The 263,658-nt window shown below is 43.2% G+C and overlaps 7 protein-coding genes, 4 long non-coding RNA genes and 2 pseudogenes across 28 annotated transcripts; 7 read left to right on the forward strand and 6 right to left on the reverse strand.

Moving 5' to 3' along the window:
• Positions 1-352: 352 nt before the first annotated feature.
• On the forward strand, positions 353-6,474 carry SLC61A1 (solute carrier family 61 member 1). Of its 4 annotated transcripts, none has more exons than XM_020778087.3 (2): positions 353-791; positions 4,609-6,474. In XM_020778087.3, exon 2 carries the CDS (start codon positions 4,658-4,660, stop codon positions 6,014-6,016), a length of 1,359 nt encoding a protein of 452 aa, XP_020633746.2. In that variant the 5' UTR covers positions 353-791; positions 4,609-4,657; the 3' UTR covers positions 6,017-6,474. The 4 variants fall into 4 exon arrangements, with proteins under 4 accessions (XP_020633746.2, XP_020633776.2, XP_072847255.2 ...); XM_020778117.3 differs by having other exon boundaries at positions 353-547; XM_072991154.2 differs by having other exon boundaries at positions 353-529.
• Positions 6,475-7,512: 1,038 nt separating this feature from the next.
• LOC110071752 (pseudouridine-5'-phosphatase pseudogene) lies at positions 7,513-9,755 on the reverse strand (annotated as a pseudogene). Its single transcript, XR_013541268.1, has one exon. The product of XR_013541268.1 is annotated as a pseudouridine-5'-phosphatase pseudogene (transcript).
• A 4,022-nt stretch (positions 9,756-13,777) lies between these two features.
• LOC144586440 (pseudouridine-5'-phosphatase pseudogene) lies at positions 13,778-19,689 on the reverse strand (annotated as a pseudogene). The gene has a single exon (XR_013541269.1). The product of XR_013541269.1 is annotated as a pseudouridine-5'-phosphatase pseudogene (transcript).
• Positions 19,690-20,490: 801 nt separating this feature from the next.
• Positions 20,491-69,818, forward strand: ESPL1 (extra spindle pole bodies like 1, separase). Its single transcript, XM_020778144.3, has 31 exons — positions 20,491-20,588; positions 22,284-22,372; positions 23,378-24,493; positions 25,066-25,170; positions 26,237-26,357; positions 27,182-27,318; positions 30,053-30,246; positions 32,716-32,958; positions 36,285-36,429; positions 38,224-38,380; positions 41,132-41,271; positions 43,824-43,958; positions 45,483-45,602; positions 47,895-48,066; positions 48,550-48,681; positions 49,161-49,317; positions 49,554-49,663; positions 51,615-52,774; positions 54,599-55,037; positions 56,659-56,817; positions 58,164-58,386; positions 59,971-60,158; positions 61,630-61,757; positions 61,849-61,971; positions 62,491-62,646; positions 63,728-63,901; positions 64,340-64,444; positions 65,432-65,547; positions 65,814-65,897; positions 67,879-68,037; positions 69,280-69,818. The coding sequence occupies exons 2-31, from the start codon at positions 22,292-22,294 to the stop codon at positions 69,479-69,481; spliced, it is 6,681 nt and encodes a 2,226-aa protein (XP_020633803.3). The 5' UTR covers positions 20,491-20,588; positions 22,284-22,291; the 3' UTR covers positions 69,482-69,818.
• Positions 33,698-42,208, reverse strand: LOC144586441 (uncharacterized). The gene is made up of 3 exons (XR_013541270.1): positions 41,659-42,208; positions 37,592-37,696; positions 33,698-33,937 (listed from the first exon to the last, which is right to left on the reverse strand). It is a non-coding gene; the product is annotated as an uncharacterized LOC144586441 (long non-coding RNA).
• A 3,980-nt stretch (positions 69,819-73,798) lies between the features above and the next one.
• On the forward strand, positions 73,799-82,626 carry PFDN5 (prefoldin subunit 5). The gene is made up of 6 exons (XM_020778175.3): positions 73,799-74,040; positions 77,123-77,225; positions 78,718-78,749; positions 80,560-80,634; positions 82,008-82,113; positions 82,216-82,626. The coding sequence occupies exons 1-6, from the start codon at positions 73,969-73,971 to the stop codon at positions 82,293-82,295; spliced, it is 468 nt and encodes a 155-aa protein (XP_020633834.1). The 5' UTR covers positions 73,799-73,968; the 3' UTR covers positions 82,296-82,626.
• Positions 82,627-83,530: 904 nt separating this feature from the next.
• Positions 83,531-91,592, reverse strand: LOC110070465 (uncharacterized). 5 transcript variants are annotated; one of them, XM_020778161.3, is made up of 3 exons: positions 91,458-91,592; positions 87,722-87,832; positions 83,531-85,488 (listed from the first exon to the last, which is right to left on the reverse strand). In XM_020778161.3, the coding sequence occupies exons 2-3, from the start codon at positions 87,795-87,797 to the stop codon at positions 84,656-84,658; spliced, it is 909 nt and encodes a 302-aa protein (XP_020633820.2). In that variant the 5' UTR covers positions 87,798-87,832; positions 91,458-91,592; the 3' UTR covers positions 83,531-84,655. The 5 variants fall into 5 exon arrangements, with proteins under 5 accessions (XP_020633820.2, XP_020633825.2, XP_020633815.2 ...); XM_020778166.3 differs by having other exon boundaries at positions 87,726-87,832; positions 91,418-91,571; XM_020778156.3 differs by having other exon boundaries at positions 91,418-91,571.
• A 2,348-nt stretch (positions 91,593-93,940) lies between these two features.
• Positions 93,941-96,424, reverse strand: LOC140704684 (uncharacterized). The gene is made up of 2 exons (XR_012084042.2): positions 96,202-96,424; positions 93,941-95,284 (listed from the first exon to the last, which is right to left on the reverse strand). It is a non-coding gene; the product is annotated as an uncharacterized LOC140704684 (long non-coding RNA).
• A 173-nt stretch (positions 96,425-96,597) lies between these two features.
• Positions 96,598-111,433, forward strand: ASB8 (ankyrin repeat and SOCS box containing 8). 3 transcript variants are annotated; one of them, XM_020778203.3, is made up of 4 exons: positions 96,598-96,729; positions 102,988-103,164; positions 106,225-106,329; positions 108,912-111,433. In XM_020778203.3, the coding sequence occupies exons 2-4, from the start codon at positions 103,033-103,035 to the stop codon at positions 109,539-109,541; spliced, it is 867 nt and encodes a 288-aa protein (XP_020633862.2). In that variant the 5' UTR covers positions 96,598-96,729; positions 102,988-103,032; the 3' UTR covers positions 109,542-111,433. The 3 variants fall into 3 exon arrangements, with proteins under 3 accessions (XP_020633862.2, XP_020633869.2, XP_078240809.1); XM_020778210.3 differs by having other exon boundaries at positions 102,988-103,149; XM_078384683.1 differs by lacking the exon at positions 96,598-96,729 and adding an exon at positions 99,167-99,187.
• Positions 106,558-107,908, forward strand: LOC144586442 (uncharacterized). The gene is made up of 2 exons (XR_013541274.1): positions 106,558-107,361; positions 107,421-107,908. It is a non-coding gene; the product is annotated as an uncharacterized LOC144586442 (long non-coding RNA).
• Positions 111,434-115,420: 3,987 nt separating the features above from the next.
• PFKM (phosphofructokinase, muscle) lies at positions 115,421-187,757 on the reverse strand. Of its 3 annotated transcripts, none has more exons than XM_072991155.2 (23): positions 187,635-187,757; positions 157,455-157,556; positions 146,364-146,437; positions 145,714-145,791; positions 140,180-140,369; positions 139,039-139,204; positions 138,448-138,492; positions 135,486-135,594; positions 134,076-134,171; positions 133,155-133,247; positions 130,290-130,415; positions 128,508-128,572; positions 127,197-127,260; positions 126,506-126,652; positions 125,238-125,308; positions 124,489-124,576; positions 123,633-123,785; positions 122,923-123,087; positions 121,509-121,570; positions 120,206-120,317; positions 118,836-118,935; positions 116,791-116,896; positions 115,421-115,649 (listed from the first exon to the last, which is right to left on the reverse strand). In XM_072991155.2, exons 1-23 carry the CDS (start codon positions 187,636-187,638, stop codon positions 115,502-115,504), a joined length of 2,364 nt encoding a protein of 787 aa, XP_072847256.1. In that variant the 5' UTR covers positions 187,639-187,757; the 3' UTR covers positions 115,421-115,501. The 3 variants fall into 3 exon arrangements, with proteins under 3 accessions (XP_072847256.1, XP_072847258.2, XP_072847257.1); XM_072991157.2 differs by having other exon boundaries at positions 187,534-187,645; XM_072991156.2 differs by lacking the exon at positions 187,635-187,757 and adding an exon at positions 184,974-185,239.
• LOC140704685 (uncharacterized) lies at positions 176,413-178,106 on the forward strand. Of its 2 annotated transcripts, XR_012084043.2 has the most exons (3): positions 176,413-177,175; positions 177,285-177,344; positions 177,556-178,106. It is a non-coding gene; the product is annotated as an uncharacterized LOC140704685 (long non-coding RNA). The 2 variants fall into 2 exon arrangements; XR_013541273.1 differs by lacking the exon at positions 176,413-177,175 and having other exon boundaries at positions 177,216-177,344.
• A 24-nt stretch (positions 187,758-187,781) lies between the features above and the next one.
• SENP1 (SUMO specific peptidase 1) lies at positions 187,782-230,030 on the forward strand. Of its 4 annotated transcripts, none has more exons than XM_078384679.1 (19): positions 187,782-188,014; positions 190,441-190,526; positions 194,649-194,700; positions 197,619-197,749; positions 198,820-198,904; positions 200,589-200,748; positions 205,353-205,524; positions 206,293-206,396; positions 206,480-206,724; positions 207,141-207,195; positions 208,138-208,176; positions 209,441-209,525; positions 209,921-210,061; positions 210,261-210,392; positions 213,756-213,959; positions 214,959-215,038; positions 224,054-224,138; positions 225,016-225,111; positions 227,457-230,030. In XM_078384679.1, exons 3-19 carry the CDS (start codon positions 194,697-194,699, stop codon positions 227,517-227,519), a joined length of 1,881 nt encoding a protein of 626 aa, XP_078240805.1. In that variant the 5' UTR covers positions 187,782-188,014; positions 190,441-190,526; positions 194,649-194,696; the 3' UTR covers positions 227,520-230,030. The 4 variants fall into 4 exon arrangements, 3 of the variants coding, with proteins under 3 accessions (XP_078240805.1, XP_072847261.2, XP_078240806.1); XR_013541272.1 differs by lacking the exon at positions 194,649-194,700 and adding an exon at positions 221,387-221,454 and having other exon boundaries at positions 187,804-188,014; XM_072991160.2 differs by lacking the exon at positions 194,649-194,700 and having other exon boundaries at positions 187,804-188,014.
• The last annotated feature ends 33,628 nt before the right edge of the window (positions 230,031-263,658 follow it).

Consider the following 263,658-nt stretch of genomic DNA (forward strand, 5'->3'; position numbering starts at 1 on the left):
CAGCGGGGCTCCTGGACAAGGTGTACACCGTCTCAGGGCACCCCTGACTGGCAAACCAGTTCAAAGAACTGTGTGCCTAGGAAACGATGGAAAGGGTCGCCTTTCGTTGGAATTGACCGGAGGGCACGTTATTATTATTATTATTATTATTATTATTATTATTATTATTATTATTATTATTATTATTATTATTATTATTATTATAAGGTACATATTCAATGAGCATGATTCATGTCCCACAATGGACAGCAGACCACCTCCCCGCGTGCGGAGGGCGGGCCAGGAGAGAGACCGTCGACGGAAGTGAGGAGCGCGCGAAGGTCACGTGAGAAGCTCAAGCATGACGCTCACGTCAGCGGCACCATGGCGGTTTCTCGCTCGCCGCTGAATTCCTGCAGGCGGAAGCGGAAGCCAGGTGGCGGCGACGGCGGTAACAGCAGCAGCAACAGTCGCGAGGATGCGGGTGGCGAACGTGAGGCGTGAGCGGCCGCGGAGAAGACCCGTTGGGTGTTTCGGCAGAGCCAGGCAGGTCGGTCGATCCTAGGAGGTAGAGAGCGATGCGCTTGAAGGGTTCGGTGGTGCTGGCAGTTCTCGGGGAAGCTGAGGACGAGAGCCGTGGGAGTAGCTGACACCTCAGTGAAGCCGGTAGGGACTCCCACTCCCAAGAAGGCGCGTGTTGCTTTCTCAAAGCCTGAGCAGGGAAGAGGAGGCACCCGCGTTTGTGGAAGAGGGCAACGTGGCTGTCACCTGGGCAGCCTTTACACGAAAACACGCCTCTACGGTGTGGACAGGTGTGTTTGAGAGAGGGGGGCAGGCAAACAGACGGACAATGGGCTTCTGTGTACCTCAAAAAAAGTGCATCAGAGGATCATTCAGGGTGGATTTTAAAAAGTCAGTCCTTTTTAAAAACTCAAATGGATTTAAATCAAAGTCACTTTTTAAAATTTAAATCGCCAAGGAATCCTATTTTTAAATTTTAAATCGTGATTTAAATCAAATTTACCCTGGGATCATTCCCTCCCCTCACCCAACAACAAAGCTGTTCTGTTACAGTACTGCCTTTGTTTGGGGAATAATGTCTCATGGAGATATCAACACTGGTGTTCGAATTGTCTGCTTTGCATAACTTATGAAGAGTGTGTTTTGGTGAGCAAATAAATGTTTCCTTTTAGATTTTTTTTTCAAACAGCCGAGGAATAAGGTATTTAGTCACTTGAAAATCCATTTGACAGTGATACCTTTGTTGGGTGAACTAGAAAGACACAAAATTATCTTTTAAGTTTTTAAAGAAACCTCTTTGATATACATAATGTTAAAAAGTAGTCTGATGCTGATTAAAGATTTAATGTAGAAGAAGTTGCAGACATAAAAGCAGCACTGATCAGGTGTTAGAATTGGATTTATTATTATTATTGTATCATGCACATATCCAGAGCATTTTTATAGCCTTCTTTTTCTGAGAAAGTTGCCAAGGTGCCTTACAAGTGTCATTCATAAAGCAATTTCTCATCTCAAATTTATGGTCTAGAAGATATGACTTGGAGGAAAAAATTATGGAGCTGGAGAAGGAAAAAAAATTACAAGCCAGCCGCCGGTTTTATTTTACAAACCTGAGGTATTAGATTTCAGCTCTATGTTCATTGGTTTTGCTGGAAATAAGAAAGTCCAAGAAAAAAATAGCATTTGAATCTCCATTTTGATAATTTTATTTAAAATTATAATTCTGTGTTGTAACAGTTTCAGTTAGTCTGACTTCTGAACTATCCCTAAATTTCACTATAGAAGCCCCAAGTGCCCCTTCAGCCTTTATTTAGATCTCAACAATGATGTTTAACCATTTGGATAAAAACTCCTTTACCTTTTTAACACTGTTATGCCCTTTGTGGTTGGCTCTCATAAATTTGCCAAACTGAAGCCGAAATATCATCTATCCAAAGACACCAAATTTGTCTGAGTTGACATTTTACTAATTATCCTGTATTGTAGTGATACTGACTGATGATGGTTCATAAAACTGATAAAAATCCAGTGTAACTTTAAAGCTTGCATATGACAGATCTTGAACCTGCCTGAAATCTTGTTGCACAGTTACACTGGCAGTGTAACTTTTGGAAGTGGATTGCCACAAATTAAGAAATCTCAGTAGATGTTTATCTGTTGCTTACTGAGTTACAGAAGTTTCTTGCCTTGTGGCAATTTACGTGCAAAAGTTATACCGTTTGTGTAACTGCAACAGGATTATACTTCAAAAAATGTTTGAGGCAGAAAAGTGGGACTGTGCAGGGAAATAACATTTAGAATCCTTTGCTAAAGTCTTGCATACCTATTCTGGTATTCCTTATTAATATTTTAATAAGGAAATAATATTTCAATAATGAAATTACGATGAGGTATTCTTTAGCAGAGTCTCACTCAGGTTCATATGAAAACTGAATAATTAGGCGGTGAAGAGGGTTGTTTATGAGCTGTAATGTGAGATTGCTGCAATCATACAGCTCCGATGTGGAACCTTTTCTTAATGGCTTCTCCCTCCCAGCTGTAGCGTTACTAGAAAAATTCTAATGATAGACTCTGAACGGTCATTAGGAGATATTCGTGCAGTCCAGTGAAATGCTGCTTTGATACCTCCCAAACTGGTGGTGAAATAGACCTAGCTAGTTCTGCTGGTCGATCTTGTTTTTCGTACTATGAGGAACATTTAAATCTAGTTTTCTCCAGAACATCAGGATTACACAGTCTCTTTCTCAACACTTGGCTGGTGCAGAAGGGGTCTCTCTGAGCACTATGCACTAGCCTTGCCCTTTTTTTCTGCCTCCTTTATACCAAATTTCCTATCCTTTGGGCTTAATTGTCACTGTAATAACCTTAGGTACAGAGTAGTTTAGCTTTACCACAAAGTTGAAAAGACACCTGCACATTGCATTCTTCAGAGAAGGCAACTTTGGTGGGCACGGAGGCCAATTTTGACTCTTCCTTTGGACCTGCTATGGACCTCTCATATGTTTTGTGTGAGACTGGAAGTAACTAGAAAGTCCCAACATGGAATCAGCACCCTTCCCTAAAGCAAGATCCTGTGCTTTTCTTTTATTGGAGAATCAACACCCTTGGCTTCTAGGAATGTGATTCTTCTTGTTCTGTGTGAAGCTTCTCCCTACTGCAATATGCCTGGCTACAAAACAGGAGTGGGGACTGTATAAAGTATTATCCGCTTCTCTTACAGGGAGATAATTTCATAGCAGTATTGGAGGAACCTACCAAAATACAGTGGTGCCCCACATAGCAATGATAATCCATTCCGAAAAAATCATCGCTATACGAATTTGTCGCTATGCGGAACAAAAAAACCCATAGGAACGCATTAAAACACGTTTAACGTGTTCCTATGGGCTTAAAAACTCACCTTATGCGAAAATCCTTCATAGGGGCGGCCATTTTCGGTGCCTCTAAAGTGAGGCAACACAGTGGGTGGCCATTTAGGAACCGCAGATCAGCTGTGCTAAAATGGGGCCTTTGGGATGATCACGGGGGAGCGCTTCCCCGGGATCATCCCAAAGGCCCTACCGATCAGCTGTGCTTCGGTGCTCTCTCGCTCTCTCCCCTTGCACCTCCAGCCTCGGCAGGAGCACTGCGCCGCCACCCTGGCCGAGAAAGACCTTCTGCGCCTGCAGAAGGTCTTAGGCGCAGAAGGTCTTTCTCGGCCAGGATGGTGGCACGGTGCCTCAGTCTCCCTGCCGAGGCTGGAGCTGCGAGGGGAGAGAGCGAGAGAGCACTGAAGCACAGCTGATCGACGAGGGGTTGCGATGACGGCTTCCCCGCGATCTTCGCAAAACCCCACCAGTCAGCTGTGCTTCAGCGCTCGCTCTCTCTCCACCCCTCACAACACAGCTGATCGGCGGGGCCTTTGGGATGATCAGGGGGAAGCGCTTCCCCGCGATCATCGCAAAGCGAATTTTTCCCATAGGGGCCACCGCAAAGCGATCGCTCTTGCGATGGCAAAAAGTCCATCGCAAAGCGATTTCATTGTAAAATGGAGCGATCGCTATGCGAGGCACCACTGTAATGTAACCTAGCCTCTGAAATCCATAGAAGCTAGCTAGCTAGTAGTAGTAGGTGTGCATGCATACATGAGTCATTTGTGATTTCATTGCCAAATAAAGACAGAGGGTCATCTAATCTAGCATTATGTTTCTAAAAGCAACAAGCCCATTGCCTCTGGAAAGTTCATAAGCAGAGTTGCCCTCCAGGTATAGAACCATAGGAAATAGCCTTATTCCAAGTTCAGAGCATTGGACTATCCAACCTAGTATTACCAGCATTGGCTGGCAGCAGCTCTTAAAGGTTTCAGACAGAATCCTTTTCCACCTCTACCGTAAAACACCAGGCGTTGAACCTGGAACCTTCTGTATGTAAACTGTGTTCCCTATCAGTAAGCTGTGGACCATGTTGTATGTAATCAGCAGCTTACCAACATTTAGAGCCATACATTGCCTATTGCTGCTTTGGATAGCAGGTACACATTATAGATAACTATGATCTGCTCTTCTCCAGATTCAATCAAAATGCATTATGTTGTAACCCCTTCTCCATGTCTCACATGTTCTGTTTCAGATATGCTGGGAGTAGCTCTTGGGAGACGTGCATGATGATTTGAAGCACCATGCTGATCGCTGCCTACATCGCTTTCGCTTTCCTGTTGGTAACATGCATCAGCCTGGAGTTCTCTGCCTGCCGCTCCAAGTTCACTGGCAGGTCTTGCTCCAACCCAGTCTTCTTGCAGTTCCAACTAAACTATTACCAGGTCTACTTTTTGGCTCTTGCAGCTGACTGGTTGCAAGGACCTTATCTTTACAAACTGTATCAGCACTACCATTTCTTGGAGGCCCAAATTGCCATCATCTATGTCTGTGGCTTTGCTTCTAGTGTGCTGTTTGGGCTGGTCTCCACTTCTTTGGTGGACCGCCTGGGCCGAAAGAAATCTTGCATCCTCTTTTCGTTGACGTACTCCGTCTGCTGCCTCACAAAGCTCTCCTGGGATTATTTTGTGCTTATTGTTGGAAGGATATTAGGGGGGCTCTCCACTGCCTTGCTGTTTTCTGCTTTTGAGGCCTGGTATGTGCATGAACATGTGGAGCGCCATGACTTCCCAGCTGAGTGGATTCCTGTTACTTTTTCCAAGGCAGCCATTTGGAACAGCATCATTGCTATCGGAGCTGGAGTGGTAGCCAACATCTTTGCTGAATGGCTGGGCTTGGGACCCGTGGCCCCGTTCATGGTCTCCATTCCCCTTCTTATGCTGGCTGGTGTCTTGGCAATGAAGAACTGGGATGAGAATTATGGCAAGAAAAGGGCACTGTCTAGGAATTGCATGGATGGCTTGAAGTGCCTTCTCTCTGACCGCCGGGTCCTGCTTCTGGGTACCATCCAGGCCTTGTTTGAAAGTGTCATCTACATTTTCATCTTCCTCTGGACTCCTGTCCTGGATCCCCACAATCCGCCCTTGGGCATTGTCTTCTCTAGTTTCATGGCAGCCAGCATGGTGGGTTCATCGCTGTATCGCATTGCAACCTCCAAGAAGTATCACCTCCAGCCCATGCACATCCTTTCCCTCTCAGTCCTGATGGTCTTCTTCTCTCTCTTCATGCTGACTTTCTCTACCAATCCTGGACAGGAGAACCCTTCAGAATCCTTCTTGGCCTTCCTGCTCATTGAGCTGTCCTGTGGGCTGTACTTCCCTTCGATGGGTTTCCTCCGGCAGAAGGTGATCCCTGAGAAAGACCAGGCAGGCGTGATGCACTGGTTCCGTGTCCCGCTCAACCTGTTGGCTTGCCTTGGCTTACTCATCCTCCATGATAGTGACTACAAGACGGGAACCAGGAATATGTTCACGATCTGCTCCGTTATGATGGTGATGGCCCTCCTGGCAGTTGTCAGCCTTTTCACTGTGGTCCGTAACAATGCAGAGCTCAGGTTGCCCAGCCCTGCGGGTCAGACAGAGGGCCCTTCACCAGAGCTCTGACCTTTGAGTTCTTTACAGCCATTTGTTGGGCATAATGCTTTGGAACAAGCTGGTTGTCATAGCACATCATAATGTTGGCACTGTATATAGGCAAGGACTCTGCAGAGTCCTGTATGTGACTCTGTTGCACATGGGACCTTTCCAGCAAAGATGGCTCAGATCAGACAGCTTGACTGAATTTGTGGCAAGCATAGCTTTCTTTTCAGCACCTTGAAGTTCTTGAGTTTCATGGCATCTTGACTTCTGCAAGCAAAATGTGCGGGGCTGCTTTCTGTCACTCTATCCTGGATAGATGGTGGCAGGTAATGGGTCAGCAAGGATGTGAACCTCTTTTTAGAACATGAGCAGTGAAGTTGATTGACAGGCCTCTTATCAGGACTGAATGTAATCAGTGTCAACCAAATTCTTTGTTGTCAATCCTCCTGTTCTTTTAAAATAAAAACCGATATATATGTAAAGCTTATCTCCTTGCATCAGTACTAATTCTGGAGATTTAACTGCTGCAATATTTTGATGGCCAGATGCACACATCAAATTCCTATGTTTTTGAAATAACAGGTGTGAGGTTTGTTGCTATGTGCCTCAAGGTTTTTTCTTTTCTATTATTCCACGCATATTTTGTTTTTTTAACATCATGATGATAACAATTTTCCTTCTTGTCTCTTGTTTTCAGATTCCCCCCTTTTTTTCCAGGCAGGTAACCTATAGCCTTCTCAGTGTTGTTAGACTACAACTCTCATCAGCTCTGAACAGCACAACCGGGGGGCCAGGGGGGGCAGAAGGATTAAGGAAATTGCAGTCCAATAATGTTTTGGAGAGCCAATGTCCACCCCAGTTTACAGGGAACAATTTAACAATTTACAGGGAATCTCTGGTTAGTAGTGAATTTATAAACTAGTATGACATGCCTTACTGCTTCATTTGGGTCTATATTAGAGATGGGCACGAATTGCCGGTTTATTTACCCGCTGGACAGGTGTTTGTCAGTTCCCAGCCTGCCTCCTGCAGTGGGTGGCAACTCACAGGCAGCACCTGGAGAAGGTACGGCAGGTAAGCCAGGGTGCTGCCTCTTGAGTGGATGCCTGCTGGAGGAGGCAGGGCTGGGAACCACTGAATACTTGTTCAACTGGTAGACAAACTGACAAACCAATGAACCGGCAATTTATGCCCATCTCTAATCTATATGATTGCCTGTCTGTTTGCAACAATGGCATTTGTGACAGAACAAGGATGAACAACTACGGCGCAAATTTTGTCACCTCACCAAAAGTTGATAAGCCATATCTCCCCACAGCTGCTGCATCACTGGGATTGCCCTCCCCCAGTTCTCTAGTGATTTGCTGCCAAACCTGATCCAGTTAAGCAGCACTGTATAAGCTTGAGGAGAGGGCCATTCTGCTAATAGTGGTATAAGAAACATTAATGGGACAGGATCTGTTCAGTTCCTTTGTCGAGCCACAGAGAACTCACTGCTGTTGTGGAGATGATCAAACAAGTTCCGCCTACCCTAGGTGTCTCCCCCCACCCCCGGGAAGTATGTTCCCACATTCCCAACCCAGTCACATATTGAGAAGTGAAACTGGTCAGGACTGCATCTTTACCATAGTGTGTTGCTTTCTACTTTTGGCTGCCTTCGTAGCGTGCCTACCCAGTTAGCATTGCTGTCTGATGGAGAAAGTTGTGCAAGCAGTAATACTTGATAGACCTGAAAAATAAGCCTACATGAGTGCCAGTGGTATTCCTTTTGGAAGGTTCTTTACACCCACACACCTCTGCTCCATGTTAGAAATAGTGCTGGCCTTGCCTTAATGCACAATGATATAATAGTCCACATGTTAGGGCATGATGGTATTGTGTGGAAGGTACCTAAGCAGGTGGATAAAAATCAATGAGTTTTTTAAAATTAAATTGATTTCAATCACAATTTAAATTGTTTAAAAATCAATTTTTTAATTTAAATAATCAAAAGCTGTAATTTTAAAAAAATTCAAATTGATTTAAATCAAATCCACCCTGTCTTAAGTGCTTGTGGCATCACCGCCTTGCTGGCATGCTCCAATCGCTTCAAACAAACACCAAGGTCCTCCATATACAGTACAGTTGTACCTAACTTCTAATGTGGGTCTAATCAACATCCTGGTGTGAGGGCCACTCCTGCTGTTAGGCAGAGTAAGGCAATTGCCTCAGGCGGCAGATGCTAGGAACTCATTGAATGGAAAGGGCTGTTTGTCATGAGATCAGCTCTGCACTACCTAAGCAAGCCTTCAGTGGGGTAAAGGATGCTGCCCCGTTACCAGTACTGTATTTGAAAAAAAAAAGTGCTTTAAGCTTTCAGTTGTGTTCTGTTACACACTTGCATGCAAGTAAGACATTAGCCATTTGTTACTTTTTCCTTCTGTTGTTCAGTTGCAGACTGGAGCAAACACTGGTGTTAGGGTCAAGCAGGATGTTAAACTACACCAAGATTCATAGTGTATATTCTAAACTAATAATTTTGATACTTGATCTCTTGCACAGAGATTCCTTGTGCTTTTTTAAAGTTAAAAGTAAAACCAGAGTTGGTCTGCTTATCAACTCAAATATTTTAATAAAGTTTAAATAGATATGTACAACTTCCATTGCTAGCAAGCGACACATCTGAGAGTTCCAGCTTGGGAAAGATTTTTCTAAGCACCAGTCAAGCACAACAGTCAGAGAGCTCTGCCTTCATTTAAACACAGGTCTATAACTCTTCTTCTTTATAACAGAAAACTGTTTCATGCTAACAGGATTCAGCGTAAACATCAGTGGATGGAATATAGATTTCTTCCTCCAGAAAACCAGTAGCAGGACAGCACGTGACTCTGAAAAAAACTTTGTGACATTTGCTGAAAACATTCCTCTGAATGCAGGACCTAATACTCATGCATGCTAAGTTGAAAAAATGTATACTGCTGCTTTCATATTGTTGTAACAGACTTGTATTATACACTGCCTGCAGTAAGAGTCAAAGTGCCTATGCACCTGCCCAGACCCTGTACCCCACATGTTCTCAGTTAAATTTTGGTAAACCAAACATTTCTGGCTTGAAATCATTCATGGACGGGATCACAAGGGTTGCTTCTTGCGTAAACTTTTTCTTCAGGGCTTCGTCAGGAACCATCACCACTTGCATCCCAGCTGCTAGTGCCGCTTTGACCCCATTGGGTGCATCTTCAAACACAAGGCATTTGGCTGGTGATGCTGGAGGCTCAAATCTCTTGGCACCGATTAAGAAAATATCAGGTTGTGGCTTTCCAGGTTTCACTTCAGGGTCATTGCCCAGCACAATATGATGAAATAAACCAAAGAAGGGTTTGAGGTGGCCTACTTTCAATTTCTAAGAGTCCCAAGCAGAGCTGGTGGCAATTGCTATGGGTATCTTGTGCTGATGTAAATGGTTGATGAGTTTTTCTACTCCTGGCATCAGGAAAGCTGTTGGAAATATTTCCTTTCTTCTTCAAAATTTCAAGCAGGATTTCTTCAGTGGTTAGGGGGAGGTTAAAGGTTTTTTGAATGATACTGAGGGCATCGACTTCTCTTTTGCCCATAATAATAGTTTTCCCTTCCTAAGTGAATTTCTTCCCAAAGCAGCCACAGAGATCTTGAAACAGAAGGTTATACTGCATAGCTTTTCAGTATTCAGAAGGGTGCCATCTATGTCAAAAAGGACATGAGTAACAACAGGCTGTGGTAGCTTTTCACTGGAAGGAGTGGCCATTGTGCTGCACCTACACTTAAACCACAATGAACAACCGTAAAACTCTAGAGCAACTATGCGGAGTTGGTGGGTTAACCAGCTAGTTGGCAGTGAATGCCCACTGCCATTGCCCTGACAGCTTCTTTGATTCCATATCACTCTGTAAATGCCATTCAGAGTTCCATTTAACTTAAAGATGTCCCTAGCCATTTCCTTTGGTACCTCAAAAGGGAGAATCCAAGTTAATCTGCTCAGGCAAAATAACAACTCAGATGTCGGTTGAAAGCAGAGCCTAAAAAGCTTCTTTTAAAAAATAATTCTTGTTTCAAATTACAGTGTTCTAAAGGTAACTCATTTTTACACTTCGCAAGGTTTAAAAAGCAAATTGTTGCCCTGCTCCATGCTTTCCTCTCAAAATTACAGTACTGTACTCCAAAAATGCCTGGAAATGCCCTTTTAAATCCTACATTATTTTTGATAAGAAGTGTTCTTTTCTTTCCTTCCAATCTGTGGTTGGTGATACCCTAAAGGGGGTGAATGGATTATGCTTCCATAAATCTGTTGGTATATTAAGAATGATTTGTTACAGTATGAAGCCATTCTTAATGTCAATCTTTTGCAGACAAAACAGCAACAAAAGATATTGGAAACATCCAGTGGAACCCAATATGAAGGAGGGATGCAGTGTCAAGATATAGAAACATGGCTTTTACTTCCAAACAAGAATCCAGTGCAATTATTTTGTGATCTCTTTCAAGGACAATAACTGAATAATGCCTATAAAGATCTAGGATAATCTGTTTTTAAAGTTCACTAAGGTGTGGGTGGTAAAAATAATTTATTGCCTGAAACAGTTTCAGGATTAATCTAGGAAATAAAAATGATTTTTCTGCATCCCAGAGTTTTAGCTTCACCCAGTTATTAGTGACTTGGTTCTCTCCAACACACAAAGAGCCTAGCCCCTTTTCGTCATTACCTTCATCATGCTGAGAGTGACCTGTTTGTGAAAGAGAGGTTGATGTCCATATGCAGGAAGCCCACATGAACAATAACCCTGACCCACTGAATAAGGGTAGAGTATCTGTCTGTATCGGGATGTGGGTGGCACTGCGGGTTAAACTGCAAAGCCTCTGGGCTGCAAGGTCGAAAGATCAGTTTGAATCCACGCGATGCAGTGAGCTCCCGTCGCTTGTCACAGCTCCTGCCAACCTAGCAGTTTGAAAGCATGTAAAAAATGTGAGTAGATAAATAGGTACCACCACGGTGGGAAGGTAATGGCATTCCGTGTCTAGTCGCGCTGGCCACATGACCACAGAAGATTTACAGCACAGACCAAAACGGTGGCTCTATGGCTTGGAGACGGGGATGAGTTGGACACGACTGCACAATTGCCAAGGGGAACCTTTACCTATTTGACTGTATATCTGAGTGGTGTGAAGAGTCAATATGGCAAAAGACTGTCCAGCTTGATCCTCTATGATGTTTATGTATGGTGCACATTCTTATTCAGAATATAGGTCCCAGTGGCTTCAGGCTAGGGTAGCCATTGATGGATCCCAAAAAGGAGGACATGGAGGACAAGGAACACAGAAAAAGGAGGAATTCATTGGCAAAAAGGAGGGCATATTGCTTTAAATAGATATGCTAATTTAAGTTGCGTTATGCCAATATAGTCATCCTGTTTGACATCCAACGGTCTAACTACACTGGCTTTTAATTCCTCAAAAGTGAGCTACTAGCTTGTTTCTTTTCCATCTTTAAAGGAAGCACATGAAAACACAAGACATTGGGGGAAAGAAACTTGCAACTTTGAGAGCAATTACTTTTATTTATTTATTTTATTTATACCCCGCCCATCTGGTCTTACGACCACTCTAGGCGGCTTCCAGATACATAAGTAAAAACATACAAATATACATTAAAAATTGTAACATCCACTAATAAATTAATAGATTGTTCAAGATGGCAAAAGAAAAGAAGGAAAGAAGAGGTAATCGAGGATTAACTGGAGGGAAGGCCTGTACAAACATCCATGTTTTCAGTTGATTTCTGAAGATACCCAGCGAAGGGGCCGCACGAATCACCGGAGGGAGATTGTTCCAGAGGCAAGGAGCCACCGCCGAGAAGGCCCGGTTTCTGGTCTTTTCCTTCTGGGCTTCTCTCGGCGTCAGGCTCCTCAGCCTCACCTCCTGACTCGCGCAGGTGATACGGGTAGACCTTGGTGGGAGTAGGCGTTCCGCCAAATATCGAGGTCCTAAACCATTTAAGGCTTTATAAGTAAGCATTAATATTTTGAAGTCAATGCGGAACCGAATTAGCTTATTGGGCCGCCTGGTAAGGCCATGGCGAGCTCACCTGGTTTAGAAAAAGAGCGGAGCTACTAGTACTGCAGTACTCAATGTCAGTGCTGCCACTGTCAATCCAGCCCTAAAGAGGAAGGCACCCACTCCCTGAAGCTGATAGTGCCTTCATACTTCTTCCTACCCACTGTTGCTGGCAACAAATAAGAGAAAGATAGTATAAGCAGTTGTATATATATATTTATTTAATTAAATTATTTAATGTCTGGCTCTTGAATATATATATATTTTCAATATCTAGACATTAAATAATTTAATGTCTGGTTCTTGGAACCAAGATATTATAGGAAGGAGGCCTGGTGAAATAGCCTGAAGTATCTTGATTTTTCTGGATGTTTCCCATTGTGGCTTTGCTCTGAGAGGAGCTCTTGAAGCCAGGCGTTAGAAATAGCCCTCTGCTGTACTGGGTCACTGCTTCTTTCTTTTCTAGCAGTAGCATGCAGATGAGGGTACAAGCAAGGGTATTCCTTTCTCTGATGGGTGGGTTCGGTCGAGTACTGGCTAGACAAACGACAAGGGCACTAGCTGATTGCACTGTCTCACATGTACACCAGAGCTGTATGTTCTTCCTCCCTGTCCCTTTGTGCTATATGATCTGAAATGTGCAGCACCCAGATCAAATGCAGAAATCAGGTTAAAAAAAAGAGAGGCATCTACCTACATGAATGTTAATAAGAAGAAATATAAAGAAGAGGTGTCTGTGTCTGTATGCTGGCTTCCTGGTTTCAAACCAACCATCCCACCCACCCCCAATTAGCAGAAGAACCCTGTATATGGGATGAAGCCCCACAGATCTCCATAAGAAGTGTTCCCAGATAAATCAGTAGGGCTTACTCCCACATAAATCTAGGTGATCCATTGCCTCCTCTATGTGTGGACTACATGGCTGTGGTTTGGCTATGTTCTCCTGCAGTGTAGACAGGCTCTCCTTCCCTCATGTATGTCTTTCTCTTTCTTTTTAACTGCCATACTTGCTTGGAACCCAATAAAGCTTACCGAGCATACTCCTGAGTCAATATGAAGAACTCAGGCTAAATAAGCACAATTATGAGGAAACAAGAAGGATTCTAAGGAAACAAGCTGTGACATTCAGCCCTTTTCCTTGTCAAAGCTTGCCTTTCACTGTGCATCCGAAACAACAACCATGATATGCACCCTAAGAGAATCAACTAATAATCATGTGGCACCTCGAAGGCTATCAGAATTAGCAAGACTTCCTATGCACCTAAAGGAACTCATTGCTTGTGAATACTGTTTTTGAAAGACTTATATCTCCACAGGAATGTCCCCGAGACATTTTGCTGCATGAAGAACAATGGGTGGGATCCGTAGTACCCACATGCAGCCAATATATTTTGAGAATTAGGCATAAACCGCCCCCACCGCCCCCAAGAATCTTCCTCCCATTTGTCAGGACCAATGAAACAATCATAAAGTAAATAACGAATAAGTGATGTTGCTTTCTGACATAGTGAAACAGCTGCTGAGGAGACTGCTGAATAGTGGGTCTGCATATTTTCCTATGCCTATGAGGAAAGGAACCCTTTAAGCTGTTCAAAAGCTCTCAGTCTAAGTTTCAGCATTTCTGTAAACAACATGACATGAAACTGATCGGCAGTCCCTGCTAGAACTGACTCAACAAATCACTGGCAGTTAGCAGATTGCCATTAATTTATTATTTCCTTTTTGGATTTAGGTAGCCTAACTCACCCACCGATACAAACACATAGGTACACCAAAATTTAAAAGGAGAACTTTTAATTGGTAGCAACCTGGCAGTGCTGGTGACATTATTCCTGTTTTGCTGGTACAGCTCCACAAGAGGACACTGGCCAATGGGATTTTTAAAAAAGAGTTGACTCATTACTTAATAATTGATTCAATAGTTCTACTCCAAAATCATATTTAGGCCTGTATGACAACCTAATGACACAGTGTCTGCAGTAAGAAGTTTCAACTGAAGATGAATGTATATGGAAACAGCAAACAAATACATGGTCACTGTGATTCTAGGTACATTTTTATATACTGTACTGTATTCATAAATGTCCAGTATTGTGATGCAGTAGGGAGGGCACAGTGTGCTCCTCAATCCTCCTCACATAAGACATTTTAACTCACTGTAGGATCCTTGTTCAGCAGACACCCATCTTCATTTAGCTTCTGCATTTGAATATGATTACAATAAGAGTTGTAGATCGTTTGAATAGCCTCCCCCCCAAAAAAAAAACCAAAACCCCACAACCTCTGCTCTTTCATACAAGAAGGAACTATTCTCAATTGAATTTTGGTAAACCAAACATTTCTGGCTTGAAATCATTCATGGATGGGAGCACAAGAGTTGCTTCTTGAGTAAACTCTTTCTTCAGGGCTTCGTCAGGAACCATCACCACTTGCATCCCAGCTGCTAGTCCCGCTTTGACCCCGTTGGGTGCATCTTCGAACACAAGGCATTTGGCTGGTGATGCTGGAGGCTCAAATCTCTTAGCAGCAATTAAGAAAATATCGGGTTGTGGCTTTCCATGTTTCACTTCAGGGTCATCGCCCAGCACAATATGATGAAATAAACCAAAGAAGGGTTTGAGACGGACAGTTTTCCATTCGTACGGCTCTCGAAGGGAGCTGGAAGCAACTGCTATTGGTATCTTATGCTGATGTAGATGGCGGACAAGTTTCTCTACCCCTGGCATCAGGGAGGCTGTTGGAAACAATTCTTTTTTCTTCAGCAAAATTTCACCAAAAATTTCCTCAGTGCTAAGAGGCAGGTTGAGTCTCTTCCGAAGGATATCCAGTCCCTCGTCTTCAATTCTTCCCATGATTGCAATTTTATCTTCCCAAGTGAATTTCTTCCCATAGCGGCCACAGAGATCTTCCAGCACGTAGGTGTAAAGAGTTTCAGTATTCAGAAGCGTGCCATCCATATCAAAGATGACATGGGTGACAGGTAGCAGAGCCTTGCCACTGGAGGGGGTGGCCATTGCGATGGGCCCACAACAGCAAAAACTTTTGGTAAGGCTGGTTCAGCCTAGAATGTACTGTTGTTGCCTTGAGAACCTCTGTGCCTTCATCTCTGTAAACGTCACAGAGGATTCTGTTCCACTTAAAGGTGCCATCAAGCATAATTCTGGGTGGTTGTCATTGCTGCAAAAGACTCAATGTGTTTTGCTATGACATGAGCAAGAAACTGCCTTAAGTTTGCTGCACAAAATCTGCTTCTTGTTTCTCTCCTACTGAGTATCACCCTATTTCCCTTAACTTTGGCTTCTTAAGTTTGCTCCAAACCATGTTGTGCTGCATCCAAATCAATTTCTGAGATCCCTTGGCTATTAAGAACTTTTCCATCCTGCACTGCTGTTTCCATTTATTTAACCTTGAATAATCAAGGGGAAAAATCTATTAGTGCTATTTATTTCTCATTTTGTTGTTTAGTCGTTTAGTCGTGTCCAACTATTCGTGACCGCATGGACCAGAGCACGCCAGGCCCTCCTGTCTTCCACTGCCTCCCGGAGTTGTGTCAAATTCATGTTGGTAGCTTCGCAGACACTGTCCTGCCATCTCATCCTCTGTCGTCCCCTTCTCCTCTTTCCTTCACACTTTCCCAACATCAGGGTCTTTTCCAGGGAGTCTTCTCTTCTCATGAGATGGCCAAAGTATTGGAGCCTCAACTTCAAGATCTGTCCTTCCAGTGAGCACTCAGGGTTGATTTCCTTCAGAATGGATAGGTTTGTTCTCCTTGCAGTCCAGGGGACTCTCAAGAGTCTCCTCCAGCACCACAATACAAAAGCATCAATTCTTTGGTGGTCAGCCCTCTTTATGGTCCAGCTCTCACTTCCATACATCACGACAGGAAAAACCGTAGCTTTGACTATGCGGACTTTTGTTGGCAAGGTGATGTCTCCGCTTTTGAAGATGCTGTTGAGGTTTGTCATCGCTTTCCTCCCAAGAAGCAGGTGTCTTTTAATTTCGTGGCTGCTATCACCATCTGCAGTGATCATGGAGCCCAAGAAAGTAAAATATGTTACTGCCTCCATATCTTCCCCTTCTATTTGCCAGGAGGTGATGGGACCAGTGGCCATGATCTTAGTTTTTTTGATGTTGAGCTTCAGACCGTTTTTGCACTCTCCTCTTTCACCCTCATTACAAAGTTCCTTAATTCCTCCTCACTTTCTGCCATCAGAGTGGTATCATCTACGTATCAGAGGTTGTTGATATTTCTTATGGCAATCTTAATTCTGGCTTGGGATTCCTCCAGTCCGGCCTTTCGCATGCTGTATTCTGCATATAAGTTAAAAAACCCGGAGCACAATATACAGCCTTGTTGTACTCCTTTCCCAATTTTGAATCAATCAGTTGTTCCATATCCAGTTCTAACTGTGGCTTCCTGTCCCACGTATAGGTTTCTCAGGAGATAGATAAGGTGGTCAGGCACTCCTATTTCTTTAAGGACTTGCCATAGTTTGCTGTGGTCCACACAGTCAAAGGCTTTTCCATAGTCAATGAAGCAGAAGTAGATGTTTTTCTGGAACTCTCTGGCTTTCTCCATAATTCAGCGCATGTTAGCAATTTGGCCTCTACTTCCTCTGCCCCTTCGGAATCCAGCTGGTATTTCTGGGAGTTCTCGGTCCACATACTGCTGAAGCCTACCTTGGAGGATTTTGAGCATAACCTTGCTAGCATGTGAAATGAGTGCAATTGTACGGTAATTGGAGCATTCTTTGGCACTGCCCTTCTTTGGGATTGGGATGTAGACTGATCTTTTCCAGTCCTCTGGCCACTGTTGAGTTTTCCAAACTTGCTGGCATATTGAGTGTAGCACCTTAACAGCGTCATCTTTTAATGATTTTAAATGGTTCAACTGGAATGCCATCACCTCCACTGGCCTTGTTCTTAGTCAAGCTTTCTAAGGCCCACTTGACTTCACTCTCCAGGATGTCTGGCTCAAGATCAGCAACCACATTATCTGGGTTGTCTGGGACATCCAGATCTTTCTGCTATAATTCCTGTATGTACTGTATTCTTGCTACCTCTTCTTGTTGTCTTCTGCTTCTGTGAGGTCCCTCCCATTTTTGTCCTTTATCATGTCCATCTTTGCCCAAAATGTTCCTCTAATATGTCCAATTTTCCTGAACAGATCTCTGGTTTTTTCTTTTCTATTATTTTCCTCTATTTCTTTGCATTGTTCCTTTAAGAAGGCCTTCTTGTCTCTCCTTGCTATTCTTTGGAAGTCTGCATTCAATTTTCTGTAACTTTTCCTATCTCCCTTGAATTTTGTTTCCCTTCCCTTCTCTGCTATTTGTAAGGCCTCGTTGAACAGCCACTTTGCTTTCTTGCATTTCCTTTTCTTTGGGATGGTTTTTGTTGCTGCCTCCTGTACAATGTCACAAGACTCCATCCATAGTTAGTTCTTCAGGCATTCTGTCCACCAAATCGAGTTCCTTAAATCTGTTCTTCACTTCCACTGTGTATTCATAAGGGATTTGATTTAGTTATACCTGACTCCCGCCAACCTAGTGGTTCAAAAGCATGCAAATGCAAGTAGATAAATAGGGACCACTTCGGTGGGAAGGTAACAGCGTTCCGTGTCTAAGTCGCACTGGCCATGTGACCATGGAAGTTTTCTTTGGACAAAACGTTGGCTCTATGGCTTGGAAACGGGGATGAGCACCGCCCCCTAGAGTCGAACACGACTGGACAAAAATTGTCAAGGGGAACCTTTACCTTTATACCTGACTAGCCTAGTGGTTTTTCCTACTCTCTTCAGTTTAAGCTTGAATTTTGCTATGAGAAGCTGATGATCAGAGCCACAATCAGCTCCAGGTCTTGTTTTTGCTGACTGTATAGAGCTTCTCCATCTTTGGCTGCAGAGAATATAATCAATCTGATTTCGGTATTGCCCATTTGGTGATTTCCATGTGTAGAGTCGCCTCTTGTGTTGTTGGAAAAGAGTGTTTGTGATGACCAGGTTACTGTAATTCTCTTGGCAAAACTCTATTAGGCTTTGTCCTGCTTCATTTTGAATTCCAAGGCCAAACTTCCCTGTTGTTCCTTTTATCTCTTGGCTCCCTACTTTAGCATTCCAGTCCCCTAGAATGAGAAGAACATCTTTCTTTGGTGTCAGTTCTAGAAGGTGTTGTAAGTCTTCATAAAATTGGTCAATTTCAGTCTCCTCAGCATTGGTGGTTGGTGTATAAAGTTAAAGTATTTTAGCTTTCTGTATTTTATGTGTTTTATGATGTATATCTGTTAATTTGCCTTACTACTTCATCATTGGTAACCCTCTTTATCCAATACATTTTAGCTTCCTGTAATAAATGCATGTCAAATACCTCTGGGGTTTTTTTGTACAGGAGCCTATGTTAAAGTCGATGATGTCATGCCACATAGTAGAACCAAGAACAGACTGCACCATATGATGTGCCAGTTACCAAAGCCAAATTTAACTTTTTGTTAACTCCAAGGTGTTTACACTTGTTGACACACTCCATGATTTCATTTTGGATTTTCAGCTGCAGTTCTTGGACTGCTTATTTTTTATTAATTACCAATGAACTGGGTCTTTGTAACTTTCATTCTGAGACCTTTTCAGACCCTACTCATTTATTTTATCCAATAATCTCTGCAACTATATGAACTGTGAACAATACTGTACAGTATGTGGTAAAATAACATTTTAAAAAACTGAAGGTGGCATTTGAAAAGTTGAACCAGTAATGTCCCCTCGCCAAATATATATTTCTATTAAACATGGTTGCAGCAGGATCTTTTTCTGTTATGGGTGTTTTTGAGAGCTGATTAGGCAACAAAGCAAAGGGGATTGATTTCCTTGTGAACAAACCAGTCCTGCATAATACATGGTATTTCATTCAGATTGCTGGCCCAGGGAGTCCTTGCTTGTCAGTACTGTCTTACACATGTCCATTCAGAAACATGTCCCACTGAATTTAGTAAGACTCATTCCTATGCATAAAAAAATGCATATATTATATTTCACAACTTACACACTGTGAATCACTCTTTGAATGAACCTGGATTTCACTATTAAAGAAGAACAAAAAATGTTTTTCCTCCTTAGAAGTGTGTGGTGAGATAGCTAAAGTATACACATTCTCTTTATTAACCGGGGACGTGGTGGTGCTGTGGGTTAAACGGCAGAAGCCTCTGTGCTGCAGGGTCAGAAGACCAGCAGTCGTAAGATGGAATCCAGGAGACGGAGTGAGCTCCCGTCGCTTTGTCCCAGTTCCTGCCAACCTAGCAGTTCGAAAGCATGTAAATGCGAGTAGATAAATAGGTATCACATTGGTGGGAAGGTAACAGCGTTCCGTGTCTACTTGTGCTGGCCACGTGACCACGGATACTGGCTTCGGACAAACACTGGCTCTACAGCTTGGAGACGGAGATGAGCACCGAGCCCTAGAGTCGGACACGACTGGATTAAATGTCAAAAGGAACCAAGTGGTGTAGTGGGTAAAATGACAGACTAGGACTTAGGAGGCCTGGGTTTGAGTCCATGAAGGTAAAAACACTGCTAAAATATCTCGCTTAACCTTGAAAGCCCTGTTTCAACATGATAGCAGATAACATCCCTGACTTTTACACCAGACAGAGCACAGAGTTCTGACTCCTATCCTCTGAAGATGCCGGCCACAGAGACTGGTGAAGCGTTAGGAAGAAAAACCTTAAGAACACGGCCAAACAGCCCGGAAAACCCACAACAGCCATTTTACAGCAGACATGGAGAATATTTGGTCCTCCAGACACTTGGAACTTGTAAATTTCATCAGCTAACCACACACAAACGATAGTGAGGGTTTGCAGTAGTTTTCGCCCAGAAGATGTAGGAAAGGAAAGGTCCTCCTCGTGGCCTTTGCTTCAGAGGAAGGATGAGTAAATTGTGACCTCCTCCAGGTATTTGTTGGACTGCAGCTCCCGGCTATGGGGCATAAACTGATGGGCATTGTAATCCAACTGATGGGCATTGTAATCCAATTCTTATTCGTCCACCTGCATTTTACAGCAGCAACCCTTAAAAGGGAAGCAAAAGAAGAAGTTAAAAACAAAATACTATAATCGATATTTTTTTAAAGTGCGGGGGGAAAAAGATACTGTACACATGGATCCAATCTGACGCATCTTTATCTCTTAGCGCACCGATCTATAATTTCTAGGTCAATTTGAAAAAAAAAACCCACAACCACCCAAAAACCACACACCTAGTTTTAAAACTCCGCCAGAAAAGAAAACCCTACACACTACGCCACGCTCCAACCCGCCCTTTCCCTTTTTAAAGGGGCTGGTAATTGACGACCTTGCTCTCTGAAAGTTCCCGGCAAGCCGTAGGGAGGGGAGGAAAGGGGCGGGGTTAACTCTGCCGCTGCGCTGATTGGCCAGGAGCTTCGATTTGAACAGGGCGCGGGGCCGGTTTCACCCCCGTGGCTTTGCTTCGTCTAGTTGCGGTGGAGCCGGTTGTGGGCAGGAGAAGATCCGGTACCGGCGGGTGGGTGATGCATGTGCAGAGTTCCCGGGCATTTTATGTATTTGTGGAAGCGACGAGAGGGGAGTTTGGTTGGTGTGGAGCACGTGTCTGGAGAGGGTGGGCCCGTTTTGGGGAGCAGGGTGGCTAGTTATGCAATTAAAGCTGTGTTTACACGGCAAATCGAAGCGTCTCTTGGACCGGTTTACGGCTATTATTCCGCATCCATTCAGGAGCACTTTAGGGTCGTAATTCTGTGCCGTGACGGAAGTTATTATTTTGCTGCTTTCATAGATACCAAGGCCCCAGCTCGGTGCTGGACGGTCACAGTCCTGAGCAATTAAGCCGGTTTTAAATTCCGTTTTAAGGTTTAACTTTTGCGGACCCCGAGTGGGCAGGTGGGTTGGCTTGCGAGGGGGGGCAGTTGGTGTCGTTTAAAACAGTAGTCCCCAACCTTGGGCCTCCAGATGTTCTTGGACTACAACTCCCAGAAGCCTTCACCACCACTTTTGCTGGCCAGGATTTCTGGGAGCTAAAGTCCAAGAACATCTGGAGGCCCAAGGTTGGGGACTACTGGTTTAAAAGACAGAGCGACAATCGGGAGATTGTGACCTTTCTGAGGTTGTTGGATTGGAAAGCCCATCAGGTGTGGCTCAGGATAACCTGTGGTAGGGGATGATGGGAATTGTAGTATAGTATCCAAGGCACTGTATGTTTCCAGCCCTCGTTTAACGCCTGTTAAGCTATTGTGTAGTTCTACGTCTGAAGAATAGGGTCTGCCTTGAGGAAAAGACATCCTGAGCCGGCATTAACTCTTTGCAGATCAATTTTGTGTGAATGTTAGCTGCAGTTGCAGTAAGATGCGTACAGTATTTAGGAACTGTTTGCATAACAGTATCTATATAGGTACACAGGCACTGCCCCAAGAGGCATGCAACAGAAAACAAAACACTACAAAGATGATAAAGGGGAGATAAATGAGTTGTGTATTACCACCTCCCCCCATGTTTGTGTCTGGAGTAAGGCAGTTCTGATTAACTTTGTGACTTCTGTATCTTCAGCAAGTGGAACAAAATGTCTTGAATTGTATTCTTGGCAGGTGAATGCAGGGTGACCCTAGGACTAGGAAGACTGGCATGTGAAAGATATGGGATGAGTGTATTTATGGACTTTCAGCTTTCAGAGGTTCTCTCAGGAGACAATTGAGTGATGTATAATTAAGTGTGTCTGAGCCTTGTAGTTGCATGAAACAGAAAAATCTTATTTTAGATTTGCATGATTAAAAATGCACCTCGCTGTGAGCTAATGCTGGCAGATAGCAAAGTTGTACCTGTATGTGGTGAAAACTATAGAATAGATGGAAATCTGTCTTGCTTCTTTGTTTGATATAAATTGGCACGGCTGGGCTATTTTGCTTCATGGCTTCGCAGCTGATGTCAGCCAGTCTTTGCCACTGGTGTGCTTGAGCCCATTGTTTGGTTGTAAATAAATCTTTTTGTGGTAGGACTGTAGGAGAGACGTGACTCAAAGGGAGGGAAATGATTTTGAACCTGCAAATAGATAGGAATGGGAGAGACAGGTGTATGCTAGGAACAGGCTAGGAGAGAAATGAGTACCTGTCTATTTAATAAAATTGCATATGTTTAACTGAACATATAAGATACATTGGTAACAAATAATAATAATTATGTGATACTACATATATTCTTCCCTTCATAGGATGCACGATGAAGCTCCTTAAAGGTCTAGATTTTGTGGCACAGACCAGCACTCCTGAAGAAACTCTGGCTTTGCTGTCAGAGCTGAAGGTAAGGCTGCAAAATGGATACTTAGGCATTAACTGGCTTAGGTGGTTTTTAAAAGCCACTCAATTCTAAAATCGCAGAATGGTAGCAATTCACAGTATCTCTGAACCTGGCGGTTTTATCTTGTGGGCTGAACACTGCTAAAAATCAGGGCTGACCTAAAACATGTTGCTTTCTAATGCAATCTGCTGCCTTAGGAAACTCAGAACAAGTCACCTGGCATGTGTTGTTTCATCCTTGAGTAGAGAGGAACACCCCAGAGGCTACTGTCTTTGCTTCCTGGACGCTGTTGTGCAAGGTTACTGCTCTACTCTGCCTAATGTCAGGTCCAGTCTTAGAAAAAAATAAATGCTAGAAATAATCCTGAAGGCCAAAGCGGTGACCTATCACCATGCAAGGTATCATTGGCCTATAAACTCCCATCAGTGGCTATGCTGGCGGGGAACGATAGAAACTGATGTCCAACAGGAGTGGGAGGGAGACTCAGATTCACCACAACTGCAGGATTTTCTGCATTATTGAATTGTTGATGCAGGGTTTAGTGGATGACTGCCACGGGTGTTTAGCAGTCTGTCTGTGGGGTGATTGCACAAGGAGAAGAAAGTCAATGTATTCACGAAGGCTTTCACAGCCGGGATCTAATGGTTGTTATGGGTTTTTTAGGCTCTTTGGCCGTGCTCTGAAGGTTGTTCTTCCTAACGTTTCGCCAGTCTCTGTGGCCGGCCACAGAGACTGGCGAAACATTAGGAAGACCAACCTTCAGAACGTGGCTAAAGAGCCAGAAAAGCCCAAAACAACCAGAAGAAAATCAATTTCTGCATTGCCCCAGTAGGAGTCTGGACTTGGTATTTGGTATTGGAGGTTCTGTTTTTAGATCCTCTTCTTGTGCACAACCTCGCTCAACTCTTTACAGCTTTTGAAACTAAGAAATGTAAATTCTGCCCCACCCTTCTATCTTTTTTTTTAAAAGACTGTAAGCTGACACTCAAGGACTTCTCTTAATTTCAGGAATATCTCATCTGTGGGACACAAAATGCTGATAGTGCAAGCCAAGCCTCCAAACGGAGCACAGTATGTGATCGAATCCTGCGAGCTTGCATCCAGAGATTTGGGGCAGGTTTGGATTGCCCTGTTCACTGCAGAAACCTCCAGGCCTTAGCTGAGATGGCTTATCATGGCTACGTTGCTGCAAGGTCGCAGTATGTTCCCCTCTACTTGGAGAGATTGCTTTACCATGTGCTGAGGGGTGTCGCTGCTTGGGGCCCATCCGATGGCTGCCTCAAATTTGCCACTCTCCTGTATGCTGAATTATCAAAGTATCAGCCGCCTCAGGTTCCAGCTGATGACTACATATCTATTGTCAAAAGTACCTTTAGCTTGCTGTGGAAGAGTGCGGATGTTGTGGCCAAGACGGACAAGACTCCTGCAGAGTTCAGGGCTATGCTGTCCACCTATTTGCGAGCAGTCCGTTTTTTGGTCCTTCTGGAGCACAACACCTTTGTTCCCTTTTCCCAGGAGCCTCCGTTCTTTACCTCCACGGTTGCTCGGCATGCTTCGGCCACCGCTGTTCTGTTTGAGGGCCAGCGAAGCCCACTGAGCAAGGAAGAGGCCTGTTTCCTCAGCGACCAGTTCTCCCACCATCTTGTTGCAGCCCTGCTGGAAAGAACAGATGAGGAAGAGGCTCTGGCCTTCCAGGATTGCCTTTGTGTCTTTGAGCTCACCCTCATTAGGTCCCGTTACCTTTGCAAAAGTGGCTGCTTCAGAGAGAGCAAGGAAATACTGCAGCAATGCAGTGGCTACTTGAGAAAATCCAGTGACCTGAAGCATTGCTTTAGTAGCCCCTTAGAGGTTCTCTCAGCTGGAGTTGGAATGAACCAGGTATTGATGCTCAGCGAGGGTTTGGTAGACCTTTTCTTTATCAAGGCCGCTGAGGCTTTAAAGACTTCGTCAGATGCGGAAGAGCCCTTGCTTAGACTGCTGGCTGAAAGCTGCCAATTGCTTATAACCCCCTTGTATGGACATGTGAGAAAAAGTCAATGGAGGCCCTTCAATTCGCAAGAGACTCTGGGGATCTGTGTCTTTATGGAAAATTACTTCAGGTTGCTCAAAAAACTTACAGGCATGGTAAGTACAACCTATAGCCCTGCACTGATGCAGTGAGGGCCGAAGCACATGGTTGCTACTGAAAAACTCATAGATGAATGGGTGGATGGATTGAAAATAGTTTTACCCCAACCTCCTCCAAGGTGGCTTACTACATTAAATGATAATATTTAAAGCTAGAAACAGTAAGTATAGAAATATTTTAAAAGATTAGGAGGTGGGGGGGTGGGAGTTAGGTGTGCCTTGTTACTTGGCTATCATGAGGCCCGGAAAGTTCCTTTCAGAAGTGGATTCTGTTGCATTTGGTGTGTGTAGCGTAGTCAGTTTTTCACCATTTAAGCATTCTGCGCTACCTACGAAGTGTGCCTGTTTTTTCACATGTCTTCTCTGCGGCATTTCACACTGAAGGCGAGGTTATAGCTTTGTAAATATGGCAAAGCATGATAAATTTCTACCAACATTAGGGCATCCCTTGTGCATCTGTTCTAAACGCAACGCCTCTTTGATCAGGGCTCTCAGCCAGTTGAAGACGGGATAACCATACACAGGCACAGTGTGAGACCAAGTTTCTCTGTCTCGCTTTTCCTTCACAGGTTTCATCAGACAATGTGAAACAGAAACAAGCTCTGAAGAAACTGATGTATAATTATTTCCAATTGTTCACAACAATAGTATACGATTCTCTTCAGACTCTACAGGTATGGGGAACAGATGGGTGAAATCTGATCCACAGAATCTTGGACAGGCAAAAGGAACCCTGTTTATGTATTTAAGATTAAGTTGTCAGAATAAGTTTTTATAAAATTTCATGTCCTTTAAATGTCAGTGTAGCAGAGGCTCTTTGCTGCCTCAGTAGGGGAGCATCTGCTTTTCATTCATAAAATAAAATGATAATCATTTCTTGTCAAATTGTCTTAATAACTTGTGCTTGGAGAGGGGCTAAACTGCTGCCAGTGGGTTGAGTTGCTTCTCCCTTTAGAGTAGGTTCTGGGCTGAAGGGACTGTCCCTTGACAGGGCATGGAATTATTTTGATCTCTTGACTGGAAGGCTTAAGGAATCTGCCTCTAGATCTTGTTGAATTACAGCCCTCATCAGCCATGGCCAGAATGGCCAATAGGGAGAGGGATTTGGGGTATTGTCGTCCAGCATTTGTAGGGTCAGCTCTCCAACCCTGGCCTACTGCCACCTCTGAACCAGTCTTCCCCTCAGGATAGGTCACACAACCTGGAGGAATTGTAACTCCAATCAGCCCCTGCAGGTGTGGCTACTCGGGGACATGAGAATCGGAGTCCAGAATATCTGGAAGGACTCATCTTGGTAAAAACTGCCTTTGGAAAGGTACCCATATCTACTCATGCAAAGTCTTCTCTTGGTAGAAAACAGATGTGGCTCTGCTATTTTTCGGTACACACCCTTTACTATCAGCAAAATGAATGAGAGCAAGGATGATGATTAGGACTTACAATTGGATGTCCAAAGAATGGGCATTCAGTTCCTTCATGCATGACATTTCTGCATATAATATCTATTAGTGAAAACAGCCACGTGCTCTGCTGTCCAAAATGTTGTATGAGCATTTATTCCTGGCAATCTTTAACAAAGCATCTTTAACAAAACAGAGGTAAAAAGGATATAATGGCTCAAGCCTTGCGTTCTAAATGAATGTTTGACTGAAAGAGAATCTATGAAGGAACTAAAATACAAACGTGTAAAGTTGTGTCACCCCCGTTTCTGTTCTTAAAAACTATGGTTGTTCCTCGCAGAGACCCGAGTGTCCTGGGTTGCCACAGCTGTTGGTGTCTCTTCAAACAACCGTTATCTTGATGCTGGATATGCTAGAAGATCTTAATGAGAAGGAGGAGGCTGAACACCTGGATCTCTCAGGTTGGTATCAAAGACTGACGAGAAGCAGCAGGTGAGCTGGTGGTGCAGTGCCCTGTTAGCTGGAGTCCATTTTCCTTCCTAATGAGGGAGAAGTAAAGAAGGTCTATCATTATGAGATCATAATCTCAGTTGGAGGGATTATAAGAACATGAGAAGACTTGCACTAGATGAGATGAAAGAACGATCTTGCTTCACCTTAGCGTGCGGCTAAATAGTGAAGAATACAGGAAAGGAAGCATTTTCTTCACACATTGGCCAACCAGATATCTCCGAGAAGTGCAAAAGCAGAAGAGGAACATAGTGGCTCCTTCTCCAGCAATTGGCATATCACATCTGGTACTATAAATGGTGCATAGTCCTTGTGACTTTTAGCCACTGACAGCCTTATCTTCCTTGAACTTGTTTCATCTACTTTTAAAGCTGACCAAGGTGGTGAACCTCGCTACATCCTGTAGTATTGAATTGACTGTGTACTGTGTGATGAAGGACTTCTTTTTTCTATGCTGAGTATCCCATTATTTAGCATCATAGATTAGTTTAGGATTTTAATATTATGAGAGAGGGACATAGCATGGTGATGAGCAAAAGCTGCTGACCTTTCCCTCTTCTGAAAATTTCTCTGGCTTACATTTGAATCCACAATATCTGGATGATAAACAATTACAGCTTATTTGAACTTGTCCTTCGAAGCACAATGGGCAGGTCTCATGCAAAGGAACTTCCTCTTGGAAGCTTACTGGAGCCAAAGAGATGAACTTGTAGACAACGTGGTAGACCTCTGACAAGAACTGACAGTATAAAATCTGTTTGTTTTCTCCCAACAGCCTACTGTGTGTCCCGGCTAGCGTATAGCTTCTACTCTCATAAGATGTATACGGAATCTAACTCCATAGCAGAGCTCTTCTGCAGATGGTTGGCCAAAGAAGAGCTTTCCAAATGTCCAGGCGTACTTACGGAAAAGGTAACTGATTATTTTCTTCCTGGCATCATAAGCTGGCACAAAGGATGTTCGGGAGACTCTCAAAATATGCAGTTAGGAAGATGCTTCTGCTACTTGAGCTTGGAAGAGACTCTTATTTTCTATGACGAAAATGAATAGGCAAGAAGTAGAGCAACCATTAAACTCGGGCTTTAGACCGGCCAGCCAATTTAATGACAGATCCCATAGTATCATGATCCCTTAGTTGTGGATATGCTGGCTGGGGCTGATGGAAGTTGCAGTCCAACAGTATTTAGAGGAACACATGCTCCTCACCTGCGATTTGCAGTAAATTCAGTGGGTACTGTATTACTTTTTTGAGTAAACAGAGGATCAGCTGGTGTTCCCAAGTCCTCCTTGCCTCCTCACTAAGGATCCTAGGGATCTAAACCCAGGCCTAAGCCCAGTGTTCAACCCATTGCAACAAGATTTATTTACAAGATTTTTTTTAGAGACGCCATTACTAGTGGTCTCTGAGTGGCGTACAACCATATTAAAACATTTAAACCATTAAAAGTAGGTAATATTAAAATACAGTGGTGCCTTGCTTAGTGATGTTAATCTGTATAGCAAAAATCGCTGCTAAGCGATAACATCGCTAAGCGATTTTAAAAAGTGATTTTTAATGCGTTCCTATGGGCTTAAAAACTAACCTTATGCGAAAATCCTCCATTGCGGCGGCCATTTTCGGTGCCTCTAAAGCGAGGCAAAACAGTGGGCGGCCATTTTTTCCTGGCGGTCATTTTGGAACTGCCAATCAGCTGGCCGAAAATGGGGGCTTTGCGATGATCGCGGGAAAGCGATCATCGCAAAGCAAATTTTCCCCATAGGAAACATCGCAAAGTGATCGCTTTTGCGATCGCAAAAACAGCATCGCTAAGCGATTTCGCCATAAAACGGAGCGATCGCTAAGCAAGGCACCACTGTAATATCCTATATTAAAAACACTTAGTAAACATTAATATTAATAAATCCTGTTGCTCATATGGCCAGCTAAAGAATATTAATTAATTAAAATGCTGCCTAAACAGAAAGGTCTTTGCCTGGCGCCGAAAAGCCAAAAATGTCGGAGCCAGGTGGATCTCTATAGGGAGGGCATTCCAAAGTTGGGGGGCAACAGCCGAGAAGAGCCTATTTCAACATGCCATCCCCCTCACTTCTTTCAGGGATGGCACCTTCAGGAGGGCCTCCTGGCCTGATCTTAGAGGACGGGCAGGCTTGTATGGAAGAAGGCGGTCCTTTAGGTAACTAGGTTCTAAGCTGTTTGGGGCTTTATATGTCAAAGTTAGTTGGAGGCCTGTGTTCTAATCTCCGCACTATCAGGGAGCAGGCCGGGTAGGTGGGGCTCATCAGCCTTGGAAGGCAGCTCAACTAGGAGAAGGAAAACTCCGATTTCAAACCTCCACTGCCTTGTGGCTATATCCACTGATGGAAAAGGAAAACTGAAACTCATCCAATAAATTATGACATAGGTCCGGAGCACTGGACACAACCATAGGCTCTGCATCAACAGTGGAGTCCAATTGGAACAATTTTTCCCTCAAAGTGTGTAACAAATTCGTTACAGCATGCCACTGAGCAGTCCAAGACTTCCACCAAACCATTAGGCCGAAGAAGGTCCTGGACCACTTGAAATAGCTCTGCTGGATGACGCTCTGAGGAAGCGATACGACTGGAGAAATACTGGCGTTTCACCAGCCATAATGCCACAGAGTAGGCCCGATAACGGGCTCTAAGCTGTGTTCGGTCATAGTCGCAGTGATATTTCCTCCATCTGCACTCCAGCCATCTCCCCATAACCAGAAGCTCCTTTCCTGTGACAGTCACTTCTTGACCTCTGTGACGTTTGCCCCTCGTGGCCCCTGTTTGTCTCCCCAAGCACAGAGCTCACAAAAGCAAACCAGAACCTCTTGACACGCTGCCACCAGTTGATCTCCTTATCTACGTACTTTACTTAGAAAAGATGAAGGTCCATTCGGTACTGACTTTTTAATAGAACAGGTTTATTGATTACAGATGGTTTCTAGGATAATTCATAAGCATCTTCTTTCAGTTTCACCAAGCATCAGTATTAATCTTCTATATTAAATATCACAGGTTACCAATCACTCCTCAGACCAATCACTCCTCAGATCCCAAAACTATCTCCTTCTCGCTGATTCCAAACCCTGACTCAGACTCCCCGACTGACTCCTCTCAGGCTCCGCCTTTTAACATCTCTCTCGGCTCCACCTTTCAACCACATTAGCATAGAACATGAATAATACATGACTTATTACTTAACAAAGGGTGAAGGCTACAACTTCATTCTTCTGGACCAAGTCATACTATAGTCTTCCTTCTCTGATCCTAATGCTGCCTTGTGCCACTACGCGCTGGCTTGAACCCCTGCTCTGGTCTCTGTTGGTCTACTGTCCTGCTACTGATGAATTTTAAAGGCCTTTTGTCAGAGGAGAAAACCTGTTTGTTAGGGTAGGTCAGCCAATTGTACCGGAGTTTTACTTCACTTCAAATAATCCCCTGAAGCTCCTTGAATGGAAGAGTGTGTTAATCCTCCTCTGGAGCCACCAGGGGTTCAGCCAGAAGATGTTATTGAGCTAGCTGGTCTAGCAGGTTGTTACCTAAAAGGTGTGGTCCGTAAATCAGAATAGTTTGACAGCTTTGAGGTAGCTTATGAGAGACTGCTACTGTTGTGCTTTTCTTTTTGTCTTCACAGTTACAGAATTGTTTTAAGCTGCAAGTGGAAAACTACAGGAAGTTAAGCTTGTTAGAGGAAGCTTTGCAGGCGGTTGTTTTCTGGCTGGCCTCTTGTCATGGCAAGATCACAGAACTGATGGCAGAGCCAATATACTATTGGGTGAAAGTCAAGATGGATGCCAGCAAAAATGGGGCACAAGATCTGAGGCTGAAGTAAGGAGAAGATGGGTGTATAACTTTAAAACTGGGGGTTGATGTTGGCCAATTAAAACTTGAAAGCCAGTGATTTGGGGGTGAGGATGCAATAGCCCCTAGATTGCTTTTGAACTTTAGCTCTATGTCTGTGAGGAAATGGTTTTTCTTCCCACCTTGACTTCCACTGTGAAAACAGTGCTCACAGTGTCTTGCATCACTTTAAAACAAAAGCACATGATGTCACATTGAAACGACCACAGCAGATAAAAAGACCTAAAATCAAAATGAAGTCCATCTCCTAGTACAGTACTTGTAGCAAAGCTCTTCTGCCAAAGAACAAAGATATTCCAATTAAATTCTCCCTTTGGCCTTCCAATAGAAAAGGAACTGCAGTATTCCTTCACTACAAGGTAATATCCTCGTAGGGAGGGAAACGAAGTAAAGTACTGCTTGCCCTTTAAAGCGTTCCACCTTGAGCAGCAGTCCACTTCCTGTGACTTTCCATCGGTGATCAGTCATGTTTTGTGTTTATGTCACTCCTGTCACTGAAGTTCGGCAGAACAAAAGGAAGTTTTTCCTCCTCTATTGCGTGTTTGCAAGAGAATGTTCAGTTTAACGTTTTTATTCTCCCTGGGGTTTCAAACTGAATTATTCCTTCATTTAATGGAATTCACCAGACATTTCCATACTGCTCACAAAAAAAACCCTCCCAGTGTGAAATGGCCTGCTAACGCCACGATCAATCTTTCCTCTCATGCTCCCAAGCACTACTTCATATGATAGCTCAGCATAAATAGGCCTGACAGGGTGTCTCAAAAGGGGTTTATAATAGTCAGGATCGTGTAGGGTCCTTTTCAGAACCCTGGGTTTTTTTGCACATTTTGGTCTGAATTTTAGATCGAGGTGAGTAGACATAATCCCACACAGAAAGTTGCTTTATACTGACTCAGCTCCTTGATTCTTATAGCCCAGTGTTTTCAGACTAGCAGCAGTGATTCTCTTGGGGTTTCAGAGAATCACTGTTGCTGATTTTTCCCCTAGCTCGAGCCTACTTACCTTTTGAAATCCGACATTATTAGTGTAATGAAATTGGTGGGTCAGGGTAGTATAGCAGGACCACAGTATCTGCAGAGGATGGGCGTCAAGCCCTCCTGGGGATACTGGAAAACATGGATGTATCAAATGCTATACATTGCAGGGTCTCTGGCTCCCTCTAGTGACCAATTCTGTTAAATACACCTTAAAATACATATAAAAAGGTCTTTCTGCGGGTTTTTTAATTTAGTATTTTTAGCTAGTGGATAAGTGGGTCACTGGATATTGGTGTTGCAGAAGGGAAGGTGGTCATACTGTATTGCATTTCTTACTGCAGGCAGGGCTTCCTGCTGCACATGTATGATACTCCTGGAGACAACAGAGCGATGGTTTCAAGCAGTTATCCCCTTAGCTGTCTCCCTTAAACAGTGGAAGCTTTGGTGGACAAACTCCCAACACTGCTTGCGCATCCAGAAAATGCTATAGGAAATAGAAAAGGACTCTGGTTTGTGTGCACATGCTCTAGATGTCTTCCAAAGCACACCTGTTGGGTGTAGGGGATTCAGAACTGCACACATAGTGTTTCGAAAGGGATGTTTTGGGTATTGGGGAAGAAGATACAGCACATGGTTGTTATGCAGGTAAAGGGACCTGAGGGTTTTCCATGCAACAAAGGCTTATGTTTAGTCATTAAGTTTAAGAATGGAGCAATTAGGGGAAGAAGAATTTGGAAAAAAAATATGAATGGTGTAGGAAGAAGACACTTTATTCATTCTAGAATGTAGGAGTAGTGATTTTTTAAAAAATCTTTGTAGTCTACCTTTTGTCTGCACAACGTAGAAGTCATGTCAGAAATGCATTGTTGCAGGAAAGGATGACCGATCCTAATTTAAACAGAATGGGGTAAATTTATACCCGGTTGCAGAGCCAGAGTTTGGGACTTCAGTTCCTTACTGTGCCTGCCAAGAGAAGAGCCGATCTGTGTGGCCTTGGGCAAGCTGCACTGTACCAGAAGGAAGAAATGCTCTACTTTTGTGTATTTTCTATGTAGGAAGGATGGCTATATGTATATTGAAATTGATCAATTATTACATTTAATAGTTGCTACTCAGGGAATCTCCATGTGAAGAGGTTGTGTACCTCTGACAACTAAATGCTAGAGCAAAGGAGGGAGGATGGGCAAGCTCTCCATACTTATGGTTTCCAGAGGTTTCTGGCAAGCGACTTTGGAACCAGAATTCTGTTAATCTTTTGTTCTTTATAATAGTGCCTTCTCTTTCCATAGTACAGGCAGGACTATGTAAATGATGTTGTGCTTGGCTGCTTCGCCACAATAAGAGACTTCTCTTAATTTGAGTCTCACCCATTTCTTAAGAAAGCCATCCTTGCCCATCCCTGGATGCCAGTTCAGTTCTGATCCTTGCTCCTGACCAGCTCGTGTCTTCGTCATAGGACTTTGAAGGAAGGCCTAGAAGGCCATAGCATAGATGCTGAGATCCTCATGAAGGTGCTCTTGGAAGAACTGAAGGCCTATAAGACTGTCCGGGGAGACACTGGCCAAGAACGCTTCAATGTGATTTGTGACCTGCTTGATCTCTGTCCGGAAGGCAGCGCTTGGTTCCATCAGCGAGCTGTGATCCTAGTGGAACTGGCCCAAGTGCTGTGTTATCATGACTACAGTGAGCATACAGAATGGTGAGTGGCCAATCTGGTTTGGCACTTCGGTTGTGATTGGTACGTGTCGTTCTAGTTGATGTGCACTACAGAAGTAGTGGCGGCTGATCTCACCGAGTTCCTCCACAGCTAAAATTTGTATGATCTGAGATCTATTGTCACGATTTCATTCGTTCATTCATTTAAAATACTTTTACATTCCCCCCCCCCTTTCTCCTAAGAAAGGACCCAGGGTGGCTTACGTCATTATAACGCAACATTAAAGTTAAAATATTAAAGGGAATTGTTCAAGTCCTAAATGTATTAATACTAAGAATATTAGGTAAAGCATTACGAAAACAGATTTTGAAGCAACAAAACGCAAGCTATCTTGTTTTAAAACCTCTCCTAGACAGTCTGTCACATAGAGAAAGCCTACCTGAAGAGAAAGGTGTTCGTTTGCTTGTGGAAGGGGCTAGCCTTATTTATTTTAACAAATTCTGTATTGATTTCAACTTATCCTTAATTCTAAAGTAAAAAAAGACTAAGAGGCACAGGATACACTGTGATTGCCATATACAGCGCTCACATGTTTTCTTTATTCTCAAACCTGCTTCTTGAGCATGACCCCTATACCACTGGCATTTGCATTCTGCTTTAGACTTTTTCGGGAGCTTTGAAAGTTTGCTTCTTTGGATTATAGCTCCGTGAATTCTTCAGCCAACATGGCTACCTGCTTGAAGGATTTGTGGAAATATAGTCCAAAAAAAGTACCTTTTCCTGTATGTTGGGTTTTATGAGACTACAGGGCAAGTTACAAATTGCAAGTTACAAATCGCATAGGTGTTGATTCCGGGTTCATCCTGGTTGGCAGAACTTGTAAAATTAATTGCTTGAAGGATCAAGTGGTTCTCTAACAATGGCGTGATCCTAGTCATGGCACTGAAGCCCTTCAAAGATTTATGGGTTATCCCAGCTGTCCTGCCTTTGTGCACAAGCTGAAATAGCTTGAGAAATTACTCTGTTAATTAAAAAAAAACAAAACACAAAACTATACATCAAACAATACTTAATATCAGGAACGTAAATGACAAATGCCATCATTACTCAAACGTACAGTGTAAACCACCACCTATACATTTTGTTGTTGTTAAGTTGTGTCCGACTCTTCGTGACCCCATGAACCAGAGCAAATCAGGCCCTCCTGTCTTCCACTGCCTCCCAGAGTTGGATCAAATTCATGTTGGTCGCTTCAGTGACACTGTCCATCCATCTCGTCCTCTGTTGTCCCCTTCTCCTCTTGCCTTCACACTTTCCAGGAAGTCTTCTCATAACCCAAAAATCAAACAACAACCCCCCCCAAGGCCATGCTGCAAAATCCACCCAGAACAGTTTTTTAAAAGTAGAATATTTAAAAAATAGGGGCTCATAACATTTAAAAAAAGTTACGAGGCTCCATCCATAGTTCTTCAGGCACTCTGTCCACCAAATCTAGTTCCTTAAATCTGTTCACTTTCACTGTGTATTCATAAGGGATTTGGTTTAAATTATACCTGACTAGCCCAGTGGTTTTTCCTGCTTTCTTCAGTTTAAGCTTGAGTTTTGCTATAAGAAGCTGATGATCAGAGCCACAGTCAGCTCCAGGTCTTGTTTTTGCTGACTGTATAGAGCTTCTCCATCTTTGGCTGCAGAGAACATACTCAATCTGGTTTCGGTATTGCCCATCTGGTGACGTCCATGTGTAGAGTCGCCTCTTGTGTTGTTGGAAAAGAGTGCTTGTGATGACCAGCTTGTTCTCTTGACAAAACTCTATTAGTCTTTGCCCTGCTCCGTTTTGAACTCCAAGGCCAAACTTCCCTGTTGTTCCTTTTATCTCTTGACTCCCTACTTTGGCATTCCAGTCCCCTAGAATGAGAAGAACATCTTTCTTTGGTGCCAGTTCTAGAAGGTGTTGTAAGTCTTCATAGAATTGGTCAATTTCATCCTCTTCAGCATCGGTGGTTGGTGCATAAACTTGGATTATTGTGATATTGAAAGGTCTGCCTTGGATTCGTATTGAAATCATTCTGTCATTTTTTAGCTTGTATCCCATTACAGCTTTTCCCACTCTTTTGTTGACTATGAAGGCTCTCCATTTCTTCTATTGGATTCTTGCCCACAAAAGTAGATATAATTGTCTAAATTGAATTTACCGATTGCCATCCATTTTAGTTCACTGACGCCCAGGATGTCAATGTTTATTCTTGCCATCTTCTGTTTGACCACCTCCAGCTTCCCAAGGTTCATAGATCTTACATTCCAGGTTCCTATGCAGTATTTTTCTTTACAGCATTGGACTTTCCTTTCACTTCCAGGCGCATCCGTAGTTGAACGTCCTTTTGGCTTTGGCCCATATCCACTTCATTAGCTCTGGAGCTACTTGTCCTCTGCTCTTCCTCAGTAGCATGTTGGAGGCCTTCTGATCCGAGAGGCTCATCTTCCAGTGTTATATTTTTCAGACTTTTGTTTCTGTTCATGGAGTTTTCTTGGCAAAGATACTGGAGTGGCTTGCCAATTTCTGCTCCATGTGGATCGGTTTTAGTCAGAACTCTCCACTATGACCTGTCCGTTTTGCCTTTCCCTGCACGGCATAGCCCATAGCTTCTCTGAATTACTTAAGCCCCTTCACCACAACAAGGCAGCAATCCATGAAGGGGTCTATACATTTAATCTTAATTTATATTGCGTGCCCTGTCTCTTCCCAAAAATATAATGATTCTTTTGTTGGGATTGTGTTTGGTGAGTACGTGTTCTTAAAAAAGCATTCCAAATCTCATTTTTTCAATAATCCTTTTCTAACTTTCAATTCACAATTTAATTTATCATTAATAGTTAGATTCCACCATTCTTATTATAGCATTCTTCCAAACTCAACTGATTGTTATTTTTACAGTTCCTTGTAAATATCAGTCTTGCTGCTGTTAACATATAATAGTAGTCAGTCCCATTTTTCCTCTGTCTAGTTGACTGTTTCCAAATACATTTAATGCAGCTATCATTAGATATCTTTATGTATCTGTCCCTATCATTTCTTTAATCTCATTGAAAACAATTGTCCGTTCCTTCTGTCTATCTTCACATGCCTACCCCATATGATAATATGTTCCCCTTTCTTTCTTGTGTCTCCAACTGTATAGATGGTGCCTCTTAGCAGGCCATGCTTCCTGGAGTATTCCACGAGTTGTAGTCCAATTTTTTTCCAGGCTTTGGTTCCCGGCCAAGCTGCTTTTTCAAAATCCTTTGCAAAAGAAAAGCCTCAGTATGTCTAGAAGAATGCAGGTGATCTGTGCAAGATTCTGTGAGCTAAACCTGGCTGTTTTCTTCTGTAGTTCTGCTCTGGACTCGGTGCGTGAAGCCCTGCGGCTGTTGGATGCTGTCCCAAAGACTCCCCAGAATGAAGCAGAGCTCCAAGACGACAAGGCCCAAGCTTTACTCTGGCTTTATATCTGCACAATTGAGGCCAAAATGTGTGAGGTACGTGGTAGGAAGCAGAGCACCACAGAACTTTGCTGGTTTCTGTATGCGATGGCCTTGAGAGACACCGAGTTCTGTCACTTTAAAACTTTGCACGATTCTGTTTCCTGCAGCCGACTTGACTGTTTCCTGCTGGTGATTTGTATCTTGAGAGCTTTCCTCATTTACTAGATAATTTACTGAGCTACCTCTCTGGCTTTTGACAAGTCACAAGGCATTGTGTACGTGTTCTCCTGTATCTCTTTATGCAGCCCATAAATATTAGAAAAGTTCTCCATCCTTTAAAATCTGAGATGATTTTTAAATAAAGCTAAGTGCTATATGCATGTTTTGCATTGTTATTGCTCTTGCTGTATTGCAGTATATAGTCTTATGTGAAGTGTGTGTGAACAAGAACGTAAAATGTTCACAACATTCTGATAGAAGCTATAGAATTAGGCCAGGAATGATGATGAAATGTTTTGTCTGTGTTGTAAGATGTTTGTATTAAAAGGACACAAAATGTGATTACCGTATTTGCCGGCCTACAAGGCGACCGGCTGTATAAGACGACCCCCCCCAACAGGAAGAGCCTGGGCGGGGGGAGGCAGCAGCAGCAGGAGGAGGGGAAACGGGGGAGTGGTGGGCGAGTGAGCGCGCTGACTCAGCAGCAGGAGGGCGAAGAAGAGGGCAAGAGGCTGAGGGGGGGCGGCAGGAGGAGGAGGAGGAGTAAGAAGAGGGAAACAGGGTGGCGGGCGGGCGAGCGAGCACGCCGCGGGCTCTGGCCAAGGGCGAGGAAGAGGGCAAGAGGCTGGGGGGGCATCAGGAGGAGGAGGAGGAGGAAGAAGAGGGGCAACGGGGGGGGTGGGCGGGCGAGCGAGCACGCCGCTGGCTCCGCGAGCATGGTGGCGGGCTCTGGCCAAGGAAGAGGGCAAAAGGCTGAGGGAGGGGTGGCAGGAGGAGGAGGAAAAGGGAAACGGGCAGCGGGCGAGCGAGCCCAAATGAAGTGCACCTGGTGTACAAGACAACAACCCCCACTTGGAGACATGTTTTTGGGCCCAAAAAGTCATCTTGTACGCCGGCAAATACGGTAAACAGAAAAGCAGACATTTTCTGGTCAGTTTCATAATTTAATGATGGAGGCTACTCCCCCCCCCCCAAGCTGGGTAGTCAGTTTACTGACCTTGGATGGCTGAGTGAACCTCAAGTCAGCTACCTGGGATTGAACCCAGGTCATGAGAAGAGTCTTGGTGCAGTCAGTACTGGAGTTTTAACCATTACTGCTAACCTGAAAGATATTAGTGCATCAAGGCATAGCATTTCATGTTCAATACTGAGATGTACAGCAAAGCAAAGCTGCTATTAGCTTATGCAGCCAAAGAGCATCTCGTGTTTACAAGGCTTTCTTTGCTTGAAAGAAAACAAATCATTTTACCTTCTGCAATTTGGGATCTATCCTGTTCATTTAGGGCTGGTGCTGGCACCTGGCATGCTGAGCCATTTTGGCTAGGGTCGCCAGAACAAACACTCTGCTCCCAGGCTTGCCTTTGCTTGGAAGATTACACCAGACGTCGTGGTAGCTAAAGCATTAAAAGCCACGGCTGCCACTGCTCAGGCCCAAGAGAGACAATTGCATTGGGCTGGATTCAGTGAAGCTTTTTGTGATTTGAGGATCTAGTGCTTCACAAGGGATAAAGAGCTTGTACCAGCCTATCCTAAACAACCAGACTGCCCTCTTGCTTACCTAATGAGTGCCTTATATTGGTTTTACAGAAGCTTTGCTTCTTCTTCTTCTTTTTTTAAAAAAAACAACAGAGCATCAAGCAAGAACAGAGGACCAGAAATGCTCAGGGACAAAAAGATGCAAGAGATCTTGAAAGCTTTGAGACCAATGATCTTGGATATGAAAACAAGACCCACGATGACAAGTTCCTGTACCTTGACATTGCCTTTAACCTCTCTGCAGATTCTGGTAAGGGACTCTGTTGCTGGATGAAAAGCAACTGCATTGCTAGTCTAATAATCCAATTATACTTAGCATAATTTGTGTTTTGTCGAAAAATGCAAATTAAGAAAGGGAACTAATAGATACCAGGACTGATGGTGACCTTTTAAGTTTCCCCACCCCTCAGTTCAGGTGTCATTCTCCATGCGTACGGACATATATGCTTGGAGAGGCCAAAATAGAGAATCGTAGAGAATTGTGCTTGGAAACTTTCAGCTGGGAATCGTCAGACAGAAAACTTATACAGCTCAAACTTGCCCTTGGCACTGCCTACAGAGGCCTGCAGATGTTTAATTTGGCTTCTTTCCTGCCCCAAGTGCTCTAGGATAGCTCCCAGTTTCAAAATGTGATGAAGATTTAAGATGTCGTGCAACAATACAGTCACTCACAATAAAAATGGTAGCTGAAAATAAGTGTCTAGAAAGACATAAAATGGCTTAGTGTGGGAAAGAAGGTAGATTGTCTGATGCTGAGACTCCCTCGAAGGAGGCACCAGGTGAGCCTTCCTACATAGAGCATTCTGCAGGTGGCGTACCATAATGGAGAAAGTCTCTTCCATTACCTCCTGCTATCTTTGGAAGGCAGGAGAATACTGGATAGCTCAGTGGATTAAGGCATCTGGCTGCTGAGCCAGAAGCTGGGAGTTCGATTCCCCACTGTGCCTCTTTGACAGGGGCTGGACTTGACGACCCGCAAGGTTCCTTCCAGCTCTGCCGTTCTAAGATTCTAATGCCACTGACTAAGTCAACGTTCTGGCAGGTTGAATATCAACTTGCCTACATGTTGAAATTCAACATGTAGGCAAGCTGAAGAGTTACCTAAGAAAGGAGGAGCCTTCAGTCTTCCTGTTGGTTTCCCAAAACATTTATCACCAGTTTTACTCACCATAGCCAATAGCAAGGAGTGGCAGGGGTTGTAGTCTAAAAATATCCATAGAGGCAAAAGTTCCTCATGCGTGTGATTTGGATCCAAGACTAGATTAAGCTTTGAATGAGACTTCAAAACGCCCAGAAGCCAAATTGTTAAGAGCAGCTGTACCTTTGGGGCACTTAAAGCTGATTTATTATTAGGCCTGCCTATTTAATGAATATATTTTACAGACAAGTAGTCTCTAAAAGGCACTCCAGGGCTAACTCTCATGTAGCACAAGTGTGCACAAATGTGTTCAATACCGTATTTTTTGCTCCATAAGACGCACTCCGCCCCCCCAAAATGTGTGTGGGGGGAAGTCTGTGCGTCTTATGGAGCGAAGGCAGCAATTTTGTCCCCGCTGGCCCCGTGTGGGGGAGCGTCACAAGGGTGAGCCTTCCAGGACCCTTGCGACACTCCCCCCACCCCCACACGGGGCCAGCGCTGGCGAAATCGCCAGCTTCTGGGAGTCTTGAGGCTTGGGGAGCTTCAGAAGACTCTCAGAAGCTGGCGATTTCGCCCCTCTGACCCCTGGGGGGGCAGGGTGAGTCTCTAAAGGGTCCTGGAATACACCCTAGGACCCTTTGGAGGTTCACCCTACCCCCCCCGCTGGGCCAGAGGGGGGGAAATCGCCAGCTTCTGGGACTCTTCTGAAGCTTCCCAAGCCTCAAGAGTCACTGAAGGTGGCGATTTCACCCCCTCTGACCCCCGGGGGGCAGGGTGAGTCTCTAAATGGTCCTAGGGTGTGTTCCAGGACCCTTTAGAGACTCACCCTGCCCCCCCAGGGGCCAGAGGGGGCAACACCACCTTCTGGGACTCTTTTGAGGCTTGGGAAGCTTCAGAAAAGTCCAGAAGGTGGCAATTTCGCCCCCTCTGACCCCGGGGGGCAGGGTGAGCCTCCAAAGGGTCCTAGGGTGTGTTCAATAAAATGGACCTCTCCATAAGGCTCACCAATTTTTAGGAGAAGAAAACAGATTATTTTTTCCTGTTTTCTTCACCTAAAAATTTGGTGCGTCTTATGGAGAGGTGCGTCTTATGGAGCGAAAAATACGGTAGTTCTCTAGGGATGAAGGGCTGATCCTGCTTGTTCTTACTGCTGGTGACTTTATATAACCATGTGGAACAGTACTGTTGTTCTGCTTGGAAATAGTCACTGGTTTTGCCCACATGTGTAAATGTATACAGTACACAGGCTTTTCTCCTGCAATCATGAATTGGCTTCTGGGGAGCAAATGTGAAATAAGGCATCTAGGTTGTATTTAAAATATTAAATAGGCACAAAGCCTAGCTTGGTTTGGAGAAGGGTCTGGGATCAGGTTGCCCTTTAAAGCCTAAGGCATTACAGTATTCTTGCAAACAGCAAATAAGGTAGTAAATATGTTCTGGATTGTAGCATTTGGATGGCTGAAGGAAAAAAAAAACCCTGCTTTTCATAAAAGCATCTGCAATCAAAAGTGGTATGGCTGGGGTACAGGTTTAATAAGAACCAGCTGTAGCCGAGCAGGGGTTACGTTGGTGCTTGTAGTCTTTGCTTATGCTGGTTGGTTTCTAAGAAATTGGAAATAACTGCAGCCCTCTTTGGCCCTTCACAGGAAGGACCTGTGAAAACAGGGCTGCTTTTTTTAAAAAACCCAAACTACCTAGTAGCTCCTAGTGACAGGCTTGACCTTAGAAGGTGTGTGTGTGAGAGAGACGAAAGCTGTATTTATTCCAACCTGCAGAAAGAACTGAATTTTGGCTGAGTTTGTGCGTAAGAGGAGGTGATCATGCCTGCTGTCTGTCTTGTCTAACACCGTGCCTCTCTTGCAGCGCAGTCCAAGTGTTTGGATGATGCCCTTAGCTTGTGGAAGGATCTCCTGTCCAAGGGTAGGATCCCAGCTGTGCGTAGCATTGAACAGACAACAGCATCTCTGCACATCATGGCTGCTTTGTACAGGATGATGGGAAAGGTAACATGCACTGGGCACTCTGCCTGGATATTCAAATCTGGATAACTTGTTTTGAATCCTCCACCTTCTCTTCTCCATTTTACGCCTCTCTTTTCCTTAAGGGATTGGTTGTTGTCACCATGAAAAGCTGAGTTTTAGCACTTGCCTAGATAGGGCTTTGCTGTAGGGGGTGCTTGTTGTGAAAATCCTAGTTTGGAGTAGGCAGCTTTAGTTGGCTTAGGAACAAAGCCAGAGGGGTTACAGCAGCCTCATAAATCATTGAAAACTGGGAAGAGGGGTGTCATAATCCAAAGTGTCTGGAGCCTACAAACCCCAGTGCAAGAAACACTGCTTTTTGTGGCCTCCAGGAGCAGGAAAACATCTTAACTTCAAAAAAAAGTTACTTACCTGTAACTCTGGTTCTTTGAGTGGTCCTCTGTGAATGCACACTAATGGGTTAAGCTGCACATGCGCAGAGGCCTCAGAATATTCTGGAGTCAAAAAGATTGCTAGGACTGCCCCCCGAGCCCACGTGGTCTGCCCGTCGCAACTGTTACTTCAATGCCATTTTTTCTGCTGATGTACAGGTCTCTGTTTCCTGGAGCTCCTTTATATTCACCTGGAAATCGCAAACGAAAATTTTTTTATCGTTCAGATCACCTTCTAATCATTTGTGTATACAGTAGGCCCTCGACTTACGAACGTAATCTGTTCTGGGAGGATGTTCGTACCTCAGAAAGTTTGTAAGTCGACCTACCATTTCCCATTGAAATGCATGGGAACGGAATTAATCCGTTCCAGCATTTCAAAAAAATAAAAATAAAAAGAGCAAGTCCCACGTTGGGACTGCAAAACACACACACACACAAACCACAGAAACACAGTGCTCCCAATCCAAACCCACCCTCCAAAACCCACACAGAAAAGTTTTTTTAAAAAAGGACTTACCAGTCCGAAGCGGCCCGGCACTCCGCTGGCTCTGCTGCCTTTGGAGCTTTCAAAGGGCTTCCTCCGATGTTGGGGAAGCCTTTGAAACCTCTGAAGGCACCGATCACGGTGGCAAGAACCCCCGGGGAGGGACGTACGTACGTGTGTGTGTGTGTGTGTGTGTGTGTGTGTGTGTGTGTGTGTGTGTGTGTGTATATATATATATATATATATATATTTGAGAGCCGAAGAAGTCATGTGCCATCTGTATTTTGAAAAACGTCCTTTAAAACCTGCGATCAAGTCTTATTTTGAATAATTCTTTCCACTTGTAAACCACCCAGGGTAGTGTTTGCACTAAAGGGGCAGTAGCTAAAATGAAATCAACCAATCACTCATGTCAAGCCTGTTTGTTGCCTAACAGTTCTCACCCAGTTCCCACAATACCCCACTACGTAGCTTCATTTCCTATACTGGCTTGCTTTGCACTGTTTCTACATTGGCTTACAAATTTCTTTTTGTCACAAAGAACGTAAAGCGGCCGATGACCTTCTGGTGATGAGTGAATCAGGTATAGCAGTGTAACTGGCTGCATTTAATGACCTAGTTATAAAAATGTGATTAGGTCATTAAATGCATAGGTTTTTGTTCCATGTTAACTGTAAAGGGAAGGGGGCAAGAAAGAGTCTACATCCATTTTTAAAGAGCTTGACTGCTCCTGGAGGTCGTGGAATGTTAGCATTGCTTTTGGAGAGGGAATGAGCAAGGAGTAGGCATGGGCAGAAACCGCCAGTTCAGCCTTCGGCCCAACAGGTCTTCATTGGTTCCCGACGTGTTTCTGAGCCCTGCCTCCTCTGGTGGGCGCCCACTTAGAGGCAGCGCTTGGAAGAGGCGGGGCAGAGAAGCTGGGATGCTGCCCCTGAGTGGGTGCCCTCTGGAGGAGGCGGGGCTCAGAACCATATTGTAACTGTGGAACACCCATTGGGCTGATGGCCGAACCATCAGTTTGTGCCCATCTCTAGTAGCCCTTGGTGATGTTTCTATACTTAGGGAGTATATTCCGGGGGTGATCCAAGTACAGCTTTTTCATTCCTTGCAAGCCCCTGATTTTTGAAAGAATGTTGTTTCTATTAAAGCTCCCTTACTTTCTCTGGGTGTGTGTGTGTTGGTAAACAGTATTCTCACAGGGTTAACTGCCTCACTCTCAGCTGCCTTAAGTCCAGGAGGAGATTTTTTTGCAAAACCAGGAGCAACTGTTTTAGGTGCAAGGAGTGTATTTTTTTTTCTCCCAAACAAAACACTTCTTGGACCTAAGACAGTTCAAGCAGAGAGTTTTCCCTTCCTTCCCTAAAGGCTACAGAGATGTTGAGTAAAAATGTCTTCTAAAAATACAGGAGCATTGGGTATATAGCAGCAGGTGTGCCCCCTCAAGGTCCAGGACAGGTATGGGCACTGTTTCTGGAAGTTGCCAACCCCCGATATATATTCTGTACCTAGTAAGGTCCTCCTAATGGGTAATAGCACCTTTATTGCAAAACCTGAGTTTTATCTCAGTGGGTCTGGATTGTCAGAACACCCTTCAGGTTGCCCCTGTCTTCTTGCTTCCATGATGTACTTGGATAACTTCTATCCTTTGTGTCCTGCAGCCACTGCAAGCCATGGAGAGCTATTTCCTCATCACAAATCTTTCTGGAGCCCTCAAAGACTCAGTTGGGAAGACCAATGCCTTGTGCCAAATTGTCAAGTTACTTCTCCAGCTGGAATGTCCTAGTTATGCAGAGGTGCGTCCGTAATAGTAAAAGTATCTCAACAGGCCACTTTTTATATACCCCACTGTGACTTTCTTTATATATCGTAGTTATAGTTAGGCCGTGAGTTCCTCTCGTCCAGCACAGCTGAACTGACAGCAGGTGTCAGAGGAGCACACACCCCTCCCATTTTTTCTGGCTCTAAAACCTGAAAACCTTTAACAGGTGTTGTATGAGATGAAATCTAAGGCATTATTCGGGCAAATGTGGGCTCTGTCACTGAACGGTGGCCTTTTTCATGTCTAGAGTGGTGGTTGCCAACCTTGGGTAACCCAAATGTTCTCAGATTGCTACTCCCACAAGTCTTCAGCAACCACTGTGCTGACTGGGAGTGACAGTCCAAAGACACCTGTCCAAGGCCCTTCATAGAGGAGGGAAGCTTTGGAGGGATTTTCTCAGCATGGAGGCCTTGCACGCACACTCTTCCATTTCATCTGACAGATCTGAATGTACTAACAGCCATGCAGGTAAGTGAAACAAACCAGAAACCATCCCCCTAATCGTGAACCTGGTTTGTTCTTCCTTAAGTAAGCTGGGATTTGTAAGCCACTGATATATATAAAGGACTCATTGTCATAAAAACAATAGAATGACCATGGAAATGAATGGCAAGTAGGTAGCAGAAGGAATAGTGGTGCCTCGCACAGCGAGGTTAATCCGTTCCGGATTAACCCTCGTTGTGTGAAAACATTGCTGTACGGATCAAAAAATCCATTGGAACACATTAAACTTAGTTTAATGCGTTCCAATAGCAGCTTTACTCACCGTACAGCGATGTTTCTCCGATGGCTGGCAGCCATTTTCGTGCCCTCCCCTCGCTTAATGAGGGTGCAAAAACGCTGCGCGCGGCCATTTTGGGGCTTCCGGTGGCCATTTTGAAGCCGTCGAACAGCTGATTGGCAGGTCGCAAAGCGAAGGGCGGTAAGCGAACCGCTTGCCGACCTTCACTCTGCGATTTTGAGCCATAGGGGCCGTCGGTGTGCGATCGCATTTGCGATTGCTAGAACGGCCCCGTTGTGCAGATTCGTCGTTCTACGGTGCACTCGTTGTGCGAGGCACCACTGTATAAGATTACTTAAATTAGGGACAAACTATTGAAAGGCTAGATAAAACAGCCAGGGCTTCATCTGGGGACCCAGGTGGCAGGAGACGGCCCTCAAGATAATACAACCTGAAGTTGTTTTAGCATCTCCTGGGACAAAACTAGCACTTGGACTCGGACATGGAAAGAGCGGAGAAAGTAAGGCAAATACCACAGCACCCCCATATGGTCCGTGAAGAATCTGAAGATAATAGGGTGAGCAAATCCATGCTCAGAGCTCTGTAACTTGATTTTTGACACCTTCGCCATCCTGCTCTACCATCTCTCACTTGCTGAGGTCAGTCGATGGGAAACAGAATGGAGGCCGGCTGAGCAGGCTGGTTCATCTCCGATAGGTCACCGATTGATTCAGGTAATTTCTTTGTCCTTTTCCCCTCCCTGCCTTTCTCTTTCAGGCCACCTTAAAGGAGGCTGAATCCTGCCTGCAAGACGTGGACAGAAATCACGACTCCTGCCTGGTGACGAATCTAACGCTGGCGGTGCTCCGTAGCAAGCTGTGTTTAGCAAACAACAAGGTATTGTGTGTAGCGTGCCTTCTTTTGCTTACGGCTGACCACTAGGGCTAGGCAGTCCAAAGGCTGCATAGGGTAGCCTCGCTCAACCCGATGCCTTCCAGGCGTTTTGAACTAGAGCGTGCATGATTGCTGCACCCCTCTCATAGTCTCTCACCGTTGGCTGTGACAGAGAGGGCTGATGGGGAGCTGCATCCTCACAGCACCTGGAGGGCTGCGGATTCCCCCTTTGTGTCATGAGGCAGCTTTCAATAAATGTTCAAAGCAAGACTGTGGATAAATATTTTTAAGAAGAACAGGTAAAACCATATGCGTGGGCCAATGTGCTTGCCTGTCTCTTTATTTGCTTTGTAGGCTTACCTGCTTAGGTGCTTTTCCCTAGGAGAAAGGTTAGGATGCAAAAGCAGAGTTGGGGATAAATTAGATCTTTGGCAAGTTACTTTTTTTGTGCTGCAACTCTCAGAATCCCTCACCTGCACGGTGAGTGGGTAAGCGGGCTTGAAAATCCTTGGGAGTTATAGGACTCTGGATAATTTTTTCCAAATTTCTCAGGCCTCCTTTAAGGTGGCCTGAAAGAGAAAGGCAGGGAGGGGAAGAGAAAAGGACAAAAAGCTTGTTTGAGGAACACCCGCAACCACTCTGACAGCAACAGTTTCTGCTTTGTCCTTTCTCCGTTTATTAATAAATCTCTCTGAGCTTGGGAATAATCATCCATTTTATCCACCAAGAGTTACCATGTTAGCTCGCTTTGCAATGTGGAGAATAGACTTCTGGAAAGTCAGGGAAATGGAAATTGGTCTGAAGCCAGGGAAAGTCAGGGAATTGGTGATTAGAATACAGTGGTGCCTCGCTTAACGATTTTAATTGGTTCCAAAAAAATCGTCGCTATGGGAAAACATCGCTAAGCGAAACGCGGTTTCCCATTGAAATGAATTGAAAACCGGATAATCCGTTCCAATAGGAATGAATTGCCGTCCTTAAGCAAAAATTGCCATTGGAAACATCGCTAAGCGAAACGCGGTTCCCCAATTGAAATGCACTGAAACCTATTCAATGCATCTCAATGGGGGAAACAAAATTAAAACAAATTTTAAAAGAGTCAGAACAAAGTCAAATTAGTTTAACAAAGGGTTTATTAAGTGCACTTATAATTTCAAGCATTCTAAACATTTTAAAACATTTTTAAACATTTTAAAAACAGCCAACATGAGGCTGTCAAAACCATCGTTAAGCAAAACAGGGGGACCCAAACTGTCATCGCTATGCGAAGCATGGTCCCAAACATCGCTATGCGAAAATCGCCCATAGGGAACATTGTTAAACGGAGCGCAAGATCACTCCGAAAAAGTCATTGCTAAGCGAATTCGTCGTTAAATGAAGCGCTCGTTAAGCGAGGCACCAAGCATGGATTTTTGACCTGCTGCTGCAAGAGCATGACCTGTTCTTGTGATAACTGGAATAGAGAAGTAGCAGAATACAAATAAAACTTGATGATGCCCTTTTCCAGCTCCTCCTTTTTCTCAGCTCCACCCCCAGCAACCAGCCCCATGTGTTTGCTGAGCTCTGTCCCTGCATGATTTCCAAGGTCTGCCTGTAGCATTTGCAAAGCAAGACTAGTGTAAACGTTTAGCAAGCTAACAAACTTTAAAATCTAATTGTTTTTGGGTCATGCTTGTGTATGGAATGGACGTCTTGTCTCTTGCTAAACCCAGCACAGAGTTGCAAATGAGCTTTGCCGCTGTTGGATTTCACAGTCAACTAGCCCTTTCTACTCTGCACCATGCAAAGTAAATTTTTCTAACTTTATTATTACAGCAATTTCAAAACTAGGTTTCATAATGTGGCTTCAGAGGAACCATTTTAGATAGAATGTTTATATAATTTTTAGTGTACCTTTAAAACAATAACAAAAATGTTATGTCATTTGTTAGCATTCAGAGTTTACTTGAATTGAAGTTTGTGTCTTGGTGTAATTTTTGGTGCAGTTGCAAAACAGATGTTGTTGCAGTTAATGCTGAAAGAAGCTGATATGAAATATTTTACTTTGACAAATATTTTTGCAGTTGAGATTGGAGTAGTTGTAGAGTGGAACATTTCATTAAGACCTGCATTAATGCAACACAATGTATTCATTTTTAAACCTGTGGTTATATTTGAATGGTGGTCAGGGAAATTAACAAATGGTGGTCAGGGAAAGTCAAGGAAACGAAAAATAAAATTTCAGTGTCAACCCTGCAGAGGTTTTGGCCACTAATTCTTCCCCTGCTTCCCCCACTTTCTTCCTCCCATGGGCAGATGGAAGAAGGTCTCCTCCTCCTTGTAGAAACGCTACAAAACCCAGCTTTGCAGAAGTCCTCCAAGGTCTGGTATCTGCTGCGAGCCAGCTCTCTTCAATTAACAGCTACATATCTTGGCCTACCTCCTTCTGTGCTCCCATTGGTACTCAGGCAAAAACTCTATGCTCAAGGTGAGTGCAGAAGGCTTCTGTCCATCTCCTTAACAGTCAATGCACGTGGGTAGTTTTAGAACATCTAGTTTTATAGACGTATGAGAGATGAAGGGAAGATTCAAAACTGTTTTTTGAATTCTTTCATGCATTTTGCTAGGGCAGTCCAGTTCAGATACACCGTGGGATATAATGTCTTTAAGATATCTCATTTCTGTTAATATTCGAGCAGCTTACCTGACAAGTTGGTTTTCATCCAAAAAAAAATTGCAACTATAGGAAAACACTGGTTGTTATCTAGGGTGCACTCAAATGGCTAGGCCTTGAACAGCTTGGCCAGTCCTTTTTTGGAGGTATTCATCTGCCCTTTACCACTTCCTCTAAATATCTGCAACTCACAGAGTTCCATTTGGATGGTATTTTGGGGGGAAAGAGAACCCCAGAGCTTTGAAGATTGAAAAATACTTTGCTAACGTAGAGTATGTTTGCTCTCCTTCCATGCAGGATGGAAAACTCCGGAAATGGCTCTGAGTGATGCTCACAGACTCTACCGCAGCATCCTTTTGAACTTCTCACTGATCAGTAGTAGTGACATGTCCACAAAAGATGTTCCAGAACATCAGTTTGTAGATCATGGTAAAAATGACTTTCCTCTGAAGCACGCAGATTTCTGAAGTCTGCCAAAATTCTTATGCTGTCTAATATCCTGCATTCTTGAAACCTTCCCTGAAGGGAACTGGTACACACTTGTAATTTTACCTCCTTTTATTCAAGAACCTGGAAGTAATGAAGTAAAAATAAAATTGTTACTCATTGCCTTAAAAAAAATCCAAGTAACGAAGTTGTTACTTTCCAACATTTTGACAAAACCCCAAAGTGAGTTTATGTTTTCATAGGAAGCAGCGTTTGCTCATTATTGCAACCTTCTTCAACTTGGCATCTTTTAGCTTTCATAAATGAGAAATCATCACGTGCAGGTGCTGATTGTTCTTAATGTAGGAGGAACTTATCTTTTTGATCTTAGGCTGGCTGGCTATGGGTGAATGCTTAGGCAACTCTATACATCTGTAACTGTTTATGATTCCCTCAATTTATATATAAATGTTCTTTCTCAGGTGACAACATTGTGCAGAAGTGGCAAGTGCTGGCTGACATGTTTGTATGTTCTGAGAGCTTTGTCACCCTCCTTGGCAAGATGGAGATTGTAAGCGAAGCAAAAGCCTTCTGCTTGGAAGCACTTAAAATCTCCATGAAGCTGCAGTCAATTCGATGGTAAGCCTCTTTCTTCCTCCAGTTCCCTCACCATCTCTTTGTCAGAATCTTGTATGAAACCGTCTTGTCCAGTCAGAACTGTTGTGGGGATATTACATATTTGGAATCTAAGTTAACTGTTGTTGGCTCTGCCTCTTCTCAGAAATGTGGGCCCAGAGATTCTGGTTCCAGGCCAATGAAGGCTGCCATCTTGTTGCTGAGGATAGCATGTGGCTTATTTGCTCTTTCCCTCTCAGGTGTGCTCGCTTTCTAGTTTTGAAGAGCGGACTGGAACTGCAGCGCAGTGACCTCGAGCTTTGTCGTTCAGACCTTGAGCAGGTCCTGTTTCTTCTTGAATCAAGCACAGGTGAATCCATGTGATGAATCAATCTGTAATTTATAGTGGCTTGGGCCATAGGTTCGCATAGCAAAAAGTCTGGAGCGGCTGAAGCTCTGCTCTTCACCCGAACTTCTAAGACACCAGTTCTTCCAGATGTTCTGGAATGGCAGAGGCAATGGAGGGTTTGAGGGAAAGGGTTGGTGGAATGGTTACCTTGTGGGAAAGAGGAGCTGGGCAAAACAATTTCAACCCCAAAGACAATAACTGTATCCTTAAAAATACACCATTATGAAGAACCTCCTCAATGTGAGGGCCACATTCCCTCATTGAGTGGGGCCAGACTAAGAAGCGGGCAGAGAGCTGCACATATTTGTGCACTGCAAGAGTATTTGAGGGCAGGGAGTATCGTCCCATTAGATTCAGCGGGATGCTTTCTGCACAGATTTAATTGCCCAGGTGGAGGTGGGAAAAGGTGACTTTTCTCTGGATGACAGGCAAATTGGGGGCATTTGCTCTTTCTTCCCCCAACTGGTATTATGGAAATCACAACAGACTGCCTGGGAGGTAACAACTCCCATGTGGCTTGCTTGGGAACGAGGAGAGAAGTCAGCGTGTTTGGGCAGGAGAAGCTGTAGGCTAAATGGGGAAGCCCTACAGCAGAGGTCCCCAACCCCTGGTCTGTGGCTCGGTGCCGGTCCGTGGCCTGAGCCGGACTGGGCCGTGGAGACAGACCTCCTGTCCCATTCCTCACACGCACTCACCCCACACAGCCCATTTGTGCCTCCACGCGTGCTCCAGCACACCCATGCAAGTGCCGCACCACCGTTTGTGCATGCCCATGAGCGCCCCCGCACAAGCGAGCACTGCTGCTTGCACATGTGCACGAGTGCGCACATGCCCCTGCACATGCACTGTGATGACCTTTGTGCACGAGCGCAGGGGGTGCCCTGCCTTCCCAAGCGGGGCCGCAAGGTTAAAAAGGTTGGGGACCACTGCCCTACAGTCTGGATCCAACCTCTAGGGCACCTGTTGCCTGCGCCAGAATGCCCAGGATATCAGATTCATTTTGAGAGGCTAAATGAGGTACATGTCCAGGGTCTAAAAATATTAAAAGAAAATTTCTAAAAATATATATATTTCTAAAGGTAAAGTTACCAGAACTGGCCACCAGAAGGAGTCGGAGACCATGCTATGCATAGTGTTTGCTATTAAAATAACATTCGCTGTAGTCTGCATTTTTCAGCATCCATGGGAGAGGCTTGGAGCTGATCCCCCGTGGATACAGGGGTCCTACTGTAGTCTTCACAGGACAAGGGAAGCCAGCAAACCAGACACTTGAGACTACAGGCCAGTTTTTCACAACCAGTTGTCATCTAGATACGTTTAACTGCAGTTCTCAACAATCTCTGCCAGGATGACCCAAAATCAGGGATGATGGGAATAGTAGTTAGAAACTTCTAGATGGTTTCAGTACTGTATGGGGAATGTTGGAGGATGCTCTTTCTGTACTCTGAGACTAGCTCAGAGATTTATCCTGAAAAGGATGCATGTCGGACTTTAGACTTCATGTTGGGGGCCATCTATCTGAGCCACGTGGTGGTTTGGATCGGTCGTTCTCTGTAAAAATTATTTATTTATTTATTTGATTTTTACCCCGCCCCTCTAGACCATGTCTACTCGGGGCGGCTTACAAAATAAAACAGAACAGTATAAAAATATATAAAATCATAAAATTACAATTACAATTTCAATTTAAAACAAAGGAGAAAGGAGAAAAAAGGAGAAAGACTTAATTGACTAGAGGGAAGGCCTGCTTGAATAACTAAGTTTTTAACTGGCTTTTAAAAACACCCAGCGAGGGTGCCAGCCCCTTTAGTTTTTGTGTGGAGATTGGCTGTAGTATTTGGGGAGAACTTGCAATGTTTTGTTCTGCTGGTAGGGAGGGAACGATAAATTAAGCCATCTCTTCTGTCTCCAGTGTTTGAAACAAAGGAAGAAAAAAGCAAGGCGAAGATCAAGCCAAAGAAAGGCCGATCCACGGGCAGGAAGAATCCCGAAAGCCACTCTGTGGAGCCTTCAGAGGAAGAGGCGCCTTTCTTGAGAGAAGTCCCGCTTGAGTTCATTGACACAGTCTCCGTGCAGAAGGAGAACCCTTTGACCACCTCGCCAGTGCTGAAGCCAAAGTTGAAGAAAACCCTCAGTATCCTGAGCCACCCGGAAACATGTCCTTGTTCTCTCTGCTCTGACGTGGTTCTCTCCGCCGTCTGCCTGTGCTGGCTGGTGACCTCTGCGGAAAGGGAACTGGCCTTTGGGAACAAGGCCGAAGGGTTGGGCCTCCTTGAGACCGGCCTGCAACGGTGTACGAGAGTGGCTCTGCGCGTCTCCAACATGGTGGCAGGCATTTCTCAAGGCAAAAGCAAGAGAAGTGGGGCCCGGCATCAGCCCGCCGTTGGGTTTCTTGACCCTCTGGTAGCCCGTATTTATGTGACTTTGGCAAAACAAAGCCTGAGCGTCAATAGGTTGGAAAAGAAGCTCTGGAAGCTCCTGGAGAGCGGCTTAAGCTTCACGTCCTCCAAGGGGTCTCGGCTGCCCGGACTGGAATATCAACGAGCCCAGATGCTGCTTGCCAAAGCTGTAGCCGCCATCTCTGTCTTAGCTTCCCGTCACGATGGCCACGCAGAAAGAATATTTTCCCCTGCCTGGTCCTGGAAGTCTCCTTTGTTTCTCCAGGGAGAGGAAGAAACTAAGTCAGCAGCCACCACAACTGAGGCAACTTTAGATGGATTTCTTCCTCAGGCTCCAAAACGCAGAACGCGGAGGCTGCCGGGAGAGGCCCCTAAAGCAAAGCCGAAGAGAACGCAAGGAACCAAACCCCTGCCGGTCCTCCGACCCCACGACGCGTTTGCCCTGGCTGACTCCGACTCGGAGGCTCCTCCGATCATCCTTCGCCCCCCTGTGGAACACTGTACCCCAGCCCAGAAATCCTTACCATCCTACAAGATGAGCGGCTCTTCAGCGGCCAAGCAGAGCCGTGCCCGCCGGGCTCCGTTTGTAGTTTTTGAGGACGCTTCTCCCAAGCCGAACAAGGAGCTTCCGAAGGCCCCCAAAGTGACGAGGAGAATGAAGTCTCGCATCAAGGTAGTTCGGGGGGGGGCAGTAACATGGGGGAGGGACCCTTGCCGAGAGGTCTTGCTCCATCTGTCAAACGACTTGATTCGGTTTCCGTTGAAATCTAGATCTTGCCAATGTGTAGAAACGATAGTTCAAAGGAAATCGAATCCTGTTCCTTGGTTGTACGTGTGATAAGGGACCCTTTGGCCCACCAGATGTTTTTGGGCTACAATCCCAACAACCCTTAAGGCACTAGTCATGTTGACGGGAACTGATGGGAGTTGTAGTTTAAGAATATATAAAGGGCCATAGCCCTGCCTCTGGTCTCAAAGCGTGTATGTCTCAGTATGTTTTCAGTCCGGACTAAAAGGAGAATATAACTGAGGACTGAGAATCATCCACGCTGAGGCCTGCATGCCGCCTCAAGGCCCTTTTTAAAATGGTAGTAGATCCATTTATTACAGTTAAAGACTGGGGGGGGGAGGGGGCCCCTTAAAAGGTGAACAGTCCCTCTTAGAATCTTCATACCACTGGTGGGGGGGGGGGAGCTCAACACACTTGAAATGAAATCGACCCCACCCACTCCCCCACCCTTTAAAAGCTTTGAACAGTATTTGGCTGTTTCTGGCTTGTTTGTTTGTTTGTTTGCCTTGGGGCGAGTCTTTGTAGGGCTTGCGGTGGGCCACTGACCCCTGGAGCCCCAGGGCTTTCCCCGCTTCTGATAGACCTTAACTCTTAGTCAAGTTACTTCCGATTAAGCCTCTCTGACACTCCAGGTGTTGCTGGACCCCCACAACTCTCCTTGCATGGTCCTTCACAGAGGAGTTGCTGGCCCCCAGTCCCTTGCTTAGTTTAGTTGCATGTTTCCTTTGAGGGCTTCTCCACAGAATGTTTCCGCTGCAAAAAAATGTCCAGTTTGGGGCTCAGTATCCCATTCCAGAGATCAATTGACAAAGGGCAGGTTAAAATACATGAAGAAATTAGGAGAGACTTTGATTTGCTGGTTCAGCTAATCTAGGATGAGCGTAGCTGATCACAGCCAAAGGATGACCTAATCCAGTTTCCTGGCTCCCATAGAGGCCAACCTGAGCCCAGAAGCAGGACACAAAGTCCTCTCTTACTGCTATTTCCAAGTTAATGCTGTTCAGAGTCATACTGCTTTTGAACATGGAGGTAGGATACACCTATCACATCCCATGAGGTATTGGTTCCCCTCTATTCAGCACTGGTTGGGCCTAATCTAGAGTACTGTGTCCACTTCTGGACACCACACTTTAAGAAGGATGCCAATAAACTGGGGCAAGTCCAGAGGAGGGCAACAAGGATGATCAGGGGATTGGAAACCAAACCTATGAGGAAAGACTGAAATTACTGGGCATGTTTAGGCTTAAGAAAAGAAGACAGGGGAGATACGATGGCACTCTTGAAATACTTGAAAAGCTGTCATACCGAGGAGGGGCAGGATCTGTTCTCTATCATCCCAGAATGCAGGACACATACTAAGAGGCTAAAGTTACAGGAAACCAGATTTTAGTTGTTTAGCAGGAGAAACTTCCTGACTGTTAGAGCAGGTCAACAATGGAACCACTTACCTCGAGAGGCAGTAAGCGTTCCAAGGCTGTCAGATCTGCTTTGATTTGGATTCTAGCATTGAGCAGGGGGTTGGAATTGATGGCCTTACCGGCCCCTTCCAACTCTATGATTCTATGATTTTATGGATAGTCTTGTCCTCTAGGAATTTCTCCAGAATCAATTTTTAAAGTTGTTGAATTTTGTTGCCATTAATCCATTTAGTGGCACAGATTTTCTTTGGTGATCTGAAGGGAAAGCAAACCTGTTTGTCTTCTCCAGGCCCTCTTCAGTAATGACAGTGACAGTGAAGACCCTCCAGAGGCCAAACCAGTGCCACAGCTCCCTGCTGCCAAGGAGCCCACGATCATCCCTCGCAGGACGGGGCAGAGGATGGCATCTGGCCAAAAGCTATCTAAGGGAAGCCTTGCTAAAGTGGAAGGATGTGGTGGTAGCTCCTCAGAGGACTGCTCTCAGGTAGGGAAGGCAAAGCCCCGTCCTGGAAGGCCCTGCACCAGGAGAGCTGGTCGACGAGGAAGGAAACCAGAAGGAATCCAAGAAGGGCCTTATGAGGAGACAATGGGCAAAGTTCAGGATGAACAGGGACAAGGAGGAGGAGGAGGAGGAGGAGAAGAAGAAGAAAAGGAGCTGCTGAGAACCATTGAAGAGGGGCTTGAGGCCAGTTTTGAAATCTTCCGGGGTTCTGATGAAGATATTAAAGGTAGGCTGGACCATATGAAGAACCCTAGAATGGACTAGGTCAGAGACTGATGGCACGTGGCTGGCAGCGCGTGGCCTTTGCCTGTGGTTAGCTTTTGCCCTTTCCAGAACCCTCACACCAACAATGCTATCAAAATTCAGGAGTAAAACAAATCCCTTTCAAGCAAGATTTCTTTGCCTGTTTTAAAGCAGTAGTCCTGGTTTGCTCCTGAATTTTGATGGTTTACTGTATGTTTCTGTGTACACGACCCCCCAATGTATAAAACGACCCCCTAATTTTGACCCTTGATGGAGGCGGAGGAGCAGTTCATGGGCAGCTGCTCCTCCACTTCTGTCTCCTCCTGCTGCTGCTGCTGCCTCCGCTGCTCGCCCGCTCACCTCCACCAGTGCAACTGCTGGGGCTCACCTCCAGCTCACGTCGCTGCCTTTTCCCTTGCCCTAAGGAGACGATCACTGGAGGAGGTGATCCAGCGGCAGTGCCAGGAAGAGGCGCCCGAGTGCGTGCGAGTGCTTATTTGCCTCCGCCGCCGCCTCCTGCCTCTGCCACCAGAGGGGACAAGGCGGCGATGTGAGCTGAGCCCGCCAGTCCCGCTGGAGATGGTGATTGGGCGGGCAGGGGAGGCAGCAGCAAGAGGTGCCCGAGCGCGTGTGACTGCTCCTTTGCCTCCACCTCCTGCTGCTGCTGCTTCTGCCTCGGGGCCACTGGAGGGGAGAAACCGCGAGCTCTGGAAGGGGCAATTGGGCGGCGGCAGCAAGAGGCACCCGAGCGCGAGTGAGCGGGCGACTGCTTCGTTCTGTGTATAAAATTTAATTTTTCCTCTAATTATTTTAGGAAAAAAGTGTCATTTTGTACATGGAAAAATACGGTAATCCATAATGACTTTTGGAGAGATAGTGTGTCATCCCCCCCGCCCTCCACAAGAACTGCTGAACTGCTTGTCTGTGGAACTGGCTTGATGGATGTTTCCTGCGAAGCAGTGGGAGTGGAAATGTGAGGCTTTGAAGAGGAAATTTAGTGGCCTCGAGCCTCTTTTATGAGAAAAGCAAAGTCTAAAGAAGAACAAATGAGTGATATGTTAAGAACAGGCTCCAGTTTGGTAATAGAGCCGAGGTGGTTCTCTTGCCTTCCTAAATAAGATTTTTCTAAATCAGGTTGTTGAAGTTTGTTGGGCTGATTCCTTCTGCCACTCCATTCAGAATTTCAAGCAGAACTTGCCGTGAAGGGTTTCTTGTGCCATAGGCTTTTATGGCTTTTGTGCCTCTCAAGTAGTTTTCAGCCCATTCAAGTGTATTGGCATTTCCCCTTAGGGAGGATTCTCCACAATTGTAAAATAGAATGTCTTTAAAATCATAGAAGGCTTCCTCAACCCTGGTGCCTTTCATAGATGCTAAGCTGCAACTGTCATGGCTGTGCTGGTTTGGGATGATAAAGCCCTAGTCAAGAGTCCAAGACTGTGAAAGGCTGCCTTACCTTTTTGATGTCTTGATTTTTCCCCCATGAGCTTTCTTGGGAAGACTTAGTCCCTGTCTCATCATGCAGGGCGTGCTTCTGTGGAAGTGTGCTAAAGGCAACATTTGGCCATTGTCACTGACAGATGGGCACATTTTTTTTCTCTTGACAGAGTATGAAAGGCAGGCTAATACAGAAGATGACCAAGAGGTTCTCCGGCGAGATGCCAGCGGTGATTGTCCCGTGGAGGTTTTCCAGGCTGCAGACAACAGGCACTCAGAGGACCCTTTCGACCTGTCTTCCCTGGCCTCTTCCTTGGATACACCAGCCAGTAAGGCCCAAGGAGGGGATCACTCTTCTCCTCCTCCTCCTCAACCCCCTATATAGTTATGTCATTATCAGAAAGGCTTTCTAACACAGGTCATGGCAGACCCTTCAAGCCATCCTGTTCTGGGTGAAGAGCTTGTTCGCCTACCTGACAGAGCTGTTGCCGTTATAAAATGGGAAGAAGAAGATCCAAATATAAGTTTGCCTTCAGTGGGATCATGTGTTGTTGTTGCTTTGCTTACATTGTTAAGTTGACTTAAAGAGGAATAGCCAAAGTGTGGTCCTCCAGGGACCAGAAATGGGCCTCTAGAGCTTCCGTAATTCCTAAAAAAAAGTTTTTAGAACTTGGGGCTCAGAAATTCACTTTGTGCTGCCCGGATGACCTGGGAGGAAATTTTGCTGAGTTTTGTAAAGGCCCAGTAGTACCTCTTACAATCTCCCAAAATTTTAAAGGCATTAGAAGGGGCAAAGTTTTTTTTAAGGTAAAAAAACTTTTCTTTTTTCTTTAAAAATTTTTTTGAGGGGGCAACAAGAACATCCCTCCACAGTCCAGAGAAGGATATGTGTAGGCTTTCAACCCTTAAGTATTGTCCTATTTCAAATATTTTTTAATTATTTGAATGGTTTTGTATGTTTTTAATATAGTTTCATTGTTTGTGTTGTGCTCTAAGCCTGTTGATAAAGTGTGAGTTAAAAATGTTTAGCTTAAAAAAATAAGGACCAGGGATGGAAAACATGACCCTGCCAATTTTCATCAGTCTCAGTGAGCATGGCCAGTAGTTGGGGACCAAGGAAGTTGTACTCTACAGCAGGGGTCCCCAAGTTCTGGTCAGTGGCTTTGCCAAGACCAGGCCGCAGAGACAAATCTCCTGCCCCCCCAACACGCACAGACACGTGCACGCCCCACGCACACACGACCCCCTCCCATGCCTCCCCCGCATACACACTAAAGCGGTCCGTGGAGGCAAAAAGGTTGGGGACCACCACTCTAGAGTATGTACCAGCTGGTTCCCAATTTGGATAACCCATGCATTGTTTTTTACTACAACTCCCAGAAACCCTGGCCAGCACAACTGTTGGTGAAGGCTTCTGGGAGTTTAGTCCTGGGTGACCCAAGGTTGGGAGCCATTGCCCTTCCCACATGGCGGGGGAAAGGCAGAGGTCAGACTTCCAGAGATCTCAAACATTATTATATACAAGTGGGAGGGAGGGGGGGAAAGGGAGGGTGTGAATCCCACATTTTAAGAACTGCAGTAATAATTGATTTACATAATAAAACAACGGATCTGAACATACATTCAGGTTGTCGTTTACAAAAGTTATTAAAGTAGCATTCTTCCCAAATTGCAGCTATTGCAGACTTCCTGTCCGCCAACTCAATCTATGACACGTTGCAAGCTGCCTTCCACTTAGTCAGCCATTACCCTTCGGGAACCCTCTACAGCCGTCTCTGCCAGCTCATGGCCCTGTGTATTGGGAGCCGGGACCCAACAGCTACAGCCTACCTGGTTTCTGAGTCAGTGGCTGTCACTCTTCGTCATCAGATAATGACTGTCATTCACAGGAAACTCAAGTAAGAAAAGGAGGGTGGTATATGTTAGTCTGGAGAATGTCTTGTTGGTATTGAGTGGAGATGAAAGAATAACAAATAGAGCCTCAAAAGAGGTTACCTTTGGACTTGCTGCCCTAAACATACTTCCTGATAGGAAAGCAGTGAGCCCAGATCCTCCTCCTCCTCCTCCTCTGAAAGCAGGACATTTTCCTATGGATTGTACACTGAATGGGATATAAACCATGTCTAGTTCAGCAGAACTTCTGTAGAGTTTATGGAAACTCAGCGGTCAGGGAATCATACAGTGACTCAGGAGTATTTGGGATGTGGACTGTAAAGAGTACTGAAGCCTTCTTGACCATGGCGTACAATGCAGAACAAGCCTTGCTTGGAAATAGCAGTTTCTGAGTTTTAAAGATTTATAAGACTTTCCCCAGGGGACTGAAACAGGGCATTCCTTGTAGAGGGATTCCTCCATAATGCCTCTAGAGTGAAAGAAAGGTGCAGAGTTGTCCTTACAAACAGATCGAACAAGGCAATGGCTTTAGCAAGCAGATGTGGCTTCTGGGGCAGAAATGGCTTCCCTTTGGCCATTCCTTTCCGTAGCAGGACCCAGCTGCATGAGCCGACGCAGCCAGTCCTATTTGCCCTGAACTGGCCTCCCACCCTCAATGTGGTGTCCCTTTGCCAATATTCCACTGACAGCCCCTTTCAGCTGTTACATGTGTAGATTGTGCAGGCCCAGTATAAGGCCCTTGCCTTGGAGAGCAAAATGTCCTTTTCCAGCCTTGCAGCTTAATTTTCTAAAATTATTCTGCAACATTAACACTGTTAAAATCCATACCTGTGGAAAACAGATGCTGGTTGGCTATCACTGTAAATGTAACAGATTTCAGTTTATGTTGTTTTTATAGGCTATCGAGTTGCTTCTGACTTGCAGTGACCCTAGGAATCAGTGAATTCTAAAAGATACAATCATGAACCAGAGTCTTCTAAACGAAAAACTGTACTTTTTAGGAGTTCACAATCTGTACAGTCATCTTCCTGGTCATGGTTTTGCAGACAGAATAGAACTAATTCATCTTCCGCTTCAAATTATAGTCTGTTTGCTGTCCATATTGTCTATTTGGTGATTCCATGTGTACAGTTCAGTCATCAGCTCAGTTGCCTGAAGCATCTATTTTCAACAAATAGAATCATAGAATAATGGGGCTGGAAAGCCATTGAGTCCAACCCCTTGCTCAAGGCAGGAATCCACATCAAAGTAGATCTGATGGGTAGTAAATAAATAGTTGCTTCATAGAATTCCACAGCTGGCTCCCCTGCTTCACTTCTAATGTCTAAACTGGATCCTTTGGCAATGTTAAGTTCTGCTTCATTTTCGGGTTTGTTTTTTTCTTCATTCCAGTCATCTGTGATTATGATTATTATCTGATCTATTTCTTCCCGATCCTTCCTTGCGTTTTATATACTTGGAACATTGGAGGGTCGGGTGTGTTCTGAAGCATCTGAAACATAATATCGGAAATGACTTCCCATTTCCTCCAGTATGCCTCTTTGAGAAGGCTGTATCTCAGTCACTCTTCCCTCTTGTTCCATCCATAGCAAAATGAGAAAGGCATCTGTGGTCAGTGCCTGCAGACAGTTGGAAGCTCTTAGCCTGCAAGAAGGAAAAGCGGATTCTCGGGCGCAGCACCTCTCAGAGCTCCAGAGCCTCTTTGAATTCAGCTACTCTACTTCCGCAGAGCTGGGGACAGAGACCTTCAAGAAGCAGCTACGACAAATCCCCCATGGTATATGGCTGTTTTGGATGAGGGAGAGGGGATAAGGGATGATTGCTCTGGGGTTAGCAAGTAGGGCTCTTCTAAATAGCCAGACAGTAGCATTTATGCTGCAGTGGCAGGAAGGGTATAGGATTAGAGATGGGTACGAAACTAAAAATGAACCAGGAAGTTTGTTTAAAATTGCTGTTTCATTGGTTCAGGTTGGTTCAGTTTCGGCAAACCCAGAAAACATGAACCAACCCGAACCATGAACTTTAAAGCAATTTTCATGAACTTCCTGGTTTATTTTCACCTCTGCCCCCTTCCCACTGCCCTTGTTGTCTCCTTGCCTGGTTCTGCCGCCTCCTCTTCCTTCTCCTCTTCGGCCATCTTGAGAGACAACAGCTTGGCTTCCCTTCTGGGAACCCAGGCTGGTTATCTCTGCGCATGTGCCTGCCGGGCATGAATGTTTTTTAAAATCTAATTGATTCGCAGTTTGATTTTTAAAAAGTTCAGGTGATTTGTGGGTATTCAGAAACCACAATTTTTGTGGTTCATTCCCATCTCTATTTAGGATCTTGTAACAAAAGAAAAGGTTTGGGTTCTTGTAACCTTGAACGCCCCTTCATGGATTGCTGCCTTGCCGTGGCAAAGGGGCTTGAGTAATTCAGAGAAGCGATGGGCTATGCCGTGCAGGGACACCCAAAACGGAGAGGTCACGGTGGAGAGTTCTGACTAAATGCAATCCACCTGGAGCAGGTACTGGCAAGCCGCTCCAGTATCTTTGTTAAGAAAACCCCATGGAAAGAAACAAAAGGCTAAAAGATAAGACGCTGGAAGATGGGACTCTCAGGTCGGAAGGCTTCCAACATGTTAGAGGAAGAGCGGAGGACAAGGACAAGTAGCTCCAGAGCTAATGAAGTAGTTGGGCCAAAGCTGAAAGGATGCTCAGCTGTGGACCTGCCTGGAAGTGAAAGGAAGGTCTGATGCTGCAAAGCCAGGAGGCAATGGAAGACAGGAGGGCCTGGCGTGCTCTGGTCCATGGGGTCACAATGAATTGGACACGAATTAATTAAAGCTTACAAGACTCCAGACTGAGAACATAAAGTGTGCAACTTAAATTGACACTGAAACCATGAACAGGAAGCTGATCCCTAAGTTGAAATCGTGTGCTCTGATTTTCCCTGAATGTATATAGGTTATTGGGCATGTTGAACGGTACAGTAGAGAGGCTTTGGGAAACAGATACTGGGAAGGGAGGAAGTCAATGGGGGAAAATGTGGGTCCCGCCGATGCTGAAGTACAACTGTCATGCCTGTCTATTAGGAACACCCCTGTCTTAACAAATGCAAGATATTTTGTGCTGGAAGCCAGTTTGACCCATATTACTCTTCATCAAATATATGCACTGCTTTAACTATCATGAGCCATCCTCCACATGGCGTAAGCATGGCCTGTTTAAAAATAAATAACTTGAGGCACCCTTCTTCCCCCATCACAGGAGTGATAGTGTGCATACTGACCCTGGTGAGCATCCAACCAGACACTGTTGGGGATCTCCTCCTGCTGACCCGCCTGGAAAAGGATGCCACCCCTGTGACAATCCAGATGCAGAGCGTCCATTCCAAGGTAAGTGCAGCCGGGAACAGAAATTCTGGCATGCCGCCTCCCGAGGGCAGGTCGAGGTCCCTCCCTCACAAGGTCTCTTTGTGTTTTGCAGATGCCCTTAAGTGCAGCGCTCGGCGAGTTTGATGCTATCTTGCAGAAGCAAAAAGAGATCTCTAACTGCACGGAGAAGGAGGAGTGGTGGAATGGGCGGATTGCTCTGGATAACAGAATGAAGGTGAGTGGCTGGCAATTTGGTACAGCCTTGTCAATCAGAATTCTCAACCCTATGGTTGTCCAGAGCCAAAAAAAATGCCAAAGCAGTTATAAGCAGCTGTAGGTCTCCTTACACACTTTTGCTTTGTGACCTTTTGCTACCAAAGGATGTTGGTGGTGCTGCTACTTCATAGGCCAGTGTCTGATCTTCTTGCCATTATTTTTTTTTTTAAAAAAAACGTTTTCCCCTCTTGATTTCTTCATTCTTTGTTCTTCTCCTACCTGGACTTTCAGGCAACGGCATTATTTTCCTGTGTTTGCCACCAGGACTGAAAATAAGCAACACATTTGTGGAGCGTCCCCCTGCTCTCAACCCCTTCATAAAATCATGGAAGAATGACATTGGGAAGGGGCCTATAAGGCCGCCCAGTCCAGCCCTCTGCTCAATGCATGTCTCTTGGTTTCCCCCTTCCCCTTGGCAGCAGGTGGCAACTGGGTGATAGGCGATCCCTGTTTGAAGAACTCTTCCTTCACTCCCTAGGCTTTGATTGAGTCGCTGGAGAGAGACGTGCTCGGTTGCTGGAGGGGTGCCCTGCTCCCAGCCGGCGAGGATCCGAGTCTGGCAGAGGAAGCCCTCTGCTTGCAGACACGTCTTGAGGAGTGTGGCTGTCAGGAAGTGGATCTGGCACTACTCAAGGTGAGTCACGGCTGTCCATATACGTGTCCTCCATGCACATTCCAAATCCTTTTGGAAAACTGTCCCAAGTCACTAGACCTCTCCCCAACACATGGCGGTGCAAGGATGGAGATCATGCATCCCTCCATGTTTTGCCAGTTGGCATCTCCCAGCATTCTTCCTTGTCTCTTCTGTCTAGGTGTGATAGGAAGTGCAGAACAAACATACAGTATTTAGAGAGCCTCACAGTCCTCGTTTCTGTGTTGTATGAAAGATATGTCTCCATTGAAGTACCTGGATCTGAGCAGCACAGTTTTGGTTATACACTGGTTCCCCCCCCCCAATAAATAAATAAATGAATGAATAAACATTCAATAAATACTGTACTGCTATTCATCTCTGGGCAGTGGCCTGAGACAGGTGGGTCTCAGGCTTCCCTAAAGCCCTGTTGGTGGCAGTATGGTGGCTGCCAGGCTGATGGTGGTGGTCCTCTGGGCAGCCCCCTCTCGTGTCATGGCAGCTCCACGTGGCAGCCAGGGAGGAAGGACGGCTAGGGCATGCTGGAGGCTGACATGGATGGGTGGAGGTGTGTGTTCATCAACTGTTTATACTTTGTAATTATGTTTTTGCATAAGAGTTACACACAGATTTTGAAGTACACGGGGGTCCAGGCCCCAAACCCTCAGCATTGTTGGGAGGAAGAAATGTATTTTTGTTATGTTTTTAAACTCTGTCCTGATTTTGCCTCGGATCAATTTCATTAAGTAATTCTCTGTTGTTCATGGAAGGTTTCCTTATGCACATATGTAAATGCTTTCTCTCTTACCATGTAGATCATAACAATCAACTTCTGCCTTATGACCTGCATCTTCCACCCCTTTAAAAAAACACAGTCTTTGGGTGCTTTTAATATTTAATTATTGGGTATATTCTCCAACACCTTTATTTATTAAGCCAGCCTTTCTGCAGGTGGGTGGTCCCAAAGCAGCTCAAAAGTTTTGCCCTTCTGTGCCTCTTGACCTTTGTCTCACTAACAAAGAGTTGTGCATGATTGTTGTGTGGCAGAAAGAGTACAAATCAAATTCCTATTCTTCTCGAACAGGTCATGCTGACTGGGTCACATCTCCTGACCCCAGAAGATGTGCAGTGTTTGGTACTGGGGCTGAACTCCTCAGAACCTGAGAAAGCCCAAAACCTTCTGCAGGAGGCAGTGGACAAAGTGGGAGAACGTTCTGCTCCGGCATCTAGCGGCCATGTGGTTCTCGTGCTGGATAAAGTGGGTGGCCGATGTCTTCCACCTTGTTTTATTCTTGGGATGGGGCGAAAGACAACTGCAAGGGTGCATCCTTGCCTTGTGGAAGGAAGGGGTGGTGGTTGGTGCTGCTTGGGTCCCTTTCCCAGTGGGGGGAAGGAATGGGAACTCCCTGTTGCTTCACTTGGTCCTTGGGTGCTGCTCTTCTTCTTCTACCCACCGCCACTTCCCAAATGACACTCCAGAACCAGGGTTTGAGAGGACAGCTTGTGGCTTCTCTCTTTCTGATTATCTGGAGGGAAACTATCTGCCCCATTCCAGAGTGTGCAGGAGGGGAGAGATTGGTCTTTTGTTTCTGCTCCATTGATTATAGCTGTGAAAGAGCTCTGGGCTGCACAATAGAACGGCTCTTTCCTCTCATCTGGAGGAAAGGGGGACTGAATTCCTAGTTTTCTCTTCCAGCATTTGCAGAAGCTTCCCTGGGAAAACATTCCATGCTTGCGAGGCCAGTCCGTGACCCGGTTGCCATCTTTGCGCTTCCTGCTTAGCTACTCACTTGCCAAAAAGGTAAAGAATTGCCCTCAGAGGGCAAAGCAGTGACTTGGTTTTCCTCTTGGTTTTTGCTTTGTTACTCAAAAGGTAAAAGGTACCTTCTTGGGATGGCAGAGATCCTATGATATTATGCAGGCTATACATGTTGATTTAGGCCCCTGGCTGTGGAGCCAGAGGTTGGGAGTTTGATTCCCTGTTGGGCCTCCTTGACAGGGGCTGGACGCGGTGATTATAGGGTCCCTTCCAGCTCTGCAGTTTTAAGATGATGATGTGATTATAAATAAATAAAATGAATAAATAAAATGAATAAAATGAAATAATCCCTGTCCAACTAGAAGATGCAAGAGTGTGACCCAAGTGTTGAACTGATCACCACTTTTAAAGAATTTATTTAATAACCAAAGGCACCTACTACTTGTGCCTTATTTGCATAGGTGTTAAGTTTTGGAGAAGGATGAAGGAAATCAGGGGTGCATGAGCTTTTATCTAAACCAGACGTTGCCTTCCACATGATGCTGGACTTCCGCGCTGGTCAATGCCAACCAGTATGGCCTATGGTCAATTATGGGAGTGGTATTTCAGCATCACTTCAGAGAGCCTGAAATTACTCACCTCTAATTAGCCAAGAGGGTCATTTTCTAGATCTAAATGAGACATTGGTCTAAGCAAATATTGTGTATTCGAGGGGTGTATTGGTTTTAATTTTTCCTAAATAAATTCTTTGCCTTCTTAAAGGCTCAGTTCTGAGGTTTATGTAAGTCAACATTGCTTTTTAATTGGATTAATTTAGGCTACTCCTATTTGTGGAAAGGGGCAGTGAGGGTGGTAAGATGCTGAAACATTGCTTGCAAGAGGACATTTCTTCTCCATGCATGCACTCTCTTCTTTGGTGAATTCCCTCCTCAAGGCTATGCCCCATGGAAATCCAAAACCACTTACCAAGCTTTTATCTGTTTCGTCTCCCAATGGATAAAACCAAATCTTCTGCCTTTCCTTTAACAGTATCAGGAAGAGACTGTTCTCCACCAGGGTGTCAACAGCAGCAACACCTTCTACGTTTTAAATCCACACACAAACCTCCCTGGAACAGAGAAGATTTTCAGAGATTGGTTTCAGAGGTGAGTATCTGTACACAGTATCTTGTGTCTGTACATTCATGCCTGTGGTTAGAGGTTGGGAAAGTTACTTTTTTGGACTAGAAGTGGCCAAGGGTTCTGAAAGGGAACTATCCCAAGTTTTGTGTTCATGTGCTGTCCGGAGACCTTGAGTCTTTCAAGTAAGCAAGCTCCAGGGGCTTCCTTTATGCTAACGGAGAGCTTTCCAAAGTGCTAAATGAAGGCGCAGCTGGCACTGATTATCTCTTACGCTCCTAATTACTCACTAGTGAGCCTGGATGGACAGGAGTTGTGGGAGAGGTTCCTGGTGCAGACCAAGTCCCGCTGGCCCTGGAAGAACGCGATCTCTACATGTGAGTATGTTATGGAGCTCTGTCCTTAGCCAGTGATGAAGGAGAAGACGGGGACCATGATATAAATGGCTGCACAGAAGCATGCTATAAAGAGTTCTCTTAAAATCGGCAAAGTTCTGTAATTTTTGAGGTAGGGTAGACTCATGGTATCCTACTTACTAAGTTGACCCGGCTGGAGGTATTATTCTGTCTTCTGCACTTCGATTGCACATACAGTGGTGCCTCGCTTAACGAGGATAATCCGTTCCAGCGAAATCGTTGTAGAGCGAAATCCTCATTAAGTGAAAATAAAAAAACCCATTGAAATGCATTGAAAACCCATTCAATGCATTCCAATGGGCTGAAAACTCACCGTCCAGCGAAGATCCTCCATAGGGGCGGCCATTTTTGCTGCCTGTAAAGCGAGCAATCCGTCCAAAAACACAGTGGGAAGCCATTTTACACAGCGGGCAGCCATTTTGAAGCCGCCAATCAGTTGTTTTAAAATCGTTATAATGCAAAGAATCGGTTCCCGAAGCAGGGAACCGATTGTCGCAAAGCGGATTTTGTCTATTAAAACATGGTTTTGCGATCGCAAAAGCGATCGCAAAAAGTTCATTGTATAGCAGTTTCGTCATTTAACGAAGCAATCATTAAGCGAGGCACCACTGTAATGTTTTTAATGGAATTTTTCTAGACAGCGAAAAGTATAAGGTGGCCTTTTGCAGTGAGGCCCCAGAAAAAGTATTGCTAAAAAAAGACACAGAGGAAAGTGCACAAAGAAGTAAAAGAGGAAAATCTGAAGAAACACACAGGAATAGCACAGTATTTTTCAAGGCCTTTAATGATGTTGGCTGGTACCTTCACTGTTGTACTGGAATGCAAAGACCAGTGTCGGGATCTGCAGACCAGGAAAAAAGGTTTGTGAAAACTGGACTTCATAAACAAGGGGTATCTTTTATTCATGGAAAAGCATTCAGCATTGAGTTACACTGCTTTTTCCTTCCCTTTCCTGGCTAATTACCATGTGCCAGACAGATAGATAGTTAAAGGAGCTCCATTCTAGACAGCTGTGTGCTTCTTACAGGGCTTAGAAAAGTTATTTGTTGGCTACAACTTCCAGAATTCCTTGGCCAGCCTTTCCACTGCACTCCAGAAAAGTAATATATATACCTAAATAAAAGAAGCAGTGTCGAAAACTGAATGTACGGCTCAGTCCCTGTCCCTCTGTTTATGGCTAAGCTTCGAAGCAAATGAATGAAGGTGGAGAGAAAAGTTTTTTTTAAATGGTGAAATGAACATTCTCAACAGGAATTTAGATTCCATTGGGACTTCTCTGCCTGCAAACAAACAGGTCATTTCCAAGCTTCATTTTTCTTTAGGCCATTGGCGGGGCCAGATTTCCCTTCCCTCCTGCAGCCACCAGGCAGCTGTGTGTCGTTCTTGGTGGAGGAGGGCCTTCAGGCATTTGTGAAGAAATCTGCCTGCCCCTCTTAACCTGCTGGTGGGAGCCAAACTGTTCCCTTGCGGTGCTACTCCTTTTGAGAAGGAGGGGCAAGAAACCTTCCAGCAGCCTTTGCTCCTCTAGTGATGGCAGACATGGGTTCAGTTTGGAGATGAAGTCCTAGTGGAAGTCTCAAACTTTTCCTGGAAAGTGAGGTCATGCAATAACAATGAGTATACGTGAAGCAGAGACTCCTCGTGATTCCATCTTTTGGCTCCACCGGGGGTACGTGGTTTGTTGTTCAACTCTGCCTGTCTAGAGCACTGGTTCTTAACCTTGGGTTACTCAGGAGTATTGGACTGCAACTCCCAGAAGCCTTCACCACCAGCTGTCCTGACTGGGGTTTCTGGGAGTTGCAGTTCAAAAGCATCCGAGTAACAAAGGTTAAGAACCACTGAGAGCGGGGAACGGAGGCTGGAGTATGAAGCTGGTTAGATTTCTGGTCCAGCACAACATTCTTGAATTGGTTTCTTCTTCTGCTTGCTCTTATTCCTTTAGCTATGCTGGGCATGGGGCAGGTGCACGCTTCGTGGACTCCATCCTGAAGGTGGACTGCAGGGCTGTGGCTCTTCTCTTCGGCTGCAGCAGTGCTGCCCTGGCCGTGCAAGGCAATCTGGAAGGAAATGGGGCTATCCTCAAGTTTCTCATGGCAGGGTGGTAAGTTGCTCTGACCTCTGCTGGCCTAAACTCTCTCTCAGTCTGTTAAATCTGAGACATCAGTGGCTGAAATCCAACAGTAAGTACAACTAGAGTAGGCCCATTGGATCAATGGAACTTACGGAGGAATTGACTCGCCAAACCCCCACTGAAGCCATGGACATCCTCTAGTCGTGACTTACTACTGGATTTCAGTCACTGAGTCATTTCAGACCACATGCTCTGCTAGACATGAAATATGCATTGAAAAGATTTAGCCTTCTTCATCCTTCCTGGAGCAAGGAGAATCCACACCATATTGCCTAGCAGTATAATGGGCAGTGGAAACTCATGCAAGGAGAAAACACTACATATATGATTCTCCATCTTAGGCTGTGCTGCAACAGGCAAGTACAGGTGAATCCCAGAAATATCCCTGTAGAACAGAAAGCAAGATTCTGTTGCTACCTTTTGTCCTCCCTTTAGAGAGGATGAAATGTTCAGAAGCCGCAAGGAGGATGCCTGCCTTCAGGAATGTAATTCAAGCTTCTCTCTCTCTCTCTCTCTCCCTCTCCCCCCCTCCCCCCCCATGATGTTTCTCATCTGTAGTTAGAAAGGTATTTCTTCCGGCTCTGATTTGTCTCAGGAGGAGATTGTGTTGCCTGAAAAGTGAGGCGGCTGTGCTGTCTGGCACGTGTAATCTAGCTGTTTGCCCTGGAAACATCTCTGCAATGCATTTGCATACAAAGTTTATGCAGGATAGTTATGGGGTTTGCGCGTGTAGGGCCGGGTGCTTGTAAGGATGATGCAACCTTTGCAGCATTAAGCTGAGTTTAACAGATGTGTGATCCCTTCTAGTTCTACAGAAGGCCCTTGGTTCTTGTAACTTTAAAAATCTGAGGCTGGCTTACCTCGGTTTTAAACATTAAAGCTTCATAAAAGAATGAGGGCAAATGTTGAGACGCTCATAGGAAGCCTTGCCCCAGAAACTCATTGAGCCTCCAGTGACAGCATTTCAGCTGCAGGTAGAAACAGCATTTCCAAATGCTGCACCACCTAGTAAAGGGCCTGTTCATTATATAGGACCAACTAGGTGCCCTCCAGTTGCGATGGGCCACAACCCTTATCATCCCCAGCCACCATGATCTTGTTGCCTAGAAGTGTTTTTTTGAAGCGCGATCAAGAAAAATAATATGTTCTATTTCCATTACAGCTGCTATATTCAAGCGATGTGTTTCTCTCCTCCCACCTCTTGTTTTTCAGTCCCCTAGTGCTGGGTAACCTCTGGGATGTAACTGACCGAGACATTGATCGTTACATGGAGGCGCTTCTGAAGAACTGGCTCAAGGCAGGATCAGGAGCCCCTCTGCTCCAGTATGTCATACAGTCCCGCCAAGCCCCCAGACTCAAATACATGATAGGTGCTGCTCCCATAGCCTATGGCCTACCAGTATTTCTGCGGTAGAAAACAAGAGACTATCTAGTGTACGGAAACAGGGATTTGGAAGGACTCTGATGAATTTTGATTCAGGCCTGTACTGCCTAAATGCAAACTAACCTCAGGGAATAGAGGATTAAATATTAGCCCAAAGTAGGTTGGTTTGTTCACCTCTTGCCTTGCCTTTGGTAGAAGGCCTGTAACTGCTTTTACAGGGGATGCTCCTGCCTAAGCTGCTGTTCTGTGGGAAATGTTCACATTTGCACAATGTACATATTTTGAATTTTCAGAGATTATTATAAATTATTCTTAAATCTATACGTATTTTAATGTTTCAAAAATCTGAATAAAGCTTCAAGCAGTGTGTGTGTGTTTGTATGTGTATATATATATATATAAAACCCATTCTGAGCTTGCATCATTGGATTAACTTTGGTCAGTGGATGACTAATCTGAGAACTGCACAGCTGGAAGAGACCCTATAGGCCATCGAGTCCAGCCCCTCTCAAGGAGGCACAGTGGGGAATCGAACTCCCAACCTCTGGCTCCGCAGCCAGAGACCTCAACCACTGAACTATCCAGCAGTTCATATATGTATTAAAGTTGATGGTCCTTGAGAAGTTATATCTGGTGTCTGGGGTAAAGTTTGGGGAAATTATTGGTTATGCTGTCTAGAAGATAGTAGAATTATAGTCCTAGAAAGTAACTTTTCCAAACTGTTCTGATGGTCCTACTGTTCTAGCTCTGAAGTTAAAAAAATCTGATTTTGGTGTGGCCAAACTGTTGGTGCATATACATTCCTTTATGGATTTTCACTAACATTTATGTCTTGCAGTCTTCCTTATTTCAAGCTTTAAGAAAGTGGCTGTGCACTTACAAATAAAAGCAGAGCACCTGTGATAATAAGGATCTCCCCAGCTTTTGTACTAGGATAATCATTTTTAAATGGAAAATTCCCACCAAAATAATTTATTTGTCCTTGACACAGAGGGATGTCTTAGAAAACGTTTTTTTAAAAATACCCTTACGAAACATCAGAAGTCTAAAGTAAAAAAGGCATCTCACAAAGATGGACATTTCAGGTAGAGCCAACAATGCAAGGAGGTCAGCAGGGGCTAGACAATTATAAAGGGTCTGCTGTTCCTTTATATGCCAGTGCAAGAACTGAATTGCCCTCAGTTTTAAGATTCATACATAAATTGCCTTGAATGATACATTCAGGACACTAGTCATAGGCTGATGAGGGTTACGTGTAGAGGAACACCAAAGCAGGACTACAATGGCAGACTGCCCCCTGCCACTACAACAACATATTTATCTATGGAGGTAGTTCCCAACCTTGGGTAACCTGGGTGTTGCTGGACTGCAACTCCCAGAAACCTTCATCAGTGACTGCTGGCCAGGATTTGGGAGATTACAGAACAAAGACATGGGTTACCCAAGGTTGGGAACCAGTGATCTGGGGGAAATGGATTCTGATTAGATGGATGATCAGAGTTCATCCATTAAAGCAATGGTTCCCAACCTTGGGTCCCCAGATGTTCCTGGACTTCCAAGTCCCAAAAGTCCCTGGCAAGCTATGCTGGCCAGGACTTCTGGGAGTTGGGTCCTCCAGGTGTTCTTAGACTTCATAGGCATCCTTCAGTCTTGCGAGACTATGGTAACGTGATCTGTACAGAGGACTTGGAACAGCGTTTAGTGTTTTGACACTGTCCAATGGAAAGGCAAGAGCCAATACAACTGGTTTCAGGGACGTCGCAGGAGTTGCCAGAATGACACGAATTGCCTTCAAGACTCCGGATTTTGCCTCAATGTTAACTCCTGATGCCTTTTCCAACAATGGATATAGCCACAAGGCAATGGAGGTTTGAAATCAGAGTTTTCCTTCTAGATGGGCTGCCTTCCAGGGCTGAACGAGTCCCACCTACCCGGCCTGTTCCCTCATGGTACGGGCAGCGATGGCGACGTCTCAGTGGGGGATTGAAGTCGGAGTTTTCCTTCTCCTAGATGGGCTGCTTCCAGGTTAGACTACAAGGTTGGGAAACACTTCACTCAGGAAATGCCATCAGTCGCCATTCACCAATCTCACAAAGGACTTAATCTAAACTATTGTTTGACCCCAAAACTCACCTAGTATGTAACAGAGAGGACGGTACATGTTGAGTTTGTGCAGGCTACCTTAAGCTATAAAAGATCTGAGCCGTGGCTTCTGCATCCAAGAGGCAATGCTTGAGCTTAGGCTTCAACCTGAGCCGCCACCTCCCTATGGCAATGTATTTGTGACATCATCCTATTGTAAAGACATAGCTCTGTTGCAGAGGTAACAATTGTGAGTAGAGAAATGCAGTATTGTGATGTTGGGTGTGCTGTGCATAATTTTTTTTTGCATTGGCCTCTGCAACTTGCCTGGAGGCATCATCAGCTGTGCTCTTTGGGAACAAAGATTTGCCCTCTGGATTTGTTCATAAGGATTACTGTGAAAGGTAGAGTAATCCAAAGTGTTTCGGATATTCCATGTGTAATACTGGTGCTGAAAGCTATATCCAACATTCCATGCGTGGAAGGTGACTGCCTTGGCCTCCTTTGTAGCTCACTACACCCTTGCCAACCTCATCCAGGGCAGACTGGTGAGAGCATGTGAGGCTGGTAGAGGAAGAGACAGACACAGCTGAACAACGCAACTGACTTTGTGTTGTCACACCCTATAGTCAAAAAATATTTTTTTTTATTTAATTTATATGCCGCCCACACTACCCAAAGGTCTCTGGGCGGCTTACAGCATTTAAAATACAATAAAGATATGTACAATTAAAATACAATTAAAATATATATAAAATTGCCATCAGACACACAGTTAATATTATTTCAGTTAAAAGCCTTCCGGAACAGGAAGGTTTTGACCTGGCGCCGAAATGTCATCAGTGTCGGCGCCAGACGAATCTCAGTCGGGAGGGCATTCCATAGTCTGGGGGCAGCTGCCGAGAAGGCCCTTTGTCTACAAGCCATCCCTCTTACCTCCTTGAGGGATGGCTCTTTCAAAAGGGCCCCCTGGCTAGATCTTAACTGCCGGGTAGGCTCATATGGAAGGAGGCGGTATTAATGTGTATGTGTATTAATGCACATACAACAGGAAGTTTCTTATAAAAGGTTCAAATCTGTCCTTCAGTCAATTGACACAACGCCAATGCTTCTATTAAAAAAGCAGAAGTGGGAAAACACCATTTCTTACATATTTATTTGAATCCTTTATACCTTGCTGTTTAGGCAGAGAAATGTCTCTGAGAGACAGTATTTTGCATAGTGAAATAAATTATTTTGTCTAGTGATTCATCTGATTTAAATGGGCATCATGTTACCATTGACTCAACCAATAAAATGGTGCAGGCCAGTGTGAGCTAGGCTGAAAAGACTACACACCCTTCACATAGCTTGAAAAACATACATTATGCTGACACATCACAGAGTGGTGGTGAGGGACTTTTAAGGGGAGGGGGCATGTGGCTCATGAGCTGTGCATGGCCCCTCGAAACCCTTTGAAACTTTTTGGCAGAACTTGATTCCAAGCCCCGAAGTGCCCTCTACAGAGAAGAAAATACATTTTTGCTATGCTTTGCAGTAAACCCAGCACACCTGGACCCTCACCTTATTTTTTAAAAATTGGCCACTACAAGACACAAGGGTTTTTTCCCCCAGCAACTCCTTCATTTTTGCAAGAAATGCCTGAGGGGAGGCACAGTAGACTCGAGCAGATGTGTGGGGGTCCCAGAACTCTGGAAAAGTCTCACCCCTTGCTCTTAAGTGTTGACCAGCCTTCCTTGGTTTGAAAAGAGCACTAACAGCATATCCTCTTTCCTGTTGACTCTGAGCTCATTCCCATTAAGTTCAATGAGACAACCACATATTAAAGGTTCTAAAAGTCCAAATTTCCATTGTACTTCTCATGATGTTTATAGAAACAGATGAAACTGGCCATCTGAGCGCCAGTTTTTCTATCTCTCCACTTCCCCGCTACCTTCCTCAGTTATTCCAGCAGTTCATGAAGAACTGGTTCTCTATCAGTGAGGAAAAGGCTGAAATCAATCCCACTGAACTCCATGGTGTCTACTTCTGCACAGAACATTGGTTCCCAAGAGTTTTTGGACTGCACTTCCCAGAGACCTTAACCACCAGCTGTGTTCGCCGGAGGGGGGGTTCTGGAAGCTGCAGTCCAAAAACACCTGGGTTACACAAGGTAGGCAATCACTGCCACAGACAATTATACTGAAGTCAATTCCTGGATGCTTTTTTGGAATATCATTCCATTCCATCCCACCCTTCTTTATACTCTAGTGTGAGACGCGCAAACGGAAATGAGAGCACCGTAGAACGTTCAACATATACGCTACTCTTTGTGGCTGCCGGGACTGGGGCGGGGTCTTGATGTCATCCGAGAAGCGTTGACCATAGACTCCGCTGGCTAGAAGGGCCACCAGTGCGGAAAACGGCTCCCTCCCTCCCTCTCTCTCCCCGCCAAGATGGCGCAGCAGGTGAACATTTCGGAGCTCTCCTTCCCGCAGCTGGAGATGCTGAAGAGCCAGCTCGACCAGGTAAGGAAGGCGGGGGGGGGGAGAGAAACGGGAAGGCGCGCGGGGGGGGGGAAATGCCCTGCGAGGCCACGGGTGCCTCCTCGGGAATGGGGGCGTCCTTCCGCCTCCCCACTCGAAGTAAAGTGGCTGCAGCCCCGCCTAAGTCACCGGGTGGCAGGGTTGACAGACGTGGAGGCTTCCTTCTGTGTAGGGTTACTCGGGAGTAAGTCAGCAGGTTTTACTCCCAGGTAAGCGCAGGTGAGGTTGCAGCACCGCTTTTGGGATCTGCTTCGGAAGAGTCAGCATTTGAGGGAACAGGATGAGGCTCTGTTCGGCGTTGACTTGTGGGGATGGTTTACACAGATGCGCGAGTCAGGGTCAGGCAGGCGCGGTCTCCCTCCGGCCGTTACGGGGTTTATCTTGGACCCCTACCGACTGACCATCATCGCCTGGTTGTGGGCCCGCCCCGCCGTGCCCTGCCCGCGGAGGCACCAAAGGCCGTCCTTCCTTTAGGTCACCCCCACCCCCACCCCAAGCCTCCCTCTCACGACGGGGGCGCCTCAGGACACCAACTACACTTTCTCCTCCTCTCGAAGCCCATCTTGCCTCTGAGGTTGGAAGCATTTGGGGGCTCAGGGAGCTTTTGGCTTTTCAGGTCAAAGCGGTGCAGCTTTGTCAGCTCAAAACCGTATGAAGCTGTATGAAGGAGATGATAAGTGATGATTCTTATTCCAGCTCCCTCGTCCATGGGATTTTCTTGTAAAGCTCTGCAAGGCATCTGCTCCAGTCTTTTAAAAATCCGTCCCTTTTCCAGTAGAAAGACTGTGCTTGTGCAGTGATTCTGTTTCTTCATTCTTCCCCAAAATTCATGAAAGACTTCTCTTGTTACAGCTTGTTACTTGGTGTTTTTACTGGGTTTGGGATGCTGGGAACAGATTAGAGATGTCAGATTATAAATCCTTCTCTCCCTCTTCCTTTCAGATATGTTGATTAACCCCATTCGGTGACTAATACTTTTATATAGCACCTTCTAGAGAGTTCCTCATGACAATTCATTTAGGCCAGTTATGTTATTCTCCTGCCATAAACAAGAGGGTGGGACAACTGAGGACTGTTTAAAACTGTTCAAGATGAAACACTGTATTTAGACACCAAGAAGTAAACTCCACTGAGCGCCCTATGACTTACAGCAGTGGTCCCCAACCTTGGGCCTCCAGATGTTCTTGGACTACAACTCCCAGAAGCCTTCACCACATCTGCTGGCCAGGATTTCTGGGAGTTGAAGTCCAAGAACATCTGGAGGCCCAAGGTTGGGGACCACTGACTTACAGTATTTCAGAGTTGGCTGTCGGTTTAGTGACTTTGTTCCCAATATGAGATCTGATTTCTTAAAGGTTGTGTTGCTGCCTTTGCAAACTGATAGGATGTGCCCAGCTTCTTTATTTACTTTTGGTCAGTGTCCCCAGATATTCTTGGACTACAACTCCCAGAAATCCTGACCAGCACAGTTAGTGGTGAAGGTCTCTGGGAGTTTTAGTCCAAGAATATGGTGACCCAGTATTGGGAGCCACTGCTTTATGAGATACAGTGGGGTCTTGACTTGAGAACTTAATCTGTATTGGAAGGCGGTTCTCAAGTCAAAAAGTTCTCAGGTAAAATCTGCATTTCCCATAGGAATGCATTGAAAACCATTTGATCCGTATCTGCTCTTTTCCGTCCATAGAAACTAATGGGAAGCTGCTATTCTGCCTTCGACCACTAGAGGGGGATATTTTGTTTCTTTTTTTCTTAGGTCAAGAAAGGTTCAGGGAAGGCAGGGAAAATACAGTCCAGGCAGGACAGTACCAGGCAGTCCGAAGACTGTCTCCCAATCCACTCTCTAAACGCTGGGAGGAGTGAGGAAGCAGACAGGCACCCTTTTCACTGGCCAACAGTTAACTGAAAGTTCAGTTTTTGCACTTTCCCTGCCTCCCACGTGGGTTTTTTTCAGTTCTTAACTCAAATCTAAGTACTTAAGTCAAGTCAATATTTTCCTATGAGAGTGGTTCTTAAGTCAAAATATTCTTAACTCAAGCCGTTCTTAAGTCAAGACCCCACTGTATGTGTATGCACCTGCTTTGAAACTTGCTGCTCTTGTTGAAGTCCTCACTGAGAAAACTGAGTGCCTAAACTGGTTAAAGAAATGTGTTTAATAATTTAGTAACTGTAGCTGAGTTATAGAAGTTGATTCCCCAGCTTGCTTCTCCAGGAATTCAACGTCTGTACCCTCATTGTGCTGTCCAAATCCAGTGAAATCTGAACTGTCATGCAACTATCAAATTTTGTTGGTGTAAAAGAACAGAAATTGTCCTTATAATTTATGGGAGCAAATTTCACATATTGTCCAATGCACTGCTAATTGGCTGCTTTTGTGCAAATGTATGGGAAGACTTCCAAACAATTATGAACTGAAACATGTCTTGTCACCATTGTTTCTGATAGTAACAGAATTGCAAACATGTTGACCATGTTAACTGGATGGCTTGGAGGCGGGCTGAAGGACCTGTGGCCTTCTAGATGTTGATGAACTGCTGCTCCTGTCACCAATTACTGCTAGTCAAGGCAGATGGGAACTGGAGGCCAACATCTGGAGAGACCTTAGGATCCCCAGACTTGTTTTGGAACTTGTGTGTTCCATGTCACAGATAGGCAAAATTCTGTGCTCAGAAAGATATAGAATACATATAGGACCTTCTGTTTGAAGATTGACTTCCTTATCTAGTGAGAGGAGCAGAAGGTGAAATGTGTAAGCCCAGGGCTGCTGTCAGTCTTTCCGGTCCACTCTCTTGCCATGTTGCTTCTCAGTTTCTTTCTAGTTCATTGTGATGTTACTGTGAGTGTCATACAAAGCTGGCAGAGCTTTTTCATGAGCTGTCCAGTGACATCAGGGAAGAAGGCTATGTATTTGCATTCCCCTTGTAGATTCCTGTGCTGTCATGGCTTCTGGTGGGAACAAAGTCCATTGAAGCAGCTTTGGAATCTCTGGTCCAACTAAAATTGTTAAGCTGGGGCTGAGGGCCTACTGCTGCTGAACTTTGAGGTTTTTTAAATGCCTTTTTTGTAGGAAATGGAGTTCCTTTCTTCCTCCATTGCTCAACTTAAGGTGGTGCAGACAAAATATGTGGAAGCAAAGGACTGTCTAAGTGTATTGAACAAAAGCAATGAAGGCAAGTACTACTTATCTTTCAAATATGCATTCCACTTTCCCTTTCCCTTCAATGGGAAAGTATGGGTTACAACAATGAAAGTACTGAACACCAAAAATAAGTATCAGAAATTAGAAGCAGTTTATAATGACTGTGTCTTTTTAATATGGTGATGATAGATTTACCGTAATACCAGCCCTTTTCCACCTCAGCTTGAAGTGTGTCACATAAAAAAATTCAAAATGCTATTGCTAAATATATGTTATGAGTACAGTGCTGTTTATCTTGGCTGATAAACTGATTGGACTGGTCCAATTAAAACATAACGGAAGTTGACATTCTTGATTTTTGTTTTAACTGCTTGTTCTGAGCCATTAATTCCTTCATTGACCCTCTTATTCTTTCCAGCTCTAACAACTCTGTGCCTTTTCGCAGCCCCAGTCTTGGTTCCCCTCGAAGCCTCTCACTCCACAAAATGCTCTCTGTATGAATGGCTATGCTGATGGGATACACAAAACAGTAGATTTTTATTCTATCATATACATGTAAAAAGTAAGTCTAATTGACCGAAATCCTGTTGTACACTTTTATGCTGCGTAAAGTCGGTAATGTCATCCAGCTGCGTCAGTTTCCGATCATCATCCAAAGGTTCATAGACTCCCTTTCATCCTAGGGAAACTGTTGGGGCCCACAGGATAGAGAGCCTTTAGTTTCAAAATGATCCCTTAAATTTTGGGGAAGCTATTAGGCTCTATGGGATTTGAAGGGCGGGTGTTTTTAATTTAAAAAAAAAAAAACATTGCTGGCAGTAAAATCATCCTGGTGACTGTGATTTATAGAAACTAAAGGCTCTCTATCCTGTGGGCCCCAACAGTTTCCCTAGGATGAAAGGGATCCAAAAAGATTTGGGGGACCGGAAACTTAATTTCAGAAAATGGCTGTGGTTGATCACATCATCAGTCTTATGCAGCATAAAGCTGCACAACAGGATGTCAACCAGAGAATCTGTTTGGGCCAGTGTAGAAATGGTGGTTGGAATGTGAGCTTGTTCTCAGCTCCTCTTACTATCTTTAAGATTCTCCTTTGTCTCTGAAGAAAATGTTTCTTTTCAGAGAGTGTGGGTTTATAAAACGTGGAAATGTTTTTCACTCTTTTGGAGGTCCTCCCATCTGTTTTCATAGACGTAACTGCACTAGTTTATTTTAGTAACACAAGGAAAAAGAGTTTTCTTGTGACAATTTGTTTTACAGTTAACAAAATCATCTTATCATGAACTATCATTGAGTGCAATCTACTTTTTTAGAAGAATGACGTATATTCAAGCCACAAGTTTATATGTTGTGGGCTGAATACTGTTCTACATATATTTCAAGAAGTAGGATGAAATCTGTAAAAGCCTGCACTAAAATAAATCTATTAGTCTTAAGTGCACCACAAGAATAGGGTTCCGCTCAAAACAGGGACGATTCAGAGATTCATTGTCAGATAAAAAGACTATATTTTTTCTCCACAGGTAAAGAACTACTGGTTCCACTCTCCAGCTCTGTATCCTTTCTGCAAAGAAATGGTATTATTATAGTGCTACAACATACCTTTTCTAAACTTTTTTCTTCCATGAACAGCATTGGATTTTTGACAATTTAATTTTTAAAAATACCAATTAAAATTGGTATATTGGTAAATATACATAATTTAAATAGGATTTAAATTATGATTTAAATTAATTTGACTTTTTAAAAAAATTATTTATTTTTATTCACCCTGCCTCCTTGGTTTTATAATTTGAGAGCTAGGTTCATCTGCAACTATCTATCTGTTGATCAATCGAGTGGCTGAAATTCTGTTGTGTGGCTCTATGTGTTTAACAATGATTATGTCATCAGCAATGGAGAATCGCAGCCAATTGAAGGCATCCTTCTGGCATTTCAGCCTGCATACAACTGTGTTGCTTTGTGTACAAGTCACATACACTCTGACGTCACTTTTAATTGGTGGCCATTGGCTGCTGGTGATTATGTCATCACTATTGCACATGCCAAGCTGCCCAACAGGATTTCATCCGTTCATTACCTGCATTTACCTTCCACCAGTGAGCTCAAGGTACTATGTATGGCCCTGCTTCTTCCCAATTGTATCTGCATGATAGTAATCCTGTGGGGCAAGTTATGATAGTGACTGGCCCAATTTCACCCACTGAGTTTTAGGGCTCAGTGAGAACTTGAACCTAAATCTCCCAAATCCAAATTCTCAGGCCCCTATACCAGACTGGGTTTCTTATATCTTTGTATGTCTCTGGAAGCTATGTTTTTGGGGAGACTTCTACCTTTATGACATTTCCACTTGTGTTCCAAATACGGTGATTAGAACAGTGAAATGTCTTGAGCTCCAGCAGTCTTCAGCAATGTGATGCTTTTCTTCTCCATGTTTCTTGAATTTTGTTCCTCCTTGCTTTGTACAGATTCCTGGTTCTCGAATGAACAGTAGTCATCACTTTAAATCGGATTTTAACTAAGCAGGCTGTAGTCAGTGCTAGCTGGAAAAGGGTAAAACCTGCATCTTTTTCAAGATCCTGGAGTCCACAGAGTTGCTCCTTCCTTTTTGCACTTTGTGTTATTCCATAATAATAATTCCTTCTCTTTCGTAGTGGTGGCTGTCTTGCTTGCATGCGATTATAACTGAGATTTGGGTGCATAGCCCTGTGTACTGCAGTCTCACTTTATCAGAACAACATGACTGTTCAGTATAGCATTTTGGCCTCTTAGTAAAGGAACTCCCACGATACTACTATCTGAGCAAGCAAAACTATCCTGTTTTAGGGAAAAATGTTTTTTTGTGTTCTGTAGATAACCTTGCAAAGACGTATGATAAATGACATTTAAAGAACAAAGGAAAGGTGTAATATAAATTAAAAAAGAATTGAATGAGTGATAGAAGTATCACCCCTTAACAGCCTCTTTGTTTTTTGAGGCTGCATGTTTTCAAAGTTTTATCCATGAGTTTGAGAACCAGAAAATGTGTCTTAGTGTTTGTTTGTTTTGAAGGCACAGGACATGTAAGAATATATGGATTGTTCAATAATAGTAATGTACCATCATGTCATTTCTGACTTTTGGCAATACTTTCCAGGGTTTTCTAACACAGTGTTCAGAAATTGTTTACCATTCCCTTCTTAATTTCATTTTCATTTGTTCAAAAGTGTGTACTTCATTTGAGTCTGGTGATTATAAGGCCCAGGAGTGTGCCAGTCTCCACTCTTATCTCCTGCAGAGTGGCATCTTGTCCTTGACCCAGAATTAATTTGTTTTCCATTTGCATTCTCTCAGACTCTTGTGCATATCCTTAACATCTTCTACAGATGTATGTTCCTGGGAAGCTTTCAGATGTTGACAATGTGTTGATAGATGTAGGGACAGGTTACTATGTAGAAAAGGTAAGGTACTAATCTGCCATATTCCAGCTATCTATGAAACCAGTTTCTGTCAGAAGCAAAAGTAGCTGGATTTAACCTGATGTGAATTGCCAAGACCTGCTTATCCTCCACTACCTTCTGCCCTGAACTGTTGTTGCTGGATGGAGTTGAGCAGTTCATCAGTCTCCATGTGAAGACAGCTGTTCTGCTGCCATGACTTGATGAAGATGGTTTGATGGCTTGCATTTTTAACCATCTGCCAGATTGATTCTATAGAAGAGGTGAGGACCTTGCGGCCCTCCAGATGTTGCTTGACTCCATTACCCAGCAGTTCCAGTCAGCATGGCTACAGGTGAAGGATGATGCAAGATGGATGTCAACAACATCTAGAGGACCACCAGTTCCCTGTTGTTGTTCTAAAGTTCTCGGAATAGATGAGTCTATTGCTAGCTACATAGTTTAAGATTTTAAAGAAAGAACTGAATGAAAAAAAAAGAACAAACCAAGTTGCATATTTGACTATATCTTTTCTTATGTCACACATGAAGCATCGTGTTCTGATTTCTCTATATTTGCAGCTCCTAAATGATTCAGCTTAGTAAGGGACACAACATGGGGCCTCTTACTAGGGCCTGCTCTTGGGGTTTTCAGACCTTTAGACTAGCAGTCCGCCCTGTGCTAGATATTTGCAAGAAAAAAATCTTCTTTAGGCAGTACAAAGTACTGTACCTAAATATCACACAATTAAAGTATCCGATTAAGAACAGAGTTTCAGAGCAATTTTTTAAAATTCAGGCAGCCCCTCTTATGTCATAACTGAACCATCAAGTCAATTCTGACTTATGGTGATTTTATTCCAGGATTTTCTAGGTAGAACTCTGAAGTGGTTTACCATTCCTTTCTTCTGGGGTGCCCTGGGACAATGTCCAGCTTGCCCAAGGCCACATAGGCTGGCTCTTCTGGGATGCATAGTTGGGAACTGAAATCCCAACCTCTGGCTAACAGCCAGGTATCTAATTCACTGAGCTATTGAGCCAGTCGTCTCATGTAATGTATGTATGTATGTATGTATGTATGTATGTATGTATGTATGTATGTATGTATGTATGTATGTATGTATGTATGTATGTATGTATGTATGTATGTATGTACCAACAGTCATGCTGCTAATGTGGATGAGATTGCAACCTATTTTTTCTCCATTATTAGGAAGGATGGCTACTGAGGTCAGTGGTGGCCAGGGAAATAGAGTATTGAATCACCTGGAGAGACACATTTTGCTAGTTTAAATAAGCATGAGTATGCATGTTTAGAGTTTGCAAGGTTCCAGCTTGGCATTTCTTTAGGTAACATTGGCAATATGCAGGGATGTCACATTGTCTTTGCTCTTGCAGTCAGTGGATGATGCGAGAGACTTTTTCAAGAGGAAGATTGATTTCCTAACAAAACAAATTGAGAAAATCCAACCCGCACTGCAGGAGAAACATGCCATGAAGCAAGGTGGGATTCAGATCAGCTAATGTTCCACTTGATTATTGCAGTTATGTCTAGAATCGATTCATGACTCTTCGTGGTTTTTTTTTTTTTTTTTTTTTTTTGCAGCGGTGATAGAAATGATGAGCCAGAAGATTCAGCAGCTAGCAGCAGCAGGAGCTTCACAGGCAGCAGCAACAAAAGCTTAGCAAACATGGGTCACTCATACATTTTTTACAGTTCACCATTTTGTGATGTAACCCAATATCGCACCATAGGGTGCATCCCGTCGTCCAACTGTGCAACTGAAGGTGGGGAGGGGGCAACCTTATCTATTTAGGCAAATACCTGTGGAAGTCCACCTTGGATCTTTTCTAGAAATGATGACGTCTTGAGGATCCCATCTGTTCAAATGAATAGACTTTCAGTAGCTCAGTGGCTGGGGTGGTTTTATTGCTGGCTGTCTAGTTCAAAACAACACTGAAAACTGTTATTTGTAAATGGAATTGTACAAAATAAACAGGTAGGATTACAGAACAAGTAACCTCCATGGATTGATGGGCTGATCTTCAGAAATGAGAGTGATGAATGCAAGAAACAGGTACAAAAGTGGGCAGCTAATACCTTGCTGGCTCTCCTGCAAGTAAGACCGTGGTTTGGTGAAAGAATGCAATAAATGACTGAGTGAGAATAGGCCTTACTCTGCAAGGCTGAATTTCTTGCTGACAGGATACTTTTGAAGAGTGTAATCTTTACAATAGCCTTCCCTGATCTGGTGCCCTCGATATGTATTCAGTTGTGACCCCCCATCTCCCCAGCAAGCTTGGCTAATGGCTGGTTCTGACTGTGGAATCAAAACCTCAAACACTCATCTTGCAGCTGTAGTAGAGGGGAATGGAACAGATGAGTCCATGTGTCGTCTTCTCTTTAAATGCCATGCTATGATTTCGTCTTAAAAAGTGTAAGTTGCAGTTAGCCTCAGGCCTACATGCTCTTCCTCCAAGGCTGCATTTGAGATTGGCCAGTTGTCTGCCTGAGAGATTCTCTTTTTAAAGGGTTGTATACCCTTTTTCTTACCATTCATGAGGATCTGAATGTTGTTTCTGAACACCCATGTTCTGGCACTGCTTTGAAACATCTGTATCTCAGAGCCTTTGATTTAACTCCTTAGTCCTTGCCGCCTCCCCCACCCCTGCAGTTGAAATGAAGCTTAAGTGTATATTTTGCTGCAGATGATCATATTTATCCCATTGCCTTTCCTCTTTCGCATGAAATTTAGACTCTCTCTGCTTATATTTATCCTGCAAGGCACTTAATATACCAATAGTAATGACCTACTGAAATGTAGGGACAGATAGTACGAGGAATCAAAATGCAGTTATTTATTAGGAAGGGAACATCCCTGGACACCATGTATTCAGAGCAAGAGATGACAGAGAAGTCCTTTGCAAACCAAATGTTTCTTTTAATGGTTTCCTCAGCCATGAACACTGAAGCCAGATAATTATTTTCTGTGTTCTGCCCCAAATGCCAGTCTCTTCACTGAAGTGCACCAAACCTGCATTTTCAATCCTAAATGTTGCTTAGAAAATTATTCCGAATGACTATATATGTAGTCCTAAACTTTTATCTATCAAAGTGTTTTGATGAAGAACACTCAGTAAGGCCATGCCCCCAGTAATTAGAAATCACTTACATTGCAAAATGAGTGTAATGAATCTTTTAAGTTACATTCATATTATAATGGAGTTATGCCTTAGACACTGAAAAAAAAACCTTGCATTTTTGGGTAACGAGTTACTTCCTTAATATGTGTTCTTCTCTGTCTTGCTCTTCTGCGCAGTAATCTGGTACTGGCTTTTTCAACAATGTACATCCATCATCTGTTCAAGATCAATCACATATCCATTTCTGATAACATTGCCCAGCTTCCTGTGGTTTCTTGAACTGCCCTTTTGGTCATGAGACCAGAACATGTAGGCTGTAGGAAATGGCTGACTAGAGGCCTGCACTCAGTAATAAAAGGGAGATGCAGAAAAGTTATTTTTTCACAAAACGTTCAACCTCCCTGTCCCCATTTCCAACAACACCTTGCTTTACTAACGGTCTGCGCCCCTTCTTTCAGCCAACTCGGTTCTGCCGAGAGTTATTTTCTCCTTGTTCCGTCCAAGTGCTCAGAAGCTGTATTTTGACAGGACTGCTTTCCCACCCTCCCCCTGTAAGTTTCTATTATGGCTTCTAGCTAAAGAATACTCCCCTACACATATTATGTACAGCAGCGGGGTCTGCAGGCTTGCTCTCAGAAGGTAGGTGAGAATGGCCCAAACAAGATCCTTATCCTCTGAGCAGCCTCTCTCTCTTTTTCCACCAAGTGACTGAAGTCCAAGCTCTGAACCCTATCTCCTCCCTCTACCCCTTGTTGCTGCTCCATAGTTTTGCTTGCTGGGGTCTCTTGCCTGGCCAAGGAAGACAAGCTGCAGTCAAGGACTCACCTTGGACCCGATTCCTTGGCTCTGGCTCCAAACCTGGGCTTCCCTTAGAATTCCCCTCCCACAAAGGGAAAGAAGTCTCAACGCACAAAGATGGGCTTGTGCACTCGCTTGTGGCGGATGAGTGTGGTGCTCTTTGTGAAACACTCCCCACACTCCACACAGATGAATGGCTCGGACGGAGCGACCCCGTGATGAGCGACCCGGTGGCGTTCCACTTCTGAAGGCGCCCGGAACCGCTGCCCGCATTCTGGGCAAGGGTGCCCGATAGGGGAGTCTGTGTCGTGGCGCAGGCGCTGGTGTTTGATCAGGCCCGCCGTGTGTGCAAAGCCCCGCCCGCACTCAGGGCAACGGAAGGGCCGGGCGCCTGTGTGTGTCCGCCGGTGCTTGGCCAGGTTCTTGCTTTGGGTGAAGCTGCGGCCACAGTCCCCGCAGGTGTATGGGCGCTCCCCGGTATGGATGCGCTGGTGCTGGATTAGGTTGGAGCTCCAGCTGAAGCTTTTGCCGCAGTCCCGACAGACGTAGGGCTTCTCGCCAGTGTGGGTCCGCCGGTGCTGCACCAGGTGCGAATTCTGCGAGAAGCTCTTGCCACAGTCAGTGCAGGTGCTGGGCCGCTCGCCAGTGTGTGTGCGCTGATGCCGCAGCAGCTTTGACCAATGGCTGAAGCTCTTGCCACACTCATTGCAGATGAAGGGCCGTTGCTTGCTGGAGCGGGAAACTACCGCCGTTGCTACTGCCACCTCTCCCTCACTGTAGCTGCCGGGGATGAGCGGGGCCCCTTGCCGATCCATGTCCAGGCCTTCGGGTTGTGAACTCGCCTTCCACTTGGGCTGCCCATGTTGGATGCTGGACTGGACCATCTTGTGCTCCAGGTGATGGTTGTCTTCACCTTCGCTAACTCCGCTTTCATCGGCTGCAAGAGGAGAGAGCCACCTACATCAGCTTCTGCAAGCGCAATGAGCCGAGACCCACGGGCGGGTCTTCAGGCTACAGAACAGAATGGAGCAGCAATGAGGAACCTGAAGGCCTCCAGCTTTTGCTGGATTAAAACTCCCATCATCCCTCACCATAACAGCAGCCAGAGATGTTGGAAACATCTGGGGAGCCATAGATTCTCCCCACCCTTTTTGTATGTCCGGGAGTTTTAAGAAAAACGAAACACATGCCCCTAGGGACTGGCAATCCAAACATTATGCAACAGCTCATTTTGCAAGCAGCATTCATTAAGCTAATTTTCTGCACTTCTCCTGTTGCATTGTTTGCTGTCTTCTAGGCTAAGGAGACTAACCTCTGTTCTGACTGGCCTATTTAGGGCATTCCATGTGTTAGGAATGTTGGGACTGTCTTGGACAGAGGAATAGCAGAACCAAAGTGAACGACTTAAGTCCAGCTCCCAGTTCTACATTTCAAAGTCAACCACCGTGTGGATTTTGCCTCTTCTCCCTTCCTTCCCACCATTACTGCCGACAAGTTAGTATTCCCACCCTTGAACACTGATGGATGCGCTTGAGCCTGCAGATTAGCAGCAGTCTGTGTTTGACATCAACACTTTGCCTTGCTTTCAAGGAAAGATGCAAAACGCAAAGTAGGGTAATATCTGAATCAAGCTATCTCTAACATTGCACTACTAATTGGTTTGTTGAGGCACTGTTAGGAGCAGGCAAATAGGACGTTCTCCCCAACCACTTAAAAAGCTTACCCACACTCCGCTGAGATCTGAGCAAGCATTGCCCACTTCCTTGCAAGTACACCTAGGCAAAGGAGCTCAGAAAGCCAAGTGCTGCTGCACTCCATGCCGTAGTGTGTGCTTTGTGTGTATTCCAAGGGAACTGTGGCATAGGTACACTGCTGCTTAGAAATGAAAAACAACTTGGGGTGAAGGGGTGGGACGTTAGACGTGTTGAGACTAACATCTGCCTTGTTGAGATGCAGGCCACAGGCAAGATGAAACATTTCCATCTTTATTAGAATTAGTAGTTCAACACAGAACAATTATTCTCTTGCATGATGGTTTGTTGTGCAAATAGGCTGAATATAGTGTTTATGTGGATTAAGACATGAAATCTGTGTTAATGGGGTGGACAACATAAGATATTTTAGGATCCACTGATAAGGGCTCTATCTAGTTTGCCATCTTTAACCTCCAGGCATTTAATGACAAACTGGCTGGATCGCTCTGTGAGTTGGGTCCCTGGCTGCAAGGCCAGAAGTTGGGAGTTCAGTTCTGCATTGTGCTGCTTGAAGATGAGAAAAGACAGCCTGCATAACCTTGGGCAAGCTGCACAGTGCCCCAGTAAAGGGGACAGTAAACTATTTCTGAGTACTCCATACTTGGGAAACTCTGGAAGCGGCTGCCAGAAGTCAGAATTCAGTTGATGACACATAATTATTATTACTGTAGTTTGACAGCAGCACAAGTGTAAAGACTCCCTTGTCTTTCTAAATTTGGCTGCTAAATTGGTGGGGTGGAGAAGCACAAACCAGGAGGGGGTTTATGTATGATAGGTCTGTTTAGGTCCTGGGCTGAGCGTGTTCTTTAAGAATATCCTCTCTCCACACCCATTATTTTGCATTTAGTTCTGGTTGGTGGATTTTGGAGTTGTAATAAACTCCACAGACTTGGACTAGGTGATCCACAAGTACCTTCTAGATCAAGGTAGTATCAATGTTTTTATGTCAAAGACAATACAAATGAGAAGATAAACTTCTAGAAGGCTCAGTGGTTGAGGTCTCTGGCTGTGGAATTCAATTCCCCAGCGTGCTCCCTTGACAAGGGCTTGACCTGAAGGTCCATAGAGTCTCATTCAGCTCTGCAGTTCTAAGATTATTATTCTATCTATTTCAAATGGATTCTGGAACAAACTATGTCAAGAAGAACAAGTGCAGTAAAAAACAGCTAATGTATCAGCCTACAATTCGGAATACTTGGGTCCAAATCTCCACCCTTCCATGAAATATTCTGGATAGTTTTGGGCCAGTGGTTATCTTTCTGCCTAAACTACCTCATAGGATTGTTGTCAGGATAGAATAGAGGACAGACTGGATAGGCTCTTGAATGCCATACTTGGCACTTGGTAGAGGAAGTGGGGATGAAGTAGGAACAGGATTCAAACAAGGCATTTGGATAATGGGCTTGAGCTGCTCACCTACATAAACTCTCCTTGCAATCCCGTTGTCATCCGAGTCATGAATCACCACAATGCCCGGGTCTTCATGCTCCATCTCAAAGGAGTTCTTAACCCCAGGCCAGAGTGTTACTGTGATGAAAAGAAGAACAATTCTCAAAAATCTGTAAAATAGGTAGAGAGAGATGTACAAATTGTTGAGTAAAAAAAACCAACGTGGACATAACCAACTGTAGGCTCATGTTAAACATGTTCTCCTGTGATAATCCACCGAGCTGGATAAGGCTCTCTGTGCTTGTAAATCAAGGCTGTGGGATTTACAAGCATAGAGAGCCTTATCCAGCTCTGCTAATCGATGATCTCTCGTTGTATGGAGTCACACAGCAAAGCACTTGGGGCTTATATCCAGACACCCTCTGGGAGGTCAGGTGGAGGGAGCCTGCTCACTGCTGACAAAATGCACTCAAGGCAACACTTTTGTCTTGTACTGCTTCATGTGGATACGTGCAAACCAAATCATGCGCTGATCATGGGTTACCTGGGATTCTCTTTGAAGGCCATAGGATACAAAGCGCAGTGCCATGCAGCTTTTTCCCAGGTTTTAAACAGGCTCCTGCCTTTCATCACCAAGAGTGGAAGAGATCTGCAGGCCATATGGAGAATCTCAACTCACATCTGGCCCAGAGGTTGAAGGTTCCTGATCTCCTGGGTATGTTCACTCAAACAATCTGCATTTTAAGTTCCACTGTCATGCTGGGATTGTGTACCGCATGATGGAGGATGAACTGCTATGTAATTTTGAATTGTAGGAATGGTGTTGGCTCAGTCTGCACCAAGAAGCTGGGATCTAAAGAAACACTTAGCAACTGAAACCTTTGGCAGTGAATAAGATAATGCTGGACAACTATCCATTATCACGACCCACTCCCCCCCCCATGTAAACTAGGAATGATAGAAATTACAATCAAACAACATCTGAAGGGCGAACAGTTGTCCTCCCTGATGCTGGGTCACTGCAAGACTCTTGCCTATGTATTGTGAAATGTGTGGCCTTTTCTGCATTCTCCTTCAGACAGTTGACTCTCATGCTATAACGACAAACTGCTTCTCAAAGTTAGCTGAGAGAGCAAGTACAAGCCATCCCACATCTATCTTTAATTGATTGCAACTGGCAACCCAAAGCACAGGAGTGCAACTGAAACACTAAAAAAATTATAATAGTCTTCATAGCATATCCAATATGATACAGAATATAACATGATAGAATATTACATATTAAACTGGATGATATCACACTATGCCACCATGTGCAACCTCACCCTGCTCACATGAACAGTCCACTACGAATGATCAGGCCAGCAGCTGGCAACTGGCAAAAGAATAATCGTGAAAAGATCACTGATTATCATGGATGCATGTTTATCACTGATTATGATGGATAATGTCTAGCCAATTACACCAACAGCACAGACAAAGTACTGCCAATTTTCCAGTCTGCTCCTGTAACTGGTCAAGCCAATACCTCCTTGATGGATCTGAAGAAGTGGGTTCCAATGCCATGGAAACTTATGCCACCAAAAAAAGCTCCTTAGTCTTTACGGTGCTGTAAAACATCTTCCTGGTTTTGCCACCACATACAAATCTGGCTCCTGCCATTAAAATGTCATCAATAACATAGAGGACTGTATGTGTGTTACTATGGGACTTGGGAGTCGCCCCAGAAAAAACTACAGTAGGTCTAATAATACAGTGGGGGTAAGGCATGGAACCAGCTAAGATTTCTGTAATGGAGGGGAGGGAGCTAGAGGAATAATTTGGATAGAAAAATCACTTAAGATTTTTCCTTCTTTCCTCCTACCTACCTACCTATCTACCTACCTACCTACTTACCTAAATCGAGAGAATGGAGTTCTATAAATTAATGATTTGCAAGTCATCAACTAAGGTTACTTGAACTTCAGAAGGAGAAGTCGGCCTCATGTCAGATAGTCTGCCTATCTAGGCCAGGATACTTCCCTGTTCTGGCTAGCTGAAGCTCTACAGCAGTGGTGTCGAACTGTGGCCCTCCAAATGTTCTTGGCCTTCAACTCCCAGAAATCCTGGCCAGCAGAGGTGGTGGTGAAGGCTTCTGGGAGTTGAAGTCCAAGAACATCTGGAGGGCCACAGTTCGACACCACTGCTCTACAGGATCTCAGACAGAGCAGGATGTAGCCCAGCACCTCCCCCTACTCTTTTTTACTTTTCGTATCAGGGATTGAACCTCAGGTGCTCCACCACTGAACGAGGCACTTTGTCATGTATATGCTTCATCTAAAAAGTGTTTTCCCCACTTCAGAATCATTGTTTTCTACACATACAGATTTTAACAATTAATTAATTGATCAAGGGAATCTTAGTTTCTTTGCAATAATCAATTGCAACTGAATGTCAGTTATACTGTACTTTGAAAGTAAGATGTGCTGAATTTAGTCCAGACAAGCTGCACAACCAAACAACCAGTGTGAATATATTTTTACAGTGCCCACCTGTAAACCTTGCATAATATGAACTGTCCACCACTGAATTACTGATGGCCGAAGTAACCATGTTAGTCTGTTTCAACATAACAAAAGATCTTGTGGTACAATTATTATAGCACATGTTCATGGAATATAATCCATTCCTTCCAATGCAGTTCAGGAATTGGATTATAATCTATGAACACATGCTTAAATGAATTATTAAAGATAAACACAAGCCTCTTTTTCTTTCTTTTTTTCTGTTTGTTTCGTTTCATTTTCTTTTCTTTCTGTCTATGAAGGGAAATTAATACAGCAACAAGGTGTTCACTGAAATCATGCACAGGGATCTATCTAATCATAACATCAACAAAGGCATTTAAAATGATTCCCCCAAACCAACAGATTTCCTGCTAGATGAATGCACAATAAAGCTGTGATCCTACCCTAATTTACCTGGGAGTCAATCCCATTTAACTCAATGAAACTTAATTCTGATTAAACACCTATAGGCCTGCTTTGTAAAGACTCGTTTTTCAAAGGTAAAATCTTATTTTTGGAAAGCTTTTCCTAAAAATTAAACCAGCTGACCCACCCTTTCTCACCTATACCGCTTGACATCTGTCTTAGGAAAATAACCTCCCACACGCACAACCCCCCCCCCAAAAAAACACCTCGATCTTGATGCCCTGGACGCGGATTCCCAGCATCCTCCTATCTGTAACTTTTAAATGACAGCTTTCTCTATCTCGGCGGTGGGGGGAGTGGCCATCTTGGGCTCGAGCAATGTCACCACCGAACAAGCAGGTTGGGGGCAGCGGGGGGGGGGGGAGGAAAGAGAGGAAGCGCCCGAGAAGGCTGCAGGAGCCGCCCCAGAAATACTGTACTGCGATGTTTAAAACAACCCGACCTGTCAACAACAGGGAGCAATTGCGACTTTGCAACGACGTTAAGTGAATGAAAAGGGAGGGGGGAAAGAGAACCTGGGGCAGGAAAAAAAAAAAGCGCCGGGTCGACGACCATAAGCCATGCAATGCCTTCTGTTGGCAACGTGGGGACGGGGTGGGGGCTGCAAAGCGGTACCGCCGATTTGCAGGAGAATGGGGGCAGGGGAGAAGCTGATCCCGAAACACAGCATGTTCTTGAATGCGCTGCATCCCCAGTTGCCCGTCCTCTCTAAACTGCATCCTGCAGGGAATTTTTTTTTTAATTACTGTACCTCGATTTTATTCCCCGCCTCCCTCTCGGCTCCAGCTCACTTGCCCTGGGATGGAGGCTGCCAGAGAATAACCTCCCTTGGTGACCTGAGGCAGAGAAAGCTCAGCTCCGGCGGCAGCTATTATTACACTCAGGCTGAACTCCTGGATCTGCTCAGGGGGCTGCTGGGAACAGGAAGGTCCCAGTTTAATGTAATCCCCTAGTCCTCCTCCTAGTCCTCCTCCACCACCACCACCCTCACCCTCCTCCTCCTCGCTCTTGTATTTCCTGGTGATCGCTAGGAAGACGGAGGAACTGATCGCTCTATGGTTAAGGCGATTTCTCTTTAATTTAGCACCCTCTCAGGAAAGGCGAGGGCCCGCTGTGGTCTGTTAACCTCCAGGCATAAGAATTGCGGATCTGAAAAATAAGCGAGTAGGTGTCTTTCTTCTTTAGGAAACCGGGGATGATGATCACCACCACCAGCAGCAGCGGTGTGGGTGCTCTGCACTCTCTCTCCTACCCCAAAGATTTTCCCCTGCGGATTTCAGTAAGAGTTGGGTACCACCAGCCTTCCGGATCGCACGAAATATTGGCTCGAAAGTTTTATTTCCATAGACATTTACTGTAGAGAGAGAATGGGATCTAGTAGTGGACGGCGGGTGCAAGATCTTCGGGTGCAAGAGACTTGGGTTCTCAAATCCCAGCTCAGCCAGGAAGCTGCTCCCTGGTATAACTGGAAAGGGGGCCCCGCCAATGCTACCCTGAGCTCCTTGGAGGAACCATGGCTCGGGACTGTAATAAATAAATAAATAAATAAATAAATAAATAAATAAATAAATAAATAAATAAATAAATAAATAAAAGGCGGTACCCTGCCTTAGTTCCTCCACAGTAACGACTGCTAACGTGTGTGAACATCCTGATCGCTTTTTGGGTTCATAGTCATTATGAGTTTAAGATAGTGTTGTTGGTAGTAGAGAAGTTAGATATTTTGAAATAACTGTAAAAACAATGGTAGGATGCAAAGCTGTTCATGGGGGTGGGGGAAGACCCTCTGGTAGACGTTTAGGGTCCCTTCCAGCTCTGCAGGTCCTGTGCCTTTGACATCTGCCAGTCTGGGATAGACAGGTGTCAAAACAGCAGCCCAAGAGATAGAAATGATATCTCTCTATTGCTTCATCAACAATCACTTGTTTTGATTTACTTCTCTGCAGAATATTCGATGTGTTATGAGTCTTTGGTGCTTGATTCAGTACAGGCAGGGGCAGCCTATCAGATTAAAAACTGGCAGACTTCAAGCTGGTCACATCTAGACTGCTATCCGTTTTTGCTCAAATACTGTATCAAGATCCACTAAAATCAGCCAGGTGCAGAAGAACATGCTTTTGATATCTGAACTGAATGGAATTGATACAAAAGTCCAGGCCTGGCCTTGCAGGAGTGATTCTGTTAAGTAACTGGGAGTCAGTAACCCTTGATTAAGTATAATATAGTCAATAACTAGTGAGAATTGAGAGGCATCCATGAAAGACTTCTCCATTGATTAAATATTGCAATATTTAGTCAATAAATATTGCAATATTTAGTGTGAGACTAAATTTATTCAATGCAAATATTGCAAGAACCTATCAGAATGCCCCCCTTGCAAGCCTGGGGCTTTCTAGATGTGTCAGGCTACAATGATCAGGCTGGCTGGGGACGATGGTAGTTGTAGTTCAACACATGCAAAAAACTCCAAGTTGGGGAAAGCCTGGATTCCTTCTGATTCACTATTAAGTTGGAGAACTTAATTGATCTGTTTTAATTGACCTTGAATTGTCTCTTCTGATTCTTCACGTGAATTAGTTGTTGTTTTTTCCTTGCAAAACAGAGGGGCTGCGGTGGTAAAACAGTTTTTTTTTGAAAAATCATAACTAGAAAACTCTATTCAAAGTCCCCCAAATTTGGCACAGTGCAAGAGTGGACTGTATGCTAGACATATGCCAAATTTGGTGATGATCTGAAACCCAGTTAAAAATTATAATTTATTGTTTGGACTGCCCCCATTTTTAGAATTGCTGATTTGCTCTGCTGCATGATATACAGTATTTACTGCATGCTTCTGCAGCAATAATAAAACTCCACTCAAAATTTTATTTTAAAATTCTTTTGCCATACCCTCTCCTGAGGGCCCAGGAGTATAGCAGACATAAATCAGAGCATATGTGAACATCATCACTAAGATGGGAAGTGGCACAGTTCATTAGCGTCAGATATTTAGAATTATCCTTGCATTGCACTTCATTTTTATTTTATTTATTTATTTATTTACAATATTTTTTAGCCGCACCATTGCCAGTGGCTTCTTATCAGCATTGCTGGCTCATGGGTGTGAACTAAAGGGTAAAGCCTAAAAAGTAGGAACCAAATCCAAAAAAACTGGAAGATAAGATGGCGTATTTGCAATTCATTGATGATGACAATGATTTACATTTCACATATATGTGAAGGTTCATGTAGATGGGCTTCCCCTTTCTTGAATAAATCACCAGACTCATTGGAATCAAACGGATTTGTGTTGTTTATTAATTCAACCAACGGGGTATTAACCTTAACATGATCTTTCCTCTGTATCTCTTGTTCAAGCAACGGCTCAGACAAGGGCAACCATAAGTTTTCTTCAAACGGATTAACAGTAGTAACATTCCAAGGTCCAGCAATCACCCGTTCTGTTTCAACTGTCTCTAGTCCAGGGTCATCCTGGTTTAAAAGCGGGAGGGTCTCTTCATCCCCCATCCAGCCCCATAACGGGGTTCCTTCTCCTGATGAGTCACCCAAAGGTTCAGGAAGCACCCCATCTTCCTTAACTCTTCGAGATGCCATGCCCGGTGTGCCTCATTTTCTCTGGCAATAGCTTCCTTTTCCTCTCTAAGCTTTCTCCTCCATTCCCTTGTCTCAGACTCACCCTGATACGATGGTCTCTGGGGTAAACCTTTACGCCTCCTGTTCTCAGCTTCAGCCTTAGGCACGCGAACCTGTTCCCATTTCCCGGTCCATGGATCCTGCATCCAGACCATTTCCCAACCACCCGGGGTATTGTCCCGGGCTGTATTTATCTCCCCTAACCCCCTTCTTCCAGAGCCTGCCCTTTCTCCTTTTTCCCCGCCATTTCGACCCTAGATGGAGTAGCCACACTCAACCCTTTCAACTCTTTCTCTAAGTCTTGGGTATCCACTGCTCACGATGCCCCCCCTTTCCCCTCATGTTCTTCTGCTCCAGCTCTCGGGTGTCTATCCCTTGGTCTTTCTTTCCGGGTGGGGTAGGAGGTGGGGTTGCTTGAGTCCCTTTGGATATCTTAAGGAGAGACAGCTCCACCAGAAAGACCTCTTGTCTTTGGTCTTTCCCCTCACAATATATTACGTGACAGTATTCAGAACGAAGACAACAAGTATATAATGGTCCTGGTAGGGTTCGTATATTCAAGACAGCACATCTACTCCAGACTAGTGAGCTTTCAGGAAAGGTGGATCCTCCTTCGCAGATTCCAGGAAGAAGACGCTGGGCAGAATGAAGACAAGGGGCATATTTTCACCTGTTTCCTGTCCCTGCTGCCCCGCCCCACCTTGGCTTCCCTGTATCAATGTTCCTTCTACGTCTCCTGGTCTCATACTACTCATCGCTGCTTGTGATCCAGAAGAGCTCTCCATGTGAACTGACTAACAAAGTACTGTACAATGTTCAAGAAGCCTTGCTTCAGATATTGGATTATAATGAACTGTATAGTTTTTTCTACCCTACTGAAAAAGCAAACTTCAAACAAAGATCCATGTCATAAATGTGTATGCATTTTCATTGTGATCAGAGAATGGAAAAATTACATTACTGTGTTTCTGAGGTCCTCTTGCTCCTGCAAAAGAAATGAAGTGATTTGAGTTGGCCACTGTTCACACATGACTCTTAAGCACACCAAGAACCTATAAGGACTGATGAAACCCACTCACCCTATCCCTCCCCCCTATTCATCATGCCTGAAGGAGGCCGACCTCAATAGTACCTATGTAAATATACACTAAGGCATCATCCCCTTGAAGGCAAAGACACCATTTAATGCACAGCAAGGAAAATGACATTCCCAGCCGCAAACCCAAAGATTAACGAAGAAGAAGAAAAAGTAAAACAAATGCCTATTCATCCATTAGCGGAGTGTTTCTGAAAAATCCAGTCTCTAGCCTTTTCTAAAATTTCGGCTGTGTATAGCTGTGGAGATTGGAATCGAGCAAATAAATGCTTTATCACTACTTTCATTATATTTCTAAATGTCATTCAGTGAGGAAAGACACAGAAACAGTGCAGGGTGTGGCAGGAGATGACATCCTAGGCATGCAAACCTGTGCAGTAAGGTATAGGATCAGGTGGCACATGTTTTGACTGTCTTCTGGTGCCCTTCTTGGATATTTTAGTATGTTGTCTCTGTGACACCATTTGAGTTGGGCTGGACAAGATGTAGAAAAGCTAATGGATATGTTCAATATTAAATTGCATGAAAACAAGCCACTTGCTGACGATCTTTTATAGCTTGACGCCGTGGCTGCATTCATAAATAGAGAGCAAATATTACTTACATTTATGGTGTACAAGTGTTATTGATCTCTATGCAGCTGCAATCACGTCTACTGTGAAATGTGTCAAGTTGGACCCTAACAAGCACACAAGTGCAAGATTACGTTTGCCCGGTGATCCTGATCGCTTGCACCTAAAAATGCTAACCCCAAATTAATATTTCACTGGAGTTTGCTTTCTGGTAAATAGTTTCAGGATTCCAACCTTTGATGGATGTCACAGTCTTCCAGGGGTTTTCTCTACCAACGTACTAGGATACTGCTGTGGAATGCGAGGCCCTCCAAATCTTATCAGCCTCAGCTAGAAGAGCTAACAGTGAGGAATAATGGGCCTTGTAGTCCAACATCTGAAAGGCCACACGTTTCCCATCCAAGGGTAGCGAGCCTGTCCGCTCCCAGAAGCTTTGGACCACAACTCCCAGAATCCCTCTCTTCTAGCCACCCAAACAATTAGGAAAGCCGCTTCATTCGTGAAACGATTGGAAGACATCGGAGGAGGGGGCGGGCCTTCTTTAAGATAGGCGGGACTGATTGGACAAGGCCTGTGATAAGGGCGAGGCCTAATGAGGTAAAGGAGGCGGGCAGAAAGAAAAAGCCCGTGGTCTGGTTTCATATAGTGTGTACGGGGGGAATAGTTCTTGAGCCTTCCCAAGGGGCGCGTTCACTTCCGGTTCACAAAGGTTGGACATCAGGGCTGTGGTGGCGGCCGCGGAGCGGATGGGCGCCGGGTCCGGTGAGTTTTGCTGGGCGGGAACGAAAGCAGGGCAGGCCCCTTATAGGCTCACTATACAGATCTCGGTGTGTGTGTGTGTGTAAGCCTCGAGGAGGAGGAGGGGGGTGTATCTGCTTTCCGGTAGCCCACGGGGTTCTCTCTCTTTTCCTTTTCCCGCGTGACCTTTGCTAGCATTGGCACCGTTTGGGAGCACCTTTAGACTCATGTTTTTCCCGGGACATTTATTTCCATAAAGCACAAAGCTTTTCTCTTTCTGCCCTCCCTCCGCCCCCCACCCCCGAGATTCTGGCCAGTAGAAGCGGATGATGGGGCAGGTCTGTACAAGAGGGTGGAGAAGAGGGGTCGAATACTCCCAAAGGAGGAGCTGCGGGCGGGAAGGAGGCTGCCGAGAGCCCTTGAGCGGTCCATTCGAAAATCCTGAAGTAACAGCAGGGTGAAAATGCTGGTGGCTGTCACCAGGGAAACAAAAGAGCCTTAAGGCACGTCAGAGGCTTCACACGTTTGTTATGGCACCAGGGAGTTTTTGGGTGGCAGCCTCGCCATTTCATGAGATCCATGGAAGTTTTATACTAAGTGGGCAGGCGTGCTGCCCGCATGGGTTATGGCAGGGGCCGACAAGGAGGTAAGAGGGGGAAACATGAAAAGGAACAATTGCAAATGGTGGCTCTTATGTTGAAGCCAAAATACATCCTTGCACAAGTTGGTCGACAAGACCAGATGGGCGGGAAATAAATCAAATAAATAAATAAGTTGCTGAGCAGTCGTCATTGCTGTAGAACTGCAGAGCTGGAAGGGGCCATAAGGAGCATCCAAGTCCAGCCTCTCCATCCAGGAGGTACAGTGGGGGAATCGAACTCCCAACCTCTGGCTCCATCCCTCTCCTCCTGAGACGGGGATGGAGGGTTCCCTCCCACCTGTAGCCACCCACTGCAATTCTGCGCTTGGGAATTTTTGCTCCTCTACTGGCCTCCTTCACTTTTGTTCAGAAAAGGGTCAGAATTGCTGGGTCTACTTAGCCTGTGAGAATTACAGTGTGGTGTAGTGGAGAGAGTGACAGGTAGGACTTGGGATCAAGTCCCCAACTGGCCACAGAAACTCTTATGTTCATGCATGCATGTGAGTTAATGGTAAAACTACTCCTTAAATATTTCCTATACCTTGAAAAGCCTATTAGCATTGCAATAAGTTGGATAATACTTGATGGCAATAAGAGACTGGAGTACTCCTTTTACAGAAAAATGCTTAAGAATGGTTAAATCCAGTGATCAATCACAGCAAAGCAACCTTGTTGTTTTTAATCTGTTTTTGTTCATTTTGTTTACTTTTTTGTATTATTTGTTTGATTTTTTAAAATATTTGTATACTTAATTGTCTTTTGTTTTTAAATGGCATAAGCTGCTGAGTCCTTTTTAAGGAGAAGGGGGGGAATATTTTTAATAAAATAAGTAAAAGAACACGGCTAAGCAGCCTGAAAAACTTACAGCAATCAAATAAACGTGGCGCTTACAATCTAAACATCCTAGTCTGATAAGATAAATTTATATGGTTTATCTTCTTAGGTACAGTTAGGCATGACTAAATATACACAGGATCAGTCTGCACATTTTCTGGCTTAGTTATAATGTGCAGAATCCTCACTTCTCATATATTTTAGTAGTTTGAGGAAAACAATGAATACTGCAACAGAAAAACCTAGTAAAGAATCTGAGAAAAATCTTATAGTAAACATTATACAAGTGTTGGAAGTATACATTCAAGTTCTTTTAAAGTTTTTGAGCTTGCATATTAAATCCAAAAAAGAAGAGTGCTGGAAAGCTTGCTTTGAGAGTAAGCAGACCTTCAATAAAAGTTTGCTTTTACTGTATTTTCATTTTGTTTTTGCCTGATATGAGAGAACAGGCTAACACGGCAACATCTTCTAAAACAATTAATAAAAGTTGTCACCCTACATTTACTTTTGGATTAATTCTCATGGACCAAAAGCTACTTGTAACCTTTGCCAGTTTAGACTTACAGATATAATTTTAAGAGCTAAAAACTAAAATGATTACAGGAATGTCACCCACTTTAGATTTATTAGTGTCGTACAGATACTAAATGTATCTTAATGTATGAGCATGACATGCATATCTGACAGAAAAAGGGGTTGTGAGTTGGGAATGGCCCTTACATAAAGTACAGTGGTGCCTCGCGTAACGATTACCTTGTTAAACGACGAATCCGCTTTACAATGGTTTTTTAAGAATGTTCCTATGGGCTTTTTCTATTTGACGACAATCGGTTCCCTGCTTTGGGAACCAATTGTTCACTTAATGATGATTTTAAAACAGCTGATCGGCGGGTTGCAAAACAGCTGCCCGCTGTGTAAAATGGCTCCCCGCTGTTTTCAGCACTGATTGCTCGCTTTACAGGCACCGGAAAATGGCTGCCCTATGCAGGATCGTCGCTGGATGATGAGGTATTTCACCCATTAGAACACATTAACCGGTTTCTAATGCATTCTAATGGGTTTTTTAATTTCGCTTGACGACAATTTTGCTTAACAGCGACTTGAACGGAACGGATTATCGTTGTCAAGTGAGGCATCACTGTAATGTTTACTTATTCTGTGGATTCATTAGAAAATTTCATTGTCAGAACTACCTTAGGTGGTTAAATGCTTTTTACTTAGTCTATACAATGGTGCCTCCCTAGACAATTACCTCGCAAAATGGTTTATTCGCAAGACGATGGTTTTTTGCGATCGCTATAGCGCTTCGCAAAACGGTTTTCCCTATGGCCGATTTTCGCTAGACGATGCTTCGGCCCATGCTTCGCAAGACAGTGTTTTTCCGGTACCGTTTTTCGCAAAGACAACGATTTTGACAGCTGAATCTGCGCTTCGCAAAATAGTTTTTTTTAGAGATGATTTTTCACAAGACAGCGATTTTGACAGCTGGGTCCCTGCTTCACAAAACGGTTTTCCCTATGGGCAATTTTCGCTAGACGATGCTTCGGCCCATGCTTCGCAAGACAGTTTTTTCCCGGGACTGTTTTTCGCAAGACAACGATTTTGACAGCTGAGTCTGCGCTTCGCAAAATAGGGTTTTTTAGAGACGATTTTTCACAAGACAGCGATTTTGACAGCTGGGTCCCTGCTTCGCAAAACGGTTTCTCTATGGGCGATTTTCACAAGATGATAATTTTTTCCCCATTGGAACGCATTAAATGGATTTCAATGCATTCCAGTGGCGAACCGCATTTCGCAAGACAATGTTTTCACAAGACAGTGATTTTCGCAGAACGAATTAACATCGTCTTGCAAGGCAGCACTGTATCTTTCCTTCATTCCTCTTTTTCGTTTTCCATCTTGGACTCTATGATTAATTCGGATTTTACCTTTAGTTTATTTTTTACATAAACCGCCCAGAGTAGATAAGTTCTAGGTGGGCGGTATATAAGTTTAGTAAATAAATTAAAAAATTTAAATTACTTGTTACATAGTTTCTCGTGTTTTTGTTACAAATCATCAAGCCCTTCCAACTTGAGATAATCCTAACATGTTTTTTGGCATAGGTGAGATGTTCAAAGAGGGTTTTAGCCTTGCCATCTCCACCCCCACCCCACCTCACCATGAGTTTCTGTGGCCAAGTGGGGGTTTGAGTCCATGTCTCCTGAGTCTTAGTCTGAGGCACTATCCACTGTGCTGGCTCTCATTTTCTTGCTATCAGTTCTCTTGCAAATTGGCATTTGGGAATTGCTAGTATATTATGGTTGGGCAGATGGCTGGACAGTGTCATCAAAGCTACCAACATGAATTTGACCCAACTCTGGGAGGCAGTGGAAGACAGGAGGGCCTGGCGTGCTCTGGTCCATGAGGTCACAAAGAGTCAGACACGACTTAACGACTAAACAACAACAACAAAGTATATTATCTATCCAGACTGTTTGATTTCCTTTCTAATTAGGAAGCTAGATCTATCCTTGTTGTACTGTACATGTCCTGATCTCATTTTCTTCAAAGACTGGGCATGAATTTTGCTGTCATTAGTCATCTTACATACAATCCTCAGCAGTTACAGTCTGTATATGGGAAGAATGCTTCTGGCAGTTCTGTTATGTGTCACTGCGTTGCAGCATCAGCTTGAGTTTAAAAGTGGGCTGTATGCCACTCAGTTCACTTGCAGTGAGATAACACTTACATTAAAGCACTGGAAGTTTGTAGCCTCAAGAATCATTTGTAAGCTGGCATTTTGCAAGTCCTAATTTGGCACTAAGACTCCTGATCGAGCCGGTTAAGGGACATTAGAGTGACTTGTCTAACCTTGCTTATTCCAAGATACGATTATTCTGGTTGATTCTAGTTGCAAAATTTGCAGGCTAGATAGAACAAGACATTCGATTTTATTTTTTAATTTTCAAATTTGTTGTTTTCATCTTGCAATCCGCTCCTGTGTTTGAAATATGTCCTTTTGCCCTGCTGCCATCTGCCCTGCATATCTGATTGTTGAACTGGGTTGCATTATGTTTCAGCTATTTTGATAAGTAATTGTTTTTTTCTGAGCCTCTGCTAGATGTCCTATAGTGGAGAATGAATTTCATCCAGATTTGTGACAGGAAATCACCAATCTGAAGTTGTCTTGCAGCCAGAAGATGTTAATGGTGATAATCCAAAAATAATGTTTGAGAAAGCCCTGGTGGCAGATAGGTTAATTTTAATTTGCCCTCTGCCTTCCTTCTGGTCTCTCCTCTGTTTGGGTTCATCATTAGACTTGTTATCACAGCTAGCTTTCTATCTGGATGTTTCTTTTAAATACCTTGTGTTCTTTCAGTTCTGTTTTTCTTACGAACACACACGTTTATGTTATGATTTTTCATCTTGGGTCCTTTAAGCATAAGACAGAAATCTTTCATATTCTCAGCACTATGAAGTCTCCCTTTCTTCACATGAAGCGCATGCTTTTCTGAACAACTTGCACTCAAAAGAAGAAGCATTCTGCTTTGGATAAGATAGTGGAAGTACAGTAGCAAAAGACCCTGGATCAACGTTTCCTCTAATATTTGGCCCCACCGCGCGGGAGCCTCACCCCATGTGCGGGTGGGGGGAGTGGGGTTTCAACTGATACTGGAACTAAACGGGCACCAACTCTACTTCCCTGATGGAGCTCTGCACACACAACTTAGAGGGAAAGTTGAAAATGTCTTGATCTGGGTCCCACCCCCTGCCTTAATAACAGATATTTTATCTGCATTGGATGTTATTTTGTAGTTATTTTTCAGGAATTGCCCTTAAAGAGTAAAACCTTTAAATCCATGGAGCTTTGCTTTGGGGAGAGGCTGTAGCACAATGGTAGAGTCAGAGAGTGGAAACATTATTTTTGGACAACTCCTCCCAGACCCTCTGCTGGAGATATTGATCATACTGAGAAGGGGATTCTGGGAGTTGTAGTCCAGCTCTGGCAGCGATGCATATTTTGCATCACAGTCCCTAGCACCTTCAACTGAAGGATCCTGAGTAATGGACTGAGGAGAGAATCCCTCTCCTCCTGGAATCCAAGAAAGCTACTGATAGGACAGAAAGCGCCGGGCAATGTCATTTAATGGTATAACTCTGTATCAGGTCATGAATTAAATATTTCTCAGGTCTCAGAATTAAATATTTTGTAGAATTTCCCCTCATTTTTAATATGTTATTGCTATTCTGAACAAGGTTTATGACTGGTTCCCTGGGTGGATTTGATTTCAATTAAATTATTTTTTAAATGAATTATTTTTGACAATTTAAATTTAAAAAAATAATTTTAAAAAAATTAAATCATAATTTTAATCCTGATTTATTTAAATCAATTTTATGTTTAAAAAACACCTTGATATTTATCCACCCTGCTTGTTCCTCCTTGTTTGATTATTCATCATATGATGATTCCAGAGCTATGCAGATGAACACGACTCCCTTTGGAAGGATTGTGGTGGGAGTGATGGCTGGTACAGTCGAGTGATGAATATTGCAGGTGCCAGTCAGCCTTTAAATGCCAGGCTCCTTTTGTCGATTTATTTCTGACCAGCATTCATGGTTTATTTAAATGCAACATATCTCCATTTTTCACACCAAAATGTTGCTAGATTGGCCTACCTGTATCAGAGATGAAACAGTTCCTGTTGGTGAAATGTAAGAAGTTGCTAAGGCCTTTTTTATTTGTAACCGTTACGATTGCATGTAGAGAAATAAGTGTTCAAAAGCCTTTCAAAGCTAACCTTTGTATGTCTTCCCCTCTCCAGCCAACTTGGAGCATGTGAAGTAACCCAAGGAAACTGAGTTCCAGTATGTGGTATATTATGCAGAGCATTCAGAGTAAATATTCTTTGTCGGAGCGTTTGATCCGCACTATAGCAGCCATCCGATCCTTCCCACACGACAATGTTGAAGATCTGATCAGGAGGGTATGTGAGAAGATGGTAAAGAGGTTTTAAGTTTGTTCTTGAACCTTGTGTTTCTAAAATCTCTGTGAGCCTGGTCTTGAAGTTACCATATTTTTTGCTCCATAAGACGCACTCCCCCCCAAATGTGGGGGGGGAGTCTGTGTGTCTTATGGAGCGAAGGCGGCGATTTCACCCCCGCTGGCCCCGTGGGGGGGAGCATCACAAGGGTCCGAGTGAGCCTTCCCGAACCCTTGCGCCGTTCTCCCCTCCCCCCACGGGGCCAGCGTGGGCGAAATTGCCAGCTTCTGGGAGTCTTTTGAGGCTTGGGGGGGCAGAGTGAGTCTCTAAAGGGTCCTGGAACACACCCTAGGACCCTTTAGAGACTCACCCTTCCCCCCCCGGGGGTCAGAGGGGCCGAAATCGCCACCTTCTGGGACTCTTCTGAAGCTTCCCAAACCTCAAAAGAGTCTCAGGAGGTGGCGATTTTGCCCCCCTGACCCCCCCAGGGGGCAGGTGAGTCTCTAAAGGGTCCTGGAACACACCCTAGGACCCTTTAGAGACTCGCCCTGCCCCCCGGGGTCAGAGGGGGCGAAATTGCCACCTTCTGGGACTCTTTTGAGGCTTGGGAAGCTTCAGAAAAGTCCCAGAAGGTGGTGATTTTGCCCCCTCTGGCCTCCGGAGGGGTGAGCCTCCAAAGGGTCCTAGGGTGTGTTCCATAAGACGGACTTCTCCATAAAGCTCACCAATTTTTAGGAGGAGAAAACAGATTATTTTTTTCCTGTTTTCTTCTTAAAATTTGGTGCGTCTTATGGAGAGGTGCGTCTTATGGAACGAAAAATACAGTAGTTACATGCCTCTGCAGCATGTAAACATAAATGGTACTAGGCAGTAGTTTCCCTGAGCCTCTGTTTCCTCTTGTGCCAGGGTTGGAGAACCTGTACTTCTCCAGAAACAGTTGGGTTCCAGCCATATGCAATGCAGTTAGGGTGCCATTTGTATCCTGTAGATAACATAATGTGTTTTCCTGTTGGACGCTTGATTTTTTTTATTGTTTTATTAAAGCTTTTACTTGAAAGCTAAACCCATTAAGTTGCTTGGGCCAATTCAGTCTGTTTGACTGGGATTGTCCAACTTTTATTATGCTCCAAAAAAGTAGATAGGTTTCTCAGTTGAATCCCAGTTCCATCAGCCTCAGATAGTCTTTCCAGTGGTGAGAAATGAATGAAGTTCAGCAGGGATGGGCACGGGCATGGGCTCCTCTCTGGACTTGGTAGTCTTCATAGCCAGAATCCCACTGGATATTTACACACGTACAAGAGTAGCTGCAGAAGTTGCTGCAAGTAATTGACAAGGTGCTGGTTGCTGGTACGATCACATCCCAGCACCTTGCCAATTAGCTGCTGCAGGTTCAAGGATTCCTCCTGCACATGGCCAAATAAATCCAGTCAGATTGTGGCCATTAAGTGTGACAAGCAGGGAAGGGAAACAGATGAACTCTGTATATCTACAGTAAGATCTTGCCAGTCTTCCTTGCAGGCCTTGTAACTGCCATCAGGTAGAAAAAGAGGGCCTATCTGCTCCATGGGGCTCTTTCATACTATAACATTTTTCTCCTAATACAGCCCATGCCATTGTTCTGTATGGGACAAGGAACTATCTAGTTGTGGGTTCGTTCCTCTTCATTGCTCTGAAGACAATTTTTGTCTGTATACTGATGATAAAATACAGCAAAAGGGGCACACTGAGAATAACTTTAAAACAATTTCCTTGGTCAGTAGGTTCCCCCTTATTGTAACATTGTTGGGGTGAAGCGATATTCTTTGTAGATCTTGACTACCTAAAAAAGACAGAGGCAAGTAGATTAGTCTATGTATGGAGTAGACGGGCAAGGGCTTTAAAAAGCTATAGTTCTTCAAGCCTGTTTAAGTGTGATATTTCTCATCTTCAAAGGAAAGCGCAAATGCTCTTTAGCTCAAAGGGCAAAGCAAAGGCTGCTTCAGTTTCTGATTGCTCAGCTTTTAGACGGATGATCCCACATTGGGCTGGATTGAAACTGACAGCTGCATTGCTATATTAATTGCCAGCTGTCTACTATGCAAGAGGCCATTAAAGAGACGGTAAGTCAGCCACTGGGCCAAAAACTGGATGGAAGGAAAGTAAAGCCAAGATGTCATCCAGTACCTTTCTTATTTTGCCCCTAGACTTCAACATTACCAGAGAATAATAATTCTGGAGTGGTTAGAAGAATGTGATGGTGCTGTACATAAATCTAAACAAGGTGTAATGTTTGTTATAATCTAATAGAGTGGAGGTACAAGGGGAGGAGAGGCAAATGAGGAGGGAGGGCACTTTTTAAGGTGGTGGAGTGCGTGGGCAGGAGTCTTTTTTAAAAAAGACAAAAACTAGGCAGTTAAGTTCACAACAGCCTTTTTTTTCCCTGTAGAAAAGAAAATGTGTTCTGTTTTCAGTGACATTTTCACTGTACTCCTGATGGCTAGTACAAATTATTTTTAGCTACCAAATGCAGACATAAATTGCAGGGCCCATTTATGTGTCTTGCTTGTGTGCCTTCACAGTTAAGGGCTTAAAGTCACAATAAGCCACCACCACCCCATCTGCCCTTGAAGCGTCGCCACTGAATTTGCACAGGGAGGTCTGTGCTTTGGCCACCCCTGCTCAGTTTGATGGGAAAAGGGCATGCCCTTCTTGTCATCCTCAACTTTTAAAAACTGAGGTCATAGAATAATTGAGTTGGAAGGGGCCGATACGGCCATCGAGTCCACTCCCCTGCTCAGTGCAGGTGGGAAACATTAGGGTACAAAAGTTCTCTCTGTTCTTTTCTAATCTGTTTTGGGAATGTTAATGCAATAATACTTAGCAGTGACATGAATGGCAATAAATATACAGGCTTCTCATGGGTGAGACTTGGTATTTTAATGTTTTGTCCTGGAGAGCAGTGTAAACAGGAAGCCTTTGCTTTCAGCATCTCTTGCTATTTCCGTGTGTGTGTGTGTGTTGCAAAGGTTTGCTTATAGCAGCAATGAGGAAGGGATAGAGTTGCTCAACCTCCCTCACTTCCACCTCTCTCTGTTCCAGGGTGCAGATGTGAACTGCATGCACGGCACCCTGAAGCCGTTGCACTGCGCTTGCATGGTTGCTGACGCTGACTGCATCGAACTCCTGCTGGAAAAAGGAGCAGAGGTAATAGGTTGACTACTCTGTACAAAGAGATCCAGGAAAAAATGGAGAAAGGTGGTGCGTAGGCACTTATAACGAGGTTTGTGGTGTGCTTTTGAATGTCGTAACAGGTTTTGTTCATCATTCTTGCTGCAGTTCTGCAAGTCTAGCAGTGTCCTTCCTCCCCCCCCCCCCCCGGTATTGTTCATAAACTGAGGTTAAAAGTGAGACTTGCCCAGGTGAGATCTGTGCCAAGGTATTTAGTTTTCCCCTGCATTGGACATCTCAGTTAAGTGTGAAGCAGCTCAGACACTGTATGTTTTTTTCCCGCCTGATCAGGTGCACCATAATCTGAGTAGATTGTCATAAATGGTAATCTGAAGTGTAACACCACAGTTTTGTGTCATTGTAGAAGTGTTGAAGTAGGACTTCAGAGATTCAGGTTTTAGTTCTCGTGAACCATGAGGCTCACAGGATGGCTTTGGACCCCACAGTTCCTCTCCGTTTTGCCCTGGCTCACAAAATAGTTAGGAAGAGCAAACCCTTGAGAAAAGAAATACATATATAACTCAAAAATAAATGCATGTTTCAAGAAATCTGTCCAGCACACTCTCTGCTTGCCTGTTTCACCACTGAAAAACAGCCTCAATACTGAGTTTCTATTTATTTATTTATTTGATTTATATCCCGCCCATCTGGTATATTTATACCACTCTGAGCGGCTAGTTGGCAAGTATCCAAAAGGCTGTTTTATATATGCCCAAAGCTTTGTGTGTGTGTGTGTCCAGTGGGAGATGATGGCTATTGTGATTTCCTTTTAAACTACAGAATCTCGCATTGTTACCAGTTGCTCTTGAAGGTAGATCTGTACATTATCAAAAATTTAGGGTTCCAGATGAAGAAAGCAACCTAATTTCTAACCCTCTTCACATTATACAGTGCACCTGACCTTGTATTTCGATGTCACTGCAGTGTTTTTCTTGTCATCCTCCCACAACACTGACTGTTGCTTGCTAGGAAGAAGAAACTATTGATAGAGTAACACCAGGGCATAAGGTTAAATGCAATAAATAAATAAATAAATAAATAAATAAATAAATAAATAAATAAATAAGGTTGTAGGTAGAACCAGGTGCTGCTGAGAAGGGAAGATAGTTTCGGGTTGCTTTTTAAAAAACAATTATTTCTTTATATAGATATAGAAATGTGTGTGTATACATTTTTTTAAAAAAATAACTTGTAATAAATGTAATAGAACCAAGGAAACATTTCTACTAAAGAAAGTCTCATTTAAACGTTTATAATGGCTGCTACCTACTATTATATTGCAGTTCACATATTGTCATAGTGAAAAATCTAGGAATCAAAATTCTTTTGTCGTGATGTGCAGTTGGACTCTGCAAGTCCCTCCCAAGTTTTGAAAATGCCAGGCCTGGTGAGGAAGTGTGTCACTTGATCAGAATTTCATGCCCTCCGAGGTGTGGTGATCTGCTAGTACAACACTTTGGATCCTGGCCATTTTAAGGGTGACTCGTAATTTGGTTCTGTGGCTCAAGATGCCCTTGTCTCAATGCTGTTGCCAAAGTTCAGTTGAGCCCCATGTCACCTATATTGGTTTTACTGAATTATGGGTGATTTTTGTTCTTGGTTTGTTTTTGTTCGCTCAGTGATACACAACAGGAAACTGTTTTTTTTCCAGTACTTTTACAAAAATTCTCACAGATGGTTCTAATTGGTGATAAATTGACAAGACCCTTAATCCAAATGCACAAAACTTTACAACTTGGCAAGGCCAGCTTCCAAAATGTGGTCTAATGTGAAGTGATCAATTCACAAAAGGATAAGTTTCTGAGAGAAGCTGCTAAATCATACAAATGACCATTCCCTTACAAGGCAGTGGCACAGACATCATAAGAACTGCCCCCACTGGATTTCAGCAAGTCTTAATCTCTAGCAAATTGCTACTTATATATGTCTGGGAGACTCTTAACCAGAGCAGAATACATACCATAGCCATCTTCCATTTGCTCTGGCCAGAGACATGCTTGTAAACACAGACAAAATATGGCAGCCTAATGTCTTTGAGGACTTTGAGATCACCTAATATGGTCAAGTAACAGGTCTTAGGTCAGAGGCAGACTACTCTGAGTGCTGGATGACATTAAAAGATTAAGCTTCACCCTAACGTATTTCTTGTGGTGTCATCTGGCCTTCCTGGATTTCTCTTTTCAGTATTTATTTTTGATCATTATGTTGTTTGGAATTGCCTACCAAAGATACATGGAAACAGCCTCCCCCCCCCCCCGATGCTCATTTTTTGAAATGGGTAGCAACATGTGGGGAAATCTCAATCACTCCAGTGAAGAGGTAAGGAGCTCTCTGCCTTTTTTTCTCTGAGCTGAATTTAGTCAGCCTAAGGGCTGGAGGTCTCTAACCTTCTGTTAGAAGAATGAGGAGCACAGAGCAGGTAAGGAGTCATTAGGCCCAAAATGGAAAAGATTCCACCAAGCTGTCCTTCCTTGTGGAGCATTTTAGGTCATTTTCTCCTCCCAGCTGCTCATCTTGAACTGTGAACGCTGAAGACCCTCCCTTCTCTGCTTTTGCAGGTCAACGCCCTTGATGGATACAACCGAACGGCCCTTCACTATGCGGCGGAGAAGGACGAGACCTGTGTGGAGATCCTCTTAGAATATGGGGCTAATCCCAACGCACTGGATGGGAACAAAGACACTCCACTCCACTGGGCCGCCTTTAAGAACAACGCCGAATGTGTCCGAACACTCTTAGAAAGCGGCGCCTTTGTCAATGCTTTGGATTACAACAATGACACCCCTCTGAGCTGGGCGGCCATGAAGGGGAACTTGGAGAGTGTGAGCATCCTCCTAGAATATGGGGCTGAGGTCCGTGTGGTCAATCTGAAAGGGCAGACCCCCATTTCCCGGTTGGTAGCCCTCCTGGTCAGAGGACTCGGCACCGAGCGCGAAGATGCCTGCTTCGACCTCTTGCACCGAGCCGTCGGACATTTTGAATTGCGGAAGAACGGCGCCATGCCCCGCGAAGTCTTGCGAGATCCTCAACTTTGTGAAAAGCTGACCACGCTGTGCTCTGCCCCAGGCACTTTGAAGACGTTGTCGCGCTACGCGGTGCGCCACAGTCTAGGGGTCCAGTTCCTTCCAGATGCAGTGAAGGAGCTGCCTTTGCCAGCGTCTTTGAAAGAGTATGTCTTGCTTAAATGACAGCTAAGAGCTTTGTAGGGCTCTGTTAATCACGCAGATGGATTGATGTTTTTGTGTGGCTCCTTTCCTGCTCCTTCACACTGGTAGTAGATAGTAACCTATAATAGGTTTTGCAGCTCTGTCTGTAACCTCATAGGTAAATGGGTTCATCCTTGCTGTTGCATTGCTGAAATTCTCTTAGCTTCTCTCTTTCCTGTAATAAGGGCTCTCCCCCCCCCGTGCAAAAAAAAGCGGGCTGTTGGAAGATACTTTCCCGGGCCCAGTGTGACTTAGAGGCCTCAATAGACATCTCTGTTCAGATTGTCCCTAGAGCCATCCCATGTTCTCTGAGAACTATTCCCAGAAAGAGAATGCTTTGTTTTTGTTTTCTTCTCAAGCTGCTGAAGCGGGCTAGGGAGGTTCTGTGTCGGAGGAAAAAGAACATCGGCTTCTGTTACAGATTGTGAAGTGCTTTAGTGACACGTCTCCTTAACAGTTTGCTACTCCCGAGTTCACAAGCCTGTCCTGCCCTTTCATTTTCTATCAGGAGGTAAACTGTCCCTTTCTGGGAAGGCCACAGCTTGATGGACTTGAGCAAAGAGACTTGGCAAGTTCTTCATCTCTCATGAGAATTAGTAGGGCTTTCTCTAAAACCTGGCCTCGGTCATACTTCTTATTGCCCAGATGGGTGCCAAACAAAGCAGGAGAGAGAGAACTCTATCAAGACTTAGCAGTGTTTTGTGGTGACTTTGGCCAGTTTTACACATGCCACAAAATAAAGTGTGGCACTGTCTTGATAAGCGTGAGTTGTGTCATGTCAGACTGGCTGGAAACCGACTGACAAATGAACAGAGGGACAGGGACATGCTCGCTTAAGTAGGAAAGCATCTCTAGTAGAGAAGTCCCTAAGCAGCCTTTTCTTTGCTCAGTTGTTTCTGTCTGCTTATTATAGAAAGAAGCATTCAGGAATGTGCAAGTGGGAAGATGCTGTCTGAAACAGTGCACCCTGTTCTTACTTCATTCTGCTGTATGTTCAGATCAATCAGGAAATGGGCCCATCAGAGCCCATAAAACGATGCATGGCAGGGTGGTTGTCTAAAGGCATGGAGACTGTCGTGAGATTTTCTTCTTCTTTTCCATTTTAATAATGTGCTAGTGAGAGGGGTCCCAGGGTGTGTACCAATTCCACAAAGTTGTTTAGTGAGAAGCAAGTTAGCGCCTGTCCACAAACTCAAGTGTGTGCTAGTGCGTTTTACGTATGGCGTTAAGCGCCTGCTTTTCTTTTATGCCTGGCAGTTTCAGAGTGGTACGAGGGCTTCTTGCCCTGCGCCTAGCATTGGTGTGCAGCCTGATCACCTGCACCCCTAGTTTTTCCTCACATTGTTTCAGTTTCCTAGTGCTGTGCTGATTTTTTTCTTGAAGCTTCAGCTATGCAGTGCACTTATGTAGAGATGATAGAATTGTCAAATGGCTGATGGGGTTGTACTCGAGCATATCTGGAGGAGGCCTTTTGGGGGGGCAGCTACTCTGCACAGTGGGTCTAGTGTTCTGAGACCTTTAAATGCAGTGAACAAGAGCCATAAATGTTTATGGAAAAGCATTTCTCTCTGCCCATCTCTCGAGGCAGACACAGCAACAGAAATTTCAGAATCTTGTCATTCAGAGTTTCCATAGAATAAGTGAAGTCCAATGCATTCTTTCTCCTTTCCTGCTGTTTAATTCCCCCCCTGTGGGTTTCAGGTCTAAGTGAGCATATTTTGGCTTTCAAGAGCCTTGCTCCAGTGAGGATTGCATCCCACTGTAAGCTCTGAATATCCAAGGGTTTGGATGCCATGGAGGAAGATCCATGCAGTGAGCAAATGTATTGGATATTAAAAGGCTGTTGATTAAACATGGTGGTGTACTGGACAGCATTTAGACTGCTGTGTAATTTCATTGCAAATGCTTTGTGCTAAATTCCAAAATCTAGAACATAGCTGTGCCTTCTGCTTTTTGTGATTCAAGGTGATGACCTTCTCCTGTTTCCTGTTGAAATGTCTCCAACAGACTGATTTCCCTCCTTACCAACCCCTGACCCCAAAGTCTTTGTTCTGATAGTCTTGGAATGGAATAAGAGGACGAGCAGTTGAGGGTGATTTTTAGAATGGAGAGTGGATCATACCAGAAGAGAGTAAGAAAATTACCAGGTGGTTCATTTCAGATGAGAAGGAACCAAGAATGAGAGAATATACAGTTCTTGACCTAGCAAAACAGTTGGCATATTGGCAATGGTGTTTTTTAGCTCTCAGAACAGAGCGTGAGCCGATGGGCTTATAGGCATGTGGTAGGAGGACACTGGCAAGCCTTGGATAAGTCTCTCAATTTATTGAGGCAGCTGTGATCTACAGTCCCTTTGTGGCAGCTGATTTTTAGTTGGATCTGCCCATTGATTCCTTCTCACATGATGGAAGAACTCACTAAATTTCTGTGCTCATTCCTCTTGGCTGAGTAGCTTATGCAGTGCAGTTGCTGTGGATAAAGGAAGGACTCCAGCAGAGTCTTTCTTGGTATTCACAGTGGCTGGAACAGTTTAAAAAGCAACCTGTTTTCTCATTATGGCAACTTTGGAGAAAGCAGACAAGTTTATTAAAAAAGGGTGAAATCCTAGGAGGAAAGTGGCTCATGCATGGGGCCAAACTGGGTCCCTAGAATGTCTGTTGTTGCCTAATCCTAGACTATTTTGGGGGAAGTGCTTAAAATAAGGTTGGACACTTCATAGCCCTCCTGATATAGTTGGACTGTAAAATTGCATCGTTCGTCATCATTAGCTGTTCTGGCTAGCACTGACGAGAGCCGTAGTCCTACAAACCCGGGAGGGCCAGCCATTTGCCAACCCTAGTTTAAGTGGATGGTCTCAACGTTAACGTAAGAGATGGTGGGGCTGGGTGGGCCCCACAAACTTGATCACTGTGGCAAATGAGGTCTTTCATTTCTTTCTGAATTTGAGTTGGGGACCCTGCAAAGCATTCACTTACTCAGCAACATGCTTGTCACCAGCCACTGATCCAGATGACAAGGTCCTTTCCTTCTTGTCCATTGAGTCAGGTTCTTGGGGGGGGGGTGGTAGGAAGACTATCGGAGGCCTGGAGGAAGAGGCAAGTCCCCTTTCCTCTTTGCAGCCTGCCTCAGTATAAACAGTAGCATTTTCCTGTTTTGACCTAACTTCTTTATTCCCACCATGAAAACTTTCCCAGATGCACACAGATGAAAGAAAGGCAAGAAAGCAAGTGTGGGGGAACTAACTGCACCAATGTGGTTGTACATTCTTCTCCACATTCCTTTTGCATGCAAGAGTGCCAGAATGTATCACAAATTATGTCTGGATAGCTTTCCAGGCCTTTACTTCTTTAAATAACTATGAAGGTCTTCCACTTTTCCCTTGGGTCTTCTTTGTTGACATGGATGTTTGGAACACATCCGTTGGCCTTTGTTATTCCCATGTTATTCCCAGTTCCTACAGAGACATTCTTTTCCACCTTACCTGTAAGTGGTTTGAAAAGGCCCTCTTTGACAAGACTGCATTGCTTGCATGTATTCTAGCTGTTGTCTCTTCTCACTCTTGACTACTCTAGTTCCTTATTGTGAAGTCAACCGCAATTATCAAATACAGTTTTTAAAAAACATTTCACTTGGCAAGTAAAACAAACAGTACCTTAATTTTGAAGTATTCAAGCTGTATGCAGGCTTTTGGATTTGGTTTCCTACCACGTGGGTTGGGTTGAGGGGGAAACATGCCAGTGGAAGGCATGCAGGGAAGGCATGTGTTTCTAGATCACTCCATCCAAAAGGGACAATTTAGATTTGTGATGATATGTGCTGGGCAAAAACCAGATATTCTGAATGCAAGTGGATCTGGACCAGAAAACCAATGCAGGTAATGTAGAAGGAGAATACACTCACTCAGCAAGACGCATCTGCCTTAAGAGGTTCTGCTGGTCCTCACACATAACAGGGGCTTTTGGGTTGTGGCTTCCTCACTTTTCAGGTTGACTTATCGTGTTGATTCTGCATCATTTCTGGCTTGTAGTGTGGCTTTTATTTTTTTATCTTTTATCATCAACTTATTATTTTGCTGCTGCTTCATAGGTTGGATTGCAATGTTGTGGACCTTTTCATTTCATAGCAGCTGCTCTGTCAGCGATGCAAGTTCTCATTTGCCTGGTTCTCGCAGCTGCTGCTGTTAGCACTTTTAAGGATTAGAAGCATGAAAGGGAGCGTTTGTGTGTTGAAATAATGAGCTCTTCAGTATAACAGTCCTGGAGGTGAAACACTCTGTGTTCCAGCTTGCAGTTACACAAGACAAAAGTAACTTACTCAAAGCAACCCCAACAAAGCAGGACTCTCTGCCAGTGCAGGGGGCTTGTGGATTTCCCCTTGCACAAAGTGGTGGGAAGTGGAGAACCATGTAGGGCAAGATCTGTTTTGCACACAGTGCTGCACTGAGAGGATACTGGCCTGTATGCCTTGCTTCTTAAAGGGCTCTAGTTTGACCCAGGAACAGGTTACATAAGTTGCAGCAATCTTGGCTAGAAAAACCAGCACTTCTGTCTCACTCTAGCCTAGAGGCAAAGAATCCCCTGGATCCTGAGGTGTTTCTTCAATTTGAGGCGGCCTACATGGATCAGAAGAAAGGATGAGCAAGTTCTCTTTACATGTTTACTGCCTGCAGAAGAGGAAGTAAATTTCCTTCAACATACCATTCACTCGCTACCTGGCAGAGCATTCACAGCTGCCCCATGCTTATGCCCATGTACAAGCAGAGAACCAGCCACTTTCTCAGTCCCTTGAAGGTTTGTCATACCATTACCCACTGCTTGTAGAAAACTGCTGCATCAAGAATTAATAAGCTGCAGAATGGTCCTGTAATAGAATAGGCCTTAATGCTTTCATGGCTACAAGCTGCGTATATGAGGATGAAAGTATAAGTTGTAGGCAGACAACTGTTTGCTAATCCATCCACCACAAAGACGACACTGGCATGGCCTGCAGCTTCCTGGCAGTGGTCAACATAGCCTGGCTTCCTTGTCATGTGAAGTGTGGGAAGGCATCTCTTAGAAACTTTCAAGCAGCGCGCGCAAGGCTCACTTGAACACCCTTCCCAGCAGTGATTATTCATAGTAGGGAGCTATGTGTGAGTAGAGCAAAGCAAAGGACTGGAATCATAAACAGAACAGTTTACAGGCAGCTCGGTATCATATAGGCATCAGCTGGCTGCTTGCTTTATTAAAATCAGTCAGTCCATTCCATCCCTCTACTCCGAAGCTACTGAAGGAAAAGCCACAAGATGCTATGAAGTCAGGTGGGGGAGGCAAGGGACAGCCACATCACAATCTCCAGTCCCGTAATTCCTCTTTTATTTGAAACAATTGGAAAAGCCTGGATTTGGAAGGCACTAGAGCCATAAATTTACTCTTAAGAGTGCCTCCTGGGATAGATGGCATTTTAGGTTCAAATAGCAAATTTATTATCTAGTTCAAATTCCAACTTGATTAATTTTGAAACCATTTGACAAATTCCACCCCCCCACCCCCCTACAAGTCTGTAGGGTGCCTAGTGAATGGGCTAGGAATAGCTTGTCTTCTAACACTGGTAAAACGACAGGAGGAGGAGATCTGGCCAGTGCCTGGGTAGAAGACCACTGAGAGCCCCAGAGAAACTATCCTGACCTTTCTTCTTACTGAAGAAATACTAGTAAGAAAACAGGTGTTTCTTCTTTAACTCATAAGTGTATGTCTATATGAAATGAGCCATGGTACTCCCATCACTATGTCTTGTTTCCTTCTCTGTTCATGACCAGCATGCAGCCCCTACATTGACACAAAAATGCCCAGTGGACAGCTGCATGCTAACTGGGGCAGGAATTGAAAATTTAGAATTTTATTTTAGAGGTCTCCATAAGTATCATAACTCCAAAGGAGAGATGCAGCGGCTTTGTGAGTTGTTCACAGGGCACCTTCTCCCGATACTCTCTTACGAGTAATGTGCTCTAAGTGGGCTTTCTCCGAGGTATCCAAGTCGATCTTGTACTTGGCCAGGACCTTCAAGATGGGACGAAGCTTCAGCCACCACTGCGACTTGGGGATGCGATGCCTGTTTGGAAAGAGATACGGTAAGAATCTTCACATTATCCATTCTGTGGCCCGAGTGCTCCAGCCGGCCAGCCTCTTGTGAGAGACTCATTAGGATCTTGGGAAGTTTGCAGTAGTCAGTTTTGAAAGGTAATGCAGTGTTGCCATGACAACAAACTAGTTTACTCTGCTGAAACTTGAGCCAATTGCATCTGCACCGTTTGCTCAAGTTACTCATGCTTTCAGCTTTGGAACAAGTAAAATATTCTGTGATGCCAGATATTTTTTGGGGGGGGGGGATTACACAGACATGCAGATCGGCCACTCCTTAGTTTCAAGCTTGGGCAGAATTTAGCATATCCATCAGAGAAGAAAAGAGACACCCTATCGCTAGGGTGGATACCTGCCTATATGAGATTAGATTTCACCCAAACTGGGCTAACTCAAGAAGTCCTCCTAGTCTTTTAGTGTATACATTATATTTTTAGGCATTTAAAATTGGGCTGTCACACAAGTAAAGTTTGACTAATTGAACATGTACAGAATGTATAAAGAAATAAAACAAATACCGCTGAAGGTGACAAGTTGCCCTTCTTTGTTTCAGTAAGAGATGCTCTGCTAGGTTCATTGTTGGATTCAAACTCACGCGTGGGGCCTTGAGTGCTTGTCCGGTATCCCTGCTGTTTCCTGTGCCTCCTTGTATTTATGGCCAAAGCAATCCAATGGGGGAGAAACAGGGAGGAACCTCCTCTATTTGATCACTTTGCGCCAGCAGCAAAATCCTTCCTTCCTAATGACTCTCCTAGGAAGTGTATTCTCTATTCCAGCCTCAATGTTGTCAGTGTTTTCCCCCAAAAAATCCTTTAGCCCCTGGGGTCTCCTTCCAAAGGCCACAAGATTGCATTTGTATGTTGCCTTTTTGGCCATGGTTGCATCTCCCTTTGGAAAGAATTGCTGGTTTATTTGCTACATCACAGAGAGGCATGTCTGCATTTCTGATTTTTCAGTCAAAACTTAAGTGAACAAATAGGGGCTAAAAACTTCCACTGAAGAAGGATTCTTAGGCTTCTAGCAGATTTGATGGAATGAAAATTACTTGAAACTGCCGACTCTAAGGCATTATTTCTTTACAGGCTGTTTCAGGCCACAAGGAAGAAACTTACTCAAAATCTGTCTCTTCCTTAAGTTCAGCAAGAGGCTGGAATACGAGGGCCCTTCTGCGCATGCCCAGGAGGCAAGCTGAATCAGCAGTGTTGGCAAAGATACGACCTAAAAAAAGGAAATAGTGCAAGTTCACTGTTTAAAATCCTTACATATTAGCCGGCAGGGTGGGTTTGGGAGAAGATTGCTTAGACAACGATGGCTGAGCCTTCTAGGAGGAACTGAAGTGCAGTGTCTTTGACCTTCTAAAATAATGTAGAGGACCATTGACACTGCACTGTGGCAAAATAATACTTGTACTTACGTCTAAAAACAAACAAACAGAAGCCAATAAAGGAGTTTATAGTATTGGTATCCCATAGTCCCCACTACCATTGAACAATTAAGAGCTGCATTATGGACCAGCTACAGTTCCCAGTAAGTTTTCAAAGGTAATCCTGGGTAGACCACATTCCAGTAATCCAATTGAGATGAAACTCAAAGCACATTAAGCATAGCTTCATCACTGTTTCTTGCCAATACTTGCTGCTGATGATAGGCATTGCATCCAGTGTATCGGAAGAGCACCAAGTAAGGAAAAGCTGTCTTGGCTTTTCGTTCTAGAGAGATGCCACCAAACCTCCTGATGGATCTCGCTGTGCTTTGCCACCCCTTCTTGGACTGTACTTTGACGCCTTAACTCTGAAACCTAACATGCAGATGGGTCTCAATGTTTCTGTCATTAGGCAGTAAATAACATATGTATTCTGTGATAAAGTAAACTAACTTTTGTAAAGCTGAACAATGACTGCCTACCTCACTTTTAAAGGTTTGTTGTTTTGTGACATCCAGTTACTTCCAACTCATGGTGCTCCTATGGATCAGATGACCTCCAAGAGGTCCTGACATTAATGGGACTGCTCAGGTAAATGCAAACGGAGGGCTTCCTTTCAGAGTTCCTTCCTTCAGGACATCACAGAGCCAGTCTGCCTCATGTTAGGGCTTCCTCTTTTCCTGCTGCCTTCTACTTTTCCTAGCATTATTGCTTTTTCCACTAAGTCTTGACTCTATGTCCAGAGCACTCAGGTTAGTCCTTCAACCTGTGGTGAAAATCTGTGTACGATTTGCCTAGGACCCATTTATTTATTTATTTTGGCAGTCTGCAGTATCTCTAAAACCCTTTTTCAACATTGCATTTTGAATGGATTTCCCCCCCCCCTCAAAAAATCTGATAAGCTCTCTTTGTTGCACAGAGTTCACATCCATAAATAATAATGGGGAATACCATACTATGGGGAAACTGGATCGTAGTCTCCCATAGTACAGCCTCACAGATCACTATCTTTTCTAGTTCTTCATGGCTGACTTTTCAAGTCTCTGTTTTCCCATTTCTCAGCTGCAGCCTTTGTTTTGGTTTGATGACAGAAGCAAGATACAATCTTTTAATTGTGATTTCTTCATTGCCAACATTAAATTAAGTAATTCTTCAATTACCATTTCTGTTCTCTTCTTATTGCTCATCTGTGATGTTGCTTGTGCATTTTTGCCTTTAGCCTCCATTGGTAGTAGTTTCAAATCACTGCTATCTTCTGACAGCAGTGGGATGTCATTTACACATCTTAAAACGTTGGTTTTTTTAATGGTTAGATTCATATAAAATGGTTTTCACATCACTTTCGTATGAATCTAATCTAGCTTTGCATATCAACTGTTCTGTGTATGTGTTGAATAAACAGGGAGGTAAGGTATACCCTTGTCTGACACTTTTGCCAATTGAAAATAATTCTCTCTATTCTGTCCTAACAGTAGCCTCTTTATACTTAATATAGGTTATGTCAGGACAATCAAATCATGGTGACACATCTATTTCTTTAAGATGCCTGTATTTTCCACCATCTCTTCAGGGCTAAAGGGCATTATTTCATTCCATCATTCATAAACACACTACGAGGTAGACACTACTGGATTCCCTCCTCATCCTTTTTAAAATTCCACATGTCACCATCTCAGCAGCTGTATGTAACTCAGCTGATATAAGAAAAGATCCAGGGGAAAGCTTCTCCCATACCATGTCTGGTGCATTCTTTGATCTTGCCAGTTATCCACGCCACTGATTTCGCGCCCATTTTTGTCCCAAAGTTTCTGTCAAATGGAGTTGGCGTCCCACCCTGTGGCAGACAAAGGGAGAGTCAAGTTTGATTTTCCTTCAAGAGCAATACCTGGGGTCAGGGGGATGTGATTCATAGATACAGCAGTGCTTAGAAGTCTCCAAAAGGTGGGTTAATTGTTACAGACGTTAGGATTCATTGTAAATCAGTCACAGATTAGAATGTTCCATCCAGTTAAATTAGTGGAATTTACAAAAATAATACATACCAACTTGTCTTTACAAAGGCCCATGGATATCTATGCATTAACTTCCTTGTATCTCTAGATCAGTGATGGCGAACCTATGCCACATGTGCCACAGCTGGCAAGTGGAGCCCTTTCTTCTGGCACATGAGCCCTAGGTCGCTACTCCCCTCGCCCCCTCCTGTTCAGCCAAACCAAATGAGGCGGCTGCAGCTGGGATTCCCCCTTCCGACGCCGGTTTGGGGTCCTCCGGATTCATCGCCATGATTCCCCCTTAAATCGCCACTTCCAGTTCCACTCTTCCTGGTCCAGGGCGGTGGCATGCCATCCGCTGTTCCCCCACCCCCAAAAAAGGTTCGCCACCTCTGCTCTAGATGAAAATTAGTACTGAATATATGCTTCCAATTTTTGTTCAAAATGAATAGATAACTAATTTCAATCTGCATAGTAAACAGTAAGAGCAGCAACTCCGAAAACTGTTCAAACTGCCTGGCTCCAGAGTTGCAGAGAGCAGAAGTCTATGAACTGCTGGATGTTCTCATTGGAAGAAAGGAGTGGGGCAGGAATTCTCGATGATTTCCTTCTGCCGCTAGCTGCTCCCCATCCCCCAGAAATTTTGCTCTGGAAAATTATGTGAGGTGGTGTCAGATGATGCAGAGAAAATAAGATGGTGATGAGAAGAAGGTGGAATGTGAAACTATGTTTTGATCCTGGTTTGTTGTCATAAACTATAGTTTAAGGGACAAACCACATTTCTAAGGACATCACAAGTTGATGGGAACAAAAGAAAAGAGGGGAACAGAGCTTGTTCACCTAGCAGAAAACCATGGTTACATGTCAGTGGGAATAAGGTTTTCATATTCTCCAAGATACCCAAACAGGGAATAAGTCGATGTTCAATTTGAAATGGTACATAGGACTCTCAGACCCACTCGAAGCTGGTAGATCAGGCCAGATCTCTGAGGACTTTCTACCTGACCCACTTGCTTTGTATCAGTTTCTCTCCTTTTCATCAGGCTATGGATGTTATTCTTAATACTATTTGGGCGCAATCAACATAGCAAGGTTCTCATGACCCAGACATACCTGCTGCATGTGTCCCAAAACATTCTTTCTGGTGTCAAAGATGCCTTTTCCTTCCTCGGAATACAGATTGTATATAAAATCAGTGGTATAGTTCTCATTGCATTTTTCATTTCTGAGCGAGAGAGAAGAAATTCAAGTCATATAAGAAAGGTGGGTCTTTAGAGACGCCAAGAGCACTAAGAAATACGGGAAGCAACAAAGAAAACAACATAGAAGGTGAAGAAAATGCCATTTCAGGGGTTGGTTGAGAACTCTTGCATGGTGGTCTTAAACTGACCTCTGTATCTAGAACATCTTTGTCTCAGGGCCTGGTAGGTTTCCTGGAGCTTTACCCGGCTGAGACCTTGCCTCTTTTCTGTGGCTTTACTGATTGCCTTTGTTGTTTATGTGCCTTCAAGTCACTTCTGACTTAACGGCGAAAACCTCACAGGGTTTTCAAAGTACTGTATATCAGAAGTTCAACAAGTGGTGCAAATTTGAATCCTGGTCTTCTGAGGCAGAGTTCAGTGCTCTCTATTCATCTCTCTGTGTCTGTCTGTCTGTCTATCTTAATCTAATCTAATCTCTCTCTGTCTAAATCTTAGTCTATCCACCCTTTTTAATTTTTTATTATATTTAATAACAAATAAAATATTGTTATATATACCCCACCTTTCTACCAAAGAGGAGTCATACGACATACCTTCCCACTGCCATGAATGTTAACAACCCTTGTGTGATTTGGGCAGAAGGGGAAGGGATGTTTCTTGCTTTAAAGGGCTCGTAGCCATTTGCCACCCAAATTCGGTAGCAAACAGCTACAATTTGGACGTAAGGATTTCCTTATTTTTTTGCTTAAATTGGGTTTCTTCCTATTTGCCCTCAGGATTTGGCAGCAATATTTCTCAAAGAGCTTTAGGTAAGTGGGCATAAAATTGACTTTGGGGTCTACCTGTTGTCCACCCCCTTGTTAGCCAATTGGCACCTTCCAGTGAAATTGTGACAGAGCAGCTTGCCCCTGAATTGGGGGGGGGGCAATGTCAGTGTCCGCAGTCAATCAATGATTTAAACCCATGTTTTTGAATCATGATTTAAATCATGATTTCAATTTTAAAAAATAATTTGATTTAAATTGTCAAAAAATCAGATTTTTCAAATCTAAACTATGATTTAAATCAACTTGATTTAAATCAAATCCACCCTGCCGTCAGCAGAGAGTCAGAACTGCTTCCGTCACCCATCCAACAGCAGGGCTTGCTTTGTTGTTACAAGAGAACAGCATCAAATCCCCTTTTGTCTCTCCCAATTAAATACATCCAGATACCTCAATATAAGACCTCTCTTCACTGTGGTCTTCATCTTCTCAGTCAGATGGTGGACATTCATCTGTGAACCCAAGAAATAACAGCCTTGTTTCTCAGAATTCTTATGGAAGGAAGCAGGGAGGAGGTCGTGTGTTCAAAACGACAGAGGAGCGCACTGCACTCCAAATGTGCTGCACAAATTCAGCAGACACGCAACAGCATCCTTGGAGAGACTTGCGAGTAGCAGGATTATGAGTAGAAATGGGCTGGAGGTGTGCCTGAAATTTGCATTAGGGCACACACTGGAGATTATGAATGTGACAAGATTCCACCTATTCATTTAGCAACACTCAGGCTGTATATACGTCCAAATCCATTTCACATCACTGGTAAGGCACAGAGATAGACATGTACAATTTCAGCATGTGAAGATATAATAATTTCCAGTCATGGGGGGTCATTTTTCCTGCTGAATTAAAATTGGATGGCTTCTCTCAAGCAGTCTGAGAAACTGGACTTTTAGAAGTAAGCAAAATTAGGAATTAATTGTCCATCGGAGGAAAACACTGTGTTTTTGGCCTCCTGCCTCTAGGGCAGTGGTCCCCAACTTTGGGGCTCCAGATGTTCTTGGACTTCAACTCCCAGAAATCCTGGCCAGCAGAGGTGGTGGTGAAGGCTTGAGGATCACTGCTCTAGGGAAGCCTGGAGAAATGACTTTAAGCAGAGATACAAAAAACAGCCCCTTCTGAAGGCAGGCGATTCCATTGTAACTTGTGTTAGAAATGACTGCTTCCAATGGGAAGGAGGAAATTCAACCCTGCCTTTCTATTAGAACTGATAACATTCCGACTGCAGCCAAGGCAGAGCCCAGAGAGAACCGTCCACTTCCCAAAGAAGCTGGTTGGCTGACTGATCAGAACAGGGCATCATGCAGTGATAACAGCTGACGCTCCCTCCTGTGCCCATTTCCTTGTTGTCCAGACACCTAGGTTTGGAATTACTATTGCCAAATTGGCCTGGAAGTCAGTCAGTGAGGGACATACGGAAGCTGCCTTATACTTTCTCAGACCATTGGGCCATCAAGCTAAGTATTGTCCATGGAAAGTCTTGTTGGACATGTCGGAGTCCAACTCTTATCATCCTCGTTTATTGGCTATAGTGGGTAGGACTGATGGGAACTGTAGTAAAAACAATTACAGCAGACCACAAAGGCTTTATGGAAAAAAGCCCTGGGGGGGGGTTGGGGGAGTGGTTCCAGCCCTTGCTGGAGATGCTGAAGATTGAACCTGCAATGTGCTGCTACCATGAAAGTCCAGCCCTTTCCTGTCCTGGGAAGGATTCACACGAGCTGATGTCCCAGGAGACGACATGCTTCTGGTAAGGAAATGACCCCTGATCTCTGAAGCCTTTGTAAAAAAAAAAAAAAGAGTTCACCTCTAAATCATGGATGGTGAAAGGGTCTTCGTAAATGTAGGCTGCATCCGCTCCGGCAGACAAGCCTGCCATGGTAGCCAAGTAGCCACAGTAGCCTCCCATGGTCTCAATGATGAAAACTCGTCTCTTGGTGCCAGCAGCAGACTGCTTGATACGGTCACAGGTCTACGGGACAAAAAAATTCCAATAACAACATACATACACATCCTTTTGTAGAATAAATCAAGTGATCACTCTGGGAAAATACAGTTTGTGTTGTCCTGTCTTGATAAAAAGCACAAGTCCCAAGTGGTAAGGGAAAAAACTCCTAACCTGTGTTTTATATTAAGTGTTGCTTAAAACCCAAAACCTTGAGGACTAGAAACTTTTTAAAAAGCATAACTGAAACTGTCAGAATACTAGCTGAAATGTAGCCGTCTGTCTGCGGAAGTGGGGTCATAACTTTGAACTTCCCAGAGGTCCTGAACCACAGTTCCAATCATCTCCTATCAGTGGAGCCCTGCTGGCTAAGGCTGATGGGAACTGTTGTTCATCACCAACCGGGACAGAATCTCTGTTATTTCTACTGCATCTGTGGTGCAGGCATATTTGCAGCTGTAAAAACATCACGTCAGACGGCTATCAAGCTTTACCCAGAGGGAAATCAGTTCTTTCCACAATTCTCTTCCTGACTTGCTGAGCCAGAAGTGGGATGCTGCGGGCGGCCTTACCGTCGTGATAGTGTTGAGGGCTGTGTCTGCCCCGATGCTGAAGTCAGAGCCAGGGACGTTATTGGAGACAGTGGCAGGGATCACGCAGATTGGGATACAGAGCTCTTCGAATTTGGCTCGGCCCTCGACCATCTCCAGGCTGCCGGTGAAAGCCTAAGAAAATGAAAAAGACTACAGTTGCTCTCAATTCCATTGCTTTGATGCAGGAGAAGTGCATCAACAAACAAGATCTGCCTGAGGTCAGCTCTTAAGGAAAACTATAAATCAGCAACCACACAGAGCTTTCTCTTTAGCTCTTCAAACTGAGCTGTACAGTAGGATCCCTGTATCGAGAACTGGCCATTACCTGATCTAGCCTTTAGAGAGCACCAGAGACTAGTGTACTATGTCTTCTTAAATAACATGAATACATAGTATGGTCCCTGGCTCCCTCTAGTGGCCAGTTCTGTTAATAGATGGTGAAAATACTTGTTCTTGATTTTTCTTCTTCCACCATGCTATGTGGATCATTTGTTGTTACAGTATTTGTGGTTTTCAACTAATCCCCCGTGGATATGGGGTCCTACTGTATTTTCTTTACTTTGATCTGTACACTCCCGATGATCATTCTCCCTAAAGGAGCGGCTATCGCCTGGTTTTCATCAGAAAGCCCTCTGACCAAGACCAAACAGTCCTTCCTTTGCTGAATTAGCTTAGGGATGGGATATTGGTTAAGACAGCTAGCCACTGGGGGAATGAATTCTGTGGAACACGGAAGCTTGCACATTCGTCCACCAGTCTGTTATTACTATTTTCTAAAGGGCAGGTTATCACCATTTTCTTTCTCTCTTCAAGCCCAGACTTGACCAGAACCTACCTCAAAGCCACCAATAATTATCAGGCCATGAATGTTGAAACTGGCAATGGTTTGGCTGATCTCCTCAAAGTATTTCTTGGGCAGAGTCCTGGGAGGGAATAAGAAGCATCAGAGAACAAGTATCAGTATCTCCTCCTTAAGAGGACACCTTGTCGAAAGCACGCCCACTCCCCACCCCATCATCCATGGGACTGCTGGAGGAGAAAAATAAATCAGTCTTTTTGGCAACCGAGCCAGTCTGATGCGCTTCACTGAAAATGGTGATGGCAGCCTTGAATCCTTCCATAAACAGCCACCCCCACAGAAAGATGTCCCCTTAGAGGAGGCTACCTGGTGTGCCTCTGCATGATTTACTACTCTCAACTCCTCTCCTTCCAGTTAGCGTCTGCCAAAGGAGACTAATTCTGTGCCCCAGCACATCAGCGACCAGAGCGTTCTCTCATTCCCTGTGCAAAAACACAGAAAAGCAACCTGCCCTTGAAGAAGGATGCTGAATAATCCTGTAAGAGTTGCCATTCTGGCTTCACCTCCTTGCAACCAGGAGGCATGATCAGTGGGAAAACAGCTAATGACCTCCCATTGACTGAGAGAACTCTTAACGCCTACTTAACATTGCAAAGAGAGTGAAAAGCATGTGTTCAGTTGCACACCAGGGGAAAAACCAGGGAATATCAAAAATCTGATGTATTGGTTGGTTTGTTTATAAACAGAGTAATACATCTGCAAAGATACACACACCCTTGCAATACCTTTTGGTTCCAAGACATGATCCACCTTTTCCAGTCCAGCCACCAACTCCTGACCATCCAATTTCTTCAACCTGCAAGGAGAGAGGGAAAGAAGTGGTGGTGAGGATTCCTTATAACTCAGTTTCCAAAGGAGAAGCTGAGGAAAGTACATTGCAGCAAAACTAACACGACACTTTAAAGGTGGGCAGATTTATTGGTTTATGTCCTGTTGAGTAAATTATTGCTTGCACAAGAGTGATTATGTCATTGACAAAGGAAGCTTGCTGGTAATTAAAGAGTTCCTGCTTTGAGACCAGGGCTCACACAACTCACCTACAATCAGTCTCACTATGAACAAGTCAGATGAGACCTGAGATAGCAGCAGGAGCATTTTAATAACCCACAATCTGCTGGTGGTGGTGGTAAACTCATACAGGAGGGAGGGGAATATTTGTGGTAACCAGAGTTCCTGCTTTTATCTCAAGGCTCAACCAACTCACTTGTATGAGACTGCTCGCAGATGAGCCCAAGGACTGAAGCAGGAACTCTTCAATTACTGGCAATCATTCCCTGCCAGTGACATCATGATCCGTATGAAGGCATAATTTACTCAACAGAAGTTTGGCCATTATGGCATAACTCAGGGACAGAAGATCAGTCTGGGATCGCAACCTGCCCCCCCCATCCAACCAGCCTTCTTATGGGTCATATGATGTCAGGAGTGTAGCCATATCTCCAGCTTTAGGGGCATGGCCATCCCTTGACATCACATGCCCCCTTCTCCATATAGAGACAGTGAAAGGGGAGTAACACCCAAATGACACTTAAACAGCTGGCTGAATACAAGTTCACCTCCGTCCTGAGTCCTCACATCCGAACTCAAGATGGTGCCTGAAACACAGTTGTAGTGTCTTCCCTTCACCCTCTTCATGTAGGGAAGATGACAGACAAACAAAGCCAACTACAGACTTACCCACCACTTACCCAGTCTTCCTGCTGACAGGAAGATTTGAGGTGGGTGAGGGATAACTGAGGAACTTCCAAGAGACGGAGTGGGGATCCGGGGGGGGGGGGACACAAATTTGATTTGAAGACTGGAGGCCCTCCCTCCTGACCCCAACACAATACTTCATGGATGACACCACTCACTTCATCACTCCCTTTTCAGAGTTTCAGATACACACACACAAGGCATGGATTGGCACATATGGTAGGCAACTATAAGTAGACACTCTTTTGGGGTGGCAATGAAAAACCCTTCTGAGAACAGTGAAGTACCATGGAATTACCTTTCCTTCAGCAAGGCCTTCGAACCCATCATGAACAGCCAGCATCCTGTGGCCATGGATCAAACCAATTCTGACGGTTGACCTCACTGCTGCATTCATGCCAGCTGCCGGTGCGCCCACGTTCATCACTGCCAAATTGTAGCCACTCTGCAGAACGGAAAGGAATTCCCATTAATGTAGCTGCTGGTTTCAGATAGATAATGTCCCCTTCCAATGTTTCTCTCTCTCTGGATCCCAGTGCGGGAGCTAATCTGGGCTGGCCCAACTCTTAAGCAGAAAAAAAGCAGCTGCCTTAGATACCCAATTATGAAAAGAGAGCAAATTATTAGATATTGGTTATTATTTTAGTTGTATTTTGAGGGATTGAGAGAGAGAGATTTCGTACCTTACCCGCCTTTGGGCAATTAGTACTTTTGACATGAGTGAATGGAGTGAGGTTGACTTTTGGTGCTTGGCCTCAGGCAGTGAATTGAGGGCCTTCCCTTGGTGGTAGCATGAAGAAGTCTTTTCCAGGCTTGGGTAGAACTACAGAAAGTGGGCAGTCTGCCCAGCCTGACAATTTATTCCTTTTGCCCAGAGGACTCTGTACTTTTGACTGGCAGCAGCTCTCTCCAGTCTGTATGCAAAACAGGTGCTCCTTCCCCTCCTTGATTTGTGATCCTTCCTTGATGTACATTTTTCCCTCTCTTACCTTTGCAGTGGGTGGGCGCACGTGGGCCAGGATCTTGTAGACATTCCAGTTGTTCTGGAAACTCCTGCAGGAGGAAAAGTGGTCAAGGATTAACATCATCCACACACACACACCCTACATATCTATATATCTATATCTATACACACACATACACACAAACAGTGTGTAGATAGATTGACAGACAGACATATATTTATCAGGACCAATGAAATGCATAACAGCTAACACACTAAGCAATTCAATCAGGCATTCCCTCATTCAAATCTCACTCTAGCCATGAACTCTAACAGGACCTTAAGAACATCATCCTCTGTCAACCTCAACCTGAGTACAACACCAACTTACCCTACAGGGTCATACCTTGAATACTGGAAAGTGCTATAAAATGCTTATTCTTATTATTCTTATTCTTATTCTTATTGTTGTTGTTATTGTTATTGTTATTATTGTTGTTGTTGTTGTTGTTTTTATTTATTTATTTATTTATTTATTTATTTATTTATTTATTTATTTATTTATTTATTGTTCTTACAGAGCAGTTTCATCTCACTTCAACTATCTTTGCCCCATTTCTAGAGCCACTCCTAAAGTTCAGAGCAACTAAGAGTTTAGAATTTACTGAGGCAAGAAAGTGTTTTAGGAGCGAAGGCTTCTTTCAGGACTGGCCCTACCACCAATACTTCCCTTCAAAAATGCTTTGTGTGTCTCCAGTCTGTTTCCGCACTTGATCATTTCCTGTACTCTAAAGGGTACCCTCTATCGACGTTCTCAGACTTACAATTTGAAATAAAAACAACAAGTAAGGATTGTGACACCAGCAATTGAAGTGTAAATGCAGATGCAAGACAGACATCACAGACAGTAATCAAAATAACGCTCTCCAAGAGCAAAGGCCAATTCAAAACCTTGGGATACTTTTTTTTAAAAAGGCCCCTGCCTGGCAGCCTTTGCCAAAGATGCAAAGTGCATATCAAGCCAGGGTGCCACCACTGATCAGGTTTTTTTTTTTAAAAAAAATTTAAATATATTTGCATATTACCCATACCTCAGCAATGAGGAGTAAGAGTCAAGAACTTCATCAATATAAGCTATCACTTCATAAAAAGAAGTCTTCTAACAAGGATCTGTTTTTAATATTGTTCCTTTCTATAAACACACACACACACAAAAACATTTATGCACAACATGACACATTAAAAATGCTTAATCAAACTATTCAAGCTTGTGTCCAAGCTAGTTAAAAACAAACATGGCTGCACAACACCCATAAAAGGTTATATCCACCCTGTCTCTCTCTCTCCCTCTCCTCACCTTCCCCTCAGTTTAAGGGCTTCGTCGAACCGTCCTTCATTCATGGCTGTCGTAACATCTTTTGTCTGTTGAAAGATGTAAGAAAAGTTACAATTTCGTACAGGACAGACTTGATCTCAGCCTCTGAAAAACTCATTTTCTCGCTGAAATAATGTGGAGGAAAGAGAAGGTGTGATGTGTAAATTGTATAGCCAAGGAGTTGTGTATATTTTGGGTGAACATTTAGGTTTATTCATAAACCTTTTATAAAAAAATCTATGAAGCTTCTACAGTATTTCTCCCTGTCACATCTCCATGGCTATCCCTTCTATCCCTCGCTTCACTTCTATATTTGTTAAAAAGTCAACGTAGCTGTTTAATATAAAAAGTGAGAGGAACAGGATAAAATGATGTGAAAGGTCCTGCTGAAGGACCCCATCCCTGCCCCCAAGATCTTCTGACATATTTAGCTCTTTGACATTTAGGTTTGGCCATAAACCAAGCCAAGGGAGAGGCTTCCAAAGATTTAGGTTTCTTCTGTAAAGGAGAGCCCTTCTCAGCGTGACTTTGCGTCTGCCCGAGTCTTTAGCCCAATTTCCTTTGAGAACATCTGACTGAGGAAGCTGAGGAAGGTCTACACTGCAAATTATTTCTGTCTGATATTGCCGGAATGGCCATACTTTCTCTTCAAAATTATGAGAACTATCGTTTCTGGAGAAGTGTAACTTTCAGGATGAGGAGAAGATGGCTATAACTTGTAAGTATATGTCATCCATCGGAGACAAGCCCTCCCAAGACTGTTTCTGTAAACCCTAATATGCTTTTGCCACCCTCTTTTCCCAGCCAAAAATATGAATTACTGATTGTGGAAGCTTCTAGGAGAGGCAGTGAACCTCTCAAATAGGTCACAGCCTTCCTATGCACTAGAGACCCATTTTTTAAAACTGGAAGTGGATTTCATGTCATTTTAGTGGGGTCTGTATTGTTGGTGGCCTGCATAGCCCTATGGCAGGGGTTCCCAACCTTGAGTCCCCAGATGGTTTTGGACTGCAACTCCCAGAAATCCTGTCCATCAAAGCTAGTGCTGAAGGCTTTTGGGAATTTTAGTCCAAGAAATCTGGGGACCCAAGGTTGGCAACCACTGCCTTCGAGGGTCCTTGGGGCTGACACATGGTCCCAGACCCACAAAGAGGCCCATAAAGGTAAAGGTAAAGGTTCCCCTTGATAATTTTTGTCCAGTCATGTTCGACTCTAGGGGGCGGTGCTCATCCCCGTTTCCAAGCCATAGAGCCAGCGTTTTGTCCGAAGACAATCTTCCGTGGTCACACGGCCAGTGCGACTTAGACACGGAATGCTGTTACCTTCCCACCAAAGTGGTCCCTATTTATCTACTTGCATTTCCATGCTTTCGAACTGCTAGATTGGCGAGAGCTGGGACAAGCGATGGGCGCTCACTCCGCTGCGTGGATTCGATCTTACGACTGCTTGGTCTTCTGACCCTGCAGCCCAGGCTTCTGAGGTTTAGCCCGCAAAGCCACCACATCCCAAAGAGGCCCATAGGTAATGTAGATATACAAACTAGGGAGACAAAGCTATCAGCCTCACGGTCGGGCAGGTTGAGGCAGCTGTTTCAGACAGCAGCTCTCCAGTGTAACTAAAAGGCAGCCATGGTTATTAGCTTCCTGTGGCTATATTGGTTATCTTTTGTTTCTTTTTATCAAAGCAAGAGCCGATGGGCGAACCATTTTGATTCAGTCCTAGGTTAAAGAGTTAGAAGAGAGATAAATCTGAAAAAATACTCACTACTTGAACACACTCCATGAGAGGAAGACGGATGGCTTGATTACCAGAAAGGCTGACCACACAGGCCGGAGTATCTGGAGTTCCCTCCAGTAAGGCCATGACTGCTTCCACACCCATCCTGCTTCCCTGCAGGATAATCAGAATAAGGGCATTTTTAAATTATTATTTGAATATTGGAGAGGGGGGTATAATGGGGTGGAGTTTTGAAGATTTTTATTCCATGTGAACCCACAATTCTTTGTCCAAATTGTGGAACTCCTTACTTTGGAAAGCCAATCTGCACCCTCTTCTAGCTTTCTGCAGTTTGTTCCTCACGTAAGCAACGGATCGATTAGGTTGAGGCGTTTTTAGTGAAATAATGCCTTCTCTTCAAGCATCTGGTGGTTTTCTGAGCTGTACCCATCCCTCACTTCTTATCGTATCACATTTTCAAACCTATTTCACTGCTGTTTTTAATTTGTTCAAACCATTTTATGGTCACAATAGAAGAACAGGGTATGGGGTTTCTTGAATAAATACATTGCATGGCCCAAGACTGCCCAAAGCGAGGCAGATGTCCAAGGCCAGGGAAAAAAAAAGACAGGCCCACTTACTAACCCTCCAGAGGCAAGAGAAGTCTGCTAAGGATCTTTTCCAGGCTTTGGTGTTTCATCAGATCCGAAAAGCAGGTGCCAAACATTTTTGCAGGCTGGAGACATTCTCAGAGGAAGTATTTGAATTTTTAAAATGAATAATTAAAAAAAGACAGTGGCCAAAATCTTGTTGCTCGATGTAGTAAATCACACTTGAGCACACCCATGGAATCAATGGGAATTTGCTGAGCCAACTCCTCTATCCGTTCCATTGATTCAAATCGACCTGCTCTAATTGCGGCTGACTAGCATAGTAAGTCTCAGTTGGAGTAGGCCCGTTTGAATCAAAGGCCCATTTGAATCAGAGGCAGTTGACTCGCCAAGTCCCCACTGATTCAATTGGCCTACTCTTGTGTAACTTACTACATGAAGCAACAGGCTTTTGGCCATTGCCATTGAGCTTTTTTCACAGGACTAAAAGTACTGCAAACTTTCTCCAAATCTCTGAAACCTTGGGTCCTTTTAAGGAGAAAGGTGGGGTGAATATATTTGACATAAATTAAATACAGTATATCACAGAAGTGAGTACACCCCCCCACATTTCATAAATACTTTAGTATATCTTTTCATGTGACAACACTGAAGAAATGACACTTGGCTACAATGTGAAGCAGTGAATATACAGCTCACTGGGTCAGATCATACTTCCACACTATTAAAGAGCAGACCGGGTAGGTGGGGCTCCTCAGCCATGGAAGGCAGCCCATCTAGGAGAAGGAAAACTCTGATTTCAAACCTCCACTGCCTTGTGGCTATATCCACTCATGGAAAAGGCTTCAGGAGTTAACCTCGAGGCAAAATCCAGAGCTGGAGTCCCGAAGGCAGTTCGTTCTGCCAACTCCTGCGATGTTGCTGGAACCAATCGTATTGGCTCTTGCCTTTCCATTGGACCATTTCAGCAATGTGGAGAGGGGGGATCTGCTGCTTGGGTAACAGCCTATCCTCCATATTACCTTACCTGGGCTTCATGCTCTGGAGAGGACACTCCTCGATTCAGAGCATGTCACCATAGTCTCTCGAGAATGAAGGATGACTATGATGAGTATACAGCTTGTATAACAGTGTCAATGTGCTGTCCCCTCAAAATAATGCAACACACTGCCATGATTCTCACTTGGGACAGCACTTCTTCATACTTCCACCATTGGGCAGGAGATATAGAAGCACAGCCAGCCGGACAAATAGGCTGAAAAATAGCTTCTATCCGTGGGCCGTCAGACTTCTAAATGCCACATAACACCATGACTAGTCAATACAACAGACTCACAGTGCCAGTGCAACTTGCAATATCTACATACCGGTGGAATTATGTGTGTGGTGTGTGCGCGTGTGCACGCACGCATACACACACTCACAGATGTATGTATGTATGTATGTATGTATGTATGTATGTATGTATGTATGTATGTATGTATGTATGTATGTATGTATGTATGTATGTATGTATGTATGTGGAAATGTGTGCCTAGCCCTGGTATTCCTGGGGTTAGGGGTTTGTTTATAAGCCTGGAGATGTATTCTGTGTTTGAATGTATTCTGTGTTTCTGTGCTTTGTGTGGTTGTATCAATGGAGGCTCGTTCAATTTCACTGCACACATGCTGTGCATTGACAATAAAGGTTTATTATTATCATCATCTTAGAACTGCAGAGCTGGAAGGGACCCTATGGATAATTGAGTCCAACCCCTGTCAAGGAAGCACAGTGGGGAATCGAACTCCCAACCTCTGACTGTAGCTAAGATGCCTCAATCACTGAGCTACCCAGCAGTCCTTTTTCCCCTTCATTTCTACCTGTTTATCTTCCCTGAAGATTTACCTGAGCACATTGTTTCCGAGTGGCCTTTTTTGGTTCACATAAAGCCACTATTAGGAGGAGTGGCAGACTTTTTGGAGTACAGCCCACTTTGTGGAATTTACATTATTATCACCAATCAGCTCTGTTATGAAGAGTGACTTGCTTTCTTTTGTATACATGTATGCCTTAATCTGGATCTACTCCACGAATGCTCACGCCAGGGCAACTCTCTTTGGTGCCGCATGTCCATTTTTTTAACCTCAAAAGGATATAACTGTTCTAAATCTTTCTCCAGGAAATCTGTTCCACAAATGGTAATGCCCTACCACTGCAAAAGACAGCGGAACACCACCTTGAGAAGCTTATTCTCCTGCTCCTATATCCCAAAGCAGCTGAAAGCATATATCGTCACTAGGAAGAACTATATTGCTTTCTTACCAGAATACGGTCAAAGGCAGAGGGGGTCCCACCACGTTGCACATGCCCCAAGATGGTGACTCTTGTGTCATAGCCCAGGCGTTTCACAACCAGCTGCAAAGAGAAGAACAGGACAAAAACTGCATTATCCCTTCAAAATTCAGCATGTCTTCTGGGCACAAGAGAGAGAACTGGGGTGGGGTGTGTTCCACAGTTCCACCCTGCAGACTGCAATCTAGGCAGTGGCTGCTGCCCCACAGAGGGTGTTGCTGTTATAGGAGACAAAGCTGGCAGCCATTTGAGGAGATGTGGGTTAAAGGAATGGGGCTGTATATATAGGGGCAATCAATATAAATGTTGCCTCCTTCATCCAGAGGGAACAGAGTCTCCTGAAACGGATATGAAGCTGCTATCCTCAGGTTTGGAGTGCACGGTTGCCAACATGGGCAGCCTCTGCCTTTACGGGTACCTGGGTTCTGGAAGAACTGCTCAGGACCACAATATAGTCAGGATGTCTGCCGATATTCCCCTTTACTGAAACTGGCATTTCCTTTGGCAAGGAAACCACAGAGGTGGGGTGGTGGTGGAAAGCATACATGCAGATTCCCATAAAAACGGTGAGGTTTGCTTGTTTCAAGATTCTTCTGTTTCATTCTGTTTTTGAAAAACTTGCTGCTCTTAGGAAACTGTTGCATAGCCAATGAAGCTAGACTCTCTCCTGACGCATACCAGCAATACGATGTGGGACCCACCTCTCCTCCTACCGCCAGATGTGCTAGAGAAAACGGTTTTTTAAAATCCTTCCTCTGACTATACCCCCTTGCCCTTTTAAGGGCAGGTAAAAATGGGACCTTTTGCCTCCCAGTGAGGCTCCTCGCACGAGTTCTTCCTCAGCGCTAGGCAAAACAGCAATAAAATTACATACGCCCTTTTGTCACTTACAGTTTTGATGTCCTCCGAGGTGATGGGCTTGCCGTGCTTATCTATTGCCCCTTCAGCCACAATAATGATGTTCAACCGGGAGCCTCGAGTTCTAGTCTGGGAGGGAAGGGGAAAAAGAGAGAAAATGCATTTCAAACTGGGCCCCAAAACTACCTTGGTCACTCAGTGGGATGACCTCTGCTGAGAGAAAAAGGCATGTTTTCCACAGTTCCACATCAACACTGTTTAGAGTCCGACTCCAGAATTTTACAGTTTGAGACTCTCAGCTTTTGAGGCTGAAGCACGTGGCGCCTTTCCTGCTCTTACGGAGTTTTCTTCTCAGCAGGTACTCTGCTTTATTATCTCTGGAATTAGACACAGAAAGGAAGCCTTTGTTTACATTCCAGAGAGAACTCACAAAACGCTCCTCCTTTTAATCTGTTTTTACAATTACATCTTCTTTGCCGCTTGAGGGAGCACTTTTTCTACACAGGGGCTGGTGAAGGCTGTTGATTCTCTTGGGCTTCCTGGTGTTGTTTTTTTGGGGGTGGCAGCAACATCTTCCCAGCAGCTTTCAGTTCCATCAGAAAGCTGGCTGCTGGAGGACCTGAGTTTCAGTGGTTCCAGAGAGCCAGTTTCAGGAGGTGGTGCTGGAGGATTACTGCTTGATCCCAGCGTTAAGGTCCTATGGGGTCACCATTCCTTTCCTCATGCTGTTCAACATCTCCATGAGCTGCCAGGCTGACATCATCCAGAAATTTTGCCTGAGGTAAATCACCAATATCAGGGGTCAGGGGTCCCCAACCCTCGGTCCGCGGCCCAGTGGTGGTCCATGGGCTTGCTGGAACTGGGCCGTGGATACGGATCTCTGCCCCCCCACCTGGTGTGTGTGTCGCGCTTGCGGGTGGCTGTGTCGCTCTCATATGCATCAACTTGAGTGCAACACGCCTCCTCCGCAAGTGTGATACACCCGCCCGTGAGCATGACACGCCCCTCCGTAAACATGATACCCTTGCCCTCGAGTGTGACACACCCATCCATGAGTGTGGGGGTGTTCCTGCCCCCCCGTGCACAGAGCCCGCACCCCCCAACCAGTCCGCAGTCCCAAAACGGTTGGGGACCGCTGATGTAGATGACTTCCAGCTCTATTACCTTGCTGTCAGTCAAGGTAAGTACATATGCTAATAATCCACAGCACCTGGGTGTGATAATGGAACACGTAAAAGCCAGTGAAGCAGAAGTGAGGAATCTGTGCTCTACGGATGTTGTTGGACTCTAAGTCCCATTCATCCGAGTCCCGTTCACTGGCCAAGTTTGCTGGGGATGACGGAAACTGGAGTGTAACAATATCTTCAGGTTGACATGTTTCCCATTCCTAACTTAATGGCTTGAGAATCTGTCCCTAAAAGTGGGCACTTAGATTTTTGTTACCTCTGTCAGCCTCCTGCACAAGTGATCTTCCCAGTTATCTTCTGGTGGAGATTCAGGAATGAAAACCCAGTCTGCACCACTGGCCAAGGCTGTTATAAGAGCAAGATAACTAAAGGGGAAAAAAAGAAAAAAAAAAAGGATTATTATCTAGGGTCATCTAGAAAAGGTTATCTTGGGTTAAATTTGACTAGATATTAAGAAATGTGACTTAGTGCTTTCCAGAATTGTAATGGCTGAAATCCTGTTGCTTAGCATAGCAAGTTGCTTTAGGGTAGGCCCATTGAATCAGTGGGATTTGGTGAATCAATTCTTCCATAGGTTCCATTGGTTAAAATGGGCCTATGAGATTTACTATGCTAAATAGAGCTTTACTATGGTAAAGTAAGTCACAACTAGTGTGGGCCATCTGAATCAATGGCTAGCCGAAAGTCCAATGTGGCTAAAAGAAAAGCAAATGCAATTTTAGAACCCATTGAAAGAAGTATAGTCTCCAAATCCTGTGAGGTTCTAGTCCCCTTCTATTTGGCACTGGTTAGGCCTCATGTAAAGTAATATGACCATTTCTGGACATCACACTTTAAGAAGGATGGCAACAAATTGGAGCATGTTCAGAAGAGGGCCACAAGGATGATCAGGGGACTGGAAATCAAGCCCTATGAGGAAAGACTGAAAGAATTGGGTATGTCTAGCAGGTGGCGAGTGCTGGAGGCATTCAAGAGGAAACTGGACAACCAGATCTGTTATATCTGCTTTGACTTGGATTCCTACACTGAGCAGGGGATTGGATTCGGTAGCCTTGTAGGCCCCTTGCAGCTCTGGTATTCCATGATTCTATGCACATGCACTTCAAGGTTGTACTGGCAGTAGTTGTGCAATGGCAGAGGCAGACATGTGATCCCTGAAGTATTTTTGCCAGCACATTGCAGAGTCAGTCAAGTTGGGGACACATGACCGATTGCACAATTTCACACTGTAATTCCATTTTGCTGAGCATAATGTCTGGCACCCTTACACACTGGCATGAACAGGATCCTGGCCACTGGAACTTACTGAGTTGACTCACCAAATCCCTACTGATTCAAGGGGCCTACTCTAGTGCGACGTACTACATTAAGCAACAGGATTCCAGTCCCTTTTTCGCATCATCCTCTGTGGTGAAAGAATACAGTGGTCTGAACTCAGATGTGCTTGACCCCAAGGCTAAGAAAGAGAAGGGTTTCATTGTCTCAGCAGGATAAATACCTTACTACAATTACATAGCAATGCAAACATGTCTTAATGACAAGAGAAGAGCCTCGTGGCGCAGTGGTTAAACTGCTGTACTGTAGCCAAAACTTTGCTCACGACCTGGGGTTCAATCCCAGGTAGCCGGCTCAAGGTTGACTCAGCCTTCTATCCTTCTGTGGTCAGTAAAATGAGTACCCAGCGCGCTGGGGAGGGCAATGTGTAGCCTACATAATTAACTTGTAAACTGCCCAGAGAGTGCTTGAAGCGCTATAGGGCAGTATATAAGCAGCACACTTTTTTTTAAAGAGATGTATTGAATTTTGATGGGAAAGAAAGAAGAAAACACAATACTCACAGGCAATTTTTTTCTTGAGGTTTTAAGACAGGAAAGAGTTTACTAACACCCAATTCTACAGTCTTCAGTGCTTTGACTATTTAAAGAAGTTGTGGAAGTCAGTAGTACATTCTGAGTTATTTGACCTATGCAGAAGTTTGTTCCCTTGACCATCAGATTACAGGCTGCTTGTAGAGTGTTTTCCAATAACAAATCCACAGGTATTTGTATATCGTGGTAACCCATAGTTTGTTGTTTAATGTATGTCAGATTACAAAAAAAAACAAAAAAAAACACCACAACCCCCCCACCCCCCCCCACCCCGTATTTATCTTCTTTATTTCAGGTTTGTTTCTCTTTCTGCCCCTTCTGTCTGCTTCTGTTTCAGGGAGTGCATGTGGAAGAACAAACCATGGAGAAGTCTTGTCTTCAGGTTCAAACAGCATAAGCCAGAGATTCAAATGAATTCTGATTCAGTTTTGTGGTTGGTTAGCAAACCATGGCTTGTTAGTCCAGTTGGGATAACATGTTACAACAAACTAGACTATGGCTTATTAAAATTATATTGAGATCTTCATGCTGGACAGAAACCTTGGGCTCTTGTACTTCTTGCTTGCCCGCCCTTCCTAACTCTGGCATAAGTTACAAGGGTTCTCAGAGATTTTGGTCCTTTTTCATTAACCACAGCTACCTGTGTTGCAACCTTGCAATTAATGTTAACTATAGTCTGTGGGAACAAGCCAACATCAAAGAGCTATGGTTAATCTATTTTGGGTTTGGACAGCATACTGGATGGTACCGTATTTTTCCATTTATAAGATGACCCAATGTATAAGATGACCCTCCCTTTTCTAACCCCAAATTAGAAAATTTGATCCCTACTTCTCCCTTCCATTTACTAAGACATGGAGCTTAGCAAAAGGAAGGGAAAAGCAGTGAACAAAGGGCTCCCTTTGACCACCGTTTTTCCTTGCCTTTTGCGAAGCCATGGTGCTTAGCAAAAAGGAAGGGAAGGCTCCCTTCAGGTAAAGGCTGCACTATTGCAGCCCTTTGATCCTGAAGCCCTTTCATGGCTGCTAAAGCCCTGCTAAAACTGCTAAAGGAGCTCCCCACAACCTTCCCTTCCTTTTTTCTAAGCCCCACGGCTTCGCAAAAGGCAGGGAAAAGCAGCTGCCTTCCGTATAGAAAATGACCCTCAATTTTTTGTCTAATTATTTAAGAAAAAGTGTTGTTTTATACATGGGAAAATTCGGCCATTAATGTAAAATACTGGAGGAGGAGGAGGAGAGAGGAATGAGTAACTGGGACCAGAGGCTCATCCATGTAACACTACAATATGGGTTTCGTGTTTACATCCAAACACAGGCAATACTATGTTTAAAAAATGACATTACTTCCTACCCGCAGTGACGACCCATCACTTCCAGCACAAATGTCCTCTGGTGGCTGTAAGACAAAATCCAAAGTAAACAGAGTAATAATTTGTGAGCTGCCCTGGATCCTTAACCAGCAGAAAGGTAACACAGAAGTAAAACAAAGAGAAGGGAGGGGACACTGACTGTTTTTGTATGCTTTTTTTTTTTTGCATTGCATTATCTAGTTCGCTCTGGCATGCAAAGCACTAAAGAGCTTCTGAGATTTTTCTAGCTCTTGCCAAGACACCTTCAAACCAAAAGTGAGGAAGTTGTTGTTGATTGAGAATTTCCTCTCCAGAAGCAAATTATTCTGAAGCTGAAGTTCTAACAATGCTGAATTTTGGCTCCAACACCAAACTATCGTCATCGTCATCGTCATCATACTCTTAGAACTACAGAGTTGGAAGGGACCCTACAGATCACTGAGTTCAGCCCGTTCAAGGAGGCACAGAGGGAAATGGAATTCCCATTCTTTGGATGGCTCTGCAGCCAGACGCCTCAGAGCTATCATGCTTTTGTTGTGTTGTCAAGGAACTGCAGGATAGAAACAGGCCAGCAGAGCACACTTGTGGCTTACCTTTGGGCAGTGGTAGTGATGGCGTCCACAATTTCCATGATTCGGTGGAGAGCTGAGTCTGTGCCAATGGTCATGTCGGTACCGCAGAAGTCATTGTCAATGGAGCCAACCATGCCTACAATGTTCAGGTGGCTAGACCTCTTTGCCTCTTCTGCTGTGATGCCACCTAAAAAAAGTTTGGGGCAAAGAAGGAATGCAATATCATCAGAATGCAATATCATCAGAAGTTACAATTATGCCACTGTGGCCAGCTGACTTAACATGAAGTAACTTTTCCAAACTCTGTTCCAACCACTGCGTTGTCTAGTTTAGTGCTGTCTACCCTACTAAGCAGAAACTGTCCAAGCTTCAAGCTGTTGCCCCTCTTTGGCTAACATGTAATAGAAGAATTCTAAAAACAGTTCTACATTCTTGGCTGATAGCTGCCACAATATACTACTTTTCTCCCTCTCTCAGAATTCACATCATAAACTTGTCTTGTGCTCTAATACTATTAATGTTCTTCAGTTCTGAAAAGGGCTTTGTCACTTATATTGTTTTCGCCCCCCCATGACAATCCCCGCTGGAGGCAGATGTCATTGGCTTGCTCACAGCTACACAGCAAAGCCATGGCTACGTCGAGACTTAAACCCAACTCATCCGAGTCCAAACTGAGCTACCCACTGGAACATAATTTTCTTTTCTCTACTTTCTCTCTCACACAGAGCACAAGACAGAAAGGGCCAAAGTTGCGAAATACAAAAGTCATTTTCAAGTTACTGTCAGACATTCTCCCCCAACCCCTGCACATGCCTGAAGAAGGGATTTTTAATCCAGGAAAATTGTTTGATTTTTTAAAACATGGTCAAATATATTGCATTCTTCTACATTTGTCCTGAAATGGGCTCACTATTGCAAAATGGATGGGTTGTGTCATCTTTGGAAGTAAGATCCTCACAGGGGGACTTAAAGGGGACAGGGATTCAGACACACAAACACTGTAGGTGGGTTTCAGTCCTATGCTCATGCAGGCCAGCTATTCCACACAGATGGGAGAAACTATTCCTGGGTGTCAATGTGGGGGTCCCTGTCTTTGCTTCTAGCATCCTTCTCCTGCTTTTACATTCCTCCTCTTTGACTTACCCATCCACAGCTGCAATACCTGTCTTAACTAGGTCCTGTAGCAAACCGCTCCATTCTGCTCGGAAAGTGTCTGCTCCAGTCAAGCTGCCATCACCCCCAATCACACACAAGTTGGTGATTCCTCTCTTGACCAGGTTGCGAGCAGCTTTCAGGCGTCCTTCCCGCACACGGAAATCCATGCACCGGGCACTCCCAATCACCGTGCCACCCTAGGTAGGGACGAAGCAAGTGAGAGTTTGAGTCAAGATGAGGGCCACCTGACCCACCAGCTGCTTGGTTCAAGGAGGTGAAAGAAAGGCTATGATACACATGTGTAAAACTTCGGATGAGAGGAAGGGAGAAAACAAAACTCCAGTTGGGTCCAATATTATATATTCGAGAGACAGAAGGTATTGCTCTTGATATCTTTCCTTTTATGGCGGGTGCTTTTTATGATTGCTTCCTTGTTATCTGGCTGGATAGCTCAGCGAGGTTAAGTATGGTTGGGAGTCTGATTCCCCTTACTGTGCCTTCTGCAAGCACAGCCAGCCTGGGTGGCCTCGGGCAAGCTGCACAGTCCCAGGGCACCCTCAGAAGAAGGGAATGGGAAATTGCTTCTGAATATTCTCTGCCTAGAAAACCCTGAAAAGGGTCACCATAAGTCCGAATTGACTTGAGGGCACATGGTCATTATTATTATTCCTAGTTCATAAGATTCACCCTGAACTCCATTCCCTGGCCACTAGTTTTGTTTTAAAGAACCTTGCTTGCTATCATTTTTTTAGAATAGGCGGCTGAACATCTGTACAACATTTTTATACAGTGATCCTGCAAGAAATGAGCAGCATAACAAAGACAATAAATCACAATGAACAATATAAGGCAAATCCTGAAGAATGCCAGCGGGGGGGGGGGGGGGAGGGAGGGAGACACCAGTTGAAATAAATCTACAGTTGCAAAGAGGTAAAGTCACAGATACAGCACTGTATGTCTATTATGTAATTAATGTTATCCTCAAAACACACTTGACCAGATTTTCCCTTGATCACTGGGAGGCTTATAGGCAAACAAATTTGTGTCCAGACATCTAATAACATGATATCATCTGTCCATAAACACAACTTTGTCCCTGTGCCCTGTAAATATTGTATCTTATGTTACAAGTCAGTTTCTTTAACAGGGACCATCTCCAGAATCTGTCAAATTACCTCTGTATGGATTGGCTACCAAATGATCTTTCCACTGTTCATGACAGAGAGGGCTGCAGAGTGAGATGTTTTCCTCCCTGAAATTTCCAGAGAGCCTTGTTAAACTGTTGCCAAAAAACCCACAAAAGATCCTTGTTATGCTTTAAAAGACTACTGAGTTCTATTTAGAATTAGATTTTTTCTTTAATTTGTTACCTGCTAATGACATTCTTAGTAACCACTTGTAAGACCACTGCCGTCCCGGTTCCTCCCACATTCCTATCACAAATTTTTTCTTTACCCTGCCTCACTGCTATGCATATAAACACTCATCTACTAAGGAACATCCCATGTGTCTAGAGACATAGGCTGCAATCAGCTTAAGTTTATGCAGTTTCTTAGGCCAGGATCTTATTGAGTCCTTACATTGAGTGGGCAGATCTTCCCTATTCACACAGACCACATCTGTCCTTTATATCTTCTCAAGAAGGCTGGGAACCCCTCCCTGAACAGAGTTTTGACTGCCATGGACAACTGCAGAAAGCTGTCTCTGGGGTAACTGATGGTCCATTATGACTAGGCAGGGGCTGCATGGCAAAGAGGAAATCACCTCCTCCAAAATCTGCTCTTAGACTTCTTCCACCAGTGCAAGGATCCAATATGGTGCTACAAGACTCTTTACTTCCCCTATAACCCACTCATCTATGCCAGTTTTGTTCATTACAGATTATGGCATCCTTATGATAAGCAAAAATCACATAATGGCTATCAGAGAGGGCGTACGAATTTCACCAAGTAGGCAATTAAATATAAGGGTTGGGGAAGAGCAGATAATATTGATGGCGCATATGATCTAGTGTGGTGTAGCAGGTTGCAATGCTGGGCTGAAACTTTAGTCCAATACTCTGCTGGGCCACAAAACGTAGTAGTTGATCTTGAGCGAGACATCCTCTCTCCCTCAATCTCATTTACTGCTCAGAGTTGTTGTAAATATGAGGTAGGGAGGGATTAAGAGCCATGCATACCACCTCGAGCTCATCGCAAGAAAGGAGGGATGGGTTGCAATTAATTCTAATTGAAGAAGCATGTCAACAAACCAGAGCAAGTTCAAAGGAGGGCAACAAGGATGATCAGGGGGCTGGACACCAAGCCGAATGAGGACAGACTGAAAGAACTGGGCCTTGGGAAAATAAAGCTGAGTGGAAATATGGTAGCATGCATCAAATACTTGAAAAGTAGTCATACGGAGGAGGGACAGGATCTGTTCTTGACCAGACCAGATGGGCGGGATATAAATCAAATAAATAAATAAATAAAATAAATAAATAATCCAAGAGTGCAGGACACCTAATAATGGGCTCAAATGACATGAAGGTCAGATTTAGACTGAATATCAGGAAAAAAAACCTTTTAACTGTTAAAGCAGTACAACAATCGAACCAATTTACCTTGGCAGGTGGCAAGCACTTCAACAATGGAGGCATTCAAGAGGAAAATGGACAACCAGATCTGTTAGATCTGCTTTGATTTGGATTCCTGCATTGAGCAGGAGGTTGGATTCAATAGCCAACCTCCTGCTCAATAAATAATAATACTTCTGTAGTCACAGCAGAAAGGTTTGGATGCCTAGAGACTGACCCAGAAGCCTCTCCAGTTCTTGTTTATGAAATCCAAACACATCCTCTCTCAACACTCCCAGTGGAAGCAAAGCTACAGGCAAAGGTCGGCTCCAATTTCAACTTATTTTGGGTCTCAAGACATTCATTGTGACCCCAGCCACAGTGCTATCATTACACATAAGACATACGACCATGGCAGTGACCCCAACCAAGGAAAAGGTCAAGATGTTACAATAATTTTCCTTCTGACAGGAATCCATGTTATAAATAACAGGAATGCTAAGGTATATTGGAGGGAAATCTGTTGATTCTGGGTGGAAGATCTTGATAGACCTGCTTGGAATTCATTTATTTCCCTCCCTCCCTCCCTAGAGGCCTCAAGAAAAAAATGGGCAAGGATCTGTGGAGAAACTTGCTCAGCTTTTCTTTCGCTTACCATTTGCTCATATTTATGTAACATTTCTCTTGAACACTATCTTTTTCTCATAAAATGGGTCTTCTAGATAAGATATTGTGCTAAACCTAGCCCAAGGTGTTGCAAAACCTCAGAAAATAACACCATTATGGCTCAAGTTTTTAAAATGGTTACCCTTTGCTTCCAGAGAAATGACTTTTCCCCCTTCTGAGGACATGAAGAGGCCATTGGCTGTTTGAAGGAGGGGTTATTCTCTTTATTTCAGAGGGGCTGTTCATGGTCCAAGCAGGGAGCCCAAAATATCTCCTGCTTGGACCACTGGCTGACTAGATCCATTTCACCACAGTTATGGACAGTACAGAGAGGTAAGAGTTCTTCAGTGATTAAAAGCAGTACAATCTACTAGTGATCTCATGAGAAGAGAAGACTCCTTGGAAAAGACCCTGATGTTGGGAAAGCGTGAAGGCAAGAGAAGAAGGGGACGACAGAGGACGAGATGGTTGGAGAGTGTCATCGAAGTGACCAACATGAATTTGACCCAACTCCAGGAGGCAGTGGAAGACAGGAGGGCCTGGCATGCTCTGGTCCATGGGGTTACGAAGAGTCTGACAGGACTAAATGACTAAACAACAACAAGAACAACAATCTACTAGTGAAGAAGCTAGTGGGTTCACTGTGCAGCATTATTCGTTACCTGTATTCCCAGGAGATCCTCGGGTCTTAATTGCAAGCAAACAGTATAGTTCTTGGGATTCCATCCCACATTCCACAACTGTTTCTAGTAAATAATGCTGTTCTGTTCTGTCTACTCTTAATCACAGATTGAATTTTCAGGGGATGAAAAAACTATCTATAGACCCATGTCTTAATATGTGATGAATATAAACAATGTCTTGAAACTGGTGAGATAACTGGCCTGGCTATGTTTAAAAAAACAATAACAAGATCCTCACCTGGATCTCCTGATGAAGCTACACCACACAGTCAAGATGTACACAGACCATTCTCTCTCTTACTGTCCAGGCACCTACGTTTTACAGTACCTCAGCCTTGAGCCATAGCCCTATCAGGAGTGAAATGAACAAGGGAGAGAAGGACCGTGTTTGTCGTATCCCCTCCTTCTTATCTCTCCATGTGTGTACCGCTAAATTTGGAAAGGATGGCTGCCTCTACCTGCGAGCATCTCTGCACAATTGGGAGCCTAGATTTTTCAGGATTGCTGATTCTGAGATGCATCAGGAATAGAGATCGCTCTCCTCGTCAGATTTACCTCTCTGCACATGGAGAGACAGGGCGGAGATGTATGGGGCTAGTCCTCTCCTTCCTTCCTGTGTCTCTTTTAACATCCTTGCAGAACACCTGAATAAGGCTTCAGTTTCATCAGACAGGTTTCATAATGGGGCAAGATCACTAGGGGAGGCAGGCATTCTGCACTTCATCCTGGCAAGCATCTTATGGTTAAGAATCCAGCCCAGCCATATTGATAGTTCATTCAAGAGTTGCGACCCTTCCCACAATATTCTTCAGAACTGCCACAAGTCCCTTTAAACAACCAACTGGCAGACCCGCCTACAAAATAAGTTCCCTTGAGAATAAATTACCCAACTGACTATTTCCTGTTCCAACATGTACATTTCCTTTTACAGTTTAAGCAGACGCATTTTACACCTCATGGTTGCTTTCTTTGTTTCTCCTCAAAGGACACCGCAAACAAAAGGGAAACAAATTAAGGATAATTGGAAACATCACAAGACAAATTAAAACAAAACTATGACATGCAGTACTAATAAGAACAAACAAAATTGCCTGAAATTCTGTAACAGGGAAGGTGGTTCCCTCAGGGACAATTTGTTAGATGCTAGTGGTTGGTGGGCTGAAGCTAACAGTAGTCAGAGGTCAGACTCAAAGCCGAGAATTCCAATTTTCTTCTCTCTCTTTTCAATCTCTCTCTTTCTGTCCCCTTTTCCTCTGTCTTGTCTCCTTCTCACCCCCTCTTGGTAAAGGGGTGGTATTGCTCTTACAGAGGCCCTCGCTTACTTGCACAGGGCTTTTGAAATTAGGCTGAGGGGAGCAGGTTGCTAACTCTTCTTTTATACGACTGGTTCCCAACCCTGAGTCCCCAGATGTTCTTAGACTGCAACTCCTAGAAATCCTGGCCAGGACAGCTAGTGGTGAAGGCTTTTGGGAATTTTAGTCCAAGAACATCTGGAGGCCCAAGGTTGAGGACCACTGCCCTAGAGGGTCCCATGGGCAGATACATGGCCACACACCCACAAAGAACACTGGCGCTACCTGAAATGGGGAGGTCAGCTCACAGGAGCTCTACGGCATAAAACCCAGGTGTCTGACTTACCAGCTGCAGCATCATAGACACACTTTCCCATGTTGCTTCCTTAATGTTGTCACCACCATCCACAAGCCCTTGGTAACCCTAGGGAGGGGGGAAATGCAGAAAAGCATTTTAAGCCCATCATTTAAAGTTCTTACTGCTCAAGATGCATATAATATAACATACGTAGACACTTTTATTGAAGTTGGTTTCTGCTGAGAATGCAGCTCTCAGGAGGTGGTGTGTGTGTGTGTGTGTGTGTGTGTGTGTGTGTGTATTTTTACACTGATGTGCTTTTCAACTGCTTTCAGTGGTTGAGGCACCTGGCTGTGGAGCTGAAGGCTGGGAGTTTGTTGCACAGTATGCCTTCTTGATAAGGACCGGACTCAATGATCCATAGGGTACTTTCCAGCTCTGCAGTTCTAAGTTTATTTTATATAGTCCCATGTTATTTACACATTCTGTTTTTTTGTTTTTGTTTTTGTTTTTGTTTTACTGCTCAAGAGTTTTTCACGAGCTTCCAAAGGAGGAAAGGAAAGAGGGGAAAAGAAACGAGGGCAAATGATCCCACCCAAACAATGAGGACAGGTATGTGTGTGCGTCTCAGTTCAGCAAAACAAGCCTGATCCGGAAAGGCCCCAGCTAGTAAGAAGAGAGCAACTGGACTGACGTACCTCATGAACAAAGTAGACTTTGGCACCAGTGTATATCCCCACTCGGACCACTGCCCGGACAGCAGCGTTCATGCCTGTACAAAGCCAAAGAAGAAGAGAGATACCATTGAGACCCACAGTCAAAACTGAAGATGGGTTTCCAGCAAAGAACAATGGACGGGATGCAATCAAAGAAATAATTAGCATTCTTTGCCTTGCTGTGTACTCTAAGGGAGCCATGGGCTGGGGCTGGGGCTGCCTATCAAGGTTCTGGTGATGCAGTCACACCTGCTTCCAGCCTCCAGCCTTCCATTTGTGACCCTCTAGATTTTTCTCACTGCTTTCTCCATGCTATTTTTCCCCCTTTAACATCAGAAAATATATGAAAAGACAAACAAAAGAGGTGAGGACAGAATTTCCAAGCTGGCATCTATCTATAGAACTGTATCTTAGCTTTCTGACAAATAAACAATGATTTGTAAATAGTAATGTTCAATTTTTAACCAGCCTATGAGACTGAAGTCTCGTTCAGAAGTGATACATGTTTCCCCCTTTCTCTGTTGTGTCTGCGCTTGGGGTTAGAGTGATCCTTTCCTACTGAATCACATTAAAAAAAATCTCAGTGGATGTGGATTTTAAGTGGCAGTTGAGCATATAAAGAAGGGATGTGAAAAGGAGAAAAAAATATATCAGGCAAAATCCAAAGAAACAAATGAAACAAAACAAAACAAAGAGGACAAACATGAGGCATCTTGTGTGTGTGTTTAGTCGTTTAGTCGTGTCCGACTCTTCGTGACCCCATGGACCAGAGCACGCCAGGCCCTCCTGTCTTCTACTGCCTCCCGGAGTTGTGTCAGGTTCATGTTGGTTGCTTCGCAGACACTGTCCAGCCATCTCATCCTCGGTCGTCCCCTTCTCCTCTTGCCATCACACCTTCCTAACATCAAGGTTTTTTCCAAGGACTCTTTTCTTCTCATGAGATGGCCAAAGTACTGGAGCCTCAGCTTCAGGATCTGTCCTTCCAGTGAGCACTCAGGGTTGATTTCCTTTAGAATTGATAGGTTTGTTCTCTTTGCAGTCCAGGGGATTCTCAAGAGCCTCCTCCAGCACCACAATTCAAAGGCATCAATTCTTCGGCGGTCTGCTTTCTTTATGGTCCAGCTCTCACTTCCATACATCACGACAGGAAAAACCATAGCTTTGACTATTCGGACTTTTGTTGGCAAGGTGATGTCTCTGCTTTTCAAGATGTTGTCAAGATTTGTCATCGCTTTCCTCCCAAGAAGAAGGCGTCTTTTAATTTCAGGGCTGCTGTCTCCATCTGCAGTGATCATGGAGCCCAGGAAGATAAAATTTGACACTGCCTCCATATCTTCCCCTTCTATTTCCCAGGAGGTGATGGGACCAGTGGCCATGATCTTAGTTTTTTTGATGTTGAGTTTCAGACCATTTTTTGCACTCTCCTCTTTCACTCTCATTACAAGGTTCTTTAATTCCTCCTCACTTTCTGCCATCAGAGTGGTATCATCTGCATATCGGAGGTTGTTGATATTTCTTCCGGCAATCTTAATTCCGGCTTGGGTTTCTTCCAGTCCAGCCTTCCGCATGATGTATTCTGCATATAAGTTAAATAAGCTGGGGGACAATATACAGCCTTGTCGTACTCCTTTCCCAATTTTGAACCACTCAGTTGTTCCATGACCAGTTCTAACTGTTGCTTCCTGTCCCACATATAGGTTTCTCAGGAGACAGATAAAGTGGTCAGGCACTCCCATTTCTTTAAGAACTTGCCATAGTTTGTTGTGGTCCACACAGTCAAAGGCTTTCGCATAGTCAATGAAGCAGAAGTAGACATTTTTCTGGAACTCTCTGGCTTTCTCCATAATCCAGCGCAAATTAGCAATTTGGTCTCGAGTTCCTCTGCCTCTTCGGAATCCAGCTTGTACTTCTGGGAGTTCTCGGTCCACATACTGCTGAAGCCTACCTTGCAGGATTTTGAGCATAACCTTGCTAGCGTGCGAAATGAGTGCAATTGTTCGGTAGTTGGAGCATTCTTTGGCACTGCCTTTCTTTGGGATTGGGATGTAGACTGATCTTTTCCAATCCTCTGGCCACTGTTGGGTTTTCCAAACTTGCTGGCATATTGAATGTAGCACCTTAACAGCATCATCTTTCAAGATTTTAAATAGTTCAACTGGGATGCCATCACCTCCACTGGCCTTGTTGTTAGCCAGGCTTTCTAAGGCCCACTTGACTTCACTCTCCAGGATGTCTGGCTCAAGGTCAGCAACTACATTGTCTGGGTTGTCCGGGATATCCAAATCTTTCTGATATAATTCCTCTGTGTATTCTTGCCACCTCTTCTTGACGTCTTCTGCTTCTGTTAGGTCCCTCCCATTTTTGTCTTTTATCATGTTCATCTTTGCACAAAATGTTCCTCTAATATCTCCAATTTTCCTGAACAGCTCTCTGGTCTTTCCTTTTCTGTTATCTTCCTCTATTTCTTTGCATTCTTCATTTAAGAAGGCCCTCTTGTCTCTCCTTGCTATTCTTTGGAAGTCTGCATTCAATTTTCTGTAACTTTCCCTATCTCCCTTGCATTTTGTTTCCCTTCTCCTCTCTGCTATTTCTAAGGCCTCGTTGGACAGCCACTTTGCTTTCTTGCATTTCCTTTTCTTTGGGATGGTTTTCGTTGCTGCCTCCTGGACAATGTTATGAGCCTCTATCCAAAGTTCTTCAGGCACTCTGTTCACCAAATCTAGTTCCTTAAATCTGTTCTTTACTTCCACTGTGTATTCATAAGGGATTTGGTTTAGATTATACCTGAGTGGCCCAGTGGTTTTTCCTACTCTCTTCAGTCTAAGCTTGAATTTTGCTATGAGAAGCTGATGATCAGAACCGCAGTCAGCTCCAGGTCTTGTTTTTGCTGACTGTATAGAGCTTCTCCATCTTTGGCTGCAGAGAATATAATCAATCTGATTTCGATATTGCCCATCTGGTGATTTCCATGTATAGAGTCGCCTCTTGTGTTGTTGGAAAAGAGTGTTTGTGATGACCAGCTTATTCTCTTGACATCATGAGGCATCTTAAAGACTAAATATTATATTTTAAGGTGAGCTTCTATGGATCATATTTTATTGAAAGCAAACAAACTCAGAAGTGGGCCTGAGGAAGTTCTGGCAGAGAGGAGGGACAAGCAGAAAGAGGTCAATGGTGGCAGTGGCTACGGATATTGTTTGGCAAAGGTGGGGCGGAGGTAGGTGTTCTCCACAGGAAATAATAGAACCGAACAGGGCCAAGAGTCCTGCCAGTCAATATATGGCGAAGTTCTCTTTATTTCCCAGAATACTGCAAATGTCAAGAGTGCAGATGGGTTAGTGAGATTTAGGTAAAGGTAAAGGTAAAGGTTCCCCTTGACAATTTTTGTCCAGTCGTGTTCGACTCTAGGGGGTGGTGCTCATCCCCGTTTCCAAGCCATAGAGCCAGCGTTTTGTCCGAAGACAACTTCCATGGTCACATGGCCAGTGCGACTTAGACACGGAACGCTGTTACCTTCCCACCGAGGTGGTCCCTATTTATCTACTTGCATTTGCATGCTTTCGAACTGCTAGGTTGGCGGGAGCTGAGACAAGCGACGGGCGCTCACTCCGTCGCGTGGATTCGATCTTATGACTGCTTGGTCTTCTGACCCTGCAGCACAGGCTTCTGCGGGACGGGCGCCACCACGTCCCTTCAGTGAGATTTACCTATGAACAAAAATATATTATGCTATATTACAAATGAAGAATATGTGCCTCCTCCTCAGGTACTGTTGGACTGGAACATCCAATGGGTACAATAGCTGGAATTAATGGGAATTGAAGTCCATCAACATCTGGAGGATCACATACCCATCAACCCTTGGTTGTAGGCCATTTTACTGGTGAGAGAAAATGGCTGGAGCCATCAGCATGAGATGTGCATCTATAAAAACTCCAAGAACAATAACTAGGTCTCATAAGTACATCCACAATGAGTGCTGTCTGCCACAATCAAAACAAAACAAAACAAAACCAGTAGAGGCTAGTAACCTTTTTGTGATAAAATAAAAAGATGGAAGTTGTGGAAAATACCAGAAGATTACTAATAGAAGACATATGCCTCTTATAAAAATCCCATTAATGAAGCAAAATGTATTGTAAAATAGGTGTCTTGTACAAGTATGTACAGTAAGTAAGCTCATATTATACTCCACACAAGAACTTCTGTGGACAATCATCGGTGTTAGCCTAAAGAGAGTTATAGTCCAATTCCTGTCACTGTAATTCATCCTCATCTTCATCCTATATTTTCTTCAAGATGGTATCTACGATTCTCCTCCCTAACTCAATATTTCACAAACATGTGATGTAGGTTAAGCAGAGGAATATTAGCAACTGGTCCTGTGAGTTTTGAGGAGGGCTGAACTTGAATCTCCTGGAAGAGTGAGGTTTTGGGACCATCCCAGAATCTCCAAGCAAGAATGACCATGGATTCTACAATTGGTACTCTGAAACAATAACAATGAATTTTCCAAGCTGTGCTTGTCTGTAACTGTTACCTCTACACCTAGCTGGCACTGCCCAGCCATTAACTGAAAAGGGTGGCTGTAAGTTAGAATCAGTAGCACACAGTTATTATTCTTTGCAGTGAGCCAGTCATGATCATCCAGCATAAAGTACCACTGAGGTCTACAATGCAAGGAGGAAATGGGACAACCACACATTCACCACAAGATCTTTTCAGAGAAAGAGCCAGATTACAGGTGCAACAACTAATAATGTATGCGTCTTGTGCTGTCCTGCGATTAGAAAGGAACAGATATCTGCTTCACGAGAACCATTTTGAAAACCCAAAGTAGGAAATGTTTACATTGACAGTATTCCTAGGACAGTCTTTCTGCATCATTTAGCTTTGAGGAATAAGCCCAGAAGAACTAGGCAGGATTTCTGGATTCTGTGGGGAAAAGGGCTTGAGAATAGCAACACAATTATGAATAGCAATCAAAATAAGAGTTCGCAAAAAAACAAACAACTTGGGGTTAAGCTATACAATACATGAGACTCAGATTATGCAGTTTCATACAGATGGGGAAATTTTTCCCTTCACCACCACTAGTACATCACTCCTCCCCACCCCCATGCAGTAAAAATGATTTGGAACCAAAAGTTAGCTCTCTCACCGCTTGGGCAGATGCTTCATTTGGAAAAAGGCATCTGACCTTTTATGAACAATCATTACTTCCATGATCTTTGACTTCAACCCCTCCACATGATAAGACCATCACACACCCCAAAGCCAAAGAGGTTAGGGGACAAGATTGGCGTAGCAAAGGGGTAAACAGGGTTGGGGAGGGGGAAGAAAAAAACAGCATCTCAACCTTCTTTCTAGAAACAGATTGAAAGAAGGCTAAGCACACAGCAAAAATCTTCATTGTCTCATGGAATTTGTAAATTTGTTATCTTCACTTTGGGGCCCTCTGTAATGCCTGCATCTGCTCTGAAAATTAAGGGTACTTTGCCTAAAGATGCCTCCAGAGCTATGGCTAGACATTATGGAACTATTCCATTTCCCACTTTGTAGCGGACGTTTCATGGGAAGATTAAGAATGGAAGAAGCATTGGCTAAACAAAGGAGGGTTACAAAGAATAATTATTGTTCCTTCTTAAAATTCTGCATTCGAAGTAAAGCAATAGGGCAGTAAAATCCTGGTCTTAGACTACCACCAAATATCACTTGCCACACCAGTAGGAAAAAGCTGGTGTCTGTAGTGGGGGGAAAGATCAAAAATATATAACGGCAGCTTAAGAATCAGAGAATCATGGAGTTGGAAGAGGCCTATAAGGCCACTGAGTCCAATCTGTGCTCGAAGCATGACTCCAAATCAAAACAGATCTGACAAAAGATTGTCCAATTTTCTCTTGAATGCCTCCAGTGTTGGAGTGCTCACCACCTCGCAAGGTCATTGGTTCCATTGCTTGAGATGTATCTGAAGCCCTGCATCTCGTAGGTCTGCTGCTCATGCCAACTTTGGAACATCCAAGACTTGCCTATTCCATGTCACTTTCTCTGAAGCCACTGGGCTGCCCAGACAAGTTTTTCTAGGGGAGGAACGAACACCGGCTCCATCATATGTGGCTTGGCGGTGAGCTACTACATCGCACTAACTCAGAGGAAGATTAAAGATTTTGAGCACTACTTTGAGATACTGGTCATTGTTACAGCCCAAACTTCATCCTTAATAAAGACTTGTGACATACATGTACAGGAGGGACAGCAGCCTTATTGTGATTCTTAAACTCACCCCTACCGCTTCTCAGATCCTGCATCATGAAAAAGCCAAATTAAATGGCTGCAGTCCTTTATTACTCTACATCGGTAGGCGCCTAGACTCAGAATTCTCTTGTGTATCTGATCCTACCCTCAGATGATTTGCACATTTTATTTTTGAAATGCTGACATTTAAAGTAAGTGCCTGTGGCACTCATGGGCAGGCCACTCTTCTTACTGGCTTCAAAACATACCATGCTCAGAAAGGGACTGCAATTCAACACCACCAAATGCCTAGAAAAATCCCCTCCAGTCATGTGATCAGACAAACCTAGGAACAGGGGCGTTGCTGCTGCTACTGCTGCTGCTGCTTGATCTACAGGAAGGGTGAACAGAAGGCAAAGCACACCCCACTTTCAAAACAGTCTGGAAAAAATACATTTATGGGTGACAGCTCCCAGGATCCTTTAGCAAGGACAGCCACTGGCATCCTGAGAGCTGTAGTAAAATATATATACGGTAATTTTTCCAAGCTCTGCAATCAAAGCCAGTCTTTGTAGAATTCTGAGATGCACAAAACTGACCTCTAGGGACTCTCATTAGGTAAAGGTAAAGGTTCCCCTTGACAATTTGTCCAGTCGTGTAAGACTCTAGGGCATAGTGCTCATCCCCGTTTCCAAGCCATAGAGCCAGCATTTTGTCCGAAGACAATCTTCTGTGATCACGTGGCCAGCGTGACTAGACACTGAATGCTGTTACCTTCCCACCGAGTTGGTACCTATTTATCTACTTGCATTTGCATACTTTCGAATTGCTAGGTTGGCAGGAGCTGGGACAAGCGATGGGAGCTCACTCCGTTGCGTGGATTCGATCTTATGACTACTGGTCTTCTGACCTTGCAGCACAGAGGCTTCTGCAGTTTAACCCGCAGTGCCACCACATCCTGCTGGGAGTCTCATTAGATTTCCTGATATTTAAAGGGAAAACGAGCAACATAGGGACATCAGGTACCCTCCCTCCAGACTTTCAAGAAATTATTAAAACAGCACAGTTTGAAGAGACTTTTAGGGAGATCCTCCTCCTCGGGTGGCTGTTTGGACCCATGGCTTAGTTTTGTCACAGATAAAACTTATTATGTATTCAGTTATCTGTTTGAATTCATGTGTCTTTTTATTTGAAGAGAGGGAGCGGTTTGTGTGGGCTTGCTTTTGAGGTTTAGTCCACTGGTTCTTAACCTTTGTTACTCAGCTGTTTTTGGACTGCAACTCCCAGAAGCCTTCAGTATCAGCTCTGCTGGCTGGGGTTTCTGGGAGTTGCAGTTCAAAAACACCGGAGTAACAAAGGTTAAGAACCACTGGTTTAGTCCATTGTTTGTGTTTTTCTGCCCAGAGTGATTTTCACTATGTGGGGGCAGTATAAAAATGCATTAAGTAAATGAATAAATTGTGATTTATCACTCAGTAGTGTTGCAGATAAGCAAATGGGAAGCCCACTCCCCAGGGGCAGTAAAAAGCCTATCACCCTAAAAGAACATCCCTTTAAGAGAACCAGTGTGGTATAGCAATCTGAGTCTTGGAAAGGGGCTTGGGAGATGATGTAGGCTCCAGCCTCTACTAAGCAACGAAACTCCCTGGGTGACGTTGGTCCCCTCTGTTAGCTAGACTTCTTCAGACCTTGGAAATAATGTGTCAGATTTAACAGTTGATGTTAAATTCATTGTGTGGGCATTGGCAGGAGGACGGGTCAATGGACACATCCAAATAACATTTTCAACACGGTGTTTTTAATGTTTTCATATTGGTTTCCAAACACTATTTCCAAAGGATTAGACACATTCTGCCCATTGGAAAAGGGGAAAACAACAACATGATGTCAACAAGGAAAATGTCATGCTTTGTTTCCAAATGCTGGGCCGACTTCACAGGGTTGTTGTCCAAGCAAGAGCCAAGGGAGCCACACACACACACACACATTGCCCTGAGCTCTCAGGAGGAAAGCCAGAATATGCCTGTCTTTAAGAAATAATGGGAGACAAGGTTCAGGAATCTTCTCTCCTGCTAAGGGGCTGGAGGATAATATGCTGTGGGTGAGGCAGAATGAAAAAGATGGTGGGACCAGCCATTTTCACTTTCCTTCTGCCAAACTTTTCTGTCCTTCCCACCTTACTGTTCCTTTCCTTGGTCTTTTTCTCACTGGTATAGGAGGCACAGATTGCTCTTGCTGCAAATCTGTGAACTGACTACCTCGAGATGGTTCTCCCAACCGCCACTCCCTGCTTCCATCATTCTGTCTATTTTCTCCCTCCTTCTTTCAGGTCAGAAGTGAGCCCTGGCAAAGAGCTCTCCCTTCCTTTCCTGATGTTTTCTCCTCTTTGGCACCACTCTCCTGTGCCCTATTTTCTGACCCTCTTTCTCACTCTCTTTGTGAACTCTGCCACATGGTGAAGGCCATAGGCTAGCTACACTTCATTTCGGCTAAATGGATGGCCCTGTCCCTTTCCCCCTGCCTCCATAGCCTCACTGTCTGGTCCTGCCTCCTCCTCCTCCTCTTCTTCCTTCTCCACTGCCATCATCTTCAGAGACAGCAGCCTAGCTTCCTGTCCGGGAGCTGAGCTTACTCTCTCTGCACATGTGGACATCAATCACATTCACACCCCATCTCCTCACTAAGGACATCAAAGGAGTACATGTGGTCTACCTCTCCATTATTACCTTCTGAACAACTCTATGGAGTAGCTCAGGCTGAGAGAGAATGACTGGCTTTCATTCATTCAATGTGCTCCACAGCACAGCGGGGACTTGAATATAGGTCTCCCTCCACTCCTACTTCACTATTCTTGCATTGGCAGAGTACTTACCGGATGAACCTTAGAGCAGTGGTTCCCAACATTGAGTCCCCACTGGTGTTCTTGGACTACAGTTCCCAGAAATCCTGCCTAGCAAAGCTTGTGGTGAAGGCTTCTGGAAGTTTTAGTCCACAAACATCTGGGGACCCAATGTTGGGAACCACTGCCTTAGAGGATGACCTAACTCTACGGTGCTATAACACATTATGCCGAGTTATATGAGCAGCCACTGTTCTGCATCTATCCACAATATCCTGCCTGTTACTAGACACTGTGCAGTTTTCAGAAGAAATCATCTAGAAATGTGAGCTCACAGTTGAAGCTTCTGCAGAAGCTCTAGCAGACTAGTTTTCCTCTCAAAATCTGCACTCCTGTGCACGTTTATGGGTTGAGTCTGTGAGCAGGGTGTGTAGCCCTCCAGACGGTTCTGCACTGCAACTTCCATCGACCCTAAGAATTGGCAATGCAGTCCAAAAACCTCTGGGAGGAGGCCATGCAATGCCTTAAGTACTACTTTTGCCAAAAATGGTTCAAGTAAAGATATTATTTTTGCAAAAAAAAAAAAAAAGGTTTTGTGTGCATGAAAAATCCCAAGGTACAATAGATAGCACTCTTATTGGACCATTCAAATGTTAAAAGTAGGTGAAGTTTTGAATCCAACAGGACCTGCCCTTTTCAAAAGCTCACCCTATTTTCATTATCTGAGTGGGCCAATAAAGTCATGCCTTACCTTGGTTTTGGGATTTATTCATTCATTTATTCATTTTTGGTGCTGAGATGACATAGCTTTAGTTCTTGGTGCATGTAAACATGTCACCAAACCTACTGGCACCTTAGTGTCCTCTGCTAATCAACTGACACAGATGCAGATAGAAAGAAACCAGAAACAGATTATATGAACTCCACATTTTGCAATAATAAATGAAAAATAATGGTTCAAGGCACTGATAGGGATAAGAGAGGTAAGCTATCTGCTTTCAAAACATATTTTGTCAAGTTATTGGGAATCGAGGGAAAACTGGGCTTGATAAGCCAATAAGCAGCTTTCAAAGCTGCAAGAGGAATCGGGGGAAGGGGATCTGGCGAGAAGACAGAGGAGGGCTGTGTTGAAAACCTACGTAGAAGCACCAGGGGGCAGGAAGAAGGGATGAATGCAAGAGATGTTAAGGCAGTAGGAAGAAAGACTATAGAAACTGCTATGCTGGATCTAAGCAAAAATTAATCTCATCCAGCCTTCCTCAAACCAGCACACTACTTGTGTGCTGGACTATAATTCCCATCATCTCCAGTTAGCTGAAAAGAGATATAGTCCACCATATCGGTAGGGCACCAAGGGAGATCAGTCAGGGCTAATCCAGCATTCTGTCTCTACCAACGGCCACTTCCACACTTCTTGGAAACTCACACAGCAGAGACTGATGGAGATGTGTTCTCTGTTACAAAAAGCTGGGGCTTACAAAAGACAACTGAAAGATGGGACTTATTCTACAAATGGACTGAGTCAACAGACATCACATGAAGAGCATATGTTAAAATGAGAACTTAAATCTGGAAGGCAGAAAATAGTAAAGAGAGCAATTTGGAATTTTGATATGGCAATACGTATAGAATGGATGTTAGTATGTCATTGTTTCTCCTCTTCCCTCTTAACCTCAATCCCTTTTTCCTTTCTGTTACCCATTGTTTAAAAAAAACAACCAAAAAGCTAGGGCTCTGGGATAAGACTCTTGGGGACCAGAATGTACTTCTGGGGAGAGGAGAGGCTGCTGTACAGCTAATCTGTCAGTTGATGTTTCCACCAGTTCAGTTTAAGCCATCTTAACGAGCTAAAGTAAATCTGAGGGCACCCAAAAACATCTGGACAATTGAAGTCCTTTCCAAAGTGATTCCCGTGGGGACTGTCATTTGCTAGCTTCGCAGGAGTTCAAGCGATACCTCCGAACAATGAACACTGATAGAACAGCAACCATGGAGCTTACCCTGGGCATCTCCTCCGGACGTCAAGACGGCAATGGCCTTGCCGACCCCCATCGTGTCCGCGTGCTCATGTCTCGCCGGTGTTTGGGACGACATTTTCTGGGCTGGAAAATCAAGAACAATGACAACTTCTTACACGAGCCTGATGGAGAAAAAGGCTCTTGGGCTCCCTGGTCTCCGTCCCGCACCACCTGCAGTTTCCGGAGTGCTCCTCGTAGCCTTCTGCTGTTGCCTTTCAAAGAGAACAACCCCACCTCTTCTCCCATAAATGACAAGGTGGAAATGTCACTCTGTAAGTGGATCTTTGGTGCAGCGTCAGCCACACCTAATCCTAAAGGGGCACAGGGCCAAGCAGTCACAAGTACCAATGAACAGGAGCGATTCCAGGTCAGGAGCTGTGTGGTTATCCTTTGACACCATTGCCAGTGTCTTCTGCCTAAGGCTCAATTGTCAAATAATGGTGCTGGAAGCATGCGCTTCTATGGTGCCTCCAGGTATCAAGAAAATAGAGGTTCAGCGTTCCAAACAGGAGTGGTCAAAGTGCAACTCTCCAGAGCTTACTGGACAACAACAGGCTATGAGGAATAATGAGCGTTGTAGTCCAGCAATCTCTGGGGCCCAACACTTTGCTCACCTATTTTAAAAGGCACCTCAGTCCACAATTCTGTGCCTAATTACTTGGGAGTAAGCCCCACCGCAGTCAGTGTGGCTGGCATCTGAGTAGTTATGCACAGAATCACATTGGTAAAGGTCCCAAGCTCCTGTTTTAAATTCAGCAAATCGATTTTTCCAAAATATCAGCTCTTAGATTAGAGTGTTTTGGTCTGCTGAATATTAGGACTTCAAAGAATCATAGAAAAGTGAAGTTGGAAGGAGCCTAACAATGTCATCAAGTCCAACCCCCTATGCAATGCAGGAATACAGTGGTGCCTCGCATAACAAGTGCACCGTTTAATGACAAATTCACATAGTGATCTAATTTTTTAGATTGCTAATGCGATCGCATTGTGATGTTCTGTATAGGCAAAACATCGCAATGCGATGATCGGTAAGTGTTTCGCTTACTGATCTTCGCATTGCGATGTTTTTTAAACAGCTGATCAGCGGTTCCAAAATGGCCGCCGGGTGCCCAAAATGGCCACCGCAAGTGTTTTTGTGCCCAGCCCTCGCTTACCGATGGCGCGAAAATGGCGGCGCTATGGAGGAACATCGCTGAACGGTGAGTTTTGGAGCCATAGGAACGCATTAAATGAAGCTTAATGCATTCCTATGGCTTTTTATGTTCTGTTTAGCGATGTTTTTGCATAGCGACGATTAATCTGGAACGGATTAACGTCACTATGCGGGGCACCACTGTACAATCAAAGCATATCTGCCAGGTGATTATCTAAGTTTTTCTTGAATACCTCTAGTGTTGGAGCACTCACCAGCTTCCGAGGTACAGTAACTGGTTCCACTGTCAGACTGCTCTAAAAGCTAAGGAGTTTCTCCTGATATTCAACTGAAATCTGGCTTCCTTTAAGCCCATTGTTGTGTGTCCTGCACTCTGGGATGACTGAAAACAGATCTTGCCCCTTCTCTGTATGACAGCCTTTCAAATATTTGAAAAGTACTATCATATCACCCCTCAGTCTCCCCCCCCCCAGGCTAAACATGGCCAAATCTTTCAGCCTTTCCTCATAAGGCTTGGTTTCCAGCTCCTTGATCATCCTTGCCACCCTCCTCTGACTTAAACTCCCAGAAGCCATAGCTAACCGCCAATGTTAAGGGATTGTGGGAACTGTAGTTTAAAGTGTTTGATGGGGAAAGGGTTTTTGCCACTGATAATAATGAGATCTGAATTCAGATCTGAACCTTGTTATTGAGGGCATTCAGGTGATCAAATAATCCTTAATCAGTGTTGGGAGGTCTAATCAATTAAACAGCTAATTTACTAAAGTTATTTTCAATCAGCTCGAAAAACAGTTCATATTCAACCAGCTGCCAGATTTGAGACAGCTAACATGACTTTTTAAAATACAAATACTAGAGAGTTCAGTGGCTTAGTTCTCTGGAGCCAGAGGTTGGGAGTTTGATTCCCCCACTCCTTGACAGGGGCTGGACTTGATGATCTGTAGGATCCCTTCCAGCTCTGCAGTTCAAAGGCTATTATAAATACACATTAAAGTTGCAATTGGCAAATTGTCCACTTAAGAGACCATTTGTGTGAAACAGAAGAAGCAATTGGCAGGGACTACAGGGATGGGGAAAACAATCGGCTTTCCAGATATTTTAGACTTCAGATCCCAGAAGTCTTTCTCAATGGAGGTGATACTAAGCCAGTGGTTCCCGACCTTGGGTTCCCCAGATGTTCTTGGACTACAAGTCCCAGATATCCTGGCCAGCACAGCTAGTGGCAAAGGCTTCCATAAAGATATTGGGAGAACCCCACGGTCAGGATGTAGAGACATTACAAATCTTCAAAGATCTTATCAAAAAAGTCAAACCCTTTTAGGAAAAGTTTTCTGGCAGATGGTGAACAGACATTTCAAAGTGCCTGTAAGGTTGGAATTGTGAAAAATTCCATTTGGTGCAGGAAAGAAAAGACAGTGATCTGTTAGCTGGCCTGAACCCCTTCCTATGCAAATACACACAGGGAAGAGCTCACCTCTGCTTAGAGAAGGATTAAGCAAGTCCTCTTAGATAAAAAGATCTTTTGAAGTGGAATAAACAAAGGGCCTCCTTCATGGATTGCTGCCTTGTCGTGGCGAAGGGGCTTGAGTAACTCAGAGAAGCTATGGGCTATGCCATGTAGGGACACCCATGATGGACAGGACATAGTGAAGAGTTCTGACTAAACACAATCCATCTGGAGTAGGAAATGGCAATGCCACTCCAGTATCTTTGCCAAGAATGCCCCATGGTCAGAAACAAAAGGCTAAAAGACATGACGCTGGAAGATGGGCCCCTCAGGTTCGAAAGGCGTCCAACATGCTACTGAGGAAGAGCAGAGGACAAGTACAAGTAGCTCCAGAGCTAATGAAGTGGTTGTGCCAAAGCCGAAAGGACGCTCAGCTGTGGACGTGCCTGGAAGTGAAAGGAAAGTCCAATGCTGCAAAGAAAAATACTGCATAGGAACCTGGAATGTAAGATCTATGAACGTTGGTAAGCTGGAAGTGGTCAAACAGGAGATGGCAAGAATAAACATCGACATCCTGGGCATCAGCGAACTAAAATGGACAGGAATGGGCGAATTCAGCTCAGATTATTATCATATCTACTACTGTGGGCAAGAATCTCGTAGAAGGAATGGAGTAGCCTTCATAGTCAACAAAAGAGTGGGAAAAGCTGTAATGGGATACAATCTCAAAAATGATAGAATGATGTCAATAAGAATCCAAGGCAGACCTTTCAACATCACAATAATCCAAGTTTATGCACCAACTACCACTGCTGAGGAGACTGAAATTGAACAATTTTATGAAGATTTACAACACCTTCTAGAACTGACACCAAAGAAAGATGTTCTTCTCATTCTAGGGGACTGGAATGCTAAAGTAGGGAGCCAAGAGATAAAAGGTACAGCAGGGAAGTTTGGCCTTGGAGTTCAGAATGAAGCAGGGCAAAGGCTAATAGAGTTTTGTCAAGAGAACAAGCTGGTCATCACAAACACTCTTTTCCAACAACACAAGAGGTGACTCTATACATGGAAATCACCAGATGGGCAATATCGAAATCAGATTGATTATATTCTCTGCAGCCAAAGATGGAGAAGCTCTATACAGTCAGCAAAAACAAGACCTGGAGCTGACTGTGGCTCTGATCATCAGCTTCTCATAGCAAAATTCAAGCTTAAACTGAAGAGAGTAGGAAAAACCACTGGGCTCCTCAGGTATAATCTAAACCAAATCCCTTATGAATACACAGTGGAAGTAAAGAACAGATTTAAGGAACTCAATTTGGTGGACAGAGTGCCTGAAGAACTTTGGATAGAGGCTCGTAACATTGTCCAGGAGGCAGCAACAAAAACCATCCCAAAGAAAAGGAAATGCAAGAAAGCAAAGTGGCTGTCCAACGAGGCTTTACAAATAGCAGAGAAGAGAAGGGAAATAAAATGCAAGGGAGATAGGGAAAGTTACAGAAAATGGAATACAGACTTCCAAAGAATAGCAAGGAGAGACAAGAGGTCCTTCTTAAATGAACAATGCAAAGAAATAGAGCAGGGGTCTCAAACTGTGCCCCTCCAGATGTTCCTAGCCTACAGCTCCCAGAAGCTTTCAGCACCACCTCTGCTGGCCAGGATTTCTGGGAGTTGAAGTCCAAGAACATCTGGAGGGCCACAGTTTGAGACCCCTGAAATAGAGGAAAATAACAGAAAAGGAAAAACCAGAGATCTGTTCAGGAAAATTGGAGATATTCGAGGAACATTTCGTGCAAAGATGAACATGATAAAGGACAAAAATGGGAGGGACCTAACAGAAGCAGAAGACATCAAGAAGAGGTGGCAAGAATACATAGAGGAATTATATCAGAAAGAGTTGGATATCCCGGACAACCCAGACAACGTAGTTGCTGACCTTGAGCCAGACATCCTGGAGAGTGAAGTCAAGTGGGCCTTAGAAAGCCTGGCTAACAATAAGGCCAGTGGAGGTGATGACATTCCAGTTGAACTATTTAAAATCTTAAAAGATGATGCTGTTAAGGTGCTACATTCAATATGACAGCAAGTTTGGAAAACTCAACAGTGACCAGAGGATTGGAAAAGATCAGTCTACATTCCAATCCCAAAGAAAGGCAGTGCCAAAGAATGCTCCAACTACCGCACAATTGCACTCATTTCACACGCTAGCAAGGTTATGCTCAAAATCCTACAAGGTAGGCTTTGGCAGTATGTGGACCGAGAACTCCCAGAAGTACAAGCTGGATTCCGAAGGGGCAGAGGAACTCGAGACCAAATTGCTAACATGCGCTGGATTATGGAGAAAGCCAGAGAGTTCCAGAAAAATATCTACTTCTGCTTCATTGACTATGCAAAAGCCTTTGACTGTGTGGACCACAGCAAACTATGGCAAGTCCTTAAAGAAATGGGAGTGCCTGACCACCTTGTGTATCTCCTGAGAAACCTATATGTGGGACAGGAAGCAACAGTGAGAACTGGATATGGAACAACTGACTGGTTCAAAATTGGGAAAGGAGTACGACAAGGCTGTATATTGTCCCCCGGCTTATTTAACTTATATGCAGAAGGCTGGACTGGAGGAATCCCAAGCCGGAATTAAGATTGCTGGAAGAAATATCAACAATCTCAGATATGCAGATGATACCACTCTGATGGCAGAAAGTGAGGAGGAATCAAGGAACCTTGTAATGAGGGTGAAAGAGGAGAATGCAAAAAATGGCCTGAAACTCAACATCAAAAAAACTAAGATCATGGCCACTGGTCCCATCACCTCCTGGCAAATAGAAGGGGAAGATATGGAGGCAGTGACAGATTTTACTTTCTTGGGCTCCATGATCACTGCAGATGGAGACAGCAGCCACGAAATTAAAAGACGCCTGCTTCTGGGGAGGAAAGCAATGACAAACCTTGACAGCATCTTAAAAAGCAGAGACATCACCTTGCCAACAAAAGTCCGAATAGTCAAAGCTATGGTTTTTCCTGTAGTGATGTATGGAAGTGAGAGCTGGACCATAAAGAAAGCTGACAGCTGAAGAACTGATGCCTTTGAACTGTGGTGCTGGAGGAGGCTCTTGAGAGTCCCCTGGACTGCAAGGAGAACAAACCTATCCATTCTAAAGGAAATCAACCCTGAGTGCTCACTGGAAGGACAGATCCTGAAGCTGAGGCTCCAGTACTTTGGCCATCTCATGAGAAGAGAAGACTCCCTGGAAAAGACCCTGATGTTGGGAAAGTGTGACAGCAAGAGGAGAAGGGGACGACAGAGGATGAGATGGCTGGACAGTGTCTGCGAAGCAACCAACATGAAATTGACAGAACTCTGGGAGGCAGTGGAAGATAGGAGGGCCTGGCGTGCTCTGGTCCATGGGGTCACGAAGAGTCGGACACGACTAAATGACTAGACGACGAAACAACGGGCACTGGGGTTTTAAGTAGAAGGCCCTGGAGCCCAACAGTGCCTTCTGTCTTCCAGGAGATCTGGAGAGATGTAACCTCAAGAGATATGGATTCTCAGGGAAGGAGAATCAACATAGTAAGTAAGTCGGCTGCTGAGGTTTATCCAAACCAAGGTTGCTAAGAAAACGTAGTTTAAGGTAACTGTATCAGATCACCTGTTGCTAGTTTGTACTTTGCATGGAAGATGGTGATAGCAGTCTATGTAACCTTACTGCTTAGCTCCTCTGATGTTTCACTTATTTTGCCGTCAATAAAGTTAACCCTTTTAGAAACAATCCATTTGTAGCATGGAGATTTCTGTCTCCACAGAACTACCTTGGTTTAAGATCTACAGCCAAGTGCCTCACTGTTCTCGGCCTTCGAGAATACATTGCCTCACTGTTCTTGGCCCAAGCTACCAGAAATAATTTGTCTTTTTTGTTTTTGAGAGAATTATTTCGTCCTTTGGTTTTTGAGGGGGTGGTGGCAGCTCTACTGAAAGAATTTAGAGAAAATGGAGCCTTGGGACTGGAATTTGAAAGGGGGGCTGCTGGGTTCCCTCTCTCTAGCTGTGACAGCCTGTACCTCAGACACCCCAAATCTTTTAGAGCTTCTGAGAGTTTTAGTCTAAAGAACATCTGGAGACCCAATGGTTGGGAACCACTGAACGAAGGGATTGTGGGAGTAACACCAGGAGAAACAAATTTACCTGTCTCTGCTCTAAGACAGCACATCATGGCATCATTTGGGGGGGATGCTTCCCCTCTGACACAAAGATTATTTATATCACAGGCAAGTTTAATCAAGCAATAGTCCTTAAATTCTGCAGCTAATCAACTCTTCAATCAACTGATAGCCTCTTTTAAATTAATCACCGGCCTTTCAGTCACAATTAAATAAATATGCATACTGTACTACTAAAATATCTATGTAGCCCTTTTTTTGAGGTGGCATTAAATAAAGTGTTAGACTGATCAGACAAAAATTGTCATTAGAAGGGAAGTGACATTCATTATCAGTATTTTAATAATTCTCCAGTCATACTCACTTAGCAAAAAATCATCTTAAGAAATGGACAAGTGTGACTTAATCCCCAAAACTCATAAACACAATCTATCCTCATTGATTTTCACCAACTAAAACTTAAGTTCAGGGGTGGAGAACCTTTGGTCTTCCAGATGTTGTGGGTCAAGCCTCGGAAATCTTCACCTGGCATGGCCAATGGCAAAGGTCCGTGAGAGTTGTAGCCTATAACATGTGGAAAGCTAGATGTTCCTCACTTTTGCAGTGAGTGCCTTCTTGAGGAAAGCAAGCGGTCCTAGCCATGTTGCACCACTTAGGCCTATGAAAGCACCACAGCAAACTCTCAAACACTCAAATTTTGGATTAAACTTGCATTTGTAAACACTGCCAAATGAGAGAGCCCAAACTTCCTGGCCAGTATCCTACTAGGGCAGTGAACATTTTTGAGCCCGAGTGCCCAAACTGCAAGACAAAATCAACTTATTTATTTCAAAGTGCCAATACTGTAATTAAAACCCAAATGCTGAGGTTTTAGTTTAGAAAAAACAACTGCTCCTGCACTGCAAGGGTTAAATGCTTGTCTCCCCCCCCCCCCAATGGGCAGTATTAACAAATAAATACTTACCGGTCCTCCAATCCCCCATTGGGCTAGACCGGTAATGGCCGCCATTGCACCCCTCCGCTGGACCACTGCACCAGCAGAGGGGAGTGCTGAAATCCGGACTTGGAGGATGGGTAAGTATTTCTCTATGGCAACTTATGGCTCATGTGCCCACAGAGAAGGCTCTGTGTGCCAGCTGTGGCACTCATGCCATAGGTTCGCCATCACTGTACTAGGGTAACCTTAACCAAAGAGTAGATCCATGGAATCAATTAGTGAATGATAATTCAACACATATGCAAATCCCAGGTCTCCTCAACTTGGGTTAGCAACAGGAAACCGGCCAGTGTATTCTGCCTTCAGAGGCAAGTACACAAGAGTTTCTATTCTCATGTGCCTTGAAAGAGCTTGGATTGACAGGCTCCACCAGTCTCAAGATTTCCATTCATGCAATGGGACTGCTCCAGTCCTCCAGAGCAGCCTGGGCATGGGGAGGGGGGGTAGGGTTTACAGGGAACTGCTGTAGGGTGGTGGAATCCATACCACTAGTGGATGGATAACACAGGATACAACTCAGTAGCTTTTTCCAAAACAGACTGGGAGAGACTAAAGTCCTAAAGTTATAAACCCCACCCCCCAATCAGTGCCCATCTAGAGCAAACTCCTTTATATAGCAATGGCAGTGAAAAAGAATTTATACCGTGTAAAGTCATTCAAAACATACGGTAGGTCACAATGGACAGGCAATTTATTTAAAATATTTTCATGCCATCTTTCATATTATACCAAGGTGTTAATTTTTTTTAAAAATCAGTATAATCTATGATAAAAACTACTATTATAATGTGTTAAACGTGTTGTGAACCACCCAGAGAGTGTTGACGCTAATGGGGCAATATGCAAGTTGAAATAATAACTATATAGAAGACAGGGGAAAAAAATAAAATAGACATAGTTTCAAATGCTCTGGCAAACAAAGGGGTTTTGACTCAGCATCATGTAAAGGATTCATCTGACCTGAACCACTGAGAAACCTGTTCAGAATAAGAGATTTGGGGATCCAAGGAAAACCGCTTGTCAGCTGAAAATGAGGTGGAACCTAAAGGAGCCCCCAAGCAACCCGAAGAGTCTCGTCTCCAGCATGCAGAGCTTGCCCTGCCTTGCAAGTGTTCCCCTAATCCCAGAATCTCTTTTGCCCCTCACCACGTCAGTCAAGGCAGCAACCAGACCCACAGGAAGCACGAACTCCCGTTATCCATGGCTGTTTAGCTGCGGCAAAGCTTCCTTGACAGGAGTCTACTTGAGTGGAGACGTCTCCTCAGGAAGAGAAATTCCATCTGAAACCCAATAGGCAGTTGAGAATCAGGAACAAGAGTAGCAAGTATCAGTTCCCTCTGGATCTTTGTTGAGTCTTTTGCTAGGTTAACAAGATTCTTCTAATCCATCTGCTTCGGCTCCTTCAGCAAGCTGTTGCATCTTCACAGAGAGCTTCTTCTACCTTTAAGTACCAGTTTCTCTCTTGTTGTCACATAATACTACTCAGAAGAACCATCCATGATGAACTTAAATCCCAAACAGGGTAATATAGGGGAATGATGCTTCTTAGGTTATCTAGGTTGCAGAAAAGGGCATGAACTGCCAATTCAGTGGTTCATGCTGGTTTGTTTATTGGCTGAACAGGTGTTTGGTACTTCAGAGTCCCACCTTCTCCACTGGCCAGCACCTGGAGAAAGCAGGGCTTTGATGCACCAAACATCTGTTCAGCCACTAAACCAGGGGTCTCAAACATGTGGCCCGGGGGCCATTTGCAGCCCGCCAGACAATAGTTTCTGGCCCCTGCCTTGCCTGCCCCCCTAAGCGCCCACACGCCTTCTGCTGTCAAGTGTTTTTAAAAAAGCCTCACCTCGCTTGCTGGCTGTCTCCTAAGACAGTGCCTCTTGCACCCTCCATCCAGAACTGCAGCCTGCCAGCCAGCCAGCCTGTCTGCCAGCTGGCAGGCTGCAGTTCCGGATGGAGGGTGCAAGGGGCACTGTCTTGGGGGAGAGCCGGCGAGCGAGGCATGCTGCCGGCCCTTTCCTCCGAGCCGCCGCTGAGCAGAGCTCACCCCTGGCCCGTCCTCGAAGAGCGCCTCCAAGCCACCAAAAGCAGCTGCCACTGCTGCTGCCTCTTCCAGGGAAGCGGCTCTCTGGCTCTCTTTCTCTCTCAGCACCCCCAGCAGCAGCCCGGCCAACAGTTGCCTCAGCGCCGCTCGCCTCGCAGTTTGCTCCTCTGTTGTGGTGGGGGTAGCTGCTGCTGCTGAGTGTGCCTTTCTTTGACGGGGGGGTGCTCCCAGAGGAAGGTTGCCGGACCTCCGTATGTGTTTGTGTGCGTGTGTGCATGCGCGCATGCATGCACCTGTGGAGCCCCCGCCCCATTCTGTTTAATTTCGCAGGTACCGATGGGGGCTTTTCTCCGTTGGCAAGGCCAATTCTGTGAGGGTTTTAAAAATTTTTATGTTGTGCCCTCCCCCCCACTAGGCGGTCACTGGCGCTCCCTCCCTTCTCTGCTTCTTCTTCTTCCTGCTGCTGCTGCTGGTAGTGAAGAAGGAGCTGGAGGGGGTCGTGGCCGGCGCCCTTCTTCCTCCTCCTTCTCCTCGGAGCCCCAGCCGGGCTAAGGAAACTCCTGGGCGGCTTCCTCGGGCTCTTGCTCTGCTTGGCGGAAAGTCTGATGCGGCCCAGCCTCACCCACACTCTGCCTCCAGCGGCCCCCAGGTAAATGGAGTTTAAAACCCCTGCACTAAACGAACCAGCACAAACCACCAGTTTGTGCCCATCTCTAAGCCATTTAGGAAGAAATGATATGGAATAGGACTTTTCCTCTTTCCCATATTACAGTTACTGTATTTAAAGCACCTACAGTCACTTAGGATGTTTGTGTATCCCTATTAAGTTTCTTCCAACCCATGGCAAGCCTAAGAAATAATTTCTGAAAGGCCCTGTCTTTAACAGCCCAGCCAAGTCGTCCTAACTAAAGTCCATGGCTTCCTTTACAGTGTCAATCTTTCTTTCCCTAGGTATTCTTTTCCTACTGCCTTCAACTTTTCCTGACATTGTCTTTTTTAGCAAACCTTCTGTTCTCATAATATGCCTAAAACATGATAGCCTCCGTGTAGCAATTTTAGCTTTTAATGACTTCAGTCTTCATTTGACCTAATACCTACTTTACATGTCTTTTGGGCAATCCACAACATTCACAAAACTCTCGTCCAAGTTTCAAATGAACTAAGTCATCAGTGTCCTTTATTATCCATCTTTTGTACAGTATATGTACACAATAACTGGGAACATTGTAATCTGAACTCTTAGCTGTCCAAGGACAGATGGAGAAAAGTCTCTTTGTTGTGGGACGAGATGTGGCTGGAGGAAATGGATACAGTCCATATAGACCAAGCATGGGGAATCTGTGACACTCTACTCTCATCATCCTCTACTAGTGGTCATGCTGGCTATGGCTGGTAGAAATTGCAGGCTTGAGTCCAAGCTATCTGAAAGCCTGAATCTCCCTCTGTAAGCCTGCCTTGGCATTTAGATCACGGGAAGCCTTTCTTTTTGTCTCACCACCCTCACTCACAACTGCACTTGGAGAGAGAGGGAGAGGGAGAGGGAGAGGGAGAGGGAGAGGGAGACTTTTCTATTGCTGTTCCAAGACTCTGGTATTCCCTCCCATCTTTGCAGTTCCTCCACAAGCAGGCAAAGACCTTTTTTTTCTTCAGATGGGCTTTTTCTTAGTGACTGGCAGTCTGAGAGGTTCTTTGTGCTTTTTTGCTTTTAAATGTGTTTTTAGTATTCCTTGTAACCATTTTTAATATACTTGTTTAATTCTTCATAAATGTTTGTATACTTAGTTTTTAGCTTTTAAATATCATAAATAAAATAAATGATGGCTATGTCTCTGAATTGCCAGTTGTCGGAGAACAACAAGCAGAAAGATGAAATGCCACACGCTCCTCAGTCATGTCAGGGCACCCACTGCCCATTCTACATTCACAGTTCTTTTAACATTGCTCCCCCCCCCCCAGCATAATCCATTACCTAGTACAAACCATCGCGCCTCCCATGTCCCTGGTGCAGGTACTTCCAAAAGGAGGTTTATCTCAGGAGTCAGCACCATAGCTGCAGTTGGTGCCTTTGACACCTCTCCAACCTGGTGGAGGTTGGTGTGGGGAGGTATCTGTCACAGAACATGGATTATGACATTGCTAGGAAACCAAGACAGCTAACTCTTTTCCAGGTTACAACCACTAAGTTGTGGAGGAATTGCCACAGACTGCTTCCCTGGCTGATGGATCAGAAAACTCCCTTGTGATCACTTAAATACACGGTATAAATACACCAGGTAAATGAAAAGAAAAATCTCTTGAATGGCAATCCATCCTCAGGAGAATCACATTACATTTTTATTACAAACACCAACAGTTTGCCACCTGGCAGAATCTGACTTGAGGTGTATCTAGGAAACTCAAAAGATGTATGATTTAAATTGGTAGCTGATACAAGGGCTACTCGGGCTTTTTTACTTCAATCACTGTCCCACTGATTAGACTTCAATTTAATGTCTCAAATGGTATCTCACCACAAATGTTTGCTTTACACTTACACACCATAAAAACCCACAGAAACCTGCAGCCAGTCTGAGACTGAATGATTTTAGGTAAACATAACTCCAAAGAGCTTGTAAAGATGCCCTATTACATCTGAAATGCTGAGATGTTATTAATTCTCCTTTAATATTTGAAAAAAATTACTGTTTTTAGCTTTTGATGTTGTGTTTTTAATGATGAAAGCTTCCTTTTTTTAGGAGATAGGATAAAAATATTTTACCTTTTTTTAAAAATTAAAAATAAATACATATTATCACTGTTCTGGTGGTTTCTAAGACTGATTGCCAAGGTAACCTGCCAAATCATCAAATTACCTTTTGCCAGAATGGAAGATTAATCACACTTGGTGACCATACCAATTAGCAACATGGCCCCTCCAGCATAAAAGCTAATAAGATCCAAAGCAAAAAAAAAAAAAAAAAAAAAAAAAAAAAAAAAAAAAGCAGCACAGAATCAAAGTGTTAAAGATGGGAGATTTCTTCCATTTTGCAGGCTTGTCTCCCGTTTTATGCTCGTTAGCATTACAACCCTCCCCTCTTCAGCCTCGAGTTCTTGTGGCTTTCGCTGTTCTCTGCTGCTGTTACTATATTGTGCACATGCTGAACCTAACATGGGGACAAGCAACACTCTGTAATATAAACAACATACCCTTCGGGTGATGTCTGTTTCTAGCGTGACTGACTTGTCAGGTCAAGCAACCCTCGCTTCACTTGTGTCAATTTTCGTAACTTTATCACATCATCATTTGGCTTCCTAGTTGACAGAACACAATGCTTGGCTATCTTCACACCCTTAGTTTTACTTTGATTGTGCCTTTTCTGTTCCAGATGCAGATCAATCTGAATGATGTGATCATAAGTCCATGATGGCCTCTGCCTCTCTTTTACAGCTATGATGCGTCGTATTCCAAGAATTTGACTTTTATTAGCCCAAAGCACATCCAGAAGACTCCAGATTCATGGTTCTGACACTTTGCATGCAGCCTTCCATAGTCCAGCAATCTCCATATGTTGGACTACAATTCCCATCCATCAGTCCACACACCTTGGGAAATTTCAAGAATTGCACAGTTGAGACATACTTGTTAAGAATAGAAGGCAGTGTCAACAGTTTTAGAATGACATAGAAGAGGAATGCTGCTGCCATCTTCCGGTTGCAGTATAAAATGCAGATTCTCGGATTACCTGTTCAGGGACCAGTAGCCAACTTGAATTGTTTGAAGTTTTTATTTAAGATGTGCACTTAAGCCCGTGGTTCCCAAAGTGTGGCCCAGGGCCCACTAGTGTTTCATATGGGAAACTGAAGTGTGCCTTGAAAAACAATAATCACTTGTCCATGTCAAAGCAGCCCCAAGCAGCACTGAGCAAGCCTTCCCTTGGCCTCTACGTAGGCAGCACCACAATTCCATAGGATGGGAACTATGTAATGCACTGGGTTCCTGATGCAGCCAGTGTTATGTCACTAGAAATCTCAGTTCCATCTCTGAACCTTTATTAAGCAAACATAGGGAAGAACACAATATTGAGACGCAGTATGAACTGATCTGCTTCCAGTTGCTAAGATGATGCATGCTTCTTGCTTTGAATGCTAAGAAAGGGAGATGTTGCAGCTGTTGTTGGCCTGCAACTCCAGTCAGTCCTCACTAATAGTGCCAACAGTGAGGGATGATGGGAATTACAGTCCAAACAAGAGGGATGCCCATTTCTCCCTCCTAACCTCTGCATGTAAGACGAAAGGATCATGCCTCCAAATTTAAAATGGAAGAAAAACACAAAATTCAGTGCTCCCTCTGAGATCAAAGGTTTGGAGGATGTTTATCCTAGCAGACGGTTCTAAATAACTTGAACTGGTGATTTTGACAATAGGCACAGGCACTCCCAAACTCAGCAAGAAAGAGGGTAAATAAAATAATGCCATACTCTTTATATAGGTACTCAGTGTGGTGTAATAGACAGAGCACTGGACTAGGACCGGGGGTTTGATACTCCAGCTCTGCCAGGAAAACTCACCGGGTGGTCATGGAACTGGTAAAATCATTCCTAAAATACAGTGGTGCCTCACACAACGATGTTAATTGGTTCCAAAAAAATCAACGTTGTGTGAAACATTGTTCTGTGAAACAACATTTCCCATAGGAATGCATTGAAAACCGGTTAATCCGTTCCAATTGGAACGGATTGCCATCGCTGAGTGAAAATCCCCATAGGAAACATCGCTGTGTGAAACAATGTTTCCTTCATTGCAATGTATTGAAGCCGACTCAATACATTTCAATGGCTTTGCGAAGTCCTTTTTCGCTCCTGTAAAAGTGTCTTACAATGTTTGGAAGCTGTTTTAAATGATTGCAATGGTTAGTCCACCTCCTGAAACCTATGCAAACTGATTTTGGTGTTGTTCTGACTCTTTGTTAATTTATGATGATTTTTTGTTTTTTCCATTGGAAACCATTAGACAGACCATCCAATGGTTTCCAATGGAAAAAACAAAAAAATCATCATAAATTAACGAAGTGTCAGAACAACACCAAAATCAGTTTGCATAGGTTTCGGGAGGTGGACTAACAATTGCAATCATTTAAAACAGCTTCCAAACATTGTAAGACACTTTTACAGGAGCGAAAAGGGAGATCGGGAAGAACTTTAAAAGGCAAACGGAGATCAAAGAGCCCTTTCCCGATCTCCCTTTTCGCTCCTGTAAAAGTGTCTTACAATGTTTGGGAGCTGTTTTAAATGATTGCAATGGTTAGTCCACCTCCTGAAACCTAGGCAAACTGATTTTGGTGTTGTTCTGACACTTTGTTAATTTATGATGATTTTTTGTTTTTTCCATTGGAAACCATTAGACAGACCATCCAATGGTTTCCAATGGAGAAAATTCAAAAAATCATCATAAATTAACGAAGTGTCAGAACAACACCAAAATCAGTTTGCAGAGGTTTCAGGAGGTGGACTAACCATTGCAATCATTTAAAACAGCTCCCAAACATTGTAAGACACTTTTACAGGAGCGAAAAGGGAGATCGTTGTGTGAAAATCCCCCATAGGAAACATCGCTGTGTGAGGCAGCAAATTTAACAGAAAAAGGCATCGTTGTGTGAATTCATCGTTGTGTGAGGCACTCGTTGTGCGAGGCACCACTGTATGTATATATATTTTTAACTGAGTTTTTTTGTGTGTGTTGGACCTTTGCTTCTTCCTTCTTCCTCTCCAAAGCAAATATCTTTGATTTCAAGCCCAGGGCATTTTACACCAAATAATCTTTATAATCCTAGATCTGCAGAGCTAGGAGAGACCAAAAGATCTTCAAGTCCTACCCCTGCCAAGGAGGCACAGTGGGGAATTGAACTCCCAACCCTCTGCAACAACATATATGCTGTAAACAAGGCTCATTGACATGTAAGAACTATTTGAAGTTGGTGGACTTCAGCAGTATGTAGGATCAGGTTTCATGAACTGATTCCATCCATCATGTGGTCAGCAAGCACTTTGGCTGTAATACATAGTCTAAGCAATCTGACATACTTAATCACCATGACTACGTTCCTGCTTCTAACCATCTAATGGGTTAGATCAGTGGTCCCCAACCTTGGGCCTCCAGATGTTCTTGGACTTCACCTCCCAGAAATCCTGGCCAGCAGAGGTGGTGGTGAAGGGTTCTGGGAGTTGTAGTCCAGGAACATCTGGAGGGCCAAGGTTGGACACTACTGGGTTAGATTATTTTACAAAGAAGCTGGGCTGAATCATTCGCCTCCATCATTTAGAGAGTCGAACATCCCTTCAGAACGCTATGAGGCCAGTGGTTCTCAAACCGGGGTCCCCAAGATGTTCTTGGACTCCAATTCCCAGAAGCCTTCCCCATGATGTGTGCTGGCCAGGATTTCTGGGAGTTGTTGTCCAAGAACATCTGGGGACCTAAAGTTGGGATCCATTGCTTTAATTTATAAAATCTGCTTGGAAATTTAAAAAAAAAACCTGAATTTCACATAAAGAAGGACCACTATCCCCTTATCTCTCTTTCAATCTCCCTCTCTAGTTGAAACATGAAAGAATAAAAACTGGGCATGGCTTGAGAGGGTTTGATACAGGTTTAATTAACTTGGAATTAAATTCATCACAACCTGCTTGGTTTTCCCATGTTTTGACCATATATGGTCACCCCCATATGGCTCCTTCCTGATACTTCCCACCTCCTTTCTTCTGTCACAATGAAGGCAAACCAATGATGAAGTTCCCACAACCAATCATGAAGCTCCCACCTCACAAAGGTTCTAATCCTCTTAGGTCAAATTGCAACCCACCATATGTGTCTGGCTCATTTGCCCTTAGACTCTCCCGGGATCACAGCCTCTCTGAGGTTTGCCTAGTCCTATGCAGGTAATGCCCACTGAGCTCAATGGATCTTACAGGAACACATCATGTTCGAAGAAGAAGTGACGAGGACCTATGAGTCAAGAAAACAAGAACTTGGTGAGTGGCTGTCAAACAGGGGTTGACCATCTCTCCATTGTTTGAGTGGCACCATGATGTAGGCATTGTACATCAGAGATGTCTTTGTTGTACTATCTAGTTAATTGACAGAGCTGTTTAATTTAGGGTCCATGTTTCTCTTGGGACGTGGACATGTAGAAGACCTTGTCCAGATAGGATCTATACATCAAGTAGAGGTAACCATCTCCCTGTTCCCTTTGTACTGTGCATGCTGTAGACATTTGGAGAAGTTCACTGTCTAGAATCTAGCCATTTGACAGAGTTGTGTTCTGCTCTTTTAAGGGTCGTACTTCATTGAGAGGCCAAAACAATCTCACCTCGAATCACGTCTTTTTGGTGGGGTAGGTAATTATGACAGTAACACTGGCTTCAATGAATGATCCATTATTTGTCATAGAAGTCCTCTGAGAAGTCAGAAAACTGTGTCTCAAGATGGCTTCTGACCTCATCTGGGCAGTCGTTGGCATGGGGGTTATGACATGGAATTATCTATGAATGTATGGAATCTTCTACATTCATGAGATTCCATGGATTGTGCTGATCTCTTCTTTTGCAGGTTGGTGTCCATGACAACGAGGGAGACTGGTGGTGAAATACATCACAGTGCACAACAATAGGCCCATTGCACCACATGCGTCTGGCTCATTTGCCCTTAGACTCTCCCAGGGATCACAGCTTCTCTGAGGTTTGCCAAGTCCCATGCAGGTGAGGCCTACTGAACTCAATGGATCTTACAACAAGGTAAGTATATGTTGGGTTGCTGCCAGGACTCTGTTCTTCGTGGGAATCCGAATTCCATTGGCCAAGAAGGTATGATTCAGATTTAAATAACTTTGAGTTAAACCCATCACAGCCTGCTTGCTTTTCCCATCATTTGACCATATATGGTCACCACCAAATGTCTCCTTCCTGATCCTTCCCAACCACCTCCTTTCCTCTGTCACAATGAAGGCAAACCAATGATGAAGCTCCCACAACCAATCATGAAGCTCCCACCTCACAATGGTTCACATCCTCTTGGATCATATTGCAACCCATTATATGCGTCTGGCTCATTTGCCCTTAGACACTCCCAGGGATCACAGCCTCTCTGAGGTTTGCCCAGTCCCATGCAGGTAGTGCCCACTGAGCTCCATGGATTTTACAGGAAGGTAAGTATATTTTGGGTTGCTGCCAGGATTCTGTTCTTCGTCCAAATCCAACTTCCATTGGCCAAAACATTCTGTTCGGAGAAGCAGAAGTGATGAGGACCCATGAATCGAGAGAGCAAGAACTTGGTGAGTGGCTGTCAAATAGGGGTTGGCCATCGCTCCATTGTTTGAGTGTTACCATGATGTAGGCATTGACAGAGCTGTCTTCTGTTTAGTTTAGGGTCCATGTTTCTCTTGGGACGAGGACATGTAGAAGACCTTGTCCGGATAGGATCTATGCATCAAGCACAGGTGACCACCTCCCTGTTGTTCCCTTTGTACTGTGGATGCTGTAGACATTTGGGGATGTTCACTGTCCGCAATCCAGCTATGTGACAGAGTTGTATTCTGCTCTTTTAAGGTTCCATACTTCACTGAGAGGCCAAGACAATCTCACCTCGAATCACGTCTTTTTGGTGGGGTAGGTAATTATGACAGCAACACTGGCTTCAACAAATGATCCATTATTTGTCATAGAAATCCTCTCGGATGTCAGAAAACTGTGTCTCAAGATGGCTTCGGACCTCATCTGGGCAGTCGTTGGCATGGGGGTTATGACATGGAGTTCTCAATGAATATATGGAATCTTCTACATTCATGAGATTCCATGGATTGAACTGATCTCTTCTTTTGCAGGTTGGTGTCCATGACGAGGGAGACTGGTGGTGAAATACATCACAGTGCACAACAATAGGCCCATTGCACCACATGCGTCTGGCTCATTTGCCCTTAGATTCTCCAGGGATCACAGCTTCACTGAGGTTTGCCCAGTCCCATGATACTTCCCACCTCCTTTCTTCTGTCACAATGAAGGCAAACCAATCATGAAGCTCCTACCTCACAATGGTTCACATCTTCTTGGGTCATACTGCAAGCCACCATATGCATCTGGCTCATTTGCCCTTAGACACTCCCAGAGATCACAGCCTCTCTGAGGTTTGCCCAGTCCCATGCAGGTAAGGCCCACTGAGCTCAATGGATCTTACAGCAAGGTAAGTATATGTTGGGTTGCTGCCAGGACTCTGTTCTTCGTGGGAATCCGAATTCCATTGGCCAAGAAGGTTTGATTCAGATTTAATTAACTTTGAGTTGAATTCATCACAGCCTGCTTGCTTTTCCCATCATTTGACCATATATGGTCACCACCAAATGGCTCCTTCCTGATCCTTCCCACCTCCTTTCTTCTGTCACAATGAAGGCAAACCAATGATGAAGCTCCCACAACCAATCATGAAGCTCCCACCTCACAATGGTTCACATCCTCTTGGGTCATATTGCAACCCATCATATGCGTCTGGTTCATTTGCCCTTAAACACTCCCAGGGATCACAACCTCTCTGAGGTTTGCCCAGTCCCATGCAGGTAATGCCCACTGAGCTCAATGGCTCTTACAGGAAGGTAAGTATATTTTGGGTTGCTGCCAGGATTCTGTTCTTCGTGGAAATCCAACTTCCATTGGCCAAAACATCCTGTTCGGAGAAGCAGAAGTGATGAGGACCCATGAATCGAGAGAGCAAGAACTTGGTGAGTGGCTGTCAAATAGGGGTTGGCCATCGCTCCATTGTTTGAGTGTTACCATGATGTAGGCATTGACAGAGCTGTCTTCTGTTTAGTTTAGGGTCCATGTTTCTCTTGGGACGAGGACATGTAGAAGACCTTGTCCGGATAGGATCTATGCTTCAAGTAGAGGTGACCCCTTCCCTGTTGTTCCCTTTGCACTGTGCGTGTTGTAGACATTTGGGGATGTTCACTGTCCGCAATCCAGCTATGTGACAGAGGTGTATTCTGCTCTTTTAAGGTGCCATACTTCACTGAGAGGCCAAGACAATCTCACCTCGAATCACGTCTTTTTGGTGAGGTGGGTAATTATGACAGCAACACTGGCTTCAACAAATGATCCATTATTTGTCATAGAAATCCTCTCGGATGTCAGAAAACTGTGTCTCAAGATGGCTTCTGACCTCATCTGGGCAGTCGTTGGCGTGGGGGTTATGACATGGAGTTCTCTATGGAAGTATGGAATCTTCTCCATGAGATTCCATGGCTTGTGCTGATCTCTTCTTTTGCAGATTCGCGTCCAAGACAACGAGGGAGACTGGTGGTGAGATTGATCCCTGGGCTGCAGAGTGGGGTGGGGGAGAATCAGATGACTGAATAGAAATGAAGGGGCACAATCCGGATATTTATGGAATGCCTCCCCCACTTTTTATCCTGGCAGTGCAGGCACAGCTGGTTGCCTCTATTGGAGCCGAGAAGGAATTTTTCCCTGTTCAACCCAAATTGGCCTTGGAGGTTAACGGGTTTTTGCCTTCTCTGCACTGCCTTCCTCTTGGGCTGCCCCACCTTTGTTTGGAACTCAAGAAGAGCTAAACTGTGGGTGTTTTAGAGGCTACAATTTGAAAGAGACTAAGCCCACAAACATCATGGCTTTGAAGGCTTCACTGCTGGATAAGCTCTGTGGGTTAGACCTCTGGGTATGGAGCCAGAGTTTAGGGGTTTGATTCCCCACTGTGCCTCCTTGATAGAGGCTGGACCTGATGATCTATTGGGTCCCTTCCACCGCTGTAGTTCTAAGCTACTTCACCATTGTTCTTTAATAAAGCTGTGGTGGTTCAAACAACTTCTCTTGTGTCTTTGTCGTTTTTCTGAGTTTGAAAGGCCAATCTCTAGATGGGCTGTGCTTAGATGTCCAGTCCGGGTTAAAACAGAGCTACAAAACGTTCTCTGTGTTTGGACAAATCTCCTAGTCAACATGGCAATTAAAGAATTCTTACAGAATTTGCAAGCCTATCCATGGGTTTCGTGCAGAAGCAAATTCACGCCCCACTGAATTAAATGGAAATTGTGCAGTTGTGAAGAGGACTGAACATGAGGCCAAGTGAAATCTTCTGAAAAGTTGGGTTTTCAAGGAAAAGGTTGACTTCCTCTAATCCCTTTTGAGACTCAACTTCAAAGTCAATGATTAGAACAATGACAGTGACAAACACTGTGACTTCATAATGGATCCATTGATACTTCACTCAACATGTGCTGGAGCTGTTTGCCTTCCTAACAGTTTGGATAATTAAATGAACTGCCCTTAGTATTTATTAATATAATTCATTATCCTTTTCATTGAAATCATAATGGAATGATAATACTGATAATGTAATATGAAAACAATTCTGTTTAATTAAATAAACAATTCATTTTCCAATAATCACAGGAATGAATTCCAGATGCTTATGACCTTTGTTTTAGAGATCTTGTTTTCATTTATTAATGAATACATACATTACCAATATGGCCGGTGCCTCTACTGGATGGCTTCAATTTTTTTTCACATTTAGGGGTTTTGTCAGTATTAATAGGTTTTTAAAGTTTTTTTAAAGAAAACCCCTAGAGTTTTATCCTTATAACCAGTCCTTTGATAATAGTAATAGAGCTTAAATTTAATAGAGTGTTGCCAACTTCATAAACCTATTGAATTCAATGAAGCCATTGATTTAAATGGATGAATCAACACTTTTGTAGATCCCAAGGTGTACTTTCATTAGCACTATGAAGACTTGAGGTTTCTATTGTATGATTCATATCTACCATATGATAGAAATTACATTGATGAATTCTAAAATAATTATCAAGAGAACATCATTAAAAAAAACTTATAAATCAGAGATGCAATCCTGTATCTCCTTATTTGGCTGGATGCCTCATCAAACTCAATATGACTTACTTCAATTAGACAAGAATCAGATTGCATTATTATAAATTATTTGGCAGTAACTTCATGATAATTAACGAAGCAGTTTTAATAACTTGTGAATATCATCGTTCCAGTATTTGTAACTTGAGTTCCATTTCATTACAGACAAATTAGCTCATGAATCCACATCCCTATTTGACATAATCATGAAACTAATAATTTAAATAAATAGATAAGTGTTTATAGAACAGTACAAAGCTATTCCAATAATATAAATAATGCTGAAGAAGTGAAGAACACAGGACCCATGACCACCAATACATTTCTCAAGGCTGGTGAAGCTCAGAAGATTAATCTGAATTAGCTACAGTCATTCTGTTCTACAATATAACCCTCTTTTTTCTTAGGTTGAAATGTTTTGCTACTCATCCGAGAGCCTCTGTGGGATCACAGACCCTAAAGATTTCAACTCTTCCACAGTCTTTTATTCCAGACTAATCAGATAGAGATAAAACAGCTACAGATCCATTCCAGAAGGAGATAGCTTGGAATGTACAAACCCAATTCAACATCACCCCTTAGATTTTAGGGTCTATATAGATATTCCATCTAGACAGATGGTGGTTAGTTCTTACCTGTCTCCACATATCTTAAAGATACAGAAATAGCACCATGCCCCATGACCTCCTAAAACCTTTTCTAAAATAGTGACTGCATATATATCCTGTTAGAGTAATATTACTCAATCACATTGTTTCAGAAAAGTAACAGCATCTCTGGCCAGTTTTACCAAAAGGGAAGTTTTGTCATTATTTGAAACATACTGTGTGTATGTGTGTTTGAAAGATATTACTAAACTTTCAAAGGGAGTCCATATCTGCTTTAAACAAAGAATAGACGTAAAGTGTGGTTCATTGAGAAGATTGTGGTTCTGAAACAGACAGTTATGTATGCTGTAGACTTGCAATATATACATTTTGCCAAACAAAGGGGGATATTCCTCTTGTTCATGACCCTGTCTTCAAATATATATACAGTGGTGCCTCACACAATGATGTTAATTGGTTCAAAAAAAATCAACGTTGTGTGAAACATCGTTCTGTGAAACACCATTTCCCATAGGAATGCATTGAAAACTGGTTAATCCGTTCCAATTGGAACGGATTGCCATCGCTGAGTGAAAATCCCCATAGGAAACATCGCTGTGTGAAACAATGTTTCCTTCATTGCAATGTATTGAAGCCGACTCAATACATTTCAATGGCTTTGCGAAGTCCTTTTTCGCTCCTGTAAAAGTGTCTTACAATGTTTGGAAGCTGTTTTAAATGATTGCAATGGTTAGTCCACCTCCTGAAACCTATGCAAACTGATTTTGGTGTTGTTCTGACACTTCGTTAATTTATGATGATTTTTTGAATTTTCTCCATTGGAAACCATTGGATGGTCTGTCTAATGGTTTCCAATGGAAAAAACAAAAAATCATCATAAATTAACAAAGTGTCAGAACAACACCAAAATCAGTTTGCATAGGTTTCAGGAGGTGGACTAACCATTGCAATCATTTAAAACAGCTTCCAAACATTGTAAGACACTTTTACAGGAGCGAAAAGGGAGATCGTTGTGTGAAAATCCCCCATAGGAAACATCGCTGTGTGAGGCAGCAAATTTAACAGAAAAAGGCATCGTTGTGTGAATTCATCGTTGTGTGAGGCACTCGTTGTGCGAGGCACCACTGTACCTCACTTACCCTGAAAACCTCTTAGTCACTATAAAACTGTTCTGACTTGACAGCACATAACAAGAACAAACAAGATTCCATCAAAGTTTTACTTGTTTAAACTGTTTTTTTCTAAACTGGTTATAGGAACAGATAGCTCGCCTGTTACAGCAGCTCCACTAACTGCCAATCGGTTTCCAGTAACAATTCAAAGTGCTGGTTTCAACTTATAAAACCATAAACCAGGGGTACCCAACCCCTGGTCTGCAGACCGTTGCCAGGCCATGGCAAGACCAGGCCGCGGAGACAGATCTCCCACCCACACCCCCACACCTGCAAGGGCGTCCCACAAGCACTGCCCGCCCATCCACACATGCGCGTGAGCACACCCTCCCACGAGAACAGGGGGTGCCCCCCTACGCATGGACCTGCAGTTCAGAAAAGGTTGGAGACCACTGCCCTAAATGGCTTGGACCAAAGCTATCTCAAATGCTGGGTCTCCCCTTATAAGCCTGCCTAGGTGTTGTTACCACCAGGAGACACCTTCCTCTTGATTCCACTACCTTCACAGGGATGTTTGGCAGGAATAAGGGAGAGGGCCTTCTCTGTCGCTGCTCCCAGCCTCTGGAACTCCCTCCCACAGGAGGCCAAGCTGGCTTCATCTTTGCTGTCCTTCCACAAGCAAGTGAAGACCTTTCTCTTCAGGCAAGATTTCCCTCAGTGACTGGCTGCCTGAGTGGGTATTTTTTAATGGACTGTTGTGCCTTGCTGCTTTGAATGTCTTTTCAGTTTTGCTTTTGTTTAGCATTTTGTGTGATGTTTGATTCTTTTAAAATATTTTTATAGTTACTGTGTTTACCTTTTAAATATTGCCTTTTAATAATGTAAGCCACATTGGATTCCTTTTAAGGAGAAAAGTGGGGTAAAGTATTTTAAACACACACACATTTCTCTGCCCGTCTATGTCCATCACAACATGTGGCCCTTCCTCTAGTCTTTCCTTATTATGCATCTTCATCTTACCTGCTTTATTGGGAAATTATAAGAGTGTGTTCCTTGAGCTAAGGACTTTGTATACCACCCTGTTAAAATCCGGAGCAGCCTTTCCCAATCTGGTGCCTTCCTTGTGGGTCTACAACTGCTGTCCTTTCCACCCACCACAGGCCACGCTGACTGCTGTAATCCAACCCATTGGGAGAGAGAGAGAGAGATCTAGCTTGGGAAAGGCCATGCTACAGCCTGACTGGATTGATATCCAATTTGGCAACCGCCACAGTGCAATTGCTGATGCTGAGTCAGCCAGCTATAATACCTCACTACCAAATATAATCCAGTTTCTCTATTCAGAGAGAGGCTTGTTCTTACGAAGCCACAGGAACAGCAAAATGTTCAAGTTTACTTTGTCTAAAACAATGATAATCCTCATCCATGACTGCTCACCACACAGCTGTTACTTAAAATTTTCATATAGTACAGCAATTGGGGGAGGGGAGAGGTTTTCTACTCAAGTCACCTCCGATGCCTAGTCTACCCCAACAGCTTCTTGCTACCTCTTAGGACTCACCTAGGCCTATCTCCTAACCCTTTAGTGAGCTATGTGTTTGTGAAGCATGGCAGATGGTTCAGAATTTCTGGCCCTCCCTGTAGTAGGGGACCTTTCATTTACCAAATATCTCTGGCCAGTAACACCGACTATTACTGATGGGAGTTGTAGACTAAACCGTCTGGACAGACAAAACATTTTATGTCACTTCTGCAGAGAACTGCACAGGGCTTTTCTATTTTGGGAGAGGCCTACAGGTGAACAACAGGTTACACACTTACATGTAAAACATGCAGTGGACAGAGCGCTGGGCATGGACTCGGGAAACCTGGGTTCACAGTCCTGCTCAGCCACATAAATTTACCAGGTGTGTGTGGCAACATGAAAACCACTCCTTAAATATCTGATACTACAAAAATGCAACTAAGGTTATCATAAAACATAAGCAACCTAGTGACATAGTATACATAGAAAGCATCCCAAGTTCTCCCCTTTGGAAATCCTGTGACATTGGCCAGAATGTTGTTAGTTTCACCCAACAGCTTAACTCCACCAGCATACATTTCAAGGCCAAATTCCCACCAGCTAAGAAACCAGGGCTTTTCTCTCTCAAGGTACAGCAGTTGTGTCACTTGGAAGGTGACTAGACAAAAGGGACATTTACACTGATGGAGTCATTCCACTGCTAAACATGCAATAGAATTCTGGCCACCATCAATTAAAACCACAACCAGAGGTCATGCTGCTGGTCCAGATGGATCAGTGGCCTGGCTCCATCCAAGACAACTCTTTGTTTTCTTAAATGCTTCCAGCCACTTTAGGTCCTAAGCAGCTGCTTGAGTGTCAGCTCTGGGGAAAAAGGCAGGATATAGATACAATAAATAGTAAAATTGTATGTGGCTCATACGTAGCGACGTCTACGTTGGCTTGGGCACGTCGTGAGAATGGCTGATGGTCGGATTCCAAAGGATCTCCTGTATGGAGAACTAGTGCAGGGAAAGCGCCCCAGAGGGAGACCACAGCTGCGATAAAAGGATATCTGCAAGCGAGATCTGAAGGCCTTAGGAATGGACCTGAACAGATGGGAAACCCTGACATCTGAGCGTTCAGCGTGGAGGCAGGCATTGCATCACGGCCTCTCCCAATTTGAAGAGACCCTTGTCCAGCAGGCCGAGGCAAAGAGGAAGTCACAAAAGCAGCAAAACCAGGGAGCTGCACAGGGGACAGATTGGATTTGTCTTCAGTGTGGAAGAGACTGTCACTCTCGAATCGGCCTCCTCAGCCACACTAGACGCTGTTCCAAGTCCTCCATACAGAGCACGGTACCATAGTCTTTCGAGACTGAAGGATGCCTAACCTGCCTAACCTATGTGGCTCAATAAGCAATAGTATAGCATTCCTTATCCTTCGGTTCTTCACTCATGTTGGATTACAAATCCCATGATCCTCTGCCAATAGCATCATGGGCTGGGGATGGCAAGAGTTACACTGCAACATATCCCTTGGGTATCAGATCAGGCAAAAACTGGCTAGGAAGAAAGACCTTATCATATTATTGAAAACTCTCCCAATGTAGAAATCTTCACATAAATTGGACTGGACCTCTCAACCTTCTCCTCTGAAGATTGCCGAGGACAGATTGCTGAGGAAGATTGCTTGCTCCACCCTGGAGATACTGGTGATGAAACTGATCTAAGAAGACTAAGCAGTCTGCAAGACCGATACAAAAAGCAAGGCAAATCCACCAAGTTTCTAAAAGCACACACAGTTCTATATTAATGTTTGATGATCAGATTCCTCTTGTAAGAATAAAAGGTCAGCTCTCTCATTGCTGACTTTGTAATATTCTTCAAAATATACAGCAACTGTGCCCTGACTTTAATCGCTAAGCTATGTGACTCAACCCAGCGACAAAAATCCACATCCTCATACATGGATAAAGGTTGTCAGGCAGCATTCTCACACCCGGTATTATGGTCATACAAGACTGGATGTTCCCTCCTCGTGCACTAATTACTGAGCAGATTGTAGTACTTGGCATCCACTTTGGAAAGGCTGTGGTTCCAGTAAAATGACATTTGAAGGTGCAAACATGGCTAAAATGAGAATTGGGGGAGGGGGAGATTTAAAAACCCTTATGATTGTGGTTATTATACATTATTGAGTCTACCTAAACATTTTAGAGTGATTTTTCCATTGGTTCAATATAGACATTAAATAAATATGGATTTTGGAATATTTGCTTCAAGATTTCTTCCTGTACTAACCTGGGATATATTATATACTTTCTCCCCCTTTCACAGACTGCTCCACCTGTTATAGAAGGTAGCTTATGCTAAAACAGCAGTAAATTGCCCAACACTTGACATTTTCCCTGTGTGAAATCTAACCTCACATGTCAGTTTCTACAAATACACCAGGAGTTTCTATTCATCTCTATCCTGGCTTTTCCATTGAGTGATAGCTACTCTAATGCTCCAATGCCCCAAAAACATTTTATTCAGGTAAATCAAACAAATCTTAGATACGGATCTGCACTAACCTGGTGGCTCCTCCTCTTTTTCTTCTGAGAATGAGTAGAAGGTAAAGAAGAAGATAACAGCTGCAAATGTCAGTGATACTGAAATGAAGAGGCCGGACCCTACCACAGAGAGGTCCAGCGGAGCCCACATAACAGGAACATGTGAACTTTCTGATATGGTATTTATAGATGTTATGCCAGGCCTCTAGACAGCTGCCTCTGTGGTTATCGCTGTCTTATTGGTGGATATAAAAATCATGGCCACAGACGGAATATTTCCCGGGCAGCTTGGTTTTCAAGTGCAAGCTACTTTAAAGATTTAAATTCATGATCAGGTTTTCATATTGGGAAGACCTCTTTTACATAGCAAGCCCACACTGCATGTGACTTCCCAGCACTCCATAGATAAAGACGGGTGTGAGTGTGTGTGTGTGTGTGGGGAGGATAACATATTGGTAACCAGTAAGGTGGCAAAATATGATCTTTTGAGAAGTGTCTATGAATTACATTCTCATTGGCTGCTTAAACTTTTTATAAAGCTGTCTGAAACTCTCTTCTCGTTACTTTTCTAATTTGAGGTATACCATATGTACACATCTTAGAACTGTGCTAAAATTAATGCATTCTCCCACAAATATCTAATAATGATAAACTTAACCTTTATCATCTCATGACAATTGTCATGTCTGCTCTTATGTTTTCCCAACAGGTCATAGCATGAATAAATCAATTTTGACATAATTAGACACATCTCAAAATTGGATGAGGTGTTCACATATTATTTTTAACAATTTTGATGATATAAAAAGCTTAAGTAACCAATTAGGGTGGGCTGTCACATGAAAACATAATGCATATTTCAAAACACCATAACAAAATTCTATCACCTTACTTGCTACTAATTTTGCGTTTATCCCATGAATTAAATAGGGGAAATCATGCAAAAATGAATTTCCAATAGAAAAGGAAAGCAATGAGTTGTGCATAAAGAAAAAAAACTGAGGTGCATAAAGAAAACTAACCAGCAATATCATCTATCCTTAGCAACAAAATGAATCAATCATGTGTTCTTAGAATTAGGTCTTGAGAATGTAAAAAAAGATGCCTGAAGTTAAACAACATAAATCTAAGAGATACAAATGATTCAAACATGTAACAAGAACAAATGAAGCTGTATTTGATGAAGATACAGTACAGTATTACAGAGATCACTGAATTCTTACAGTACTTAGATTATAATGGAGAATACCCTCTTTGTTCTCTATAAATAATTGCGAAAACCCATTTTGAATCCAGTTTTCAGGTCTGGGATGTTCTTCCTAAAAACCAAACCACTTAGAAATAAAATCCAACTGAAGAGTTATTTTTGTCTCTCCTCCAAACAGTCTCTTCCTCTACTCATATGCAACGTTTCTTCTTAACAGTCACACTCTGTTCTTAATTGTGTATCTGCTATGGTTCCAAAATAGGATCACTGCATTCTGCCTGACAGAATGATATGCACAAGCATGCAGATTCATTTAACAAACCAAATCTGGCAAAAGTGTGGCCCACTTAATGACCCACAACTCGCATCATCTATTACTTACCAGCTTCAGAGCAACCACACCTGAAGAGTCCTTTTTCTGCAACTACATCATACACGGTTACTTAGAAATGAACCTTTTGGGGTTCAACAGGGTTTACTTGCAAGCACTATGTGCAGAAATACAGCCTTAACTGTCTTTTGAAAACAGATTGGACAAATTTATGAAGGTGAAGCCTCTAAATGGGATAAATGTTGTTTTGATTTACATGCTGCCATAAGAGTTAGAGCACTAACATATCTAAGCAAGGAAAACAAAAACACTGTCCTTACGGGCTCAATAATAATAAATCTTAGAACCACAGAGCCAGAAGGGACCCTATGGATCATGGAATCCAGCCCTTATCAAGGAAGCACAATGAGGAATCAAACTCCCAACGTCTGGCTCTGCAGATAGATACCTAAATCACTAAGCTATCCAGCAGTTTATATCGGTGGGAAAGCATATGCTTTCTATAGAAGAGATCCCAGATCCAGCCCTTGGCATCTCAAAAGAAAGGAAAGTCACTGACAGGCTACGAGAGCATCCCTGAGTTTACTAGAGTTACACCCCCCCATCTTCCTAACGGGCACCAACCAGGAGGGCAAAATGGAGCCTCCATGTTTAGTAGCCGTATACCTCAGAACCAGTGCTGGAGGAGGAAAGTCAAGAAGAAGGCGCCGCCGCCGCCGCCGCCGCCGCCGCTGCTGCTGCTGCTGCTGCTGCTGCTGCTGCTGCTGCTGCTGCTCCTTCCTTCCTTCCTTCCTTCCTTCCTTCCTTCACGCCCTGCGTCCCAGTCGCTTCCACGCCGGTTCCCCCCCCCTTTTGTTGAGAGCCACCCCGCCGGGTCTTGAGTGCCCCATTTCTAACTCGAAGTGAGGTCGGAAAGGAAGCCGTGATTCCGCAGCTGCTCCCCCTCCACAAACGCGTTTCTACCCCGTCGGAGCCCCTCTGCCGCCATTCAGAAACAAGCGCTTTTAAAACAAACACATACACACACGAGCGCGCACACCCACCCCGAAAGCGCACGTGCAGCCAGTCCCTTCTTGCCGCTGCTCCTCCTCCCTTCCACCCTCCCTTCCAGGCGCACGTGCGCATGCGCAACGCTCCTTCCTACCCATTCCCTCCGAAGCTTTATCAGCGGCGTTTACGGCGCGGTTCGTGGTTTTTTTTTTCCCCCTCCTTCTTTGCCCCCGCCCCTCGCAGAACCTCCGTTCTATCCGCCGCCTCCCTCCGGAAGAAGGCGAGACCCCGCCCTCCAGGCAGGCGCTTCCGCTTCCGGCTCCATCGCTGTTCCCGCCTCTTCGAATCCGGTCGGAAAGAAAGAACGAACGAACGAAGGGAGGGCACCAAAGCCCGGCAGAGGAAGGAAGGAGTGAGTGAGAGAGAAGGTTTTGGCGGTGGTGGACGCCGCGGCTGGCGTCGTGAGGGAAAACGGAGAATAAAGCCGCCGGTCTTCGCTTCCCTCATCCCTGGTCGTCGCCTTTTATCCTTCCGGTAGGGCTCTGAGCTTGGTAGTCATGGAAACAAGTAGTCGTTTCTTCTCCCCCCCCCCGTCGCGCGCACGCACCGCCTCGAGGCACTGGCGCCCTCCTCTCCTCAGAGGCCCGAATCGTGTCCCTTGGGAGCCCCCTTGTCTCCTCCCGCTCCCTTTTAAAATTGCTAACCCTCGCCAAGGTCCCGCCTTGTCACTCCGCGTCGTGTGTGTGTGAGAGAGAGGAGACCCGGCTGGCCAGTGGCTCAGCAGCGAGCGGGAAAGTCCCCGGTTCAAACAGTGCCTGAGTTGGCCCGCCCGGTTTGACAGGATTTTAGTGGCAGATTCCCTTTAAATGCTTTAACGCTGAGCTTTTGGGGTTTGTTTGTATCTCTGATGGAAGACGAAACCTCAGGGAGAAAGAGAGCTGCTTGTCTGTGTCTGTGTTTTGCCTCAGGGACGACTTGGATGGGACAGGCGGGGACGGGCATAGCAACATCCTTCATCGGGCCGCATATAATATAACTTTCTCCTCCCCTCTTTATTTCGAGTCCTCTCCTTCAGCTTTTGTTTCTTTTTCCAAAGGAAAGGAGAAAACTATAGTCTGTTTAACTTGAGGAGAAAACCATTCACATACAGCCCCAGTCACACTGTTCCTTTCAAAGGCGAGAACAGGTGAAACCTGTGCCTTCATTAGACTTGTAGGAACTGAACAGACTGCTAGCTTTCGGTGCAAATCTGTCTTAGGCTGTATAGTTGAATATTGTGGACAATGCATATATGTATGACTCCCCAAAACTCCTGGCAATTTCTTGTTCTTATCTGGTTCTCAAAGAGGAAAATTTAATTTGACTGCAATTAGCTTTTTCTAGCGAGTAGACCAGCTTTTATTCCAAGTTCTCTAGCAGAGGCTTGCCACATATCTGCATTGCCTTTTTTTCTTGGCCAAAAAAGAACTTTGAGTTTTGATAGAAGGCGATGTATTTGTGTGTTGAGTACGGAATAATGCAGAGTATTTGGGTGTCCTTTGCTTAAGGAGGTGAAATCCAACCAGTGGCTAACAGGTACAGTTTGAAACCTTACTCTAAATTCAGTTTGGCAGTTATGCTTCCATATATATAAAAAGTTATATACAGTATATAAATAAAACACTGTCCATAATATTTAAAACAGTAATATATATGTATGCTATATAAAAAGTTTTATATATATATATATATATAAATAAACACTGTCCATAATATATAAAACAGTATAATATATGTGGACAGTTATATATATATCAGCCCCTCTGTGTGCATAATGAAACAATAATACCAAAACATTACAGAACTGATGTAAAATTTGCTGAGGCCATATGTACCAGTAGTCCTGTGAATGGTCCAAAACACTATAAATGTTGAGAAACAAAAGTTGCAAATGTTTGGGAGGGAGTTTGAGGAGGACAGAGAGGAGGTTTAATCTGTAACTGGTACTTTTTTTTTTTTTTTTTTACTCCCATGATCAGCTTCCTTTTTCATTAACCTCTTCTATTGTGGTCAGTGTCTCAATGTATAACATATATTAGATTAAACCAATGAAAAATAGAGAACGGCAGCAGGTTCTTAGTACGTTAACAATGGCAGTTGTGGTGAGGATTTGGGCAAGTGTACATTTTTTTTAGTTTTCATGCAGTGAGGAACAGCTGTCAACATTCTTTTGCAGAGCTTTTAAACACAATGTGCCTCATTGTTCTACAATAGGTTAAAGTAGGAGCGTAAAAAGTGCCTTCAGCTATAGTAGTGGTCCCCAACCTTTTCCGAACCATGGTTTGGTTTAGCGGGCAGGGGGGTGGGGCACCTGTGTTTGTGTGTGTGGGCTGGGCACCCATACGTGCATGTGGGGGGCATGCATGCGTCCATGAGTGCGTGCATGTATGCATGTATGTGGTAGAATGTGTGTGGGGAATGGGGGTGGGAGATCTGTCTTTGCATCCTGGTCCTGCCACAGCCCAGTACCAGGCCACGGATCAGGGGTTGGGGCCCCCAGAGCTATAGTATTGGAATAACAGAATGATTTTATGTACAAGAGTCTTGCTCCCACCTTCATTTTGACAATATTATTCATACTAACAATTATATCAAATAACACCAGATAGTTTTATAGTCTTTAATTCATCACTATGACTATTAAATCTAGTTCATATTTTCTGACCTAAGATTTTAATAATGTTACTCCAAATTCCTATGAACACTCCACCCTCTCTTTTCCTGCTCTAGTGGAAAATTACAAAGTAGGTAATTCCTAAAGTTTAAATCTCTAAGATTGTCATATAGTAAGTTTGCTTAAATATCTTACTGTTTTGGCAGAAACAAAAAATAGATCATGTCACTTATTTGGTATTTTATAGTTTTCATGTGTATGGTTATAATCTCTTCTATACCTTGTTTTAATTTTTCTTCATCACTAGGAATACTGAAGAGATGCAGTAGCCAAGGCTGTGACCCAAACTGCTGATAGCACTTTCTGTTCATATAGGAACCTGCTTTATGCCAGGTCAGACTATTTGCATATTTAACTTGGTGTTGTCTTTTTGAGCTAAAGACAGCTCTAAGGGTTCACACAACAATCTTTCCTGTCTCTTAGCTGCTTTCTTAAGCTGGAGGTATCAGAGATTGAATGTTCTGCACATGAAACATGTACTTTACTAATATACTGAGATCTGTTGTTTTCTGTTTTAATGGAAAGCCTAATTCTATATCTGTTCCTCTTCACATTCATATTATATCTTCCTTCTTTGGGGGTCATTTGTGTTCCTGTCTTAGTTCACTAGAAGTTTTCTGGTGGTATCTTGCTGTTTTGTTTATTTTGGTACCCTCACATTTTTAGCCATGCTCTATATTTGCCCTTCTGTGTGCCTCCTGCACTTTAAACTCTACTGATTGTTTCTGGTATCTTTACTAATCAGCCTCTGAAGTTTTGCTTTCTTATTACATTTATGTCCAGCTTTTCTTTGATTTAGCTCAGAGTAGTTGATGTTGTTCTGTTTTCTCACTTTGTGCTCACAACAACTTTTTAAAGGACGCCTGGCTGAGAGTATGTGACCAAATGGGGATTTAAACCCATATCTCACGGGTTCTAGCTGAGTTCTCCAACCACTACACCACATCTGTATTTTTCATAGTGGTGATTTGTTGCATGTCTTTTTCTTGCATTCCCACATGTGCTGATTTGAATTTGTCTTCGTTCTGGAGGTTCTCTGTCCTGTCCTCCTAGTATTTCACTTTCTAATACAGTACTATCATTATGCCCATACTTCTCAAAGACTGTGAATTCTCCTGTAATTTGAAATCTCTTGCTCGTACAGTATGTTCTTTCTGACCTTTGAATGACTGCATTACTTCTCTATGACACTACTAGGAAAAGTTAATCTGCTTTCCCTTTATTTTGTACACTTAAGTATTTTCCCTGACAGTTGCAATCTTAAATTATGAAATTTAGTGTGAAATTAATACAAATAAATAAGATAAATAGATAAATGATACATAGTATCAGGAACACTTACTTGTATGTTTTTGTAGGAGTGAAACAATTCTTCCATTTTATTATTCTGCCCTGATTGTAAAACTAAAACAAGAAAATAGTCTGGTAGGGAAAGGCAACACACACAATTATATACATTCTGACTAACATGTTTTTAGCACAGTGAAGTAGTCCATTTATTTGCAAAATCATCATAATGCAGAGCAATTAGATGGATCATCAGAGCCTGAAAAACTAGTTCCATTTTAATTTCTGGTTATGCCAGAGAACATGTGAAAAGAAGAGTGCAGGATAGATATTCATCTCCTTAATTATGTAATGATGATGTGAGTGTAAACAAGTTGCATTTCACAGGCACTGTACATGGAAGAATTCAGATGGTTTTGGCTTATTGGTTAAAAATGCCACCTTTATGAGTTGACAGTGTTATGATTTAGTTATGTGCATTGATATGGTTGGCTTTATTATCTAGTTTTATGATAGTGGTGAGGACAACATGTTTCTTCTAGCTGGTAATGAGAGTGAGCTTCAAAATGTAATATGCTTACTTTGGAACAAGTTCCCTCTAAGGCAGGTGTCCCCAATGGCTTTGAATAACCGGGCTGCTGAGACAGATCTTTGAGGCCTGAAGGAATGCGCGCGTATACGCGCACACTCCAGCCTGCACGCATGGATGCATGCTCGCCCACACAGACGCCCCCTGAACACAGAGATGCACGGGCACACACACTTACAAATGGCCTCTGCATGCACGGACAGACAAATGCCTTCCCCCATCCTTGGGATAATGGTCTTCAACAAAAATGGTTCCTGGTGTTGAAAAGGTTGGGGACCACTGCTCTAAGATGCATGGCTGTGTGTGTCTCCGTGTTCCCCCTCCTCTCTGTACCCATAGCGAGCATTTCCAGCCCCTTTAGTTCCAGTCGTGATGGAAACCCACATGGGGGAGACGGAGTTGTGCACACAAGGGGCGGAGCCCCACACAGTGAGGCGAAAAATTACAGGGAATGTTGCCTGGGAATATTTACAAGTTTCTTATACTCATGAAAGATATCATCAGTATTATTGTAGGGGGAAGAGAAGTCATACATTTGTCTGACAACACTTTCAGTGATTCCTGTGAGGTTCTAAATGTGATACTTTTGTTTCTGGACAGTTCTGAGTAAGATTTTCGTTGTCAGGTAGGCTAATACTGTATAGTGAAATTTCGAAGTGTTTTATATTGGAGTGCATATGAAATGCAATATAAAACCCAGATAAGAACAATTTTAAACAAATTTCCCCGAAAATAAGACCCGAGCTGAAAATAAGCCCTAGTATGATTTTTCAAGATGCTCGTAATATAAGCCCTACCCCAAAAATAAGTCCCAGTTAAGTAAAACCCCACCCTCTGCCATTGTGCAGCATTGTGCAGCAACCAGAAGAAGATGACATGACTATAAAATAAAACATTCCCTGAAAATAAGCCCTAATGTGTTTTTTGGGGCAAAAATTAATATAAAACACTGTCTTATTTTGGTGAAACACGGTAGATAATTAAAATTACCCCAGCACCAGTGCAGAAACACAGAGTCGTAATAGTTAACTATCATGGAGGACCCACATAGGTGGATACATTTTCAGCAGATAATTAGCACATGATAAATTTTTTTTTTTTGGCCTTTCAGTGATACAGGGGAGTGTTTCCAGAGGGTGGGCAGGTTGAGAAGCCTTGCCTTCATTACCATATGTCATTCTGTTGACAGCAAGGTCTCCTTTAAGGATATTGAGAGTCAGATGAGCATATGTAGGTGAAGGCAGTCTGTCACATGTCCTGGCTCCCAACATATTCAGGCAATGAGTTTTATTTATTTATTTAAAATGTTTTTACCCCATCTTTCTTCTTAAAAAGGGTCTTATATCATTAAAAGACAATATTTAAAAGCTAAAATAGTAAGTATACAAATATTAAACAAGAATAAAAAAATACAATGACAAAATGTGGTACTTGCCATTTCCACAATTCCCTCCAAAGTTCCAGGGAGTGCCATAAATAATGGGGGCTAATGGTAATTATATCTAGCAGAGATGTGCGGGCTGGGTAATAAAGCATTGTTACCTGGACATCCTTACACGATTTAGTGTCTGCAAGAGCTACAGAATTTAATTTCCAATTTATGAAGAGGATAAGTAATGCTTCAAAATTTTATTTCAAAATAAATTGAAACATTACATTTTATTAGACAAAAGTACTTAATTACTTGTCTATAAATAACAGTTATTAGAGAACTCTGTTTAATATCTTTTTCTTAAATTGTAGAAGGAACTGTATTTTTCATACAAAATTCAGTAACAGTGCTTCCAGTGCAATCTTTAGGAATACATATGTAGACTGGTTGCTGGCTCACAGTGAGCAGGACAGGGGATGAAGTGGAAAATTTAGTGTTTTTCTCACATGCAGAGCTGTTGCTTTTCTTAATGCCTCCCATAAGTGGTTCAACAGGAGGGAGTGATTTATGCCAGCTCTGAGCTGGGATTGGGCAGGGAGCTTAAGACTACCTTGCTGCGCCACCTTGTCTTTGAAAATTATTTTTGTATTTTCTTATCTTTTTCCTAGTTTTAAGTTGATTGACATGTTTAATTTGATTTCTTATATTATTGTGTTTGTGAATTTTATTTAAAGTGTTATGTGTTGTTTCATTATGTTGTAAACCGCCCGGAGAGTGCTTGTAGCGCTATGGGGTGGTATATAAGTCCAAAAATAAAAAAATAAAATAGACATTGAATGAATGGACAGACAAACAGCTATATAGTCAATTGAAAGGCTTTTTGGTCTAGTAACAGCATTTCCTTGAGTATAACAGGTGTCTCCAGAATGGATGTTCACCTTCCACTGAAGGGACACTTCTTTCTTGTACTCACCCCAATTCCCCCAATCTGATAAGAACATTTAGGCCCAAGCTGCCTTTTCTTAGTTTTCAAGAAGTCTCTTATTTTCTTTTTCAGAAATTCAGAGCTCTCATTCTAGTCTTTGAACTTCAGTAGAGGGATATTTGTAGTAGGCAAAAATGGAAGGAAGTTGGCCCGAAGTCTTTTTAAAATGCAATGCAGAATCCACAGATCATGCAAAATTATATTTTCTTGCTCTCTTCTTAGGCACTTGTAATTTTTCTCTTCTGAATCAGTTATGTGAGCTGTGGAGTAATGGGTGAGTCCCTGTTAGTTACCTATATTGCATTTTATGTAATTTATATCATTTGTGCCTTATTGTTTTTATTAAAGCTATATCAAGGGAATATTCAATTGTTACGTTCACCTGTGCCCCTGTTTCTTTCTTTCCCAAACCAAGGATTCCCTCAGGTGATGTACCCTCTTTCTTTCGCTGCCACCAGTGGATTTCTTTATCCAAGCTGTCAAGGACTTTAGTCAGACATTGGCTGCCAACAACAGAACTTGTTTATTAAAGGGCATTAGGGTAATTCAGAATCACAGATGGTCTTTATTCATTTCATGTAATCACAGTCATTGAATTCTCCTATATTCTGCCACACATTCAATCACCTCCTGCTTTATTTATTCACTTTAATCAGTTTATCTCTGTTAGTTACAGTTCTCAGGCTGTCTATCTCTTTCTGCAAACCTCTCTCCTCCTCTTTTTCCTCTCTAACTGCCTTAACTGACTCTCTGCCTCCACGCCTCCTGTCCTCTCATAGGTTATGCAAATGAGCTCCAGCTATGAGTGACATCAATAAAGCATTATATTGTCATGTAAATTCAGACTTAACTATGCAAATCTGGAGAGCCTTTGTGATGGCAGATCTGGGTATAGGATTAGGATCTGGTCCAAGTAATGCTGTGCCTTCAGCTTTGAAACATCCCTCCCAGTTCTGTTGCTGTTGTCCTTGTAACCATTTACATTACATTACATCCTTCAGTCTCGAAAGACTATGGTAAGGTGCTCTGTATGGAGGACTTGGAACAGTGTCTAGTGTGGCTGAGGCCAATTCGAGTGTGACAATCCCTTCCACACTGAAGACAAATACAATCTGTCCCCTGTCCAGCTCCCTGATTTTGCTGCTTTTGTGACTTCCTCTTTGCCTCGGCCTGCTGGACAAGGGTCTCTTCAAATTGGGAGAGGCTGTGATGCACCGCCTGCCTCCAGGCTGAACGCTCAGATGTCGGGGTTTCTCATCTGTTGAGGTCCATTCCTAAGGCCTTCAGATCCTGCTTGCAAATGTCCTTGTATCGCAGCTGCGGTCTCCCTCTGGGGCGATTTCCCTGCACTAATTCTCCATATAGGAGATCCTTTGGAATCCGACCATCAGCCATTCTCATGACATGTCCAAGCCAATGTAGACATCGCTGTTTCAGTAATGTATATATGCTAAAAATTCCAGCTCATTCTAGGATTACTCTATTTGGAACTTTGTCCTGCCAGGTGATACCAAAAATGTGTCGGAGGCAACGCATATGGAACGTGTTCAGCTTTCTCTCTTGCTGTGCATGAAGGGTCCACTGCAGTACAGGAGTGTGCTCAGGACACAAGCTCTATAGACCTGAATTTTTTTTTTGACAATGTTTCTTATGGGGGAAATCCACTTTAAGTTCATTAGGTCCTTGCTTCGCGAACTGTTTGTTCGCAGAACAATGTTTTTTCCGGCTCAGCAAAATGGCTTCCCTTCCTTCGAAAAATGGCTGTTTTCTGGACAGAAGCTTTGGAAGACAGCGATTTTAAACAGCTGATCGGCGGTTCTCTATGGGCAATCTTCGCTGGACGATGAGGTATTTCCCCATTGGAACGCATTAACCAGTTTTCAATGCATTCCAATGCTTTCCCCCCCGCATGACGACGATTTTACTGTACAGCGAATTTAATGGAACAGATTATCGTCATGCGGGGCACCACTGTAGCTGCTTTGCCAATGCGTTTATCCAGCTCGACATCTAGAATGAGAGTGTCAGAGATCGTTGAGCCAAGATACACAAAGTCATGAACAACCTCCAATTCTTGTGTGGAGATGGTAATAGAGGGAGGTGAGTCCACGCCCTAACCCATGACTTGTGTTTTCTTCAGGCTGATTGTTAGTCCAAAGTCTTGACAGGCCTTGCTGAAATGATTCATGAGTTGTTGGAGGTCTTCAGCAGAGTGGGCAACAATGGCTGCATCATCTGCGAAGAGGAAGTCCTGTATGCATTTCAGTTGGACTTTGGTCCTTGCTCTCAGTCTAGAGAGATTAAAGAGCTTTTCGTCTGATCTAGTCCGGAGATAGACACCGTTGCAGTTCCAAAGGCATGCTTCAGCATGACAGCAAAAAAGATCCCAAAAAGGGTTGGTGCGAGGACACGGCCCTGTTTCACTCCACTTCGGAGGTCAAAGGGATCTGATGTTGAGCCATCAAAATCTACAGTGCCTTTCATTCCCCCATGGAAGGACCTGATGTTAAGGAGTCGAGGTGGACATCCAATCTTTAAAAAGGCCGTCCCTGCTAACCAAATCAAAGACCTTTGTGAGATCTATGAAGGCCATAAAGAGTGGCGTTGTTCCCTGCATTTCTCCTGCAACTGTCTGAGGGAAAATACCATGTGAGTGGTGGATCTATTAGCTCGAAATCCACACTGTGATTCTGGATAGACACTCTCTGCAAGCACCTGGAGCCTCTTCAGCACAACATGGGCAAGCAGCTTCCCTACAATGCTAAGAAGAGAGGTGCCACAGTAGTTATTGCAGTCACCCTGTCTCCTTTGTTCTTGTACAATGTGACGATGTTTGCATCCTTCATGTCCTGTGGTACTCTGTCTTCCCTCCAGCAAAGACGAAAGACTTCATACGGAGTGTGCTATTTTCCCTGTCCCTGTTGCCACTGAAATTTGTTGATATAACCTGTTGCTGCAATCTGGGGGGCCTTTAGGGACTTAATTACTGATTTTTAAAATTTATATTTAAGGTTTTGGAATCAGGTTTTGGAGGAATTTGTTCTCTCTGCTCTCCGTAGTCAACAAGGCATATAGTACCTCTATCCTTTGATAAGTCCTGATTATCAAAGAGTATTGAAAAATATATCTCTCATATTATTTAGATATTCTTGCTTTTGAGGAATTAGGCACTAAGATACTTTTTTGTTTCAGATGAACCTGCTGATTGTATGAAGATGGATGCTGGAGATTCACCGTCAGCTAATCACTCTTCTGTATTTAAGAATTTTCCTCGACAACAAAATGCGATATCTGGAGACCAGCTTCCATTATGTGACAGCAAGGTCTGGGAATTAACTGCATTCTCACCTGTGCAATGTTTTTATTGCATGTGTCTGCTCAGAAATAGAATTCTGATTTTCTGACATGCCAGTATAAAAAGTAATGTAGTTTATGTCTGTGTTTTGAACTGCAGTGCTTACTTGATATAAAGATTTTGACTTCCCTAATCAAATTAAATTGAAGAAATATTTGTGCCCGTTATTAAAATAGATTTTCACACAGTGCAATCTTTTACAACATGGCTCTATATTCAGGCCCTCCAGGCCCTCCAAGATTCTGTGTCAGTGCAGAATACATGTGATAATAGAATACCTGAGATGATCTTAGTTACATGGGTTGTCTTCATTCTTATCTTGAGTGGCCTCCAGCCAGATGGGCGGCATATAAGTTAAACAAATAAATAAACTGTAGATTGATCCTACTGGTTGAGAGGAAATATCAGCAGCCACCCAATAAATTACTTTCTTCCCTATTTCCTTTAAGCAGGTTGGGTGTCCCTTAAGCCCCAAACCTTCACCCAACCAAGAATCATAAATGGTAGGAGCCTTCTTGATACTTCCGGTTTGGATTTGTTTTTCTGTTTTGAAGGTGTTTCTGGGTCTGCAGGAGCCTGTGGTAGGTATTTGATTCTCAGCCTTGTTGAATTTGCTCAGCCCTGGTAGAAGGTTATTTATTTTCTGTTCCCAGAACATTACATATCATCTATATGGGTTATCTCAGCATTTTTCATAACTAGTTTTGGGAATGGTTTCATGCTGAACATTCTAGAGGTCCTGATACATTGCAACTCCTGTTTCTCTTGCTTTAAGGGTGGGTGGATTTGATTTAAATGAAATTGATTTAAATCACTGTTTAAATTATGATTTAAATAAAATCACATATTTTGATACTTAAATCAAAATAAATTTAAATTGTGGTTTAAATCAATTTCATTTTTTAAAAAATCATTTATTTTTAGCCAACCTATTTGCATTGCTGTGCCTCATGATTTTTTTTAAAAGAAGGCTTTTTTAAAATATTTGGATGTAATTCTTTTTGAATTTCCTTTGGTTTTTATTCTTTCTCTGTTCAGTTTTTATCGAACAAGTTTGGCAATTTGGAAACACCTTTCACTTGTCCAACTGGAAATGCTTCTGCTAGTTTCACTTATTGCTCAGGTAAGGTTGTCTCCTTTGGCGTCAGTTGAAAGACTGATTAAGAGACTTTAAAATATTTGCAGACTATCCTGCTGTAGTGCAGGTTCATATGTTGGATATGCTGCATTCAGTGTCTTTTACATAGATCGTAGACGCAACCTTGGGTAACCCATTTGTTTTTGGACTGCAACTCCCAGAAGCCTTCTGGTCAAAGTTTCTGCGGGTTGCAGTCCAAGAACATCTGGACTACCCAGGTTGGGAACCACTGACACAGTAATGCCCTTCAGAAACAAACAATGTTTTATTTGAATTGAAATCAAAAATAATTTGCAGTATTCCTTATGTTTTTAGGAAGAATTACTGCTCCTTGATTCAGTTCTTTAACTAGAAGTTTCTTGCAATAAGAATGTTAATTCATAACCTGGATAGCCATTATCTGTGTTTTTGAAATGTAATTTGTTGTCCAGAGATCAGAAGAATAATTTACAGTACAGACTGGGCTCAGACACTGTAATAAAGCTGATGCCATCTACACAATAAGTGGTTGCTTATTATGGAGTACAAACACATTGAATGCATTTTAGACTTTCTGATAATATTGAAGTGCGATAGGTCTCTGTTTCTTAAGTATGATGCACAAAATTGGATGAAAATGTTACCATACTTTCAAGAGTTTTGTGTAAATAAGATTACATGGTATGTTATTGTGTAAATGTTTCTTCACAGTAGAGATGGATGCAACATGCTGGTTTGTTTTCGGCCAAACATGTCTTTGCTGTTTCCCAGCCCCACCTCTGGTGGGCACGCACGGAGAGGCAGCACTCAGAGGAAGTGAGGCAGGGAAGTGAACAAATAAACTGCCACGAACCTGTGGTTTGTGCCCATCTTTACTTCAAAGGAATACCTAGAGTTTATAGCTAGGATATCCCAGCTTGCTCAAAAGTGAGGCAAATTGGCTGTGATTGTGGAAGCTAAATTACACACATTTTACATGAGGCTTCATTAGATTTTCTCAAGGGATTCAAGTGCACTGAGACCCTCAAGCCAGTGGTTATTGTGCACCAAACTCATTTAAAGGTTGGGGATGCTTAAGCCAATTGGATTGCTCTTTAAATTGATAATAGATGTGAGGCTATTGGTGCCTTAGAGCTTTAGAAGATGTAGCCATGTTAGTCTGTGCTAGCATATCAGGCTAAAACAAAGAAAAATAAAACATAATGAAGGCAAAAATGTTGTGACACCTTAAAGACTAATACCTTTAAAGACTAATACCCTGTTTTCCGAAAATAAGACCTAACCTGAAAATAAGCCCTAGTTTGATTTTTCAGGATGCTTGTAATATAAGCCTGACCCCAAAAATAAGCCCCAGTTAAGTGAAACCCCGCCTTCCACCATTGTGCAGCAACCAGAAGATGACATGACTGTAAAATAAAACATTCACTGAAAATAAGCCCTAATATGTTTTTTGTAGCAAAAATTAATATAAGACCTTGTGTTATTTTTGGTGAAACACGGTAGCTGTATTTTTAAAGTGAACTTTCATGGACAAGTTCACTTCCTTATGCCTAAAGTCCAGAAAAGCTCACCTGAAAATTTAGAAGTTAGTTTTTTAGGTACCATGATATTTTTGTCTTCAACATATTTTATTTTTCTCTTGTTTTGACCCAGTGTCTTATAGTTTTTGTTCAATCTTTTGTCCTGGTAGAATCTGCTTCCCCTGAGACCTCTCGAGCTGCAGGCACGCTGAGAACATTTGGAACAAGTGCCAATGGACAGTGGAAGAGTTCTGGTTCTCCCCTGGGTCCTTTTCCCCAGAAAACTAGACCAAGTCGCAGTGTGTATTTTGAAACACGCAAAGGTTCAAGGTACATAAAGTTTAACTGGGTTTTATTTTCCCTTTGACGTTTTCATTGGTTTCAGTTTGCTATAGCAGATGGACTATAACAAGCACTTAAAAATTAAAAATGGTAGCCAAAATCCTATTGTGAAGTAGTAGCATAGTTTTTGCACTTTGACAGTTGTGAAACAATGTGATTTTTGCAGTTTTCAGGCCCTGAGTGCTGTACTTGATTTGCAACTGGTTGCACACCCAAATGTACAAGTATGAGAAGTACAGTATGGGGCATCCAGTAGCCAGCCAGCACATTGTTTCCTGTTGCTTGTGCCACTGCTGTAATACTAGCATGTAATGGGCTAGAATTCTAGTTAGTATGTGCAGTAACAGAATGCTCTCAGTGATAACAGTTGCTTTTCTAATAGGTAACAGCCTTCAATATGTGAACCAGTACTTTACACAACTATATATATCAGTATCTAAACACAGTCTTAATACTGTTTATGTTTTGCTTATCTTACCAGATTGTTCTAAAAATAGCTGAAAACACATCAGATGAACAGCAGTAAATATAACATTTCAGGAAAAAAACCATTGAAATCAAAGGGACAGCTCCAGTCATTATAAACTATCTTTTAAAAATGATGTTTTGGTAGTAAGGCTTCTTCCACAGTTGATCCTTGACTTTACCAAGGACCAAGCTATCTCTGTGAGCTCCTCATTCTGCTCTTAACTGAACAGCTGTTCCAAGTTTCCTAAATTTTCTTTTCCTTTCACTGTTCCTGTATTGGACTAATGGCCTTTAAGATCACCGTGGCCAAAGAGACTTAGACTTATACGTAACAGTGTACTACACCCACCCTGCAAAACCAGGATTTGTTATAGCACACTGCACAAGGACTACAGCATCATCTATGGAATTTAATACAAATGCTTCTGTAGTCAAAATCCGTTGGACTCTCTAAAGGAATTTAGCTCCTTTATCAGACCATCTATTATTATTTTTTCCCAGAGTAGGCAAATCTCACTGGCAGCAACTCTTCAATGTTGCAGGCAGGATTCTTTCGTAGTCCTCCCTGAAGATCACCAGTATTCCATAGTGGTCTCCCATCCATGTATTTACCAGGCCTGGCTCTGGTTAACTTTTGAAATCAGACAAGATTGAATATGTTTTATGATATTAAGATATAATTGTCTGATTGACCAAGACATGAAACCATTATATAATTGGCACCTGTGCCTTCACAGATTATACTTTTGGCAGATGTGTCTCACAAAGAGTATCCGTGCAAAACCCGGGCCAAACCCTTGGCTTTCATCCAAATTAGCAGACTAGCAAAAGTACATCTATTGCTTTCAAATATCTCCTTTCTGCAGACAGATGAACTAATGGTGAGTCCAAGTGATGAATATCAAAAAAGGAGCCAAAATGTGGCTATTAAAAGTCAAGAGATGGGTATGTGGCAGGATTGTTTTGGCAATTCTGCAACTTTATCCCTCAGTTTTCTTAGTACAGTATTTGAAACAACTTCATGAATCAGTCACTAAACATGAAGAGAAAACTCAGCTACAGAAGCTGTACTGTTTTTTTGTAATTCCGTGATTAAAATACAAAATGATTATAGTTTTTATCTAGATAACATGCAGTAGCATATTATAATTCTCTATTGGTATCAAAAATGAGAGGCCTAAATTTATATGGAATATCGAAAGAACCCGGAGACCACAACAGTTCTGGAAGATAAGTACATTGCCTCCATTCCCTCTGTCCAACTTTGCCAGGGTTAGAAGGCTCCCAGGTCTTACAGGATGTTTAAGGATCTAGGAAAATATCAACCAAACTGGTGATCCTTTCCCCAGAATTTTAGAATGTCAGGCGACTGTTCTGAATAATACATGTGAACACATTATGCACATATGCACACACATTCTGTGAGCAAGTAGGTTTTATTTTAAGGGAGAGAGGTAAAAGGAGTAAGAATGCATAGAATCATTTTTGGAAATGTGTAGAACTGGGATGAAATTTAAAGCCAGTTAATCCAAGCTATAAATACTCAGAAATCAGAGCTCTCACAAAATTAAGGCTTAAGGACCAAAGGCAATCACAGGAACAAAAGTACACAAAGTATCAGACATAAAATGTGACAGAAAAGCAAAGAATAAGGAAACTTATAACAATACACTTGGTTCCTGTTAGCCAATCAAAAACCAAAAAGGCCCGGGTCTTCTAGTATTTGACCTAAATATAAACTTCCTAGTCTAATGAGGTGGCTCTATAGTTAACCTTGGAAACTCAAAACAAATAATCCAAGTGTTCTTCAAAGCATGACCTCATACAGTTAGAAGTAGTTTCTGATATTTATATTTAATTTATTTAAAATACTTTTATCCTGCCTTTCTCCTTAAAAAGGACCCAAGGTAGCTGACATCATTGAAAGACAATATTTAAAGCTGAAAACAAAGAATATACAATGATGGCTTACATCATTAAAAGTTTATGCTTAAAGCTAATAACAATGAGTATAAAGAGGCAGCTTACACCATATAAATAATATTACATCATATTAAAATTAAAACAATAAGTATACAGATATTAGAAAAGAACAAATACCATAGATAACGTAGAGAAAGAACCTATTTAACAATGTATTGATGAATTACCTTTCTTTGCAATGCCGGCAGTAAAACACTAAACTAATGATGTCCTAAGGATTTTGTCATTACTATATACTGAATAACCAAAACAAGAGAGTAGAACATTGAAATGTAGAACAGAAGAATGTTCTGCATTAATGTGTGAGAATCTGGCAGTAACTGAAGAGATCACAAGGGCCCACTGCTATTGCTGTGCTTTTGCTCTAAGCAGGCCGTAGCAGGATGTGTCTAGTCATAATCAGGATGGCAGCTTTCAGTCCCAAATACCTCTTGCTGTTCTATATCTTCTGGACTCAGTCCTATATGCTTCAGTGAAGGCTTGGTTCCATATCTAGCTAAATGTTCAAGTATTGAATAGATTTAAAAAGTTTCTTTGCTCTTTATACAGTTGCAGGCCTGATTTAATCAGAGAAACAGTAACAGTAAAATTATAAGGTATTAGATAATGGTTTGAGGGTAGCCTGGGTATATGATTTTGAGGGCCATGTGAGAAGAGTCATTACCAGAATCATGTATCCAGATTAGGTGACCAACAGGTTCCTTCACTACAGGTTGCGTGATGTAAAATCACAGCATGGGAGGAAGGATGGGAACTGGTTTTCTTCCAGTAAGAGATCTAGCTCAGAATGGCCCTTGATGTGAGGAAAACTGCTTTAACTAGTTTTCTTATACAGCCCTGACACCATGTTTTACGTATTTTTCTCCTGCTTCTCCCTTCCAGGATGTAGTTCTGCTCTAGCTAGGAGATGCTGCATCAAATCTGGTTCTGCTTGGGTGGATTTATTGTATAAATTGCAGGAAGTGTGGTGAAAAATCAAATCATCCAGCTTCATCTGGTGGCCTAATATGTAAATTGCTAGAAGCTTTCAAGTCGGTTTTAACTTGAGAATTTTGTTGAAATTGGATTTTCCAGTTCACAGTTTTTGCAAGCACCTCCTCATTTGGAGACTAAATAGTTATGTTGTTTAAAAAATAAATCCTATTTCTGAGGCACCTGTCTTTTTAGGGGGAACCCATTACACAAACTGTAAATGACACGGTTGGAAAGATTGCGTTGTTAGTATTTGTTAAAGGCACCTGATAATTTTCTTTTTCATCTGGGAAGATCCTTAATCTTCCCATACCCATGACTGCTCTTCTCATTATATTCTCAGTCCTACTGGAATAGGCCTATTCCTTTTTCTAAACAATATCAAGATATCTGCAAAAAGACAAGCAGAGCCCTATTGAGGAAGTAAAAAGGAAACTGCAGAATCAAACTAATTCAGCATCATGTTCAAGCACTTACCTTTTGTGCACCCACAAACAAGACATGCTGTTGCTCCTAACAGGTGCTTCTTAGCAGCAGGCTTCCTTTGAATCTGGAGAATTGCCTATAACCATCAGGATGACTAGTCTTGGCTTTAACGTGGAAGAGGAGGAGGGGAAGGTCAGTGGTGACCACAAGGAACAGGTTGGAGTGGGGGCTTATGTCTCTCAGTTCCAAAGCAGGGTTGTTTTCTTGCTGTCTCTTATTTAGTGAGAATGTTCTGTTCCTGCCATGCCTGTTCCGTAATAACAGGACGAGGCTGGAATTTCTAGGACTCAAGCTTGATTCCTTTGTTTTTAGCACTACCTGTTTACATCTTACTCTTCTCTAAAAAAGTTTTTATTATTTTTTGTATTTGATTTTTCTTTCTATAAGCCACTTGTTTTCAGTAAAAATACTGAAACATTCTTATCAATAGCTTTATTATATGAGTCAACCATCTTCTGGACAAAATTAACTACCATAGTTATTCTGAAATCTTTGTTCTTAAAAAAACCAGAAGAAAATAAAGATGATAGTACCTTTTTGGATCAGAGTGCAGGGAAATGAGAAGAGGGAGGTGTTCTTGTTTTCTAGTCGTGTTTATGCAGCATAAACAATCAAAATCTGTGTTACCTTGGTATCTTTGTTTTGCTTGGTAAGTTGATTAATTTATTGAACTTCTTCTGCAGTGTGACATCAAATTCCTTTGTGGGAAGATCAAACCACCACCACCAAGTTTCTGCTTATGAAAAGTCTTTCCCAATTAAGTCTGTTACAAGTTCAACATGGAGTGTTCCATGTCGTCGAAGCTTACTAAGTCCCAAAAAATCTCAGAGGAGATTCGTTAGCACTGTAGAAGAGGTAAGTGAAAGGGAAGAGCAGAGACAATTTAAGAGCTTGTCTGGATAGTCTTGGACTTTGAGTTTTCTTTATTTGCAAAGATCCCTGTAAGACAACCAATATTCCAGATTTAATTAGTATACTGTTATGATGGCAAGGACTGTCACAGTGTCTGACTCAGCTGTGCTAATGCCACAGAAGAGTGCCCTAGACATGCAGGTGTCTAACTGCCATTGGCTGATGTGATCCTAGGATGGGGAGGAAGAAGAACCTAAGCAAAGAAAAACAGAGAAGGCAGAGGCTGAAAAAGCAGGAGGTGTAGTAGGAAAGGGGAATCCAAGGAGGGCAGGGCATGTGGGGGAGTGAAGAGATCTGAGTGAAGCTTAGGATAGTTTGGTGGATGCCTCCAGGCCTGGTTGCACTATTCTATACATGGATCTGACAGTGTGGTTCACTCTTTGTGACCTGAGGGCAAGGGAGAGACATTATTCTTCCTTAGGACTCCTTTCTCTGCCCATTTAAAGGACATGAACACACCCTTCTGACCTTATCCAGATGGCCACAGGATTTTTCTCCAGGGTGCTGGGACTCGCGGATCTTTGCCTTCCAAGTTATTTGTTTGATATAGAGGCTTAAGCTGTTCTTTATGTATGTATGTGGTTTTTTTAAAGGTTCTCATTGATAAGCAGATAAACTTTGAAGATTCCTAGCATATGATAGGATCTCTTGACTACAGAGATCCAGAAGATAACTGCTTGAAATACAGTATGTGTGATTATCTCTCCACAGACAGTTCGAGAAGAAGAAAAAGAAATCTATAGGCAGCTGATTCAAATGGTTACAGGAAAGAAACACTCTACTTCCAAAAACTCGTCACTGTTGTCTCTCCACCTGTGAGTCTCTGAAATATACAGATTCAGTTGGTCATCCGCTTTGCTTGTTTCTGGATGGTCTACTTTTTTGTTTTTGTTTTCAGACCCAGGTGTACACCTTCAAGCAAAAGCCTTGTGACGGAAGCCGAAAACAAGTACAGGAAACCCTTTGATGCGTATGGTCTCCCTCCAGGCAGCCCGTCCTCTGGCACTTTCAGGACTCAGGATTCTCACAAACATCTGCCACACCCAATCCACAGTTTCCCCTCACATGTTACCTTTGAACCCAAGGACACAAGCACGCCAGCTGAGCAAAATAATCGGCATGCCCTGGATGCACAGGCCGAAGGTAAAAGTAGTAGACACCAGTACCCAGGATTCCTTTCTTCACATCATCCAGAGACACAAATTTAGTGCCTGCTTTCTCCTGGCAGCAAACTTCTGCGGTGCCATCCTGTTATTTACATGTTTAAAATAGGAGGCTTACAGCCATATCTTAATCTTATGTACTTCAGGGTGGATTGCGTTTTGAATTGCAATCTAAAACATGATTTCCCATGGTCGCTTCATAAATTGATGGCCCAGTGGGAACCTCAGTACCTGCCTAATACGAATCTGGAGCATTAAAACTGTTGTCATCATCAGGAAAGTGACTCTTAACCATACAGTTAAATGATGCAATCTAGGTGGGGTTTGCTTCTCTGTCAGAAGAAGTTCACTTACAAGGCTTAAGTTTAATCTTTCTCTGTCCTACTCTCCGTTTAGGTTCTGACTCTGTCATAATGCTTAATGGCAAAGATGCACAGCCTCCAGCTCCAAGGCAAGTTCTCTTTTTCGGACTCGTGGGGGGCACAGCTAGAAATGCACAGTGATGTAAAAGCAGGGTGGGTAGGTTTCAGATCTAATTTAAGACAGTTGTGCTTAAGTCAATTTGAAATCATCTGGACCCTTTACATTTTATTTTGTAAATTACTATTATCTCATTTGTGTAATGGGCTTTAGCCTCCTTATTTCTGATGTTTGCCCAGTTTGTTTAGCCTTCTGCCTGTTTTGGCATACCTAGATAACTTTTGTTAGTGAAGTTTGTATTACAGTATTTGTATTATTTATATGTTTTGTTCGGATGCCAGATTGCAGTGTGTGTGTACCCGTATGGCTACTCTGGGAAGATCCAAATCACAACTTAGCCAGCTGTTTCTCCTAGTTGAGCAGGAATTTGGGTTCCCTGTTGGGCAGATTCTTTTGATTGTTGTATATTGAAACAGTAATTGCTTTGATTTTTTTTCTCTTCAACTTTCTTTTGAAGTTGTATTTTTTTGTCCATAGGTATTCTTTCTTCCAATCCTTTTTTCCCTACTTCTAGGCTATGAAAACAGGAGTCAGTAAATATATGATGGTGACAACATATGTGCGCATTCAGGTGTCAAGTCATAGCTCTCCCTCTGGTTTTATTGTAGCCTAATTACAGTGACATCTAGTGAGGGATTCCCAGCATTGCATCCTCATCAGCAATTCCTTCCTGTGTGTCACCCTTGCAGGCAGCATGGCCCTTTCACGTATTCTGAAATTTCTTCCAATTTAATGTAACTTTTGTTAAATTTTCTGAAAGTTTGGTTGTAAGTTCTGCAGCTGGACCAAGTCTGTACCAATTTTTTTCTGTTCAATTCTCCTTCAAAAATGTCATAGAAGAAAGTCAGACAAAATAACAATCTTTTTCTGAAGTAGAAGGAACGTTTATATCTTCTTCCCTTTCTTCTTCTAGCACACCTTTTTTTGAGGCTGAATTGTGGATCAAAGAATTGTAAGTATTTTTTTGTTTTCAAGTCTTGAGGATTACATTGATGGTTCACAGGGTTGGTGGCTGGAAATCTTTTGGCACAGCTACAGCTTTCTATTTTCAAGTAAAAGTTTTCTTTTCCCTCCCACTGCCCCGCCCCCCAGGTTTTGAGGTTCCCTAGGGATCCCTTTTGATCTGGGAAGCTTTGAGGGGCATTGGGATGGAAGGGGGAGCCTTTACTGTCCAAACTCCACCACTATTGGTCTCTTACATGGGCAGAGCCAACAGAATTTTGGCCAGTGTGTAATAAAATAGCCAAGATTTTGCCGTCTCTTTAAACAAGATGGATCAAAACTTTTGTCACTGCTTTTCCCACCTGGATTAAAGCAAACACAGCATATTTAGGAATCAGCTTCCTTATTTTTTTCTTGTCTGCTTTTTTTTTAGCAAATGCTTCAAGTTCTTATGCTACAGTTGTTAGAGAATATCGTTTACCCCAGCCTTAACCCCTTGCAAACATCACCAGCATCACTGGGAGAAGACCAGAACTGCTTCCCAAAATTATCTGCATGCCTGTGTCCCTAGAGGATGCTGGATGCAGTTGTTGGTGCTTCAGAGATAAATGTTATTGACTTACATCAGATATAAGGAAATGGCTGAGGAACGCTGAGAAAAACTTGATGAATGCAAACTCCATCTTTGACTGTTAATTGAAAGCATCTCACATGTGTTTGTCCCATTATTTAGTAAACAATGCTTTGCTGCAGTTGCTTCCACACCCCTTCAGTGAGTCTAGATAGTGGTCTCCAGCCTCTTCTCCTTTGAAGAGGTGATGGGGGGGGGACTACCAAATAGATAATTCCTTCATTTCTGAAATATCCACAGTATTGCTAGCTAGTCTGTGTATCTGTAGGTAAAAAGTTTTCCATATAATCCAATTTCACACTGTGAATGCACAGAAGGAAGATATTTGGGCATGTTGGGCGTGGAGCCATTTAAGCATCAAAGTGAAATCTTATTGTTTGATAAATTCCACACCCTCTTCTCTTCCCTTTTCATTTATTCAGAGATGCATGTGAGGGACTCATTTGGCAGTGGCATGTGGGCAGTCTATTTGGATGGACTGGGGTGGTCTGGTCTAATGCTTCCTATCCCATCTCTCAGAATGGTTGCCCCAGAAAAGTGGAGAAGAATGCAAAACATATAATAACTCGATGTAGCTAAAAGATATATTTCTTCATTGCTACTAATGCTGAATGCTCATACTGTTATGCAAAAATCTTTCTAGAACCAGTGTATATGATTTCCGAGCACGAGAGAGATTGCGACATATAGAAGAGCAGAAGGCTTTGGCCTTACAGCTACAGAACCAGGTGAGAAGTTCAAAGGCATTAAGTTTTTAAAAGGAACATTTGTGTTAAATCCTAGCTGGTAAATTTTAGCAGATTTCTCCAAGCACTTGCTAGCTATTGCTAGAATAATTGTATTTGCCACAATTGAAGACAACATTATTGCTGTGGTTACTTTTGTCCCCTGGCTTCTTTGCTTTAATTTTTAATTGCTTTGTTTCAAACTAATAAGCAAACTTGAAACTGAAATCCTATTAAAATCAGTCAGTGGGTTTCATAGTTGATTTCCCCTCCTCAGTTGGTAAAGTCAGTCTCAGAATAAATCTGATAGCTTAAACCATTTTCATGCATCAGCCGATGAAAGTGAGAAATCCAGTCTGTAAAAAGAGAGTTTGCTATGTGATGGATGTGTGTTTTAGAGATTACAGAAACAGGAGATCTCAATACCTGACTCAGTAGACTTACATCTGCGTGTACCTCTTGAGAAAGAGATTCCTGTTACGATTGTTCCAGAGGACAAAGTGGAAGATGGTGAAGAGCAGTTTCCTGACATTACAGAGGTATGTTATTAAAGTTGGTGCTGGGAGGCTTGGTGAGGCTCTAGAAGCTAGTCTACAAAAACGGTTGATTGGGTCGTAAAACAGTTTCCGGACTGTGTCAATTCTGATGGCAGCTGCCAGGATTGAATGTTACTGCCTCAAGCTTCTCAACTGCAGAAACCAAAACATCTTTCTGTTTCATGTCATGTATTTCCTTTAGGAAATGGAGAGAGAAATAAAGAACGTATTACGAAGTGGGAACCAGGATGAGGTGCTGAGTGAAGCCTTCCGCTTAACTATAACTAGAAAAGACATTCAGACCCTTAACAATCTCAATTGGCTCAATGATGAGGTAATATAACTCTTTGCTTTATGTCTCAGTGTGTTGTTTGGTTCTTTTGAGTTTTTGCAAAGATTTATTATTAATACAGATACATGACAACAGCAAATGCAAAAGTGAATATAGAAATGAACTGAGTTTTGGAATTAGGGGCCACAGAATCAGGAAGGAAAGGGGAACAGTAGTGTGGCTGGCAGCAGAGAACATTTGTCATAGCATATACTCATTTATACTGAGCAGCTGTTCGGTGATATGTGGATAAAGCTGTGAGAGCCAGTGCACATGACACAAGAAGGGACTTGCTGGCTCAGACAAAGAGCCTGTGTAATCCAGTATTTAGTTTTTTACATAGCCAGCCAAGTGCCCTAATGGGAAGCACACAAATAGAAGGTTAATAGCATCTTTCTGCTTGTTGTTCTCCAACAACTGGCAATTCATGAACATACAGCCATCATTTATATTATTTGTTTATTTAAAATATTTTTACCTTACCTTTCTCCTTAAAGAGGACCCAGAGCGGCTCCCAACATTAAAAGACAATACAGTGGTGCCTCGACTTACGAACTTAATCTGTTCCAGAAGATGGTTGTAACTCGAAATGGTTGTAAGTCGAAGCACCATTTCCCATGCAATTGAAATGCAATTAACCCATTTCGGCTGAAGAACAAAATAACCAAAAAACACAAAACACTGCAAGACTGATCAGAAATGTGATTAATCCATTCCTGCTGAAGGGGGGGGGGGAGAAAAGCAAGCAAACCATGCAAGACCCATTGGAAATGCCAAAAAAAAAGCAAAGCAGAAAGCAAGTCAAACGTGCAAGACCCATCGGAAATGGGGGGGGACAAAAACAACCCCCGAAGACCCATCGGAAATGGGGGGAAAATTCCAAAAAGCAAGCAAACCGTGCAAGACCCATCGGAAATGGGAAAAAACTAAACAAAACAAAACAAAAAAAAACCCCAAATAAACCCCCTAAGACCCAGCACAGCACAGAAACATAACCCCCCCAGCCCAAAACCACACTGCAAAACCCACCCAGAATAGTTCTTAAAAACCAGAAAGCAGCACCTTACCTTACCAGGCACTCCGAAGCCTCCTCCGATTGCACTCACTCTAACCATTGGGGTGAAAGAGCTACAAAGAAGCAGCCTCTTCACCTACCAATGCTTAGCAATTTGAATTCCCTGCCTTTTTCCCCCTGCCTTTTTTTGGTCGTAACTCGAAGCTCTGGCTGCAAGTTGAAGCAAAATTTTGCATCCGGGGCTGATTGTAACTCAAAATGATCATAAGTTAAGACATTCGTAAGTCAAGGCACCACTGTATATAAAATCTAAAAACGGTAAGTATATTTATATTAATATTAATAAAGGATCAAACAAATATCCCACTTTAAAAGGGTAAACAAAATCAACACCAAAACACATTCAAAGCAACAAGGCACAACAATAAATTTAGAAACTCCTTCTCAGACAGCCAGTCACTAAGGGAAAGCTTACCTGAAGAGAAAGGTCTTTGCTTGTGGAAGGACAGCAAAGATGCGGCCAGCCTGGCCTCCTGTGGGAGAGAGTTCCAAAGTCTGGGAAGCGGCAACAGAGAAGTCCCTCTGCCATATCCCCACCAAATGCACCTGTGACACCTAAACAGGCTCATAATGGGTGACACAATCCTTGAGACCCAAGCCATTTAGGTGGATTTAGGTTAAAACCAGCACTTAGAATTTTGGCCAGAAACAGATCAATAGCCAGGATCTGCTGTAACAGGGGTGGTAGTGATTATGTGGTCCCTGCAGTTAGCCCCAGTTAACAATCTGACTGTAGTGTTTTGGACCTGCTGAAGTTTCCAAATGCTTTCCAAAAGCAGGACCATGTAGAGTTCATTAGAGTAAACCAACTGGTATGTAACTAAGACGTGTGTAAGTAAGGCATGTGCCACTAGGGCCATATCAGACCTCCAGGAATAGGCAGAGTTGCACTAGTTTTAATCGTACAAATGAACTCTCCTGGCTGCCACTGAAACCTGGGCATCCAGGCTCATAGATGAATCCAGGAGCACGCCTGGCTGCGCACCTGTTTTCAAGGAAGCGTGACTCCATCCAGTATGTACAGGTTGACTCCCCATTCCTTGATCTGTCTTTCAACTGACCAGGACCGTCTGTCTTGTCTGGATTAAGTTTCAGTTTATTCACGCTTATCTAGTCCATTAGTGACACCAGACATTGATTTAGAGCCGAAACAGTTTCCTTGGATTTAGGTGGAAAGGAAAGGCTTAGAGTTGTTGATAGGCTTATTGTCCTTCCATTTCTCTGAATTTCTTTTAGACCTCTCTAAGCTAGTAGCCACAGCCAACCTTGTAGGAATACATTCTAAAAACCACCTTATTTTAATACGGTGAGCCCCTTTTGGGTTTTTACTTTTGCTTGTGACCATGAGGCTTCATTTACTGTGTTGTTTAGTTCATTCCTGGAATGGTGATACCAATCTGCATTTGCAAGATTATTTGGAATCCAATAAATTACAGAACAGTCTTTTGCAACAGGGTTAGGTCAGAGTGTGTCATCTGATACAAGTGGACAGGCTGGCTATACCCTGTGGTGGTCTAGTCTAGGCAACATACCCAAATTACTCCTATCACATACCAAACCCCAATCTTCTATCTTTACCATCTGCTTTGATCCTTTCTTCCTCATATATGAGAACCTGGACAGATGAGGCAAGGGAGTGAGAAAAATGTGGAAGAAAAGCTGTGGACTATGAAAAGATTCCTGTTCACCATTTTTCTCCCTTTAGATCCTTCCCATATCTACTCTGCATATTTAGCAGCATAATAAGGCTAGAAATACTGTGTCTGCAGCTTGAACATATAATGCCATCTTGTTCTGGTACGACATTGGCTGTTGTTCCTAGCCTTTGTGGTTTCTTTGGAGGGATTTTCTGTGCATAGCTTCTAGGCTTTGACTTTCCTCTGTGAAACCTGGCAGTCCCTTAATTTTCTTGCTCTTACTTAACTTTTTTTCCTAGACTTTAGAAAGTTTTTGAATTCTGTGAAATCTCAACTGTCTGAATGTATGTTGCTAAACCCAATAAATTATGTATTGGCTTACCCACATGTGAATAATATTTAGATCACTGAAAGGTTTCTGAAGTAATTTTACTCTTACATTAAATAGTAGTCCTGTATTCAGTGTTGTTGTTTTTTTTAAATCAAGCCTGCAGACCACTGACTCAGTACAGTATTCAGCAAGCTTGAATACCACTGTTTACTTAATGAGGCATTTTGTATTTTTTTTTTGGTGAAGGCAAAAGAAGAAACTTTTGAAATGAATGCTAGTCATCTCTTATTTATATGATGCAAACATACATTTTTTTTCCTCAGATAATTAACTTCTACATGAATATGTTGATGGAGAGAAGTAAACAGAAGGGCTTTCCAACTGTTCATGCATTTAACACATTTTTCTTCACCAAGTTAAAAACTGCTGGGTATGCCGCTGTGAAACGTTGGACTAAAAAAGTGGATATATTTTCTGTAGACATTTTGTTGGTTCCTGTTCATCTTGGTGTCCACTGGTGCCTAGCAGTAAGTATCTTCGATGTGTGTAAGTATTTGCACATTGAGAGACAGAGACATATGCGTGCCAGTCTCTCAGATTCTTCCTCTTGTCTATGTACTCTGCATAGTTTTTTCAGAATTGTTCCTCTTATATTATAGGTACTCAGGAACAAACATTTCCATAATGACAAAGGATCTGCAGGCTTAACGCTAGCTTAAACATTGTCCCAAGTCCACAATGTTTGTGCAAAGATCTGCGTATACTTAGCTAGAGATTTTACCATATTTTGATGTGGTTGAACAAGATAACTCAGTGACATATTAAAGTGAAGTCTTCATATTTGTATGCCAGAACTTAGCCCAAATAGCTATACAGTGGTGCCTCGCTTAACGATGTTAATTGGTTCAAAAAAAATCGCTATGAGAAAACATCGTTAAGCGAAACACCATTTCCCATAGGAGTGCATTGAAAACCGGTTAATCCGTTCCAATGGGAACGGATTGCCGTCCTTAAGCGAAAATCCCCATAGGAAACATTGCTAAATGACACAATGTTTCCCCCAAGGGAAAGCCATTCAAAAGCACTTCAGTGCTTTTGAATGGCTTTCCGATGTCTGTTTTCGCTCATTTTTAAGTGTCTTAAAATGTTTGAAACCTGTTTTAAATGCTTGGATTCGGTAGTGCACCTTGTGAAGCCTATGCACACTTAGTTTGGCTTTGTTCTGAGTCTTCGTTAATTTTTGGTGATTTTTTTGTTTTCCCCATTTAAATCCATTGAACGGACAGTCCAATGGTTTTCAATGAGGGAAGAAACATCGTTAAACGATGGGGAAATTTCCTCAAAGAAACCCATCGCAAAGCGAATACATCGTTAAACGAAGCAATCGCTAAGCGAGGCACCACTGTACTTTAAATTCATTGCAGGTAATCCATGTTGTGTAGAAATGTTTGGTGCTTGTTTAATATGCCTTGAAAAGGTGATGACTGTGAATACATTTGCTTGATTATAAATTTTGTTTTATTTAGGTTATTGACTTCAGGAAAAAAAACATCACCTACTTTGATTCAATGGGTGGATCTAACAGTGAAGCATGCAGGATACTGTTGTGAGTATCCCAATCTATTCATACTTTTCCCGTTCACAAGAAAAGAAGTGAGGGTTTCACATGGATAGAAAGCAGTCTGCTTGATGAGCAATTGTTACATAAAGAAACAGTTTGATTTCAATATTTTTTAACCAAAGCTTACTAAAAGCAAGCTCTGGTTTTTTATTATATGTTATTATATTAATTTCATTTCTTTGTCATCTTTTTCCTGGTACAGAGACCCAAATCAACTCAGAAATACTTTAAAACAAGTACAGTTAAAATCACAATAAGTGATGACATTAAAAACGGCTCAACATACAGTATAACATTATTTTAAAACTGCTAATAAAAATAATTTAAAATGTTTAAATAACATCAACTTCGTATTTGTGAAGGCTTTCACGGCTGGGATATAATGGTTTCTCGGGCTCTTTGGCCGTGTTCTGAAGGTTGTTCTTCCTAAGCACCAGCAGAACTTCAACAAAAAAGAGGAAAGTGTGAAGCTCAACAAAACTTGGCTCATAGCTCTCAAAAATACAGTGTGCAAAAGGACAGCGACCTCTACCCAGCCACAAGGACAGGGGATCACTACACACAAAAGACCAGCTAATGACACCCATCAACCACAGTGACAGATAATCTTTTTTCCTTAGCACAACAATACACCCACAACAAGACACACTAATCACCCATCTACAGAAAAAGACAAAAGCCTATCTCACAGCCATAAATACTGCACTCCCAAGCCAACTACACCTGAGCACAGAGTACTGTCCTCTGAAGTTGCCAGCCACAGAGACTGGCGAAACGTTAGGAAGAACAACCTTCAGAACACGGCCAAAGAGCCTGAAAAACTCACAACAACCAACATCAACTTCCATGAGAAACAAACAAAATAATGCAACAGCTTGTGATAAAGCTTTGTTGAGTTGTTAAAAGAATGCCTAAAAGGGGGAGGTCCTTGCCTGTCATCTGAAGAACTGTGGGAAGGGGGCCAGCTTGGCTCACCATGACAGGACACGCCACAAAGTGGCAACAGCTACATGGACAACAGCTACATGGAAAGATCCTCTCTCACACATGTCCATCAAAAATGCTTGTGAAGGTGCAGAATCAAGAGAAGGATCTACAAAGATCTTAAAACCCAAGCAGGCTCCTATAGGAGATATAGTGCTTCAGGTATTTGAAACCCAATCCATATAGCACTTTATGGTGCACAACCAATTTTTTGAATTGGCCCTGGAAATAGATCAGTAACTAGTGAATTTGCTGAAGTAGAGGAGTTATGTGCTTCCTCTAATTGGTCCCAGTCAGCAGCAGCTGCAACACTTTGTACCAGTAGAAATTTTGGAACACTCTTCAAAGGCAGCCCCACTAGAGCAGTAATCCAAACAGAATGTAACTAAGGCATGCGTCACTGTAGTCAAATCAAGCAACTCAAGGATTGAGTGCAGCTGGCACACCAACTACAACTTTGTGAATATACTTCTGTTCACTGCTGAATGAGTTTTTAGGGGAACATAAATAACCTTGATCAGGACAAGCTTAAATCATTCTAATCCCAGATGTGCTTTTTGATTGACAAGCAATACGTTTATCTTGTCTGAATGAAACTTTGGTTCACTGAATTTGTGCCCTCATCCAGTCCATTATTAACATTAGATACCAGTTTAGAACTGAAACAGTTTCCTTGGAGTGAGGTGGGAAGGATAGGTAGAGATAGGTTTTCCTCAGCATGTGGTGGTACCAGATCTCCAAGCTTTGGACAGTAACTTCCATGTGGATTTTAGTACCCGGGACAGTACTGAACTCTGAGGTCAATGGCCAGGATGCTGAATAGTGTTTTCCCCAACACCACCTTCAGAGTTCACTCCTCCAGAAAGGACCGGAGCAAGCAGTGCCTCTGAGTCCCATGGCAGAGATATGGCTCAGAAGGATATCACAGTTAATAATAACTGAACACTGTTGAGTCATCCAGTTTACTCAACAGGGAAACACTCCTCCTGACCACTGCCAGGTCATCCACCAAAGAGGTCAGATCCCACTTGAAGCCAGGTTGGAATGAACTGAAATAGTCTTTCTCATACAGGAGCTGTTTAAACTGAAAAGCTACCATGTTCCAGTACTAAAGATGAAATATTGGAAAATGGGTGGCAGTTACCCATTATGTTGGGTTCAAGGAAGGCTTTTTCAACAGTAGTCTTGCTCCTGCCTTCTTTAGACATACTGGAATCCTGCCTTGCTGGATTCCCTATTCCCCACAGCAGGGCAAGAAGGGAAGTGGTCTGGTGCACACATCATGGCTTTGGGTCCATTCCCCATTGTTGGAGTTGCACAAGTTGAAGCATATCCATTAACATGAGACAAGAAAGGGCTAAAGTTAATTCTGCAGGATGTGTGTCAACTAACAGCATCTAGGTTCAAGCAGATCTGAGCAACTTTGTGGTTGGTAACCCCCCAAGGGGTGGATGTTATTCCTTGGATTGATTTTTGCTGGCTATAATTTCCACCTTTCTGAAGTCAGAGAAATGTGTCTGATTTCTGTCATGTTTTGGCCTCAGTCGGAGCGGAGTGCCCAGCCCTTCCCTTCCCTGCTCTATTATAGTTTTCTGCACATGGAAAGCAGTGTGTCTCCATGGAGATGGTCTGCTTTTTGTCAGTTGTACAGGTGCACAGTAGTTCATTCATGTAAAATATTTTACCTGCTTTTCTAACAGAAAATGACATTGAGAACAAAAACAGTAAGAGCATAAAAACGCAACAGAATCACAAAAAGGTTACCAAATAAGAACATATGCTCTTTGAGATGCGACCTCAAGTTAATATGCACTGAATCAAACCAAGTTTTGAGCTCCCACATCTAGAAAGAACTTTACAGACTTGAACACAACATTTTTAAATAGTGTATTGTTAATTCATTTCATCTAAAGCAAATATATGCCCTGATCTTTAGCCAGAAATGTGCACAGAGCAGCTTGCCAATCAGTAAAAGTGCAACTGTCTAACACTTTATTATTTTCTTTATCTGGAAAGAACACTGTTTGTTCTACAGATGCTAATAGCTACTATAACATAGAATTAAAGAAATTTCATCAGATAAACAGAAGATGTTCTCTTGCAACTGTTGGCAATTATTTCTGGTAAAAGCTATCAAGGAAGAAACACACCTGAGCTCTAAGAACATGTTGCTCTGTATCTTTGGTAGGAATATATCAAAGGAGCAAATTTCATATAGGGCAGTTGTAACTGTTGTGAATATTTCCTGTATATTCTGTTTTTAATTTTCATTGTATAGTGCCTTAAGATAAATATTATAAAAGGTGGCATAAATGTTTTAAACAAAATTTATTCAGATCTCGGTGTAAAGCCTGCCAAATGTTATTTATTTATTTAATTTATATGCTGCCCACACTACCCAAAGGTCTTTTAGTTTAAATTTAAATTTAATGGGAATTGACTTCCCAGACATGGACTAAATCTAACAGCCTCAATTAGACTAGACCTGCTGAATGAATGGGATGTGTTAAGCCAACATTTTTGTAAATCCCATTGATTCAGTGGATCTGTGCTAACTCTGGGACTAACGGTTGTGCTTGGCTCACCCTGTTCAGGGTTTCAACCAAAGTTGTGTTTTACATAACCATTCATTTGCTGATAGAGCATTTTAGTTGTTCCAACAAAATCGTTGGCATGCAAACACAAACATATATAATTTTTTTCCATTTAGTTTCCAAAATATGTTGACAACAATATGGTCACCTGTTGTGAAAGAGCTAACGAAGGCATTGTTACCTTAATATTGTTACATTAAATGCAGGATTTCTCATTTGTAGTCTGACATGACAAATTTTCTGTATCAGTGGAAGACTGCTCGTAATTGGATGGGGTATGAGAGATGCAGATACCCAGTGTTGGTGGGTAGAGTGATGGACTAAGACTTGGGAGACCTGTGCTTGAATCCATGCTTGGCCATGGAAATTCACTGGCGGGGGAGTGCAGATCACTGTTGTGGGGTGGGGGAGAACTGGGAAAACCACTCCTTAAAATATCTTCCTTGCCTTGAACGCCTGTTAGATTCCCTATACAGTTTTGGCTTGACAGGATATCTCTCTCTCTTCTCTCTCTCTCTCACACACACAAACATGAGTAATACATCTATGTGTTGTCAAGCTGCCAATACATCAGAAGTATTGGCTAAAATCTTGTTGCTTAGCATAGCAAGCTGCAGCTAGAATAGGCCATTTAAATCACTAGAACTTATGGAGGAGTTGACTCGCCAAACTGCTACTGATTCAGTAAACCTACTCTAATGCAACTTACTACATTGAGAAAGAGGATTTCACCCATTAAGCAGACATTCCAGAATTAAGTTTTGAAATATATAAATCATGTAGGAAAGTCAGAATTTTATAGAAGTCAGAATTTCTTTACAAGCTTTGTACTTTTCTCGGTACTGTTGATCAAATTCACCTTTGTCTGTACATCACTGAACTGGAATGTGACATGCTGAAAGTCTGAAAGCATTGGCCATGTTTAGCCTTAAGAAAAGAAGGCTGAGGGGTAATATGATAGCACGTTTCAAATATTTGAAAGGCTGTCATACAGAGGAGGGGCAGGATCTGTTCTTGATCATCCCAGAGTGCAGGACACACAACAATGGGCTCAAGTTACAGGAAGCCAGAATTTGGGTGAATATCAGGAAAAACTTCCTAACTGTTAGAGCAGTACAACAGTGGAAACAATTACCTCGGGAGTTGGTGAGTGCTTCAACATTGGAGGCATTCAAGAAAAACTGAATCACCTGGCAGATAGGCTTTGATTGTATTCCTGCATTGCGTAGGGGGTTGGACTTGATGGCCTTGTAGGCCCCTTCCAACTTCATTTTTTTTTATTTCTATGATTCTGTGCTAGTGTTCAGATGGATTAGAAAGTAGATTCTTAAATTAATCTTTATTACAGCACATCTCTCAATGCAAAAGAAAATGCATGCACATGAATAAAAACCATCAAAATATTTACAACATAAATATACCTTTTTTAAAAAAAAAACAATTTGTAGATAAAACTATAAAGGTAAACCCAGGTTAAGGTCTAGAAACACCCATGTTTAAAATATCATTCTTGAATCCCTAAGTTATAGACAACTTAGTAAAAGGTCAAAATAACAAACTTTATTGTAGGCAGCATAAATTATAAGAATGAAATATTATAAAGAATTGTTCTGTTTCTGACTTTAGCAGCTGCTAAAAGCTAGTTGCATTATTTAAAGCATTTAATCCTGTGCCCAATTTTTTTTCAAAGTTCCACTGAACTTTTACTGAATTGATATAGGAATTCGTTCTAAGAAAACCACTGATTTGGGGAACAGGATCCTTAATCCTCTGATGTGACACAGAACAAAATTAAGAACTGGCCCATCTCTGGAGCTTAGTTCATTTTCTTCTCATTAGTGTCAGAGGGAGGGAATTGTGGAGAGTGATGGAAATAAAAGCAGGGTTTACAAAGTGGTGATTTGTTGTGTTCTCACTTTTTCTCAACTGCCCTCATATATTAGCTCTGTTAAATTGTTATACTGTGCAGGTTCTTACATGTATTTCCTTTTGAGTACTCGAGATTAAAATTACACTAAGCCGTCCCAAGCAAATACCAGATTAAAAATAATTTCAAGCCATAGGTCAAATTTCAAAAAGTTTGATTGAAAAGGTGGGCCCTCCAGTTGCTAAGGAAGTAGCTTAGTATATCTCCTTCAGTTGCTGATTCTGGAATCTTGATACTGTCTTCAGAAGGTCCTGTTCTTCAGCACTATGTGGCAAAATTCATATCGAATCCGTATTTCATACGAGAAATTCTTGTATAAAAGATAGACAGTATTAAACCGTAACTGTGGGAAATGGTTGCTGAAGTTGGCCCAGAATTAGCAGCTGTCTCTAATAAACAACCCAGATTAAGTGAAGGCCACTTCCTCTTCATCACCAAGACAATGAATGGCTCGGTAGTGCAAGTGGATAAACTTTGAAGTTGAGCATGTTTGGCAACTAGCCACTGGAATAATTTTGCTCTGGATGTTGTTGCTCATCTGTTACTTGAGCCCATTTATGCTGGTAGATTTTCTTCAAAAGAGGTCTCCTAATTCATCCATAAATTGTAGGAAATTCAGAAGCCAAGGAGGGTCTCTCATAATCTGGGGAGGACCAAGTAGACTGTAACCCATTGATTCCAGTCCAGAGTAGTGGCAGCATAGGAGAACAGGAATCTGGCCATTTGGTCCAAGTGACCATTGGTACAGGTAAAATGGTGGCAGAGGGACTTACCTTCCAGTAATGCTGCCCTTCCTGTAATTGTTTTCCCCTTTCTATTTCCTTTCAGGAGGCTTTAATTGGTTGAATGCAGTGGGAGGATCACACCGGGAAGAGGGGACGGAGGTCCTATTCATGGTTAGTGACCCTTTCATGCTTTCAATCTTTAGAGCTTCCTGATTGTTTGGTGAGTTTTTTTGGAATTATTTTTAACCCTTTTTAGAAAAGGGAGAGATTTATGGGGTGCCATAAATCTCCTATGACTTTTTTTTCTTGAAGCATATATTACATTTTTTTGAAGATAAAATTGTATAAAGTAGTCTGCGTAAAATAGCAGAAAAGTCAGGATGGAAACAAAGTTAACTGTTTCAAGATTTTCAGGTAGTTTAGACAGGACACTCTTTTTCTGCCTAAGACCCTGTAGAGTTGCTGTCATTGAGAATAGATATTTTTAGGATAGGTAGACCGGTGATCTCAGTACAAGACCGCATCATACATTCCCGTGCTTACTGATCAAACTGCCTGTGCCTTAGCACTAATATGTAAGGATTTCAGATGAGCCATGCTTGGTTATATGAAACAGAATATTTACTCCAGAAAATCACCACTTAGAAAGTGCTGCATATACTTCAGTAGGATTATGTTGATGACCCAGTCTTCTGGTGCTGACATGGAAGTTTGCTGGCAACAAAAACTTTGCAAATTTGGAGCATTCTTCCCCATGTACACCAACACAAACCAGTAGAAATATTGTGGCTTTGTTGTGTGTCGGTATAGGAAGCTCAAAATGAGGAATGAGCTCTCTCACAGATATTTATAAGAAGGGATGAAAAATGAAGCAACTTTGGGTCAGATGTCATATTTTCCTGTTTCTGCTAGACATGCTAAGGGGTACGTTTGAGAGGCAGGAATAGCTCTTTCTGAAAATATTTTTGTTTTAGCATATGGATAGATATGTTTTATGGTGGATTTTCCCCATTTGAACCATAGGCCCCTATGTCATATGTCACAGGCTCCATTTGATACCACCCTTGATTTCAGAAGTGTTTTACCATAGATATGGGTGCGTGTGCTCTATATACTGTCCATGGGATAGATAGGACTTAGTTGCAAGGTTCTGCAGAGAAGTGTTTAGGTAAGAAATTTTGCTATGGTATGATGACTGAAAAGAGCTAGTTCAGTCCTTAAATATATGAAAGGCAAACAGGAGAAAATGTCACATATATGCATTTAAGTTGCAAAAGTGCTATTGAAAAATATCCCACTTGTTGGAAGTTGCACAAAAAGACCTTTAAAAAGACTCAAATGCATGTATAGTTATTAAAACAGCTCAGTTTTTTATCAGTAATGTTCCTGGATTACTTGGTTGCATATATTTGGAATAGAAGGGAGTTACAGCTCAAGTGGGTCTTGAATCTGACTGAAACAAGAATAAGGAAAGAGTGCAGGTTCATCAGGACCTCTTTTCTTTGTTGGTAGACTACTGTGTACAGTATTAAGAAGAACAAGTATCCATTCCAGCTGGCTACCAAGAGACAGAATTAATAATCATGTTTCTGGTATCTCAAAGAAAGCTAAAATAGCCAGAGCTGGTGGCATTACTTGTCATCTTTTAGCCTACTTCAGTAATTGGCTTCCAGTTGGAACCATCTATTTCTTTCTATGGGAGCATGGACTTTTAGGTAAAATGGTAGGAAACAAAGAATCCATAAATCTACAGACTGCAGTTATTGCTGTATTTTATATGTCATCATTTTATCAGTGAGGAGTTCTGCACCTGTTGTGTTGTAGTCCTTTTCCTGTTAGCTGCTCTTGGGTCCCCTCTTGCACTAGATGGAGATAGTAGTTGCCTCTGGCATTGTGGTTCCCAAGGCTGGGGCTCCAGATGCTCTTGGATGACAACTCCCAGAAGCCCTGACCTTTGACCATGTTAGCTAGGGCTTCTGGAGATTGTAGCACAAGCATATGAGAGGCTGTACATTTGAGAGCCATAGTCCTAGCAAATTCCTAGCCATAGTCCTAGCAAATTCCCCCCTTCTTTTTAGCGTTTGTAGCTTGAGATACAAGGTTGCAACTTCCCAAAATCAAACTACAGTGGTGCCCCGCATAGCGAAGTTAATCCGTTCTGGATTAACGGTCGCTGTGGGGAAACATCGCTATACGGAACAGGAAACACCATAGAAATGCTTTAAATTTAGTTTAATGCGTTCCTATGGCTCTTAAACTCACCATTCTGCGAAGTTTCTCCATAGCGTCGCCATTTTCGCGCCCTTGGTAAGCGAGGGCAGGGCGCGAAAATGGTGCGGGCAGCCATTTTCTGCACCCGGCGGCCATTTTGGAACAGTCAATCAGCTGTTCCCAAAATGGCCACCGGGTGCAGAAATGATCACAATGCGATGTTTAGCCTATCTAAACATCGCAATGCGATCGCATTAGCGACCCCAAAAAACGGATCACTATGCGGATTCTTCGTTAAACGGTGCGCTCGTTAAGCGAGGCACCACTGTATAACATTCTCACAGAGTTCCAAGAGTAAACTATAAATTACCACCTATAGCTAAAAATAGCAAGTTGCTCAATCTTAAAATAGTAAGCTATTTAAGAGCAAAAATCTGTGGAGTATTTCAAACGACTGAATTTACCATTCTGCAAGTCTGATCAGTTTTCCTGGATTATTTGTTTGCTGACTGTTTGCTTGCTAAAATGGTTCCTTTTCATTCTTTCTTAACCTTTGCAGGCAGTACCTAAAGCAGGAAAGCTTGGATAAAAAGCGAAAGGAATTTGATACGAATGGCTGGATGCTCTTCAGTAAAAGGAGCCAGGTAAGTTGGCCCTGTAGAGCTGGCCATGCAAGGTGTGAAATGGCTGTCAAATAAATCAGGGTCTATGTATACTGTGCTTCCTCCTTTAAGGATTCATCAGTAGACAAGGAAGGTTCCCTTGATCCCAGTTCATGAATTAGCTTTGGAACGAGGAACAATAAATCTGCAGTAGAGGGGAAGTAAGAATTATGTTTATCTGCATAGCTTGAAAAACCTAGACATGTGTTATGTAATTCCTTTCTGTTTGAGGCTCTTTATGAGCAGAATTCTCTGAGTACCTATAAAAATTATCCTTTCCCACAGCTATTACAGGCATCAGTGGATAGTGATAGTCATCTCTCTTTGCCCTACCCTCTGGGCATAGACCAGCTACTGTTCCTGTTTGTCCATTTGCTCTTCAGGAAGCATTTACTTTGCTATTAATGATGACAAGGTTCCTGATCTTTTCTCCTTTCCTAATCTTGCTACTCTAGGCTGCTGTTCAAGAACTGGGGGTGGGGGAGAATAGGAAGAGATAATGATGGGAAGAAACTTCCCCCTCCTTTGCTGGTGAAAAATGGAGGGGAGATAGCCCAAATGTCAGACAGAGGCACCCTCCAAGTATAGATGCTTGTAAAAGCTACTGTTGATAATAGCCACAGGTACACAAACACTTGTGTTGCATATTTCAATTTTTCCCCTTTCCTTCTTTGCAGAGGTGAAGCGTGGCTTCCTTCTCAGCTGCCAAAAAATTGGTTCATTTAATCCCATTAATTGTTCTCTTTTTTCATGGAGAGTTTCTCTGGTCTTTCTAATTCTTTCACTCAGAAGGATTTTCTAGAGCTCATATGAAAGTTTTATCCTACAAATAAAAGTTGGGGTTATTTGTTATTTAAAGGAGATCCCTCAGCAGATGAATGGCAGTGACTGTGGGATGTTTACCTGTAAATATGCTGACTGCATTTCCAAAGACAAACCAATCAACTTCACTCAGGTAAGTTTGCCTACCTGGCTAGAAGGTGCTGTATTGACAGAAGTCACACCATGTAAGAGTTTGTACTGGGCCTGATTGGGATTGAGCCAAATGCAAGACAACAAAAACTCTACAACTGGAAGAAGAGGTTCAAAGTAAATAATTGTTCATAATTTCTTATGTTGTATAATTAAAGAGTCTAATATCTTGGTTTTCAAAGACCATGACACTGTAAGTGTAAGGTAATTCCAGAAATATTACTTAATTTATTTAGCAGCAGGACTGCTTTTCCGCTTTTGAACACATAGTTGGTTATGAATTGCAGATACCGTTGTCCCTTGTTTACACGGAGTGCCTGATCATTGACTTGTGGTCCCTTTTCCTCACAATGCTCATTTCCCCAACAGATGTCCAGTTCTTTGCCGGACATCTGGTGGTATTGATAACATTTCCACTGGGATATGTGTGTGCAGATTTTTTAAATTGATTTTATTATTGGAGGGAATTGGAGGGAAAATATACAAGCCAGTGAGACCAATTCTTCAGATAATGAGCGTAGTTATCAATATCCACAGGGAAGGCATCATGTTAATTAACTGAGAGGCTAAGTAATGTTCATAACACTCTAAATATGACTTTTGAATTTTTTCTTTGAGAGTTTAGGACCTTGGAGTCCATGTTTTTTGATAAAGATAATAAAAACATAAAGTTTTTCAAATAACATTTGATTCTTTCAGTGGTCTTTGTGTCTTCATCTGCTTAGCTGTTATTTAAGTTCAGGTCATACGCTATACATGCACAGTACATTTCCAATGACAGGTTCTTTATATCCTTTTAAGTTTTTAGCTACTGTTTGTAGCGAGGCACCACTGTACTCCCAGTGTATATGGAAGTAAATACCGAATTCTATCTGCCATTTCCTCCAGTCTGGTATTACTGAACATATAATTGGCTTATCCTGTCTGGTGTAACTTGTGTCAGTACAAGTTGGACCAGCTTTTTGGGCCAATATGACTCTAAAGTTAGTTATCAGTATTTTCCTCGGTGTTGAGAAGAATTAGGAAAAGTCCAGGTGCTTCAAGATTTCACAAATGCAAGCATAAGGTGGTTACATTTACTGAACTACTAAAAAAAGGTTCACACAAACTGCAAGCTTTTGTGAATAAATCTCACTTCTTCAGGCTGGTCGCCACCCTTCATGGATCGTATAGAAAAATTACAGGTTTGAATCTTAAAAATTCATGGCAGATGTCCATGTTGAGTCTGCTGATATGAGGTGAATCTAGTTATCTCTCCCAATTTTTAGCCATACAGTCATTCCCATTAATTGAGAGATCAATATTTAATAGATGGACATTTGAAGCCCTTTGTTTATACTTCAGATTTCAGTATTAAATTTTCAGAATCAGTTGTAATGTGCTTTCTAATCACCTCCAACTTATGGCAACCCTAGAAATGAGTGACCTCCAAAATGTCCTTTCCTCAACTGCTCTGCTGAGGTTAAGGCTGTGGGTTTCTTTATAGAGTCAATCCATCTCATATTTGGTCTTCCTCTTTTACTTTTACTTTTCTTACCATTATCTTTTTCCAGTGAGTCTTGCTCCATAAGGTGCAAAAAGCAGGATAGCCATAGTTTTGTCATTTTTGCTTCTAAAGAGAGTTTTGCCTTGATTTGACCTACGACCCTACCTGTTCATTTGTTTGGTGGTTGGGGTATCCACAAAGCTCTCCTCTGGCACCATATTTCAGAATGGATTATGCCTTTTTAACAGGTGGGTAAAGTGTGTCCATCAGATGTTAGGCTGCAGCTTCCGTCAACCCTATCTACCATAGCCAAAAGTGAGGAATGTTGGGATTCACAGTCCAATAATATCTGGACAGCTGCACTTTGCCCACCCTGATCTAGTGGCCTGACTGTGAGGCTTAGGGATAGAGCAAAAAAGAGGATCTAGAGCACTTGGAACCAATTTATTTTCATTGTTCACATTAGTTCTTTGTGTTAAAGGCCTGTTTATATACATGTTACATACGTAACTCCTGTAAATCAGTCTCTTAGCTGACTTGGTTTTCCCCATTCATTAACGTTGCTTTGTGCTTCACATAGAACTGAGTGACACAGAAAAGGCGTAAGGGGGAATGTGTGGGCATTATTTGGTGTGCCATTTCTTCTAAATGTAGAGGGCTTAGTCCACAAAGGGACTGGCACAATTTTAAAAATGTGAACAATATGAAAAAGGCTATGAAAGTGAGATGTAACTCAGCAGATTTAAGTATTCGCACAGTAGCTTTCGGTCCTGTGGAATGTAAACTGCCTTCGTATATGTGTTGATAGTAGCGCTGACACCTTTTTCTTTCTGTTGTTAAAGCAACACATGCCTTATTTCCGAAAGCGGATGGTCTGGGAGATCCTTCATCGCAAGCTGCTGTGATTCCACATCAAATGCAGGACCCTTCAGAGTGTTCGCCCTTCTTTGCCATCTCCAACGCCACTAGCATGGCCTCCCCACTAATGCTTACAAGACTCTATGAAACATTGTATGACCTTTAGAAAACAAGAAATCTTTTTCATGGACCAGTGTGTTGGGCATCCCTCTCGGAAGCACACATTTTGTATTTTTCAAGCCCTGTTTTTTTTTACAAGTGATATTCAGACACACCATGGAGTGCAGCTGTTCACCTTCAAGGACTTTTCATTTCCTCTTTACTCTTTGCCATGTTCAACGTGGTCAGCTGATGCAAACCATTTAATACCTGCCAGGCTTCAGCTGAAGAGTGAGAGGTATAAGCACTGTTTTTGCTATGAGCTGGAGAAAAAAAAATTAAGTTTGCAGCACTTGGTAAATAGGGTGCTACATGTTCCAATGTCTGCCGGTTGTCTTCCACAACAAATGTGTCAAACGTATGGAAGTAAAACATGTAGGTATACACCTTTGAGGAAATTGACTTGAATTGGGTTTACGGAAGTGTGTGCACACATCTTTATTTCTACTTGCTGCAGATACCACAGATGTTTCCTGCCGCACTCCTAATACGTTGCAGTGCCCTTTGTTCTCATTAGGCAGAAGTGGAATAGCCTGTGAATAGAAGCTCTAATAAACACCAGCATAAGAGAAGCAGCCTGTTTTATTTTCCACTGGAACAATAACTCCCCCCCCATTTTTGTTAGGGGACATTGAATGATAGATGAATAGCCCTCTTGAGGTCCCAATGACATTCAAGCAAAGGACCGTCCCACCTTTCAAAAACTTCTTTCCTGTGAATCCATCATAGACTTTTTTCCCAACTAAAATTTCTAAGCCAGACACACAGCAGTTGTAGAGTCTGTATGGTCCTCAGATGTTAGCTGTGATTCCCAACAGCCAGTCTGAGAGATGAGGAGCTGTAGTTCATTGTCAACTGAAGGGCTACAGCTGTCCACCCCTGCAATAGAACAAGGAGGGAGTGTTTAGCAGAGGGATCCTTCGTGTTAGATGCTTCTTCCATAACTGCCTCTAGTTTGGCAACCTGGTTGTCTGAGAGTTGGCGGTAAGAGAAAAGATGGAGCTGTGGGCTGCAGGGCACTTTGGGGCCCCCTGTGCATTGTGGCCAAATGATTAGGATTAGCCCATATTAAAGCCAGCAGTTTTTGTCCCGTAACTATATTATCCATCCATTATCAGAATGTAAGTAGTTAATGGAATTTAGAAGGGTTCTGTGTTGCCTTCTTGATGCAGCAAAGGATGTGCAAGCAAAATAAGCAGCTGTAAGTTTCTTGGATGTTCATTTGACAGAGGATGGGGCAATTAGTTATCATCCACCTCTTTGTAGCATTTAGGTACAATATGACTGTTTTGATAAACTGTTTTTATACTATATAAATATATATATATATAATATATTTATAAGCCTTTCCCAATGATGCAATGGTGAACCAATGTCTGTCAGGGTTTGCAACTCTTCTATGCTCTGTTTTAACCTCTACAGTTGACTCTGACTCCATATTTCATTTTCTTTCCCTCATGTTCTCTCCCTTTTGCTTCTGTTTTTAATGCCCATTAATAATGTGGTGAACAAGCTCCTAAAAAGAGATCCTTCCTTCTCAAATCCTGCTTTTGTGTGGGTGCACAGAGTGACACAGGGGAAAAAAAAGAATAGCCTCCCCTAATCTGGTGCCCTCCAGATGTTGTAGAGTGCAGTTCCCATCAACTTGAGTTAGCATGGCCAGTGATCAGGGATAATTTGAATTAGTGTCCAAAACTGGAGACAACCAGGTTCAGGAAGGCTACAGTAGAGTCTGTTTGTTTCCTCAGTGAAATAAATGCAAAAGATGCTACCAGCAACAGCTTTATATTTGCACATAGGGAGATATGTCAGAGTTGAAACCTCTTTGAGTCCCACATGTTTGTGTAACGTTTAGTCCCATACATATGATTCTGAACTTCTTGGCCTTGCTGGCACATCTCTGCTGCTGCAGTCCTCCACTTTTCCATGGATCCCCACCTTTGTTCCAGTGTAAATCCACTGAATGGATGTTTCACGTGTTGGGTAGCGTTTACTGTCAGCGTAGCTAAAAGTGTGTGTTGGGTGAGGGTGCAACTCAAGACTGAAAGATATTGGGCTGTTTACCAAGCTCACATACCACATATACCTCCTGATGTACCTTTCTTTTTAAGTCTAAAAAAGAATGTCCTCCTGTATTTTTGCCATGAGATAGGGAACATTTTATATATTCTGCACCTGTAAACAATTGTTTTGTACAAAAGTCCCAGTGCCCTTCCTCGTGCTCTTCCTAGACAAGTTTGTACCTTTTTTGATCTGTCTGTGTTTTTTATACCAGTCTCTTTGGTCACCTTTTTTCTATGTTTTCTGCAAGTAATGATTTGAAAAATCTGAAATCTGTATATATATTTTTTGTAATGTGTTCTTCTTAAATAAACCCAGCTGTTTATAAACAAATCTAAGTATGGTCTCCTGATTCATTTTTCCACAGCTTTTCTCTTATTGCCATCTAAGGGCAGAAATATACGTTATTAAAAAACAAGGTGCCTGCCCTATGTCACGTTCTTTCCCCAGCCTGAGTAGAATTTCTCTTTCCTTGTGATGAATTTAGCTCGGTGTTTCCCTATGTTTGCTCCATGTAAGTGCTCCACTGTCAGCTGGGGGAAAACAATCAGCAGTATCAGATTGAAACCTAAGTATATTGTATGACACATTTATAGAGAAGGAAATAGAAGTTTGAACTCTATTTTGGTGGCTGACCTATTTGTCAGGGCAGGGGGGATGAATGTACATGCTCAGCTTGTCCCTTCATTACAAATTTCATTAAGATATTGCAAGTTTGCTCCAGGTCCACAGCTATATTTACTGTTGGTAGAGGGCAGTAGCAACCAAGTTCTTTCCCAGCCTTGTGTCCTTTTTCATGGAAATGTCTTCCACTGGTACAAAAGGCCTACGATGGGGCATGCTGGATCAGACCAAAAGCATGTCTACTACTACATATAGACTCTGTTCCCAGAGTTGTCAGGAGGCCAGAGATCAGACGTATGTAATAACAACCCTCATGTTTGTGTTCTACCATGGATGTGTACTTCTGTGCATGGTAGAGAGAGAAATGAGTTGAGGATTTCCCTCCACAGCTGTCCTGCTCTGACCACCCTGGAGCCTGGTAAAACCCAAAAAATAGTGTTGGAAGGGTGCTTGGTGGAAAGAGGGATAATAATTAAGTGAGTTCATGTGGGGCTTGAAGAAGGAATGACAATCTCCAGCTTCCCAAGTGAAGAATGGCAGAAGGGTTGAGGAGAGCCAGATGAGAGCTGTGCGAAAGGCTGCCAACTATTCTTTGTAGGTTAATTACAATTCTTGATGGAACAGAGGTCTGTTCAGCCTCGTGTGCAGCAGGGTGTTGCTTTTGAATCAAGCTTTAGGCTTCCTCTTTTTACTTGTAAGCTGATCTATTTATTCTACTGTTTTGTTTAATATTGTATAGGTCTTTTTATTATTTATTTACCTGTTGATGTACTGCTCATTGTAATCTTGTTTCTCAATTGCATGTTTCTGTTTGATCTGTTGGAGATCATTTTGCATACAACTTTATAGAAAATTGGTGTGCAAATTAGATTATGCTTATACTGTTCATATTGCAGATATAGGGGAGATTTGTAACTATTCATAGTACTGCTCTCTATAAATGTATAACCCCCATTGAACTTTCCAAAAGTGCAGCCATTACTACATCTTGTGTTTTGTTGTTGTTTAGGTGTCATCAAGTTGCCTTCAATTTATGGTGACCTAATGCGTGAGATGTCGCCAGAATATCCTATCCTCAACAGTCCTGCTCAGCTCTTGTAAACTCAAGGCTGTGACTTCCTTTAGGGAATCGATCTATCCCATATTTGGTATTCCCCTTAAGCGTTACATCTTGATGTAGTAATTTGTAGTAACTTCCATTATTTAACAATGTGCTGTGTGAATTCTTGGTAATTCCTCCCATTTCCTCCCATTCAGCTTCATTGGGTGAACCTGTATCCTACTATAATGAGATGGGTTAAAGGTTTTCTTTGCCTACTTTTTTCATACTGCATAATTTTATACCCTTCCCATCCCTCATCTTGCTTGGCTCCCCCCTGCAAATTAAACCTTACTTTTGTTGTCCCTCCCAAACAATGGCATATTTTCTAAGAGCGATTCTAACTTGGCTTCTCCTTGTTCACATGTTTATCTAGTTTTCTGATGTCATTTTTGAGTTCTGGTAACCAAAGCTCTTGTGATAGTGGACATGAGCAGAAATAGACCACTGTCTGCTTTTTACTATAAAAAGAATTATGGGTCTTACTTTGATTATGTTGAATTATTTAAAATTGTTTAAAATGTCTCTTCGCCGCCGCCACCCTGCCAGCTGACTTGTTGATTGTGCTATATTCCAAGATCTTCAGCTCCAGGGCAAGGTAGAAATATTCTAATAAAATCAGTGTACCAAGGAAGGCGGAAGAGCACTGGCTGGTATTTGAATATTATCGTCTTTGGCCTAGAACTTTGTGAGGTGGGTGGTGTGCTGCTGTTACTGAAAATGAAAACGTTGACAGGCACATGAAGAGGCTTCACAAACACAACATTCACAGCCATCAGGGAAAGCTTCTACTTCCTACTCCCCCCTCGCAATCCCCCTAGAGGGCTGAAGGAATAAAGAGAAACATATTGGCTGTGAATAGGATAAATATCGGAGGAGAAACAGCCGCCAGCATCATTTCTGAACATGCAATTCATCTTGTGTTATGTTCAGACTCAGTGGTGACCTATACCTTTATCCTTCAACCCCTAAAGCTGTATATCCTTCAAGTATGAATGGTCTCCTTATATTAGGATCAATAAATGACATACTCAGGACTAAATTCATGTTACGTGGCAAAATAGAAAACCTCATAATTTTGCCTAAAATATGGTTACTCATAGGACTTTAATTTTTTTTTTGTTATGTGTTGCCAAGTCACTGCCAAAATATGGCAGCCCTATGAATTAGTGACTTCCAAAACATTCTGTCATTAACAGCCTCGCTCAGCTGTTGCAATCTTGAGGCCATAGTTTCCTTTATGAGTCAAGTCCTCTTTTATTTGGTTTTCTTTTCCTGCTGCCTTCCACTTCTAGCATTTCTCAAAGTATGGTAAGTATAGTCATTTTCACTTCTATGGAAAATTTAGGCTTGATGTGATATGTCACCCACTCATTAGTCATTCTGGTAGTCTATGGTGTATCTAAAGTTCTCCATCGCCATAGTTCAAATGATTCCCCCACCCCCAATGTTTTTCCCCTACTATCTTGCTTTTATTATCCATCCACAACAATTGGGAATATTATCATATGGATAATTTTTGCCTTGTTTCCAATTACACACCCTTACACTTCAGGATTTTTTCTAGTTTCTTTATAGCTGCTCTTCTGAGAGTCTTATGATTGTCATATTTTTGTCTTGTTGGAATAAGATGAACTGCAGAAAGAGTGGCAAGTTGCTGCTAATTAATGAGTTATCTTCCTGGTCATGGGTCAAGTTGCATGACAGGAAAACAGTCCGGAATGCAAGTCACAACTCACCATTATGATTTATACAATTATACCTGTGCTAGAGTAAATCCCAAATTGGTTTCTGTTCAGGGTGTATTGGGTGGGCAAGGCTGTTTAGTGAGTCTCATAGCTGAGCAGCAACCCAGTCTGTCTAAATATATTTTATTATCTAATCCACCATTTCCACTCTCTTTTATGTGTCTAGCTGCCCTGATAGGTCAGTGGTTAAGGCACCTGGCTGCCGAGCCAGAGAATGGGCGTCCAATTCCCCACTGTGCCTGCTGACATTAGCAGTGGATCCTTTAAGTCTGCAAGTTGCAAGGTGGGGCTTTCATGGATCAGATGCGGTGTTCCAGCACATCCTATAGATCTGGGAAATTTGGAGGCCAAGGCAACACATTGAACTGTTTGTCATGTCCTTAAACCATTCCTCAACAATCTTTGCAGTGTGGCAGGGTGCATTGTCCTGCTGAAAGAGATCACTGCTATCAGGGAACACCATTGCCATGAAGAGGTGTAGGCCGTGTGCAACAATCTCTAGATAGGTGGTGCATGTCAAAGTAGCATCCCCATGAATGCCAGGACCCAAAGTTTCCCAGCAGAACATTGCCCAGAGCATAACGCTGCCTCTGTTGGCCTGCCTTCTTCCCACAGTGCATCCTCCTGTCTTCACTTCCCTAGGTAAACAATGCACATGCACACCTCACCACCTACCTGATCTAAACGAAAACGTGATTCCTCAGACCGGGACACTTTTTTTCCATTACTCCATGGTCCATTTCTGATGATAATATATCCCCATTGTAGGTGTTTTTGGAGGTGGACTGGGGTCAGCATGGGCGCTCTGCCTGGCCTGTGACTATGCAGCAAACTGTGATGCACTGTGTGGTCTGATATCTTTCTATCATGGCCAGGATTAGGCTTTTCAGCAATTTGAACTACAATAGCTCTTCTGTGTGATCAGACCAGATGAGCTAGCCTTCGCTCCTCATGGGCATCCATGAGCCTTGGGCACCCATGACCCTGATGCCAGTTTGCTGGTTGTCTTTCATTGCACCACTTTTGGTAGGTACTAACCACTGCCTACCACAAGACTTGCCATTTGGGAGATGCTCTGACCCAGTCATCTAGCCCACTGGTTCTTAACCTTGGGTTACTCAGGGGTTTTGGACTGCAACTCCCAGAAGCCTTCACCACCAGCTGTCCTGACTGGGGTTTCTGGGAGTTGCAGTTCAAAAGCATCCGAGTAACAAAGGTTAAGAACCACTGATCTACCCTTCACTATTGGGCCCTTATCAAAGTCATTCAGATCTTTCTGTTTGGCCATGCTTCGTTCTGCCAACACATGAAATGCAAAAACTGGCTGCTCACTTGCTACCTAATACAGATATATTCCACCCTTTGACAGGTGACATTGTAACAACATAATCAATGCTATTCATTTCACCTGCCAATGGTTTTAATGTTGTGGCTGATCGGTGTATATTCAGAGAGTGCTTTGCATTATGGGGTGGTATATAAGTTGAAATAATTAATAAATAAACCATCCAGAGTGGCCTTGGTAGCCAGATGGGCATTATAGAATTCAAACAAACAAGCAAACAGATGAGGAAGCAAGCAAGCAAACATGGAGATATTATAATGGCTAATATTTGCTAGCTGTCTGGATAACTCAGTGAGTTAGATGCAGAGCCAGAGGTTGGGAGTTCAATTCTCCACCGTGCCTCTTAGGAGAAGAGCCAGCCTGTGTGACCTTGGGCAAGCTGCATAGTCCCAGGAAGCCCTACCAGAAAAAGGGAATGGCAAACTACTTCAGAGTATTCTTTACCTAGAAAATCGTGGAAAGGATCACCATAAGTCGGAATCAACTTGATGGCATACAATTATTATTCTTCTATTTGCTAATACTCATTTTCCCATTAGGTTTTCTAACCCCCTTGTACAAGCAGTGGTGGATGACGAGTGTCTCTCTAAATGCTGTTGGGCTACAGCTCCTACCATCCTTCACCATTGGTTCTGCTGGCTGATGGGAGTTGCAGTCCAACTGTATCTAAATCACTGGTTCTTAACCTTGGGTTACTCAGGAGTTTTGGACTGCAACTCCCAGAAGCCTTCACCACGAGCTGTCCTGACTGGGGTTTCTGGGAGTTGCAGTTCAAAAGCATCTGAGTAACAAAGGTTAAGAACCACTGATCTAAATGACTACATGTTCCCCATCCCTGCATCAAAGCCATGTTTATGCTTCCCAATTTTCCTGAGCAAGCATGCCTGGGATCTCGCTGTTAAATCAGATTAATTCAGCTGGTGATCCTTCCCAGATAGGTGTAAATTATGGGAATAATAGTCCCACAAAACTAGAGACCCTTTAGACGCGCAAGACCGGATTAGACAGATATCACAGGATTCTTTCAGAAGTCTACGGTGGGTATGGAAATGATGTGTTTGGCAGACAGAGGGAATAATAGACAAGTGCAGGAGTGGTTTGCCAAGAGAATTAACCAGTGATGGCATACGGTACCCTGAGCTATACATTCAACATTGATTTTATTCTTGATCTTTCAATCCAGCATTATGCAGCTTGCCTCTGGCTACAGATTTTCAGGTCATGTTGACTCTGTTCCTTGCAGCCTCTCTCTCTCTCTCTCTCTCTCTCTCTCTCTCTCTCTCTCTCTCTCTCTCTCTCTCACACACACACACACACACACACACACACACACACACACACACAATTTTGTAAAAGTTGTTGTTGTTTAGTTGTTCAGTCGTGTCCGACTCTTTGTGACCCCATAGACCAGAGCACGCCAGGCCCTCCTGTCTTTCACTGCCTCCCGGAGTTTGGTCAAATTCATGTTGGTAGTTCAGTGTCCAACCATCTCGTCTTCTGTTATACCCTTCTCCTCTTGCCTTCATACTTTCTCAACATCTTTTCGAGGGAGTCTTCTCTTCACATGAGATGGCCAAAGTATTGGAGCCTCAGCTTCAGAATCTGTCCCTCCAGTGAGCACTCAGGGTTGGTTTCCTTTAGAATGGATAGGCTTGTTCTCCTTGCAGTCCAGGGGACTCTCAAGAGCCTCCTCCAGCACCACAATTCAAAAGCATCAATTCTTTGGCGTTCAGCCTCCTTTATGGTCCAGCTCTCATTTCCATACATCACTACTGGAAAAACCATAGCTTTGACTATGAGGACCTTTGTCGGCAAGGTTATGTCTCTGCTTTTTAAGATGCTGTCTAGGTTTGTCATCGCTTTCCTCCTAAGAAGCAGGTGTCTTTTAATTTCATGGCTGCTGTCACCATCTGAAGTGATCATGGAGCCCAGGAAAGTAAAATCTGTCACTATCTCCATATCTTCCCCTTCTATTTGCCAGGAGGTGATGGGGCCAGTGGCCATGATCTTAGTTTTTTGATGTTGAGCTTCAGACCATTTTTTGCGCTCTCCTCTTTCACCTCTTTCGTTAAGAGGTTCTTTAATTCCTCCTCACTTTCTGCCATCAGAGTGGTATTATCTGCATATCTGAGGTTGCTGATATTTCTTCCAGCAATCTTAATTCCAGTTTGGGATTCCTCCACTCCTGCCCTTCACATGATGTATTCTGCATATAAGTTAAATAAGCAAGGAGACAATATACAGCTTTGTCATACTCCTTTCCCAATTTTGAACCACTCAGTTGTTCCATATCCAGTTCTAACTGTTGCTTCCTGTCCTACATATAGATTTCTCAGGAGATAGATAAGATGGTCAGGCACTCCTATTTCTTTAAGATCTTGCCATAGTTTGTTGTGGTCCACACATTCAAAGGCTTTTGCATAGTCAATGAAGCAGAAGTAGATGTTTTTCTGGAACTCTCTGGCTTTCTCCATAATCTAGTGCACATTAGCAATTTGGTCTCTAGAACTGGAATGCCATCACCTCCATTGGCCTTGCTGTTAGCCATGCTTTCTAAGGCCCACTTGACTTCACTCTCCAGCATGTCTGGCTCAAGGTCAGCAACCACACTATCTGGGTTGTCCGGGACATCCAGATCTTTCTGGTATAATTCCTCTGTTTATTCTTGCCACCTCTTCTTCATGTCTTCTGCTTCTGTTCTTATTTTTGTCTTTTATCATGTCCATCTTTGCACAAAATGTTCCTTTAATATCTCCAGTTTTCTTGAACAGATATCTAGTTTTTCCTTTTCTATCTATTTCTTCGCACTGTTCGTTTAAGAAGGTCCTCTTGTCTCTCCTTTCTGTTCTCTGAAAGTCTGCATTCAATTTTCTGTAACTTTCCCTATCTCTCTTGCATTTTGTTTCCCTTCTCTTCTCTCCTATTTCTAAGGTCTCGTTGGACAGCCACTTTGCTTTCTTGCATTTCCTTTTCTTTGGGATGGTTTTTGTTGCTGCCTCCTGTGCAATGTTACAAGCTTCTATCCAAAGTTCTTCAGGCACTCTGTCTACCAAATCGAGTTCCTTAAATCTGTTCTTTACTTCCACTGTGTATTCATAAGGGATTTGGTTTAGATTATACCTGAGTGGCCCAGTGGTTTTTCCTATTCTCTTCAGTCTAAGCTTGAATTTTGCTATGAGAAGCTGATGATCAGAGCCGCAGTCAGCTCCAGGTCTTGGTTTTGCTGACTGTTCTCTTGACAAAACTCTATTAGCCATTGCCCTGCTTCATTTTGAACTCCAAGGCCAAACTTCCCTGTTGTTCCTTTTATCTCTTGACTCCCTACTTTAGCATTCCAATCCCCTATAATGAGAAGAACATCTCTCTTTGGTATCAGTTCTAGAAGGTGTTGTAAGTCTTCATAGAATTGGTCAATTTCAGCCTTTTCAGCATTGGTGGTTGGTGCATTAACATGAATTACTGTGATGTTGAAAGGTCTGCCTTGGATTCGTATTGAAATCATTCTCTCATTTTTAAGATTGTATCCCAGTACAGCTTTTCCCACTCTTTTGTTGATTATGAGGGCTACTCCATTTCTTCTACAGGATTCTTGCCCATAATAGTCGATATGATAATCATCTGAATTGAATTCGCCCATTCCCGTCCATTTTAGTTCACTGACGCCCAGGATGTCAATATTAATTCTTGCCATCTCCTGTTTGACCACCTCCAGCTTACCAAGGTTCATAGATCTTACATTCCAGGTTCCTATGCAGTATTTTTCTTTGCAGCATTGGACTTTACTTTCACTTCCACACATGTCCACAGCTGAGTGTCTTTTCGGCTTTAGCCCAACCACTTCATTAGCTCTTGAGCTACTTGTCCCTGTCCTCCACTCTTCCTCAGTAGCATGTTGGACACCTTCTGACTTGAGGGGCTCATCTTTCAGCATCGTATCTTTTAGCCTTTTGTTTCTCTTCATGGAGTTTTCTTGCAAAGATGCTGAAGTGGTTTGCCACTTCCTGCTCCAGGTGGATCACATTTAGTCAGAACTCTCCACGATGACCTGTTCATCTTGGGTGTCCCTGAATGGCATAGCCCATAGCTTCTCTCAATTACTCAAGCCCCTTCGCCTCTCAGCAACATGAATATGCATGAACAATTACATAACAAAACATGAACCATTGACCTAATAAAGTGAAACGCTACAATAAGTCTTCACACTCAAGGGTCTTTTCCAGTTTCTTTACAGCTGAAGTCTCCACTTGGGTTGATGACAACCAAGGTATAAAGAATATTTGATTCCTTCTCTACCAATATTACAATTATCTAAATTTTCTGTGCATATAAATTTTGTTTTCACAATATTCAACTGCTGTCCTGCTTTTGTACTTTCTTCTTTCACTTCCATCAGAAATCATTTCAAATCCTTGATGTTTGTGCCAGTTGTATGTTGTTATCTGCATATCTTCACTCCTCATTCTTTTGATTCTAATCTAGCTTTTGGTATTATATATATAATGCATACAGATTGAACAGATAGGGAGATAAAATGCATGATTCTCTGACACCTTTCTCTAGAGGAAGCCATTCTATCTCTCCATATTCTGTCGTAACAGTAGCTTCTTGTTCACAATACAGGTTACACATCAGGACAATTAAGTGCCGAGACAAATGCATTTCTTCCAGAACAAGCCACAGCTTCTCATGATCCGCACAGTCAAAGGCTTTGCTGTCATCTATAAAGCATAGACTGATTTTCTTCTGAAATTTTGGTGTATTCCAGTAGCCATCAGATATTTGCAATGTAATGCAATGCCACATATGTTTGATGCTGTCATTGGTATATTGGGATGACCTATCGTTTTAAGCAATCAACCAATAAGGTAAATAAAGTAAAGTAATGCAATGCAACTTATTTATTTATTAAACAAGTTTATTTATTTATTTATTCGATTTCTATCCCGCCCTTTTGCATTGCATTACATAATTTTCACCCACTCCAAGCAGAGATTTCTCCTCCTTTTGCTATGTTCAACTTTGTTTTTACAAATAACAAGTATTGGAATAGAGATTTTTAAATGACTTGTATGAGAGTTTATGTATTTTATTCTTTTTTTACTAAGAAAATAACCTTTTAATCAAGTAATTAGTCTTTATATTGTATCCTTTGAGTTACTGAAGTTAAGTTCTATGCCATTTGAATGGAAGATCATATTTTTAGTAAATCCTACATTTCTATAGATTAAACAAACTATCTACATATATGAACTAGAAAAGTTTATATTAGGTAACTGAAGTTGGAAGTATATGCTTATTTAGATTTTTAAAATATACTTTTACATATTCCAAGTGTATTTTACATTTTTGGCTCTTATCTACATAATTATTGGCTTGCAAAATAAATATTTAAGAGAAGAAAAAGATGCATTTTTAACTTTTAAGCCAAAATACTGAAGAGCATCCAGGAGGTAGGAAACTGAATAAATATAATGCAGGGTACAAAATCTTCTGTGACCAAAATTAAATTCCTTGTCAGATATGTATAGAACACAAACCTGTAAGTCTCTCATAGGGAGTCTGTAAATCAGGAGCACCATGAAGGCACTCAGATATTCCTATGTGGAATCTGACAAACCAAATATCTGAAACAACGAACACAGTCATGGTTTTATTTTGGTTTGGCAGCTCCTTGGTTTTACCAACCTGTCAATTGTGGATCCTATATGCAGATTTGACATGGACCACAAACTGTTCTGTAAATTTTTGGTTGAGCTAAGATGAATTCCTCTTTCTATGTTATGATATAATGGGCTTACATAGATCATATTGTGCTCATCATATTGTGGGCATTTCTGCACACACACACACACACACACACACACACACACACACACACACACACACACACACACACACACACACACACACACACACAGAGAGAGAGAGAGAGAGAGAGAGAGAGAGAGAGAGAGAGAGAGAGAGAGCACAGAATATCTATTGAATGCCTCAGCACTGGCAGTAAAATCCTGAGTCAGTCTTTGAGAATGTGTGGGCAAAACCTTTCCAAGTCCATGTAGAATATAAGCAGATTCAGCATCTATCCTGGCTAGGACAGAACTGCCCATGAACACCTTGAAATCTCTTGGCCGGTGTGATGGAGCATTTTGGGTATCACACAATTATGACTGGACACTCCCAGAACTAACACTCCCCTTAGCCGATGCTTTCAGCCCATTGCCCTCTCTCATCCCAGCCACCTCACAGGTTTATTGATGGACTGGGTTGGGGAAGGGGTATAGACCACAATTTGAGACCCCGGGAGGAAGGATGGTAAAAGAGCCATAAAAGAAAAAAACCACAAGCATTGCATGGAGGAGACAGAAAGGAACATACACCGTTTACAGGGTTGGTGATCAAACAATTTTACCGAGGAGAGTATTTTTCATATACATAAATGTGTATGGGTGGGTGGGTGTAGGTGTGGGTGTATTTAAAAAAATCCAGGTGGGGGAGTGATGCTAAGAGATTATAGGGAAGGGCTAATGCTAGCTGCACTTTTAGGGGTCTATAGTCCAAAAGTACCTTTTACCATATTTGGTATTGGTAATCCATCCATCCATCCATCCATCCATCCATCCATCCATCCATCCATCCATCCATCCATCCATCCATCCATCCATCCATCCATCCATCCATCCATCCATCCATCCATCCATTCATTCATAAGATTGGAATCCTGCCCTATATCAAGGCCTGGCTGAATAGCTCTGTGAGCAGGGGTCAATTCCCTCACTGAACCTTGAAGGAGAAGAGCCAGCCCATGTGGCCTTGGACATAAATCCCAGAACACCCCTGAGAAAGAAGGGAATGGTAAACCCCACTTCTGAATATTCTGCACCTAAATAGAGATCCTGGAAAGGGTTGCCATGAATCAAAATGTCTATAAAATAATACTAAAAATGCAAGTAGTTTGAAACCTAGAAACTTATTTCTGGTTTGCCACTTCAAAATGTGCAAGAGAATTAAAACAATTTAAAACTGTATATATTAAAAGGAATTCCACTACCTGTCCAGGCAGGATCCTTAAAGCTCAAAGGCTCTGGTGAGCAACCATGTTTGATTAGATACTGAAACAAAATCAACATTGATCTTCCTCACACTTCCGGGAGAAGAGCAGCATGCCACAACTGAAGGCCCTCTCCCACACCCTCACATAGAGTACTGGTCTCAATGGTGGGACAGGAAAGAAGCTTCCCTGACACACATCCTTTAATGACCTGGCAGGTATGTAGTATAGGAAGAGGGAAATATCCAGGTCCCTCAGCTTTTAAAGTTTTGTATGTTATCATCCACATTTTGAAGGCAGTCCAGAGGCATATGGACAGCCTGTGCCATTCTTTCAGAACCCAGAAACTTCCTTTCTGGAAGATGTTCCTGCTTGCATTCATTGCAGAATACATGCCATCTTTAAGGGCAGCCCCATGTAGAAGAATGCATTGCAGTGGTCAGCAGAAGCAGGGGGATAGGAGAAGATCTCAGAGTACAGCATTTCCCCAGGCTCGGTTTCCTTTGAGAGGAGGTCACTGGAAGGTGTTAGTGTTGTGCAATATTTGCATGCCTTTTCCACTATACAGGCTGAACAGCGGAGGAAACACAGGCTGAATGAAGGGTGAACAACTTTTCACCCAGATGTTCTTGGACTGCATCTTCAATTCTCCTCTTTCCCATTGATTCTGATGGGTTGGGCTGACAGGAGTTACAGTCCAACAACATCTGGAGGGCCGCAAATTGCCCACCCCTTGGCTAAATGTTACTTCCATCTGTTATGGGGGAATCTAAATGGGATTTTTTAAAACCCCAGGGTATAGCATTGTATTTTATTGCAGGTCCCTCTCTGATCATTGTGTTTCATGCTGTAGCCTCTAATGACTTCCTTACAATCCGATTCACACTCCTTCTTTATCTCTCCTTGAACACTGTAGGCATGTGTAAAACCAAGGCAACTGCTGGATGGGGAAATCCAGTTTAAAGAGAAGGCGACAGCAACAGCACCCCAAACGGTGGTCTGAATGGTCCCAAAGCGAAACACACCCATCTTTGACCTGCAACTTTCCATGACCAATAGCCAAACTTTTCAGAAAGGCTGGAAAACAAGCCACATTATTTTCGAATTACAGTTCTTTCCAGCTTTTTTTGTGGCATGGAAAACTAACTTTTCTTCATGGATTTTCATGGATGCAACATCAGGATAATGTATGTTTTGTTTCAGTAAGAAAGCATCAGGCAGTATGTTCTATCCCTGAATGTGAGCCAGGGAATGATTGAAAAACAATAGCATCCCTGTCTACCTTCCCTCCTGGTTCCCTTCTCTTCCACCAGTGGGAATTTGCAAGATAGGCAATGTCCTGCTTTCTTGACCTCTCTCCATTCTTCTTTCCCAAAACTATTGTTTCCCTCCATTTACATTAGACCAGTGGTTCTTAACCTTGGGTTACTCAGGCATTTTTGGACTGCAACTCCCAGAAGCCTTCACCACCAGCTGTGCTGGCTGGGGTTTCTGGGAGCTGCAGTTCAAAAACATCCGAGTAACAAAGGTTAAGAACCACTGCATTAGACTATCCCGATAGCAGCTCTCGGAGCAGGTGATGGAAAGTCAAGTAAATAATAATAATAAAACCTCCCCTATTTTCCCAAACCTCTCCCACTTTCCAGCTGTTTCCCTAAAAATTGTTAGAGAAGGATTGAGAGCAACCAGACAATCTCTCTTGGTCTGGAAGGCAGGAGCACTCCTACATTTTTGGGGCCCTGAAGTTTGCACTGTTGTGGGCAACCAGCCATTAGCTCTGGGTAACCCCTGTTATCTTCTTCAGTGGGGTTAGGAATTCAATTCCTCCCTCTGCTTCCCAGAGGGAAGTGCCAGCCTGTGTGGTCTTGGGCAAGCTGCACAGTCCCAGGATGTCCCTAGAAGAAGAGAATGGGAAACCACTTCTGAGTACTCTGCCTAGAAAACCCTGGAAAGGGCCACCATAAGTCAGAATTGACTTAACGGGATATTATCATCATCATTGTCCAAGTGCTGAGCTTGCTTTAGGGATAACATCTTTCATAAGCTGTGAGCTCATGACCAATGACAGTAAGACACAAATAATTGCTGTTCAACAACACTTCCTTGCAGTGCTCCTTCAGGTTTTGATGACAAGGGTGTTCTAAAACAGTACCGACTACAACGACTTTCCTGAGATGAATATTGGGCAGAGGCCCGTTTTTCATAGTGTCATTCAGAGAGACCATGCTCCTTTTTTGGCAGATCATTTAACATGAGGATTAATCCCACCTTGCATTGCTCCCTGCATCTTTGCTGCTCTGTATCAGAACGAATTAAAATTCTGCAATTAATCATTCTGTAGGCGTCCTTCAGTCTCGAGAGACTATGATAACGTGCTCTGAATAGAGAACTTGTAACAGCGTCTAGTGTGGCTGAGAAGGCCAATTCGAGAGTGACAATCCCTTCCACACTGAAGACAAATACAATCTGTCCTCTGTCCAGCTCCCTGGTTTTGCTGGTTTCAGGACTGCCTCTTTGCCTCGGCCTGCTGGACAAGGGTCTCTTCAAATTGGGAGAGGTCATGATAGACCGCCTGCCTCTAGGCTGAACGCTCAGATGTCACGGTTTCCCATTTGTTGAGGTCTATTCCTAAGGCCTTCAGATCCCGCTTGCAGATATCCTCGTATTTCGCAGCTGTGGTCTCCCTCTGGGATGCTTTCCCTGCGCTAATTCTCCATACAGGAGATCTTTTGGAATCCGACCATCAGCCATTCTCACAACATTCCCAAGCCAACGTAGACATTGCTGTTTCAGTAATGTATACATGTTAAAAATTCCAGCACGTTCTAGGGCTACTCTATTTGGAACTTTGTCCTGCCAGGTGATACAAAAAATGTGTTGGAGACAACACATATGGAACGTGTTCAGCTTCCTCTCCTGCCGTGCACAAAGGGTCCAGGACTCACTGCAGTTCTCTACTTCTGCTTCATTGACTATGCGAAAGCCTTTGACTGTGTGGACCACAGCAAACTATGGCAAGTTCTTAAAGAAATGGGAGTGCCTGACCACTTTATCTGTCTCCTGAGAAACCTATATGTGGGACAGGAAGCAACAGTTAGAACTGGTCATGGAACAACTGAGTGGTTCAAAATTGGGAAAGGAGTACGGCAAGGCTGTATATTGTCCCCCAGCTTATTTAACTTATATGCAGAATACATCATGCGGAAGGCTGGACTGGAAGAAACCCAAGCTGGAATTAAGATTGCCGGAAGAAATATCAACAACCTCCGATATGCAGATGATACCACTCTGATGGCAGAAAGTGAGGAGGAATTAAAGAACCTTGTAATGAGAGAGAAAGAGGAGAGTGCAAAAAACGGTCTGAAACTCAACATCAAAAAAACTAAGATCATGGCCACTGGTCCCATCACCTCCTGGGAAATAGAAGGGGAAGATATGGAGGCAGTGTCAAATTTTATCTTCCTGGGCTCCATGATTACTTCAGATGGAGACAGCAGCCCTGAAATTAAAAGGCGCCTTCTTCTTGGGAGGAAAGCGATGACAAATCTTGACAGCATCTTGAAAAGCAGAGACATCACCTTGCCAACAAAAGTCCGAATAGTCAAAGCTATGGTTTTTCCTGTTGTGATGTATGGAAGTGAGAGCTGGACCATAAAGAAAGCAGACCGCCGAAGAATTGATGCCTTTGAATTGTGGTGCTGGAGGAGGCTCTTGAGAATCCCCTGGACTGCAAGGAGAACAAACCTATCAATTCTAAAGGAAATCAACCCTGAATGCTCACTTGAAGGACAGATCCTGAAGCTGAGGCTCCAGTACTTTGGCCATCTCATGAGAAGAAAAGAGTCCTTGGAAAAAACCTTGATGTTAGGAAGGTGTGATGGCAAGAGGAGAAGGGGACGACCGAGGATGAGATGGCTGGACAGTGTCTGTGAAGCAACCAACATGAATTTGACACAACTCCGGGAGGCAGTAGAAGATAGGAGGGCCTGGCGTGCTCTGGTCCATGGGGTCACGAAGAGTCGGACACGACTAAACGACTAAACACACACTCACTGCAGTACAGGAGTGTCCTCGGGACACAGGCTCTATAGAACTGGATCTTGCTATATACCGGCAGCTTCTTATTAAGCCATAATCAATCAAATGATTAATGCAATTAATCAATCAAATCAGTTAATCTGAAGATTTGGAACAAATCAGAGCAGGTTTAAATTGACATGATTTACATAATTTACATTGAATTTAATGCTCCTTGTTACAGATCAAAGTCTTTCTATTGTAGTTGTTACTGGTGGCAGCGTTGAGTTTAAAAAACCCTTAATTATACCTCCCTCACTCTAAATATGAAGTGACCTCAGAAGCAAGGAGACTTCCTGATTGTCTCCCAATGGTTCCATCTTCTTGGGGCAGTGTCCATCTTTTCCAGCTGTCTTCAGATGAGCCCAATATTGACCTTGACGAGGTACACTCAAATACCAGGGTAGCCAAGTGCCACTGCCAAGTACTCTTTCCTGGCAGCTCTATGAATATGGTGCCTGTATGAAGAGCTCCTAAACTAAACACCTAGCTGTAGGATGCAAGGCTGAATATTTGGGTTTTATTCATAGTTTGTCAATGGAAGACAGTTGTTGCTCTGTGCAAAGTTCTGGCAGATCCAAAGGGACATGCAGCTCTACCCACCTTGCATCTAGGCTTTTATTGTCTACTCCAGTTAGAAGTGGCCATCCAATCTCTCACATAAGAAGAGCCCTGCTGGATCAGGCCAAGGGCCCATCTATACCAGCATCCTGTATCTCACAGTGGCCCCACCAGATGCCTCTGGGAGCACATGAGACAACTGGATACCTGTCTCCTGATCTCTCTCTCCTGCATCTGGCATTTTGAGGTGCCCTCCTTCTAAGCCTGGAGAATATACATCCCCATCATGTAACCTGCGATGTACTTTTCCTCCAGGAATCTGTCCCCTTTTAAAGGCATCTAAGCCAGATGCCATCACTACATCCTGTGGCAAAGAGTTCTACAGATTAACAACATGCTGGGTAAATAAATACTGTATTTTCTTTTGTCTGTTCTCACTCTCCCAACATTCAATTTGAGTGGATGTCCCCTGGTTCTGGTACTGCATGAGAGAGAACAGAGCTTCCCTCTGATCCCACTTTATCCACCCCCTGCATAATGTTATACATCTCAATCATGCCCCCCTCAGGCACCTTTTCTCTAGAGCCCCAAACACTGTAGCCTTTCCTCATAAAGGAGGTGCCCCAGCCCAGTCATCATTTTAGTTGCTCTCTTCTGCACCTCTTCCAGTTTCACGATGTCTTTTTTGAGGTGCGGTGACCAGAACTGTGTGCAGCACTCCAGGTGCAGCCTTACCAGCATTTTGTACAATGGCATTATAATGTTGTCTGCTTTATTTTCAATTGCCTTTTTAATCGTACCTAGCATGGAATTGGCTTTCTTCACTGCCGCCACACACTGGGTTGACACTTTCATCAAGGTGTCCACCAGCACACCAAGATCTCTTCCTTATACATCACAGAGAGCTCAGAACCCATTAGCTGATAACCAAAGTTTTGATTTTTTTTTTTTGCTCCAATGTGCATAAAAACCTCACACAGAGGCTTTTCCTTTTTTTTCATCTCTGCTGAATCTCTTTTGATTAAAAAGGCAAGATATTAAACCCGCAAAGACCTTATGCGTGCCAAGGACTGTGCTCCACCAACGAGCTAATGTTCTATAATGTGAGGCCACTTACTTAGGGATCAGGCAGTATTACACTATGGTGGAAATAATAGTTAAATTTTAAAACCAGATCTGAAAACACTTCTGAGTCTTCACACAGAAGACTTAGAGTGTGAAACTACATGCACCTAAATCTTGTTGGGTTCAGTGGGCCATCTTTCCAAACAAATAGATACAAGATGGTGGCCTCCATCTAGGAAAGTGATATTCAGCACACCGTATTCTTCTTTGTTATGTGTCAGGGTTGAATCCTACTGGTAAAAAAATGGGTTTCTTGTCTCAGTAATGGCAATCCAATTTCAGCCCTGTCTGGAAAGTGACCTTGGGTCCACTTTGACAAAATTAGAAAGAAAGAAAAACCAATAGGAAATGTGTGCCTTTCCTTGGAACGTGGAATGACCGCGTGTTACAGTTGGCATTTGAATTGTTAGGCAAACTTTTCAAATAAAACATAAGCCCCACCCCCACCCCCATATTTCCTATTTGCTCTAACCACCTAATTAGTGGAAATCTTTAAAGAAAAGGCCAAGCTGTGGATCAATAACGCTAAAAGAGAGACATGCATACACATAAGCCTTCTGAAGAAAAGAGGAAAGGTATTTATTTTGTTTCTAATTATTTCTACAAAAAAAAAATGAAAATAAGCTTTGAACTACATGTTCTGTTACCTCAGGAAAGGGTTGGCCCCCTCATTGGGCAACTGACTCAAAGGGAAGAGGCAAGGGCAACAGTAAGGGTCCCCCAGGCCCCATTTCTCCTTAATCTCCAGCCCTTCCTTTGTGCTGGAGAGCACAGCTCTGCATGGCACACCACTAGTTCTTCACCCCCTAAACTAGCCTGCTGTCCTCAAGTATGGTTGAAAAGGCTGCTCCACTGCCAATGCTGAAATAATATATTCAATCACCAGTATATTTTGCTTCTGTATGAGGTACAAGAAGGGAACACCATCTTGTTCTTTGCTTCAGGCTTCAAACTATCTTGGGACAGCCCTACTTCAGCACACAGCTATTTTCAAATCCACTTTTCTTTTGCTGCCAGGTAGTGGTCATGCCTTTGTTTCTGTTCATGGGGTTTTCTTGGCAAAGATACTGGAGTGGCTCTCCAGTTCCCACTCCAGGTCAAAGCTATAGTCAAAGCTATGGTTTTTCCAGTACGATAGGCCTGTGACCCTATCCATTCTAAAGGAAATCAATCCTGAGGGCTCACTGGAGGGACAGATCCTGGAACTGATGCTCCAATACTTTGGCCATCTCATGAGAAGAGAAGACTCCCTTGAAAAAATGTTGGGAAAGTGTGAAGGCAAGAGGAGAAGGGGGACGACAGAGGACGAGATGGTTGGAGAGTGTCATCGAAGCGACCAACATGAATTTGACCCAACTCTGGGAGGCAGTGGAAGACAGGAGGGCCTAGCGTGCTCTGGTCCATGGGGTCACGAAGAGTCGGACACGACTTAATGACTAAACAACAAAAGTGGTCATGCAAGGACAGCATGGGGAATTTATAGAGAAAAAGACATGTATTTACCTTACTCCTTGCTTCTCTCCCCCTACACAGTTTAGGTTAAGCTGTTGCCCTTAGCTGGGGCTGCAGAGTATTCTATGAGTTGTTGTGTAAACTATAAAGCACCTGAAAGACACCAGGCAAGAAGAAGAGGAGTTGTGTCACAGATGGCTCCAAAGGAAGACAACTAATCATTTGATTGACTGTTTCCCTCAAGAAGTGAAACAACGAGCAACAAGAACCTTTTGGCCCCAGGTACCTCTCCATTTTAGAGGCAAATAAGTCCAAACATCTGTCTTGTACTTTCAGCCTGCTTCCTGCTTGCTAACCAGATTTTTCAAATAAACCCATGAAGGACAGAGCAATAAGGGTGATCCCAAATAATTTATATTCAATGACATACTGCCTCTAAAAATAGAGATTCTATATAGCTAATATAACTAATGATAGAACTATCTTTCCAGTATTTGCCACATTTTATATCATCTTAATTTAGCAGCTGACAGTTTTAATTTTCAGCAGGAAAAGTCCATAAATTAACTGCCCATTCAAAACCAATCCACCTCAAAACACTTTGCATCAAGACATGGAGAGGCAATAGACCGGTTCTTAAGGAAAGCCATTCTCCAATCCCCCTAAAATTGTTCTTCATTTATGAATTCCCATAGTGGGTGCCATTTGAATATGCTGCCTCAGTCATGAAAATGTTATCACTCGGATTATAAAGAAATACTGTACAATTTGTTGTATAGCACACCATTCATATTGGTGAGTAATGTCATTATATATTCTAGTCACTAGGTGGCATAGGACTTAGTGGCATCTAGAGAGAATTGGCCTTTCTGCCCCAGTTCTGTACTTGCTGCAGACAACACGTTGCTTGCTTAGTCTCCTTAAATCATCCAAGATAGCCTTACAATCTTCTGAGACCACAAAATGGTGTCAAAAGTCACAGAATCCTGACAAACCATTCATTTTGTTCAGTTTCGAACCCACTTTCTGAGCTTATCATTAGAAACCATCTTTGTTCTCTTTCTTAGCTGACCTCTTCCCACCTCGAAATTAGCATCTCTGCCTCGGCTGAGGCTGTCTCTCCCCCCCCCCCCCATAGGATAGGAAATAAATCCCAGAATGTGCATGTGAGAACTGTGCCACATTCCCTCATTTGTGTCTTTGGGACTTTTGCATGCTGTACCTCAGCTTTCAGAAGCAAGGGAGACAGGGGGCTCTTTGTTCAAGGAGCAGGTCTGTTCCTTAGCAACACCCACACACCCCTACTCCGTTGACTGACAGGGAGGCAGAAGCACAGGCTGGAAAAGTTCAATCCCTCGCTCCCCCTTCCCTGCAAACTTTTGACAGGAATCTGTCTGTCCACCATTGGGAATGTGAGGCATGCAGGCGCTGCCTGGAAAAGCTGTCCTCACTAAGTCATGCCCTTGTAAGGCTCAAGAGGTCATTCAGCTCCTGAGACAGAAGGCCTCCATTCTTCGAAAGAAATGCCTCTGTGTCCCAATTCGCCCATAAGCTAAAGGGAAACCATAAGCGTTTAGGCACCCGCACCACCAGGCCTCTCCAGCCATGCCTCTTAGTTTCCTCAGCTTTGTCCCAGAAGCCCCAAACCTGCGATCATAAACTGTGAAGGGTCTCTTTTGTTACGATTCTTTGGTATTTAAACATGAAGAGTGCCACAGCCTGATGCAGGGCTTGTTTCACTACTGAGAGCAGAAATCCTTTGGGGCACTGTTCCTAAAACAACCAACCAAACAAACAATAGCTTAATATTAACTTTGGAAACTAATGTAGGATAGTGCAGGGGGAAGGATCCCTGAAATTTATTATATAAGTGCATCACAGTCTTTGACATCCATAGGTGCTCCTTCTCTCTAGAGAAGTTTAGTAGAAAAATGGAGGAGCCCTGAGAGTATTAATCTACAGGTAAATCTAGAATAGGTAAAATCCTGGATTTGTTCGCTTTTTGGTGGTGATTCTGCTTGCATTACTTTTTTTTTTGGTCTATTTCTGACATGTATGATGGTCTATATCAGTCCAAATGGACCACGATAGATGTGTCCTAAGAAGTAATGTTTATGTTACAATGTGTTTTTTTAAAAATTGACAAGTAACTTAGGGCTTAATTGATACAACCCTTTGTGAAACTGCAGTGTTTATCTGTCATAGTGCTCAACTTGACATGCATAATACATTGTTCAGAGGAGGGACAAGGAGTGCCCATTTGAGTGGGATGCTCCAGCTGTACTGGCCTACCCTTTTCAAATTGAGCCCAATGTCAGTTAAGGGCTGCAGGGCAGGGAAGAGGGTTCTGTTAATGAGAGATGAGTGTGGGCAGCCTAGGATCCTGTTAGAACTGTAGCAATTTGAGTTGCTGTGTCTGTGGACTCTTTCTCCCCAACAACTTGCCCCTCATAATCAAATATTTCATGTGAATGACAAACAGCGATTTGATGATTTGATAGACCACTCAAGCAACAACATAATAGCAAACTAACATGGAGCAATTCCTCTTGGCTCAAGTGTGCCAGCTTGTGTCATACTTTTTGTAAATGAGCATCTGCAGAAATCTAGGCAATAACTCAAGAGTGGTCTTGTTCTCATTTGTAGGATAGCCAAGTGGGAACATGCTTGAGAACTGAGCACTGGGGTTTCAGTTTGGAACCTTAGCCAGGATTCAAGCTCAGGGCTCTCTAATTTAGGAAAGAAGCAACTCAGGGCAACCTTATCAGGAGACACCGACATCTAAACTCTTCCTCCTGCTGCTGATTTTCTTATAAAAAGGTAAAGGTTCCCCTTGACATTTAGTCCAGTCATGTCCAACTCTAGGGTGCGGTGCTCATCCCTGTTTCCCAGCCACAGAGCCAGCATTTGTCCAAAGTCAGTTTCTGTGGTCACGTGGCCAGCGCGACTAGACACGGAACACCATGACCTTCCCACCGAGGTGGTACCTATTTATCTACTTGCATTTTTACATGCTTTCGAGCTGCTAGGTTAGCAGGAGCTGGGACAAGTGACGGGAGCTCACTCCGTCGCATGGATTCGATCTTACGATTGCAGGTCTTCTGGCCTTGCAGCACAAAGGCTTCTGCCGTTTAACCCGCAGCGCCACCATGTCCCTTCAAGTCTCTTATACCTCATGACATATAACCACAGGCAGAGAAGAACCTGAAAAATAAACCTGGAGCAGTCTGGGAGATTGCCCAGGTCATGAATATTCATATGCTATTTGCGCAGACCAATGGGAGGGCTGGAGGGGCGGAGTTATGAGGTATAAGAGACTCAGCAGGAGGAGAAGGAGATAGACATAGATAAGGTTTACTTTAGATAGAATTTTGGAATGAAGAATTAGTGTGTTAAGAGAGTTGAGAGAGTTTTGGAGTTTGGGCGGGAGAACGGCGGTTGAGAGTAGATGAAGAAGAAGATGAAGAAGCTTGTTCTGTCAGCATCTGTATCAATAAACAATTTCTTTTGGGTTCTTTTAAAACAACGTATGGCTGGGACATCTATCATTAATAATAGGTACTGTTGATGAAATCAACTGGTGGCAGCTGAGGGGCACGTAGCATGAGCTCCTGGTTTAGTAAAACAATTAGGGGCCACGTGGAATTGTGACAGACCTTAAATGGATTCTAAGTTTACCACTGGCCTCTAAAATCCAAAAATAAAAGCTGTCAACACTGACTGAGTCCACATATAACCACAGGCAGATAAGCACCTGAAAAATAAACCTGGAGCGATCTGGGAGATGATGGTGTCTATTTCTACTTTCCAGAACATACTACATTTTGCCCCACTTTCTTCAAGAAAATAATAAGCAAAGAGAGCAACTGGAATGTTCCAAGGGGAAAATCAACTCTACTATCCTGTGCACGTTTATTAATATTCATATATTCAATGAGGTTTACTTCCAGGTGTGTGTGCTTACAGTTGTTGCCTTAGTCAACTACAAGATGTCTGAAGGAGGTTCAGGAGTGAAAGGATTTTTCATCTGCCCGCCTGCTTGCCTGCCTGCCTGCCTGCCTTTTTTATTTTGTTATTTTGTTATTTATATTTATTATTACTAGAAATTCTATACTGAAATTCTTGGGAATAGTATAGTATCTGAAAATAATATATATGTCTAATAAAATATAATGCAAACATAGACAGTTATAGGTCTGTCCACATTCCTCTGTCAACGATTTATCAACAGAGTGTTTGCTCTTTTTGATCATGCTTTCAAAACAATTTTCAGATGTGTTATTTTAATATGACAGTCAATTTACAGTATTTGTATTTTAAAATTATATCTTATTAGCTGAAATCTTATTAGCATTCTTGTAAGTTTTGCATAACTCGTCACAGCTCATTGCAGCTAATTGATGAAATACCACAGTACGTCGCAGGTGAGTGTGTGATTGTGTCTCCAAGTGGGCAACCAAAATATGCCTCATCACAATTAGCTGTGGCAAGTTACACAGACACCAGTTACATGAATGCTACTAGGAGTCCAACCATTGTGGTTTAAGTTGTAACTGTTTTCTGGTCACGTTGTGAGCTATTTTGGCAAAGGCGGGAGGGATCTAATTAACAGTACAGTACAGCTGGTATAATGCAATACAGGAAAGTAAAATTATTTTTTAGTAACCGTAGCATGCAGATGTGAGTACAGGGCATTTAAGGAAAGCTTTAGCTCTTATTTTCAAAATAAATGATTGATTGGCCTGATCATGGCTTCTTAGCTGGAATGTGTCCTGACACCGAAACATCATCATTTCAATGTCCAATTTGTTTCTTCTCTGGGCTAAAAGAAAGGATATACCTGTATTCCTGCCTTACTGGCTTGTTCTGGGGCGGGAAAGTTCAGAACGTTCATATCCTAAGGAACCTCTATAGTTACAGCATGAACTAATTACGATGAACCCGCCTCGCTTTTGTGAAGTGTGTTCTTGGAATACATTCCCACTAAGCCCCTCTAGGTGGTCCTACTGATTCTGAGGAGCTCTGAGACTCTTGCAAAGGCCTGTTGCTCTGGTGCCCAGCCGCTTGGGAAGGCGGCTGCCCTTGAGATTAGAAGTGTTATGAAATGAAAGAAGAAAGCCAAGGGGAAAAATAATTAAGAATAATTAGAGTCAAATGTTCTTTGGACTGTGCTGAAATCAGCCAGCAGAAAAGAAACCATAAGATCCACTTAAAACTTACAGCAAATATTGTTAAAAACACAAAACATATTTCAAAAACACATTTCAACCTTACATCCCTTGGAAGGTAAATTGACTATACTCAGCTCACAGGTGGCACGTCCCTTCCTGCCCATTTTTGAAGCTGCCTTCCTCCAATGAATTCAGTGCAGCACTGCCAAATCTTGGCAACATGGCAGCAGTAAAAACAGTCATAACTGCCTTTTCAAACTACCAAGGTTCCTGGAAGCACAGGTGAGCTTGAAAACAATTCCATGCACTTTTACAATTTTACTTTTTTTACAATTTACCTTTTAATTTTTTTAAAAAAAGGTAAATTGTGTACATTTTGTGTACCACATCACCAAATTTCAGTGACGAAGCAACACATTCAGCAGTGGCAGCAAGCACAAAGTCCTAGACATTGCCCACTGATACCTTTCTTTATGAAAAACAACAACTTAGCAATGGACATGTTGGAAACCATCCACAGGCTCTCTGCTACAAACTGCCTTCTGATGAAGATGATTTGTTCTGATGGTTTTAACTTTCAGGCCATGAGTAGCAGTCTGAGATGATCTAGGAATTAGGAGTCAGGAGCCTCAGGACCAACCAGTAGTCAGGATCAAACTATAACAAATTACAGTCAGTGCAAAAAAAAAAATGCAAGGGAAGATCTTGTTGCTCTGAGGAAGATCTTGCTGCTCATGCAAGGACTGAGTAGAACAGACAATTCTTTTAGAGGGGAAATTGGCAACAGTGGTTCTCCAAACATTTGTGGACTGAAAATCCCATAGTCTTTCACTGTTGGCAAAAGCATAGGGGAACTGTAGACCAAAACATTGGCAGGGCCACAGCTTCACACCTTCTCCTAAAGTGTCCCTATATTACATAGTTATGGCTGTTTCTTTACCGCATTAACATTATGGCTTCATCTTATGGGATACTAGGATTTGAAGTATGGAGCAATGCTTAGAATTGTCTGCACAACAGCTCTGTTGCTATAGTTCTTGGAAGTGTGCTAAAACTCTCTGCTCAAAATACTAAGAGCATTGCTAAACTGCAAATCCTAGGATTCTACAGGGTGAAGCCACAGCTCTTGAAGTAACTCTGAACTTGTATTCGCGAAGGCTTTCACAGCCGGGATCTAATTGTTGTTGTGGGTTTTTCGGGCTTTTTGGCCGTGTTCTGAAGGTTGTTCTTCCTGACATTTCGCCAGTCTCTGTGGCCGGCATCTTCAGAGGACTGGAGTAGGAACTCTATCCATGCTCTGTTGGTGTTTGTTGGATAGTATTTATAGCTGTGGGAACGGCTTTTGTCTCCTGAAAATACTATGTCTACGTTGGCTCGGGCATGTCGTGAGAATGGCTGATGGTTGGATTCCAAAAGATCTCCTGGATGGAGAATTAGTGCAGGGAAATCGCCCCAGAGGGAGACCACAGCTGCGATACAAGGATCTCTGCAAGCGGGCTCTGAAGGCCTTAGGAATATAGACACTTGATATTAGGTTTTACTATGTATGTTACTTTATCTTGTTTTATTACTCATGTAAGCTGCCCCGAGTAGACTTTGTCTAGAGGGGCGGGGTATAAATTCAATAAAAGTAAAAAGTATAGTATCCAACAAACACCAACAGAGCATGGGGGGGAAGCCAAAAAGCCCCCCCAAAAAGCACAACAACCATAACTCTGAACTGCTTCAGAAGCCCCTGACAGTTCCACACATCTGTCCCCAGTGTGCCTCTTTATTGGTTACAGAAGCCCTAGACAATGGCGCATGTGGAGATGGCTTTATCATGCAATTGCCCTGTCTCAGAATTTAATGGAGGTTCAGGGGATGTCATCTTCCATGTGCAACACATGTTTTCCTATGTTTCTTTTTTCATCTCAAGAAAATCTGTTAAGGATGTAAAAGAAGAACAGCCGCACAACACCTTTTGATTAGTGGCACTAGGAAATCTCTGTTGGCCATCACCACTTGTCTTCAAATTTCAGCCGGACTCACTGTTAACTGCAAAGTGGTCTCCCCTGCCCCAATAAACAGTGGTTGCTGTTTGGTATGTGGCTGTTTATTCCCTTGATCTTTCTTCCTAGAATCTCCATTTTAAAAACTTTCAGCAAAGTAAAAAAAAACTAAAAAAAACCTCTGTTCCAGCCTTGAATTTTACTGCAGGGCATGAATCCATTGCAAGGAAGGTTTACTTCTGGTGCTCCTGCATGACAAGGTGAAGCAGAGTAGGTGAAACACAGATAATCAGTTGCATTTCAGTCAAGCCTGGTTTTGTGTAGCTTTTGTTATGAATTTTGTGATTTCTTCTCAAAACTTGAGACATTCTGCTTGCCCTCTGACTGCATCGCCAAAAAGACTTTCATGAGGACAAGACCTGGGAAAACCCCATAAAAGTGACTCTGGCTCTCCAACTAGCTTTTACCTCCTGCAGAACGAGGACACAGAAAGCAACAGAAATCCCTCAATCCCTGCTTTGTATAAGAAGACCTCAGGCTACCTGATGCTGTAAAGTGCATTCCAGATTCACCCGAATGCCAAAAAACACATCCTGCTCCCCTTCCCTTCTCCCTACCACCAAGCTCAGCCTGGAATCCGCTTGTGTCATCCAACCCCACGCTATTTGTTTCCAGTAAGCCCAGTCACCGTTGAAGCCACAGGACCCTCAGTGAATGGGAGCTGGCCTGGCTGCACCTCCTGCAGCTCAAGCTAGCTTGCATATTTCCAGCATTCTTAGCCTGCTGGGTCAAGATAGAAGGCAGCTTTGTGTGAGGTCACTAGGCACACAGGGAAGTCTGTTGGGACATCCCAGCTAGAGGGTTTGGGAGGGTTCCAGCTGCCAGCGATCTGGATATTTTCCACTGTGAATATATATATACAGTTTGGGATCTAACAAAGGCAAGCGCTACGAAGCACACCCGGCAGTTGGACCAATTAAAAGGATATCTTTGTAGATGCCAATTGCAGAAAGAAAACAAATGCTCAAACAACTCTTCTCCAGACAATTAATCACCTGAAGAAATGATATCTGCAGTCCAAAATGTATTTTATTTATTTATTAATTCAATTTATATATTGCCCCATTAGTGCAAGCACTACACTGGGTGGTTTACACAAGATGAAAACTTTTAATATCTCACAATAGCAACTGTTCCCCCAGCAAAAAAATAAAAAATAAAAAAATTCAAAAACAACATGGCACTGCAAGAGACATAGATGGCCACAATGCGGACAAGGTTTTATACCATGTGAATTTATAATATATACAGAATATATATACATAAAAACAAAATAATGTGGAAAACACATTTTAAAAGTGCCAAACTATATTATAAAAGTGTATTTTCAAAGGCTTTCATGGGCGGGATCCGATGGTTGTTGTAGGGTTTTTTGGGCTGTCTGGCTGTGTTCACGGCCAGACAGCTCAAAAAACCTACAACAACCATATATTATAAAAATTGATCCATCAAAATACAGCTATATTTTATTATGAATTCAGTTGTGCTGCTTTTTTTAGTATCTTAAAGAAAGACCTCCTATTTCAAGGGAGAGTTAAGTTTTCTTCACAGATTTTGTCATGCACACATATCTTGTTCACTGAACTAATTTAGCTATCAGCTTCATGGATTCATACGGCATGAAAGTTGAAAATACTGTCTGGAACTGCACAAATCTGTGCAGGAAACAAGAGTACTAGATCACAAAGAACAAACTCCTATTCTATAACACAATGGTTCCCAAACTTGGGTAACTCAGGTATCCTTGGACTGCAACTCCCAAAAACCTGGCCAGCACAGCTGTTTGGGAAGGTTTCTAGGAACTGCAGGCCAGGAAGACCTGGGTAAGGTTGGGAACCACTGCTATAATGTATGCCACACCCAATGTGGTGTAGTGGATAAAATGACAGACAAGGACTCAGGAAAACTCCGTTTGAGTCCCTGCTCAGCCATGGAAACTCATGGGAGGTGGGGACTAGGATTAATTTTGTTTCTTCTGTACCAGTTCCTTAAATATCTCACCTTGAAAGTCCTCTTAGGGTTGTTATACGTTGGATCCAACTTGACAAACCATAATGTAGCACGTGCCATAATACAGAATGTTGTAATTCTACATTAAAAGGGGATCAGTCTGGAAGGACTCTCTCTCCCCTTGCTTTTCCATAACGTACGTTTTCCCCTGGCTTGGAGAAAGGAGCCAGGGTTGGGGGTAACAGACAAAGGAGGGCAAATGAAAGCGGGATTGAAAAAGGGACCGATTGATTTACACGTCCCTAGCAGTGACATCAGAGAGGAAGAAAGTGCTGGCATTTCCTCTTGGACATTCTGCACTGCATTTGCAAGGGAACCTGAGAAGCATCCCCAGTGTGTGGAGTGCACCACTGAGCCCTGACTGATTTGGAAAACGGACAAGCACAACACTGGGGGGGGGGGGAGTGGGGGCCGGCGGTATGTATTAAAAACATGTAACCCACATATCTGGGAGTTTGGGGAAGACCATTACAGGACACTGTCTATCTGTCTCTTAGGTACCGGCTAGCAATGCCAAATTTACCTCAGATGGACAGTTCAGATCTATGCCGGCTGGCAGATTCAGTTGGCAGCGGGGCATGTCCTGTCCATATGTCAAGCTAAGCTGATTTCCCAGCATCACACACCCCAAATGTTTACATGTTAGACTGGACTGTCCGCTATGCCAACCATACTGGCATCTTTCTTCCATTAATGAGGTGGGGCTGCCTCTTTCAATATTATTCTGTTTGAGCTTCCTACCACTCTGTGGTACAACCAGTGGCTTTCTCTCTTTGCTGGCTATTTATGGTCTCTGCAATGTTGACAGTAATTCACTGGCTCCTGTTTGTGCCCTGTCCCCTCCTCTGAGCAGCAGAGGCAGAAAAATTATATGAATCCTTTCACAGGATTTCCAGGTATAGAGCCTATGTGTTTATTTCCAGTTCTAAGAACTTGTGTGTTGTTGTTGTTTTCCTTAAGATTTACGGGTCAAAGCAAGTGATGACAGAAATGGTAGCCACAGTCTTTTTAGTATCTTCTTTCTGCAACCCAGGTGCTACAATACCATCTGCTTCTATGTGGAGTGATGTGGGGTGGGGCGAACCATTGGAGTCTGGTCTTGAGCCAGGTGCCTAGATACTGTTTTCATATCTAGTGGCCTGTTATTGGTCTTACATCTTCAGTGGGGGGGATGCCTGACTGAGTGTGTGTAGGCAGTAGGTGGCAGTGAACTTAAGATTCCTGAGACAAAGGTGAGCGATATCTTTATTGGACTACTAAAATCTCACATGCAGATGCTAACTCGGCACAAATTTCCATCAGACTGGGCGTTGCAGAGCTTGGAATGGTACAGAAGCAACAAAAATGTTCAAAATCCACGGCTAGATTGGTGGGCCAGGTTTCTGTGTTTAAAGCAAGTTCCAAAACAGGGATTACAGAACCAGCTCAGAGGTGGTAGGTTTCAGGTTTCATCTCCGTGGTTCTAATCAACACTGCCAGAGATGGTTGTGGAATCTGGCCATGGTATATGGAAGTTTTCTATTTCTTCTGCACCACCTCCTGGTTTGTAATGTATGCCTGTTGAAGACCCATTGCAAGAGTCTAAAGCTGGTCTCTGTGTGGAAGATTTTAATGGATTCATAAAGATCTCACCTATCCTAATTTTTGGACAGTATACAAAGACCACCGTTGTTTCCTTATTTACTGGACATGGAGTATTTGATTGGCCCCACTAAGCTTCTCCTCCACAACTCCCAGATTTATAACAATAGAATCTCAGTCAGGATGTCTGGCTAGAATATGCATCGTTTATTTCCTAGAAGCGCTCGTTAGTAGATACTGGAAGTGGTCTGGAGAGTTAGTTTTAAGTCGAAAAGCATGGAAGAGTCAGTAGTTTCCATGTTTTCTATCATAGAACATCCCATTTCCTCATTTTAAGGAACCTTGCAGGTAACGTTGTACAATATTGCTTTCTTTAAGACAACTATCCTAGCCCTAAATTAATCCAGATGCCATCTGAACAGAGGCAAACCTTGCACAACACAGTTAAGGGGTCACAACTTAAACAGTTAACTTAAGCATATTGGAGTAACATGCATTGCAAATTATACACCTGGAGAGCCTATGATGCCACTCTCAGTGAAGACAAAAGTCAGTCTCCTTTTACTGCTGTACCAGAGAATGAATATGGATAAGGTCTCCTTAAGCATGCTAGTCAAAGACACAGGGAGATCTAAAACAATTAGAGCAATTCACCTAGAGCAAATATCAGAAAATTAGGGCCATTGGGTCAGAGTGTGGAAGCATTTATTTATTTATTTATTTATTTATTTATTTATTTATTTATTTATTTATTTATTTATTTATTTATTTATTTATCCATTCCATTAGTGTAAGCACTATTCTGGGTGGTTTACAACATACTGTAATACAATAAAATAAAACACAATAAAAGCAATAAGGTATAATTAAGCATTAAAGTAAATTGGAGGCCTTCCCTCCAGTCAGTTAGCTGATCCCTATCTTTCTTGTTTGAGTTATGCCATCTTGGTAATATGCTGTCTAGAAATAAGTGTTAAAATTGTGTTTTGGATGATTTTTATATTGTTTATATTGCTGTGCTTTTATTCATGTAAGCCGCCCCAAGTAGACGTTGTCTAGGGGGTGGGGTATTAAGTCTAATAATGAATAAAATAAAATAAAAATAAATAAAACTGATCAGACAAATAAAACAAGAGGCGTAATATCCTGATAGAAGCATTGTAATTACTGATAACAATATACATTTTGGATAAAAGTAATACAGGTGGTAGGTAAAAGTTACTTTTTATCTGCAGGAAATACCGTAACACCTATGTTACGGAAATGCAAAATGTAACACCTAACTACTTCCAAATTTTAGTTTTTAAAGACACTTCAAGAGATTTTGAAAGGCTGTTTTTCAAACATTTTTGCCATTCTCTGTCCTAAGAAACAAGGGACATAGTCTTTGGTTCTGTCTCCTGTCCTTTTGTAAACATTTCCAAGGTTCAATATCAGAACTGGCCATTAGAAGGCACAGAGAGCACTTATCTGTATTTTTCTGGCCTGCTAACATTTATGGATAGCTCAGTGGTTTAGGGATTTGGTTGTGGAGCCAGAATTTGGGAGTTTGATTCCCCACAGGGCCTCCTCTGAGTAGAGCCAACCTGTGTGGCCTTGGGACAAGCTGTACAGTCCCAGGACACACCCAGAAGAAGGGAATGGGAAACCACTTCTGAATACTCTTTACCTTGAAAACCCTGAAAAGAGTTGCCATAAGTCAGAAGTGACTTGACAGCATATGATTATTATTTATTTAACACTTACAACACAGTTCACTAAGAACACATAATGTAATGCATTATACAGTACATGTGATCAGAGGAACGATAATGACAACAGTACAGTAACCTCATTGTTGAGAAGTAGTGAGTAATGCAACACATTCTTTTTACAGCAATGTAAACATGAAATATGCCCTCCTGTTTTCAGATTGATACTTCTAATAAAGAGGACAGGTACGTATCAAAAATTCTTAAACAACCATATTTCCATTTCTATGTTTAAAAGCACAGCAGGAGCAAAAGCAACACACCTTCAAATGTCGGCCTTTCAGCATGAGAGACAGGGTTGGATGCTGTAAGACATAACTAAGTCCAGTTTTGCATATGTGAATCTACCCAGAGATGGGTTCATGATAGATAATTTGATGATATTTTTTCCTTGGCCAAGGGCTTGCTCACCAGACTTTCCATCCAGTATACATAGGTGTTAACACATAGATATGAATAGAATCTCTGTTACCACCAAATGATTTATTTAACCACAGAGGAGGCTTTGCTTCATTCCCCTTGCAGAAAGCAGAGCAAAAATCCTTTCTATTTATATTTCCTTTCAGACACAGGCACTCTTGTCTCCTGGCTTGGCCTTTGATATCAATGCCTATTGCCTGAGTAGGGGCTGTTGTCACTAGCATGCCCCAATCCAAACGGCTAGAAATTTGAGTTACGGCCAGGTAAGACTGGCAGATATTAAGCCCAGATCCACCTCATTATGCTAAATAAATCCAAAAAGGCACGAAGGAAGGAAACCACATGTACAGCCTCCCTCCCCTCCTCTGCTCCTTGATCTCTGTGTCGGGAAGGAAATAACTACCTCCTGGGCTTCTATCCCAGAAATGTTCTACTCCTGCAACCGCTACATTCACTAATCAATGTATCTTGTATTTCAAGAATGTGGGGTTTTCTAGGGTCCATTCCAGGGTAAATGAGTGCTGTATAGCAGGGGTGACCAACAGCATAGTGTGTGGAACTGGGCTCCCCCTACAAACCTTTTACCTCCTTTCCCCATCACTTCCATGACTACTAGAAGCGAGAGACGGCCAGAAGGTCCTCCAGCACCATAGAGATCCCTCAGCCTGCGGAGCAGAGCAAAGCAGATCAGAAGAGCAGAGTAGAGCGAAGGAAGGAAGGAAGGAAGGAAGGAAGGAAGGAAAAAGAATGCTGCTTATATATCACCCTACAGTGCTTAAAGCACTCTCTGGGAGGCTTATAGTTTAATTATGCAGGCTACACATTCCACCACCCCAACAAGCTTGATACTACTGTACTCAATTTACTGACTTCAGAAGGATGGAAAGCTTAGTGAACCTTGAGCTGCCTACCTAGGGTTGAACCTGGGTCGTGAGCAGAGTTTTTGGCTGCAGTACTCCAGTTTAACACTGCGCCATGATGAGGCTCCTTCTATTTCTCTTCCCATTGCTATAGGAAGAAATAGAAAAGAAGACACTCCCATTGCCTAAAATGGTGCTGATGGGAGCTATGATCAGTTCTGTGGAGGCAGAGGTGCCATGGGGTGTTCAAATAACGATTCAGGGACTGCATGTAACCCAGGGGTCATATGTACAGATGGAGGGAAATAAAAAAATGAATCCCAATATTTGGTTGTTTTTTTTTTAAATCAGTGATTTGTTAAATATTTGTCCCTTCGTATTTGTGAGTTCCAGAGACACTGACAAATACAAAGGGATGAATATTTGTCCATTTTTATTCATCCCCCATACTAAGAGAGGGAAGGCTAGCTTTCTCTCTCTTCCTATGGCCTTCCCATTCTGCCTATGGGCTCACTGATCAGCTGGCCAATAGGCAGCCAGCCAGCCAGCCCCACAGACACCCACCCCCCACAGCCTATCCCCCACCCTTTTCCCTCCCTCCCTTAGTTGTTGCCACTATCCTCCACCACCCAACACAGCCATCACCCATTGCCGCCCGCTGCCACTGCTATCCATCACTGCCCACTGCGGTGGCCTCTGCAACCATGGCCTGCAATAATAGGGACACTGGCTGCCCATTGCAAAGATGGCGGCTGCAGCTTCTTTTAGGGCAGGGGATCTGCAGCCGCCATCTTTGCAAAGGGCATCCTGGATTCCCTTAGCTGGGCGGTGGCGGATGGTGGCAGCAGCTAAGGTAGGGGGTAAGGCGGTGGGGAATAGGCTGTGGGGCTGAGGAGATCAGGGTTTTTTAAGACAACCCCAAATAACTAATGAATTGATTCATGATTTATCAATTTATGGGGAGGAACTTCGTGCTTCGTCAACTTTGACAGATCACAAACCAGGGTGAATCGCTAAAATGGCGATTCATCCCCACCTCTAGT

The sequence above is a fragment of the Pogona vitticeps genome, chromosome 2, assembly GCF_051106095.1.
Source record: "Pogona vitticeps strain Pit_001003342236 chromosome 2, PviZW2.1, whole genome shotgun sequence".
Lineage (NCBI taxonomy): Eukaryota > Metazoa > Chordata > Lepidosauria > Squamata > Agamidae > Pogona > Pogona vitticeps.

Bases quoted from the DNA above. Each gene is read 5' to 3' on its own strand.
- ASB8 (XM_020778203.3), top strand. From the start codon at position 103,033: ATGTGGTATATTATGCAGAGCATTCAGAGTAAATATTCTTTGTCGGAG. The intron at 103,165-106,224 runs GTAAAGAGGTTT...TCTCTGTTCCAG, and splicing joins GGAGGGTATGTGAGAAGATG to GGTGCAGATGTGAACTGCAT. The intron at 106,330-108,911 runs GTAATAGGTTGA...CTGCTTTTGCAG, and splicing joins TGCTGGAAAAAGGAGCAGAG to GTCAACGCCCTTGATGGATA.
- PFKM (XM_072991156.2), bottom strand. From the start codon at position 185,103: ATGTGGGCTCCGCTGGACCTCTCTGTGGTAGGGTCCGGCCTCTTCATT. The intron at 145,792-146,363 runs GTACGTCAGTCC...CCCCCTCCCTAG, and splicing joins AAGTCTACTTTGTTCATGAG to GGTTACCAAGGGCTTGTGGA. The intron at 126,653-127,196 runs GTAAGAGAGGGA...TCCGTTCTGCAG, and splicing joins TGCGCCCACCCACTGCAAAG to AGTGGCTACAATTTGGCAGT.
- SENP1 (XM_072991160.2), top strand. The intron at 213,960-214,958 runs GTAAGTATCTTC...TGTTTTATTTAG, and splicing joins GTGTCCACTGGTGCCTAGCA to GTTATTGACTTCAGGAAAAA. The intron at 224,139-225,015 runs GTAAGTTGGCCC...TGTTATTTAAAG, and splicing joins TCTTCAGTAAAAGGAGCCAG to GAGATCCCTCAGCAGATGAA.
- PFDN5 (XM_020778175.3), top strand. From the start codon at position 73,969: ATGGCGCAGCAGGTGAACATTTCGGAGCTCTCCTTCCCGCAGCTGGAG. The intron at 74,041-77,122 runs GTAAGGAAGGCG...CCTTTTTTGTAG, and splicing joins TGAAGAGCCAGCTCGACCAG to GAAATGGAGTTCCTTTCTTC. The intron at 80,635-82,007 runs GTAAGGTACTAA...TTGCTCTTGCAG, and splicing joins CAGGTTACTATGTAGAAAAG to TCAGTGGATGATGCGAGAGA.
- LOC110070465 (XM_020778161.3), bottom strand. From the start codon at position 87,797: ATGGAGCATGAAGACCCGGGCATTGTGGTGATTCATGACTCGGATGAC. The intron at 85,489-87,721 runs GTGAGCAGCTCA...CTCCTCTTGCAG, and splicing joins TGCAAGGAGAGTTTATGTAG to CCGATGAAAGCGGAGTTAGC.
- SLC61A1 (XM_020778087.3), top strand. From the start codon at position 4,658: ATGCTGATCGCTGCCTACATCGCTTTCGCTTTCCTGTTGGTAACATGC.
- ESPL1 (XM_020778144.3), top strand. From the start codon at position 22,292: ATGAAGCTCCTTAAAGGTCTAGATTTTGTGGCACAGACCAGCACTCCT. The intron at 64,445-65,431 runs GTAAAGAATTGC...TTCCTTTAACAG, and splicing joins GCTACTCACTTGCCAAAAAG to TATCAGGAAGAGACTGTTCT. The intron at 68,038-69,279 runs GTAAGTTGCTCT...CTTGTTTTTCAG, and splicing joins AAGTTTCTCATGGCAGGGTG to TCCCCTAGTGCTGGGTAACC.